A 243,793-nucleotide genomic window follows, 5' to 3' on the forward strand; every position below is an offset into this window, starting at 1 on the left:
TTGGGGTGGGACAAAAGTGTTTTGTTTGGTAGCACGAGCGCTCAGATTTCTGCTGCTAAGCAGGCCCAGTAACTGGTGCATGTGTTGCTTTTAAAAATGACATATTCACAGTCTTTTTCCGTCTATCTTTTCCTCACCTAGATATCATCACATACCAATTAGCACATCATCCTTTATCGTGATTGCTTTGCCAATTAGTGTTTGCAAAATATTGCAATGCTATTGTTGTCCCACCCCTAGTTACTTTCTTTGGGTGTGTAACAGGCTACAAACCCTCCATCTGCATTTCCTTGGACACTTTATTGACATCATCCTGCGAACGGCCGTCGGTGAGGACAACCAGAACTTTGGGTACCCCCCTCCTGGCTCCGACATCAGAGTTGAAAATTGACTCCTTCACATGCTTAATGGCTCGACCTGATTTAAACAACAACAACAACAACAAGAATCTAAATTAATACTGATAGTAACAAAAATGTCCCTTTCACCATGCTCATCCATATTCGTTTACCTGCCTTACATGACTAAATCATGTGCGCACATCTTAGAAGTCAGCACTTGTTATAAACTGCTGTTAATTACACAGTGTACGAGAACATTATATAAGTTAACTAAAACGTTTGATCAATGTGCTTGAATCGCCCTACCATTGTAATATAGTCACAATTTAAAAAAAAAAAACCCACTTTCATTCAATGCACACAAAAAATGAAATACACTATGAAGGCCAAAACTTATGCATGTAAATGAGAGACCTAGAAAACTCTGCAGCCAGCCAAGCTAAGGGCAGCATCCCCATTAGCATTTAGAATAAGTGAATTTAAATGAGCTCCTAATGTTTACAGATAAGAATAACCAGGAGACAGAAATGTCACAAAGGTTGAAAGTTGATGAACTTTTAAAAAAGGTGATTCACGGTAAACTTGAATGGATTTAATCAGTCAATAAAATGCATGCGGGCATCTTGGGTAGGTTCAAAGACCCTCCCATAAGACAAAAAATAAAAACTGTATTCATGAGACGATGCTAAAATGCAATTTTTCAATCATGTGGGATTTGAGCTTGTAAATAGTTGATATATATTGTTTTTGTTACCAAACAACTAACTAACCTCTGAAAGGAACCATTGTGAATACATACATCTGTAACACATCAGGCCTTTTGTTTATTGTTATTCAATGTCAATCGAGTCGCCATAAAGTGGCGGTTAATGGCAAGCGACACTGATCATGAATCTGTCCCTTAGCCGCGATTGATCAGTTCATTATCGCCACCGCACAATATGTTGGAGCTTCTCGCTTATCCATTCAGATTATTTTTTATAGCTTGCGACGCTGCACTTGACCTTTTGAGAATGACGTGGCCAATCGCCGCCATCTATTCTCAGACGCGCGCCCGTCAATTAAGATTTTATTTTCACATCCTTCTTCTGTTCTTCGCTGTCTTGTCTGGGTTATTAATGGCGGCAGAGCTGGAATGGACTCAATCCAACACCACCACAATTATTCTTTCGTGTTTTATTTATGATTATGATTATTTTTTTCCAGGCTCCAGAAGCTGAAAGTGACAGACACATCCCCCAACTTGGATTTTAATATAAATTCGAATTCAGCCCTTTATAAAGCAAGCAACTACATTTTTGTGTCAAACAAAGGCTTAACATTGCAAATCTCATAGTCAACGTGTTTGCGATATAGAACATTTGAATTGCAATATAAAATAACACAACACAGCGTGTCCGCAGGTCAGCCATATCTGAAATGTATCGTCTCCAGTATGGGCGAGACGGGAGGCCCGGGAACTCGGAGGTGGAACCGTGGTATATGAAAAGAGTCCGGAAAGAAAACACATTTAAGAAACAACAACAACCCAAAAAAAAGAGGACACAGTTGCAGTCAATCACACCGAAATATTTAAATATGCCAGAGAATTGTGGTCCAGTAGCACAATGAACCAGCGATCCGCTACTCTGTGCGTGCTTAGTCAACCCTGTCAGCACGGATTGGGCTCCTTTTATGAAAGCATTTGTCTCACCATCAGCGGGGATGTGAAAGATAAAAATACTTGAAATAATCTCCTCCTGTTTTAGCCCGCAAAGCCTCGCCGCCTCACAAACCTTTGTTCTCTCGTGTAGAAGGTTATTTTTACCTCTGCCAAGGAGCTTACGTTTGTTTGTTTGCCAGTTTCTAACAAAGAATAGACATACTTGGCACTTTTTTTGGGGGGGGTGAAGTCATCAGTGATATATGGTTCCTTTTCCTTCGTGAGATCCTAGTTTTGCATTATAAAACAAACACATTTAAGGCGCGTACCTTTAGCTTTGGTCAATTTATAACACATGGTGTACACAAAGGGTAAAGTTCAGTCAAAGCCAGACAAATTTGTATTGGTTGACGAACAATGAGCTTCTCTCTATTCTAATGCTAACCCTTAAATACAATTACAAATGACACTCTCTCCGTACTGTCAGCCATTCAGCAACTTTGACACGCCTGCGTAACCAACTGACACAAATTCTTCTCCGTCTTCACGTATGGAGCAGCCAGGCAGCGTCAAGGATTAGGGGAATTACTCGAGTACAATATGACAATCCATCGGCGTTCGTGTGCCTCTCTGTCACACGCCAACCCAGGTTCGAAGATTCGAGACGCAGAACACTTAACGCACATCTCCCCGAAGTGAACAAGGTGCAGTTATTCAACTCTTCACGAGCTGAAGTGGCCAGGAAGTTCCCATGTGTGCTTTAATTGAACCAATCAAGGTTAAATAATGAACCGATTATGAACAAAAGTAACTGGCAATGCTGTGTGGTGTTCAAAGCATACAATGTGTGTCTGAACATCCCGAGACATCGGGGGATAAAGTTCACTTCTCATTTATCGTGACAACATAGGAAAGCATTTCAACTGTGTGTGTGGGGGGGGTTCTCGTTGGCAGCCAATTGCCCCCCGCTGCCAGAGGAAAAAGGTCGAAGAGGTAGAAAGCTGGTGTTTAGTTAAAGATTCGGAGAGTGTAAACACAGCGAGTGGTCTGAATATAATTTACGCCGGGAGCTTGAGGGTAAAAAGCAATAGGTTTGCATTTTGGACAACGAGAAATGGAGCATTTTAACTTTGAGCCCAAGGTATTAACGTTAAAGTAGGGAGATTTAGACAAAGTCAAGGCAAATTGAAATAAGGACATGGCAATGAGAAGATCATTTTCTGGGATGGATGGTGCACATTACTATATAATTATATTTGTGCCTTGAACTTGTGGAGGGAACAATTGAGAACAAAGAAGAGGGGACTGAATGAGAGAAGAGTGCTTTGAGAGCTACACACAAATGTAATATCACAGTGTAACACGCAGGGGAATTTGGCAAAGGAAGGGACAAAAAAGAGGCAGCAATTCTTTTTTTTAATGACGTGTGATGTAAATGTTCTGCTACATTTGAGTAGTTCGGTAGTTTAATGGAGACTTACATCTGTTTCCATTTTTCAAACGACACAGTCGTACTTCAAAATTAAAACACCCCGACCGTCGTACAAGTTGGAAATCAAGTAAAACTTTCCAGGAGAAATAGGCCTAAAAGTGACACAAAAAAACTGAACCCTCATCAAGCGTGACGTCTCGTAATCTCGCCGAACCCCATGAGACCTCGCTTCAGTCAGCATTAAAGGATTCAATGTTTTGTTTCTTCTTTTATGTGACACGTATTCTAAAAGAAGGGCCGGTCACAGCAAGGTTGGAGTTATTAAGAGAAGAAAATACTATACAAATATCACAATACTTTTGAACAATGAGATACCTCCGATGCTGCGGAAGCTCTCTGCGAACTGTGGCTTGTGCTGTAAACTGCGACTACAAAAAAAAGTCAGGAAAAGCCCACTAGAGCAACTGAGATTTCTTTGCGGTTAATCAGAGGCACTTTGAGTGGTGGTAGTTATGTGGTGACTCCCAGTGATTAAGTTTGAATGTGATTGCTTAGTTGGGAACACAGGCACATCCCCATTTATAAGAGGGTGTGTGCACTTGTGCAACCACGTTATGTCTGTTGTTTATTTTGACTTCCTTTTACTAATTTCTTTTTTTTTTTTTTGCAATTGAGTTGTACAGGTTATATGTTAACTAATAGTTGAAAAAAAATAGTTTTACTGTATCTTGTATTTTGGATATCAGAAAAATCTGCCATTTGAACATGGGTGTGTATTTTTTTTATATCCACTGTAGCTTCCTTTTACCGCCTTTGTTAATCGTTGTTTTATGGACTGTGTAGAGTGTGTTAACAGAAAGAAATACATAACCCATATACTATTTTGTTTTCCTTTATGCATGAATAATTTTGGCGATGGGTGCCCATTTTGGGCTTGAGCACCTGCCCCTAAGAATGTCTGTGCAAGAGCCTGCGCTTGACCATGGAAATAACAAAATAAGTTAGTAATTAAGTAGTTAGTTCGAGTGATTAATGGAAACCTGGCTATAGTGCCTAAAAGCAAAGCACAGCAAATACAAAAAAAAAAAAAAGTGGTGGGAATGAAAACCGAAGGGAAAACAAATGAAGAGCGAATGTCAGCGTGTTGTACAAAAGAAGAGAAAAGGGGGCGGGGGGAGGGGGGGGGGTATCACGTGGAGCGAAAAAGCACAAGAGTATAGAAATGATGAGGAGGTCCGCTCTGAAGCTGGCAGAAAAGCACAAGGGCACACTTTCTCTGAACAGTCACGGATCCAAACCTGGACGGAAAATGCTCCCAACAACCGGCATTTTGTGCAAAACCTCGTCAACGCATCAACGTTTCCGACATTCACCTTGAGCTGGACAATCTCAGATGAATATTGCAACAGATTCAAAAATCCACACTACTTGTTAAGTATTCCCACCCTCAGACTCTCTCTCCTGGGTCCGGCGTGTGAGCGTTTTAACAAATATCCTGCGAAATGAGGCCAATCGGAAAGAAATTTCAATTCCTACACAAATTTCTAGAGATTGCTTGTGGAAATTGATGGTGTCATAATTGACGGACAAAAGTTTATTTTTGAACATCCATCAGCATTAATGCTCTTCTGGTGTTTTGATTATATTACAGCAGCAGATGTCCTTTTGAGATGGATTTGAATTGAAACATGTATTTCCTTTTTTTTTTTTTTTACCAAACAAAGTAATACTAACTTAAAAGTTGAGCGTGACAGTTGGTCCTTGCCTTTGGCAACAACTATCTCACCTAATATTACCCCTGGGGAAAGTCCATCTGCTGCTGAGCGTCCTGCGGTAGCACTCAAGGTCCGGAACGGCTGCCGGTGGACCTCGTGTCGTCCGTGCAGACCGCGGCTCTAAAGCGATCGTCTTACTGAAATTTCCCCCCGCGAATCAACAGCGAGGCTCCTGTAAGATGTACTGACCTGTCTTTGTGTTTCCTCCCTTGTATCTGATTCTCTGAATCGCTTCCAGCAGTGCTTCTTTGTTGCCATGGGAACTCAACTGGACCTCTGTTCGAGCGTCATCGCTGAACTGACAAATGGCCACCTGGACAAAGAAATTGATGCATGTAAGACGTGCGCCAAACACACTATAAAGTACAAAATCATCAAAATATCCATTCAGTGCTATAGTTTTAAATGTAAACAAATTAAATGGTGGTGTTGTTATTATTTGCACTCAGTAGCGCTACCTTTCAGGTCATTGAATTATTGTTCACGCTTGGAAATGTGAAAGTGAGCCAAAAGGCTTCTCAGTTGGCGTATGGAACAAGCCGCACCACGTTTGGAATGACCCATCTACTGTCCGCAATTCATTTTTTATAAACATGATGAAAAGAGTGGAGGAAAAAAATATTATTGGCAATCTTGGAGACTTCATAGCTGGCTGTGGCAAGGATGCAGAAGGACTCTTACTCAAAAGTACGGCAGTGGGGTGAGGCGATCCATGTTGTCAAAATGCTTTTGACAACTCTGACGTTTTGATTATTATTTTTCTAATTATGCCCACTTTATAGTTTTGGACCTGCCAAATTTGTTCGCTGTGGGCAACCACTCCTCGTTGATCTGCCCACCAACCCTGCCCGGCAGCACCTTTTTAAATCAGCATTTCAGTTTTGTTTTGTTTTTTTCCCTTCACGTTTGACTAAAGTTGAGTTGCTGATTTGGCAAGTGCTATAAAACCTAAAATATGTGATTTGTCTCCCAAAATATTTGCCTCTCATGATCACCCAGAAAAGCTTATTTCCAGCTTTATTTTTAAAACTGCGCCAGCATACGAACCCGACAAACTGAGAACATTTTAATTTGTTCAATCCATTTGAAATTGACGCACAGGAAGTTCATGTTGTTTAAGTGAGTAATGAGAATAAAAAAAGTATCATGAGGTATAACAATTATTTACATTTTTTTCCCCCCTGACCCAAGCTGGTGGTCTTTACACAGGAAAATATTTCGGAGAATAACTGAAATATTTCACATTTATATCATTTGCAAAATCTAAAATGGCGTACGCAGAGAGGGACGAAACGATGACCTCCAGACTGCTAATGTTGCTGCTGTTGGCTCAAGGTGGCCAACAGCAGCCGACTTTCACTTTCGATCGCTGGCGAGTTTCTCCGCATTACAGCCAGTGTTTTGCTGTCGGTAGCCCACCGCCACGGGGTTGGAGGGCACCGCAAGGGTCGCAAAGTGCTTCACAGCACATACTGTACTGCACAAATGAAAGAAAAGGGTTTCGCAAAGCACCTCTGCGGAGTGACAAATGAAGAAACCGAGCACTGGCGACATCGCGGAGTGCGGTGGGGTCTACTGCAACCTGGCATTATTGATGAACCTGATACAAAAGAAACGCTCTGAGGCTGATGAGATTGTAGCATGCACTCTGGCAACATGAATCAAGGTATTCCTCCTGGTAGATTTTATGCTAAGGATCAAGATAATTGTGTTTTCCAGTAGTCCTATAGCCTCGAGGCACGGCTGCTGCAATCACTTGATATTTGTTCGAAAGAGTAATGCATTTGGAATGAACTTGCCGGAAAGTAGGCTTCTCGGGGACGAAAACAAAGTGGCAGCAAATAAGCGGAGATGCTTAAATGCTTTTCAGAAACAACACAAACAGACTCTCTTGGGCTGCAATGTTCATTCCTTGTAAATTGCCCTCGTTCTTCCAATTTTGTGACTTCAGACTGTTGTTATGCTAATTTCACAACGGAGAAACCAACTCAGTTAAAAAAGAAAACATTAAAAAATAAAAAATAAAAAACTGTAGAAGTTGCATTGCTTGTTTGTGGCAAGAGTGTGAGATGGTTTGAACATTTGTAAAGGAAATATGCAGTACAGTCACTCTGAATTTGATGTCGTCAACATTGTACATAGGATGGGAATTTTGTAAAGGAAAATGATTCACGGCAAACTCAAATTATTATCAATCTATCTATTTACCTATTATCTTAAAAATGACAACAAAAAAAGAGGGGAAACTAGCTGAAAGAGCAGTTGATTAGTTGTCATATTTCATGAAAACAACAAAACAAAATAGACATATGAATGTAAAAAGGAATGTAGGCGGCATGCAAGCAGTTTCATGTCATGAAATAGCTTATGACAGATGGGGAACGTGTGTTTAAATTTCGGGCAGTACTGTTAAGCATCCTATTTACTATTGAGTCGCAGCCAGCCTTTACTCATCCCAGAATCGCAAACTCCCGGGGAAGTGAGTGCGCGTCCATTTGTTGTAAGACGACTGTCAGACAATAACTTTGTGCACGAGGCAAGAAAGAATATGTTATGAACCTCAACGCATACTTTGGGTGGCATCATCCCCTGCTTGAAAAGCGAGGCCACATACCGTGAGACTTTTTTTGTGCTGTTCCTTAATCCGGCCCACCGAACATTTACATTATCGAGACTCCTGTCATATTTGTTGCATGAATTTAACCGGTCAATCCTGAAATTGATTCGTTGAAATGTATTCTTCATTTTTATGCATTTATCTTATAAAATTATTGTTCACTAACTTAATTGTAAATAATGACTGTACTGTACTGTACTGTATCCGGTTCATATGAGGTCAAATTCGCTCGACCAAAACCGAGAATTCTCCTGGTGTATTTAGGACGCGGTGTAGGTGACGGGAGGGTCACGAAGCTCACCTGGGTGCCATCCGGCCCAATTTGATCCAGCGATCCAACGGTACTATACAGGAAATTTGTGATCTTCATGAAGTTGTCGTCGCCGATGGACCAAGAGCCATCAACCAGGAACGCCAGATCCGCCTTGGCCTCCTTGCATACTTCACGGACGAACACATACGGCAGATAACGGTACATACATGATACGGACAAACGTAGTTTTTCTTTCAAACTGTTTCTCTAGCGTCCGTTGACCCTAATTTCGCCAACATCCTCGAAGGATCTTCTCCCTCGATTTCTCAGCCGAGGTGGAAGCGCGAGGACGAGTCCTGCCGTTGAGAAGTTGGAGAGGCCAGCGCGCTCTCGGGGACGGGAGTTGCGACGCATTTGACTTTTGTAATTGCTAATACTTTACTGCCGCATTCGTACTTCCTCTGCTTTTATGCTTTTAGGCCGTTGGATGCCTGGCTGCAACTTCATTCAACCTTTGCTGCTGTGAAGATGTTTTTATGCTTTGAATAAATAAGAAAGAAATGTGTTTCCTCTCTGTTCAGGTTCTAATGCTGCACCAAGAGTGAACAAAAAGAAGGTCCAATTACTTGGAACCACAATAACACATAAACCTCCCAAAAATCTATTGTACTATTTCTAAGGAAACAAATCCCTTTTTCGACTTTACAGAGCGTCAGAAGTACAGTGCGCTTGTCAGAAATGTCGAGATAAAGGTCAGGTGCAGAGTTTTGCGCTTCTCGGGGCTTTACATGCTCGAACTGTGATGCTTTTGTTAGCCGGTCCTCATGAAAGTCACTTTTTGTCATTTCCAGAACCTGTTCATCCTTTTTTCACATTCTCGCCGTCATAGTTTTCATATTCCGTTGTACTTGTATGTAAAGCCCATTGTCTCCTGGGAAAACTTACATCGCAACCTCTTCTCACCTGGCTCACTTATTTTGTTTTTATTTCCATGTCATTTTCAATCACTGATAGTTGTGTTTTTGCTGTCTGTATTTTCCAAAGTATAAACATAGTATTGGCTATTTGTCTTCAAGTGGTTTTGTCCAGACTTAAGGCATTAGTGCGACAAAGGTCAGAAATGTAGACTCGAATTACAACGGAGGTCTCAGCAGGCGTGTCGGATTATGTCTGAGGAGTTTGTGTTGCGGGTCAGCCTGTTAGCTGAGCTTATCAGACAGGAACGAGGCGAGGCGGAAACGTTTGGTGGGTGGGGGGGGGGGGGACGAGTGACGGTTCTATACTGTGAAACTGTCTCCCTTTCGTCCTCACCTTTCAATCTTCTTTGTCTCCTTTCAGGGATATTTTTCTTTAGTGTTGAAATTGATGTGATGGGACATTAGGGAGAAAAAACAACAACAACATTCTTACAGCTTGTAAAGTTTCCACCTCAGTCAGCGACTCGACAAAAAAAAAAAAAAAAAAAAAATGATGTAAAACCAGTTCCCCCCCAGTTCAACAACTCCTCCAACAATCAAAAGAAATCAAAAATAACAATGCAAGTTACAGATTTTTGTTGTTGTTGTAATAATCTGTTTTGGTCATTCGGGCGTCTCGTAAAAAGGAAAAGAGTTAAAAGTCAAACTGTGTTTGGGAGTATTTAGTGAGCTTCAAGAAAAAAAAAAGTGCTTTCTTGCTGACAGTTTTGTCACATCTACTTAAGACTGTGCAGTACATTGATTGATGACTTTTTCGATGCTTTGAGTAATAGAATGTAAACATCTCTCTTGCATTGTGTTATTTCCTCAGTCAATCAGTTTGGAAATTTGTTTTCGGTCTGATGCGATGCAAAACTTAATCGAAGTAGCACTTAAACGGTATATTACTGTGAGAGCGTGGCAGGCCTTGCCTTTGGTACCTCCGCCTTAATTTAACTCACTTAATCCACCTCTTAATATCATATATCTTTAATAGCATCATATATTTTATTTTATTAATTTAATAACACATAACACACCCTAATTAAAGGAGTCTTCAATTCTAAAAAATAATAATAATAATTTTGCTGAGATTACATGCTGTCTTTCAGAAAGAAGTTGATCCTTATCACTCGTTCCGAAATGTGATTGTTTGGGAATGTATGTGTTCATATGACAAATCATATTTGATACACGTTTCACGCGTAATTGACGCCATCGGCTGTGAACTATCTTGCCACAACTGTCATCATGAAGTAAGAACAACAGTGCCGCATTGTGTTTAAGTGCGACAGCAGCAGCGCAACACTGCGTAAGCATGGACGGCATGTACAGTATGCTAGCGTTCGACTCCTTGCTCACCTTCTTTGGCAGGCGGGATGGTGGGAGGGGGTTCCGTGGCAGGGGGTTCTGTCGGAGCCTGCGTGGGCGCTGGCACTGGAGGCGCACGCGCCAAAAATGCACACACATACACAGACACGCAACAAATCCTTAATGAGAGATAACAACGAACTGTGAAACTTTGAAACGTTTCCTAATCCTCTTTTTGGCACCAATAGCTGAGTAGTAAATGAGCTTTTACGGGGTGTGTGCGTATTTACAATCAACGGGTGTGAGAGCAATCTTGTTGTTGTTGTTTTTAGTCTTTCTCCATCTATAAGTCCAAGTAAAAAGACAAAAAAAAGTGTTTATATTTACCATCTGTTCCCCATAACCCGGGGACAGCAAAGGTATTTCCATCAATCCAGTGTGTGTCTGACCAGAGGCTGTTTTTTTAGAGGAAAAAAAAACAAGCCCTGGGTTGGGGATGTGTCTGAGCCAAAGCGATTAGTTGGCAGGAAGGAGTAGATTTGGTCAAAAAGCTAAAAAAAAAAAAAAAAAAAGTACAGGTATACAAAATGTACACCACATTGGACACAAGAACAAATCTTGTGTTAAATGCAATGGCAAATAAACAGGATCTATTTGCTCCCTTATTTATTTATTTTTCAATTGTAGCAGAACAGATGGCAAAATTAGCTGAGGCATAAACAGTGTTTGATTGATAGTATTCACAAAGTAGGTCTGCACTTAAAGTCAATATAATTGAAGGTGTACATTTCTGTTCAGAATCAGACGTTTACTTAAATGAGTAAATTGCAAAATGCTGATCATCCTTTTATTTCTGTTCCTGCAAATGCATTAGGAACACTGCATATTTGATTGGCTAATCAAATCATCAAGAAAAATGTGTCACAATTGTAAGTCCTATATAATATTAACAATATCGGGTTGGGTTGCCACTCAATAACCTTAATCTTGTTAGACTGGAACCGAGATGCTGTTCGCTTGCTTGTGTGTTACGAGTTGTTGTCTTGTTGAAACGCTGCATTCAAAGGCATTTCATTTTCAGCGCAAGGCAACATGACCTCTTCAATTATTCAGATTTATTTATACTGATAGATGATCCTCGGCGTCCTAACAGGATCGTGTGCGAATCATCGCACATGTCGCGATGCAGGTGAGCTGCGGCCAGAGTCTTCACTGAGACTCGGATATTAAAAAAAAATATATATATATATATATATATATATATATATATATACTGTATATGGCGAAGGTCGTAGAGACTGCTGCAGAGAGGCAGCCATGTGTCGCTGATTGGAAAAGGGACTTGAAACTGTGCCTCGAGAAGAGGAAAACTTGTGGCTGCTTCACCATGACAACACGCCTGCTCACAAAGGCGACGTTGCTGTTGTTTTCCTCTTTCCCCAACTCAAGTGTGTCATCAAGGAGACCCGTTTTGAAGACAACATCGGGAGGGCCGTGGCGACTTTACGGTTTAGATCTGAAATATATCTTTTACGACATCGGTTCTGGAACCTTTCTGACGCACCTCATATATACGTACATGTATATAGAATACGCTCTTCTTCAAATGTGTTAAACATGTAATGGATGTCCATGTGGAGTGTGAGTCCACCAAAGTAAAAGTTGTTAAATAATGTGAACAAAAAAAAGAGAAGTGAAGTTCCCATGTGTTTTTTCTTTCAACTATTGCCAAAATGTACGACATACGTGTCATGTCAGTGACGGTGACAGGAGGGCCTTCCATTTCCTGCATCCGCGCGCGAATGCTGATCTCGTATTGGCTGCTTGGAAAAAGGTCGTAGAAGCACTGTCGAGAAGCCCCGCCTCCTTGGCTCACTTCCTGTCGCTGACTGTCTGCGGTAAAACAATCAAACAGGCCCATAAGGATTAAAAGAAAAAAAATACCCCTTAATCCCATTAAATGTTCATCTGAGAGGTTTCTTCATGTTTGAAAAAAGAAAGAAAAGATCTCTGAGCGTAAGCTACTTAAGTGAAGATATTGAAGCATTTCCACTTTTTACAGACTGACCCATTGAAGGTTACTCGGTCAAAAATATTGCATTCAAATATCTGACACATAAAAGCAGTGCAGACATGCCCCAAAACCAAATAAAAACAAGCGCACTCATGCAAAAGCCAAACCTTTTTTTGTGCTTGGGTGTTTGCGTGATTCCAATCCATGGTATCTTTTTAACATCCATCCGTGAACACACACACACACAACTCGACTTGTTTTGATTTCCCCTTTTCCGCCGCATGTTTGGTGGAGGTTCTCATTGATTGTGATCCTCAAATATCTTGCATATGACATTTGAAAAAAAAAAAACGAAACATGCGAGGAAGGTGAGAAAATAAAACGGAGCAAATAAATGGCAGGAAAGTACTGATTTGTTTCCTCATCTATTTCCAATTTTCTTCAGACTTTGCAAAGGCCACACAGAGCGACAGCTTTTCGTATTCAAAGCAACTGAATGAACATTGAGACTGGCAACAAAACTGGAACAAACTGTAGTTGCTGTTTCCAACTTTTAACAGCCCTATTGTGTTCCCTTCTTTGATCACAAAAAGAGTACAATATCGTCATGTTACAAATAAGATAAAGCTGTTTAAGCAGCTGTTTATGGCTCGACTCGCATGCGTCAGCATCACATTTAATCGCTTCAATAGGAATGTCCAGCCATCTGCTGGACAAGTAGACGGAAAAGTTATGTCAAAACTGTTGAAAAATATCATTTCAACAGGAATACTAGTTTGAACACTTCAAAAAGCAACGTATCCTTTTGTACTTACTGAGTGTGGATTGGATGGAGACTCTGTAATAGGTCGCGTGCAGATGAGGCTGCCATTGCGCACACATGCTGTTGTGGCGCACCTGCGAGACTGTCAAGTCAGAGACACCCAGGAACACTGGAGAGGGACGACGAGGATGAACAACACGACAGACAGGTTATCGATTGGTTAAGACACGAATTGATATGACATTCTGCTGCCAAATATGACATGGCCAAATTATGAGAGCTAACTAATAATCATTTCCGAACGTGAGGTTTGCTCACATCATCACTTCGGATTTTTAACCTTGGGGCCTTTTTTCAGCAAAAAAACAAAAACAAAAAACAAACTTAATTGAATTGAATGTAATCTGAAAAAGCTTCAGCGTTTAATACGAGGTATGACCTGATTTTTGGAATCTTTTTACACATCTTGGTCGAGCTTAATGTTGAGAACAGTGTGAGAGTGTGAAAATCAAGCGGTGCGAGCAAGCGAAGAAGTAACACGAACGTATTGCTATAAACGTCTGTTTTCTGATTTCAAAATGGTCACTCTGAGTGCAGCAATGAATTCAATTATAGTTAGTAACAAATCAAATGGAATTTTCCCGAAATGGGGCAGGACGGAGCATGATGCAAAACATCCTAAACAACTTAAATAGCACTGGTAGCAAGTAAATCTCCGAGGAGCTGCTTCCTGCCTCTCTTTTATTTCCTCTCGCAACTTCCACCCTTGTTGACAAAATGTGCTAACGGTAAGAAATAGCCTTGGCTCGAATGCCACCTAGTTGATATTTAGTGCAGTAAGCATATGGCAGAAAAAAGAAAAAAAAAGGGTGAATCATGCATATTAGAAAGCACGATTGATTTTAGCAATATGCAAGAGCAAACACAGACATACACCATATTTGAGGCATATGCCCAAAAATATTTTCACAATTGTATTGGAGCAAAAAATACAATAAAATAAATTAACCTTTTCCAATGATAGTAGGCTCTACATAAACTATGGAGTCAAAACAATGTATTCCTTTTCATCAACTTTTCCAATTTGTCACTCACTCTTCTCAGAGTCTAACAAGACCTTAGAGCTCAATTAAGTAAAAAAAATAAAAAATCTAAACAAAAACCCTCTAGCGCAGTGGGGAATAGTATGCGACTGTAAAGACAGCTTTGAATGGACGAGACAAAAACAAAAAGTTGAAACAAACGAAAAGGAAATAAGGCAAAAAATGTCAAAGAGGAGATTTGAGTAGCTTGTGCTAAGGGAGAACAGACATTGAGGAGAATTTGCAAATACTTGTATGCACGCATCTAAAACCACTTTATACAGTAAGGAGAGGCACCTCAATGCAAACAACATAACACTTAATTATGAGGAAACATTTTCATTCCCTCCAGCGGTACTCAAGGCACCAATAATTATCTTTCCGCTTGCTCGTATGTGTGAGTTATTGGTGCAAGCATGCGCGTTTGCTACCATTAGAAAGATGCTACCGTGAATCACGACAAGCACCGACGTTAAATCATGGCTAGTGGAACTTGTGTCTAAAGTATCCCTTTCAATTTCCTGCAACGGATACATTATACGAGGTGTGTCAGAAAAGTGGGCGTATTTCAAAACCCAAACAACAAACTGCGTGTTTTGTCGCCCCTTTTGTCGAAGGCAGAAAGTCGAAGTTAAAGTCACGTTGATCGCAATCTTTGACGTGAGGGGCATCGTCCACTTGTTTTTTTGCTCAATCATTTTGTGACCTCTCTCCTGGAACTTCTCTGACACCCCTCATATAATTCATTGTTCATTAAAGAGTCACGCTGATAATTGACTAGCGATCTGTTCAAGGTGTAACCCATCTCTCGCGCCCACCAGGTCCACTGAAGGGTGGGTTAGATGACTTGGGTTTTGAAGTAAAACGAAAAAGTCTTGTATGAAAAGAATCAGAACTAATAAAGTAACAATTTGTGAGATTCATGTCATTCTGTATGCATACAAAAAAAAAAGAAAAAAAAACAGCTCGCAGAGGACAGACAAGTATCATCAAAAATAGTATTATTTAAGGGTAAATGAACATTAATATATTTCTGTGGTTACCTTGAAGAGCATATTAAAATATGGGAACTTCAAAGAAACCAGAAGGACATGCAGGATCTATCGCTCATCATCGATGGGGATTTATTAAAGGACAGACGGAGGATGTAACAACATCGTAGCACAACTGAATTTAAAAATCCATGCATTAAAAGCAAACCCTTTCTTCTTTATTGCATTTGGTTATTGTTGAGTGACTCAATTTATGTTGTGGTTTATTCGTAGTGTTTGATGCTTTTTCAGTCATTTTAAATTATTAAAAAAAAAAAAGAATTTCATTTCCATACCCGTTATTGCTCACTGCGGTGACAAAACATCAAGACAACAAGTGGATAATTTGTCATTTGAGTGGTTTTGTATATTGTCCTTGCAGGACAAATTGTTAGTTAACAAAGGAAACATTGTAACTTTCCCGGTATGTTACTTATTTCCCTTTTGTTGTTGTCATATAAAACCACCTACCTCTAAATCTGTGCTTAAAATGTGTGAGGCGTGAAGTCACTTTAGCCTTGTGCACTCGCTGAAAACAAATCTATAGCTTAAAAAATGGTTTCTTCCATCTGACAGGGATAGATCAATATTGTTCTGTCGTCCGTCTTTGCTGGAGTCTCAATGGAAATATGAGCCTTTAATATGCATGTTGTACTTCTGCCTTCGCTGTTATTGCTTCCTCTCTGTCCTCACTCTAACAGTCACACTGTCCTTCCCACAAAATTGCAAGAAATACTTAACCTGACAGCAACGTCCCATTAAAGCTTAGGAATTCAATTTGAGATCTCATTTTAACCACACTGTTATCATTAACCTTTTGCCCCATCAAACTAACTGCAAGATGGATTCCATTTCAATTTAATGCAACACACAGGGTTGTCTTCTGTATGGCCAAGGACATTTTTTTTTTTACTTTTTTTTTTTTTTTTTTTTTTTTTATAAACGTGACTACGGTTAGCTAACAAACATCATTAAATAAAACCTGATACATGCTCACATGTCTTAGCGTTCACTAGCAATGGTTCACTTTGTCCCGATGGGTAGGATGCGGTCACTTGAACGCTGTACTCTGTCCCACTTTGCAGATTCGGGAGGAGAACCGAGTTGACGTCTTCACGCACGGTCATCTCCGAAACGCTCCCTGGTACTGAGGGAGCTAGACATACACACGCATAGAGTCAACAACTTTTCTGCTATTTCCATCCACTTAATAATTGAGACTGATAATAATTTGTAGATGTGGTTCCATGAAATGAGTGCTTACAGCAGTCCTTGCAAAGTTCTGATAAATTGTATTTGAAGCGTCTTTTTGACGTAGCAGAATTTGAAGCCAGTGCATCTCGAGCTGTGTTCAAATGAGAACTCTGCATTTGTGTTACCAAATACATTAAAGTTCATTTCTCCCACATAAACAAAACACGCCAAGACCATTACAGGCGTATTAACATTTGGGAAGACTTTTGCAAATTGCCACTTAGTCGAGTCCTACTCTGGTCTTATAGGTTTTAAATTGCATTAACTGTTTGACACCTGACCTGAGTCAAAGCACAAACACAAACTGCTTCTAAAGAGGACAATAACACAAAAATGTGTTGCAGAAAATGTTTAAAACAAAACAAAAAAGCAGGAAAAACAGGAGGAGCAGCATTCATCTTTGTACAACACCACTGACAATAAAAAGCAGACTCTTCGTGCGCGCATGTGCTAACCAACTAGACTTCACATTAATTCCTAAAATCACATTCATGTGGACTCTGGGTTTGAGGCGAAGCGGTTGTTGTGTTGAGATGACAGCAAGCAGATATGGAAACATGAGCAACTGTAATGGACTCATGAAACAGTTAGCGGTCAAGAAGCAAGAGGAGAGTAAAAAGCAAATGTTTTAAGGCAATAAATGTCTAATTTAAGACACATAACATTCTTGTGGGGAATGAAACCAGTCATGAAAAACAAAATGGTTTACTCTCCAGCTGTAAAATGTTTGTATACTCAGTCTGCAGTGAGTCAAAGGAACCTTTTGTTAATTTTAGGTTTGCGTATTTGTTGTAATGCATTTTTGTCTCTTAGTGAGTGTACCTACCATAGACCGGTTGGTAAAGGATCTTGAAACCCATGGCAGCAGACTGCGGAGGGTCCCAGGTGACCCTCAAGCGGTTGTACCACTCCTCGGATATACGAAGGTTTTCAGGAGACAAGAGCGGCACTGGGCCAAAATAAATAAACAAATTCATTCAAAAGAATATTCAACACATAATAAATCCGGTACACCTAAATGTACAACCCCAATTCCAATGAAGTTGGGAAGGTTGTGTTAAATATAAAAAAAAAAACTGAATACAATGATTTGAAAATCACGTTCAACCTACATTTAATCGAATACACTACAAAGACAAGATATTTAATGTTCAAACTGATAAGCTTAATTGTTTTTAGCAAATAATCATTAACTTAGAATTTTATGGCTGCAACAAGTTCCAAAAAAAGCTGGGACAGGTGGCAAAAAAGAGTGAGAACAGGCTAATTGGGAACAGGTGGGTGCCATGATTGGGTATAAAAGGAGCTTCCCTGGATTGCTCAGTCATTCACAAGTAAAAATGGGGCGAGGTTCACCTCCTTGTGAACAAGTGCGTGAGAAAATAGTCGAACAGTTTAAGGACAATGTTCCCTGAATGTACAATTGCAAGGAATTTAGGGATTTCATCATCTACGGTCCATAATATCATCAAAAGGTTCAGAGAATCTGGAGAAATCCCTGCTTGTAAGCGACAAGGCCGAAAACCAACATTGAATGCCCGTGACCTTCGATCCCTCAGGCGGCACTGCATCAAAAACCGACATGGATGTGTAAAGGATATCACCACATGGGCTCAGGAACACTTCAAAAAACCAATGTCAGTAGATACAGTTCGGCGCTACAGCCGTAAGTGCAACTTGAAGCTCTACTATGCAAAGCAAAAGTAATTTATCAACAACGCCGCCGGCTTCTCTGGGCCCGAGCTCATCTAAGATGGACTGATGCAAACTGAAAAAGTGTTCTGTGGCCCGACGAGTCCACATTTCAAATTGTTTTTGGAAATTGTGGACATCGTGTCCTCCGGGCCAAAGAGGAAAAGAACCATCCGGACCGTTATGGACGCAAAGTTCAAAAGCCAGCATCTGTGATGGTATGGGGCTGTGTTAGTGCCATTGGCATGGGTAACTTACACTTCTGTGAAGCCACCATTAATGCTGAAAGGTACATACAGGTTATGGAGAAACATATGCTGCCATCCAAGCAACATCTTTTTCATGGACGCCCCTGCTTACTTCAGCAAGACAATGCCAAACCACATTCTGCTCGTGTTACAACAGCGTGGCTTTGTAGTAAAAGAGTGCGGCTACTAGACTGGCCTGCCTGCAGTCCAGACCTGTCTCCCATTGAAAATGTGTGGCACATTAGACTCTGCTAGAGGACTCTGCATCTTTTTGCACAATTGTTTTTTGTCAATGTCTTTATGTCCCCAAAGTGTTCTGTAAATTGACTGTTGTCTGTTGTACTAGAGCGGCTCCAACTACCGGAGACAAATTCCTTGTGTGTTTTTGGACATACTTGGCAAATAAAGATGATTCTGATTCTGATTACGAAGCGTGAAATACGACAACGGAGACCCCGGACTGTTGAACGGCTGAAGCTGTACATCAAGCAAGAATGGGAAAGAATTCCACCAACAAAGTTTCAACAATTAGTGTCCTCAGTTCCCGAACGTTTATTGAATGTTGTTAAAAGAAAAGGTGATGTAACACAGTGGTAAACACGACCCTGTCCCAGCTTTTTTGGAACGTGTTGCATCCATAAAATTATAAGTTAATGATTATTTGCTAAAACAATAAAGTTTATCAGTTTGAACATTAAATATCTTGTCTTTGTGGTATATTTAATTAAATATAGGTCAAACATGATTTGCAAATCATTGTATACTGTTTTTATTTATGTTTAACACAATGTCCCAACTTCATTGGAATTGGGGTTGTACAATTATCTCATTAATTACGTGAACATTCTGACATAATTGAAATTGAAAGTTAATGATTACTGGAGAGGCTCATTTTCTCCCATTGGGACTTTTTAAAAATATTCAGTCACAGAATTTCCCAACAATTAATATGTCCATTATTATATATATTTTTTTAAAAAAGCATAAAAAAGAAACACATCAGTGAACAGCGTTTGGTATATTGCACGCATCTTAAACTATTTTGCATCTCCAGTATCAAAAATGTATCGAGGTTGTGGCTGAGTGAGAGTGGCTTCATATAATCAATAATTTATGTTCCTCATTTTGGAGGCGACAATATAAAAAATAAGGCACGGTCGATTTGTTGTTATGGCGCGGTGGAACACTCTATACATGTTTTAAATTGCAAATGCAGCAAAAGACACAGTTAAAAAAATGTTTTGTTCAGGTTCTAGAGTTGGTTTAATATGTTGATTTCCTGAATAATTTATTTGCAAAGAAAGTTTCATCTCTACACGAAATGATCATGCTGTTCGTACTTGTGTGTCTGAGGTCTGATTTATTACGACGCTGCTTGTAGGCTCAAAGGTTTTTATTTGCAATAAGGCCAGCCTTAATATAAGATGATGACATACTGTATCATATCCAGCATTCCTTCTCCCTGTTTAACGAGGCAATCAGTATTTCTCATGAGAATAGTTGAGGTAATCAATAAGGATGGGAGCAGTGCTTCTTTAATGAAAGGAACTGCTGTAATTATGAATGGACCTCATTAAGACAATTAAGAAGGCATCAGTGTTTGTCATACGCTTCGTTTAAATTTTATTTCATGGACATGGATGGAAAAAATGGATTTGCCTTCCTCATCTGTAACCTTCCATTAAGACATGTTGACAAAAAAAAAAAAATGGACAAAAATGATTTAGTTTTTGTTTTGCGTGGGCGTGCGTGTGCGACTTACATGTGGTCCCCTGTGCGGACACGCTGATGCCAACGTCCCCATCGGTGTAAACTGGTGTGACAGTTACTTTGTACTGAGTGTCAGGAAGTAAGGACTCGAGCAGCACACTTTTCTGTCTACCAGGAACTAACACCTAAACACACACGCACACACACACAAAGCGGCAGTCAAGTTTCACATTACACGAATAAGGGACAGTACAAAAAACATACCATGTAAATGAAAAGATATCACACATTATTGCAGATATGTACTGTATATTATTACAAATTTGGAGGGAAAGACAAGGTTCATTTGATGCCAGATTGTAGAAATCTACGTGTAATTTAAGGGATTTAAGCACAACTGTTCAGCAATTCTGCTCACTGCAGCTCAGTCAATAAAGTCAGATGAGACCAAAAGAGAGACGGAGCAATTAAAGTCGGGTATTGGTGTTGAAGTTGGTTCTCCTCCAGCATTTGAATGTGCTTGTTTCCGCCAAATAAATTGGTGGTCTAGTATTTCAGCAACTTCAAATAGTGAGAAAGTAACATGATGGCTGTGATCTTGTCGAGAGATGATGTGAATATGAATCAAGACCGATATTGAGTGATGATGACTCTCTGAGATTGACGACGGCAGGTAATGGAAAAAAAAAAAGTCCTCTCAAGGTTAACTTTAAGGTCTCTTGTTCTGGAGCTTTCCATCATTTTACAGGCTCTGTGCTAGCGCAAAGAAACGTGATGTGCCGTTTTCAAAACCCCGTGGCGGACTAGACATTAACTTGGACTCTGAGGGGGGAGCCAGCCCAACTCAGTGCCAGTCCCAAGCCCGGATAAATAGGGAGAGTCGGAGTCAGGAATGGTAAAAGCTGTGAAGATGGAGAAGAAGACGGGTAGACTCGACTAGTGATTCCCAATGCCACAGCTGTGTCATGAGAGATCATCAGCTGTGTGGGAATTATTCAATTTCAGTGAATATGTCCAAAAAGTATGATTTATTTACTCCAAATAATGGATCTATCCATCAACGCCGGCAACATATAGTGACAGGCAGAACAATCTAGTTCTCTTCCACTGGATGGCAGAAGGTCCAATTGACCTGTGGCTCCACCTGTTGCCATTCATACAACAGACTCATTCACAGCTTTCTTTGAGTGAGACCGCGCAGATTAGGGCTGCACGATATTGGAAAAAAAGGATTACATTTGTTTTTAAAACAGAGTTTATAATTCTCAATTTTGAACTCAGTTCACATGTCCAAAAACAAACTAGCTCATAGTTTGTTTGGTTTTTTTTTTTCAAACGAGCTGACACGCTTATGCTTGATGCGTGGGTAAAAGTTGTCGAACGGTATCGTCGTCCAAGCAAAATGAAACGGCATCTTCAAATACAACATGCGTCAATAAACGCCCAGATTTCATACTGGTAATTTAAGCTTTCAATTAAAAAATGTCCATACACTTTAACAGTACTGTCCAGGGGAAATTCTCATCATGATAACATCTGTGCATAATAAATAACTGTTGGCCCAAGTTGCGGTAAACACTTGCCACTGCTGTCACGTGTGCTAATCCAGTCATCAATTTTCTGCTGGATGTCCAGTTGAGGATCACAGCAAGCGCTGGTGCTTACTTAAGGTGAAAGGCGGACGACAACAGCAGCTCGATGGAGAAGAGGGAATTGAGTGGGAATTAATCCCACGACATCACCATAAAAGTGTTGTACGTGACGCACGACACGAGCATCGCGCTTGCCCAGAGTCGCTTAAACTTCCCAAAAGAGACACCCTGACACAATTATGTGTCAGGCTTAAGCCCTTGTCCCACTTGTGTTTAGCAAATGTTTCCCCATCCACCCCTACTTGTTTCTTTTATTCGTCTCTCCACTGCGACCCTTCTCCGAAGCCAGCGAGGTAAATGGCTTCTGAAAAGAAAATGGCATGTCCTCCGGCTTGGTCAGGCCTCTCCATCTTGTGCGGCGCTGACGCCACAGCGGGAAATTAAAACGAGAAGGAAAAAAAGTGTGAAAGGGATGAAAGTAAAAGCTGTTGATGAGAGCAGAGGGAGGCAACGTCGGATTGGAGGAACAGATGGAGGGGAGGGAGTCGCCTGTTGAGAGTGGATGTGTGTCTCGGCGATGTGGGATTGGAGAGGCCAAGTGGACCGGCACTAAACGTGTAACTGGTTTTCTGATGGGAGTAAATGATCACCACAACCGGCCACTCCTGAGTCTGTGAAAAAGCAGCGTTGTTGTCTGTCCTGTAAAATCAATATACACAACAGTTTGTGATGTGTAAAAAGCAATATGTTGTGAACATAGGGGTGAGAAGGGTTAACTGTTTTTTCCCCCAAAATCATTATTGTGTATGTGTGTGTGTGTGTGTGTGTGTGTGTGTGTGTGTGAGGGTTTGTTAGTGCTACTCCATCTTTAGTTGACTAGCCTTTCAGAAGTGAGAAGAACAAACTTTAGAAGGCTTGAAATGAAAATGTCCAAATTGTTAAATACAAATTCAGGAGCGTGAATATGCATTTAGCACATTTACCGACTCAGCTTAATAAACTGACCGTCTCCTCTCCGCGATCGGCTCCGAGGCTGGCGTAGGACAGCCTGTAGCTCCCCACACGGGGGTCGTCCAGCTCCCAAGATGCCCGGAGGCTCTGCGTGGTCTCGTCATTCACAAGAAGGTTTCTCAGCGCTTGGCGGGGGGCTGTGCAGCGCAGACATGAGGTTTGCATTCATCAAAATGTCACTGAAAACTGCCAGCGGGTTTAAGTGTGGGTTGGACAGATTTGAAATATCAGGTTGATTAAAAAAATTGGTTTTAAAAAGACAGCTGGAACGGGAGAGTTTGACACAAACCAGTAAAGCCTCTGTTTTGTTGGTCTGCGCCAATGGTCTTGATAGCGCCTTTAAAATGTTTGTGCACATGAATCAAGCTTGTGCAGACTTGAATTGCTGAAATCTGTAAAGCTTCTTAAATGAAGCAACTCTTCAATAAAAGCCTTGAAATAGGTATTGCTCACTTTTTAAAATCCCAAGCCAAGCCATTAGCTATCCTTTATGATGTTTTGATTTGATTTGATTTTTTTTTACAGCTTTGACTAGGGAAATGGCTTTAACTCAATTAGCTGCAGCCGGTTCGACACGCTGAAAAACAAGTCAGGCTGCCTCTGGGTCACCCGTGAAATAATACGTCTGAACCACAATTGCGGGGGTGAATCCAATTCGGTAACACAACCATAACTCACTTGACTGTGTTGCAGATTTGATTTTAATCATACAAAAGCAGACAGCGTGGGGCTCTAAACTGTTAGAAATTCTCCTGGATCTCGCCAGATTTGTGGAACACCAGCGCACACTGACAACCAGCAAATCTTTTAAAAAAAAAAATCGAAGGACTTAAGACGCTGTAAATAAATGCTCTGACATGAACCATAATTAAAACTCAGCTGCATTGATGGTCAAAAAAAGCAGGCACCGTTTGATCGTAGACTTTTCACGTTAACAGGTACTTACAGAAACACTTTATGTTGTAAAACGACCGCTCCTATAATTAAATATTTTTGGGGGGTCAAAATTACATCATATGTGCATGATGACAGTTTGGTGCCTGAAATCTGGTGATTTCACCTTCATTACTAACCCAACTAAGTACAATAAATGTACATGTTATAGTTATGTGAAATGATACAGACGTGAAGCAGTAGAAAGTGAATGTGTGAATAGTTGGACAACTGAGAGATGTTAAACTAGCATTGGTACTGAGTGTTATGTTTGGCCACATTTCACTGTGGACATTTGGACTCTTTCTGCAGTCATTTGCGCTCTTCTTACCGGAGGTTGTGGTGGCGATCGTTGTTGTCTTGGCCACTGGGGAAATACAGAGAGCATCAGTCACATGAGTCGAGTGAAACCCAGCAACTCTCTGTATCAATAGCTCAGGTAATTAGCTAGATACATAGAAATCATTGATGGGGAAAATAGATTTTCCTCCTCTGAGATAAACAAGGACAAATAAGTCCACGCAATTAGTCACATTCCGAGTTTTTGTTTTTTTTTGGGATGATGAATCGCATATGTTTGGGCTGATTTGCACTGTACTGCCCTCAGTGCTGGTTGCAACATGAGGGTAAGCAGTTCAAGAAATTCTATTGACTTGATTGGATGACTCAAGTTCCTCCGTCAATAACAAGAATCTCTGGTGCCCATAAAACATATTTTACTTGTGGTCTCTGTGACAGATACAGCGTCGCTCTCTGACTGGTCTTTGAAGAGCGCCATCACCATAACTTCGTACGCAGTGGAAGGTCTCAGATCTGTCAAAGTGTATCGGTGATTGCTTCCACTTAGGACCACCTAAAAAGGAAACACACGCACACACACACACACACACACATCTCACCAAAGATGCAAGTCTCGACTTACTGCACACAATAACACCAAAATGACCAACTCAAGTACATCTCATTGTTTAGGTATTTCCTACATTTTAAAATGTCTTGTCCATACTTCACATTGTAGTTAAGGAGAGTCGTCAAGATGTAATAGAATTGTGGCAATAGACACGTAGTGTGGCAGAATTCCAAGTCCAAGGTCACTAATTTGAGTTGGGAGGGCAACGAAAAATAAATAAAACCCCACAAAAAAACAACACAGAACATCAGCACAAAGGAAATCATGGGGCACTATTTAAGCTTGTGTATGTATACACAAAGAACCCATTGCCTCAGCATGCTCGCCTTTAACAGTAGTCTCTGTATCCCGTTAAACAAGAATTTGATCGTAATTCGAACATGTGCAGCGACTGCCAGTTGGACCGGCTGCAGCGGCAGACGGTCCAAACAACGTCTGTAACTTTGACAAGAAATGAATCAAAGCCCAAGGTAAAACTTTCATGCCAAGCAACTCTGAAATTGGAAGTGACTTAAAAACCAGGCTGCAGTGCATCTTTAATGAGTCAAACACTCTATCTTCCTATTTTAGTGAGGCATATTTCTATTTGTCTATTTATAGTATTTTTCTTTCATGCATAGCCCTCAGGGACATTTGCCTAATTAAAGAGAGTAGTCATTCAGCCATTTTAGTGGCAAAACATAAGAATAAATGATCCAAAAAAATGTCAATAAAACAAGTTGCACATGGAAAGTATTTTATCATATGCCTCTCATAAAAATCAATTTTATAACCCAGTTTATAATAAAGTTTTAGTACTGCAAAACTGGCCCTCCGTTTGTGTGAAATTGAGCAGAATTTTAATATTAAATAGCTGTTGGCAGGGGTGTAGCCATCATGTCAGAAGCAGGGGGTACAAATTGTTCAGGAGTAAGCCAACATTTATGAGCAAATGATCATCCTCTCGCATTCAAATGCGCATCTCCATAGTGGCCCAAAAAAACCGAAATAACCAAACTTTCAAACTATGGTTGAGGTCAAACACTGCAGCAGAAAAAGCAATCACTCAATCAAACTGTATTTGTACAGCACTTTTCAAACATAAAATGCAACCCAAAGTGCTTTACGTGAATTAAAGTCATCCCTCCACCACTTGTCCACACAAGCACAAGGGGCCTTATAATTGAACGCCAAACAGCAACACTGAACACAAAGAGAAGCCTAATATGTATTGCACACAAAATGGAATGGAAGTGAAATGGTTTTGAACCATAATTATTTCAATATTATTTTTAAGAAGTCAGAATCCTCTGATTTCAGCGAGTTCATCAATTGTTTCATACAATCTGTGATGGTTTTACTCTGCTTGTTTGCAGGCTGGTTAGCTCAACATTATTTATTTTTTTTTTTAGCTTTGCCATGACCAACAGTCAAGCATACGTCTGTCTCATTTGCTGTCTGCCGTGATTGATCATCTGCGAGGCGACGGTTCACGATGCATTCAAGAGCAGCTCGGGAAACAAATGAATTGTTTTAATGGCCGTAAAAGTGTGTGGGGGACAGATTCAGAAAGTAGGGGGGAACATGCCTGTGCCCCCTCTCAACTGTGCCCCTGTCTGTTGGTGCGTGTTTGCTGAGACAGAGTGCGTACTATCTGTGCTTCCAGCCTACTTCTCCAACTACCAAGTGTTATTTACAGCACTGATCACTCTCAGCAATAGTACACACACGCACACGCACACGCACACACACGCGCGCGCACACACACGCACACAAACGATACAGACATTAGAGAGCTCTATTGCCGCCTCCCAGTTGTCTGCAAAGCCTAGATCAGTGTAATAAAACACCCAAGCCATTCATCTCTGGGTCCATTTAGCTTTTATTTATACTCAGTCATGTCTGGGGCTTTACCGGCAGTTAGGTCCAAGCGGCAAGCGCTCTACTTTATCAGGGCACACCCAGCCATAAGTAGACTTCTGTTCTTTTGAACACTCGAAATAAAATGTTCACTCATGTAATAGTTTCCAAATTGATGAGAAGAGAGTACCAAATTCTCTGTGTGTTTTTTTTTTTAGCCTACTTATGTTTCATGGCTTAATTGTGGTCAGCATAAACCCTTCAAAGTCAACCTCAATTGCTGCAATACAGCGGCAGCCATGCAGCAGGTGCTGATGACGGGTACTGTACTAACCTGCTTTGTGTCGCCTCCTGCGAGCGGTGCCCAGGAGAGTCTGTAGACGATGATGTCATCTGCTGAGTGATCCCAGCTGACCTGAAAGCTGTCTGGAGTGACATCACTGGAACGGAGATGCAGTGGACCTGGAACCGGAGCTGAGAGATAAAGCTTAACTTTACATTTTACATCATGCATTTGAAACATAATTTTCTTGCGTTCTTCTCTCTGTCAAGTATGGAGATCCCAAAATTATTATTTTAAAAAAATATATGGTGGTATGAATGAGCAGGCATTTTGAAGAAAAGTCAAAAGTAGTTAATAGTAATAAGTAAATATTCACTTTTTTGCATGAACTAGATTTAGTTTCCAACAAAAATAGAACATATAATATGCACGTTGATATTTTTCAGTGTGTGATATATATAATAATAACATAAAAATAAACTACAATTGGCTCGCAACCAGTCCAGGGTGTGCCCCACCTCTCCCTCAAAATCCACTGGGATAGACACCATCTCACCAAGTGACCCTAATAAACACAAGCACCATATAAACAGATGCTAAAAAAAGAAAGAAAAAAAATCATAAAGCATGCAGCGAACAATATTTTCGCGCGAGCCCCCATCCTAAAGACCCCGTGATTCGGGAAAGAAAACATCATCTCCTTCTCGAATGAGTAGTTCAGTGGTTTCTTGGCAGGAGTCCATTTCTTCCAACTGACTCAGCACTGCAGCCCTGTCGTTTGTTGCTTAAAGGGATATTCCCCCAAATCAATAACCGTTAGTATGATTGAATAGTCAGGGACAGGGAAATGACCTGTTAATGTGCCCGGGCTATTATGCTGAGGTGTAAATGAGGTGGGCATACTGCCAACATAGCAGGGCGAGCAGTAGGAGCAATAAAATTCGACACTGTTTGGCACTGTGAGAAAAATGGCTCACCTTTGAACGGTACTGATACACCCTTTCATGGAAACTAAGAATAAATTGCACATCAGTAGAGATTGCTTTGGGGAATGAAATACAACCAATTTAGAAGACAAAATTAGGAGAACATTTATTTACATGCAAATTGGGACTGCTAGTGACATCTGTCTCCAACGGTTAACAGTTGCTCATCACCAAATAAGATTTAATAACCTAAAGCACAGCTCTACTTGCATGTATCAAATACAGCACAATATCCAATATAGCCAAATTTTTGGGACACCTGTCACCATTAACTCAATCAATAAAATTCAAAAAATGACTAAAGACACTCTAAAATTGTTCAGCCAGTCCAAGGTGATGAAAGTTGTTCAAATAGCAGCAAAGATTTATAACAAAAAAAAAAAAAATTGCGAATGTCATTGTCTAGGCCAGACTGATGCAGTGCTTCTACCAGCCAACAACAAAATGCTGCATTAAAAAGAAAAAGAAAAGAAATCCACAAATTGGCATGGAATTGTATACAATTCAATGAAAGTATTGGGCTGAAACACCAATGGCAAAACAAATTGCCTATCCTCAAAACTATCTTACGAGCCATCTTGATTTATTCCTCAAGGTAACAAAAGGGACGTACTGGTTGTAAATCCATCAGTGAGCGGCTCTGATTGGCCTTCATCATACAGCGCAAACAGAGCCACTGAGTACTCCGTCAGAGATGTCAGTCCACTGAGGTCGTAAGAGCTCACGGGCTCAACTTCCACCTGAAAGACGCACAAACATACACAAATTGATTACATCGCAAATAGAATTTCTGCGAGAAATTAAAAAAAATAAAAAAATAAAATGCTGGACGTGTTGTTTACAAACAATTCATATCAGCATTGAACAGTACTTGTACTAATATTCTTATGTTAGCATTTTATTAAGGTCACCAAGTATACAGTGTACCAAATCAAGACATTGTTGACAGACGCACCTCCTCGCTGACCCGCCCATCGGTCTTGACCCACGTGATGCGATAAGCAGTAACTCCACTGGCTGCGGGGTCCCAGCTGATGCGTGCCGAGTTGTGGGTGATGTCAGAGAACTGGAGGTTACCGGGCGCGCTAAGTGGTACTGAGCAAAGAGAGAGCCAACATTAAATCAATGTGCTCACAAAACACTGACTGAACACTTGATCAAGTACACCAGCACAATATAATGAGATCCCAAAAAAAACATCTCAAAATGTATGCCTGTACAACGACAATAAAGTCAGTATTGGTAGACACAGTCAGAGAGGTATTGGTGTAATAACAGATTTTCATTTATTCATTTTATAATCCCTTGAGGGGAAATTCGATTTACACTGCTATATATGTATCGTATATTGCGTCGTACACCCCACATGGCACGCAATCAAACATATGCAGGCATGCAAGGAGAGATGCCAGCGTGAAAGTGGCGCGCAAACAGTGCTGCACCTCGTGAGCTGGTTGGGTTGGAGACAGCGCCTTGCTCAAGGGCACCTTGACAGTAGCCAGGTAGCAAACTAGCATCTCTAGCAACTAGCAACTCTTCAACAGCATAGAACTGCACTGGATGGATGCTATTCATAAATAAGCAAAATATTTCATTTCAGTATGATGCGGGGCAGTTCTACATGACTGTAAACTACAACCTACTTTATCTGCAAGATGATCTCCAGTGTGGAACACAAGGCAAACGTGGCGTATGCGGGCATGTAACACTTACAAGTAGTTTCCTGGTTTGTAATGGGGTCGCTGGCCTCCTCTCCGTACATTGCATAAACAGTGACGCTATACTCAGTGCGGGGGAGCAGACCATCTAGCTCCAGCTCCTTCACTGCTTCTGATACTTTGACCTGCAGACAAAAAAAAAAACCCAAACAAAAAAAAAAAACACACGCACACAAACTTCAACAATAAAAATGTCTATTTGTGGTCAATACTTACTTTTAGCACAGAAACCAAAACAAGAAAATGTATTTTTGCTTCACATTTATTTTCTATATTACCTCCTTCTCACCCAAGTCTCCATCATCTGGAAGCGGTGCAAAAAGCAACATGTAGCCGGATGCTGCCTTCACACTGTCCCATCTTGCTTTCATGCTGTGGTGAGTCACATCAAACAGCTGGAGGCCTGTCACTGTGGGAAGAGCCACTGCATATGCACAAGACCACACACCGTGGAAAACAGTCAGAACAACAATACTGCCAAATATTAAAAATCAAATCTTTGGTAGGACTGAGTTGCAACTAAACCCAACTTCATTTTGCCCTAATAGAATAGTGAATCACTTTTTAATGACCCACAAAAAGAATGACCTCAATAAAAGGGGTGTCATCAGAACCAGCATGAAAAATGTATTTTTTACATATTTATTCGTGGATGTCCTGTATGAATATAATGCACTCTTTTGTGAGATTTTACCAAAGTTAAAAACAAAAAAGGACACATCTGTGACACACCCCCCAGACTGTCTTTTACTTGGTAGAAGCACAAAAGCATGTACATTTATGAAGAAAACAACAGTGTAAAACTTTATTTCCCTTTACAGGCCCGATAAAGAATTACTGTGTCTTTAACTTTGTTATGAGATACTATTTCTTACTACCAAGAGAAGAGTTTGCATGTTCTTTGATCCTCAAAAAAGCGCACATGCACGCGTAAACACTTACGGGTTGTTTCATATCCTCGTAGTGGTTCACTGGCCCCGTTTTGGTTCACAGCAAACACGGACAGCTGGTATGAGGTCTGTGAGTTGAGGTGTTGCAACACTACGGAGGTGTCACGGCCGTCAACAACAGCCTGGCGCGCGTGGAAGGGGTTGCGAAGAGAAAGAGATGAGATCAGGGAGCAGATGGTGGAGCAAAAAGTGGGGAAATGAATGTTGGGACATGAAAATATAACAACGAAACAGTGATGTGAAAATAAATGGCAACAGTAGGGAAACTCATTGGGATACAGGTCTTGGAAAATGTTTTAGCCATTTTGAACTAAGTGACAATTTGAGCGGTATGCCACAATTTGGGTTATTCTGGTAAAATATCGTAATTTGCAGAACTAAGAACTGGTAAGCAATATGGGGTTTTCGGTTCAAAGGAGCTGGAAAATTCAAACTGTCAGAGTATCATTTCGAATGTGCCTTTAATTGTATAAAAGATGACAGGAATATAAAAGGACGCATCGATTTTTCCAACATGTGCTAAGATGAAGAATTAAGCTTCAGAGAACATTAAGGGCTACAGCTGAGACCCGATTGATTCAATAATTGATTAGGAGGTGTCTCCGCAGTTATGCTGAAAATAGAGTATAAACCCGACACGGATTTTTCTGATGGAGAAATTTGTTTTGAGAACAAAACAAAAAAACATCCCCTTACCTCCTGTGGTTGTCCTCCATGAACTGGGAAATAAACCACTCTGTATTTGTCGACATTTCCAGGCGAGTGGCGCCACGTGACTCGAAAGCTCCTGGCTGTGACCTCTGATGTCACCAAGCCTGACGGTGGTCCAATAGTCTCTGGTGGCTGTTCTGAAATTGGAAAAATGCTGAAAGACTTGACAGACAGTGTGAGGATGTAAACATCAAATGCATCCTTGTATGAACGGATATGAGAATGATTTCTTTAAGGGAGCAAGGTTTGCGATAATGGCAAAAGGAACGAGGCAATCTCTATTTTCCTTTTCGTTATTTCTGCCTGTTTAGGCTGAATATTTGTTATGACTGAGGTTGGACACGTCAAAGCAGATGAGATGATTTATTTCGTGTCCGATTTTCTACAGATACACATCAGGATGACGAGAATGTTTTAACCGAACAAAAAATGCACACAATTAGTCTTTGAATGTCTCGTGGAAAGTCAAACACGTTTTTATATCGAGATTAAACAGATTTTATATCAAGTTAACGCCTTAATCATTGTGATACAGTTGGCAGAAGTTCCCATTACAGAGGCACCTCTCTCTCTCTCTCTCTCACTCTCTCTCTCTCTCTCTCACACACACACACACACACGCGCGCGCACACACACACACACACACACACACACACACAGAACATACAGCAAGAGAAAACCCCAAATTTACCAAATGATTTTTTTAAATATAGAAATTAGGTAGGTAATGGCCTGCTGAATAGTAGTTTCCCAAGTGTTTAATTAAACGATATACGGTTATATATGTTTGATTTTTTTTTAAATGACTATTTAACAACTGAAATAAATGAACTTTTCTAATCTTTCTATGATATTCAATTTTATTGAGCTGTACCTGGATTTTCATTGGCTCCAAATAGCACTAGTACTCTGTGGCCCATGTAGTTCCTTCCTGTCAGTTATCCTGCAATTTACTCAGTGTGTCATTGTCCACTTACGTTCCTTAATGTCCTTGTCTTGCTGCTCCACTTGTTCACACACCGTTCTGGTCAATCCTTCGACAATGGCGCTCATAACATTGAAGTCGGCAACATTATATACATGAGAGTCATCCGGCTCTGAGGCGATGGAGCGCAGCTCGTTCTCATCAGCGTTCTTCACACCTGCAAAACAAAAGCAAATACATGTGGGGATTTCAGTCTATTCTAACTGTGGGCACTTGCATGGGGCTATAACGGGATAATTCACAACACTTGTCATCACGGTGTCTCACCAATAGCGAAGAGTTCTACCCCAGCTTTTTGCAGGCTTTCCGCAGGTGGTATGACATCATCTTGAGACTTCCCATCAGTAACGAGGATCCCGATCTTCGGTACGCCAACACGGGCACCAGATTGAGGCTTGAAACAGTTCTCCAGGATATAGGACAGTGCAAGCCCTGGGGACAGACAAAGGATAGAGGAGAAACATACGTGAAAAGGGAGCAGGGTGGAGGAATAAAAGATTGTCAACAAATGCTTTCTATAACGTACACTGTCAATGAAACACAAACAAGAACAACGAAGAGAGACAATGAATAAAAAGTTTGTACGAGAAATGGATCAAATAAAGATGTCAACAATAAGAGAGTACCCGTGAGAGTGTTTCCTCCTTTGTAAGGAAGGTTCTTGACAGCGTCAATGACAGCTTCTTTAGTAGCGAAAGCATTGAGATGCCACTCCATCCTGGGATCACCACTATACTGAACCAGACCTACAATCACGCACGAAAACCTTCATGGTCAAAATGCACAGCTGCATACAATCATCAAAAGACCGTAGCGGTTTCAAGACGGAAAGGTGATGGTAGACGTACCTATCCTGGTCTTATCAATGCCAACGTCAAAAGCGTTGACCAGGTTTTCCAGGAACATGCGGACCAGCCGGAAGTTGAGCCGACCGATACTCCAAGAGCCATCGACCAGGATCACAATATCTGCTACGGACTCGGTGTGGCACACGAACTGCTCCGCTGGAAAGACAAAAGATCCATTACAGACTAAATGATATTCGTTAAGGCACAGACCTCCACCAAGGCTCCAAAGTTCTACAAACGTTTTCTAATGAGCTGAGTAGCTCATTAGAAAAATGACAAGTTGCGGGATTATATTATTTAAGTCCTACTCAAATATTGCGCTGATGCTTCACAATGAAATAAATATCCACACAAATGTTAGTCAAAAACTATGAACTCCAAATACTGTAATGCATGATAGCATTGCAATTTCTTAATCCATTTGACCCCAGTAAAGGAGCAGAATGTTTGGGATGGCTGTCCTAATATTGTAGTCAGTCTGAACACAAATCGGTTGCAAAGTTATGGACTTTTGCAGAACAGACAGACAAGAAGATGTACAGCATCTGGAAAACTACTATTGAAAACCACACACTTCGTTTCCTCATGCATGCTTAAATTCAGCACGATTATATTTAGCGCTACATGATTAATGATTATTCAACTAGGTAATAATGACGAATAATCCAGATCAGCGTGAAGAAGGTAGCGAGGATATTTTCGTTCAATCTCCCCCTCACAAACACTGTGAGTCAACAAAATAACAATTGAAATCAAATCCAAATAAATAGAACTGCTTTATTTTTGTATCTTCACCAAAAACAATCCAATCTAAAGTGTATTTTTAAAGCTATCCACAAGGAAAGGTTTGATTAATTACAGTGCTTAAACAAAGGAAGTTGACGGTGTAGCTCAGGGTCTAGCTGTAATTGCATCACCCTTTCATTGTACATTGTGACCGATCAATAAATTGCATTTATATCCAATGTGGAACAAGGAAACGTCCCCTACTAAAGAGCTATTTTGTAGATATCATTTTTTTAATGTATATCACAGGTTCGCAGAAAAGAGAATGTTTGACTAGGATCACACGCCAGATATGCGTTACAAAACAAGTCAGCTCTTTGAGCCGTCCATCTGCCGCACACGCCAGATGAGATTACAACTACATTAGAAGAAAACAGAAGTTGAGGAATCAGAATTGGAATCGTCTGCCAAGTATGTCAAAAATACACAAGGAATTTGTCTCCGGTAGTTGGAACGGCTCTAGTACGACTATAGAAGGTGTACTTAGGAAAACGTTTGAACAAGATGGAGCCACCTCAATGGCAATGGGTTTCAGTTTTTATTTACACTAAATACAATCGAATCAAGTCAAGTTGGCGATGTGCGTGAAATCAAGTCGGAGCACCTACAGATTGGCATTATGTGACAGTAAACTTAAAAAGGCTTGAGAACATGTTTGCAGAGTTTAACTGACTAACTAACTAACTAACTGCAATTAAAACAGCCTCTTTTCTCATTATGCTTGCCAGACGTACAGCAACTAGCCTGTTTTGGGTGTCATGAGGCTAAAGTCGACAAGGAAACTGGTCATACTTCATTTTGACATCATCTGTGAAGTAACCTTCTACCAATAACTAACACATTAACAAAATAACTAGCTAACTAAGTCATTAACTTTAAAACCTAGCTTCTTGCGTTCTTATGCTTGGAGGACGGAACTAGCCTATTTTTGAAAGTCTGAAAAAGCAGTTGAGCAGTGCTGGAAGTGGCTGTACCCTTGAAGAAAATACCCGCAAAGTGAGTGTAATCTGACTCAAACTAAAACCGACAATTTCAGTAATTACATAATACTCGGTCAATATTGTAATGCATCTTGCAAAGGCAATTACGGGATCAAATCCATGGTAAATGTGTATTTACATTGACTTTAGCGGGTTAACAGATTTGTTTGGATCGCGGGGGAACAAACAAACTGCTCACAAATTCAGCGCGGCTGTGATAAACGATTGCACGAGTCTGGTAAATCGGAGGAGCATTTGAAAATCATCTGCTAATTAAATCTGCCCAATGTTTTGGCAAACGATCCCCAATCACATATCAGATACACATTACTTCTGCAATCATGTCGCTATTGACTCACACCCATGCACAGAAATAATACACATGCAGGCATTGGAAGGGGACAGCAAATCAAAGCCCTGCCTTGTGCCTACGCATAAATATGCATGCGATGTCGTTGATGTCAAAGAGATCGGTCGGTTGCTACTGTGATTCGTGCTGATACATCCTCATCGTTACCCAGGGCCAGCCTTGCAGACAACAGCCGGCTGGTCAAAGGTGCCTCTTCTCCCTCCAAGTCCCATCTGCCTTAGTTCTTCTCTTCTTTCACCACCAACACCCCTCCATCTCCCCTCTCATCAAACACCTCTTTCCGACTGAACATCCTGAAGAATAGTGTCTGTGAGCTTTATGACACGAGGCTTGAAAAATGAAAGAACGAGCCCTTGTGAGAGGGCGACAAGTCCTTTTCAGTGGCTGTAACAAATTCTGTTGTTTTTTTTGTTTTTGTTTTTTTAAGTCGGTAATGTAAATTCTTGGCAAGGCGGTTTCTGTGACTTTTGGTGAATGAACGGATGGCTGGAGGGACTTTTGTTTATGGTGAAAAAGCGTTGGAAAGCATTAATTTGATGACCCGGTGCAGGCCAGTGAAGGTCTTGCACAAAATCATCCAAGCGTGTTTTTATGAATCTTTGCTTCGTACATCTGGGCACAGTCAGGCTGGAACAGAAAAGTGCATAAACCGCAACCGCAAAGTGCTGCCACAAAGTTGGAGGCATAGAATTGGTCAAAATGACACTGTACGATGAAGAATCACAATTCTAGGAAAACAATACTAATGTTGCTGAAAGTGAATCATTCCAGTGGGTTTTGAGGGGGAAAAAAAACAAAAAACAAAAAACAAAAAAAACACCTGGACTCTTCTCCTTCATATTCAAGCATGTAAAGACTCAGAGCATTTGGTGCTAAACTGTCTTTGATGTATCAGGTGCTATTCAATGATGTTGGGTGAACTATATTTGAACCTTATTTGCGTATAAGCTCACGATTAGCAAAGCTACGGCCGTATCTGATCCTAGGTGCGTGCGAGTACACAAATGGATGAGCATCATCCATAATTGGCATGCGAGCACACGGTTAAACAGACGGTCCACCTGGCCTAAGGGATCGAACACAGAGCCGACCAATAGAGAAAAGTACGCGGTTCCCAGACAGTCGGATTAACACACAGGAGTGCTGAAATTGTTACTAAAACTGTGACGGCTGCAACGGGAGCCCATGGTCGTCTGCCAGAATCCGCACACGCAGAGACACAGATCATAAACAATACCTGGAGCAAGAAGATGGAGACACATATCAATGTTTTTTAGAGGTCCTAACACATGTACGATCATACACTCACTCAAAAAGTGTGTAAAGCTTTCATAGAGCACATTCATTGCATCCACCCATGCAACTGGAGCTTATCTGCACCCTAAACGGGTCAGCAGCCAATATGGGGAGAGACAACCGTTCATATTCACATCAGTGAGAAGGAACAGAAGCCACACTGCCCCCACCCAAGTCAAGCGAGCGTAGCACTACACCATCAGTCACTTGTTGTGCACAACTTACATATAAATGATTCGTTTTCTTGGTCGTGCAGAGGCCAAACTAAATGTACTGAATACTGAAATAGCTTGCTGCGTGTGTCATAAGCTCCTGGTGTGAGTTTGCCTATTTCCCAGCAGGCTCGAATGCAACATTCACTTTCTACCTGGAGGGGCAAGAGTGATTAACAGTAGCAGAGAGCCATATCAATCGGAGGTGACTAACACCACATACGCCCTAATGGAAATGAAAAAACAAAACAAAAACAGATAAGACTCACCCAACTCTTAAAACTAGCAAAACTTAACTCGGCTATTAAAACAAACACACTTGACATTTCCATCATCTTTCTGTGTTGCTGTTTGCTCGCTGGATTTTCATTAACTGTTGCGTCTCACCAGGCGGCCTTCGTTTATTAGCTACTTCTTTCAATCCAAGGATCAGACATTATGTGCTGTCATTTTAGTCTCTCTCTTGTGAAGTTTTATTTCCGCCCCACCACTGTGATTACATTGCAGCCAGATGAAACTAATGTCAAAAACAGTGACAGTTATGCAGATGGACGGACAGTCGGAATGGTTTCCACATGACACCAACATTTCAATTTCTTAATCAACTTCGGATTCCCGGGTGAAACCACTTTCAAAATGGCAATCGACCGCCACAATCATGATAATGTATTGCAAAGATAATCAAAATCATATCTGCTAAATCGTTTTTCATTAAATTAATGTGCAGTCTTGATGTAAGATAAATCCCATCTGCGAAATAATAATGGAATACCGCACAGACTTGATGTTATGGCAGGCTGAAATATATGGCAGCACAGTGGCAGAGCGGTATCCCCCACTTGCCATAAATCAGGTGGAATAAGCTTCAGCGTTCCTGTGACACCGCAAAGGATATTCTGGAACCAAAATGCTTAAAATGAACAGCTTCCTGTGTGTGTTGGATAAAAGCTTCAATCCAGTCTGGTCATTTGTAGTCTTGTATTTGTTCAACCATGTTGAAAATCAGGATTACATTTAAAGGAACATCATTACCTTCCTTTGAAAAGTGAAGAATGCTCACAAAGCCTGCCTGGGCTGAAATGGCTTTTTAGAAAACTCCGACAAAGGGCTCAAAAAGGAACCTTTTCTGTTTCTGTTTTGCGAATTGTGACGTCGGCCATTTACTTAGTGATCCTCAGAGCAACTCAATCAACTCAGCCACTCATTGCTATTCATGCAGGAACCTGAGGACCTGCCTCGGGAGAGTGGGATTCATTAGGTTGCACGGCATCAACCAACTGATGTATTTTGACAGTTTGTCTCGTTCCACAAGTAGCCTTTCTTGGCCTCTTGATCTTTTAATCGATTGCCTTGTTCTTTTTTTCGCCTCACTGCAAAGATGTTCTGACACAGCAGATGCTTTATGCATTGGCCCATTACGCCAAGAGGCTTTCCCTAAACCTATCTCTCCTCTGCCATTGTCTGGTTGCTTTCCCTGCTCTCGCCATTCTGTTTGCCTTAACCTAATCTCTGCTTATTTGCTCACATATTCGTTGAGCTGAGTAGGCTTCTATTTCGCAATTTGGAACCTCTTATCATATCTGTGCCGTTGCTGTGCCTCTTCCAAAAAAGAATATATTTAACATGGCTTTTTTTCCTGAAGTCAAGTTTGCATCTGCAGGTAGTCCGTCTGACATTGCTTCACAGGATCAGAATATTGCAGAGAACTATCGATTTAAGCATTTTTTTATTGTATTTTTTAATGAGGTGGAAAGGGACACAAGCGTACACAAATCATTGTAATTGACCTCTTCACTTTACCAGTCCAATGACCCATATGCCACCCAAGTGCGGTGTCATACAATTAGCTTAACCCAGAGGCGAACCCTCTTACTTAATTGCGGACAAGGACCAAAGTCTAGCAAGTGTCTCTCACTAGCACGCTAACCAAATTGAACGCTGGTCCATCTGCTCCAGAGACTGCGAATGGACGCCGAAGCGTGTGCGAGGACGACGCGATGCAAAGCATTAAATAAACATTGCCAAGATGGGAAGAGCCGTAAGTGGAGGGAGATAAATGGAGAAAAAGTTGAGGGAAAAAATTGCGGATGATACTGAGATAAGTTTCCACCATGAGTCATTTTGCTGCCGCCTCACTTTGCATTCAAGTTTATGTTCATTATTTTTCAATTCTCCTCACCACTTTCCCTGCTGCTCTTCCTCCTATCATATTTATATTAGATCACCAGCTGGCATCATCATCATCATCATCATCATCATCATCATCATCACTCTACTCTGTCCTGAACTGGCAATATAAACAGATGATTCAAATTAATGATGTAGCCTTCACTGACTTGAATGGGCTGCCCGCCTGCCACAATAAGTCGCCAACATTGTGACGTATTTCCGGATATAAACTTAACATTTTGAGCATCAAATCTCTTTGCCAACGAGTATAGAATGAAATGGATTAAAACAATGAAGGCAGAAGTGTAAGGAACCAAGTGGAAGAAGACGGAGCTGCTGTGTATGCATAACAATATTGTTGGCAGCATGCAACTTGATAAAACACAATTGAAATTTGCCCAAAGCAAGATTTTAAAAAACGCTTGCAGAACTCTGCAACAGTTAGGTTGTCGTATTGCGGTATACCGTTGTGGCTGGGTTTAAACTCTACATGGTTCAAGATATTTTTCTTTGTGTCCAACTGTTTACTGTGTGTGAGTGTGTTGTGTGTGTGTGTGTGTGTGTGTGTGTGTGTGTGTGTGTGTGTGTGTGTGTGTGTGAGAGAGATGCTCTGATTGCTTTTAGCATTGTTTAGCAAGTTCACATTTGTACTCAGTGTACTTTTATTGCCGACTCAATTCAGGGCTTTTTATAATGTTGGTATTTAGATTTTGCTTTGCGCTCTAGGAAGTGTAATTGTACATTAACAACAACGAGACTAAAGGACTACGAGATTTATAATATACGTTTTAAAGGTAGTTTCAGTATCTGGGCTTTCTTGTAAGCGATGCCGCATCCTTTTCATCGATTCCCTCACGATACTGACACTTATTCAGGTCACTCATTTCATACATTCGCCCAACAGAATTAATGCATTTAGTTAGATAAGGGCCACATTGTTTGCGATCATTTGCGGCCTCTAATTTAATTGTCGCTGCTGTCAGTGCAAGAAAGAAAACTGAAGCTGATAGTGAAGGAGAAGAAATTTTTTTGGGGGTGTTTTTGTGGTCCAATTTTGAGAAGAATATGGTTTTCCAAAAAAAAAGGTATGACTGTGTATATGTTAAAAGTTGGGCTCAACTGGAGATTAACATCTGTTTAACTACTGGAAGCTACTGAACAACATCTGTGCCACACACACACACGCACACACACACACACACACACCGTACGCATTACTATTTGATCTAATGCCCCACAGCTGTTCAAATAATCATCTATTAGCTATCATTTTTGAGGAAACATTGGTTCGGGCCGACTTCCAATGAAAATAACATTACTGGCTAACACTAGTACCACTAATGATTGTATTCTGGTTTTGACAAGCAAACCCAGCATCTGTATTGCAACGGCAGAATTCTTTCTGACTTCACTTTGGATGAGATAAATGAGAAACCAGTAGCGAAAGCTATATTAGTAAGACAAATGGGACACAAATCTATGTTTAACTACTTATGTAAAGGACGCTTTGGTATGAAACTGATGCACTAGCCAATAATAATAGCTTAGATGGGACAGCAACAGGAAACATGGGAGGGAAAACATTCTTTTCAAGGAATATACAATGTACGAAAATGTAATTGAAAGTATGATTAAAGACTAATGCTGAAAAACTTTAGGAGTTGCTCTTAGAGCGTAATATTTGTCTGCGAATGTTTCAATTGACATCTTTGTGGCACCATCATGCATCAATCATCATGTGTTTTTTTTCTCAAAGCAGACGTTGACATGGAAAGAATGAGGAGGGGGGGGAAGACAGTCACTGATCGATTATTCAAATGCAGCTTTTAAGATGCAGACCAACACAGGAGCAGAGAGAGATTAGCTTCATTTGAGGAGTCGAGTGCTGCTGTTGCAGAAAGTGCTTGCGCTAAGCACGGTGCGGTTAAGTCATTGTGTAAAAGCCGAGCAAATGCTCTTGTGCATCTGACACGATACATTTCTTTCTTTTATCATTATTATAACTATGTCTCTTTTTTTTTTTTTAAACTGCACACCACCGTTACTAAAGAGCTACAGTTTCATTGCGTCATTGAATTAATGTTGCCTTTCCATTGACTTTACCCTATCTGAGTATCCGAGCTCCCAATTTATAGCCCGAAACACATCGTTCCGTATTTTCCTGCTTCACAAAAACAAAAAAACAAAAAAAATCTAACTTTTGTCTGCCCTCTCCCACAAACACAAAACACGAAAACACACCATCAGACGAGTAATGAGCGTACAGTATATCCAATCCATCCATGCTCTATAGACCTTGTCCTCATTAAGGTCACAGGTGAGCTGGAGCCTATCCCAGCCGACTTTGGGAGGGAGGCCGTGTTTATAAACAGACGAGCCGTCACGCTCACATTCACTCGTGTGGACATTTCCCAGTCTTCAGTGAACCTCACATGCATGTTTCGTAGAACGTGGGAGAAAGTTGAACATGTAAATTTCACACAGCAAGATTCAAACCTCCGAATCTCAGAACTGGGAGGCAAACGTGCTAACCACTAGCGCGCCATGCCGCCCGAGCATACAGTACTGTATGTTCATGTCAATTAAATGTATCGCGACTAGCCCACAATAGGGAATTGTTTGATACTCCATAACAAATACGGACTGGGTTAGGGTTGAGAATAGGCACCTCTGCTGGAAGGATTGATTCAAGTGTTAAAAATATGCACATTAACACTGGCATGGGATAGAAGCCCTCACATGTCACAATAGAACACGAGAGAACACCTTTCACTCATCTAGAGCTTGACATTATCGTCATCACCACAGTACACAAAAGCTCAGAGACACGCGAGGCGTTCATTGACTCGAGTGACGCACAAGCGGCATACTATTATAAACCCCGAGAGATGTGAGGCGCAACACTAATGAAGGTCACCTCTGCTGCAGCGAATGGATGTGATAAAGCAGCCAGAAGGAAATGCAACTGTCTAATCTACGTGCAGACAGAAGAAGAGGATGAGGAGATACAGCAGGAGCAATAATTATTTGATTATTTGGTCCCAATGTTTTTCTTGATGTACCGTCTGTTCAAATAAATCTGCCATCAAAATTTAAGACCGTTATTTTATTTTTTTATTTTATTTATTTTTTTGTGGGCAAGTGATACAAATCTTAAAACATCAAGTGATCATTTAATTATTTTCTGTTTGGGTGAAACATTAAATTATGTGTGCCTTTTTCTTTTTGGGTCATTGATATAGAGAGTAATTAAAATTGAAACAATACAAAACAAACAAAGTAAACTCTCTAGTAGGCTTTCATCATCTAAATCATGTGTGCTTGCACACAAACTTATGCCGCAGCTGCCCTAAATCAACAGTATTTGCAAATTTCAAAAATATTTTTAGAGTGGTTATTACACATTATATTTTTTTTCACTGGAAAATGCTTTTTTCACAAATTTGTACATTATTAAACTAAAAAAGAACTGAAAAAAAATCTCAGTCAAGAAATAATAATTCATTCTTGAAGAAATAATTATTATTTCTTGATTAAGATGTGTGACTTGCATTCCTCAACCCCCACCCAAAAAAGAAACAACTGCTTAATTCCAAACATCTGTTCAAAATGGCAAGATGGCGGCGTTAAAACACTTCATGATGCTGGATGGTCTCTTCTTGTTTTTATAACAGGTGATCTAATACATTTTCAAGCAGTGTTTGCACTTAAAGGTCTTGAGAAAATTCTCTTCATCAACAAACAGGTTTTAGTTTCCCCTGAATCTCTTGGCGTAGACTCCGTGTTTTCTTCTACATTCCGTGTCTAAGCGGAAACTGGCTTAATTGAAAATATAGTCCTGAGAAGTCGCATTCCCTTGGCGCCTTACGATGAATTATCTTCTTGCGCAGTGAAATCGGGATAATAAACCAGCCTAAAGTGTGTGTGCTGAAACAATAACCAGTCCGGAATGAAATCCTCTTTATCTAACTTCTTTCACACTCCATGCGAGAATGCAGCAGTAACATTTTTTTTTTTCCAAATGTGACTTTTGGTTTGTGTTTAAAACCTGTTCTATTAGTAGCAGGTCAGAGCATTCCAAATTCAGCCACAAGAAATGTATAAATATATATAAAGTACAAAACTGCACAAACCTAGTTTTGGAAATGATATATCATATTGCAGTGTTTTACTTTTGTACGTTTTTAGTACATCAATACAGTGGAACACCCAAATTTGAAAGAACCTAACGTCTTACTATTTGGAGCTCAACCACAAGTTTCAACCAAAAAATACAATTATGCCGCAAAAGTCACATGTAGACTTTGATGTGAAAATTGTCTTCTTATGTTAATAAGTACAAACATGGATGAATGATAATACAGTACTATAATGTTTATGTAGTCCGTTTGGTATACATTTGTATGCCTTTAATTGTATATCAAATGTTACGCAAAGTTTAAGGTCACAGTATCATTCCATTATTTCATGAGCAATCATTGTTTTCTTGTGCCTCTCTTTTCACAGAATTTGAAGTCCGAGGTATTTAAATATGTAGGGTATTACTGAGGCTGGCAGTTCAAATAAGATCTCGGTTTCAAGATGAAAAGCCAGACAATCTTGTCTGGGGGCGAGGTAGTTCCAGTTTATAGGAAACCACAAAGACGTAAAAACCCCACTGACAAATACAACACTTAGCACTGTGTACGCAAGTCGGAATGATTTACCATCGGAGTGTAAATAGGATTAGCATTTGATATCTGAGTGCGTGCCACTTTCAAAAAGGTGGGTTTTGTTGTCACTCAGAAGCACAAAACACTGCACACACAAAAGGAGGAAGAAATTCCCAATCGCATCCAACTGGACATGGAAAGACGCTGAGTGCACTTTATTTATTTTGTTTGGCTTTTGGTTGTAATAAGCTGCTGTTTGTGCTTTGTCAATTCATCACTAGAGCACACTTAACACTTAACACGTAGTGTTATTTTATTCCTTTGACCACTATATTCATGTAAATGTAATGCCCGATCATCCAGGAAACTTTGTGAGCAGTTTATCTTACCTCCGGAGATCTCGTTGACATCTTCAAGCAAAACAAATGAATCCGTCAGACGCTGAGGCTTCGTTGTGCCTCCGACATCAGCCTCGCCCCTCTCAACTGCTGCGCACGGAATAGAAAAGACAGGGCACAAGATGCACAATTAACCGAATCCCCACTTTGTTGCAATTCATCATTTGCACATCGTTCCGTTGCTGATTTTTAGGCCAAAGTTTTTGTGCGAGTTTTTACACTGTACGGGCAAATCCGAATTTAGAGTTGCGCGCCTTCAGTGCAGTACCACACTGTGCCGCAACATGCCGACAAGACCTGCAGTATAATTTACGACAAGAACCCCAACTTCTGTAAGATGCGGTAATAGTCGTTCCCACGGAGCAGACAGATTGTGCATGTGAGTAATGTTGCATGCGTAGCCGTGGCTTTAAGGTTTATAATAACTGCAACATCTATGCTAAATCCCATCAGACCGCCATTATAGCTTCAAACCTTATGGTCTCTCTATAATGCAGATTATCACCTACTGCAGCTGAGCCTGGAACGTAGCCCCCTGCAATAAACCGGGATTTACGGCAATAAAGTTATACAGCACCTTTCCTCCCTCAAGGTATTCTTTTACAATGTTGCCTCAATCATTCACAAGTACAGCGAAAATGAAGCAAAGCAAAGTAAACAAGTCTTTCACATCAATGAGACAGTATAAATGGGGCTCGGTTTGTCATTTGTGGATATTTAGGCAGGACCTACAGGCGAAGTGGGAATTGAAGCCATCATCTTTAAGGATTCAATGTTCTTTCATTTTATTCAATTTAATTTAATTTTATAATTTAACTTTAACACATGATATGGCATGACATTTGATACCCAAGGTCCCAGACTAGCCCACTAAATTTCAAAACTTAGAAAAAGAAAATGAGATAAAATAAGAAGGATTTGAATGCAGTAAAAATACAAATGCCAGAGGCTTGAACTTCACATGATATAATACATGATATTTCCGTGTTCCTTTGTACTTGAAAAGAATAAAGTGTTCATCGTGCAGGGATGAATAGTCACAGGGGGGAGGGGGTGCGGGGTTCTTATGTCGGGGCGATAGAGCACTGTTCGAGTTCAATAGTCTAACAGCTTCCAGAAAGAAGCTATTCTTCAGCCTGGTGGTCCCGCACCGGATGCTCCGTAGCCTCCTGCCCGAGGGGAGCGGATGGAAGAGAGCGTGTACGGGATGGGTTGAGTCTTCAATCGTACAGGGAGCCCTCGTTCTGCACCTGTTGATGCAGGTGTCTGCCCCACCACAATGCACAAAGGTGAACTGTATAAACTCACCTTTAAATCTGCCGAGCAGTGCTCTGCTCTGAGTGCTGCCGCTGACAGCAATTACTCTGACGACATAGTCCTTGGATGGGTCGTAGTCTGTTATCAACACTTTACTGTCACTTTTTGATGTGATGATCTCCCGCTGATGACCACCTATCGGCGGGAGAAAGAAAAAAAAAAGGCCAAGGTTAAACTCGCGGAAACGACACCAATACAGGTTGTCGTGTTCAGCCGCCTGGAGGCAGTATGTACCTTTCCGAGCTAATTCAGGAAGAAGTTCATTCTGTTGCTGGGCATGATTCATTTTCCCTGAGTCAAGTGACGCTTGAAGTGTATACAAAACAAGTAAGGGATCTCTTATTTATTATTATTTCTACGTTTGATGCTCCACGAATGGTGTTGCATGCTTTGAGAGTGACAATGCGGGCCTTAAGAAGAAACATCTGGCTGTATTTGGGTCATCCCCACAAGCCACATTACCAGCCCACTTACATTTTGACCCTGCAATCAATGTAGCCATCAATAAGGTGTGTGCACGCTTTTTGCGGGCCCCTATGGCTGCTGTCTGATGGATAATGATGCCCTTAGGAGAATGGCAAGGGATAAGGAGAAAGTGAAGAAACAGCAGTGCTCAGCATTAGCATTTATCCAAATCACAGTCACTAAACTAAATACAGTACCAGTGAAATTGTAATAGAAGGCTTTTATGTCTTTGCACACCTCCATACGGGAAGATCTATTGGAAATTTAAACTCACTCATTTGCAATATACATAATCACACCTTCGTGTGTGCAAATAACAATTTCCCATTTCTTTCCCAGGATGTGCACATGCGGTCAAAAATCTTAACAAACCAATAAGTACCAATTTGGTCACTTGTGGTTAGATGAGGGGATCAATGGCTCATGATTGTGTGCGCATTTTCTATTAAAGCTGGTGTTAATTGTAATTTGAGTGCTAATATGCACTACATAAAATGTACACAAATGTTGCTATTGTACTCTTTGAAATTGTGTTTGGATTTAGTATATGTTTATGGGAACGTGAGATTGACTGAGTTGGTATTTATACAGTTTGATTTACATTATATATTCCGAGAATCACTGCACCAGTTATCCCAGCGGTTAATTGGGAGCGCGCTCCCTGTAGATTGGAGAAATCTGAGTGAACTCCATAGAAGAAAGATAAATCTTTATTGGGATGTGACTTTGTTGCAGCCTTTCTGCTTGAAAGAAATCTGAGCGTATGAAATGATGTGGAGGCGCAAGGAGACGATCTTGAGAGCGTGTGATACGGAAAGGACACGTCGGAGGGCCAACATTTTTACTGGATGTGCCGAGTGCCAAGGCACCACTGCAGCACTTCCACTCTTCCCAGAGAGGAAGCGGCCATAAATGTGATTTTTTTTTTTTAATTATTATTCTTTTCTGCGCCATTAAACGCAGCACGAAATTGTCAGACACAGCTTCTCTCACCATAGGTTGTTTGTGGGGGAGCGCATTTTATGTTACAACGTGCTTATTCAGACCCGCTTCTTCATTTTACAATGGCTGGCCGTGGCAGAATTATCTGCAGTGCTACAGCACGGCATTAATACGAAACAATTGCGTAGTCGGCAATTTGGTCGTCAAGGACTTCATGTGACAAAGATGTATGACAGTCAAGGTAGAGACCCTTTGATTACAAGAACAATCAGTGGCAATTAGGGTGACCGGTGAATGTATTATACAAGCGCAGAAGTCGATGAGGTCATATCAGACATTTGAAGACTCTTCAGCTATTTACAATGGGCGGGATGAGATGCTGCATCTTGCAGCTTGTGCCTCGCATTGATCCTGACCTCGACTCCTTCATAACTCATTAGGGACGCTACTTGATTAAAAGCCACACTTTTTCAACCTGCCGACGGATCACACGCAGTTATAAGTTCTTCAACTTAGCACAGATGCGAGGAAATATTGGAGTCCCCTGGAGGAGCTTTGATAAGACGTACATGACACAATTGTTCCTGAGATACAGAAAATCCAAGTTGTAAAGAGATCCTCCTCCTCAAAGTTGAGTCATCTCTAATTTGCAAATGACATTTATTTTGTATTTTTTCGTCCTCTGCGCGTGGCAGTTCTGAGAGTTTTAATCATTTATATGAATTGCTTTTAAGACTAATCCTTCCTACCTGGTACACTTTTGTAGAGGAAGAGGTAGCTGTCAAAGTCGCCTTTGGGCTCCTTCCACGAGACGAGCAGGTTGTTTGGGTTCAGCACTTTGAAACGCAGCCTGCGCGGAGCTGGAACTGAAGGAACACATTATGGACCACTCTTCTACCATGGGAAATTAATCATGAGTCGATTAATCAAAAGGATACTAATTAAAATGCTCCACTTCACCGGGGACACTAAGTAGGTGGAAGGAAATGTCTGTTATTTCCTCCCTCCTACTTCTTATGCGTGAACCATTTGAGATGGCGACTTTTCTTGCAATGCACCAAATCTGCTTTGTTCGAGGGCAGCTCGTCGGTCGTGACCCCGTGACACTGTTAGTCGCAGGCCACATTCTCAACCCTTCGCCGAACAGCTGCCGCATACAGCGTAGAAAACCAGGCGGAATGGGGAAGCGCTCAGTTGCAGCGTGAAATTTCAAATCAACAAGTCAAACAACTTCTATGTCGGTGGCACAAATCACCATTCCAGTTTATTACTATGCTACTGAAGTACGACAAGAGCGTCTCTCTGTCTTTCTATCTGTCCAGCGGCAAAGAAACATACCCCTTTTATGGGGGGGGGGGGGGGGCGGTACAGGAGGTTTTACTTTGGGTTGTTGTCCTTCAAATGCTCTTCCCTTGGTACCCATCTTGTGATTTGATTTTATTATGATGTAGAGACACAATGCAGTACAGCGGTTTCACCAATTATTCACTGCAGTACTCGGGTAATCATATCACGTCAACTATCAAATAGTCCAAATGTGTCGTGCAAAACTATATAATTACACCTCACCACAATAAGACTCGATGAATAATTCACAGCCACTGGGAACATTATAACTCTGGTAGCGTTTGGTGTGTGCTTGATAGTGTTTGAATAGAGTTGGCAGGAGATTAACAATGAGATCCACCCTTTGCATGTCAAAGAACACACCCGTACACACGCTGAATTCTAATTAGCGAATGGAAAAAAAAATTGAAGGAGACAGCTATAATGTTCAATGTGTGCCAAGGTCTGTACATTGAGGCAATTACACAGATCCTAACTGTCATTAATGAATATGGATATGACAAAGCTAATAGCTGTGGACGCTGACTAAAATCGAGGCTCTCTTATTTCAACTCTTCTTCACAGGTCAGCACATCTGCCACATACGGAATATTAAGAATATTCCAGCTCAACATTTATGTGCCGAGATGCTTTTGGGATCGGGCGGTAAAAGTATTGAATCACAGCCAATATGGATAAGACCTTTGTCTAATATAGCGGCTATATACAGTACAGTACAGTACAGTACAATATATATGTGTTGTATGTAGCTCAGCCATATATTTCACAAACTGACTATTACTCAGCAACAACATTTCTTTGCACCAGGGAAAAGGCCGAGGTGCTGACGCCTTCGTGAAGGGACTTATACATCAAAAGCCCCATTGTTTTTTGAAAATTAAAGAAATCCATTCCAACACAATATCTAGCCCGTTGCTCGCTGCGCGCAGCTGTGAACCTCCATTCAAAGGCGTTTTAACAAGAGGCTAATTAGCGTAATCTTAAACTATGCACGGGTTGTGCGCTCGAGAGGAATGGTTCCAGTCATTCCTGGCGGATATATAAATGTTTACCTTCCAACGCCTTTATCCTGTGGCTTTGAAATATTGATTAGTTTATTTTGCGATTCAAAATGTTAGTTTCCACTCCGATCTTTTCATTACCTGCTCTTCTCTATGTATTCGCCAAGCGTCCCTCAGAACAGAAAGACGAATACCCTCAGCCGGCATTTGAAGCCCAAAAACATGCCCGACTGACCACAAACAACAAGGCTGCTCAACATGGTAGCCAGATCATGTGGTCCACATCTGCTGTGATGAAATCCTCTGTCACCCTTGAGTTACTTGTCAGATCCCTCTGCGCTATATACTCCTTTTCACCTCACAATATAACATGTCCTGTCAGGGCAGAGTCCGCCTTTTGCCCAAAGGCAGCTGGTATAGATAAGCGGTATGGCAAATGGTTGGACGGACAGATGGAATATAAGATTTCAATCATTTATCGAATCGCTGCACCCTCTTTGGCCATTTCATTTTCATTTTTACCTCTACCGAGGCCGAGGGGAGAGATTTTCTCTTACAGTTGCCGTTTATTATATTATGATATTGTATATTGTCTTGCTGTCCATTTTCTGATTCCCATCGGCTCACGCTCCCATCAAGTGTGGTTGATTTCACTGATGTTTACTTTAATGTATTGAAATTTCGAAGCGCAATAGCCTCACGCTCCATCAAGAACAAAAGAGACAAATTGGTGGGGCCCCTTCACATCACATCCCCAGCGCCTTTCGTTCCAGAGCGGTTGGAGATGACGGCAAGATGAATTACACTCAACAGACATTGAATAGTAAACAAGGTGCCACTTGATTGGCTTTGGGATAAATGAGCATTACTGAAATTTGAAGCAGGTTGCTTGCACCTGATTCTGCCTTTTGTTTAGGAATTCATGCTTTCACCTCATGGGCTTCACTCCGAGTTCATCACAGCTGGAATCATTGGCCACCACAAAGTCACTCACGCTTACTGTCGGCCCTCGCGCCACACACGTTCACTGCACAAATGCACGCATTGATCATTAGACACACGCGCACACACTACTTCATGTTGCGCTTCAGCTTGTACCACGTTAATGAGATCATTAACACAATCATTTGAAATAAATGAGTATTCGCACAGAGGCTGAACAAACACACGTGGGATTCCACACGCACTTTAAGGAGCTTGATTGAGATACTCGAGTACAAACAAAATCTCGATCATCCAAATGTCAATGTGGAAAACATAACAATTTTTACTCCTGTTATGCTGCTGCTCCCACAGCTGCAACACAAACTATTTCTACTTGCACCCTCTGGGGGCCGAGTCGGGAACAAAATGGATTTGTCTCTGCCGCCATAGAAAACATTTCATGTTATGTTGTGGACTTCAGCTGGAAGAATTGACTCACAGAACACAAGAACAGACTCACATTTATTCTGTCCACTGAACAAAACAATAACCAAAGCGTACCAGAGACTTTATGTACAACAAATGATGTATAGTATACTTGAGCCTGTATCTAATACATTTTTATGAAACTAACATGTGCATGAAGAAATAGTCAGGTGCTTTAGGTTTTCCTCTAAGTGGATGGATTTTTTAAATAGGACTACATAAGATATAATAGTACAGTTGCGTTTTGGGGGGCAAATTCACCTTTTCGTAACTCACCTTACTACCATCTTTTATGTATTGATGTAAATTTTATATAAATTGTATTTATATAGATCGCATGTTTAGTCATAGCTTGCCGTCATCACATTTGGACAAACCTCCTCTTACAGAAACTTTTTCTTTTTTTTAGGGAAGTGTTGCCATTAAAAACAACACAGAGGCACCCAACGCGACAGTGAATGAGTGTTTGTTTGTTTGTTTGTTTGTTTGTTTGTTTGTTTGTTTTGGGGTTGTTTTTATTTGCAAAAAAAAATGCAAGGATGCATGGACAGAATTGTATTATTAGACTTTATTTAGTTGGACTATTTGCTCTCTTCTTGCAATCAAACAGCCTTTCTTTACCCTTTGGTATAGTGTGAGTCCCCGAAGATATCGCAAAGATATGTTTTGTCAATACAAATATCCTCTTTGGCTACAACACACACACCAATCCTCTCTCTAAAATCCCAGCTGACCAGATGTTGTTGCTGAGAGGAACGTTCATGGCTGTCCTTGCCCCCCCCCCCCAATGAAGGGATTGGACTGGGGTCACCTGTGTGACGCTGTAACTTAGTGGCAACAAATCCCAGTCTCATTTATACTGCCACACCTCTTGTTTATTTCGGCCTCAAATGAAATTAATGACTCTGCGCGGTACAATGGCTGCTGCCAATTGGAATGAAATGATGAAAGAGAGAAAAGCAGACAGGAAATAAAAACTGGGGAAAAGAGTGTAGAAGATAAGAGTGAGAGAGGAGATGGTGCGAGCAAAGAAGGAGGTCTAAATTAGGTGCTGGAAAAAATAGGGAAGAATAGAAAAGCCTTCCTTTCATTTCGAGCATTCAGCATTTAATAAGGACGCCTGCTTGTAAATAAACAGGAGGCAGCACCACAGCCATCAAGATTTAAGCTTTGGGACAACCTGGAGAAATCCATCAACAAACATTCATTATTTAAGGGTCTAATTCCCCTTGAAAGTTGTCTGTATATTGATGTGCGGGAGATCAATAAAAGGATTACGCAACAAGTGGATTATTGATTCTGCCAAGAACTTCGGCGCAGTTGAAAAATCTTTATTTGATTTCCTTGCGGAGCCTCTTTTGCACACGCCTGCATTGAATGCAGTTAAGGCCAAATGTATTTGGGCAAAGACAGGTGTTCTTGTATTTGCCTTTACGGCCCGCCGCAGTGGATTTGAAATAAAAGGTTCAAGTGTAACCGTTCAGCTTTTATGCAAGAGCTTTCACAAAGATGTGGCATTTACTATATATAATTTAAAGTAAATCTATTTGACGCAGACTACCTTCATTTTCAGGGGTCTAAAAGTATTTGGACAGCGTGACATACTGTGTACTGTACATATTGTGCGGCTTGAACCCCGGTCATCAGAACTGTGAGGCCGACACTCTAACCAGTCGTCCACCGTGCCGCCCAAGCAATTACAGTTTTTCACAATTGCTAAAATATGAAACCCTCTTCTCTGAACCAAATTCTTATTGGCATAAACTCATTTTTCAAATCAAACACACTTTTGGCCAAACTTTAATCACTGTTCAGGTACTTAGTCTCAATCCGTAAAACTCGTCTGCCCTATTTTGCAAAAATCTTAAACACATTCTCAGTCACTGAACAGATTTCACACTGTGGACAATTGTAAACATGGCAGCAAAATGTGAACACAAGTGCAGCACAGCTGCCATCTCTCACACACAACAACTCCAAATTGAACACACGCGTTTCTCATGAGGTGATCAGACCAATTGGGCAGGATAAAATCCAAAGATGAAGGGGACAAGAAGAAGACCGAGGAAGACCAAGAATAATCATAACAGAAGCTGGACAAAGAGTCCAAACCAATTTGAGCAGATTCTCCGTGGTCAACATCATCAATGGACATTCAGAGAAGACAACAGGTGGTTGTTTGACATACAGAACACAACAGTATACCGTAAGTACTGTAATGGTTATAACAAAACTATTTTTGCTGGCTGTATGTAGGTAAGTGCATTTTCCTCTTTGTAGACCTGAAAGACAACCAAATGAGGGTGGAAGGACTGCTCTTTTCGCTCAATAACAAGAAGCACTCATTGTTGGCAAGGTCCTTCAAAATAATGCCACCCGGCTCTGTGAAATCCTGCTGAAAGTCATGGAAAAATTGCCTGTGATGCGGATGACGTTCTCTGGCCAGACTCTTCACAAAGACAAGATGTTGGAGACTGAGCGCAATAACTGGCCTATCCTTCATTTTCATGCAAGCGCAAGGCTCGTGTTTGCCAATTTGGCAGACTGTTCTTCAGACTGTGCCCGGCGCGGTGACAAACTGGTGGCAGAAAGTCGGTCTACACTTCAATCTGCTGTGACCACATTCAAGTCCGGCGCAGCAGGTAGACCGATGATCTAACGCGATTTTGGTACATTTGATCAAGGCACACACAGGCAGACATACACGAGCTGTATTTCATCCATAAATATATGACCAGTGGCCACCCTTTATATCACTGTTGACATCCATTCATTGGCCGCATTAGTAGTAGTAGTTGAATTAGCATCATCCCTTGAGACATTTTGAAGGCATGAAATGAAAGATTCTTCATTGGGCGATTCAATTGCCCGATCTCAAGCTAATAAAACATACTTTTCAAACAAAAAGTGACGGTGGCTGCACTCACAGCCTGGCAAAGTATCTTCGTCTTCAGCCTACAGAGGGATTTTCATATTAAATATTAAAAAGTATAGTGACAGTCATGTCGCTTGGTTTGAAAGTAGGGGCAGTATTGAGTCCACACTTGAATCCTAATTGGTTTATTTCAAATTCAGCAAAATCCTTTCACTGCCCAAATATTACACACGCGCACACACACACACACACACACACACACACACATGTGCACACCACACGCACGCACAGTCACACAGTCACAGATACTAAATGTTGAAATTTCCCTCTGGCTCATTTTCCTCTAAGATAAGTACAGGATTTAACCTCCTGCTCTTCCTGGATTGCACATTCTGTCAAACAAGCTCTCTCTCTCTTTCTCTCTTTCTTTCTTTCTTGCTTTCTTGCTCTCTTTCTTTCTCTCTCTCTCTCTCTCTCTCTTTCTCTCTCTCTCTCTCTCTCTCTCACACACACACACACACACACACATCCACAACCTTTTGTGCATTGTCACTGTACACTTTTGGCTAAGTGGTGTCCAAACTGTGGCCTGGGAACCACTTGTGGCCCACTGTTCATTTTTCAGCATTTACTAAAAATGACATTTGCCACAGCCCACAAAGCTATTTAAAAAAAATAATTAATTAAAAAAAAGGGTGGAGGTGGGCACTGTGAGAAGTCTGGGTGTCAAAAAATGGTTTGGTTGTTGCAACACCCACATCCAATGGGTGGGGGGGGGGGGGGGGGGTTGATGGGGACAACCACAACTGCTAATAAATTGGTTTTATATGCAGTAGGGCGTTTCTAGTTATGCTAAGATGCAAATAAAGCATTTACTAAAATGGCAAAAATAACACTGTGGTGAATAAAGAAGAAGCTAAAGTGATTTCCTCCACTTACTGCTCCGTGTCAATATCCGATTAGTGAATAAATCACATTAATGATCCTCAGTAACTACTTTAAAAAGAGTCACCTTACTACCAATTCCTCTTATTTTGGCTCTGATTTGGATTTGGCTACTGTTCATTACAGGGGCGGATCTATTTGAGTGGGATACAGGGCTGCTGGCCACCCCAAAATCTTTAAAAATCCTTCACTATTGGCCTCATCACTTTTAACAGAAAGCTGTGACACTGCAGTTTTTCAAAACAACTATAATATATAAAATATATATAATTTCTTGACTGATCGGTTTAGCGTGTTTAATAAATCAAAGTGAAAGAATTTCAAAGTGGCCCCTTGCATCCTTCTATTCTTCTATATGCGGCCCTCGAAGGAAATAGTTTGGAAACCCCTGTTATAGGTGAAACACATTAAGTGACACACATCAAAACCAGCTATTTGAAACTAAGGTAAACACAAATTGGGTTCAACAAGGATAATTGAACATGCTAATTCATCTACAGTATTTCCGTCAGTCGTCCGCACCGACCCGAGAGCTCACGTTTGTGAAGGGACCCACTTTGATTAAAGCCAGTTTGCTGGGATGCAGTTGATTGCAAGGCACACTGGAGCGTTATACATGTTGTGCTGCACATCGCACAGAAAATCACCACGGCCTGAAGCGCGCCATTACACCGCATTTATTAAAAAATGCTCTGAAGTGTGGCGGCATCTGAAGACAGGTGGCAAGCGGTGCCGCGACGCCGCGCTGAAGTTAAAAGTGATAGCATCGGAGAGCGCGTGAGCTCATCTGATTAGACCGAGCCTTTCCATGAGAACCAGAGATGATGCAGAGAGAGGAGTGATGAAGAAAGTCTAATGAGGAGGAGGCCAAGGAAACAGAAGAACTTGGAGATGGAGCTCAGAAAGCAAAGAAGATTTAGCGGGGATGGGAAAAGCAGAGGAGTAGTTTTAAGTGGAGAAAGGGACTAAAAGCAGAGAGAACAGAATAGAGAGGAGTCGGGACAAATTACCTTGATCCTGTGCTTTACAAGGGATATGAGAAAGGACAGCCAGTAACACCAGTGGAGCCCAAATATAACTCTGAGAGAACATCCTCGCGACCAGCAACATGGAGCTGAAAGAAGAGGGAAAGAAGTTGAACAAATGATAAAAAAGCTGATTGAGACAAGACGCACACAGTGATAGACTTCAGGAATGCCATTCAGCTGTGTGGAGGATCCATAGGTCAGGAACATCCACCTTGCCACTCCCCCCACACGGCCTCAGGGGGCTGATCTGGAATCAGTTAGCCGCAAACAACGGCCGCTCAGAGACAATTACACAGCAGTTGTTGGGCGGTCTAGACTGACCACAGAGCAGTCGTCGAGCATCACGCCCACACGGACGCTGCTGAAACAGTGGAGGACTTTGTTGGCAGGAGAAGAGAGGAAAAGAGGACAAGTAGAGAGGAGAGGAGAGAGGAGAGAAGAGAGGAGAGGAGAGGAGAGGAGAGGAGAGGAGAGGAGAGGAGAGGAGAGGAGAGGAGAGGAGAGGAGAGGAGAGAAGAGAAGAGAAGAGAAGAGGAGAGAAGAGAAGAGAAGAGAAGAGAAGAGAAGAGAAGAGAAGAGAAGAGAAGAGAAGAGAAGAGAAGAGAAGAGAAGAGAAGAGAAGAGAAGATGGACCTTTGACCTTCAACAACACATTTCTGGTTCTATTACAGCGTCGTAAAGCTGTGCAGTCAATAGAAGAATACAAATTATTCAGAGTGAAAAATGAGTGATTTTGGATTCGTGCAGCACAAAATGACCTCAGTCACCCAAATAGAAAAAATGTTTTATTTTACTGATGTGTCTAATAGAAATTAAACAACTGATTATTGATTAACCGTGAACATAACCAAAGCTACATTCTAAAACATACCACCAAATTAGATCAGCGTGAGAAGAGACTTTTCAACAAGGGGTGTCCCGATCACATTTTTCCGATCCGATACAAATAGCTACCAAAACTCAACTTCTAAATATAAAATAACAACCAAAAAAATACATTTGTAACAAGTAAAATAATAATATTTTAAAAATACAAATTAAAAAAAACATATTTTGCTAATAGAAATCATTTTCGTAATCTAATTGCCCTAAATCAGGGAAATTTCAGTCTGATTTCATGTCAGACAGTCAGGGGGGGAATGACTGCATCTGCTCCTCCTCTTGTGCGCAGCTTGGCCTCTTAGGGGCAGTGTGGTGCGATGTTTGCACTCAAAAGGAATAGAAGAACAACCTCGCGATAAAACATTAATTTAACTCGTTGTTCACAGATGATGAAGAATATGTACCTGTGTGTATTATTATATTACCTGTATATGTGTGTTATTACGGACTTTATGGATAAATATTCGTTATTTGAAGGTAAATCCCACCTGTGATCGAATGCTAATTCTAGCTAGCCTGTCAATGGGGTTTTCCATTGACTGTTAGCATTAAACTGCCAATTTCTGTAAACGATAATGTGTGTCTTGGATTTAAACTATACAATGTGTGTAATTATTTTTGTTGCGTGTTGAATTTAACAGTAAACTACACCAGAGGTGTCATTAAAAAGTTTAAAGCACGTTTTGTGTGTGAGTGTCACTTATCCGCACACAAACACAAACGTGTCTGCGTCTCACTTTCAGTCACTTGTATTATACCGCTACTAAAAATACCCCCAAAAGTTACATTGTTTCGTATAAAACAAACCCATTACTGTTCCATTTGACAAGGTCTTTGTACCTTTGGATTATTTTGTCACTTTGTGACATTTAAATGTCCGAAAATGAATAAAACCAATTTTTTTCACTCGATTTCCATCAGCTGAAAATCACGCGATCGGCTCGGGACATCCCGACTTTCAACTTTAACAAACATTATTGTGGATTCATAAAAGTGAAATGATTATTATACATGCACAATTTCAATTCATTCATTTTAATGAGGAAAATCTCGGACCCTTGATTTTGAAATGTTCTGTTCACAAGTTTCTGAACACCAATCACCCTCTGAAGATCACGTTCATTTAAGTTAAAGATTTTCATTTTTAGTTTACCTAATTAAACATTGTCTCCAATGTTCTTTTCAATACCTTAAATTGGCACTACAGCGGTTGCTTTTTCTACCAAAGTGGTAATCATTTACGAAAAAGCGGGGTAATATCAAATAAAATAGGCAAAGGAATTTGACTGTGACAGATGAAGCAAAGGGGGGAAAGATGGAGGAGCAACATGAGCCAAGTTTGAATGGCAGCTCAGCCTAGGAACCCAGTGTGAGTGCCTTTGTCCATCTCCATCTCCTCTCACTTTTTTGTTCCTCCTCAGCTCCCTGTCACCTACACATTGATGCTCATTACGACGCGCAAGAGAAGAGCAGAAGAATATTTCTCACCTGAGGACAGCCGCTCTCCAGCAGCTCTATGGGGAAAAAAAGTTGTCTCAAGATTGGCTTCCTAGATGGCATGTGGCGCTCAGCCTCGCCCCCCCCCCCCATTCAGACTATGAGCTTCAAGTAAGGAACACGGTGCATGTCATGGATACAAAAGCAAGATCGAGTATACATCACATACTTTCTGACTTGTAGTTGTTGTTGTTTTTGCCCATTCGAATGATTGTACCTGCAACCTCAAGCAGCACCTGAGACCCGCTCCCACTGTCACGCACATGCACACGCGCACACACACACACACACACACACACCAACGAATGATATTGCATTTCATACCTCTTCAATCATATATTCAGATCGTCTCCTTTTCTCCTCCTCCAAACAAAAAAAAATAATTAAAAAAAAGGGAAATCCGGAACAACCGCTGCCGCGTCCCGAAAGGATTCTTCACCCGGTCTGCTTCTCCTTGTGTCGCTCCGGATCCGGTTCCCTCGCTCACTTGCTCGGTCAGGAGTGGGTGAGTGGGTGGGTGTTTCTCTTCTCGTTATTCAGTCCTCCCTCCCTCCTCCCTCCCTTCCTCCCTCCCGTCCCAGCCCTCACTACATCTCATCACACATATCGCAGTGCAGCCGTGCAAAATGAAGCCCGGAGCTCGCGGTGCAGGTCGCACACCCGGCTGGGCTGCAGCTGCCTCGCCCCGGGGTCACCGCTCGCCCCCGTGGCCCGGCTCAGATCCGCAAGATGCGCTGAGCTTTACTGCAATATTTAATTGCACCGGCCAAATGCTGCTTCTTTGCAAGTGCATTTAACGCCAAAGACAAATGATTTCCGAGCTGATAACATATAGTGTGTACTGTAAAGTTAAAACAATTCAAGTGAAAACTTTCATGTGCAACCCCAATTCCAATGAATTTGGGATGTTGTGTTAAACATAAATAAAAACAGAATACAATGATTTGCAAATCATGTTCAACCTATATTTAATTGAATACACTACAAAGATATTTAACTTGATTGTTTTCAGCAAATAATCATTAACTTAGAATTTTATGGCTGCAACACATTCTAAAAAAGCTGGGACAGGGTCATGTTTCCCACTGTGTTACACCACCTTTTCTTTTAAAAACATTCACTAAACATTTGGGAACTGAGGACACTAATTGTTGAAACTTTGTAGGTGGAATTCTTTCCCATTCTTGCTTGATGTACAGCTTCAGCTGTTCAACAGTCCGGGGTCTCCGTTGTCGTATTTTACGCTTCATAACGCGCCACACATTTTCAATGGGAGACAGGTCTGGACTGCAGGCAGGCCAGACCAGTACCCACACTCTTTTACTACGAAGCCACGCTGTTGTAACACGTGCAGAATGTGGTTTGGCATTGTCTTGCTGAAATAAGCAGGGGCGTCCATGAAAAAGACTTTGCTTGGATGGCAGCATATGTTTCTCCAAAACCTGTATGTACCTTTCAGCATTAATGGTGCCTTCACAGATGTGTAAATTACCCATACCATCACAGATACTGGCTTTTGTGACACGAATAGAGAGTGGCTGGATCCAAGAGCAGTTGGAGGCAGATGTGAAAGGATGAATAGTTTATTGATGAAAGGTAATGGCGGTGGTCCGAGGTGGGTTGGCAGGCGGCGGTGTGGACAGGCGGCTGGCTTGGCGGCAGGAATTACGTGGATCAGGAACACAGGGGGGAAACACACTGGAACAAGGAGACACAGGAGTCAAAAAGGGAACGAGGAACATGGTGACTTACAAGAGGTAAATGGGCCGTGGTACCACTGAAAATAACTGCAAGGATTAACTGCAAAGGCGAGGATTTCCTGGAACAGGCAGGTTTATATACCGGTGGTGATAAGGCTGATTGGAGACAGGTGCTGAAAACAGAGAAGTGGAGGGGAGAGAGAGAGAGAGAGAGAGAGAGAGAGAGAGAGAGAGAGAGAGAGCGCAAAACGCCCTCCCGGCTACAATAATGGAACTGCAGGCAGTATATGACATTTTGAACTTTGCGTCCATAACAGTCCGGATGGTTCTTTTCCTCTTTGGCCCGGAGGACACGACGTCCACAATTTCCAAAAACAAATGTTGAAATGTGGACTCATCGGACCACAGAACACTTTTCCACTTTGCATTAGTCCATCTTCGATGAGCTCAGGCCCAGAGAAGCCGGCGGCGTTTCTGGGTGTTGTTGACAAATGGCTTTTGCTTTGCATAGTAGAGTTTCAAGTTGCACTTACGGATGTAGCGCCGAACTGTATTGACTGACATTTGTTTTCTTAAGTGTTCCTGAGCCCATGTAGCGATATCCTTTACACATTGATGTTGGTTTTTGATGCAGTGCCGCCTGAGGGATCAAAGGTCACGGGCATTCAATGTTGGTTTTCGGCTTTGCCGCTTAAATGCAGTGATTTCTCCAGATTCTCCGAACCTTTTGATGATATTATGGACCGTAGATGATGAAATCCCTAAATTCCTTGCAATTGTACGTTGAGGAACATTGTCCTTAAACTGTTCCACTATTTTCTCACGCACTTGTTCACAAAGAGGTGAACCTCGCCCCATCTTTGCTTGATCCTAATGAGGACAAGTACTAAAGAAAATGGATGGATAGATACGCTGTTGGGACACGGCACTGCTACAATAATAGCTATATTACATTTGGCTTTTACTAACATAACAATGACCAGTTTGCCAATTTTTCATACATTAAGTTGTTTTCTTGTGCATTTCTCTCAAGACCGTAGCAAGCAATATGTACAATTAAAGCCAGATTGTGGTTCGCATTTATTAGCATAACACCAGACTATCCTGTGCATATTAACCAAGATGGCTCAAGTTAAAAAAAAAAAGGAAAAAGGCATTTACCAAGTTCCTGTGTAACAGGGTTAAATGCTGAGATTGGAAATGTTACGCTCGCGTTTGGTGCTGGTTTGAAAAAACGGTTAAATGGAGGATTCCTTTAATTTTAGGCAAAGGCCAATCGGAGAGGAACACAATGTCTCCTTGTCACACACTCGTGCTGCGTGGCTCGCCCTCAGGCTTGAGAGAGTCATGGGAATTCGAGGCCGGTCTGGTCAAACGTCCCTCCGGATGGCTTGAAAACCCAAATTGCTACACACAACAGGTGCGTCCTGAAGGCACCGCACGCAACCCCCAACATACACACGCACACGTACCCATTCATGCCTCTGTCAAACAAATGTCCTGATGTCATAAACACTGCAATAAAGCGGATGAGGATTCCCTTCCCTCTTGTTGTTCCCCTCAGCCTTATGGTGCTAACTTTCCTCTTCAGTTGTCCACATAAAAATAAAAAAAATAAAACACACACACAGAAAAGATGTAACAAAAAAAATTTAAGGGACAAAACTTAGTTGAAGTAGTACTTTTTCTTTGTTTCCATATATCCAACTAATATCTGATCCTAAATACCAAAATTATGCCATGCATTAACCTGGCTCACATCTCTTCTTCGTACAAAAAGACAAGGCTACGTAAAATGGAACTGGTTAGCTAGCTTACCTTTGTTACTTCATCGACTCATCCTGGGTGCGCGTGACTCATTGTTGCCCCTTAAGGTCCAAAGTGGTATTACAAAATAAATTATCCATCCATCGATCTGAAGTTCTGTTTCAGATACAATTGGGGTTAATGACTGAAGGTGATTTATAAAAAAAACAAAAAAAAAAACACGATCGAATCCAAGAAGCAGAAAATCTTATGCTCATTATAATCAAACTTCAGATTAGCAACCATGCCTATGTTGACAAACATCACCATTTAATTTAATAAAGCAAGGTAGGAACTCAGCCAATGAACACAGCAGGTACAGGGTCATGTGTCAAGTTGGTAGCATTACAGTAAAGTAGTAAAGTAAAGCATGGCAACAAAAAGATTTACTGGACTTACACACTGGAAAACAAAGAGTGCTAAAATCATGTTTGATTGAATTTGCATTGTGTCACTGCAGCCCCACGTGACTTTTGATTGGCAGCTTCTCTGTGCAGACCACATCCCCAGCGGATGAACTGTTTGTTTTCATTTCCTCGTTGTTGTTGTTGTTTTTTTGTGTTTTTTTTTTTTTTTTGTATTCCCACAGGTTAATTTCCGTCTTTTTTATGTTCGTTCTCCTTTAATGATTTCCTCTTTTCTCACCTCGACCCTCCTACCGTCTACCGGCTCGAATGTCACCGTCCTTCCCGTCCGGGGACTTGCTGAGTAAAATCATCAGTCACATGATAGAGTTGAACAGCGGGTCATTCCACTCGGCGCCATACGGTCCATCTGTGATGTTCACAAAAGTCTGTGACCCCTCCAACTGCTGTACAACAACTCTCTGACCTGCTTGATGGCAGAATTACAGTCGCATATACGCGACTAATTCACAGTCAGTGTACTGGTTTGTGTGATGTCTCACGGCAATATCTCAATGAATTCAGTATTGGTGTCAATGTTGAAAATGAATGAAAAAGTGTGACACGCAATTACAATTTGCTTTGACACTGAAAAGGTTTAGAGAAGCTATCTTTCTTTTTTTTCAAAGCAAATGCAACCGTTTCGAAGAGATAAGCTTGTAGTCACACTATTTTCTCATTTACGGTTATCCCGAGTGATAAATTGTCACTCTGCTGCTATTTATCACTTCCTGGGCATACATGCATTGCAGGTAAGTCTCCATTGTGCATTTGACAAACATTAGAAGTATCACCTTAAATTGGACACATAACATTTTTTTATTTTTATTTTTGTGGGGTGAAAAATGAAGTTGTTGTTTCCGCTGTACGCGCTGAAACCAAACGTCCCTCGGCCGATGGACGGCTGGCGGGCAAATTTCTCAATGAACTCCACTTTTCTTTAACTGCTGGGAACCTTTCTTTTTCCATCATAAGGCCGCATGTTAATGGCTGAACGACAGATTCCTCATGCAGGCTGTCTTCCAACTATACACTGAAACCGTCAGTCATCTTTAATCATTTTGGCCAAATAACAAACTCACGTAATTGCAAAAACAAACAAAGGGATTATTACAAGTGTGTTTATTTTTAACCAAAGCACACTTTTGGAAGCAATGAGACAGATTTAATCCGAAATTATTTTCAAGCTTGTTTATTTTGGAAGTGTCGTACACTCCTTTTTTTAGGTTAACTAGCCAAACAGGATGAGGAAGGTCGGCGCAGGGCAGTTTTCACATCGGTGCACGATGGGCCACGGTGGGACTTTTCTTTGGACGTCTCCTGAAAGCTCCATCTGGGGTTTGTTACTTGCACCCAGGATTCATGTGTTTGTTAAGCAGGACTACTGTATAGAAAAACTGCTAAGCCAATTTTCACAACGTTGTGGAGCTGTTGGAAGAGCTTAACTTTTGGGGTTTGATCCAAAAAAAATGCTTGGATTACTTTTATTCTAGAGGCAGGATTTCTTTGTTTTAAACATGCTCCTCAATTTCACAATGATGAACTTTTTATGGACAAAATCCAGCAAATGCTTGTGGTGAATACAATATCTACAAAGGTGTCTATTTTGGTGCGGACCCGAATGAATCATTGTGAGTTTTTAGTGAGTTCGGATGACGCCAAAACCTGCGGAGGCAATTTCTATACAACTTCGTGGAGGTGGTGGATTTGTCTGGGCATTTGGACATTTCATCCAATTTCTCAATAAATACAACATTATTCTCAATCTTTAAATTTAGGTGCAGTTGGATTGTATAAAGTGGATTTTTGAGCCATGGTAGAGATTAGCGCTTCTACAAAAGTGTATACTAGGTCTGCTGGTTGTTGAATTGCATCCTTACCTCTTTGGGTGAGGTATTCAGTCCGAATTTCCCCCTATTTTTCCACATCCATCTTTCTTGACTTATATCCTACACCTTGTTGGCAGAAATCGTCACAGCATGACTCTAATACTGGCGAGTGTGTCTGTAAGCACGCTATTATTAATATGAGGAGGATCAGAGTTTGGGATTCTGCGCTCACGCTGTTGGGGAATGTGGCCAAGCGGTTCAATCTTCATCCCATCAGATGGATGGATTTCCAGCTTCACGGTTCCGTGATTCTTTTGGCGAGCTCCCAGGGCGCCGTCATGTGTGCTTCACTGAGAAATGGCTTCCATCTGGTCACTCCGCCATGAAATACTGCTGCACTGACTGTTGTCCTTCACTAAGGTCCCCTCTCATGTGCACAATGGAACTTGGACTCTTATCGCTCTCATTTACAGGTACGGGACTGGCTGAGGTGGTCAGTGGCCAGAAGACCAAAGAAGTCTCTGACTTTCTTCTCTCTCTCAACAACAAGCCAGGCTACCAAGTTCTCAACATTGAAAAGAACACAAATAAGAAGCATCACACACCCACAGTTGACATGTTAATAAGAGGCAGCAGGTTAATATGAGGGCCCGAAGTGACCACGGCCTAGTGATTAGTGCGACCGGTCACCGTTATTAGTCACTTTGTCATCTGTGACCTAAACGGATTATCCCAAAGCGGCTGCTCACTTGAGGTCCCTTTTGCTTTACTAAACCCAATGTGAATGGACAAGGTGGAGACAACATAGGTGGATTTCTAGTGTTTTTCAGTGTAATATTGACTTTCACATGTTTTGCCCTTTGTAATCGTCCCTTTTGTTGTAGTTCAAATGGAGGAGGCGGCGGCGGCGGTAGACACCGTAGTCGTGTTCTTCTGACTTTGGACGGAAATATCTCAGGCAGGAGACAAATCACTGCAGGTCATTTTGTCTCGTGGGTTTCGCTACACCTCTGACAATGCGACACATAGCATATGTGAACATTTGATCACAGCAACACACAGACTAGGGACGGCAAAACGGTAATTGACAAATGATGCACGGATGCTTTATGGCTTACAAATGAGGCAACCATTTGTATCCAATAATTGATTGTAAATAATGCGCAGGTGTCACGGCTTAATTGGCCACATTTTGGATCGTTTGCAAATATGCCGTGCTGCTGTAAAGTAAACTGGGAGCAAACTAACTTTTCTGAATTCAAGCTCCGGTGGTGCCTTTTGCATCAAAACCGTTGAGTGAAGTTTTGCGTCCTTTTTCCCCCCATGCCAAATTTGATCAAATCCAATCTTGTTGCATCGCTCCACACCATAGGATAATCACTGAGGGTCAATCTTTCAACTAAATATGAGAATCGCGCCTTTGCTGACTCTGAACACAACGGCTGGAAAATGCTCAAAAACGGATCTGGATCGCTTGCATGTGTGTAACCCCGCATCGAGGGAATGCCATCATGTGAATTTCAACATTCACACCTTGTTGTAATGACAGCATTGACCCGAGGCGACAAGTATTTTATACGTCAGGTTAGATGTTGCCACTGATGACATCTATTTATAGGATACTATGTCTCTGTGGAGACTAGAGGCTAATGTTTCAGCCAGCAATATGGATGGCCGCGATAAGGTTTTTAAAAGCGCAATGCGTGAACAGCCATCGGCTTGTGTGTCAGTAAAGGCTTGGAGACACACAAAAAAAAAAAAAAAAAAAAAAAAAAAAAACTGTGACGCTCTGTCCAAAATGAAGGACTGAAAGGTGGCTGACAAAGTGACTAGATTGAAGTTACATTCACACACTGTTGAGCAGGTGGCATTTGCGCTTGCTGGTACTTGTCCTGTTAGCGGACCGGAGACAAGCCCCACACTGTAATCACAACTCGGAGGCATCCAGTCAATCAACGCCCTCCAATCACTTCTTGGTCGTACAGTGAAAGATGGGTACTTACTACATTGTCATCCATGTTTTGTTTTGTTTTTAATTTTATTTTTTTAAGAGTTTGTCTTCGTTAAGGTCAGATGAGTTGAGGCCTATCCCAGCTTTAAACCCTGGACTGGTCAAAGGTCACCAACCAATCGCGGGGCGCATATAGACCAAACAACCACGGACAAGTTAGCGTCTTCGATGAACCTAACATGCATGTTTTTGACAGGAATTCCGACCTCAAAAGTATCCTTCTTGAAATCAATTCATCAAGAGTTGGACCTGAGTCCTTATTATAAACATGTAAACATACTGTATACAATGCAGATAAAGGATTTAGGGCACTTTATAGTTTTGAAACTGACCGGATTCCAAAATGGCTTTGCACTCATTTGCTTTTCTTGAATCCTTACTTAGAACTAAACTCTTCGTGGATCATTTTCTCTGGCGTGCGTTCCGTCGAGGTTCGCGGGGAGCTGGACTCTCCCAACTAACGTCGACTGGTTGTCAGTCAATCACCGGGCACACCTCGTGCTGACAGACACACACAGACAACCATTCACAAGATCAGTGAGTGCCGGTCGGTTTTCTCTCATTGTGGAAAATATCTCGTAGTTCCTTGAACAACACTGCCACCTGCTGGTAGCGTGGTGCTACTGTGTTTCACCGCTTCAAATTGGTGCATTTTAATGGCGTTTGGGACGCTTTCCTTATTTTATTTACGTACATGACTCATTTCCGGATGTGGCACACTTCATGATGTTCATCAAATATACATTAATAGAACTCACGGAGTTAAAGGTGAAATACTGTATTGTGAGTCTGAGTCTCACGCTCAGATTCCAAGATCCCGATTTTTACTTCAATATTCCATACAAATAATGATTGGTCACAATATTGCGTACACTTGTATGACATATCAATGTAGCTAAGACACAATATTATATGGAGACGCCACTGCAACCACTAAGAAATCAATGATCGTTATTGTTACATTAATTTCGGTCGGAAGAGTGAACATAATCCAAACATTATTGTCTTTGAAAATGCGTTATTGGCATTGTAAAGGCCAATTTTGATACATTGGTTTGTGCAGCTGTACCTAATGTTGTGGTCTGTCACAACTACTCAACGGGTACAGTATCTTTATTTTGCTTAACGAATCATTTTTGTTAATAAATCAAATCAATTAAAAAGTATTACGTGTTTCCAGAATGTGCAAAGGGGCACACTACACTTAAAAAAAAAAAAAATAAAAGTACTTTTTTTTTTTCCCCAGGGAGAATATATTTCCTTTTATTATTACTACATTTCCTGACATTTGCATCATCAGGAAGTCTAGCGCTACCCTAATTCTGAGCCCTTAAAATGAAGAAATCCACAATGTCGGTTTCAATAAAATGTAATAATTCATATCATATACATTTGTACTGTACCTTACCTCTCCAAGAAGAGATCAAATGTAAAAGAAGCAATATTAGGATGCCAGAGACACTAAAAGCCCAAAGGTATCGAGGAGCAAACAACTCGCACAGTAACAGAATGCGTTTATTTAACACTTAATCAACATCTGACACAGTCAAATATTTGTATTAGCTGTAGCTAACAAGCAGAAAGTAACTGCTGAACATATCACAGTCCCTTTTATGGATGAAATACGATTATGTCAACAGTTTGTTGTAGGAGAAATACATTCATTCGCCCATCAGCCCTGCATGTGTAGCCACTATTGCAGTGTGTGTGTGTAAAACCCTGATTGTCCTTTCAAATGAAGCACATCGCAGCCAGGTGACCTTTTGTACGCAACACGGCAACGTGAGGAGTCGCACGAAGCAATTAAGGCAAATGAGTCCATTGTCCATTCAGCATCAATAAATGACGACGGTGATAGCCTTGTTGGACATATGCTAATTTGAATCATGTGCATTTCCATTCCAGAAAAAAAATTCAATAATAATAAGCAGAAAAATAAACAAAGGACCCAAATGATAGCTCAATTGAAAAAAACGTCATTGTATTTAGACTCCTTAATATAGCCTGATAAAACTTTATTAAAAAAATACATAAATAAAATAAAATAAAATTGGGGATGAACAGCAGTTGTCTTTGGTTAAGAAATAATGACGCAATTGCTGACAGCAGTTCTTCGATTTTTCTGCAATTGCCTTAGGAGTGGAGATGGCACCAATGAGGCCGCACAAGAAGGTCACACAAAGGTCACCGCTCACAACAAACATTTAGTGGCCTCTCGTCTCGTCCAGTAGCTTGACTCGACATATTTGACGTATTATATTTGATGTAACCCTGTAGGGTTGAACGTTCACTCACTTTTTTTTTTTTTTTTTGACACGGTCAGAGAGGTAATGATAATGTGATACGACAGTTGATACTACAATATATCCCGGCAAGGCTGGCAAAGTGTATCGCTCGCTTCCGATTAATTATTATTATCACTTCACTACACGAGATTCAAAAAGCTTTTCAATTGCAAATTTAACAATATGCTTATTACTGTGGTTGTAGTCTGCAGTATAGTGTAAAACTGCATTGAAGTTTTTTCTCATATTTGATGCAGTAATATGAAAACGGTTGGGTGCGTTATCTGAGTTAATATCTAACGTTGTGGACGGTGTGTGTGTGTGTGTGTGTGTTGCTACTGTATGTCTGCACAGGAAAACATAATGGGAGTTTATCTTTATACATGACATACGCCACCAGCAAAATCATATTGAATTAATTCCTTTATACTGGTTACATCTAGTTTTATATAAGAATATACAGTATGTATTAGTCTCTAGATACAATGGCTCAATTGCCATGTTACAATGTTTGGCTTTGTTTTTTGTAGAATTTAAAGGCGGCGAATATATTTTTACGGCCATCGTACTGCATTGTGAACGTATAAATGTTGCAGCAATAGTGTAACAAAAAGCATGGGTCTCATAAGTGCTTCATGGGGGGGAGGGGGGAGTTTTAAGTGCTCAAATAGTAATTCTCTTTAATTGCCGAGACACTCAGTTGTGCATTTATCCTGACTAACCTCCACTGAGCAGGGTCATGAAAGACGGTCAGGATAAATCGTTAAAAATCCACCCGATGACCTCCAAGAATAAACTGCCGCAGCTATTTCTCCACCTAACATTTAAAATGAGCGATTTTAAAGAAGCAAATGACATGAAATTGGAAGATGAATGAATGAATGAATGTTTGAGCTGCTAATTCATTTGCGTCTTGCATAATTTGTATTACCTTGATCTACGATTATAACATTTCAAAATTCAACTTAATCTCTACATTTATTGTTTGATGTGCGCCATGATTGTCACAATTTTGATGGCATGTTGCGTTCACAAACTGCTACTATAAGGCCATAAAGATATTTTCCATTTTTGAAAAAGGTATTATTACCCAGTGTGCTTCTAAAAACGATTTCTTAGCTAACAGTATCCATTAGGGATATTTAGTGCCTTTCATGCCGCATCTCTCTACAAACTGATTTTAGTTGTCGCCTCAGGAATCTCTCTCCCTTTATTGTTGTGGTACTGATCCGACATCAGCCTGAATAAATGTTATCAACCCTCGCTTTGAGTAAAGGCATAGTGTCTTTGACTCAACTTCAGATATTTACTTTACCTATTTTTATATAGGTTTCATCTAAAAATGTCAGTTCATATTATTCAGGGGGCAGCATTGGGCCCTCTGACTAATTAGAAACAAACTAGGGCAAAGGTCTCTGGATGCGGTAATTGATGTCTTGTAGATACTACTTGGCACTCATTCATTTCCAAATTGTCACCTTGAAATTTGGGATTGTCCTTCCTCCGCATGCATGTACGCGTTTGAAAAGTAGAGCAGAAGAAACCCCGAAGGCTGCACCGTTTCTCACTTTCGTGCGCGTGCTTGGAGATGCAAGCAACAGGAAGAAGACAGCAGGCGTAGCGTTCATCCTGTTTCTCCATCCGCCTGGTTTTCACTGCACCTCCGGCAGATGTTCCTGCTGCACATCTCCGATTGGGCTCAAAGAGTCATCGATCACATCTCCGCCATGACTTCCATGACAATTGTCCTGGGTCCGGTAAGGATCAGGTTGCTGACCGTTCTGTAGTCCTGAGCGAGGACGTTCAGTCCGTTTACTGACACCACAAACTGGCAAACCTGAAGACAAAAGGGAGATCAAATATCAATATTTACGTCAGTGGGGAGGGGGGGAAGAAAAAAAAAAAAAAACATTTTCCCATTTCATTTCCAAAATGTAGTGATAGGGCTGCACAATATATCGTTTGAGCATCGTCATCGCAATGTATGTGTGCGCAATAGTCAGATCGCACGGTCCTGCGCAACTTTGGTGTATTGATACGCAGTGTGATATTAATAAGTGACCAAGAGAGGGACAAAGTGTTAGACATGCTAATAGGATTAGCACCGATATTAAAATAAATCATAACCCATAAAACAACACACGCAGAGCAGCCCAGAGTGTTATATACTTATTTTCTTGTTTGATAACTTTTAATGAAGACACAGGAAACAATTGCATGCCTGCATTATTGAAGGGACAAACTTTGTACACAACAATGTGTTTTATTGTAACTCATGCACTCAAATATAGCAATACTAACGCATATCTTAAAACAGAGGTATAAAATAATAGATTGATTAAAAACAAATGAATAGTGTTAGGAATGATTCATCAGCATGGGGAGAACATGCAAACTGGAAGGCTGCAGTCGAGACCTGTGAGGCAGATGTGCTAACCACTATTCCACCGTGTCACCCTTAATGCGAAAGCAGCTGTCCAATTGGATTTTGTTGGAGTTGTGGTGCCCGCCTACTTGTTCATGTGCTGCGCGTGACAGAGTGAACATTCTTCCAATCACTTTTTGGGAAAGTGCATGACCTTTCCCAAACAGTTTCTGTTGGCTGTTTTCCAGACGGATTCGAGAAAGAAACATTTTTCGCGAAACATAAACCATCTGGTGTGTCGTCTTGGGAAAGTTGAGGATGTCGGGGAGATTCCTTTGAGTTGTTGCCAGCAATTCATTTTCATCAAGCTTGCAAAAGGCGAGCATACACATTAGACTGTGTCGCTACAGTAAATACTTCATTCATATTTCAAGAGCAGAGCCTCAGAACCTCCTTTTAAATGTCGCCGCGTGTGCGTTAAATGCTGTGACCCTCCTCCCACATGAACGTGTGCACGTGCGAGATGTGGCATTGTGGCAACGTGAACGCAGATGATCGGATGGACAGCTGGGTAAACTGGAGCAGTCTTTTTCTTTTTCTTTTTGGCCTCAAAGACGATAAGCTAGCCCATAATGTGAGCTCCCAAAAGCGTTTGAGTACAGTTGATAGCCGATTGCACTTGAAGTTCAACCAAAATGTTACGGAAAACTATGACATCATCGAGTGTGTGTTCCTTTTTTCGTGTTTTGTTGTTGTTGTGTTTTTGTGACGCCGCTTGAGAAAGGCACCAGTAATGGCAAAGAGGAAAAGCGTGACGATGACCATAGAACCGTGACTGGCTATGTTCTGGATGCTCAGTGCAATATGGCTAAAGCGACATGAAGAATATCATGAATCTGTTTTTGTTTACACTAGCGGAGTTAACTTCTTTTTACACCTGTATGACAATTAAGAATGTGTGACGCATGACGTCGACTCGCCTTCAGCAAGCTTCTCGCCCGTCTATATCGTGTCATCAAACACGAGTAGTTTTTACTTTATTTCAGTTTTACCATAGTGCTGTTATTCATTTATTATAATTAGAAAATAGTTTTTATTTTTTTTTACTGTTCCACTTGCTTGACAGTTGCTGTTAAAATATTGTCTTTACGCCACCAACAACAGATGGTATCAATGAATGACGAAAGGTACTAGGTAAAGTGTTTAGGGTTTCATACCACAGTACACATAAATAGCGGTTTCAAAGATGGATTTTTAGAAACAATTCACGGCGGCGGCGGCACGGTGTACGACCGGTTAGAGCGTCTGCCTCGCAGTTCTGAGGACCGGGGTTCAATCCCCGGCCCCGCCGCTGTGTGGAGTTTGAATGTTCTCCCCGTGCCTGCGTGGGTTTTCTCCGGGCACTCCGGCTTCCTCCCACATCCCAAAAGCATGCGTGCTATGTTGATTGAAGACTCTAAATTGCCGGTTAAAGATGTGCTACAGAATGCTGTTTAATGATCTTCCTGTGGTTTCAGGAAAGGTTATAGCAAGCGCAAAACAGTGACGACTATGAAACAAACTTGTCAGTTAATCCTATGTTGTCGCTCCAAAGCTCTTGGAGCCATAAAGGGCCCAAAATACTTTTCTTCACCTTACACAAACACACCTGAACAGATTCTTATCTTATCTGTTTTCATTCCTCTGTTCAAGATTCCTTTTCAACTTCTCTTAACAACCCCGCCCCCCCCACTCCCCTTCTTACATTTTCTTGGCCTCCTTTCGCGGCTGTGGGCTTGTTACTCTTGGCCGGGTGCCAGCGGCCGGGCGTGGGGGGGAGGGGGGTCAGAGATAGAAGTCTCTCAGAGGAAGGACGAAGAAAATGTGCAGAACGAATCATGGACACATGATGAGCGATGAAGATATGTTTCAGGAATCGGAACGCTTTCATTGCGATGTCCGTTTAGTTGGCTAAAATGTAGTATTCGTTGCTCGACATATAAAAGATCCCCAAGATTGTTAACCAGATAGTTTGTGAAGAGTGCAACATTAGAGATCTTTGGAGGGTAAACATTTGCTAACATACAGGAACCTCTATGTCACTCATTCTCACCGCTCCAGCTCCTAATGAAGATTAAAAATACAAACACATGTATAAGTGCCGATGTTTGCAGTAACTTAGCAGCCAGCAAACACTCACTCATAAAGACAACTTCTGAAAAGGGGTGAGCAAACAATAAACACACCTTTTCCAGCAGAGGAAGCGGGGAAGGAAGAGGAAATTAGTTTATAAATGGGCCACACAAAAAAAGCTTTGTCAAAAAAAACTGAATACACATAGTAGCATTGGGTGCCATTTGTCTGGTGGGACAAGTATGTAAAACACTTATTTTTATTATTGAAATGTTTTTGTTCCTTTTGTGTACATAGTACAGCAGTTGATGTATATTAGTAGCCAGAATAAACAAATATGCAAATGTGAACCTGATGGGGAACTTACTGCATGTAGGCCATATGCGGCTCACAAAAAAAAAAAAAAAAAAAAATGTTTTTTGCTTATAATACACAATAACCTGTTGCATTATATCCCTCCATTTTCTATATTGTCCGCTTCTCGTCAATTCCAGTTGCGGCCGTGCTGCAGGCCTGTCCCAGCTGACTTTGGGCGAGAGGTGGGGTACATCCGGGAATGGTTTCAGCCAATCGCAGGACAAGTTGCGTCATATTTTTTCCATAAACTGTAGTACGACCTGCTGGGGAGTTCATGAAAACTGAAAGGCCCCACGGTACAACAAAGTATACTGCCGTCGCACTGAGGAGTGACATAGTCTTTGATGTGCTATTGTTTAGTATACTGTATATAGTACAGCAAGTAATATCCATAGTAGAACAGATACTATGTATAATAGATAGTATTATATGTGGTACCTGCTCTCTGAGGTCAGAGCGACCGTGTGCATGTGTTCACGTTCACCCTTCGGCCTCTTACGTGGACGGCGGTGCGTGTCGACACCTTGCAACGTGGAGGATTATGATACCGCTAACTAATTATCCATCAATAAAATGAGTCATGCGAGGTGGGACAGGGGGAAGAGCAAGGCAACTCCTCATAAACAAACAACAAGCACATTCTTAACTCGAAAAAACATTTCAAAACAAACAAAACAAAAACAAAAATCAGCATTTATTCAAAAGCAAGCCCAAAGTACAAGGTGAGGATAGGCTCGCGGATGAGTGCTGCAAGATGGATGCAGCAAGAGGCTTCACCTTCAGATGTGAGGATGAGTAAATTGCGTGCAAAAGCTACGACCGGGGGATTCGGTGCCCCCGGAAAAAAAAACAGTTTAGGGCCCAACACTTCAATGCCACAAATGAAGAAAAAATAAAATACAATTCTAGGCAACCCTGTCAGTCCAGAGGTCTCAGAATCATCATCGCTTTTCGGCTCCCTTACACGCCCCTGATGAACGTCTGCTCTGTGGATTGTTCCCGATTCAGCACGAGGTGGTGACATGTGAGGTGAATTTGGGCAGTCGCACAAGAGTGCATTTGTTTTGCTGTTTTGCTATCAAGTGAGTTATGTGGATTCTTCCAGATTAAACTTGTTTGCCATTCTCCAAATACTTGACTTATCTACACTGGCTAGTCGATAACAGGTCACTTCCATTTGAAAGCCGTGCAAAGATAAAGAGGTCGTCCGTCCTCGCATGCTTACATGTGTATGATCAAGTTCTCTGTGTGGTAAGAAACAAAAAAAATGCAGCAGAGCCGATCTCGACTATCCCCTCGACAGATTCTACTCTGTAAAATAAATAAAAATCAATATCCACGATGTGATTAAAATGACTAATGTGAAGAAAAACGAGTGCCCCCATTAGGAGAGTAAAAGTATCGATTGTATTTTCACTCGCGAGGGCAGCACTTCATCACCAACTGACGAATTGCACACTTGTTAATTAGTTTGCGGATCCATGCGTGTGGCGCATGCACCAAACACATCGCCTAACACAAATGTCACATGATCCAACCTTTTGGATGCAGGTAGTTAAAAAGCCACTTTTACATCATGTGCCTTTTCGCGACATGCATTTTCTGTGAATATTATAATTAGCAATTTGTGACTTGATGTCCATTATTGACTCACACACACACGCATCTGACACTTCTTTTCTTTTTGACTGAGTGACATTTGAGTGTGAAAATGTTCATGTGTTAGGAATAACTACGCGACTTTTATTCTCCGCATAAAACTTATTTCCATTCACAGTCAAATGGTTTGCATTTTAGGCCAGTTAATCTTACATTATGATGATGATGAGACTAATAATAATAATAATGCGCCTTATCAGCGCCTGTGAACCCTGACACACATTTCCAGTGTGACCAAATATGGCCGACCGTTAAAGCAGAAGCGGTTATTCCCACTGCCCACTTCCTCTTTTTCGGAGCAATATAAATGTGATTATTTTTATCAAGTTAGATTTTGAATTCATGATGACAAATTTAGCAGGAGCTCATCATTTAATCGCCCGTTGTCTCACATGGTTTATTAAGTGTTATGACGTGTAACAGGTTAACCTAAGTCATATGCTAGTTAGTGTTCTCCTCTGCCGGCCTGCTGCGAGTTGTTCCCCTCCTGCCTCACGTCCGATTCACGGCGCAGTCGCTGTGCCGTGCATTCCCGGCATTCCTTGCTGCCACTCTGCTTACACAATTTTGCGCCAGCTGCGATGGCAGCTGGGCTGAGTCACCCTCCCCCCAGTTTTCTTTCACTCATTTCAGCACATCTCTTTTGTTTTTCTGCTCTGATTATCAAACGCTGCCATATAGATCAATAACATGCGTGTTTTTTATTTTTGCTCCAATGTCGCCGTGCCTCCCATCTTTGCGCGCATGCACATGTCGTTACCTTCATGCCAGCAGCGGCTGCAGGTCCCCCGGGGTCCACCGCCTGGATGTGACAGGGTTTGCTACCTCGCACCACGAAGCCCCAGCCCACAGCGTCGCCCACGATCTGCGGAAGGCCACATCAAAGGTGTCACAAAATGTACAGGATTTTGTCAACGTACGTGTGCGTGCTGCGTGACGTCAATTTGCGATTTCCCTGAGGGACCCGGGTGGATTCGCAACAGTGCTTCAATGTGTGACAGCATCCTGTTCAAGTAGCCTTTGTGTCTGTGTGTGTGTGTGTGTGTGTGTGTGTGTGTGTGTGTCCTACAGTGAATGTCTTCTTTAGGAAAGGTCCTCCTGGAGTCTGGAGCTCCTCTGGACTCACGTGTCTCTTCAGAACTGCCCAAACACAGAACATGTTATTAACTGATTAATGCCTGGGGCTGGGATATGTTATATAAATATACAAACACACACAGACACTTACACTGCGCATTTCCTAAAAATATGAGCGTGGGTGTGGTTGTGTGTGTGTGTGTGTGTGTGTGCACATGCACATGTTGCGCGAGGCACGTGTTTCCCTTCCCCTTTCACAACAACGCAACAACTTCAAACATGTTCCCTAAACAGCAAACACAATAAAAAGAGGCTATAAAAAGTCCCTTTAGTGGATACAAACTAGGTCGGACACAGCATGAACAGCTGCTAACACTTTGTGAAGCAGCCGGTGTGCATAACTCGTGTACTTTAAATTGATATTTCATCTAACAAAAAGTTGAAGTTTCCTCAACCGGGGTGTTCCGGGGAGAAGAACGTGAGAAGAAGAAGAACAGACACCGGAAAGTACGCCAGGTGTAAGCAGACGATCATTCAAGGCCGACTTCAAGGGTGTCCCAATATATTTGTCCGGCATGACCACGCGATCCCTCGCTTTCTCACCGGCTTCCCGGTAAATTGCCGCAGCAGAGGCGTTAACGCTGAGGCCAGGGGTTTCCATCGCATCCCCCTTTCAGACTGACAATTGTTTCCAAATCAAAAAAAGGGGCAACGGCAGGCCGTCTCTCGGCTGTTAAATTTCAAACTCCGCTTACGCTCGGGTGGCTCGAATTCTACCTTGGAAGACGGACGATTTGCGGGGCAACTTCAACCCCGCCAACTCGCATCAGTACCATACACACAGAACAATGAGCCAGAAAAAAAAAAAGCCCCCCAAAAAGCCTTAGAGGCCCATAAGGGGCCAAAGTTGTTTTTATATTTCACAGTGGTTAACTTATTTGTATAATTGATAGTTTCATTTTTTTTAGGTCGACATTAAAATGAAAAAAAAAAAAATGTAAACACGTAGGACCGTTAATAATATCCAAAAATTCATTATGATTTTATGATTACCTTAATCTTTTTTTTTTTAACCTCATCCACAAAGGACCTGGCCTGGCCTGGACCTTTGCCTGTTTTAAAAGTTAAATGTGGCCCTTGGGCACAAAAGTTTGCTCACCCCTGAACTTTTTACTAATTTAAAATATCTTAAATTCTTTATATGTCAAAAAAAAAAATATATATATATATATATATGTTGCATGTGCACACACATGCAGCCATCGACTTCACTCGGGAATGCTAAGTATTATTAACATTTTATTCTCAAGACGTCCACTTCAAATACAGCATGGATTTAGTATATAATGCTAATGAGATGCAAAACAAGAGCCTTTACCAAATATTCTGCCTTTTACAATCTGCTTTGACGCTGTAAGGAAAGAACAACTCTGACAAGGTTGCACAAGTGAACTGGCTCACACCGGAAGGTTGAACTCACGTTCTCACTTGGATTGGCTCTCATCAGCTTAACTATCTATGTATTACGGCCCATTTTACACTTTTTCTAAATTGTGCGCCAATGTAACGAGCAAGGAGAAGGAAATTCTTCGAGTGTTGTCTGTTTTTTTTGTTGTCTTCTTGTTGTAGCTGAGGCTTTGTGCCTTTCGAGGGGCAATCAAAGACACCTCAAACACACACACGCACGCACACACGCACATTTCTGGTCATACGCTATCTCCACGTGATTCACATTGCATAACTGGAACAAACTGTCTTCAGTACCCTTTTGATGAAATAAGTGAAACTAACTGGAGAGAGCACAAGTGACAGACGAGTGGCACGTCAGGCGGCGGCCACCGCGGCTGTTTGGTGACGCTCACCAGATTTGGGGTTGCACAGGACCGGCGGGCTGCTGCTGAGCGTGGGACTGCTGCTGTAGTAACCGCTGCTGCCGCAGCTGCTGCTCATGCTGCTGCGGCGGACGCCGACCGCCATCTTTATCTCTTTGGTGGGACTCACTGTTGGAATCGCGCGCGCACAAAACGGGAGATCACGCAGGGAAACAGTTCCAAAATGCTGCACGACGCGAACTGCATTTCTAATGAAACTGGCCATTTCCTGGCCACCTCGCTCAGCAGGTATCACCCTCCTGGATTGCTTTCAATGGCTTATGTCAAAAACATTGGAAGTTGAACAAAGATAGAATATTTACCCCAAGTTACACCAAAGTAAGCGAGCTCACATAATAATCAGAATCTGGTGTCCAAGTGCTCCCTCCTCCCCCAATTTGTTTTTCAATGCCATGATGATAGCGCTGTTACTGGTTTTCACATTTCTTATTTTTATTTTATTGAGATTGCGGGCATTATATGCGGCCTGCGACGGTTTGCCACTTTTGTTGCTGGACTTCTGTCCGAAACTACATATATGATGATCCGACAAATGTAGCGGCATTTATATAATACAATAGGCTGATTATCAGGGTGCAATGGTACATGTTTTCCGATTCCTAATTTTCGCTACAGGACTGAGACGTACCAAGTTCCCACACGGAACATATTAGGTCAGGAAGTGTAACTGCCTCGCGTCTACTCCGTAAACAAACACAGCGCTGCTCGGTCTCTGGCTCGCGAATTGCTTTTGACAGGATGCCAAACTTGGTAACTCACTCAAGCGCGAACAGCAGTGCAGCAGTAAATAAACAAAAACAATTTGTGTTTTGAAAGCGTAATAATTCAGACAGATTAAAGTGTTACTGTTGCAAATTGTTACTATTGATGTTTCACTTTCCTAAAATGAAAATATTTAAGCGCTTATACAGTAGATTATTAAATATTTACTTCTTATTTTATTGCACACAATCTTTATTTCTCATTTATTGGAGAATTTACTGCTCTCATGTCGTAGTTTTTAAATTTATTCTAAACATCACTAAATCTTGCATTTCACAAAATCACAGGCATTTCCCCCCCCCCTCAGTGTACTGAATGTAAACCGAACTGTCACTTTTACACCCAAGCTAGGCACCCCACTGTGATTTTTGGTATGTATTCAATATTATTTGAAATATTGGTTTTATGATCGTTCGGTCTCATGACAAACCATTCTAAATAGTTATAGTTATATGTCAATAGGAGCATTTGTTTCGAAGGTCCACCAAATCGGAGTTCAAGGCGCGCGCAGAAATGCGATCGGACTTGGAAGCACCAGTGAATTACGTCTGATCACGTTGCAGCCGTCTTATTGTCCTTCGTGGTAATACTCGCCGTGGAACGTGTAGACATTTTGGATGTTTGTAAGGGACAAACAATATGTTCATTATTGTGGTAGTAGTTTGTAGTGGTTCATACAAAGAGCTATTCATTTATTATATGGTTGGTTAGTTTAGCAACAAGAATGAGGCAAAATAGTTGAAACAGCTCTGTGTGTGTGTGTGTGTGTGTGCGGCGAGGCGCAGACTACCTGAGAGGAAGCTGGTGTTGCCCCCGTCCGAGTTCTGCTTGCGGAGACAGAAGGGGCTGTCGTGGCTCTCGGGGATGCCGCGACCCCGCTCGTGGAGCAGCTCCATTAACCGCCGCCTTCGCCGAAAGTTCATCCTGAACTGGAAGAGGAGGGGCCCGTCCACAAAGTGATGTTTGTTTGTGACTGGTTAAAGAAAGCCACAGCACAATTTTAGGAACGTGGATTATAAATCAAAAGGCTTTCTGAATTGGATTCAAGTCAGATGATGTGGGACTAAAGAGCATAATTGTCTGAGACGGCAAAATATGAAACGGCACTCTGGGAATCCTCGCTCATCATTTCTGTGCTAGCGTATCACAAAAGTGTTTTGGTGCTTTCACATCAAACTCACCCAAGCATGACTTTGTGGCTTTGCTTTGTGCACTGGAACAGAAAAAGAGGTTTCCTCAAACTGTTCCCACAACGATGTCCAAAATGTGTCCCGAGACTCATCCGCGCAGTGAAATTGTAACTTAACGAGAGGTGAGTTCACACACTTGGGCAAACCTTTTCATTGCCCACGAAAGCGAGCCGAGCGCTCTCTCATGCGGCTTTGTGCGTTGTCATACGAAACGCTGATCTCCCTCGTCGCGTTTACGTCCTCCTTCAAGGGATACGCACACACGTCGCCCTGGCGACTTTTGGCACACTAGTCCTCAACCTACTTGCCGTGTCACCTCTGTAGGAATAATAAAACGCAAAGAACGCAGTCGAAATATCCAAAAAGCTGGTGTCGTTATTATACTGTAAGTATGACCAAGAGTCATGACACACAGTGCTGCAGTGTGTGTGTGTGTGTGTGTGTGTGTGTGCGCGCGCACGCACGTGATGTAACAACACGTTCCAAGGCCGTGGAGATGCTTGCCTCCGTTACAGGGAAGCGCACACAGAGAAAGAGTTCTTTGTCTGCTCGCTCTTCATCCGCTTTGTAAAATACTCACATAGAAAAGACTTGACGACAATCATTCTATGTTGAGGAGGCAATGTTCCCATTTACCGTAACAGTAAGTTGTGGAAGGGCAAATATAAACAATGCAGCCATGCGACTGCTCCTCATTTTATTCTCATTGACTCATGCACGACATCGTCATTAAATTGAATTTAAATGTCGCGGGAAGCCATTCAGGATTTCTTGCAGTTGTTGCTCTGGGCCACAAAATGCTGTGCATACATTTAATAGTACTGTACTCATCCGTGGCAACATTCATCTGGAAGCTCCTTTTTAGTTGCTATTAACTTTACTTTTTAGGTTCTGCTCCCATTTTGATCTCCTAATCAGCAGTTTGTGCGCAAGGAGCGGGCTGCAATATCTGTTCGCAGGATTAGCGAAATCAAAAGCTCGCGCAACAAAATATTAAATGAAGGTTGGCGTCACTTTTATCTGGGGCAATTGCACTCATTTCCCGCCGTGCTGTTCGGGTCGCGGGCGAGCTGGAGCCCATCACAGCTGACCGGGCAAGGACACCCCAGGGCGGTCACTGGCCAACCACAGGGGAAATAGAGATAAACACTCACACTTGTACTCAGAGAAAACACGCACAAACACGGGGAGGACACGCATACTCTAAACAGGAAGACCAATGCCGAGATTAAAACCCCGAACCTCAGAATTGTGAAGCACTATCCCACCGTCATACATTTTAGAAATATACGTCTGTTGGACCACTTACATATTTTCACCCACGCGTGCATTTTAACTTATGATGCAAGTTTGTTTGTTTTTCTAATAGTAAATACAAATTAAACATCTGTGAAAGTGTACCATTTCATCTAATTGAATCGAATTTCAAATGGGATTGTTTCCTTGTCTTGACACGGGTCTGCACTCCAGTGAGTTTCATTCTCGTGTGAAACCAGAATGAAGGTACTATGCTGATAAACCCTGAAAGATTGAATGTTGTCATAAAAGCGAAAGTTTCAGGGTGCACACCCATTTAAAGTAAAAAGAAAATGATGCCTAAACAAATGAAAAGAAAAAGAGAGTGATTTAACTCAAGGCTATCAATAAAGTTTCAAAGTAACGAATACATTTTGTAACGCAAAGTAGAGGCCTCACCGTGCTGGATGATGCCGTGTTCGAGGAGGCGGCGCCCCAGTTGCTCCGCCTCCTCCCGGGTCGCCATCTCCCCTTCCTGGAGGAGCCAATCAATGAACTCGGAGGCCACCACCGTCCGCTCAAAGTTCCCGCCTTCCTCTTCCCGGCTCTGTATTATGCTGTTCTCGGTGTTCATCAACCTGCACAATCGGCATACAGCAAACGCATCAATTGGCACTGCACTAAACCAGTGACACAAAAAATCCACAACCCTAATAATAATTCTCAATAGGTCAAAAAAGGGTACCGGTATTCTTTTTTTTTTTTTTTCTGTGAGGAGATTCACATACATAAATAGTCAGTAATTAAAGAACAAGTCTTATATTGTGATTCCCCCCCCCCCCCCCCCCCCCAGGTAGGAAACGCCAATGCGGAACACCTTCCAAACCAGCAACTCAGACACATTCCCGACTTTACAATCTGAATAACCGGAGGCACTGAGGATTAAATACGTTATTCCTTGAAGCTCGCAAATCTTTTAAACTCCTGGGGAATAATAATAATAATAATAATAATAATAATATTACTTGTGCAACAAGCTCATGATTAATGCATATAACTAATAAATTAAATACAGAAAAGTGATTAAATATAATAAGCAAATTGTAAAATATGAATTAGAAATATAAATAACGTAAAATAACATGAACTTTAAATATACTGTACAACAAAAGATGACCCAATGCTTAGCAAAAGCTCTAATCATGTGAAAAGTATACCAAAAAAATTGTATGTTTACATTTTTAAACTGACCAACCACAAAATTAGGTGCAACTTGGATCAAATTTGCCTTTGCAAAGATAAGTATGCTTGACAATAACAAGATTTGTTTGGTGCAGTCTAAAACAGCACAATTCTAACTCCTATTTTCTGGCGTAAGCGAATCGCAATAGTCAAAACATTTCTTGAAATGACAACCAGTGACGAGCGAAAAGTGAATCGTCCCGTCACAAAAAGATAAGCCACAAACTCCGAACGACGAGAGACAAGCCGACACATGCGGGGAGCAGAACTGCTGACTCCGTCCCGACCTTGCACAATAACACACGTCGGTCAACAACTGTCACCAACTCAGTGAAACAATGAAGCACGCCAGACACGCTTGTGCTTGTGAGCCGCTTTTGAATCATGTCCAAACATGTACATCGTGAGTCAAAGCCATGCACTAATAAAACACGACGTCTCTCTTCTGTTTTACGCTCATCCATCGCACGCTGAAGCTGTCACCTTTCGCACATCCCACCGCTGACTTGCATTTATTTTGAAAGGTGTAAACAATAGGGAACTGTCGACGACAGTATTCGTGACAGTATCGACATCATCTAAATTCATCTATGCGGTTCGTCGTTATGAAATAAAACTGTTGAATAGCGGCGGAGCAGTGGTTATTTATTTCTGACATATCGATCGCATAGCTTGCACAAGTAAACAAACGTGGACACACACACACAATAACATATTCTCACATGTTTCGGTGGGTGCTGCTGTTTTGGTAAGCAATAAAGTAAAAAAAAAAAGACTAACTATTAAAAGTCATGAAGAAAAATAGCATGAATGATGTGGCTCAATTACCGCCGTAGTTACATTTTTTTCAGTTGATTGTCTGGCATTCATGGTCTAGAAGTGTTTTTCATATAAATACTGTAACGATGACTTTACTTCTGCGTTAGCATAGGTTAGTGATCGTACAAATGAATGACGTCCTCCGCCGTTGCCCTTTTTTACTGTGTCGTGTTCCTCTCTCACATTTATCGGTGTTGTTGACCAAAGGTTCGCATTGTACGGGATTCATTAAGTGCATGTAGGCCAGTGTGTACATTGCAGGAAGTGCTAATGATGTTGCATGCGGGCTTCCTCCAGATGTCGATGCCTCTGTTATGTTTCACATTGATTTTGTTCTCTCTGGAGAAGCTCGGGAAGAACTGCTTTCGGAATCCTAACGGATGAAATTAAACTAAATTACACGTACATCAGCTGAGCAGGGTATAAAGCGCTGGGAAAAGAAATGAGTAGTACTTTCTGTCTGCAGCGTCGTCTCGGAGGAGTTCATTAAAGGAGATTGTCAACACTTATCCCGGCTGGTGTGTCAAACCAATTCGCTGTTGTTCAGTGTGCTCGCAGTGTTGCTTTTAAGGAGGCTTTATGTAAGGTCAACAGCTGAATTGCCGAGCTGTCATATTGTGATGGAGTAGGACTTTTAGTCGAAGACCCTCTCTGCCCAACACGCGTGCACAAATCGTCGATGTAATGTTCCGTGAAAGCTGACTGTGTACACAGTCGTCATTCAGCCTGCTTAAAGTTAAGTCAACAGTTGGCTTTAGCGCGACGGGAGCAGCACACCAGTTTCGCGAACAGCACCTACAGTCTTATGCACGTCATACCGTGTGCAGTACATAACATGGGTTGGGATTCTTCCAACTGGAACAAAGCAAGCAGTTGTGACCTGAATATGCACAATGCATGATTAAGTTTGGACAAATAGCCCAGTCGATGACGGCATCTACTGGGTCAAGGAGATCTGAGTGATCTCTGTGGGCCTTTTGCATGCTTGAACATATTATTAGATATTTTTGGAATTGCTTGTATACAGATACTGTAGCTGGGTCACTGGAGTGCTGCAAAGTTGTCGCTCCCTATCTACTAAATGCGATCATACATACTGTAGTGACTTTGCCACTTTCAGTGCTGTTTCAATGTGTAGTAAGTGTAGAGCCCTCAATGTAACCCACAATGCATCTGGAAAATTTGTGAACGATTGTCACTAGAAAACAAAATCCCATGATGCGATGTTTTGGTTTTTTTTTGTTTGTTTGTTTGTTTTCTGCAGGGTATTGTTTGCTTTTTGGCATGACAATATCTTTCATACAAGTAAAACAACACATCACAACAAGGATGTACGTAAAGAACTGCGCTTTTATTCATTTTGTAAAATACACGCTGCTTAAAACCATACAGCGTTATTGTAATTTATTCATATGTTCAATATTTACTACAGAAAGGGTTTGGGATCCGGTGCGTTGTAATTATGCGACAGCAATTACGTACTCAATGGTGAACCCGAGTCATGCTGTCAGGCATGAGTCATTTTTCATTCGACTAAATCAGCGAACTATATAGTCCACTATATAAAAGGAGTAGGGAATGAGGGAGTGATCCCGAACACAACCAGTGATTGATTTGTCTTTTCTTGAAAGCCGGACGTACCATTGGACCAGTAGTATATGGAGCGCAATATACATAAGCATGTCACAGATATGATATTAAGACACCTGGGAACTGTTTTTAACTGTGGGGGAAAATGCATAATCCATCTCCTTTAAATATTGCCAAAATGTATGCGCCAAAGGAAAATTCAAGCCACAAAAATGAAGAGAGCAGCGATAATCTGAGCAAATTTTGTGTACATCTGTCAGTGTTTGCGCATCCTGGGCTGCACTGCTCTTGGTTGCATAAAGCTTTGAGGGCGGAGACGACAGATGTCTGTACTTGGACTCTTATGCAACTGGTGTGTGCGCGTTTGTTTGTGTGTTGTCAAGAAACAGAGGAAAAGTGGGTTTTTGTTTGGAGCAGAGTAAGTGTCAAGAGAGGTGTAGGCAGTGGGAGTGCGCGTGAAGACCGAGTTGATACAGCAGCCTTGAAAAAAAGGAGAGCTGGAAACACACTCGTGTACCAAACATCATCATGGCCACAAAGCTAAAGACAAACAAAACTGTTCCCTTCGTCTTTTCTGCCCTCCTCTGACTGGACAAATACTCTGAATTGAACTTCCAATAACCTCATGTTCCACCGCCTGAAAAGCTTTTAAAATAATTGAGCTCAACACAACATCAGAAGAATTATGATTTCGAAAAGAATGTATTAGTGTGTGGATAAAGTCCAAAAGTGCTGCATGTGTTTCAGCTCCATACTTCTCATAGATCCTCTGTCCCCTCATGAAGACCTTGGCTTCGTTGTCCAGTGGGAAGGTACCGTCGTCCTTACGGAAGCGGTACAACAGCTTCATGTCTTTGAACTCCCGGTGCTCGTCGCACACTGCAAATGCGCAAACGTGTTACGTTTCTAAGTTGACTTGAAAATCTCTCGTAGGAAAGTACATACAACACAATTTGTTACTGTTATGACTGCAAATAAAGTGGAACATCTCAAGATAGAACACAATCCTTTCTGGAACGCTGACCTATAGCACCTCAAAATGTGAATCCAAATGTTTATAATTACATGGAACTTGAATTACTCCATTCCAAGATGAGTCCGTCAGTAGTTCAGCGGTAACCGAGCGTGTCGATGCCACACGACGACATATTCGTACACTGTGCCGGACTCCATCACTAACCTACACTAATGCAGCAGTAACTTTATTATTACAGTAAATATTGGTATTAAAAACAGTACTTCTAGGCCATAAATAAAAAACAATCAAAAGAGAAACACTAAATACTGTATAACTGTGCATTCTTGTACCACAAAACAAAATGCACTATTAGTACGCCGCGCACCATTTGCTGCCTTCTTTCCATATTCCAGAAAAAAAATGCATGTTAGGTTAATAAAAGACTCTCAATTCTAAATTGCGTGTGGGCATGAATGTGCATGTGAATGGTTGTGTGTTTCTATGTATTTCCATTATCCATTTCCATTTAAATCAAGCGTGTCTCCAAATCCTGATCAACCGTCACATGTAGAGACGTTGTTTTTCTCCGTGTTTAGTGACTATTTCTGACTAATGTGGTTAGCGTGGCATGTTCATTGCAGTATTGAAGTGAAGAAAAATGCCCGCCCCAAGCCAAAGAGAGTAAGGCAGGGGATGATACTTAGCTTTTGCATCCAATGTGTCTTATATTTTAGGGAGTTCTTGTTTTTGCAAGTACAATCTAACTAGTTCATTCCATGTCTCTCTGTCTTCACCCTGTTCAAGTGGAGCAGGGGAGTGAGTTAGAGCCAAATTGGCTCAGCGGCATTAAGAATTATTTGAGAGGAGGCGAGGATCGTTCCCAGAAAATGTCAAGAAAGAAAAGGAAAGAAAGAAAGAAAGAAAGAAAGAAAGAAAGAAGGGTCACGGGTGAGCCTGAGCCTATCCCAGCTGACTTTGGGAGAGAGGAGGGCACACCATTGATATATGGTCATATGGTTTAGCCTTCAAGACACCTAATATGCATGTTTTAGGGCAGCACGGTAAGCTAGTGGTTAGCACATCTGCTTCACAGTTCTGAGGTTCTGGGTTTAAATCTTGGCAAGGACAAGCACCAAATCGCTACCTAAGTTTGAAGGAGTTTCTTAAAATGGAATATGGTGTTTTTTGTGATTTTCTTTTTTTGTTAGACGTGTATGAAAAGAAGGGGCTCAAGAACAGAGCCCTGGAGGACACCATGGGAGACCGCTAGAATTTGGGCTAATGAAGACCTTGTAGGTGGTGAGGAGGCTACTGCAGTGATATAGTCTGAATGTGACAGAGCATGGATTGCAACAGACGTTCCTGAGATGGCAGCACAGTGGTGTAATAGTTGCTAGCATGTTTGCCTCACAGTTGAGAGGCTCCAGCTCACCTGTGACCCTAATGAGGACAAGCGCTATAGAAGATGGATGGATGTTTTCAGAATGTGGGAGGAAACCCACGCAAGCAACTTGGAAACTTCACACAGTAAGGCCGCAGTCTAGATTCGAACCCGAGACCTTTTGACCTTGAGCTAGATGCTAACCATTTAGTCACTGATCTGCCAGAATAAAAGCACGCACAATTTGAATTCAGTGAAGCCTCACCGTGGTGGATGATGCTCTGGTCCAGAAGCTTCTGCATGATCTTGATGGCCGTCTCTCGCTCGGAAGCCTCTTTGTGCTCAATCAGCCAATCAATGAGCTCTTTGCCCACGAAGCAGTTTGGGTACGTTCGCAAGTGATGACGTCGATCCTTAATAACCTTTGCTTCGTGGAGCCGCAACCTGGAAGACAAGATCAGCTTTTGCATCACTATTGTTGTTTATAATCATATCCATTTTTATCTATTATGAATCCAGTGGAAAATCTCCGGTTTCCATGAAATGATTGTTTAAAGTCATTTACTATATAGTGTACAGTCAAATCATGTTGACTGCATGATAGCCTCACCGGCTGTTCGCTTAGGTTAGGCAGCTTTCACCCGGTCTAGGTCACCCCTTGCTGAAATTGTCAGAGAGCCGACCACAGCCTCAGCCAAGCATCCTACTTTCCCTCCACGTGCATCTGGCTAACGTCATGCAGAATTCACCATCACAGTCCAAGTCTGAACAGCAAGAGCAAGATACACGAGCTCGCCTGCCAAGAGTCTACACGTGCAAACAACCCAGCACTGGGAGACGTCCGCCCACTATGGCATCATCGATATCATCTTCCCTTTTCCATTTAATTCGCTGCTAAATCATCCGGAGAGTGATGAAGTGAGGTCAGCGCATTCAGATGAGAATCTCATATACAGAAGAAGTGGTCTCATCAGACCGCAGAGCACATTTCCAACAAAGTTGAGCTCAGATAAGTCGCATTGAGACGACGTGGCATTCAAGAGCACACCAGGTGTTTATGCCAGTGCATTTGCAGAGTGTTCCCACGCCCAACATGACCCCACCCATTTCCACAGAGAACTGGTGCACTGTATGCCCACAGAGTCTTTCACACACTAAGGAAAGCTCTCTCCCTCCTTGTGTTGCAGCATAGCAAATTGGCCGTTTGAAGACCACACCATTACATAAGAGCACTCACAAATGCCAGGAAGGCCTCCCTCCAAGCGTAGCAGCTAATGTACTGTGTACGGTATATTGTACTGCATGCAACAGAAAACCGAGCAGGAAATAACTGAGTACAGTATGCAAAAACATTTCAAATGTGCCCCTCTTTTAATAAAATACATTTTGAACAGTTTTAATTCGCTTTTAATAATATTCCACACTGGTCCTGTATGTGGCAGGCATGAAATTAGTGTGTACAGAGGTGCTAATAAACAGCGAAAGAGAAGCCATGTCCATCATGATCCATGGTGTCAGTCAAGCAAATAAAAGGTGCGTACTAAATCAACTCCTCCACTTTCATTTCAAGCTGTGTATCACGTCTGGTGTTTAAAGTCAGGACTGACAGCAAAATGAGTAAATGTTGGCTTTTAATGCGTGTTCGTTCTCTATTAGCTAAAACGATAGCAAGCCTAAGCACAGGGAGTGGAGGTCAACCAAGGAGTCCGTCAATCATTACACCGCGTGAGTTTCTTTTGTGATAAGACGCACAAGCTCAGTTTCCAGTTAGCAGGACAGTTTGGTTCAGTCGGGTACAGTACAAAAGTTTGTGCATTTGCATTGTGAAAAGGTCTGAAGTGTAAGAGCCCCTTTTCTGCTGAACTCTTCCTTTGCCTTTGCTCTGGACGCTGCAGTGATATACTCCGCCACCCCTCACTTTGCTGCAGTGCAGTGGAACCCCACTGGATTGCGGTTCATCAGTTGCAATCCATCCATCTGATTTCTATAGCAGTTGTCCTCATTCGCAACGCGGGTGACCCGCGGCCTATCCCGGCTGACATGGGGTTGAAGGTAGGTTACACCCAGGACTAGTTGCCAGGCAAATGCAAGATTACAGACAAACAAACAGCCATTCACACTAGCATACACACCTATATGCAATTTTAAGTATTCAAGAACCTAACATGCATGTCTTTGGAATGCAGGAGGAAGCCGGAGTAAATCGAGAAATCCACGGAGACAGCACTTCTTGACTGTGAGTCAGGCATGCCAACTACACTACTACGACAACAACGCGATACCATTTCAGGAGCATCTGTTGCAGTCCACACCTTTGTCACCTTCACTCTATATCACTGCAATAATCTCCTCACCATCTACAAGGCCCGCAATAGCTTGACTTCCTTCTGTCTCCCACGGTGTGCCCCAGGGTTCTGTTCTTGGTCCCCTGCTTTTCATACAATATAACACAAAATCCCCAAATCATCCTCATCCATTTGGGAACATCCAGCCATTAATTTTCTACAGCTCTTGTCCTCATTTGGCTTGCGAGTAAGCTGTAGCCTGTCCCTGCTGACAATGGGTAAGAAGTCCGTTACATCCGGGGCTGGTCGCCAGGTAATCGCAGGTCGCATATAAACAAACGACCGTTCACATTCAGACCTATGGGCGAATTTAAAGTTTCCATAAACCTAATCTGCATTTTTCTGGAATGTTAAAGGCAGTGGGAGTACCCGGAGGAAACCCTTGTACACATGGGGAAAATATACAAAATCCACACAGAAAGGCCTGATCAGAGATTCAGACGTGGGACCTCTCAACTCTGAGGTAGATGTGCGAAAGAAAGAAACCCTTTCCACACTTTCATCACCGCAACAACGTTCTTTACAGTAAGACACAAAAAATATCCTCAATAAACTACAAGCCATACAAAACTGTACACCTGTTCCAGAGACCGCATTCTTGCTGTTTGTTTAAGCATCTTTGGAGTACCCTGAAACATTCTACAAGCACGAAGTACTATGTCATTACAACACAAAGCGGGACTCTTTTTTTTTTTTTAGTCGCAACTTCAACACCACTTTCCATTTCAGAATAGCAGAGGCTTCTGGATGGCCAACACGCAACCCGGCGCTCGCTGGCCCCTGCAGTCACATGGCCAGCTGGGCCACGGACACCGACACACACTGCATACAATACAAAGACACACACACACACTGGTGCTCAGTGACAGCACACTGGAAATTTTGTGCTGACACGAGCTCTTACTCTCCCGTGGCGATGAATGTTAGCGGTGTCACAGCAAATGAGCCCAAATGGGAAAACAATTCAGTTGTATTGCAATGGGGGGTAGAGATTCCAGGCATTGGTGCCATGCTTTGCACTCTGAGCCATTATTCATTGAGCACACCACCATGATGATGGGGGGCCTCGCTAAACAGTGAAAGGGTCAAAGGGTGGCACATGTCAACAACACTACCAGACACTGCTTGTCCCCGATATGACATCATGAGGTGAGTAGGTTCACCCTTGCAGTAAGTAGAGCAAACAAAATCCTTAGAATTCTGACCAGCAAAGCGTTGGGGAGTGCACGTTGAGGCCAATACACTAAAAGCATTTTTGTGTGACAGCTGGTGAAACCACATACATATTTAATTGCTCGGGGTAGAACAGTGCGGCAAGCATCACGGACCAGTATCTACCATGGTTTAAAGGTCACGGTTCGCTTCACATTCAGTACAGAAGGCAGTGATTCCCAACCACTCTTCCATAACACGTTAATGTGCCATGAGAGAACATCACGTGTGCTGCGGGAAATGATCCCAATTCACTTAACTGGTCTCAAAGTCACAACTTTTTTACTGCAAATAACCTTTGTTCCTCTATCTATCTATGTGAGCAACATATAGTGACAGGCAGAACAATCAAATGCTCTTCTACTAGACGGCAGAAGGTAAAAATAACCTATGTAGCTACCTGTTTCCTGTCATACAAAAGAATAATAGCTTTGTGTTCAACTACGAGATAAGACAGACCCTAATTACCCAAACGAGTCAGTAAATTTGCGAGGAAATTGACACAAGATCATCATTATTTCAGTAGTAAAATGTTTGTTTTGAGGCATGCTGCGTGTTTGTTCTCATGTAAAATATGCGCTTTGGCTCAATAAAAGTTGGGAAACACTGCAGTAAGTGAACAAAATGCAAAAGAAAGGACAGGGACACGTTTAATTACATTTAAAATGAAGATGAAATTGTTGCATGTTTGTATGTGTTAAGAAATAAATAGAGTCTAATTATGTGTTACTACTATGTACAGTGTATGCAATTAGTGATGCATTATGCTGCATGCATAATAGTTCTATGGCACGTTGAAACTCCAAAGAAATGATCAGAGGTGGCAAAAGTACTCATAGGATGTATTCAAGTAGAAGAGCAGATACTTGTGTAAAGTAAAGTAGTACTTGGAGTAAAGAATGCACACAAAAAGGGAGAGGAAGTTTCTGCACAGATGAGGTCCGAGTGCGTCCGACCTACCTGAGCTGCTCCCCGGTGACGAGCACCTCGGCCAGCCGCTCCAGCTCCGCGGCCTTCTTCTGCATGCTGTTGGCGATGCCGTCCATCTCTCTGCAGACACGGACGAGCAGGACACCATCAGTGCGGGTGCGTTTATTTACCGGATTAGCGAACAAAACATGTGATATTGTGATGATGATGATCATCATCATCAGCATCGTCGTCGTCGTCATCGTGCATCTGATCGGGCGGCATTTGCATGATTCGCTCACCTTTCGAAAACCATGGAGACCGATGTGAGTTGGCCGCTGATCATTCGCGTAATACAAAATAAAATATAATAAAAACAAAAACAAACAAAAAAAAATCAACCTCGGCGTGCGTGCGGCGAGCGCGACGTTATTCCATCCCGGGAAGTGCGTGACACAACGCGGGACGGTGAGCAGTCACATGCGGCGTGTGAGAGGCTCCATGATCAGCTTTCCTCGAAGACTCCCCAAACGTGTGCACGCGCTCATTCATGGCTGCGCGCACGCCCGCCCCCGAGTCTACATCCACTTCGTGCACATGCAGCGTTGTGTATCCCGCTCGCCTTAAATGCTGCAAGCGAACACGAGCGGGCGTAAACACACCGGGCGCCTGCGCTCACACTCCCAGCATTGGGAGGATCTAGATGACGTCACGGGGGAGTTGACCGCGGGGGCGGTGTTACACAAGGGTGAGGATACGCTCGATTTACGTTCCCCTACACACAGGAGATTAGCGGGGGTAATTACTGCGAAGAGGGGCGACGTACTGACAGAGTGAAAGTACGCATACTTGTGTAAAAAAAAAAAAAAAAAAAAAAAATTAAATACTTTGATACAAGTATTTCCTTACTTCAGCTCCTTTGAGTAAATTAAAAAAAAAAAAAAAAAAAAAAAAAGCCCAACTTAACCCTAACTCCACCGTGTAAACCAACCATCTAACCAAGGTAACAAAACCTTGTCATGAACGTCATTTATGCGTATTAAAAGTAAACAACTAACCTGCATATGCATTACATAACCATTCATTGTCATTATACGGCTCATTAGCGCGAAATTGTTCGTCTTATACTGTATATCAAACGTGATCGGAGTTTTTTTCGGGGTCACCAAAACGAACGCACCTATAAAAGGCACAGACCTTGTCGTAGTGCTCGCAATGTACACTTGGTACGTTACAGTATGTTTGTTTCGCTTTATGGGCGGCGTGCTTGCTACATAACAAACATAATTAACCAATGACCGTGTTTTTTTTAAGCAAGCTGCCGCTTTTATGTCGAGGCTGGGTATCATTGACAATTTACTCAGTGCAGGTTCGAGTCCCGCTCGTTGCCGTTCATCTCGAAACAAAACAAAACAAACAAAAAAACATTTATGGGAAATGGATCTCAGAATGGTTCATTTACAGAACACCTTTTGTTGATTAACATATGGGGGGAATAAAAAAAAAAAAGACTGGAAATATGTTTGACTGGGATACAGTACAGTCAGTTTGGTCTAGAGCACAGAATTTATTTAAATATAATCACTCAACAGTTGAACACACTTCAATGTTTTCTGATTATCTAAATCTACAACTGACTATGAAATAAGGTCCTGAAATGATGAGCAAAATTACTTTTAAGTTATGGAAAACCAGGCAACCACACATTTACGTTACACTGCAAACCAATCAATTGTCAATACAAGGCTTTTGTGCAATATACGAACAGGACACCAAAAGTAAATTCATAAAGGCCCAAAAACAAATAAACTTGAAAATATACAATTTCTTGCAAATTACACGAGACTTCAACCTTCATAGGGGCCTAGCGAAAAATAAAATAAAATGCATTTCTAAGTGCTTTACAGAGTGCATGTGACAAACTATATCATCTGCATTCTTGTTTACCTGATGCATCTACAAGCTGGTTTTCCACATCATCGCTTACTGATGAAATCTTGCATACGGAAGACAATGACTTGTGCGTTTTGCCCCCAAGTGGAACATTCGCCGCATTTTTCATGCCGTCTTTCCTCAAACACGTACTCGTGAGCACACTGAGAAGATTATCAAGACCAAAGGTCATGTCTAACCAAGGTCACACCGAAGCAGACAAACACTCACACTTCTGGGCAATTAAGGGGTCTCCAGTTGACCTAACGTGTGACAGGGAAGCCGGAAGCCATCAATTCCTTTTCGATAGCACTTGTAATCATGAGGGTCCCGGGTGAGCTGGAGCCCATCCCAGGTGAGATCAACCCTGGACTGCTAGTCGGTCAATTGCAGGGAACCATTCACACTCACAGGCAAATTAGTCTTTGTTGAACCCAGCATGCATGTTTTTGTAAAGTGGTCGGTAGCCGGAGGACCACCGTGCTCCCAAGAACCAATCCATCCATTGATTTGCTACACTGGAGAGAAAGTGTGGCACGGTACGCAGACTCCCTCCAGTGGCACGCAAAAGTCACTGCCTGAGAACAGTTCAGTTGTATTTAACTTTAAAGTCCAATACATTTGCATTTCATCTTTGAGAATTATTTGTTTTGAAATCATTAAATTCTGTTAAAACTCTATATTCTATTCTAACTTTTGTGCAACATATATCAATTCAATCATTATTTAAGCAGGTTTTTGGGGTTTTCTTTTTTCAGTTTGCAAAGCACTATTCAATACTGATTGCCGTCATGAGCTGGCGCCAATTCCAGCCGACTTTCGACCCGAGGCGGGGGTACATGTTGGACTTGTCACAAGCCAATCGCAGGGAACAAAGACAAACAAACATTCACACTCACAGGCACACCTCTGGGCAATTTAGAGCCTTCAACAAACCTGCATGTTTTTGGAATGTAGGTGGAAGGCGGACTACCTTGAGAAAAGAGCCCGGGGAGAACATGCCAGGGCAAACAGAGGAGCCTGACCCATGACCTCTAGGCTACCATGCCGCCTGCATGTATCCAAATACAACAGACTTTACTGATTCACTTGTCATATTTAAGTATTTCCACAATGTATTGCATGATCGAATAGATGTGTAAATCCAAAGCCGAAGAGTGAAAGTGAAGCTAAAGGGTCTAGCAATCAAATAAGGCTTTGGAGGCCCGTTTTACTTCATTTTAAGGGCATTGATTCATAAGGTTTTACGAATCCGTGAAGTGAATTTTCCAACCAATCCTCTACAACAAGAATTGTGATCACGCTCCACTCTGACAGTTTCCCCCTATGTCCACCAGATGGCGCCCTCCACCTATATTCCCGTTAATAGGAGGCGCTGCTGGCCAAGGAAGAGGAGCTGCCTGGCTCGATGTGCTTCAAGTGGCAGGAGTGGCAGAGAAGGTGGCCGTTCAGAGGGTAGCAGCGGTGACCCTCCTCGTCATTCAGCTCCATCTTACAGTCCTGAAAGGTACAAGTGGCAAACAACGGTAACGCATACCCCCAAGAAGCATCATTAGTTCTTCTTCACATGCTGCTTATTTCCCGTTTTCAGGAAGATGAACAGAAACAACAGTAAATCACATTTCCAGCACAAAGCAAGTACGACGACGGGAGTCGTGACGCGATATAGCCCGACTCGGCTCAGTGGTATATAATTAGTGTCACGGCTGTAATTAAGATCAGGGATCATGACGATGTCTAATCATGAGCCATTTCGAGGGCCTGTTTTTATGTTAGCAGATAATCCATATTGTAGTCGTGTATTGTGCTGTTGCATATTTACCCACCTCGCAGTGATAGCATTCCACATGATAATCTTTGTCCATGGACACCACACGGACGGTCTCATCAGAGCCCTGCCGAGATATTGACAAAACTGAAGCCCGTGTACCCAGAGGAAGACCCAGCAACTTCACCTTCAGCCAGTCTGATTGTCTCACTTTATTCATTACAATTCAGCACTCAACTGAGAAAATGTTCCCTAGTCAATCGAGGAACTTGAGTCAACTGTCCATCTCTCAATCATAGCGAAGGAGAACTGTTGCGAGTTGGATGTCTGCAGCTAAATGTGAATTTTCTGATGACTTGTTTTTTTTTTTTTTTTTTTTTTTTTTTTAAACTTTTACCGCCTACATTTGAAGAGATATCTGTACTTTCTACTGCTTACTTGGTAAAAATGGGCTTTTTCCTTTTTCCAAACTCCATTGCTGACGACGGGCGGGCGCTTTCCGTCCTGATTTCCACTCGAGCTTACTGGATGCGAGCCACCCCTCACATGATTTCAGTAAATCAGTGATCGTTTACTTAAAGCCTGAAGCCAGAGCCGACCCTCCATGTCAATGTATGTGGCCTGCGGAAGCTTGCTACAATCTTTCCTTGACTTCTGTTCAAGTAGTCATCCATTATGAACAAAAAAAAAGGTAATAATCACATGCTTTGTCAGACATTACTTAAGTGTTGAATCAGTACTTCAGCAAGTATCTGTAAGTTCTACTTAAATAAGAGTGTTGAGTATTTTTGCCAGTCACGAGTCGCAAAACACACAACCTCAATGTAAGAACATGAGAAAAAAATGTCATAATTTGACACGTTTACCTCAGATGGAAGGATAGGCTGTTTGCAGGAGGCACATTTAGGAGCCAGGACCCTGGAATAAAGAGTCAGGAAAAACACCTTAAATAGATACGCTTTACATGTATTGCGGAGCTAAAACGAAGCCAATCCAACTCCAAAAGCGTTCTTTCCCCATTTGATGTCCCTCCCAGCCCTTAAAGTTGAGCCTCAGTGTTTTTCCTTTTCAGTCAGACTAGATTCAGAATCTTGATCTGACTGAGCAGATGCCAGTTCCGCAGATGTCATGGCTCTCCCACAATCGTGATCCAGAAAGAAGGATCAGATATAAAATAAAATTAAAAAATAAAAAAAATAATTAAAAAATAAAAAGTTTTATGTGAGCACACACTCCGGGGCTGTCCGACTCTGCTGAGCAGCACATGTTGTCACGAGCAGCCTGCCAACAGCTGGACGTGCAGAGCTGCCTTCGGGGATGTGTTAGCCACTTACTGGCGGGCTTCACATTTGATTTGTACAGCTGAACAATATATGTGGCGGGAATTACGACAGGCTGCAGCGTCTTTATGGTTTAAGATTCATGGATGGCATGGATAGGCGTGTTTTGCAGTTGAATAGAGATGGAGTGGCCTCTGGCACAATGAGTGATTGTGGTTATGAGACCATAACAGTTTGACGCAAGCAATTAAGTTAAACAACAAAGCACAGACAGCAATTGACGCATTTCTCCGGAAATGAAGGCGAAATAAAGCGTGTCCAGATTTCTGCTGTGTTGGGGCTTGAGATCACATTTGGCATTGCGTGTCATACAGCTTCTTTATCATACCGCATTAATCCTCGATTTTTGCAGACCCTGTGAGCGGAAAGACCGATCCCCACCTGTGGTAGTCTTTAACACAGTAGATCTTATTTTCAGTGTCCACAGTAAAGGGCACGCCGTCGAGACTCTCATTGCAGATAACGCAGCGGAAGCAGCCCGGGTGGTACGACCTCCCGAGAGCCTGCAGGATCTGGAGGGACAAAATTAGTCCAGGATGTAGCGCATTATTATTTGCATTTCCTTGCGCTATTTGCAGCATCATCCAGCTGCATTACAGTAAATGCACACAGCATATAAAGCAGCGATTCCCAAACTCTACTGGGAGAGATAATCAGTGGTGCTGCGGGAAATGATCTATTTGCACGTAATGTTTCTGAAAAATTGTTCATTACATTTATACCTTTGTTCATCCGTCTATGCCAGCAATGTATACTGGCAGGCAGAACAATTCAATGTTCTTCCATTAGATGGCAGAAGGCGCAATTGACCTGTGAAGCCACCTGTTGCCATTCATACAACAGAAGAAGTCACGGCTTACCTGCGAGTAGCTTTGTGTTCAATAAAACACGCCCAGATTTCACACTGAATAAATCATTTTGTGAGTAAACTGAAAGTGGATCATTAGTTCAAGATTCAAACCTTTGCTGACATTTTTGCTTGGTGGTATTGCTGTGAGATTTTGCTCGTGTAAAATGGGTGCCTTGCAATAAAGGTTGGGAAACACCGATACAAAGAAACTAACACCACAAACACTTACCATGTCCATAATCAGATGACCACATGCATTGCACTTGTCAGCTGATTGCTGGAAACCTGAATACTTTAGCAGAAAAAAAAGAGACATGACAGTCAGGGCTTCCAAGACAAAGAGCAAAAGTAGTGTGAGTGTGGTTATTTTATAATTCCTGCATGGAATAGCTGTCATTCTGGCAGCAGCGTTTATGAGAAAACACTTTCACAGTCAGTGTGGCGTGGTTTCTTGGATTTGGCTTTCTTGAAATAATACAAGATCTTGTTAAATAATATTCATCGAAAATACAAGAGGGAGTAAAGCATATTTAGTGGACACATTTAGAGTTGCTTAGAATATAAGAAATGTGGTTTGGGGGGGGGGGGGGGGGGTTTACATTTCTAAAGGAAACATGTCTAGAACACGCTTCAAAAAAATTTTCCGTAGCAGCCAAACATTGACCCCACTGGTTTTCAACAATATTAGCTAACAATCAAATCGGTATATGCATTGCCAATTTGTCAAAACAATTTCACTGCACGGGTGTCAATACGTGCAACCCCTCCCCAACAGCCAATAAAGTTCGGCAGCTTCTCAAGTTACTGACCTCCTCACGACCCCTCAAAAGTTCAAGACTGAAATAATAGGCTGGTACCTTTCACAAGATCATTTAAGGTGAGTCTTATCATTAATCAAGCAAAATCCGTATGGCTGAAAGTGAATGAAGCTCATTATTCTACGGTTTCGTTTCAATGTTGCCATTGGTTCAAGAGGATCACAATAACACATTTCCATTTCGCATGTTCGAATAATATACACTCCTGTAAAGATATACTAACTATTACATTGACCAACTGGGGTGAAAACAGGAGCACCTCTCAGCTTGGCGATTGGTGGAGGTATTGCTGAATGTGCATTGAACTCACCAGGAAGTCCTCTTCACAAAAAACCCTTCCTCCAACGTAGTAGAAAGCCTTTCCTCTCAGCCTTCGACCTGCAAACAGCAAGATCCAGTCAGATCGTTTGCCGTTTTCATTCAATCAGGGACAATGCATGCAATGAAAAGTCTTAGTAGAAAACGTTGCAGCGTCAAGTTCATCAACTCTTATTAGCACAGCGCTAAAATTCAGGCGATTGATGACACTGTTCGGAAGTAATGGGCCCTCTTGCAATATTCAGCGTATCCTGCTGAACCTTAGGTAGTTAAACGGTGGGCCACTAGCTTTGATAATGTACTGTAGCTGGGGCACAGAGCGAGTTGCAAGCAGGTGAGGAACACATCTGGGTCCACCATGTGGGGAAGATCATCATTGAATCAAATTACTGGACAGGTGCAAGGGGGGGAAAAAACAATCCGTTCCGCTGGAATGCAACGCATCAATGGGCCAAGACCCCCAAAAATGTATTTTCTCCACATGCTGGCGGTACAGTAGTGCATTTCATGGCTCCATGCTTCTGCAGACTGATTCTGTCTCCCAAACACTCAAGCACGCACGCTGCCTTCAGATGGCGACCCCTGCGCAAGTCCCACAGGAAGAGGGAACATTCTTTACATTTTTTAGCGTTGGTAGGTGTGGGAGGGGGAAACCACAGGAGGGAGGCGCCATTTTTATCGCCATCGGTTTAGTAAGGCCAACAAAAGTGACCAGTACGTAAATCCATAAATAACAGAATCAGAATTAGGCTAGACTCCTGAATCTTCATTCTTCATCTTACCAAGACGAACTGGACAATTCTACGGCGAAAGCCCTTTTCTCACCCTTAATCAAATGTCTTCCATTTTCAGTTCAGTTCAGGGTATAATGGCGAGTGTTCCAAATCATTTGGATACATAGCTTGAGAGTCATTCCTCTCCTTCACATTCCGGCATATTCTATCCCAGTCAGCCTGAGCAGGAATGCTCTGAGCTTTGCGAAAGGATAACAGCTTTATTAAAGTCAGAAGGTAGGGCTAACTGCTCGAAAAGGACCGTGCTGAACTGCGTCTTCATAAAAATGGAAATTAGACAGAACAAAATACAAGGACATTTTCTCATTAAGGCCTTTTATGAATTCCCTTATGTAATCCTATTCAGAAATGAAAGCAATTCAGTGACCACCTTCTGAATAATTTCCCCATCCCACTAGGGCAGGGGTCTGCAATTAAATGTTAAAAAGGGTCCATTTTCCTAAATGTCTTCAAGCTGAGGACAAGATCATCTTAATGTATAGCATGAATTTTAGTTTAGTCCAACTTACCAAAGAGTGTCAAGTAAAAAATAATAAAAATAATATTCTGTAGCATTACAATATTTGTTGATTTTCACAGGGAAATTGAAATACTAATAAATAAGACTGGTTTAAAATGTAAGTAAAAAACATAATAAATGAATAATTCTTTTCAACAAGAAATCCTAAAGTGCTTAAATATCGAAAAACAAACTAAATAAAACAAACAAAGAAAATGTTTGCATTTTAAATTGCGACATTGTTCTTTGATCAACTACATTTTCAAATATATTTTTGTGTCATTTTCTTGTTTTAAACCATGTCGTTATCCGTTTACCCAGAACTTGATCCTTTAGACTTCTCTGCTCACCTCTTGTCTGTCTCACACACGCCCACTTGCTCCAGAATAGAATAAGACTACTATAAATCCCCCCAAACTTGCAAGGTTGAAACATTCAAACATTCTTGAAAATAATCTAATAAAAGCTCTGTGTCCGTTTCAAGACCGGAGTCGGCGTATTGAGGACCGTCACACTGGAGTCTCAGACCACATTCATTACAATGTGTACATGATATTACCAAAACAGAAACGAGAGTCTGAGTACACCCTTGGATGTTGACTGCTACCGAGTACGGTTTTGTTTTCCTGCATGTCGGTCACCTTGACAGAACTGCGGTGCTCACGCTCATCAACAAGACTTGTTACAAGCCAGCAAGCGTGAAAGTTGTCCTGCCCTGCATACAGTACAGCAGTGATTCTCAACTGGTGGGTCGGGACCAAAAAAGTGGGTCGAGGAGCCATTTTGAGTAGGTCGTGGACAGGTAGTAAAATGTGTATAGCATAATAATTCAGACTTTGTAAAACTCTTAGAGTTGCTTTGGTCTGCAGCCTTCATTAAATTTCCTAAAACGAGGGAAAACTATTGATGTTGCAATTTCCTAAAAAGAAGAAATCAGCGCCAAGACCTACATTTGTATACATGCAGTTATGCTCATCCTCAGTTTTCGAATAATGTGCTCTGAAAGGCACTTTAACCATGTAAGTATAAGTAGTTATGTTTAAAATGATATTCATAAGTTTTCAAATGCTATTTTTAAACAACAGTTATTAACTTCTGTAAAAGCGGGTCGCGAAACAGCGACGACAGGAAAAAAAAAACGCGGGTCGCAGGGTGACAACAGTTGAGCACCGATGCAGTACAGTATTTGCAGTACTCTCACTGCCGCACTGCATCCGTGCTGCTGTTGGTACAGCCATAAACACAGTACGTATACTGCAGCTGTGCATGCATATGCATACTCCTGTATATGTGGTAGGTGGCTTGGTCCACCTGAATGTTCTCCACACTGTACTCTTGTTGTGTCCAGCTGAAATAACAGCAAGCTGTGTGCTTCTGGAGCCCAGCCCCCCCCCCCCCCCAATGCCTGCATTCCTCCCCAGCCGAGATGGTTTTCCTGGGGGCATCTCACAGCGTTCACATTGAGCGAGCTATGAGAGGTATGTGGCGTATAAACTCCTCTCAACCTCACTTTAGCCATAACCCTTACTCAGCCCCCCACAACACCAAGCTTGCTTTTTTTTTATTTTTTATCTCATCTCTAATGCAAACAAGAACACATACAAGGGAGGGTACAAAAGTAGATGTTAATCAAACACATCGGCGTGGAGCCAACAAGGTCAAAGTTAGAAATAAATGTGGTGGGTGACCACAGTGTCACAAATACTTCACATTCCCTCCTTTGACAAAAGATTTTAATTGGCTCGAAAAGCGGCCAAAGTTTGCGATATGGTTAATTACCAACAACCGTTTCAATCTAGAAGGAAATTTGATTGCATAATAACCAGGTAAGGTTACTCTTTGGAAAACGACACCCTGCAGTATACACCGGTGGCGTGAGATGACATCGAAGATGCCCCACTGGCAACTCAAGTATCCTTTCAACGTATTGTACGATTCCAGTTTCCGGACAAAAAGCCATCCACGGTTTAGAGGGCACCGACAATGGCTGCTTATTACTTGAAACTCTATTTGTGCCACCAATAATTAACAGTGTTTTTAAATGTCGACATTTCATGGTCCATGGTCAGTCAACCTGCAATAACAATTGCACTTCAACATTCATCAGCACAAGGTCACCTACAGTATTTTAAAATTATGTTCACCATCACAAGCTAAGCAATGACGCAAAGTTAGATGACATTTACATGAAAATGTTTCAAATAAAAACTTGTTTTGGTTGCTCACTTATCCAGCAAACTTTGTTAAAGTGATCTCAAAATGGAAGCTTTGCAGTGTCATGATTTTCAAAGCAAACAAAGATAAATGCATCTTACTGAAACTTGAGCCATGCGCATAGGAAAACTACATCACATTCATTCATGAATGACGGAACACAGGGCGGTTGTGTGTGCGCCGCTCAACATAATGAGCTTCATACCAAAGTGCAGTGACTGTGACCTGCCGAGATGCAGCACTCCCGTAACTGAAATTTTCAACCCGCAATTCCTCAAACAGGGAGGGAGGACAAGCACATTATGAGAATTAAGGTGTCTCCGGATCTTTTTGCAGCATCTGGGTCGTTATAAAGTTTTCGTCTTTTCACAAACGTCATAAAACAAAAACACCTCTTTTTACTTGATTGTCCTCGTGTTACTACACCAGCTACTGGCCTAATATGGATACTGATTTGCCTGCATGACGACTGGTTTTCATGCTAAGACATTTGTTTAATTGTTTATGAAGGTCCATGTAAATGAGGCCTTGTTTGCATCCAACTAGAAAATGTCTTGCAGTAGAATTAGCCGAACCCCAATAGCAGTGTACAAGTTGTTATTTCAAGAAATGAGTAGATCGTAGTACAGTGAGATTCAGACAAAAAGTGTATGCTATGGCAAAATCTGGCCAAAGACATACAGCTGCCAAAGTCATTTGGTGTGGTGACTCACAAGATAAAAACGACGCTACCACAAAGCTGCTGTGGCTTCCAATGGTGTGTTTGAGGCTTCATTGACTCACCAGTGAGGGCGGTGCGTTTGAGTAATGCGTTTTATAAACGTGGACATCGTGAGTCCTCTACAGCAGGAACACCAATTTGCTTTCAGTGACTGATTCATTTCTATTTAACTTCCAGAGATTCAGTGTCCTTACGCTGGGACATTTCGTTGGGCCCGAGGTCAAAATTAACACTTTTCAAGCACTCAAAAAAGGCTTTTTCTGCTCTAATGAAATAAATAAAAATATCAATACAGAGATACTCAAAACTATTCTAATATGTAATTTGGGATAGTTATGATTTAAACCTACGCATCTTATGTAAAAGCAGAAAGATGATAAAGAACAAAAGATATATTTTACGCAGGGCTCGCCATAAAAAAACAAACGTAATTATTGAAAAACAACGACTTAAAAAGGTCTGACTAACCCAAAATAGAAATTGCATTGGGCCTCTTTCAGCTGAATCAATATTGTTTTATTATTTTATAGAAATGTGCATCACATTACAAAATACATGGGTGACACTCATCAGTTTGGCGTACAGCAAGTTTAAACTACAATTATTACTCTGACTGACGGTCGACAGTTTGGCAAACAAACCCACCTGACGCGTCTCCGTGGGAGCTTCAGGAGTGACTGGCATGCCCAGAAACCAAACACCACCAGTAAACTACGGTACTCACCAAATAATTGTCTTTTCACTCACAGTCGTGAAAGGCCACAAAGGAAGGCATTGTTTTCTTTCAAAAGGGTCTCCAGGAGTCAATTTGGTGTGGTTGTCGTTAGCTTTATGTGTGAATCGACCACAGTGAAGGTGGCAGTGTTTTAAACGCCAGTCAAGATGAAGGCACTCGGTGTGTGCGCGCATGGGCGTGCGCGTGCGTACTTACTGCAGGCACTGCAAGTGAAGCAGTTGTCATGGTAGAGGCTGCCCATTGCCTGACAAGCCTGGTTGGCTCCGTGCACGGCCTTGTTGCACTTTACGCAGACTCCTGAGAAATGACAAAAGTCGCCAGAAGACACAGGGAAATTGAGTGCAGGGATTAATTAGTGCAGTAGATCATTTTTAAATCATGATCTTTTAATGCTCAGTAAAGGTTTGCTGTTGCTAATACAACACATACTGTTCTTTTTAATGAGCAAGTTATAGGCAAAAAAACAAGTACGAAGGATCTGATCCGGATTATAAGAGCCAGAAGACTGTGGGGAGGGGGAAGCATTCAATTTAAGACAGGAAGCTAGTTAGCATGCTCTGCCATTGCAAGAAAGAAATATATCCTGCTTTGCTTATTTGATTTGGCTCGGAAGCCGACAAGTCTGTAAATGAAACACTGATCAAAATCAAAGGGCGCCTCCTTTCAGCGGACACGCCGCCATCGGCTGGGGGAAGATACGCTTGCTTGCATCAGATGTGCAAAGAAAATGAAAAAATTGGAGAATCAAGTGAATGTCTGTCCTGAACAAAACAAAACAAAAACAAAACAAAAAAAGCTAATGACGTTGAGTCGTGAGAGCATGCCAAGCCGACATTATAACCCGTCTTTTGACTTTTGAGCTACATATTGATCACATAGAAACCTGACCCCGAGCTGCAGCTGCATTCAGCTGATTCAAAAAAAAAAAAAATTATAATAATAATACTTTTCTTCTGCCTACTTGCCTTGCTATACTTAAGCCTGTAATGTATCCTATGCTGTGATAAGACAGCGGACATGCTGGTTGGGACAAATGTCAGCAGACATCATCTGTGATCGTTTACGTCTTCGGGCGGGCTGCTAAATGGATCGCAAACGCTATTAGTGGACAACCACTAAAGCGACTGTAACAATGGCTACAAAGCCAGCGCTCAATGATTCTCTTGCACCGGGAGGGGGGCATGAGGTTATTTGTGAGTGTGTGTTTTTATAGCAAAACTCCCTGGTGACTCGGCAGCCCATGCAGCCAAGCCCGCCCCTGGTCCTCTTCTGACACACACAAAGAAACTTCTGTTTCCACCGCATCCAACACACGACACGTCAGCCTCGACTCGAAAATACAGTCTTGCATTTAATACACTTATTCAACTGTTGCTCCAGACAGACCTTGACACAATATACATTTCGAATAGACACAGTCTCTGCAAGTGCAGTCACTGATGGGACACGTCATCAGGGACCCTAATGGCTGGAAAAAAGATTTAACGATAACAGAGGGATATTATTGGCGTGCAGAGGAATGTTGCTCTTATGTAAGCCATTTTGTTTACGTGACAACATTGTACAGTTTCCTGACAACAAAGTAACGAGCTGAAGACAATTTCTCTAGCTTAAAATGCCCGCTGAAGACAGTCAGTGTATGAACCAACCCAGTAGGCATAAAACTGTGAATGGATTCGGTGATGACGGTACAGTACATCCCATTGACCTTTTGACACTACTTCAAGGTCATGTCTCCTTTAAGTATACTTAGCTGTGATTTAAACACCCCCCCACGAGTACCAACCACGCAATAAAAGTACAGTCTCTGCTTTAATGCTCGTAACCTCGTCTCAGGTTGGGCCGCCACATATGTACTTTTGGACAATGTCCCACGTTCCAAAACAGTGGGATTATTCATGGGGACTGGCTGCTGGTTTCAAATGGGGGAGGGGAAGCAAAACATTAACCCAAGACCACCTCACCCCTCTTACCTTTCACAGCTGTCAAAGCTCTGGAAGGACGCAAGTCAAATATGCCAAAGGGGAAAAGTAAAGTAATCCCACTGTCCACATGCACTGCAGCAACTCACAGGCGTTATTTCTCATCTGTTCATACTTCAGTTAAATCTTAGAACCTTCAAATGAACGACTAAAATATTTTGGTCCTCTCTAAATTTGTTACAACAAGCGGATATAGCAAGCCAGTGTACTCCCGTTCTGGGATGTTTGCCACCAACCATCGGCATCATTTCCTAACTATTGTGTAGAAGTGCAACAATTTATCGTTGAATTGATAATTAATCAATTATCAAATTAATTGGAAAACTATTTTGGTTAATCAACAAATATATTATAGAGACCTTGTTTAACTTAAAATGATGTAACTCCTCGAATTCCAGCCTCTCAACTAGGGCTGGGCGCTGTTAAGAACCTCATGATTTGATTTCGATTCTTTAGGTTGCAATTCGATTCCTTATAGATTAAAATGCTCCGATATCGATTCAGTAAGAAGTATCCATCCATCCATCCATTTTCTTTACCGCTTATCCTCACCGGGGTTGCGGGTTGATGGAGGCGGGGTACACCCTGAACTGGTTGCCAGTCAATCGCAGGGCCCATTGAAACAAAAAAGCATTCGCACGTACAGGCAATTTAGAGTCTTCAAATCAACCTACCATACGTTTTTGGGATGTGGGAGGAACCCGGAGTTCCCGGAGAAAACCCACCCAGCCACGGGGAGAACATGCAAACTCCCCACAGGCTTGCCGCCAGTAAGAAGTAGAAATACACAAATAATTAAGAGTAAATGTTGACAATTTTGAAATATTTATTTTTGATGCCATGTAAAATAATAATAATAATATTAATAAAAACAGTTTTTAAAAAAGTATATAAAATGAGGCTTCAAAATCATGCAAAAAGAAAAAGCCTGTCTCTCATCAATTTCAATCTTAAACACTGAAGGAAAGTGAATAGAGAGTTTACCCAGACTAGTCAAGACAGGCTGGTAAAAGGAGTTTACATTTGCTGGACTAAATGTCTGTCATGTTGTGGGAAGCAGTTACGTGGTATTTGCATAATCCTGCTACGTAACAAACACACCAATGAAAACATGGGATAATAACAAACATAACTAGGCTGGAATATATTCATCAGACACGGTGACATGCTTGGGAGGAGATCACATTCACAGCCCCTCCAAAAGCTCGCCAGAAAAGAAGCCAAGAATCCCTGGGAAGCGTTCCACACAACAGCAGGATGGGATAAATCAACCCTCCATTTTAACACACACACACACACACACACACACACACACAACCAAATCAGTGTGTTCATTTGTGGGCAAAGCTTTAAGAAGAGGGCAGATACAACAACGGGATGACCTGCCACTTATTGTGTTCCTGAACCTATCAATCTCGATTCTCTCAGGCACATGTGGCCAAGAACAAAGAAGCACCAATCGATGTGTCCAAATTTGTCTCTTAGCTCATTCAGCCGCACCACTGGCGCCTCTTAAATGGCCTTCCTCTTAATATCTGGAACACTCATTACTAAAATGCCTTATTCTCCAGACATTCCTCTCCCAGCCTCATTTTCCCAGCACTTCCAACTGTAGTTATGTCAGTGTACAAATCAGGCAGGACCATTTTAGAGTCTTTCAGATTTACTGTATTCCTCTTGCATATCAGGAAACGCCATCCTCTTCTCTGCTGAAGAGTATATACATCCAATTTGGCACACTGCTTTATGCATCCATTCAAAAAAATGAATGGGTCCTTTTGCTCAATTTGTGGAAATATGATCAGCTTTATGATCAGCCTACACATTGCTGACGTCGCACGAGAGCATGACTCAGAAGATGAGCCGTGTCCTAGTGGGAAGTGTAGGACTGTGTGTGGTGATGTGGGACGAAAAAGAAAAGAAAAAAAATAAACTACTTTAGAAATCCTTTCCCCCGGTGGGCTTTAAAAGGCATCGCTCTCCTACACGTGTCATATTCACGTCGCACAGCTATTTGCGAGCAATGTTGTGACAGCGACGTACGCCAGAACATCTTGCGCACATGGAGGGGCTCAAGAGTTATAACCGTGACATTCCATCAGGAAATTCCTGCGAGGGTGGGTGAGAATGGAAGAGTGGGGGATACTGTGTTGCTGAACAGCTTTCAACATGATATCAGATCATCTTATGCCCAACGCTGTGTCACTAAATAGTATATCCTATTTCGACAATGGCCTTAGCCGCAAACAGCTGGAGAGCACATGAGCAAAACAAAAACAAACAAAAAAAAAACAGCTTTCTTCACAGCGAACACATCAGCAGACTATCCTATCTCGCCGACTTGCTGGATGATGGACGACGACAACTCTGCCAAGCGACTTGTCAGCACATTTGTCACTGAAGTTTATATAAACACAACAATCAATTTGGTCAGCCTTAATACGGACTATGAGGACGTCTCACACAACTGTGTGACTCTTGGCTAAAAACAAACTTGAGTGACATTTGAGTTCAACTCACAATTTGGTTGGGTAAACACTGATCTGGTTTGTGTTTCAAACGCGGGGGTTCGTAGGCCACAAATGACGACAGAAGTTGTTAAACGGCGTGACATCATAGTGGCGTGTAAAAAAAAGAATCAAGTAAAAAAAAGGGGCTAGATTTTCACTACGTAGTATAAGTGATTCAATTCTGAATTTGAATCAGATATCTTGATATATAGAGAAAAAACAGGAATTAACTGGTTATCTGCCAATACGACCGTTACTGTGAGCTGAAAGGCACTGAAAAACGATGGCTGGAGGTGGCTAGAACTGTAACTCCTCTACTTAAGAAGTGACGAGCAGTGTTTTAATTAATCTATGTGGAATCGACAGACAATGCCAAGCCAAACAATATTGTGCAGTGGAAAAGGGGTTTGAAAAGCCAATACATAAATAATAAGACTTCTTTGTAGCTGCAAAATCATACAGTAACTACAAAGTCAATACTAGATGGAGCATTTCGCATGAGAGATGTACGTTAATGATGTGGCCTTGAAATTTTTCTGGTCTCAGAGCAACGTTCCTCTTCTTGCCGAGCAAGCGTGGCTAATAAATCATTTAAAGAAAGATCTTTCATAAAAATCCATTTAAAAAAAAAAAAGATTGCCTTTGCATTTCACCAAGTGCAATCAAAAACATGTTTGCTCTTTGCTTTTTAGTCGTTGAAAAGAAGACCGAAACAGTGAGTTATGAAAGAAGAAACGTCTGAAGTGACCTGATGAATGACAAGCATGATAATCGTGTGTGTGAACAAGAAATCAAAAACAAGTGAGTTTATCTTCAGACATTCTGCGTGGGCAATTTCATCTTGGGAAAATGACAGACTTGTAGAATAAGGATCAGTCGTGATAGCTTACCAAAGTAGTCGGCTTTTGGTTGCATATTCATCTCCTTTTCCAGACGATTGGTGAGGGCCTCTAATTTGACTTCGGCAGCTGATGGGCCCTGTTCTGCTGGCTGCTGCACAGGCTTCAAGGAAGACGCTTCAGCACCAACGGCCTTCCCGAAGCTCGGTATTTGACTCTGATCTTGACTCTGGCTGAAGCTTTTGGAGACATTGCCAGGGTTTATGGCGGCAGAAGTGACCTGGACTTTGGTTCGAGGTGCTTCAGAAGGCACTTGAGAGGAAGCCACTGCGGTGCCATTCGGACAGGAGGACGTTCTCGAAGTGGGAGAAGATGGTGCATAGTGAGCTGCAGACTGTACGGAGGGTACATGGAAGTCGGCTCCTCCTGTGAAGGCACTAAGGGGCAGCGTAGGAATGAGGTCTGGTTTTTCTTGGTGAAAAGGTGAGCAAGGTGGACTCCTGTTAGTTGAGAGGGGGCCATCCGGGTTCTGCAGAGGTGGAGGACCGACCACGGTCGGAGATGCGACACCGCTCTCGGACAACGATTGGGGATTGTGGCGCTCTCTGGACGAGCCCCACGGAGCCGGATGACGAGTGTGCACGGGTGCGCTGTGAAAAGGGTTTCCTGTTCCTGGGCTGGGGGCGGCAGGCGTGACGTTCTGGTACAGATGTAGGTCGGAGCGCTCCTTATCATCGTAATTGTTTCCGTAGCCAGACGCCCTGCTGACTGGAGCCTCGGGCTGAATGGCTGCGTGGTTCTTCTGACTATCGCACTGTGAAGAGTGACCCCCAGAAGGTAAAGGACCAGACAATATTGGGGGCTTTGCTGCAGTTTCGCCTGGCTGCCTGGAGCTGCTGATGGGCGGCCTGTCTTTGGTGAAATATGCGTTGCCGAGACCCCCATTCATTCTCATGGCCTGGTTGTTTCTTGCCATTTCCTCTTGGTGTTTCTGCATGTGTATTTTCGTCATTTTAGAAGCAAAAACTCTTCTGGTCTCCTCAAAATCGGGATTATTACCTGCATCCCTCCTCGTCCTGAATAAACCATCTCTGGACGCTTCATACATGTTTAAGTCCTCTATAAACTTACTTGCCTCCAGTCCTAAATCCTCGTATTTATCCATTTTGGAGATGGCGGCTGGTCGACTAAAAGGAAAAAGTTTTGAAAGTCCAGGGGTGGGGAACAAACATAATAATAATAAAAATGGAGTTATACCTCCAGAGTGAAGTATTAGCTTAAAGTCCGTCAGCTAGCGGTCCTGCCACGGAAACACTTACCCGGACTCCGATTCAAACTTTTCTCCGTTACATGCAGCCATCTTGTTGCAGGATTTGGTTCCGACTCCTCTTGCGTGTCAGCTCCGTCGCGAACAAGCCGCCGTCTGTTTGCGTTTCAACTCGTCGCTCCCGGCTCTGATAGCCGCCGGGGGACTGGCCCCCGTCTTCCCCCGCGTCCTCCTCCCGCACTCAAGGCGGGCAACACATTCAAAACTTCAACGCTGTCAACACAAAGTCCCGCAAAGTACTTTAAAACAGTCGTTAAGTTGTCGACAAGTGGTTTATTTGGCTACAAATGACGGTCCGGGTCCGGGTCCGGTTCCGGGCCGCCGTCGTCGTCGTCGTCCGCCTCAGCGAGTTCAGCCGGCGGCGGACAATTGCGACCGCAAACCAGGAGCAGATTGTTTTTTTTAAAGGCGCAGTGCTGCGTTTCAAAACGGGACCGCAACCGCTGCAACAGTCACGCGGCCACGGTAAATAGAACCGAGACGCGTCGAATTCTGCATAAACGACGACGACGCGACGTCGTAAGGTAGATATTTAATCCATTTGTAGTTTATGTTTTTACGCCATTTAAAAAAAAAAAAAAACGGACTTTGATTATTGTTATGTGGTCAGAATGATTGTAGGACAACTGGTTCGCCAAAAGTGCACACCTCCGTGTTCAAGTGGTCCTCGTGGGGGATCCGAACAAATTTTGTGATTTGCGTCATTCAGCCATACGTTTTTATGGAAATTCAGATTTTAAATTGAAATTTAGTATTTTTTTTAAGTACATTTTATTTTCAAGTTATTAGTATATAATACGGTAGTGTAAGGTAATTTTCTTCAATACATGTGCAGGTTGGACACTAAAGAAGGAGAAAAGGATCTATACAGGCTGGCCAGACAGAGGGTTAGAGATGGGAAGGATGTGCAGCAGGTTAGGGTGATTAAGGATAGAGATGGAAATATCTTGACTGGTGCAAGTAGTGTGCTAGATAGATGGAAAGAATACTTCGAGGAGTTGATGAATGATGAAAATGAGAAAGAAGGGAGAGTAGAAGAGGCAAGTGTGGTGGACCAGGAAGTGGCCATGATTAGTAAGGGGGGAGTTAGAAAGGCATTAAAGAGGATGAAACATGGATAGGCAGTTGGTCCTGATGACATTCTTGTGGAGGTATGGAAGCATCTAGGAGAGGTGGCTGTGGAATTTTTGATCAGCCTGTTCAATAGAATACTAGCGCGTGAGAAGATGCCTGAGGAATGGAGGAAATGTGTGCTGGTGCCCATTTTTAAGAACAAGGGTGATGTGCAGAGCTGTGGGAACTATAGAGGAATAAAGTGGATGAGCCACACAATGAAGTTATGGGCAAGAGTAGTGGAGGCTAGACTCAGGACAGAAGTGAGTATTTGCGAGCAACAGTATGGTTTCATGCCTAGAAAGAGTACCACAGATGCATTATTTGCCTTGAGGATGTTGATGGAAAAGTACAGAGAAGGTCAGAAGGAGCTACATTGTGTCTTTGTAGATCTAGAGAAAGCCTATGACAGAGTACCCAGAGAGGAACTGTGGTACTGCGTGCCGAAGTCTGGAGTGGCAGAGAAGTATGTTAGAATAATACAGGACATGCACGAGGGCAGCAGAACAGCGGTGAGGTGTGCTGTAGGTGTGACAGACGAATTTAAGGTGGAGGTGGGACTGCATCAGGGATCAGCCCTGAGCCCCTTCCTGTTTGCAGTGGTGATGGATAGGCTGACAGAGGAGGTTAGACTGGAATCCCAGGAGACCATGATGTTTGCAGATGACATTGTGAACTGTAGTGAAAGCAGGGAGCAGGTGGAGGAACAGTTAGAAAGATGGAGGCATGCACTGGAAAGCAGAGGTAAAACAGAATAAATGTGCGTGAATGAGAGGGGTGGTGGGGGAAGAGTGAGGCTACAGGGAGAAGAGATAGCAAGTCGGGAGGACTTTAAATACTTGGGGTCAACCGTCCAGAGCAATGGTGAGTGTGGTCAGGAAGTGAAGAAACGGGTCCAACCAGGTCGGAACGGGTGGAGGAAGGTGTGTTATGTGACAGAAGGGTCTCTACTAGGATGAAGGGCAAAGTTTATAAAACAGTGGTGAGGTCAGCCATGATGTACGGATTAGAGACAGTGGCACTGAAGAGACAACAGGAAGCAGAGCTGGAGGTGGCGGAATTAAAGACGTTGAAGTTCGCTCTCTCGCAGTGACCAGGTTGGATAAAATTAGAAATAAGCTCATCAGAGGGACAGCCGAGGTTCGATGTTTTGGAGACAAAGTTAGAGAGAGCAGACTTGGATGGTTTGGACACGTCCAGAGGAGAAATAGTGAGTTTATTGGGAGAAGGATGATGAGGACGGAGCTGCCAGGCAAGAGAGCGAGAGGAAGACCAAAGAGAAGGTTGATGGATGTCGTGAGGGAAGACATGAGGGCAGTTGGTGTTCGAGAGGAGGATGCAGGAGATAGGCTTACATAGAAAAGGATGACGCGCTGTGGGAAGACGTGCACCAAGTAAGTTGTTACATTTTTTTTTTTTTTTTTAATTTGTTAAATTTTCCCCTCAAAATAAGTTTTGTTGGGAAAATGCTTTATTGTGAGCACCAGTGATTCGTCCACCGATCAAAATTGATTGAATTGCTCACTGAAGTCAGCAGAGAAACTTTCCTCGTTTGGAATTGGGATTTGTTCATATTTGTGTCATGATATTTCACAGAAAACCGATTGGGGAAACATTGACATTATAATGCAGTGTGTGTCCAAGGATGGCACAGTCGCTGATGCACTTCAGTCGCTTTGTTCCAATGCGCATTCATCTTTGGTGACATCACAACCTAATTTCAGAATCTGCCTTTTTTAAATACATTTATTTATTTATTTTTACTTTTGCTTAGGGATTGAGTCAGTACTTCTACTTTTACCATTCTTTTTGGACACAATGTGTACTTCTACTTAAGTACACAGACTGAGTACGTTCGACACCTAAAGCCACAGTGGGGCTTTTTTGGGGGGAAGCTTTTTAACTTTTTAACTGAGCATGTGGCATCATAGTACATGTTACAGTACGTTATTCCTAGACACTGCCCTCAGAAAATGGCATTCTTATAGCATATGTAGGGTACAATGGTTTGTTACTGGGCAGCATATGTGGTGGTTGGCATGTCTGCCTCACAGGTCTGAGGGTTGCGGTTTGAATTTCAGCTCTAGACTTCCTGTGTGGAGTTTGCATCTTCTCGGTTTTACCGGGTACTTTGGCTTCCTCCCTGATCCTAAAAACATACATCTTAGGTTAATTGAACACTCTAAATTGTCCATTGGAATGAACGTGAGTGATTGTTTCTCAATATGTGCCCTGTGATTTGGTGGCAACCCGTCCAGGGTGCGCCAAACCTTTCACCCAAAGTCAGCTGGGAAATTCTCTGCTCACCCACGACCTGAATGAGGACAGATTCATTCGAAAATGGATGGATGGATGTTCCTCAGATGAAAGAAGATAGTTTGGGGATTTCTTGTTACAAATGTATGAAAAAAGGGGACCAAAAACAGAGCCCTGGTGGACACCATGTGAGACAGAAGGGAGTTGGGCCATTGAGCGCCTTGCATGGGGAGGTTATTACAATGATAGTGTGAAGGTGCAATAGAAGATTGACAGGTGGTTTGTTACCAGGGTGGAACCCTTCAAGGTTGCTAACATGAATTTCCCTCTTTGGTCCTGGACAACCTACAATTGTCACTTTGCAGTCTTGCAATTAGTTCATGAGGAACACGAGTGTAGATCAGCCTTGCCCAAACCTTTTAAGCCACAGGTTTTTTTTTTTTTTTTTTTTACAACCCCTTTGACATTCTGACTGAGGGGAATGCATTCACCACTACACTACGGAAATCCTGTTGAGCTACAGTTAAACACTCGTATTTATGGCAAAAGTTAGGGTTAAAATGACAGGTATCATTTAAAATCAGTGGGGAAGGGCGAGTTATGCCTTGAAGAGTTGGAATAGGGTCAGTTAAAATGTAACCAGAGTTTCCACGGGGTAACTTTCTAACTTTTCTCGGCATTTAATTCATCATTTGACAGCAAAGCAACACTACAATCACCGTGCATGGGTGCGTTAGACTTGGTGGTTGAGGTGGGCTATTTACAGGTCCCTCTGCTTTGGTTAGTGATGTCACACATTCCAGGCCGTGACCCCTCCACATTGCATAGTGAACCTCGCTGGCATATTTGAACCACCGTAATAGGCTTTAAATCCCAGCTGAAGTGATGAAAAGGTAGCAGGCTGCCGCTTGAATTCAAAACGCAGGCTTTATAGGGCAGCACATCCGTATAAGTTTGGGGGAAACAATCACCTTGATGCCACTTTGACTTAAGGCGAGTAACGTTCCTTTACATATGCTCACCGCTGCGCTTGTGGATTGTGAAACTCAGAGAAAAGGTGCTCAGATGCAAAGCGAGTCTTACTTGTCAAGAAACTAATTCGGTCTGCTGCGATTGGCTGGCGACCAGTTCAGGGTCTACCCCTGCCTCCTGCCCGATAGGCTCCAGCACTCCCGCGACCCTTGTGAGGAGAAGCGGCTCAGAGAATGGATGGATGGATGCATGGATGGATCATTCTGTCTGGGGCAACCAAACATACAGCTTTATATACTTGTAAGAAATCATTTAATTACTGATAACATTATTAAGATTATACACATATATACAGTTTGCATCCATGGTTCACTGATTGGCAGCAACATATTAAAAACCAAGTGCAACAGTCATACACTTTTCCCAAGGTCAATTTGCAGTAGTTTAGTAAAATTACTGACATATTCTATTGCATTTTTTCAGCACCTTAAAGAGGGAGTAAGCCACCTTCTATATTTGCTACAGATGCAAAATTATATTCTTATACTATGTCAAAAATGTTTTACGTGTTTCGTAATAGCAGGAGTATAAATTGAAAAACAACACAATGTTGCCAAATGTTTGAATGTCGACCATGCTCGGAACAATTTTATGCAGTTTGAAGCATTTTATCCCAAATGTAACCATTTTGCCAAGCCTTGAAACCTGCAAAGCTATAGGCTGTATTTACTACAGCCTATGACATTGTAATATTTAAAGTCAGCGTCCTGTAATAAAACGTGGCACCCTTTTCCTCCACTGGAAGACTTTTGTAACTCATCATGGACAAATCATGTTGCAGATCTGAAGTATAAGCGAATGAGTCACACCGTGGTATGTTCAGCGATCCTAGTCGTCATGGCAACTGCAGAGCTGACAAAAGTGTAAAAAATGACTCAACGTCCATTATTAGAGAAAATGCAAAAGTTATAAAAGGTTAACTTTTAATGAACGCATACGTATCCAAACATGTGGTGACCCCATATTGGGAAATATTTCCTGATGCCGATTAAAAAGGCCGTGGCATTTTTCAAAGCAAATTGGGCTGTCAGCTTATTGTTCAGGGCGTATGGGTGCGAACCATTTTATTCGTAAACAAATGTTTCGAGAAGGGCTTTAGAAAAGAAAGGAGATAGAAAGCATTTCAGGACTGAAAAGGTGGAAATACCAAAGGTAAACATACCATCCAAATACCCAATGCTTCATTCACAGTTTTAAAGTGTGAAAATGTACAATTTCCAGAGACAAACCCCATATTTTTAGCACTCTCACCTACTGCACTGTGAAAACATTTATAATTAAACAAGTAGAATGTGACACAATACAAAGGAATACAAGACTGCATCGAGGCTTTGCTTCCACCCTCTTATAATGCCTGCTGTCTCTTCCTGTTATTCTTGTTCCCCTTGTCTGCTTTTCCCGTCACCTGATGCTAACAGATAGAGACCAGGAATATGGGAAAAAGTTCACAGGATCCGGGAGGAATGCTCAGTTTCAGCTCCCGTGTGCACGTTTCGAATTGCCTGTGACTTCCGTAACAAAAACAAGACCTCTACAGAACGTGCTGATGCGGTGCAATTTGAACAGTTAAGAGCAGCAATATTAAAAATAGAAGCACTTCCTCATCCAGAAGCTGCGGCCTTGGCTGTGTGGTGATGGAGATCACCTTCTCTCTTCAGTTACATACTGAACATCCAAATTTATTTACTGCTTGTACAGGAAGTAGAAGTGCGCGTACGTTACACATACTGGTTTACTCACCCAGCCAATTTAAGCCAAGCTTTTGGGAGTACACACAAAAAAAACAGTCTGTGCCGCTGGTCTGCGAGGACAATGCTAATGGCGTCGTCATGCTAACCCAAGAGCACTGACACCGATCTGATGAACGACAAAAGCTTTGGAGTGACCTTGCGGAGGAAGTAAAAAAAAAAAAAAGACCCCGTGTCCAAACATGGTGGTCAAGAGCCAAAATCTGCTAAAAGTCAGGTGACGAGCACCTCTGATAAGGAAAGATCACGCGTGACTCAGCGGACGATGAGGTGAGAAACCGTCAAGACGTGGCGGGCGCTAGGGAGAGCTGCCGTGGCAGTCGAGGGGAATCTGAGCAATGATTGGAATCTAAAATGGTATTTAGGTTCTTGCGGAACAGTCAAGAGGGATTGACAAAACGGGGGTCCATAGAGATCCATGTTGAAATTAAATTTTTCCTAAAAAAATAAAAAAATAAATAAAAAGAGGAGGCACATTCTACTCTTTTACGATTTTAATTCAAAACAAGGCAACCAATAAAATATCTTTATACATATGTAAATTTCCTAGGGGTTGGAAATCCTTGATGCATTCTTATCCCGATTTTCTTTTCAACAATGCAGCGATTATTGGAAAAAATGTCTTGCACATTAACCATACAAAAATTACAATTAAAAAATGCACTCTCTGTAATATTTCCTTAATAATAATCTGATGAAATGCCAATATGTTAAGGAAAAAAACAGACTCACTACAAAGTATACTAAAAATGTATTTAGTATTCGTACCAGAAAAGTACATTGCTGTATGCTGTCAGGACTGTTGAAACACATTATTGTCATGGGTTACATTGTATACATGGTTTCCCTGACAGATAGTTTTAAAATACAGTCTATGACAAAAAAAGTTGTCAAATGCAGTAAATGACAAAGTGTTTTTAAACTATTGCTTTCATTCAGAACCACCAGCTTTTTCCCCTTTAACACAATTTAGTTCTTAAAGGAAATGTGTGTTAATGTTAGCAATTGTCAGAAAGACAACTTGTTAGAAAACACAAACACACTATATACATACTATCCATCCATCCATCTTCTACCGCTTATCAGAGGTCGGGTCGCAGGGGAAGTAGCTTTAGCAGGGATATACATACACACATATATATATATATATATATATATATATACACACACACATATACATATATATATATGTGTGTGTGTATATATATATATACACACACATATACATACATATATATATACATACATATACATATATATATATACATATATACACACACATATATATATATATATATATATATATATATATACATACATATATATACATACATATATATACATACATATACATATATATATATACATATATACACACACATATATATATATATATATATATATATATACATACATATATATACATACATATACATATATACACATACATACATATATACACATATATATACATATATATACACATATATACATACATATACACATATATATATATATATATATATATATTATATATATATATACATACACACACATATACACACATATATATATATATATATATATACACACACACACACACACACACACACACACACACACACACACACACACACACACAGGGTGATTGAAAAGTAACTCCCTATTTTATAATTCTTACAAGAAATGAACAAAAAAAAAGCGTATTGCATGGAGTTTTATTTCAAATTCGATATGGGCGCCAGCATTAGCCACCAGTTTCTCAAGTCGCCTGGGAACCGCATTAACCGATTTCACAAGGAACTCTTGTGGGATGGAAGCCATAACTTCTCGTATTCGCACTTCAAGCTATTCCAAAGTCGTTGGTTTGGTAGAATAGACTTCCTCCTTTAATCATAGAACATACACAAAAAACTTTTAAAAATATTACAACGTATGAATAAATTATAATACTTATACAAGTATTTTAAAATAGGGAGTTACTTTTCAATCATTTTAACTCCCTAAAATAGGGAGTTAAATTTCAATCATCACCTATTAAGATTTTTCCCCACCCTTAATATTAGTTTTCAGTGTATAACAGTCTTTTTCTTTTGCCACTGAAGGACATTCGCCACCACCAAACAGTCGCCCAAGCACAGGGTCAAACGTCACCCCCCGACTAGGAAATTGATGAGGGCAGTCCGGGGAGAGAGGATGGCTCTCTTGATGTGCAGTTCTTTGAGAACCTTCTGTCCTAGGTGGCTCTCCATGACCAGCTTCTGCACCTGATCCAAATCTTTGGACACTAGCACAGGTACAGTCACTGTCCCGCAAACTTTGTTGTTAATCTGGGGGTGAGAATTGAGAGACAAATCAAACCCAAGACCACACCTATAATTTCAAGATAAAACTAAACTCATTCTCTGGCATACAAATAAAAGTTTCTCTTTCCACATGCGGTGGATGCTCCCAACCTGTACTTAGTGGTAGTTGTAGGACGTGTGCACAGTGTTGTAGGTTTTGTAGCAAGTGTAGACAATGAGTGGGAACATCAAGACTTCCTCTGTGCGATGCCGTCTTTGGAAGCATTTGGCTCTGGGTGTGTGCGTGTGTGCGTCTCGGAGGCCACTCAGGCATGGCGTCCCAAAGTATGTGATTAGAGGACGTGGGCAGAGCGGATGAGGAAGCTCACAAGCGAGAGCTCGTCAGTCAAATCATCACAACCCAGCACTGTGAGCTCAAATATATTTAGTGTGCAGGGTAGCACACGGGGAGGCAAAAAAGAAGTCAACAACCGTAATCTAATCACGTCAAAGGATATTATTTTCAAGTTAAACAGAAACAGCTGTTAAAACATTGTAGGTTGGCTAGTATTATTTCTCTCATCTTAAAGTAGAGGTGCCACCAGTCAGCTGACTGTACTTGGCATGTCACATTAGTATGTATGAGGAAGAAAGGAGATTACTAATTCATCAAGCAAGACAAATCACACAAAAAAAAGAAAAGAAAAAGGAAGTCAGGTTAAATACTGAGCACTTGCGGCCACTTTCAAAACAGTGACACTTGCGTAAACCTAAATCTAAATGAGTCTGTCGGCCTGTGTGTGCCATACTGTGTTCATGTCGCCAGTATTAGCATGGGCAACGGCTAACCCAATTTATTTATTTATTTTTTATTCGCCAATTATTTGAGATAATCTTTTTGAGACCCACAGTGGAGATAATTGCAGGAAGCGCTGTTGAAAGCAATCAAAGACGGCACACAGAAATTACACAAAATACAATACCAAAAGCATTATTTGTGCGAATTTAAAAAAAAAAAAAAAAAAAAAAAAAGGCACAATGGCTGCAAAAATAATTAGCTGTAAAGCAGGCTTTTACATATCGACTCATTTGTCTATTGGTTTTAAGTAGACTTGACATGCAGGCGCATAAATACACACACGTACACCCTCAGCCGTGCACACGCAGAAGCTAATCATAGGCTCTCTTCAAAATTACAGAGCATGAATGTATTCATGGACTATGACTTTATCTTAGAGAGTTCAAATGGTGGCGGATTACAGAACCAATGCGCGTGTTCATGTGACATCAGAAAAGTATGTCGACAAAGTAACAAATGCACTGATGCTAAAGTGAAACCCTTCATCTACCAAACAAAAAGTACAATTAAGGGAGCCGGTTCGGCTTTCAATTAGACAGTTCGGCTGTCTTATACAAAAAAAAAAAAAAAAAAATCAAATATACATATATATTTGTCTTGGGTCGATCAAACAAGACACAAGCCACATTAAGCTTCGCCTGAGGATGCGTGTCTGTGTGATCCTACCAGCACAGAAATGCCCACAAAGTCAGGGGTCTCCAGGTACTCGGGATCCACAGTAGGCCAGGACTGGGACAGGACGTCTCCACCCCGCCGGAGAGTGTTGCTGATGGGGTTGTTCACCTGGCAAAGCCCTGAACAGGAAAGATGGAACAATAACACAACCTAACAACACATTTTCCACTATTAAATCTCATTTGTGTTAACTTTATTTACACAACTACAGTCAGTACAGGGGGTCCTTGGTTTACGATGGTCCGATCTACGACATTTTATGGTAATGAACGGCATGCGACATATTACGTTTGTCCCAACCCAGTTCTCATGGGTTGGTTTGTCCCAAAACCTTTTTTTATTTTTATTTTTTATACCATGACCTCTAATTATGTGTGCAATACTGCACGGTGGAAACAATGCTATTGGAAGCGTGATTTTGGGTACTTAAAGGCAAGACGTTCAAGAGGGGAAAAAAAAAAAATTGTTATCTTACTGTCGTCAGGGAGACATCCGGCTAATTGTGGCTCAGCATGTATTAGATTAGAAGCCGCTATTTGAAGATATTCAGTGTATACAAGCATGTACCCAATGCCTGTGTCTCGCATTTGATGAAACCAAAATAGTTTAATTCCTCAAACAGTTTTTCCATTTTCTCAAAAACAAGGAGGCATCCCGCAGGAAAGACAAGGAAGGACATGAACTTTGTCCAAATTACAAGCGAGAGTGAAAGCACAGCTTGTTACCAGACGTCAAATGTAAGCTCACGCGTGTGTCCTGTTTGTAAAACCAATTTTAAGATCACACGCAAGCACTTCTCCCCTCTATCAACCTGTAGCGATCTACTGTATGCGTGTCGTCCACAATGATCGGATGTTGACCTCGAAAGGGAGAAGGAAAGCCCGTGCGTGAGGCATCAAAGACGACGCTCGGTCTTCCTTCCCACTCTTTTGTTTTCTACGCCGGGCTAAGAGGTCACAGCATGGCTTTCAACTAGAGGACACAATGTATTTTAGTTTTACTTGAAGACGGTATCACATATTTGATGACAGTTTGGTACATCGTTGTTGGGTATTTGTTGGTGTTAAAGAAGCAGCAATGTCATCACTTCCTCTTACTGCACAATGTGCTAACTGCACGTTTGTGCTATGACAGACAGAACTTTGTGAAAAGAGTCAAATCAAGATCATTTGAAAACCTACCATCTATCTCCAATCCACTGATTAGAATAGTAGTAAGTATAGCGCAGACATCTACAAACTGTGAGGCGATACACATTTGTGGTGCTCCATACTTCTGCCTACCTCTGGTTTTATTCAAATGGTAAGATTGTATTATTGGTGGGAGGCTCCATTTGTGCCATTGTGACTATTGCATTAAATATTACGGCAATTATGGTGTGAGCTGTACTGTGTTATGTCTGGTACCGTTTGCACTTGCTTCAGCGGCTGTATTTTTTGTTTTATTAAGAATGTTCCTGTGTGAACCCAATTACCGGAGACAAATTCCTTGTGTGTTTTTTGGACATACTTGGCAAATAAAGATGATTCTGATTCTAATGGGTTGGCTTTTCTAAAGAATAAAGCCACTAATGCAAGCTTTTATCTCAAGTAGACTATTGTAATGGTCTTCTGACTGGACTCCCCCAAAAGAGCATTAAACAGCTGCAGCTCAGGTTCTGGCCAGAACAAAGAGGTCAGACCAGTCTCTGCTACTGGTCTATGAATGGTTCACGTCCATAATACATTAAAGGTACCGTATTTTGCCAAACCGAGTTTTTCTCGTATTTGGGATGTAATATTGTCTCTATGGTGCTTCACTAAACATGTGAAATATGAATTAAAATGGTCCACGCACTCCTGAGTTCCAGATGTTTTTCTGCTGAGGCCTGAAATCAGGTCGTTTGATTTCTCAAGCTTATCAACGTCACGAGCGAAGATCTCCGCCTTCCCTTTCCACTCTCGAGCCAGCGCTGTCAACGTAACAAACACGTGCTCTCTCACAAGTGGGTCTTCTACACGGAGGCAGATTTTGGTTCTGCGGTGGACTGTTCTATTCACGCCATGGTTCTGTAGATGCATTTTTAATCCAGATTTGCACCAAAATTAAATGTTCTTCCTTGGCTCATATTCCAGACCTTCACAACGTTTTATGGAAATATGAATCTAACTAAATAAATAAATATATAGCTAACTTAAATCGTATCATTTTGTATCCACCCACCTGCCCAAAGTTCAGAGGCCAGGTGAGGTGCCATGGGCGCCGTCATCATAATCAGTGTGGCCAGAGCATCCTCAAACTCCACACTGTGCTGCACCACCCTCATAGATGCACTCTGAACAAACATACACGAGCGCGCACGCACGCACGCACGCACACACACACACACACACACACACACACACACAAGTAATGGTAGTTAGAGTGATGCTCACTGAACTCAGAAGAGGCAGGACAGTGTTCACTCACACTCAAAGTATTGGTAAGTCCCATGAGGCGAGAAATGGCCGCATTGAACAAGAAGTCTTCCGTGAAGTGAGATGTAACCTAAAAAGAAAATACAGCTGAAAAGTCAGTAAAACTTTTTAAGTCAGTTGTGTTATATTCCTGTTTTAAATTAGTCTCTTTATCAGTCTCTCACTTGACTGGGGATTAGCATTGCCTCTGACGAGAAAACAACATGCCCTGAGGACGCACTCCCAGCATGTTATTGCCAGCTGAAGATAATTCAGCTCAAGAGTAGGTCAATATTTCCCAGCTTAGCCCGCTGGGAGGAGAAAGCCCTTTGGGGAAGGGTCTTAAGGAGGAAGTGGCTGATCACTGAGGCTTTTTCCGAGGGGTGAATCAAAGCACAGCCTTGGCTTTGAGAGCTTAAGGCTAACAGGCCTGATGTCCTATAAAAGCAGCAGCCTTGAAGGGTAGGGAAAGAAAATCCAACCTGGCAGAAATGGACATCTATTTATAAAGTGTGGGAGCAACTGAGTAGGTTTAAATCAATTTCGAGCCAGTCCTCCTCCTCCCTTTTACTCTGGCGGTTTCATCTTAGCATGGATGATCAGGCTGCACTGGCAGGTCATGATTGGCTTATTAATCTATAGTCATAGCATGTTGGCATGTTAACTCATCAAGTCAAAACAGACAAAGGTGAGAGAAGCAGTGAGTGAATCATTCCTCTTGGCGAACTAGGAAGGACATGAAAGCTGACGCGCTGAAATCAGGCTAGCTACTGACCCCTACTGGTGAGAAGTGTTACAATAGTAAATCGCACAGGATATCATCACTACCTCTTGAATTGCGTAATTCTTGTTATTCCAGATCTTCTTTGACTCTGCCAGCTCCTTCTTTTTCAGCAAGGAGGGGTCGGGGACGTCACCGAGTTGCCGAGCGCCTCGCAGCTTGCTCACAAGCTGCCACAGTCTGGACTGCCAGCGCAAGACCCCAGGAAGAGCATCCTCTGCGGTGGGGCCAATTTCAAGCAAGGAAGGAATTTATTTGATAGGAAACAAACAAATATCCATCAGATGACTATAAAAGCAACAAGAATATCCAACATCTTACTTTTAAGATTCCAGAGAATGTCTTGTTCAGGTGGTGCGGCGTAAAGGATGTAGAGTCGAACTGTGTCCACACCGTATTGCTGCACCACCTCTTGCGGGTCCAAACCATTATGCTTAGATTTGCTCATTTTCTCCCATGTCACTTCCACGCTTCCGCCTCCCAATGCCACTGGCTCTTTTTCTAACAGAGGAAAGAGGAGTAAAAGGTCAGTGACAACGTGGCCATTTCTCCTCTGTCAGTATTAACCTTCAACTGCTTTATCACATTAGAGCTGAGCAATTTAATTCTCAGACAAACCTGTTTTTATTCATGGAAAACTGATTGACTCTAGTTAATAAAAGACTTTTTTCTGACACTTGCCACTCCCTTATTGTGTGTGAGAATGCTGAGATATGCTCACACTAAGCCACAAACCTCCACATCCATACCGATGAAACAAGAACAAAAAACTCTTCAATAAAAAAACTAGGTGAAAAAGCAGTGTGAATGTTTGTCAGTACTCATACTGTCACAATTCCCGACAAGCAATCTATTGAGAGGATCATTGCTGAGCATACGTGGGAGAGATGTAAGACCTCCCTTTCTCTGTAAAGCACTATTGTGTGATTTTATCCTTGGACTTTCAAAAGCATTCAAGCAATGAACCCTGCAACAAACAACAAAATAAGGAAAATCCAGCAATTATCATTGCTGCTTTTCATCTTGTATCTCTAATGATTGAGCAGTTTTAGCAGAAAAAAATAAAATCACATTTAAATCACTTTCTATCCATGCCATCTACCTGTGAAGGCAATTTCTTCTCTCTTTAGGTATTGGCCACTGTCTGATCGTCGGAAAGTCTGACCTTTGATCAGACCCTGGACAAGTAGCTTTCTGAAAGGCTCCCTGAAAAAGGAAATGGAGGGTGCATTCATGTACAGACGAATTATGTGCACACTAACAACAAGAAAGCGTACCTGTGCGCCACAAGGCCCTGGTCCTTGCAGAAGTGACAGAGAAAGCGTGCGTAGTACAAATGCATGACGGCGTGCTCCTTTCCTCCGATGTACACATCCACAGGCAGCCAATGATCCGCTAGGTGGCGCTCAAAAGGCCTAAAGAATCAGATTTAGAGAAACGGGGGGGGGGGGGGGTCAATTACAGAACAATTACAGAACCCGGGAGATGTCATGAACGTGTTCGATTTTTTACGTAACGCATGCGAATTATAACGAAGATAGGCTCCAGCACAGCTGCCACCCTAACGAGCATAAGCGGTAGAGAGAAAGAACGGATGTCTTGTAATTTTAACTTTTCAACCCAACAGTATACGCTACGGAACCAGGGCAACTATAATAACACATTTTATTTTTCTTGTCGTTATAAGTCATGGCCGAAAAATATTATTGAATGGATACAAATATTGATTACAAATCAGCATAAAAAAAATAATACTTATTTTATACTATAAAATAATAATACTTAGTAATAAATAAAAGAAAAAAAAAATCACTGTGCGGATACAATGATCCCGCTACAAAACTGTTTTACCTTTTGTTTCAAACAAAGTGTTTCTTTTAATATCAAATACAAACGGGACACAAGGTGGCAACGCAAACACTGTGATGGCCCTGTTGGGGGCTGCAATCTCTGTGGTGTTAATCAAAGAGGCAAGAAAAAATTATTTTCGGTGTAAAACAACACAAGCTAGTGAAAATTCTATGCGAGGTGCAAAATGTTCTGTTTTACAGACAAGCTTTCTTTCAGAATTGGGCCAGGTCCCTTTTAGAATTCCTCACATTGATTATATATTATTAAAAAAAAATAAAAATAAAAAAGCCATTGACGTTTTTTGTCCGAGCGTTGATGACTCTTCCACCACCCATCTTATTAGCAGGAAGGAAAGCGGCTGTGGAGAAAAGATATATCAGACGATGGCGCGAGTGAGGACTGCATGTGGTTAGCTTTACGGGTTGATGGTCAGCAAAGCGCAATCTACAGCATGTGTCACACATGGCTCTGGTAATTACCCTCCTCCACGCCTCTCTGCCTCTCTCCCTCGCGTCTCTGGCGAATAGTGTCGGGTGATAATTGTACCATGGGATAAAGTTATGAACTCGCAAGGCTGAAAATAATTTGGCCTGTGAGTTGGCATCAGGCCAACGCTCCTCTAATACATCACAGCACTTCTATTTCCTCCCCTCTCCTGCTTGCTTCCCTCAGCATACCCGGCATCCTACTTCTCATCACTTCCGTGCACATAAGACTCAGCAGGCCGACTGAACTACACAAATAGTGTAATTGCTTTTTCTGTTGTGGCATAATCTGCCCTGCAAAAAAATAAAATAAATAAATAAATAAAATAAGTGATGGGCTGGGAACTCCCCCGCAAACTCCTTTAAAAGCGGCTTTCCGACTGGGCCCAAAAGCTAGGAAAAATAAAAATCTCTTTTGTTAAGCTTAGGGTATCACCAGCATCCCAGCAAGTAACAACCATGGGTCCGTAATCTCTCTGGGCAGAGAGTTCAACGTTGTACGGATCTGTGTGTGGGTGGAGGAATATCCACACAGCCGATATTATGCATGCTTGAAATAGATAAGTGGGAGAGTGGGTGATATTAGACAATCATGTGTTTCAGGACATGCTGCCATACACAATTATTTCAGTGCACCTGCGCAGTTTTATTAAATACTGTCTACTATGAAATATTGAAAGCGCGCCATCATGAATTCTGACATTCTCAGGCATGTATTTAATATGTATACGTTGAATATTGTTTTTGGAGTGCCGTACAACTGCACTGTATCATAAAACGTTGGAACCTCTAAAATTGAACACAGCCATCCGTTGTGGGATACTTGTTGATTTTGCCAGAAGAACTGACAGAAATTTAATGAACCCCATAAAACCTTTATTAAGTGCAGTGATATCTGTGGTAACAGTTTAACATGCCTAACTATTAACCCTTTGAAAACACCTTAAGGAGCACGTGATCGACTTAATGCTGCTTTATACCCGTTTTTAGTCAGTAAAACAAAAATCTAAGCTAAAAGTTGTTGGTGGTGTAGTTTTTAAAAAAAAAAAAAAAAGAAAAAAAAAGAAAACATCTGAAAGTTCTCACCTCATAGTGTTTTGTAGGTTTTGCTGGAATGAAGTCGAGTTTGACATTTGGGTATAAATGTTCTCATTTTTAGTGTGACATTTGAGGGATAAAGTATACTGTACAGTCTTTACAGGAATGTTTGGTCTTGGCTTTAGATGTTTGTATTTGTCACCATATTTACCTCCATGCAAGATGAAATCTTACAGGATTCTGGGAAGTACCTAGACATGTGTCTGGTGTGTGCATTAAAAATCTGTGTGATAATTTCTACATGGGAAAAAAAATAACATTTGGATGCTAAGCCCACATGCAAATGCCCACTGCCACTATCATGTGAAAATCTGTAACTAAAAAATTGCAAAAACAAACAACTGGACTTTAACAATCAGAGGAGAAGGGAATGAAACAATACTGTGTCATGTCACAGGGAAAGACTGTCCATACCTGTCTGAGTTATGAGGGTCGGTGTAACGAAAGTAATACCAGGCTGAGTCTACAAACGTGTCCATGGTATCAGTCTCCCTTTTTGCAGGCCCGTCACATCTGAAACGAGTCACAAAGAAAGATGGTAATCTGGGATAACAACATCAATATTAAACTGGCAAATTAGAAAGCCAACAGATGAGCGACCCCTGCTTGTATCCCTACAGAAATGGCATCTCTATGTGATATTTGTATGTGATAATTGTGCAAATGTGGCTGTGCTTCCATCTGGCTGTGGAGGTCACGCCCCTGTAGACAAGCACAGTTGAAAGCAAACTGACACTGGACATTGGTCCGATGCCCTGACAAGCAGGCTGTGCTAACAAGGGAATCATCGTGTATTTGTGTTGGAAATGTCACCTTGTGCCCCGTTTTACCCCAGCCAAACAGCATTTGCGTCGTGATGTAAATCTGCCAACATAATGTTGGACAGAAGGGAGAAGATTTTGAAGCGAGACAGGAAAACAGGTGCAATGTTTTCATTTATTTAAATCAGCAAGTGGAACAGTGAACTCATCTGCTTATCACTTCATAATGAGTCTCGATAAGAGTTTAAAAATGTCCCAAAAAAACGAAAGAAAAGAAAAATGGACGCAGCTGTGTTTCGTGGTGGATTTTCCTGGACCATATGTCTCATCTTGAGTCTGTCTACCTGTCCCAACATTTTACTCACACAAAATTACTTGTGTCACACACTTAGAGGCAAAACCCCTCGGCCAGCCACCATATTAGTCTATATAACAAGGCAGTGTTGATGAAATTAGAGCATGAGGTTGCCTAGCAACAATACTAAGGTGTAACAAGGTTAATATTTGGAAGCCAGGTGTTATTTCATGAAAATGAAAAGAGGTGAGCCATGCCAAAGCTACCAGTAAAGAACCCAAACAGACGCAGAGACATTAGAAAGGTTTTCAGCGTGCGGGGGATTTGGCACATTTTGCCTCACACCAGACTAGACAATCAGAGGCCAAAATGTTGGGTTAGGGTTAGACAGCTGTTCAAGAGACGCTTAGATGACACACAGTTGCGACTCTGCTTTGAGCCATGAAAAAACATAAATCCATTGCTTTTATTCTGCTGAGGTGAAATGCAATTTATACTTAGGCAAAGGAATATTTTTGGTCACACGAACAATGTGGGGGCGGCCATCAGAAGCACACCTCAATCAGTTTCCAATCAAAATGCATTTCAGAAGTGCGGGGTGAACAAACTGTTCCCTCTTGAGTAACCAGTCCCAATGTATTTATTTAAAACAAATTTTTTTTTCTATTCAACCTTTATTTATTGAGGCAAGGCACTTGAGAACAGATTCTCATTTGCAATGCTGACCTTGGCTTGTATCAGGTCTCTCGATTGAGCTACTGCTCCCCAGACCAGACTAAAGCAGTAACCGAAATCTAAAGTTGCGTGGAGTGTTTTTATACTTATTGATAACATAAAACCGAGTCGAAAGGTTTGAAAACAGATGAAGGGGAGTCAGCAACCCACTGGACTGTGGGACTCCATCTGTTCCATCCTCACGCGTGAAAGAGGCACCAACGAGGCGGCTTCTCTTTACCTGGGAATTCGTGGCACAACAAAAACTGCTTCTAGCCAGGCTAAGCCGAGCCAGGGTTCAGTTAGCAGCAGACCACTTCTCAGCACTGCAGAGTGTTAAAGATGTGATGAGCACACAGGATATGACTTCCTCAAGAACAGATGAAGCTCCATCCCAGCTGCCCAGCTCTCATCACTGCGTTCCACTCAAACTTTAATTGGACATGCTCGACGAGTGACGGGAACATATTTCCACCGACACTTAACAACGGTGGGGAGATGGGGAGTGAGGCGATAACAGCGCCTTTGCGATTACGCCCATCAATCACGTCTGATGAGAGGAATTCTTGTGGCTTGGTGGAAATGTGCGAACACAATCTGATGACTTGTGCAAACTACAACAGAGTGGGCCATTGTTTTAATCTACATGGTGCCATGGCGATGAGTAGTTTTACAGAGACAGGAATTCCCATGCCAGCGCAAAAAAATCAATCTGCAGTCCCGGGTTTTTCCAAACAGAGTTCAACCACAAAGTGTGTGTGCACATGCAAAATTTCACTCATGAGCAAAGTTTTTATTTGGCTTCAGTAAACTTCAGCATTATCATCATCATCATCTCATGCTGCTCATATCACAGACACCCTTTATTACAAAACCAAATCATAAACATTGTGGTTTTATTTTCTCTTAATAGTATAGTAAGTCTTTGATTATGTATCCTGTATTATATTGTCTTGTAGATGTATTTTACTGCTTTTTTTACATCATGGCCAGGGGACTACAGTTGAAAACTAGCCTTCTGGCTATTTCTGGCTTTTGTAACCATCTGTACTTCATGTGTTTTATGAAATTGCAGTGTCCCCTTTCAAATAAACAGATATAAAAAAAAAAAAAAAAAAAATACAAAATAAAATTAAAAAAAAAAAGCAGAATAATTGCACAAATCGGAAGCTCCCACTTGAAACTCTGTCTGCTCATAAGGGGAACAGCAGTCATCGTTTTGTCACTGCATGTCTCTGGAGAAAATACAGGAATAGATTATTCCGTTCTCACTCTGCAAGCAACATCATGGACAGTCTCACTTTCTGCAATGTTCCGTCAAAAGCAACTAACATCCTCTATGTGCTCTTTCTGCTTTCCATTTGCAACATCACACATTAGAGCAGAGCCACTGATCTGATAATGCGATTCTACTCAGAGGGGTGGTGGTGATTCAGAGGCTGCTTGTCTTGCAATCTTGGACGTCAACAGGGCCTGGAGAGTCTTGATCAGACTTAAAAAGACTTCACAAGTTCAAGGTCGAGGAATTGCTTTGATGCTTAAAAAGGTAGCAGCAATTTAAAAATATTGACAGCTACAATATGTTTTTTTCCTGGTAGAACTTTTCCATATGGTGCATTTCTCTTTGCCATTCCTAGAAAAGCTAATGATTATTAAAATAATGAAATGAATCTTACAGATTTTGTAGATTTGCAGCTGTTTTTCATGAGTCACTACACTACAAACTGTAATATTCCCAAAAGTGGTATATTTTAAGAAGTTAAGAACAAACCATAAATGAAACTCTGAAGTGCAAAAAAATGCTTTTAGCTACAATTGCAGCAAATGCTAACCAGGCGTAACACAACGTAGGTTTTTGTGCTGAAGAGCAAACCTAACAATTCACATGGGGTTGAGTCCAGTTACCAGGTAGCTCAGTACAATATTGCGGATAATAATAAAAAAAAAAAAAAAAAAAAAAAAACTGTTTTTGCGGACATGCATCTGTGTCCAAGCTGCTCAGCAAAATATGGCTAACTCAACAATAAGTCAACAAGATGAAAATCCTATGGTCATTATGTTTGTTACAGCTTTAAAAAATAAAAGAAAGAAATAAAAATACAAAAAAAAAAAACACACCTCCTCCATTCTATTGGACACAGAGACGCCTCAGGGATGTGTCCTCAGTCCCCTCCTTTCCTCCCTCTTTACACAGAACTGCTCTCCCATTCACCCCAACACCACCATAGTCACATTTGCTGATGACACCACCCTTGTCAGGGACAACGACGAGTCAGTCTAAAGGAATGAGGTCCGGCATCTCAGGGAGGTGATGTGAAATCAACAACCTGGACCTTAATACAGCCAAGACGGAGGAGATGATCATGAACTTCTGAAACGCTTCAAGTTCCGCGGAGTCCACATCTCGGTAATCCTCAACTGGTCCACCAACATCTCCCATCCGGTGGGGAAAGCACATTAAAGACTTCGTTTCCTCAAGAAACTACAGTATGCCAAGCCTAGCTCCCCCAAAACCATCTGATAAACCTTGATAGATCCACCATGGAGAGTGATATGACCTACTATTACACAATTTGGTTCAGCAGCTGTACTGTCAAGGACAGGAATTATCTGCAACAGGCGGTGAAAGCAGCAGAGTGGGTGATTGGATGTACATTACCCAACCTCAGGGAAACCTACACTGGCAGACTAATAAGAAAAGCCAGTGGATTCATAACCACCACTCCAACCCCCAACACCACTTTTCTCCCTCTGTTTCCCTCTGGAAAACGCCACAGGACAAAGTCTAGAACCACGGGGCTCAAAAATAGCTTCTCCTACTAAGTTGTGAAATGCATCTGCCTCCCACCCCCACAGTAAGAACTAACGACTGCACAACACCCACCTTTGCACATAATTGCAATATTATGATGAACTGAGCAATATTGTCTGAAAATCTGTCCAATACCCCAATGTAAATGATCGCACAACTACCATATCATAATGCGGTGGTTCTCTCAAATGTGAACAATTGTATGTTCTGTAAATAAGTCTGTTTTTTGATAATTGTGTGCTTATTTTTTATTTTTTTACCTCAACGCTACAAATTGTGAGATTCCTGAGTTCTTATGGCAGTGACAATGACGTTCTATTGGTTAACTTACACTTGTACTGTATATGTAAGTTGTAGAGAATGTTAAAAGTGTTAATTACTCATCACCTATACAACTGGAAAGGGTTTTATGAAGGAGGCAGTTTGACTTGGGAACTGACTATTAATTATAATTGATCCATTTGAAAATGTAATTATTGACCAACCGGAAGCCGACCAGCGTCACGGAACGCATTGTGTTTGACGTTGGAGATTCTGCTGTACTTGAGTTATAACGGTCTGCAGCAAGGGTCTGTGTGCAGAATTATTGAAGCAAAACGGTTATTTACATGACTTTGTGACCAATTAGCGTTTGATGTGATAGTAAATTGTGAGCGGTGCACCTTGCAGCTGGAGAACTTATGACCTCCGTGTTGCACAAAAACATTACGTTAGCAAGCCTTGATCTCAGCTAATGAGATACAGCTGACAAGCAAACCTGGCTGTTTAAATACTGTAGATATTATAGCTAACACATCTCATTCGCATGTCCCTGCCTGTGTTTGCACTACATTGTTAAAAATAAAACTACACTTTGTCCTCTCTCCAAAACTGCAGGATTTAATATGCGTTAATACTATAGTGCATCAAAATAATCTTACCTTGGACATTTGCAGTTAACCCAGTCATGGGCAGCCTCTAGAGGTGATGCCCCCTTTCCGGTGAGAGACGGCAGCTTTGGCAAGGTTACTGGTAAATGCTCTTCGGGAACAGCAACTGGACCACAGCACCCACAATGCACCACAGGAATGGGTGTGCCCCAGTAACGCTGTCTTGATATCAACCAGTCCCTGAGCTTTGAGCTGGTAAGGTGGCCCCCCACCTTCCGCTCCCTGGCTTTCTGGGTAATGGAGTCAAAAGCCTGTTTTCTGGTGAATCCTGAGAACTGTGACATATGTAGAGGAGGAGAAGAAGAAGAAGACAGAAGGAGAAGAACAAGATCATTTCAACAGAACTGTATTTCTGTGGCATTCAGTCTCTGGAGTACCTGCACAGCTACCCACCAAGTGCGCAATTAAAAAGCCAGGTAAATTTTTTTGTGAGCTGCCAATGCGTCTGTCTGTAAGTGAGCCGGTCATGTTTTGGCCCGATTGTGACATCACAATAAAAAATGTATATCGCTCCCACAGTTTCTCCACCAATGACATAGCAGCTACGCTGGGCAACATTCTGCCATTGTCTTTTCCTCACAAGAGACGAGCAGACTACAAAGAAACACTATCACATCAAACCCAAAAGCTAAGCAGAGCTAGAATGTTGTTGGAAGCACAGATGAGTGTTAACATACCGAAAATCGTAGCGATTTTGACCACGATTACCCCCTTCTGATCAAAGTCAGTTAAGGCCTGCATTGCTCGATGTCGCTAAAAGATTATCTTGCTCAATTATCCTGTGGTGTGGGGTGTGATGGGAGCGATTATTCCCTCTCCAATCGGAAATGGTAAACATGTTCGAGATTTATTGATCACAAATGTCATTATTAGCATTGTGAGCGAAGCATACAGATGCATGTGCATGTCAGATATACCTAGGAAATGTAAATATCATTGCTGTGGTTGTCATCACCTCGTCAGAATTAATGACAATTTGTGTCCCATCTTCATGGCTCTTCAGAACATTGGTCCACGTTAAATTCAGCGTTTTGGCCACAGACCAATGCTCCTCACTGCAGTCTGGTGTGCCTGGTAGACACAGGTGCAGCGTGAACGTGACACAAAAGACAACACAAATGCACATTTACACTAAGACAAACATGCAGTACAGTTCTCTTGAGAATGCCTGACAAGCCTCCCTGCGTTTAAAGTTCAGCTTTACTGTGATAGGACTAATTGTTAGAAATCCCTTGGAGTCCCTCGCCACTCATTGCGAGACAAACAAGCCGCAGTTTCATGGACTCGTATAAAACCCACAATATTGCATGGCAGACTTACAGTTTTACAATGTCGTGAAATGTTATTTTTCAATGGCAAACTAAGGCTGCATTTGATGTTTTGACAAGATTTACTAAACAATATTATATAATAATTGATGCGTTTTTGTGTGTGTTATCCAACCACAGTACCAGCTCTAACATACAGAAATTAATATTAACAAAATACAGATTCTAGGTTAATGAAAAATCACACAGCTAACTTACCAACCACAGTGTCCAGATAGCCATCAAATGCCTCCTTGTGAGATATGACCAGAGGAACCTCGTGGCCGGTGAACAGGTTGACAGCTGTGACTTCTGTCTGGGAGTCTGCAAATCAGAGGGCAGGTGGTGAGGACACAACATTGCTGCCTCCCCTGACAGCTAATTAACACTTTCAAGCAAAAGATTATCTTGAGGGATTCCCAACTATCATACACCTACAGGTTTAAAACAAATGATTTGTTTCTTCTTCAGCTCTATACATAAATCACATTCTGTCCAATTATTGCATTGAATTTGGCTGAAGGTTATGTTGTTTTAGCCCACCAGATGCAAGAGAACAGTGTGCCAACTGCCCAGGGCCATTATAATATGAGTTAAAAATACCACTTTTACATAAGCCAAAAACCAAAACGGTTAAGTACTAGTCAGATTTATGCTCACCTCTGCCTGGCTGGCAGGCTTTCTCCAGCACAGAGCGGACTGAGCTGCTCCCATGCAGCAGTCTGTGGGAGGGCAGGATGGCCAGGTACGCCGCACCAAACACTGCCTCTGGGGAGGAGCTGTACGCCGATAGAATCTCCTCCGTCTCCTCCCCACTCACCTGGGTCATGAGAGACCACCATTACGGAGCTTTTGAGTCAACGTGGAAACATCCATCTATTTTCTATACAGCGTATCCTCATTAGGGTTGCAAGTGTGCTTGAGCCTACCACGGGTGACTCCCTGGACTGGTTGCGAGCTAATTGCAGGGCACTTATAAACGAACAACCATTCACACTCACGGACAATTTAGAGTCTAACCATGCAATTAAATTTAACACCGACCTTTTAAGCTCTGAAAATAAAAATAAAAAGGGTTCATCAGCATTCACAAAGGCAGACTTTTGAAAATCTGCCCAATCTGAAGAGACATTCATGTGGAGAACGAATTCAATAAACTAATCTTATTGTTCAAACTGCAGCTCCAAGACTGTTGAGTGAACATTTGGTATTAACACACGGTTTCAATACTTTCTGAGTCTCAATAGAAAAACGACACAGAGGGGCATCACATAATCGGGAAAAAAAACAAAGTAGCAGATCGGAGAGAAAGGAGATGAAACCCCATGGCTGAAGAGAACAAGCACAGAGAAGTGCTTAGAGAAAGGTCAATAGTTCCAAAGAAAGCAAGAATGATGAATGAATAAATAACAAGCAGAGACCCACCTTGAGTTTGAAATCAAAATAGCAGCCAGTGCACTCTCCAATCCAATTTGCCTGCATGGCTTTAACCCCGTACCACTCTGGAAGGTCGGACAAGGCGTCCAGAAGAGGCTGGAGTGGGAGAAACAACAAAAATGCATGAGACTTAATTAGACTTTACTGAATTGCAAATGCTCAAGAAAGATTTGTGCACAAAATCACTTAAATTTTAAAAAGCTCAACCTTGTTTTGCTTTATTTTTTTTTCTGACCTGCCTGTAAAATAAAAAACTGTCACACAGTTATTCTGCATGATAAAAAAAAAAGAAGCTATGCATATCAACCAGGCTGAAGTCAAAATGTCACAGCTGGGTAAAGGCTTATGTTGTTATACCTCTCTATTTTCCTTTCAGGCTGTCACAATCTATTACCCACAAGCACTTGAACTGCGCCAGTCAGCGTTCATTTCCACAACCACATTAAAATATGAAAACACGCACAATGGTTAAAGTCATCACTTTCATGACAGCAGAACAAAAACTAAATCCGGAAATTATATCATCGTCTGGAAAGAGAAGCAGAAGAAAAACATTTGTTTGCCACACTACTGTGATGGGCAAGGGCTGTCTCCATGGCAACAAATAAAAGCTTCAAGACCAGCAGCATAAAGAACTAACCAAAGCAAAGCTGTGTAGATGTGCCCTATAGCAATAGCATGACTCCTCATTCATTGAATTGTAGGTGAAAGAGCAGGGCCAGCAACAAGTGTCATTACGACATGTTTTGAAATTATACAGTGCATGTTAAAATCAATCTTAGTAACGATCGTCGTCATCTGAAATCCTCTTGGAAAAAGTCACACTTCGGCATGAGGTAGAGCGCAGCATAAATATGATCTGAAATGAATGTTGTCTAACAGACATCATGAACAGGCAAGTGGGTGAAATGGGCGCACAGGAAATCACAGGCACGTTCGGCAAGCTCCATTTTGCAAAGGCCCTCCCGCCTCTCCATCTGCCTCTCTCACTTCTATTTCTAAACACCTTCCTCTTCCTTCCCTTCCCACATCTCCATTTTATCAGTGAAAATTAGAAATGCGTGAACACATTGTCACAGTAGGCTGCTCCCACCTCCACTCATACCTCTGACATGGACCAGCATGGGCGACTTCAGCCTCGTCGCCAGAAAACATGCAAGACTTGAATATGGAAATGATTCATGATTGCTTTCAATGGACCCGTTCATGGCCAAACGTTTTTCACAAAGCCTTGGATGATTACATGTTCTTTAATGTTAGTTGGGGGAACTGTGTGTACTAACCCGAACCCTATCTGCCTTTAACGCAAGTGTGAAACGCACCTTGCCTGCCGGTTAACAATCATCCATCCATCCATCCATCCGTTTTCTGAGACGCTTCTCCTCACTAGGGCCACTCATTCATTCACTCATTCATTCATCCTCCGTTCTGCTTATCCTCACTAGGGTCGCGGGCGTGCTGGAGCGTACCCCAGCAATCTTTGGGCAGGAGGCGGGGAACACCCTGAACTGGTCGCCAGCCAATCGCAGGGCAGATAGAAACAAACAACCATTTGCGCACACATTCACACCTACGGGCAATTTAGAGTCCTCAATCAACACTGTTGATGTTTTTGAGATGTGGGAGGAAACCGGAGTGCCCGGAGAACACCCACGCAGGCACGGGGAGAACATGCAAACGCCACAAAGGTGGGGCCGGGATTTTAACCCCGGTCCTCAGAACTGTGAGGCAGATGTGCTAACCAGTCAGGTACCGTGCCGCACCACTCATTCATTGCGATACATAATTCATAACTATGCGAACTTCCTGGGTATCCCCTCACTTGCACTCCATTTCTAAAGATGTTTAGAATTTACATAACCACTCCCACCACACTTCAGTTGTACAGCCGGGTCCACCATCTCCGTCCTGCATGCTTCCCCTCCTGTCCTTGTCCTGTCCAATATTGTCCTGTCTTTCCTTCACAGGGTGTAGCACTGCCGCCCCACACAACACTCGAATCTAATGTGTCATTGTACTAGACATAATGATTTACTTTGCTCATCTTTCTTACAACTAATGTCCTTTCTTTTGTTGTCTGCTCTTCTTATATTATTTAGTTACCTTTTCCACTGTCACTCCCCTTTAAAACTTTGTTCTGCCCGACTGAAATTTTCAATAAAAAGTCATCAGAATACAAAGAACCACTTTGGCAGCTTAAAAACTCCACTGTTCCACAGTAAAACAAACAAAAGAAGAAAAAAAACACTCCCTCGCCCTTTTCATGCTCATACAACGCTGCTAGGGAAGTGACGATGCAAAGTGTGATATGATGATTGCTAGTTGTACCTTAACACCTACTCAAACATCAATCACCCCAAAAAAATTCCCTAAGAAAGGACAAACTTTAGTTTATAATTAATTGTTAGATTGACAATGCTAACAAGGTAACAAAGTTTCAAAACAAATTGCATGAATTCAAGCACATTTGGCTAAATCCCTAATGTAAATAATTATTCCTACCAGGCATGTTCATTCTTTAGTAATGATGACCTCCAGGGGATCGATAGTACAACAACAGACGCGGTACTGTCACAGTTATTATCAGAGGAGGCAGCTCATTTTGACCCTCGTGAAGTTGAGGGCCGATCATTAGCATGCGACTTTGAAAGATCCACACGCAGAAATCACACAACTGTACCTTGCCGTAATGTGTGGTCTTGATGAACCACTGAGTGAGCAACTTCTGCTCCACCAGTGCACCAGACCTCCAGGAGCGACCATTTTCATCCACCTGCTCATCAGCTAGTACTGTCTGATCAACGGGGTCCCAGTTCACCACGGCCTGAATTACGCACACACAGACACACACACACACACACACATCCACACACACAAGCAAATTTGTTCATGAAGAATGAAAGCAGTCAATTGAAAGAGACAGACCGTAAGCTTATTTAAAGGTTGTCACACTTCATTACACATTATCAAAGGCTTTCTATAGAAGACCCACAATCATCTCTGTCACTATGAAAGAGCAAATAAAGCAATCATAATCCTTCTAAAAGAAACCGAGAGTAAGTACTTTGATGGAAAGTCTAGTCCTACCTCTTTCTGATAAGCCAGCCCTGCTTTGAAGAGCTTAACAAAGAGATACTGTGTCCACTTGTAGTAGTCAGGAAGGCAAGTGGTCACCTCCTGTCACAGAAACATGGTGGTCAGGTTAACAATAAGAATGATGGGGAAAAACATGGTTTGACTGTTTTGAAGGTCTTGTTCCTACAGACCCGATCCCAGTTAAAGCAAAGGCCAAGGCTGTCTAGCTGCTCTTTCATAGACTTGATGTTCCTGTGGAAAAAAAGAGAAGAGAGTCAGAAGGTTTAAGCTATTGAAGCACAAACAAGCCTTTGGTACCTTTTAGTCCAATCTTCTGGATCAAGACGTCTCTCAATAGCCGCATTCTCGGCTGGAAGGCCGAAAGCGTCCCAGCCCATTGGGTTTAATACCTGGAGATAAAGTAAAAATACATACCGTATATTAGCACACTGAGCAACAGGTCTCCAACAAGTCACGATATAAACTTACTTTGTCCAAACACAAGTTGCTGGACAAACTATTCTTAGCAAAGCAATTGAAAGAGGGATTCTGAATATAGGGAACTCTTCTTGTGCATTGAAAGTACACAATGCTAGTATCTTATTTGTAGCCAAAAGACTATTTTTTGTCATTGTTTACAAGGATTGATTAAAATGTACTATTTAACAAATACTAAAGGTGAAATTAATGAAGTTTTCAAACAACATGTAGCAACAACACAAATGAACAAACGAATAAGAGTGCTTTCTCTAAATAAGATGGGGATTAGGTCAGAAAATGTGAATAAACTGGGTTTCCACGAATAACAGGGGTTAAGTTCACCCTCAAAAATATGCAAATAGATGAATTCGCAAATGCTAAAAGCACAAATATGCGGTGGGTATACTGTACTGTACATTATGAACAGACATCCCATTTCAAATTGTCATTACAACTTGTAAATATAACCACCCAAAGACTATGTTGAAAATTATATCACTTTGAATATATATATATTTTTTAAAGGAAACACTAGAAACGCATAATGCTGACATTTTAGGGCCAATTCAGGTTCTTCAATCAATCATCAATATTTGATGTTGACTTCAGACAGTGGTGCAGACTTGCACTCAATATGGTACTGAAAAGGGTTTCTAATATTTTGGTTACCTCATGAGAGTCAAAATAGCTCACAGCTGAAATGTGATGTACACCACAGCAAATTACAACCTCAATAATTAACTTTCATTAAATTAATACCTCTCTGCCAGTGACAATTAAAAAATGTGACTTAATATCATTCTTGCGACAAACAAAAACTTGCCAGACTTGCCAGTCACTTTCACATACAGAATAATTCACCTTCCAATTATTTTGCTTTGTATAAACTGTTCAATTGAAAAACAAATACAATTCATCTTTTTATAATGACAAATGGTACAATTGTTCATAATTAACCAATCACATTTATAGGAATGTTAAATGGGAGTCGGCACACACCTGACACCATTTAAAGTGCCTATGATTACCTCCAAATAAAGTTCAGATGTTCTACTATTACAAGCTTTTCCTGATATTTTTGTAGTCACATTTTACAGCACAAGCCGCAGGCGACGTTTCACAGCATGAGGGAGAGCTCATTGTTCAAAAGTAGCAGTCAGTAGAAGGGTAAAAAGGAATTTCCAAGGCATTAAATCTGCCATGGGACACAGTGACATTACCAAGGACTGGCTGTCCGTCCAAAACTGATGAAAAGACGAGAAGAAAACTGGTCAGGGAGGCTGCCAGGAGGCCTACAGCAACACTGAAGGAGCTGCAGAAATTTCTGGCAGGTACTTGCTGTTTAGTACCTGTGGCAAAAATCTCCCATCTTCTTCATGTGTCTGAGCTATAGAGTAGGGGGGGGGGGGCGACGAAAGACGAAACCCTTCTTAGAAAAACATCCAAGCCTGACTACCATTTGCAAACACAAACATGAAATCTCCAAAACGCACGCAAGAAAATGTGTTGATATTGACCATGACATCAAGGTTGTACTTTGTGGTCATAATTATAAAATGTATGTTTGGCGAAAACACAACACTGACAATCACCAAAAGAACACCGTACCTAAAGTGAATCATGGTGGGGGGCAGCATCAATCTTTGGGGCTGTTCCCTCCCTCACCTGGAACTGTGGCCTTATTCAAGGTGGATGGAATAATGAAAAATCCCAAATACCAGCCAGTGTTAGCACAAAAACTTCATGCTTCTGACAAAGAACATTTGTGGAAATGTCGACTAGAACACCTTAAATCTATTTGGGGTTAATCAGAGGCACTTTAAATGGAGACGGGTGTGTGCTGACTCCCATTTAACATGCTCTTGAATTCAATTGGATAATTCTGAACACAGTAACATCCCCAGTTATAAAAGGGTGTGCACGCTTGTGCAACCATAGGGTCTCAGTCATTTATTTTTTCGAAAATATTTTATTTTTTAAATTTACTTGTACAACCGCATAGTCTTAAGTTTATTTACTCAGTTTATTTTTTTTTTCTCCCTTAATTGAGTTGTACAGGTTATCGGTTACATTAGTGGAAAAGGTTCTGAATGATTTATATCCGTCTCATAATTCTTTATATCCTCTGTACTGGGTCCTTTCTCTCCCTACAAAAAAATAAAAGGCTGTCAATGTTTCGCTTCGTGGTTGCTTATTATACAGAACAGCAAACGGATTATATTCTTGATTTCGAAAATATAATCAAGAGAGAAACGAACTACCGTAACTGAATAGTGCAAAGCATAAAATAGTGTTGCCATATAAAGTCTTTACTACAAGTTAAATGAGTGTAATAGTGTGTGAATGGCTTTGGTGATTGCGCCAGCGAAACAATATTTCATGCTCTTTTATGTCCTTCAAATAGTAATGGAACCTGACAGAGTCTACATGATAATGCAAAGTCCCTTGCTGATCTCCACTCCATCACACAGTTCAGTTAGTACATGCTGACTGTGATTTCTATGCAGCTGTTACATAAATGAAGAGCAGGTGGAAGGTGAGGTGCAACAGAATAGAAGATTAGAATAAGAGTGCTTTAAATAACATCCAGTCATTCATGGTTGCATGGAATCGATGCAAATTTCATGCAAACATTCTGATCTTTTTTCCTACGTGGTACTACTGCCCTCCCATCACTGTGCATCCCAACTCCTTTTCCCTTTAGCTCCTCGGGGGTGGTTTTCTGCTCACTGAGAGCCAAATTAAATGAAAGCACAGGAGTGGAAGGCATGAGTAAAGAGAAGCAGACGGGCATTGAGTCGAGGATTGCTGCACAGACTTTAACAGGTCTGATGTTTCAGACAAGCTGGTATCCTCGGTAACTCCATTGGCATTCTTTTTTAAAACTACGCACTAGATGGTATTAGGCTAAGCGAGCTAAGCGCTGCGAACCAGTTTGGCTTCTCGGGAGGAAGACAAGTGGACTGATCCAGAGGCAAGCCAAAGACAGCCTGTGCAAATAATGCAGAGGGGGGGTGGATAAATAAAATAAAACCTCCTCATTAGGGTGGTGCTGTTTATTCAGTGGTGAACTCTGTTAACATGAAACCATTGTCCACTCTAATGGAGAGGTTGCCTTGTGAGCTCAAAGTTCTAAGATTGGCAGCGGAAAATGACATTTTCACCATTAATAGCTTGAGTGGTGCTTATTCCCATTTCTGCTAAATTCAAGAAGACCTGTCCCACTTTCCACAGGTGCATTCCTAATCCTCCATCATGGAGACACCGCACTGACAAGAGGCAGTGGAGAGATGGACGGGTGGGGGGGGGGGGGGGGGGGGGGGAGAGAGAAGGTTGTTTTGACAAAATCAGCCGACTGTAGCGTGGAGCAATTTGGTGCCAGTCTGATAAAGATATCTGACTCCTTACTTCCGCCGTAAGAAAAGAGAGAAGTGCATGATTTTATGAATTTGCAGGCAAGTTGTACTGCATTTAATACAATTCTGTGAAAAAAAAATAAATAAAAAAAATACTTTCTCAAAATTTTTTTTTTTTTTGTTGCAGTTTCCACACTTTAATGTTTAAGATCTTTGTTTATGAATAGGCTTTATGCCAATCTGACCAGTGTTATCGGTATCGGCCGATAATTAGCATTTTATGCTGATCGGCTTTCATGTCATAAGTCGCCAATCCGATCAATGACCAATTCTTGAATGCCCCATAGAGGTAATTGGTGTTTTAACTTTTGTCTAAAATGCTAGAGAATAATTTTATATATATATATATATATATATATACACAATAAATGAACAAGTCATATAAATAGACACATTGCTCCATCTTGTGATCGAATCGGTTATCGTTTATTTTAGACTTGCTGATCAGTAATCGGCCACAAAAATCCTGATCGTGTAAAGCCCAATGAATAGACAAAGATAACAGACGTAAACATAAGATGCAGTTTTTAAATGTGGATTTTACAGTAATTATTAAAGGGAAAAAAAACATTCAAAGCTACCATCCTCAGCAGCAACAACTGAAATCAAGTGTTTTCTGAAACGGGCAAGGAGTCTTTCAACTTGAGCTCACAAACTGATGGCTGAACATTGTCCTTCAGGATTTTTTGGTAAAGAGAAAAATTCATAGTTCCACCAATCACAGCAAGTCATCCAGGTCCTGAAGTGGCAAATTAGCCCCAGACCATCAGACTACCACCACCATGTTTGACTCTTGGTATGATGTTCTTTTTCTGAACATTTCTTTAGATGCTGTTCTTTATTGAACAGGTCTGGAGAGAATCAGGCTTGGGTGTGGTCAGTGAAATTAACTCAGTTTTCAAAAAAATGTGATTAGCCACAGCTAATTCATGATTTAACAAGGAGGGCAATTACTTTTTCCACACAGAGCCAGCTAGCTTGGAATAGTTTTTTTTTCTTCATAAATAAAATCACCATATTCCAATGAAAAGGTTTACCCTTTGGTAACACAAAAAGCAGCCCTGGTGGGAAAATAGCTACAAAGAATTAAGATAATCATGATGGTTGCATGTAAAAGATTACTCTCTCTTTCGTCAGCCTTTGTTTTAATTTAAAAAGGACAGCAGCATATTGTACAGAATAACCAAATATTAAATTGCTTTTATGCTAAGAATAAGGGAAGCTACAAACGTATTGCACAACTCTAATACTTATTTGTTTGAATTGTGCCTCCACATGCACTTGATATCCAGACACTTTTACTTTTGTACCACTTGTTGCTACCCTTCAGGTGAGTCAATTTGTTCCATTTGGACTTCTTGTCATTAGGTTTGTTAATTATGAGACTCCTGAAGAAGAGCAGACATTTCTCCTGAGTGAAAAATAGTCGACACGTAGCGCACACAGGAACTGCTCCCCCCCAAGCTGAAAATAGCAACAGTGCGTGACCATCTACTGCGTGTACCTTCATTAATTAACCGGGGGTAGACAGTGTGTGCATAGAGCAGAATCAGGTTCACTTTTCCGACAGATGCTGAGAGAACGTAGGCTTGTGTGCAGGAGGTACTTGCCAGTCATGTGAAACCCACTCTCTCTCTAGGGGAAAGCCAGAGTTTTTTTGTTTTGTTTTTTGTACAGCACATAATCCAAAATCCATCAGGGAAAGACATCCAAAGGGCTGGTTATGCACCATGTGATGCAAACCGGGGATATGGTGTTTGGCGGAGGACTGAACAAAGGTTGTCATCAAGATGTCAGGGGATGCAGTGACGCTTTCATCAACGCCTACAGTTTAGTGGATGCAAACAAGTGTATAGTTATTGACTGCTGTGCTGAATGAAGTCAATAACCCGGCAGGGTGCTCAGGATCAAGAGTATGGATTTTACGTTTACCTTTCCTACAACATGATAGGTCTTACTGAAAAGACAATCAGCCAAGTTGACATATCGCCAAACGGCCAGATTACAAGCGCCACTTTTAGTCGCAAATCAGAACAAAGGCAATTATGTGTTATGTAGCGCTTGATAGTAGAGTGGATATAAAGGCTACACACACCCCAGGTTTTTGTGATGTGGGAAAAAAAAAAAAAAAAAAGACACCAAGATAAATCTTTTCAAAACTTTTTCCACCATTAATGTCACCCATAACCTGTACAACTCAATTGGGCGGAATAAAGGAAATCTTTTTGAGAGGGGAAGTAAAAATAAACAACTAAGATGACTGGTTAATTCTGAACAAAACCACATCTGAAGTTATAAGAGGGTGTGCACACCTGGGCAACCATTATCTCAGTTGTTTATTTTTAATTCCCCTTTTGAAAAAAATTTCATTTTATTTTTTGTTTCACAGGTTAAAAGTCAAAACGTGGATTATGAACAGGGGTGTGTAGACTTTTGCCATCCACTGTGTGTAAATACCAGTACATATCATGGAACACGAGATTATGTGCAAAACGTTTGAGTAAATTGCAATGACTAACTATTTGTTCTTGTGAAGAAATATATATGAGTGTGTGAATAAGGACAGGTCTCATATTTCCAATTGTTTTTAATAATGTGGAAAATGTCAATTGTGACCAACAAAACACATTCAGCGCTGCATTTATTATTTACATGGTCATTGTTAGGACACAACGAAAATGGCTAACAAACCTGATAACCTCTCATTCTCTGAAAGTGGCCAATGACGTCGCTAATCGTGTAGACGCGCACATGGCCCATGTGCAGTCGTCCAGATGGGTATGGGAACATGGAGAGAACATAGAACTTTTCCCGGTTCTGATCCTGGAATGAAAAAGGCGGCCAGAGTCATGAATATTGTAGGAAGGTGAGATCATAAAACTCGATTTTGAAATCCTATAAAATACAATTCTGGCTTTGGAATTAATTTTCTTTCGAGGCGGTTGCATAAACGTGGAGGTGAGATAAAGAACAATAACCCATCACATGCACAGAAAGAGCAATGACTTGTGTATTTCTGTATGAGCCTCAGAAGAGAGTCTGAGCTGTTGCACTGTTGAATGGATGGTTTTCAGTCACAACACTGTTACCATGGCAACCAAGTAAATGCCAGTTAGATCGAGCTATACATGATTACAGGAAACCTGAGCCATGAATTTTTCAATAAATTAATTAGGACAAGAGCTGTCATGAGCGCACTTCATCACTGTCAGCCACACCATCAGACTAGGATGTACAATCAGCCAGAGACTACGGGTAATAGTGGAGCAGCATTTGGGAGGAAGACTAATTATCGCTCAATCAAGTAATTTAAAGAAAACCTTTTACGACATTGAAATGTATAGGCTTGATTTTGGGGTTTTGCCATTCTTGCAAAGGGAAAGCAGACTACAAATCGACCCCCAAAAAATGTTTTAATTAATATACTTTGTTACTCCATGAACATATTTTAGAATGTATGCATTTTCTTCAGGGTACAATTTTTTTTTTTCTTTTAAAGTTCACTTTTGAGAGCTTTAGCGTTGACGATCATTAGACTGTGATAATTTTGTACTCGTATTGACCAAGCATCACTTACATTGATGACTATTACAGCATTGATCACTTTTTAGTTGTATTTGTTTATTTATTTTAAACCCGTTTTCCGATCTTAATCTATTTCTCCACTTCGCTTATAGACAAAAAAAACGACATTATTTAAAACAGGTTTTGTTCTTGTGTTTCTCGTTTGTTTTTTTTATGCACTGAGCATTAGCTTGCGTCAACTTTCACAAAAATTAAGTATTTATTTATTTACTTTTACAGATAACATAAAAAGTATTTTTGCCCCTTGGAAAGAAAATATCCCCTCTCTCAAAACACAAAATGATCCTTGATAAATGAACTTTTTAAAATATTCAACAACTTAACATTGTAAAATGAGCTGTCAAACTGCATCAGTTGGCTGTCCCATAAGTCTGTTGTCGAAGAGTTAGGGCTTTCTCAGTCTTTTCTCATGTAGCATTACTCAGGTGAGGCAGGCGGTCTCAGAAAATTTGCAGCTTGTAAGCGCATACCTCGAGTCAAAAGTTTTCAACATGTCGATTAATCACTGCTTTTGGAACATATAAATGGGCACCATCTTTGGCGATGTTCAGCGCAACTGCGTTCTAATACTGGGCTCCTTTCTTGACATTCACGAAACACTAAAAATGATTCGGATGATTCATGTTTCTTAGCAGGATTTCAAGTTTCTTGTCCCTTTTTAGAAAACTAGTTACTAGCGAAGTCACAGTGCACATCAGCAGGGACACACTGAATTACAGAAGCAGACAAAAAAAAAAAAAATTTGATAAAATCGATTATTTGCCCAACCCCACTTTACATGTCAGAATGTGCATGAGCACACTCTTCTATGAGGGGGTGTACCTTGTCCAGTGAGTCCTTGCGCCACTGCGCCATGATCCGCGGGTGCCACCATTGCTCCACTCTGCATCGGGTCTCTGCCCGATAGTCCTTCTCCCACACGCCGGTCTCACTGAACAGGGTGCGGATAGCGGGTGACTGCTGGCGATGGACAAGGTTAAGGAGAGCGGTCCCGAGTGCACCTGAACGGACAACACTCTGAGGATACAGAACCATCCGTCTCATCAACACCTTCATGATTCTGTCACAGAAAACAAAGATGGACGTTGTAAATTGGTAGGAATGACAGCTGTCGTGTCAAATGGACAGTTTCTGATTAACTTAATGAACTTAACATGATAGATATTTTCATAATGTATCTAAACAATAGGCGCCAGTGTGGTTGGCAGAATGAGAGTAACAACCGCTGAACTGAAAACGATGGCAAAAACCTTTTGGGTTTGAGGTAGTGGTGCAGTAGCTACTTTAAAAAGGGACAGACTGGAAACCTAATCCCCATCATTGAGTATGTGGAAAGGAATTTTCTCACAGGTAAAATGTTTGGTTGGGTTGTCTTTGGGTAATTTAACTCAACATAATGACTAGTCTGCTAGTAGACTACAGCGTGTGATTCATTTTAGTATCAAAGAGTATTTCTGCACCACAACCCCAATTCCAATGAAGTTGGGACATTGTGTTAAACAAATAAAAACAGAATACAATGATTTGCAAATCATGTTCAACCTATATTTAATTGAATACACTACAAAGACAAAATATTGAATGTTCAAACTGATAAACTTGATTGCTTTTCGCAAATAATCATTAACTTAGAATTTTTATGGCTGCAACATGTTCCCAAAAAGCTGCAACAGGTGGCAAAAAAGACTGAGAAAGTTGAGGAATGCTCATCAAACACCTGTTTGGAACATCCCACAGGTGAACAGGCTAATTGGGAACAGGTGGGTGCCAGGTGGGTATAAAAGGAGCCTCCCTGAATTTCTCAGTCATTCACAAGCAAAGATGGGGTGAGGTTCACGTCTTTGTGAACAAGTGTGTGTGAAACTAGTCGAACAGTTTAAGGACAATGTTCCTCAACGTACAATTACAAGGAATTTAGGGATTTCTGCATCTACGGTCCATATCATCATCAAAAGGTTCAGAGAATCTGGAGAAATCACTGCATGTAAGCGGCAAGGCCGAAAAACCAATATTGAATGCCCGTGACCTTCGAGCCGTCAGGCGGCACAGCATCAAACACAGACATCAATGTGTAAAGGATATCACCACATGGACTCAGGAGCACGTCAGAAAATCAATGTCAGTAAATGCAGTTCGGCGCTACATCCGTAAGTGCAACTTCAAACTCTACTATGCAAAGCAAAAGCCATTTATCAGCATCTGTGATGGTATGGGGCTGTGTTAGTGCCAATGGTATGGGTAACTTACACATCTGTGAAGGCACCATTAATGCTGAAAAGGTACATACAGGTTTTGGAGAAACATATGCTGCCATCCAAGCAAAGTCTTTTTCATGGACGCCCCTGGTTATTTCAGTAAGACAATGCCAAACTACATTCTGCACATGTTACAACAGTGTGGCTTCGTAGTAAAAGAGTGCGGGTACTAGACTGGATTTCCTGCAGTCCAGACCTGTCTCCCATTGAAAATGTGTGGGGCATTATGAAGCGTAAAATACGACAACGGAGATCCCGGACTGTTGAACGGCTGAAGCTGTACATCAAGCAAGAATGGGAAATAATTCCACCAACAAAGCGTCAACAATTAGTGTCCTCAGTTCCCAAATGTTTATTGAATGTTGTTACAAGAAAAGGTGATGTAACACAGTGGTAAATATGACCCTGGAACGTGTTGCAGCCATAAAATTCTAAGTTCATGATTATTTGCTAAAAACAAAGTTTATCAGTTTGAACATTAAATATCTTGTATTTGTTGTGTATTCAATTAAATATAGGTTGAACATGATTTGCAAATCATTGTATTCTTTTTTTATTTATATGTTTAACACAACATCCCAACTTCATTGGAATTGGGGTTGTATTAATCCCAGCATCAGAAATGTCAATTCATTAGCCAGTCCCTAAATAATGCTTTCTACGTCTGAATTTCCATCACATCTATTTTTTAATTGACTTCCCTGTTAAATGGAAATCTGTCTCCCTTCTAAGAAGCTTACCTCACGTAACAACTTCTTTTCGACTGACAAGTCACACAATCAAGCTACGGTGGTAGAGAAGCTAAAATCATCATTTAAGGGAATTGCTTTCGCAATCGCTCTCCCAAATAACAGAAACTCCGTCTTCTGTCACCCGGAAGTACGTGTGACGTCATGTTGAAAATGTCAACGGAACACTAATAGACTAAAAGATTAGATTTAGAAAGCTACAACTAAGGTTAAGACAAAAGGTAAGGCTAGGTAGATGCTTTATTGATCTAGCTTTTCAACATGATCGATTCAGTTGGAAAGCTTTATATTTTTACTCACATGCGCACGACTGAAGTGCATAATCAAGAACAGAGTAACAGTGTGTGGCAGCGCTCTCTGTGACTTCACAGTCCATATTTTCAGCTCCATTCTTTCCAATATCCTATGAGACATACTGACTGAGGTAAAGTAAAAGACTAAGGCAAAATTTCTCCTTTAAGGCCAGATCTCCCAGCCCTACAATGCATTAAGTGGACAGGAAAATTCTGTAGGGAGCTGTGCCATAAGGGAGGTTTGTATGGATGCGGATCAGCATCCCACAGCTGATGCTATGTTGTCATTCTTTAGACAGCAAAATAGTAGAGACTGAATCAACAGCACGTTGGCTGGTTGCAGTAGTTAACTGATCTTTTTGATCAGTTAACTACGTAAGGGATTATTAAGACCATCCCTAATAGTAGAAAAGGTTTTTATGGTAACCTGGGACTTCCTTCAGTGTCTGCTATTGTGAGCAGTGCAGAGTATTAACGCCACACTGACGCAGTGGGATATCTGACGTCATACAATCTCCACAAGCGGACATGAAAATGTGAATGAAGTCCGTAATACTTTGAAGTCGCGCATAATTCTATAGAAAGCTCAGTTGTTAAAATACATGATTACTGGAGTACTGATGTAAAGGAGATAAAAGCCTTTTGGGAAAGTGACACCTACCTACAATAAAAGTTACAAAAAAACAAAAACAAAATTGATTAAAAGATAGTTTGCAAAAAATACTTTTAAATTTGATAAGCAGAGCAGCCTAACAGATTAACAAACTAAACTGCGTGACAATTTCACATGCGCAATGTCTGTGCTAACCCGGCTTGTGGGAACGTGTCCTTCAAGAATCACGGCAGCATGTCAGCAGCCAAGGCAGCGTGAGAGACTGACAATGTGTTTCTATGGTGATTATTGGGCTCAACCATCGGCTTCAAAAAAAAACCCAAAAAAAAACAAGCGACTACAAACCTATATACACTGTTTTGTTGATGATATGCCAATGTTTTATTTTATGCATTCTTGTTTTATTTACTTATTCATGATTGACAATTAACATTATACTAACTGAAAACTGTATACTAACTGTACCCTTCAAATAAAAAAAAAATGATATAGGCATCAGCCCACCCACGACCCTAGTGAGGATAAGTGGTTCAGAAAATGGATGGATACTTACAAAATGAAAAAAAAAGGAGCCTGGGTTGAAAGAAAAATCATTCCTGGTAAAAGAATAACTTTAAATGTCTAAAATTACTGCAAATTAATTGAAAATAGGGTTGAAACCAGTATTAGGCTACATACACAATTGAAATCAGTGTTAGATGCTAGAAGAGGGTGCTTTGTGCATCGTACCAACTAAACTATGATGAGTGTTTTGTTTTGTTTTGACCCATCCATATCCTAAGGGTCTGCCTGGTTTTCAATGGCGAAACTGCTGAAGAAACTGTTCATTAACCTGGCCAGAAATGCGCTAAGGTAGCTGTATCTGATATTATGACTTCGAAACAATTCTGATGCAGTGCAGTTCTACAACAGTGCAAGCAACAGCCACCATAATAAGCATATTGTCAAACGAATATTAAAACCAATCTGTCACACCAACTATTCAGCTACTAACCAGCTAGCTAATGCTGGTGTAGTCTTTTTATCCTCAGAGTTAATATTGATTTTGTCGAACTCGTGTCCTTCTTGCGGCTTACAAAAGTAAACAAGAGGAAGTAGAGTGCTTGTTACCTTGCTTCTTTTACGTCCGCGTCGTTGGCTGTATCATGAAAAACTCCATCGTGCAAATCTGATGTGCAGCCATTAATGAAGCTGTCAGCGACCTGTTCCCACAGCGCACGAATGTACCATGAGCGCCGCCATCTTGTTTTGAATAAACCTTTATTGAGACGGACTATGATGACGCAACCTGGAACGCCTGCTGGATACAGCATTAAGAAAAATTACATCTCAATAAATTACATTAAAATATGGAACTAAATTAAAATGTATTCAGTACTTATACATTGTATATATTAACGAAACACTTTTGAAAATACTTTTTAAAGGAGAAATTCATGCCTAAATTATAGATAAGAAATCCTTTCCATTGTTTTTTGATTGTTTGTTACGTAATTTTCTGGTTTCTAGAGATGGGGAATTTTGGGGTTTTCGTGTGCTGTAATCTATAATCATCAAAATTATACATATTCCTTTTTTTTTTTTTTTTAAATCATGAAACTTTGCTCTGTATGGATGGATGGATGGATGGATGGCTAGATAGATAGAATTTCTTTACATTTACATACACCAGGAAGTGCGAAAGGAACATTTCTTTGATGCCAATGGGAAGAGACTGCTGGCTGAGCGAGCACCTCCACTCGCACTGCTCCTCATCACAGAGGGAAGCCAGTGAGGAAGAAGGCAATCTTTGATCTAAAATGCAGACAGAAGTAGCGAAGGATTCAACCAGTCTGAGCCGACGCGAGGGAAAGCAAAATGTGACACTGGTAGCCTGTACAAAGCTCTGCCAGGAAACCGATAAGAGGCCTGCTGATCAATAAATCTGATTCTTTCTTCCTCATTTTATCAGTATCTGGTTGACGACTGGACCCGCTATCGGAAATTAGGCTTGTCATTTGTTGAAACGAGCAACATCCTGAAAAGAAATACTGGTACTGGACTAATTTGTATCGTATCTTGAGATGTATTCAGAACTCAAGGAAAAGCACATTAGATAAACCTTAATGGATGAAGAGGCAATAAAAACAGAGTCATTAGCATTGGAACCACGCTAAAAACAGTAAGAAGACAAACAAAATGCCCATGGCCTTTACAAAAAAAAAACCTCCTAAACCATTGAGGGTTTTGCTTTTGGGTTCCCAACCGAATTTTACAAGTCGACTGGATCAATTTCCAGCAAGCAAAGGAGGACCACATTGTAACAATTTTTTGACTAATGTTCTTTAACATTGCGAGAACATTTTAAATGACACCCTCATGGAGACAATTTTCACACATAATAATTTTGCCTAATGCATTAGCCTATCTCCTCTGTCACACATTTAGTATCCAAGCAACTGCCTCCAACCCTGACTGGCAACAACACCTACACAAACAAATCACATCCAGGACCTGCATATTCATGTATCTATTTTGGCTACAAAATATGACAAACATCGCTCGAAACGATATCGTACACTGCAAACTGTATTCATATCTCTTTAGTGTGTTGTGACCTGTGAATGCGGATACACAGGTTAATCGTACCTACTGCCCTCTCGCTGATGGAAGAGAATTTAATTGTTCTGCATGTCGCTGTAAATCGCTGACGTAGATAGATAGATAGATAGATAAAAATACAACTTTCATACAAGTTTTGGTCTAATTAAGTGAAAATATTTGTAACTTTCGTTCAATAACCATTGGTGAATAATCTCACTGCCTTGTGTTTTAAACCATACAAAAGTTTTAAAATGCATGAGAAAAATGATGAAAATGAAATGTAGAGGCAGGTGGAGGCTTGTGTTGGCAATTCTGATGCTGCAAATCTGTAGAGCAACAACTCACGAAAACAAAAAACAAAAAACAGGCATGGAATTACTTCTGAGAAAAGTCTCATCCTCTTTCAACAGTCCATCCTTGGCTCAGTGTTCCACTTATTTTCATTTTTCTCTAATGAGCAGCCCAAAATAGTTTTGCATAATTCCACAATTCTTTCTATCCGATTTGAATTGCTATGTTGCCGTTGAGCCTCCGCAGATTGTTGGTTGTTTTTCAAACAAATCTCTTTTGAAAGGAACCAATCATCCCGCCCTACCCACACCCACCATGACAAAAACTGGTAATCACCCTGGCGGTTCTCTCTGCCTGTTTCTGGGGACGATTGCGTTTCACGAGCAGAGAAGCACAAGACAAATGACCACACAGAGCTGCTGGAGCAGCAGTGCGTTATGTGGAAAACCGATCATTGAATGCATTTGGGGGGCGGGCTCGCCTTTACCTGTCCAAGGTGACCTTCCTCGGACAACTGTGCACTCCCCGATCAATGAGAAGTGGGTTGGCGATGTTTGTCGGACCAGAGAGAAGCAATCTCAAACCATCTGAGCTCCCCGAGAACAGCAAGGAGCAGCCCGACGGGGCTCTGCATGCCCTTGACTGTCGTTCCCAAAGCCTGATAAGTGTGATGTTATTTGCTGGGAGTATTTTACATTGACAGCGCCGTGTGTCCTTCGCTTATCTGTTCACATGCAGCACAGAAGCATGGCTGAATTCATGATTTGTGGGAGTGTCAGATGTGTGGTTGGAAGAAGATCTTAAAGCATCAACACTATCAATCACTTTGATCTCGCTTGTCTTTGCCACAGGAGACAGTTCAAGTAGCTTTCCAATGACTAGTTATGTCTTCTCATTGCAGACAACCGACTGTAAGCAGAGAGAGCTTATTCAAATACAAATAGATTGATTTATAAATGCTCAATTATCAGGAATTGATGGGAAAAATATTGTAGAGAGATTTTTGTAGCTGCCAATCTGTCTCATTCAGATGTTCAGTGGGCGTCTTCTGGGTCGCGACCACCCATCACTCATCGTGAGTCAGATCGCTATCCGTGAAGTGTGCCCCGTGGCAAAACCCTCTTGCAGACTGTTTGACAAAAAAGTCATTCCATCAGTATACTCAAGTATTTTCATCACTAATGGTACCTATGGAGTCTAAGCTACGTCTAAAGTTAACGCCCAGGTGTTGCATCTATACAGCAAGATCCGGACTCTGGTACAGGATCTCCATTACTCCCCATGCTTAAACCAAGTGTCTGTTGACTTGATATGTGCATAGCCACCCGAGGACTGAATATTGCTGTCAAAAGAGTAAAACAGTAATTGAATTGTTTCAATTTCGGTCTTTAACCAGAACAAACGAAGCCCAAGGCACACCTATTTCTGATTTTATCAACTTCAACAACAAGGACTACAAATATCAGGGGATATATGGCAATGTACGTAGTACATGGTTACTGTTGGTAATTGTAATTTTTTTTTCACTTGAATAGCGCTTTTCTACCTTTAAGGTACTCAAAGCACTTTAACACTGTCTCCTCATTCACCTACTGATGATACAGCATCAGGAGGAACTGGGGGTTCAGTATTTTGCTCAAGGAGACTAGGACAGGGTCCCACTTTAGAGTTGGGAGACCATGACTCCACTACCTGAGTCATGCCAGAATCAGAATTTGTCATTGGTTGCAGAACGAGATCAAAAGCTCAACCTTAAAATGCAAGCACATAGAAACAAGACACAATAAACAATGACAATGAACATCGGTCTACGTGAATAAAGTGTGAGTGCAAGTGCAGAAATTATTATTTACATTCAATATGGTAATAGCTTTGGGACAAAAGCTGTTTTTCAGTCTGTTTCTTTTGGTCTAGACGCACCTGTAGCAACGTCCGGAGGGAGGCAGGATGAACAGATAATGGCCCGGTGTGGGCTGTCCTGAACAACGTTATTAGCTCTGCTTAAGCAGCAGGAAGTTTAGAAGAGGCCGACGGAGTGCAGAGGTTGTACGATAATCCTCTGTAGCCTCTTCTTGTCTGCCTCGGTGCAGCTAGCGTCCTACACTGAGATACGGAATGTCACGAGGCTTTCGATGCAGGATTTGTCGAAGGTCTACAGCAGCTTGACCTCCAGGTTGTTTCTCTTGAGCGCTCTCAGGAAGTGGATCCTCTGCTGTCGTGTTTGAGGACCAGGAGAGGTTTTCCAAGATGAGTGCCCAGATATTGCCGCCTGTGTTTATACCTTTCCCAGGGTTAGAGGTACAGATATGCTCTCAAACTGTAAAAATGAAGTGTGGAGTGTACAAAGGCAAAACCTTTGAGAGCGTATCACACCAGGGAAAGGTCATACACCCCATCGCTCAAAGTTTTTTGTCAATGACATGTTGAATTTAATCATTTATTCATGTGAGCAATGTAAATCAACCAGTGTATTCAGCTGTGACATTTTAGGGAGCTTTACATATAGATTACGCTATAAATAGAATTTTAGTCACACATACATTTGTAATCTGAATTTGTGTTGAACTTTATGTGTGAGGGTTTCCTTTTCATTCTTGAGTTGGCTGTGTTCTTATTTAGATCCATCCATCTGTTTTCTATTGCTCTTGCCCTCATGAGGGTTGCGGGTGAGTTGGAGCCCATCCCAGCTGAGTTTCGGCGAGAGGCGAGTTAGACCCTGGACTTGGCAAATCGCAGGGCACATAGACAAGCAAACCACTCACACGTTCATTCACGTTCACACTGTACGGACAATATAGTCTTCGATTAACCCAACATGTAGGTTTTGGGACTGTGGGAGGAAGCCGGAAAAAATGCCAGGAGAACATAGAGACAGGATTCTGAAACAGAACCCAGAACCCAGAACCTTTAGCAGACGTGCTGGCCACTAGCACACCGTCTGCCCTTTCCTCTTTTCATATAGTCAACATTGTATGAATAAATATTATTTTCGATTTAGTACATTTAGCACTGCTTTCTACTACTACTACTTTGTACCACAGTACTGTCTTGAATCTGATCCTAAGCGGCGACTGTGAAATTTTAGGACTGTCTTCCTCCACTGAACATACTGCATTGTTCCTCATCAGTGGGCTCCACTGTTCACGCACCTCCAGGGAGAGCACCATTTGGTTGCCGTGGTGATGTGTCTCGGCAGTGATTGGTGGTATGACAGGCCCGCAGGAGACAAATCAGGGTTTCGCCCAACTCCGATGTAAGAGCGGAGCTGAACATTGCGGTTATGAGGATGCACGGAGCTACTTCTTGGCTTCTAATTAAGTCAGAGTCTGCGTTTCAGACTAATGGTGTCTGATCCAGCACAGAGCCGCTGTTGGCCTGCCTCGTGCCACAAATGCTTCCCCATCGCGGCTTCCTGTGGAAACAGCCGCACTTTGAGTCGATGAATCTTTTATGCATTCTCCTTTGGCACAAGAGACTTAATCTTAGTCCCATTTGTATTTTTGTCACCAAACCAATTTACATTTTTATAGCATAATTAATGAATAAGAAATCCATTTACATTTTTGCTCCGTTCACAATGGCAAATCTGAGATGGAGGCACCCGTCCGTGTTCAGAAAGAGTGAAATGTCTGAGAGCGCAGAACCGAAACTAAACAAGCGCACAATTGTCTGAAGCGAAAAGGTTGAGTGGAATATTCTGTCACAATTAAAACAGAACAGGAGGACGAGTGCGTTCATGTGCAAATAGGGGCCAAAGCATTTTTCACTTCAGCTGACCATCACATCAAATACACAAAGCCAGGCCCGCCACAGCAAATTATGCCTTTTAAACAACACAGAGTTCTTTCAAGTGACGTTTGTTGGCTTCATCAACCACAACGAGAACAGCGCATAAGAGAATAATCAGTCTCATTGTTATTCCTGCTCGACAATCCAGTTCTGCCAATAGTTAATTGTCTTTTCTGACACGTTTTACATAATTAGGAATATAATGATGCCATTATTATTTAGCAAACCCCCTCGTCTCTTTCCACTGAGGTAACGAGTAAGTGCAATTAGTTTATTGTTAAACAGACTTGTTTTCTCTCTTTTGAGAAGTCTAACGTTACTGAACAACCAACTGGTTGGTTTTTAAAACAAAAACAGTCTTTCACTGCGACTACACTAAAATTGCAATATAGTGCAAACCACATCTGGTGTTTTGTGCAACAAAAAGGCAATATAGTACATTATATTGCCAGCTTTGGCATAATACATAGCACAACTACAACAGGTACACTTGCACAATCTAATGAGATCCACTACAAGATGGCCGTATGGAAGAAAAATGTAATAAAATCCTCCTTTACCGAGATAACAATGCTCCGTTTGGATTGACACAGTTAGCGAGGAATTCATTTAGTTATTGTGTTTTTAGAGTGCTGTGATGTAAAAACATTGTTTCATATTGAAAGCAATTACTGATATTTTGCCCTTTTCATGTAACTAAATGACTGACCAGCCATATAGACGAGGGGTGTCAAACTTGTTTCCATCACAAGCCACATGGTAGGGTTGCTTTCAGAGGGCACATTCTGTTAATGCCAAAGGTCACAATACTTTCTTTTTAAGGTCACGTTTCAGATCTCATTTGGTACAGTAAGGGGGTATAAAAAAAAAACATGTTGAGATTTGGTGTCAACAGGAAGAGATTTGATGACATTTAAAGTGAAACGTGAAAATATTTTCTTTTAAGGAAAGTGCAAATTCAATAGTCTATCATACATATAGGAAATGGAAGACGCAAGCAAGTGGACCAGGGACAGTTTGAACAGTGTCAATAATCATCCAATAAAAACATGAATAGCATGCAGTCCGCTCACCAGAAGCTGAGCTGCACTGTGTTTTGTTTGTGTTTTTCACTTTATACATAGTATAATGTGTCTCATTAGACTGTGTCTAATATTGAGGCTTGTAAGTGTACATTACCGTTCCAATTAGGATGTACTGCATATAGCACTTGCATGAATTCAATGACTGAAAGTTTGCTTCGCTGTATGCATTTGCGGGATGAATAAATCCTGGATTTCATTTTCAGCAAACATGTTGAACTGTGACTTCGGTACGACAAGATCAAACACCACCTCAAAGTCATGAGATTCTTAATTCCAGAGTGGATCTGTTGTAAATATCTCGACTTTTAATGAATTGTCAAATTTGTCACAAACCTGAAGTAGTAGTAGCAGAAGTACAGATACATCCATAAGTACAAAGTAAAAGTGTTCTTTTTTTGTTTTTCTTGCTTTGTCCTGTCACTATACTAAAAGACCTCAGCACACAAAGTAGGTTCCCTCATTTATTAGTGCTCATACGGAGAAAATGGAAGACGAAGAAGAAACATGTTGCATGCTGTTGTTTTTTTAGGCCAACAGCTGCAGGAGCTGGCTAACGTTGCCTCGACTTTGTTGCTATCAAAACAATGTGTTTTCATAGCCAACTGCTAATGTTGTGAACCCAGTGACCAAAAATGCTAAATTAGCTAATGCTAACAACTGAAAAAAAAACAAAAACATTCAGATTAGATGGGGGAAAAAAAATGACATGCAAGAAGATTGTGTTTTTGTTTTGTTTAGTTTTTTGTTTTGTTTTTTTTTAGGCACAACGTATTCGCCACTAATCATTCTTGGAATCAAAAACATCAAACAATTCTCTTAAATGAGCCCATGGGTGGGGAATATCTTGCTTCTCTGAATCATCACGTTGCTGTTGTTCCCGCTTTCTTTGCGCCCTTATAAGTCAACAACAAAGGAAAGTGTAGAGCGTGCAGATGTCCGTTTTCGAATTTAGGGAGCAAAATAAAAGATAGTAAAACAAATAATAATAATAATAACCAAGGATCTGTACTTCGTTACTCCCCTTCACTGTTCATTCAACATGCGAAGAAAGTTCAGCGGGAGACAACAGGTCCCAGCGATTCGATTTCAGGAAACGTCTGTGTGCAGCATCGTCGCTTTTGGTGAATGGCGGAGTGAGCGAGGGGAGCCCACGTCGGGTGCCACAGGCGCGCAGGACACAGTTGGACGAGGAGACTCGCCAAAGGGAGGGAGGAGGCTGCGCGCATGTGACAGCCATTGGACGCTTCCATTCGCCGCACCAGTCGGCCAGAGGATACGATCTGTCCATCTGGTTCCAAAGGAAAATCGCCAGCGGTTCGCCCCACGCACCATGCGAGCTGGAGAGACGCGCCCCGGGCCATGCTGAACAAGTGTCCGACCCTGCTGCTGGCTCTGACCGCAGGTGGCCGGACTCGTCCGGCGATGCCGAGGCTGGAGCGACGAGGACGTGCTGCTTCCGCCCGTCAACTCCTCCGACGGGTTCCTGGCCGACCTGGGGGTGGACGTGCGTCTGTCCAGGAGGTCCGCGGGAGGGGACGCGCCGTCCCCGTGCAACGTGAGCGTCCAGAGAGCGCTGCCCGCCTCGTTGGTGGCCCGCTGGGACAGCAGCTCCGGCTTCCAGTGCGACGTGCTCATCTACAGCACCAACAACCACGGACGGGCGTTTTTCTCCGCCTCCTTCAACCGGGCCATCTCGCCCGTGGTCATCGAGCATCTGGGGACCACCGGGGGTCAGCAGGAGTTGAGGCTATGCGTGGGCTGCGGGCTGTCCCGCTACAGGAGGCTCGGCCCCGGCAGGGCGAGGGGCCAGCACGGCGGCGATCGGGTCACCTTCTGCTGCGTGGATTTCAGCCTCGACGAGCTGAAGGGTGACAAAAGTTGGAGGCTGAACAGAAAGCCCATCGAGTCCACACTCGTGGCGTGTTTCATGACTCTGGTCATCATCGTGTGGAGCGTTGCTGCTCTCATATGGCCGGTTCCCATCATTGCAGGCTTCCTGCCCAATGGGATGGAGCAGAGAAGACCCAGGTGACTGACCTGATCGATGACGAGCCCGTGCTGCCTATACCTAATATTAATTGTAGCCATTATACTCCTTTGCCACAATGAATGGGCGACAGTTTATTACAATTCGGGTCATTTGGAACCCCAATTAACCTCCTCAGAGGATCAAGGTATGATTGAATGAATGGATGAATGGATGGATGGATGGATGGATGGATGGATGGATGGGTGAGTTCTACTGGGACCAATACGGATGTGTTTTTTGGATACTTGTCGGTCTAAGTAGCTTAAACCAAGTCAACGTAAAGTGTGCACACTTTTCTCTTCAAACCGTCTTTGTAGTTTTGAACCTTTCTAGAATGTTTGCCTTATTCCCCGTGTAGAACTTTTGCACTGCACATGTCCTGAAAGCATATATAATCGACATATTATCAATGTATGCCTTTTCTGACAAAGGAGTCAGTGTTTATATTGCTAGATTTATGATATTGAGCTTAATGTGCTTTATTTGTATTTGTCACACTATAAACAATATACATGACAATAAAATATTATATGATACATATATTTTTAGCTAGATGTTGTTTATTCTGTAAGATGAACAAAGATGTATGTGTTCTGATTGCACCTGCACACAACTTGAGATGCAAATGCCTCAAGTTCAATGTGTTTGCAAACGTGGGAATTCTCAAAATGTTGAAACCTTAACCAATGACAAAAAAAAAAAATCGGTCTGTCCCGCCTTTGACAGGAATGAAAAACTGTTTCTGTAATATGAGAGGCAGCATGATGCCGAGGATTGGGAATTGATGAGAATTTAGCGATTCCTATTCAGTTATCGATACTGCTTATCGAGCCGATTCCTTATTGATTCTCTTTTCAATACTCACTGGGTGAGGGAATGAAATAATACAAATGATATATGAAATCGGTAATGTCAATATCCTTTTATCTGATAAAACAAAGGATGTTCCTGCAATTAAATGGATAAAAGATGAATAAAAACACAATAAAACACAACTAACCAGCGGTAAAATACGATACATAGTATTTAGTATCAAACCAATTTTTAAGGAATGTAGGCTACACAGTTTTTGTGTACATTGCAATGTAATATATACGTTGCCGTTTACATCCATGCACTTTTAGTATTTGCAGATAATGTAGCGTTGCTGCAGTTACATTAACCTGAATTCATTGGCCATGCAATGCTAGTGTAGCGGGTTTAAAGTCACTCTTGCCCCCCCCTCCCAATAAAAAAACAACAACAACCTCATAAACTCATTCTATTTTGGAGCACGTGTGACAGTGGTCGTCCGGTTACAATGTTACAATAAATGTGTTATGTATCCAAAATATTTTACTTTTTTTTTTTTTTAACAGATTATCATTGTACCATTTTCCGTCTGAAAATAAAGCCACATGGCGCACCATTTCCTCTCTGAGCTCCTTCAGGTCCGCCTTGAGGGTTTCTGTGGTCAACGTAATTGAAATCCGCAAAAAACAAACAAACAAGCAAAAATGTATGCTTCGAAATAAAGCACTCAATGCAGAAACATGTCAAACATTCTATTCATATGCATTGTGTCCAGCCCTCCCTGCAGGAGACTCCCACCTTAAAAGCGACTTTATCAGCCAGACATATCTTCAGAAAAGGCACCCACCCCCTGCTGTGTTGTTTGACCGAGCGTCTTCGGTTTACGGGACGTTTTGAGGTTACGACACGCAATGAACTAAGGTCGCTTACCCAGTGGCGTCAAAATACACCATCATGCGCATGCTCGGTTACCATTGTTCTTCCTGTGTTTCATTGGACTGGATTGGCCCAGGACCGTTTTTCCTACTAATATTTACCATAATTAGAATTTTGCTGGTTAACGATGAGTTCCAACTTCTAAACTGAGGACCCCTGTGAGCACAAACTCTAATTTAAGGACAGGAAAACACATCATAGAAATGATTAACAAAATGTGTATTTAATATCAGCTTAGTACTAGTACTAGTAGTAATTAGTGATGTGTTGTATTAAAATCTAGTTAAGTACAGTAATGAAATATTTGTATTTTGTTACTGTACTTACAGTAGATTTTCCTGGAATCTGCACATTCCGGTACTTTACTACATTACCTTTTCTGACAACATTTTACTTTTACTCCCTATATCTGTACATACGTTCTCCTCCTTTATTTGTCAAAATAAGCTCGCTAGAGTTTTCAATGTATGGATAATGTCGATGGCATGACGTAAAAATAGAGAGCGGTGAAGTCAATTGTAGTTGAGATCTTGATTGATTGAGTGATTGACATTTAGCATTTTTTTGTTGTTGTTGCTTGGTTCACAACGTTCGCAAAGCTATGGGAACCCATTGTTTTGAAAGCATGTACAATAATTATTTCTTTCTCAGTCCAGGTAGTATGCAAGTTAGCAAAAGAGGGAAACCATTTTTTGTTCAGGTTGTTTTGCCCCAAGTTAGCAAAACGGTTACGGCAGGCCTACACATTTGACAGTAGCCTCATACTTTTGACTTTTGTACCTATTAAGTACATTTTAGAATCCCTACTTCTTCTTTTTTTGTTGTTGTTGTACTTACCAGTCCTTTTTTTTTTTTTTTTTTTTTTTAACACACAAAGTAAGTAGCGTGTGTAGCAGCACCTTTTGCCAGCTCTTAATGATAAGCTAGTACCTCTGAGAAGATCAGCTAGTTGCCCTCGGTTTACCTGCAGCAGTTGACCACGCCCTCGTGCACAAACACACGCAGCAACCAGGAAGTGTTTCACCAACGAGCTGAAAGTTGAAGAAGACTTCTTTCCCCCCGACCGAGACACAATGAGTCCACCATGCTCCAAGGTCCAGTGATTTCACTCGGGGACGAAGCCGCAGCGTACCTGTGAATTGTCGGGCAGCATGTCGCTTTCGCCAGTTCCGCTCTGTTTTCTTCACTTCTGTTTTGTCTTCGCGGTTTCAGGTGGGTCAAGAGCTTGGATATTAAACCGAGAAAACACTGGCAAATGGGAAAGTAGTGTTGTTTGGTAACTGAGGAATTACGCAGGTTGACATGATTATGTGGTAGTTTACGGCTGACCGTAAAGTACTGTGGTGGAAACTTTAGGGAGTTGTGCTGATTGTTTCGAAGGTGAAAGAAACCAAGCAGCACCATCATGAAACTGAATCTCATTGTGAAATGTTACCGTTGGTATTGATGTGGCCTTTAAGAAAACAACAACAATAATAAGAATAATCTGCCAAGCAAAGTGGCTTTCTGATTTTGTACACAACTTCTTGTCTACAGTAGTTTTTGATATACATGATCAACCTGGATTTCTATTTTTTTATTATGGTTAGGTTGTATGGAAATTCGGAAAAGCCACATATGGAAGATCTGTCAATTTACAGAACACTGTAAAGTGTTCTGTAAATTGTACTAGAGCGGTTTCAACTACCGGAGACAAATTCCTTGTGTGTTTTGGACATACTTGGCAAATAAAGATGATTCTGATTCTGATCTCATCAAAACACAAACACTAAAAATAATAAAACCTTGAAATATAAACATTGAACAAAATCATTATCAATGATTATAGAGTCATACTGTATATCTGTCCAATTTGAATGAAATTACAGAATGTAAAGTATGCTGGGCCTGAAACTGTAATATTAAGCCAAATTGAAGTCAGATTTTATGACATTCTGGTACCTAGTGGCAGCACGATGACTTAGTGGTTAGCCTTGAGGTTCTGAGGTTCTGGGTTTGAATCTCGGCTGCGGCCTTCCTGTGTGGAGTTTGCATCTGACTTTATCTAGTCTAAAGAATACATTTTGGCTAAACATATACCACACTTTACTGTGAAAAACCAAGATCGTAGCCCTTCAGTCATTTTTTTATATATATTTTTTTTAATTAAAGGAGCAACTATTTAGTTTTGGCAGAGGTATTTTCAATCTCAACTTCATGACTCAAAAGTTTCCCATTGTAAATTGCACTTTAGCATTACAGTACGGGAAGTGTACGAAGTCTGCAATGGGAGTGAAATGCAGGCCTTCATTGATTTGCAGGGTTCCAGACAATGACGCTCACCCCTGACCGAGGCACCACCGTCAACATCAGCAGTGAGGCCACAGGGTCATTATGCAAAGTGTGCACCGGGGAGAGGCAAGAGTGTGACAACTCACTATTGTTAAAAGGCGACACCCCCGTCGCGGTGGAATTCAATTGCCCCCGACCTGAAGATGAATTCAGAGTGGAGATCACACGAGACATAGGTAACGGTTACAATTAAACAGTGTTGTTTGAATTGTCTCTTTATAGAGAAGCTAGACTGGCCCACCAAGCATTTACATTATTAAGAGTCCTGTAATATCTGTTTTATTGAATGTGCTGTTTTGTTTGTAAAACGTGCAAATTAAAATGCTCATTAAAAAGAATGTTTTTATTTTTTTTATTCCTTTATCTAATTCAATAATTAATTGTTTTGTTGTAAATGATGTTAAAAAATATTAGTAAAATCAATATTTTTATCTATACATTACATTTAACGTATTTACTGTACTAGCATTAAATCATTGGTTAATTCATTATTATGAATTTAATTAGAAATATGAACATTTAAACTGAGAATGAAAATTTTAATATTAAATTAAACTTTTACATATTTTACATACACTTTAAAAAAAAAAAAAAAAAAAAAAAAAAAAACCTTACCTATGAATAATCTGTCCAAGTCAAATGTGGCCTTTGAGCACAGTTTACAAAGTTTGCCCATCCCTAAACTAAGCTGTAATGCTCACCAAATATCTCTACTTAGAATGTACCACAGAGGCGTGCAGTGATGACATCATGCAGGCGGACTCTGGCGTCGATCCGTGGTTGGATTTCCACCGCAGATTCACCTGGAACCTGAAAGACTCGGGACCAAAGTCGATCCAAGTGGACTTTACCAAGACGGGTCTGAGACAAATTCCTCCATCTGAAACCTGTCCAGATATGCACACCTACACCTTCAAGGCCTTCCAGGCAACAGGGACTGTTGTCCTTGGCAAATACTGCAGAACAGGCCCCATCAGCAGTGGTCAGATTCTAAACGATGGCAGCTTCTCTCTGGATGTCCCACCAGGACTGGAGGTCCAAAGTGACCAGTTTGCCGTGTCTGTTGGGGAGGAAATCAAATGTAAGTTCGCTTCTTAATAGAATCTTCTATGTTTTGTCTAGAGTCTAAATGTTTTTTTTGTTTTGTTTTTGTCTTTTTAGCGCTTGCCAAAATCACAGTGTCTTTGCCACATGGAACATCTTTCTCTGAGTTGCTGTCTCCAAACTTCCCCGAGAGTTTTCCCGACGACGACGTGATGGAGTGGTACTTTGAGGTCACGGATAAAAAAAGGGTAGCGATTGAGTTCCTTGACCTCACTGAGCCACGTTGTCTGAAGAAGGAAACTGCGGCCGAGTACCACAGCAAAGGCTGGCGGGCGCTGGTGATGGCTCTGACGGACGCACAGCCGGTTCAGAATCAGGGAGAATTTTCTCTGATTCTGAGGAACTGTGAGATGGACAGAAGACGAGCTGGTTCTCCTGGACTCTCCCTGAAAGTCAAGGTGACATCCTCACTGGCGAGCTCACCAGGTATGTAAACCAGTTTACGATCAAGCAATCAGTTGGTCATTTTATCATACTTTTCACTAACATTTGCTATGCATGAATTACAGCCATTATACTTCAATTATTATGAGTCCAAAAGTATTATTATAAGTGACATCATTGTTGATAGAAACCATTGTTTTCAATATTTGGATAAAAATCCTTAAATCCGGAACCTATGGACCTCACTAGATTGGGAGTTTCCTTTGTCGAGAGCTGTCATTGTTCAGATATGAAATGTAAGTGCTGCATCTTGAATATTTATGGTATTAGGTGGCCAGAATTTGTGCTAAGCCAGTTAAGATGTCGTGTAAAGTGGGGACCATAGTTAGAGTTGTGTGTTAAGTAACAAGCTGCACTCACCAAGGCGTTTATTTTTATTATTGTTATTACTGCTGCCATTAAGATTGATGCATTATTTATGAGAAATAAAAAAACAACAACTGGAAAACAAACATTCTGGATCAGTAGCGCTTTTCAAAATCCACATTAAAATTAAGTGGGTTCTTTGTTGGACTTTAAAAAAAAGGAGTAAAAAGCTTAAAGGAACAGCAATGACACTTAATAAGAGCCCTTCTTATAAGGTGTAAGGGTTTCTGCTATTGCTCCAGTTAAATGGGAGTTCTACAAAGTAATTACTTCATGCTGTATATAACAGCTGTTTTGTTCTCTCAAATTACCCCTTAAATAATAACATTTTTACCCAAGCAGCTTGTTTGGTTCTGCTACTCATAACAGTTTGGAAGACTGATTGAGATACAACATGTTGCAGCAGGTAACATGCATCTTCCATTTTCATATGCTGTTGCGACAACACAACAGGCTGCGAGGGCAAAATGCAATACAGTGTGTAACGTCGAGGCTTGCTGTGTGAAAAAAAATCTTTTTTTTTTTTAACAAACAATTCATCTCTGTCAGCAACAATTTTCACTTTGGAAGTAATTGTTCCTTTATTTTTTTGGACACAACTAAGGTGTAGTGTAGTGTTGACGTGGAGAGCGGGATTTGTAGGTGCCTCCAGGTTGCAAGGTCAGGAAGCTATTTATTGCCTCACCGCTTAGTCATGAATGACAGCACTCCTCTGTTGAAGGGAGGGATCCTGTTTTGCTTTTGCCTTCCGGATATATGTGAGGAGAAAAAGTCCAGGACGTAACATTTTGAACTGTTCTCTGCAGTGTTGTGTCGTGTGGACCTGAGGAAAATGAAGGGCCTTTCTTTGCACATGGAGAGGCTGAAGTCGGCCTCCGAATGTGAGATGAAGATGAATTCCGTGACAAGTGAGAAGATCACGGTCCCGTCCGAAAGCGTTTCTCTGCTGTCTTTCCAGGACTGTCTTCCTCAAGACATCAACATCACAGCCAGTGGCGTCATTGGTAAATCCGCATTTGACTCACGCCTGCTTGGATTAAAGGCTTTTTACTCATGGCCATCATGAATTGTCCCAATTCCAGTACAGTTTTGTCAATGTTTCTTCACATTTGAATTGATATCCATTCATCTATTAAATGGGACTTTTTGTATTTGCGCTGTAAACAGTTGAAATAATACAAAATCATATTCACATCTACTCTCATCTACAGAGCATCCAGAAAACATTCACAGTGCTTCAATTTTTCCACATTTTGTTATCAGCCTTATTCCAAAATAGATTGTGATAGTTTTTCTCTTCTCAAAATTCAACACGCAACACCTCACAATGACAACATGAAAGTTTTGAGATTTTTAGATATTTATTGAAGAAAACAAGGAAAATTTTCTTTGCTCCCCCCCACCCCACCGCCATGTTATTATGGTTATTTTGTGTAGAATGTTGAGGGGAAAGAGTGTGAATTTATTCCATTTTGTAATAAGGCATACCGTATTTACGCGCCATAAGGCGCACCGTATTAAAAGGCGCAGTCTCAGTTACGGGGTCTATTTCTGTAGTTAACACATACATAAGGCACACCGTATTATTGGGCGCAGGCATGGTAAAACATACGCTAGCTGAAAACATACGGTAGCATGCGTGCACGCTAAAACAATGTTTTTAAAAAGGCAGCGGGAGCAAAACTGAGTTCGATTGTACTTTATTGACTTATTTAATAATGTAAACAGTGAGTTCGGTTGTAATTTATTGAAGTATTTAACAATGTACTCGTTATTTTTTTTATCAATCCTCATCCACAAATCCATCAAAGTCCTTATCTTCTGTATCCGAATTCTCCATCAAACATGCCGGGTTCCCTCTCGTCATTGTCGGAGTCAGTCTCGTTGCCGGGGGGCTGTTCAGCAATGATGCCGGCTTTCGCGAAAGATCGGACAGTCAGAGTCAGTCTCGTTGCCGGGGGGCTGTTCATCAATGATGCCGGCTTTCGCGAAAGCTCGGAAAACAGTCAAAGCAGATACCTTAGTCCAGGCATCCACAATCCATTCACATATGGTGGCGAAACTTGCCCGGCGCTGCCTCCTAGTCTTAGTAAAGCTGTGTTCGCCATCTGTCATCCATCGCTCCCTCGCCGCTCGCAACTTCACTTTGAACGCCCTGTTTACACCGATGTCCAGCGGTTGGAGTTCCTTCGTCAAGCCTCCCGGAATGATGGCAAGCTCCGAGTTCATTTGTTGCACTTGGTTTTTCACAGCGGCTATGGGACGGGCGCGCATGGAGTCACAGATCAACAGGGACGGCGACACGTGGAAAAAAACATCCGGTCTCTTTTACGTACATTTCACTCAGCCACCCTCTCATTTTCTCCTCGTCCATCCAGCCATGCTGTCCTCAGTCACGTCCGCCTTTCCTCTATTTAAGCAGCGTGTCGGCAAGAAATGCTCCCACTAAGTCAAGCGGAGCGTTTATCAAAGTCACACGGCGACATTTACAGATTTTGGAACTCGGTGCACACATAAGGCGTGCCGCATTATAAGGCGCCCCGTCGATTTTGGAGAAAATTTAAGACTTTTAAGTGCGCCTTATGGTCGCGAAAATACGATACATAACAAAATATGAAAAAAGGGAAGCGCTGTGAATACGTTCCTGATGCACTGTATGCTGAATCCGGGATTACAATTTGCATCCGCCTTTCTATAAAAGCCTTCATATATGCTGTCGTTTATATTTTTGTGCAGCTTGCAATCAACATAAAGACTGTCCCAAGTTTCCGGTGCCTCTTACGGTGCCTTCCCTGCCGAGCTGCCTGCCGTCCTCCCTGAGCGCCGTGACGTGGGCCCTCCGTCCCCCTCTGCACGGCACCGTGGAGCTGAGCTCTTCGATCGGAGCGCTGCGGCAGTCCTTGCCGGGTCGATCGTGCAACGACAGCGTCATTACCCTGACGGAGGACGACGGCACGACTGTCGGCCGCTTCTGTCCTCAGGGGGCCATCGAGAAGGTCCAAATCCACACCAACGTATCGGTCACCGTGGCCAGAGTGGGGGGCCAAGCGCTCAGACCGTCTGGGAAGTCTTTGTTGTCTGCGAGTTTAAAAGAGGAGATAGCAGGTAACAAACTGACTGTTTGAATCCTACTTTTAAAAAACTAAGTGCGACACCACTGACGATGACAGCTACTGCTAATAATAAATAGTAAAACAAGAGCTGTACACTATCAGATATTTGTCTTTACCAAAATAGTAATGTTCACCTTGATTGACACTGTCGGAGAGGTGTTCATTTAAGAATCTGTATTAATCGTGGCCGTTAGCACTAGCACGCATTCGTTAGCACATCTGCCTCTAGGACTGTCACTTTTGAATATTTTAGAATCTATTGATTCTTTAATCGATTAATCGAAGGATCGGATAAATTATTGATAAAATCATTTTTTTCCGATGAGTATTTATTAACCCATTATAGTTGTCCCTTTTGGTATTGTGTAATGATTAAACAAAGGAAAAATCAATCTTGACAGTGAATAGTGCAGGATTTGATTGTGGAAAAGGTGTATGAACTTGATGTATTGATCTTGATGTTGTCTTCTGTCCAACACAGAAAGGTACATCTTCACAGTATCGCCAAAAAGAGAAGAGTCCCTCCTTCTGCCGACACCCGGTTGGCCAGCGGGGATGGAGTTCTACGCCACCGTCTCCTGGATCGTCTCGCTCCCCCCGAAGATGGAGGCGCACTTGAGGTTCGTCAACCTCAGCCAGCCCAAGTGTGCCAACCGGCACACCAACATCCGGGTGCAGAGGTTCGACAGTCTGGAGGAGGACTACAGCCGCAGGGAGGACGAGGCGGCGGATGAGGTCAGCGTCTCCGAGAGCTTCTACCTCAACATGTCCAACTGCATGCCCGAGAGCGGAGACTTCAAGGTCATCACAGAGCTAACTGTCCAGAAAAGTACATATTTTACACTCCTATTAAATGGATAATGTAATTTGTACACTGAACACAGTGAAATGCAACTTGCGCAAATATTTTCTCTCATTCAGACCAACTGTTGATTATCATCGTGAGTGTGGTCGCTGCCCTGGTGCTCCTTTTTATTGCTGTGCTGGTGTTGGTCTGTTTCGTAATTAAGTAAGTGCTTTAAATTTATTTTGACCATTCTTAAGTACACTTGTTTGTTTGTTTTTGTTTGTTTGTTTTTTTCAACTAAATGACTGGTGCAATTAAATACAGTAGATGACAGCAGTTTTTATTGGAGGTGTTATCATTCAATATGATTTGAGAATAGATTATAGAATGAGAAATTGTGTATATATATATATATATATATATATATATATATATATATATATATATATATATATATATATATATATATATGTGTGTGTGTGTGTGTATATTAATGTGTATATATATATGTGTATGTATATATATATATATATATATATATATATGTGTGTGTGTGTAAAAAAGACTGAATTAACAATATTAACTAAACACTGGCTAAGAGGGTTTTGTAATATATGGATAATTTTATGTATACAACAATATTAGGAACGGCTCTATATTGCAGTTCTACACTATTCCACGCATTAAACATTGTTAAATAAACAACCCACTGTAAATGCCAATCAAAAGTGAAGGCTGAATTTTTACATACAATACAACTCCTCTATTTGATATCATTAGACTGTGCAAGTGTACCTAATGTTGTCTTTTGTATTTCATCTGTAGTAATTAAAACACTAACTACTCGAATTATTATGAGTTCACATGGCAACAATTTCATATTTGTGACTTTATATTTTAAAATGTTAACAAAAGTGAATTTGTTCATTCATTCAGCCTTTATTTAAAGCTGCAGAAATCATTAAGAGCATGCCTTTTCTTTCAACGATGTCCAAAGTACAATTCAACCGGGTATAAATAAAAAGAAGTGTTAATATGTCACCGACATGATAAGTAGCCTAAAGATTTATTTTGTTACAGACATAAAACCAGCCTGACTTTTAAAATGGAACTTTTTGAGCTCTTGTACAGAACTAATTGTCTCTTGCCTGCTACCAAACAGGAAGAAGAAAAAGAAGCTTGATCATCAGGTGTCCATCTACAATCCCAATGGCGCCGTCTTCCAGCCCAAGCACAACGGCTTCCCTAAAACACGCGAAGACAACGAGTCCCATGTGTACGCCTCCATTGAGGACACGCTTGTCTACACCCACCTGCTGAGAAAAGGGGCAGAGATGGGCATCTACACCGAGTCGGACACGTACCAGTCCTTCCCCGGGCAAGCGGACTCTCAGCTGTCGAAAGACGACGACAAGCTGGAGACGGGAGTTTACCGAGCGTATCCGTCGTCACCTCAGCAGGCGCCCCCGCTTCCCAACAGGCCACCCAGCCACAACCAGGCCCTCGTGGACAATGTGATTTACCAGGCCCAGTCCACCTTGGACGAGTCCTCGGCTAAGATGGGCGCACGGCTGGAGCCGGAGGGAGGCAACTGATTGGATGCAGGATTTCCACGTAGCTCTGTGATTGACTTAAGCTTGGCCTCATGGGACGCTGTTTTCCCTGCACGGGTTTTTGCACCAAATTCACAAACTAGACGTGTTCAAACTTGCATGTTGCTGCCGCCTGCGTTTGTCTTGAGTGGCGGCACTTCTCTTGTGAAATCAGAACCGAATCACCCTTTCCTGCGTCTGACCAATGGAAATAGACTGTGTTATTTTTGAAACAAGGACTGCTTTTCATTTGGGATATTGTACTACCAATCGTGTTGAGGAGCAGCAATATTATACGTGTTATTTAAATGCCTTTTAGCCATTTTTAAAAATAATAATAAAGTGGTGCAAAGAGACGCTTCCTTTGTTGTCCGCCTGCATGGAAGCTTGTAACAAACTAAAACTCACCATATACAGGTGTGTCGCAATAAATTAAATACTGTAGGAGAGGTCATTGTATTTAAGCATTGCAATTCCCAAACTGAAACTCATACAAACTCATTCAAGACAAGAAAATCCTTTTTAGAAGGCTAATTCCAATCTCATTTCCGTATTAAAATCGTTTTGACTGTTTCTTATGTAACATTTAGGCTTTAGACGACCAGGATTTTTGGGGCCGATCAGCTAGTTTAAAAAAAAAAAAAAAAACAATCACCCTATCCGATCACAAGATGGAGCAATGTGTCTCTTTAAATGACTTGTTGATTTACTTTATATAATTGTGTACAGTATACCGAGTATCTTTAAAAATATTATTCGGGGCATGTATTCTAAACAGTCAGGTCAAACCAACATTACAAGACAGAAATAACGGGTGTGAGTGCCCGGAGAAAACCCACGCAGGCACGGGGAGAACAGGCAAACTCCACGCAGGCTGGGTCGGGGATTGAACCTCGGTCCTTTAGAACTGTGAGGCAGACGCTCTAACCAGTCGTCCACCGTGCCGCCTAAATTACTTTATTGTAATTAAATTACTTCACACACACCGACCCTTTAGAGCATGATTCGACATAACGCCGGCATTTTTAACTGTTGGTGCTCGCACTCGCTTGCTAGGCTACAGAACGTTTTGTTGGCTCGCATGCGAGCTGTATCGTATTTAAAGTATGTGAACATACCTCAAGCAATACTTGAACGAACGTCTTCTCCCGAGCACCGGTGACCGACACCACAGTTTTTTTCCCCCATATTGTTCTTTTTTTGACCAACACAATACACTCGCGATCCATTGTTGTTTTCGTGGCCGTGTTAACGAGCGTATCCGGTCACGTTTGAGTTAACAAGATCAAGCCTAGTGATTGTAAAAGATGGGATGCGGTGGGATGGAAAATGTTCTCTTTATAACAGCCTGGTGAATAAGGATCATTCTGTTTCAGAAGAAAACATGGTTTCCTCCTCTTTCTGCTCCGTTTGGAGGGTGGAAGAAATTGCACAATTCCCGCTTGGCACGTCTACTCAAATGACTCAGAATCGTGTAAAAGCAAATATCGAGCCCAGCTGAAGTTGGAGAGTTTTTGTGATCATCTTTGCTCAAAAGCAAGCCCCTCGTCCGATTGGCATCGAGTTTACAGTAAGCACGCACCGAATCGCACACCGACTGTCGTTATTTTCGCCTACCGGATACCTTCCCCCGTTGAACGTTTAACCTCTCGGAGATCACAATCTGAACTCGCGTTGATCTTTGACGAGATCACTCACTCTGCTCCGGAGAACAAATACAGCTTTAGTTTGAAGCTGACTTTTTTTTTGTACCATAGGCGGTGCACAGAAATCCCACAGAGGAGCATTGGCAGAAAAATACATGTTTATTAGCAGATGTTAGAAAAATATATGAATATAAGGATAGAAATCCAGTGGTGGTTACCTTGAAATCTCCCCGTTCTAACTCAACAAATCAAGCAGCCAATTTTCATTTCTGCTAATGCTGAAAATGGCGTATTGACTATTGATGTAAGTGAGTGGGTGGTTAAAGATGTGGCACATTATTTTTGAAATGTTATACAGAAATGTACTTAGTACTCTACATGGCATCTTGAAGGCAATTGGGGGTAATGCTAGTGAAGTCACACAATGTTAAACTCACACACCGAAGCCTTTTCGGCCCGACAGCTCTCGTCGAACCACTTTCCGTTGGCCGTGGTGGACAACGTGCCGCAGTTCTGGCTGCGGCCGCCGTCCGGCTGCGTGGTGATGTCGGTCTCCCAGTTCTTGAAGCGCAAGTTGGACCCCGACTGGTCCACCCACTGGCCTTCGGTCACCATGTCGTTGACGCCCAGCCAGATGGGCTCCTCCGGGCTGATGCTCTGACGCGCGTAGGCGTACAGCAGGTCGTTTTCATGGCCGGTCACGGGGGTGCTCAGGCTGCCCCCCATGGCGACGCAGTCGTCACTGGCCACGTGGAAAGTCTTCTTGACCGGGTCGGCGAGGAAACACTTGCCCGGGACCTTCGTTCCACGCAAGCACACTGTCATGGACGGACAGATTGACAGAGAAGATTAGATTGAACATGATGTGGTATGCTTTGGATCATGACCTGCTACTTTGCATAGATCGACCTTAGTGTAAGCATGTTTATAACAATATGTTTATCAGGGTCAGTCCGTGCTTCGGCAACCAACTTACTTGACTGCAGAGATTGCTGCTCTTTCAACAAGTTCAAGTCGAAAACAATGTCTTCAATTTGTTTCCTCAGTTCCTCGATTGCAGCGTTCGTAGAGCCTGCCGTGAGTTAAAGAAATGTTGAAGAGCAGTTCGTGGGGGTGAAGTCAAATGTTATTCGTGACCTTACCTTTCTTGGTGTTTTTCTTCTTTTCCGGGCTTTGCTGGTGTGCGCACTGTGTCAGCAGCAGAAGGCACATCACCAAGCGAAGGCCTTGCACTCGTTCCATGATATCCTTTTGGTAAACTCTTCAAACGCACGTTCGTTAAGATGTCTGCCTGCAGCTGCGCGTGCCGGTTGGACCCACACTGCCGAGCGGTGCAGCGTTCAGCCAAAGAACTTTTTATCTCGGAGAGCACAAATGTTTTGCAGATGTTTAACAGGCGTTTGTGTTGTTTTGGAAAGTGTGACGAGGAGGCGGGCAACAGTATTGCACTCAAGCTTTTGTCAGCACGCAGCCAAGACCGTTTGGTGTCCAAATGTCTTCAGCCTCTTCAGAAAAGTTAGCGATCAGTATTGTTCGACGAAGCATTCGATCAGCGCATATTCCTTACTAGCTGCAACATTTAGAAATTCTTGTAGGCTACTACACGTCAAAGAAAGGTACTGCAAGTGCTGAATGTAAAGAATAGTTGATGTATGGTATCAGAGGTCAAAGGTCAGTGCCCCTTCCTCAACTCGGGATAAGGCCCAAGTTCGGGGTCAGTTTTAACTGGGCGACCTGTTGTCGCAATTAAAATGTCTGCAGTGTTCTTCGTCAGTGTACAGGTATACAGCAATACATTGGAACTTCAATTTAACGGACGCCGATTTAACGGTGTTCGGATTTAGTGTCCGGTTGGTCTCCAAAATCATTCCTCCCCATGCACCAGCGACATGCGTTTGGCCAAACATTTTCAAGCTTTTTAAATATACTGACAATAATTTTGCACCGTATTGGGTGTTTCTAGTCCACCCAAAAAAAAAAGCGCTTCAATTGAACTGACAATCGGATTTAATGGCCGGCCCCTCGCCCTATTGGTCCGTTAAATCGAGGTCAGCCACACCATTATTGCACAATATGATATCTAATACAAGAGCAGCATCAAATAGTTTGCCTTTACAAAGGTAATAGTGTTCAGTTTTGATTGACAATGTCAGTGGCTGTAAAATATTTTGAGAGAGTAAAAAAATGTTACTAAGAGCTGTCCTTATGGGTTCTAGGAACCAAAAGTCATTTTGTTTTATTTTGATGGCAAAATGTTTGGGCAAGCGTGATCTACATTTTTACTTTTCTGAGTGTGCATTGATGTGAAGACAATCTCATTTCCCCCCCCACAGCCTAAATGATCACTTCCCCGTTGAAAATGTGCCATGTTTAATTTCACATTTGTGTCAATACCAAACACATTTTCAACCGTATGACACTGACAGAAAAAAAAATAAAAATAAAAATCACAGACACCAACGAGGATGTGGTCTTATAAATATATTTCAAATGAAACATTTGCAAAACAAATGAGCAATGAATCAGGAAACACATTGTCTAGGAATACGACATTCACTGATTCATACGTCTTTTACAGTGTACAAAAAAAGTTAGAAAGGCAGCGTGTATACAATACATCCACGAGGAGAAGTCCTGCAGTATTTACTGCTCCGTGCACAGCAGGCACATCGACACCCGTGTGTCTGGTACACCAAAAGTGGTGGCCGTGCTTGGGTCAACAGTACTAATTATCACTCCAATGCATAGTCAGTCTGTCAATTAGACCTCTGCGTAGATTAGGCCGGAAGCCCCGTCGCGCTTTGTGCACATTCGATCATTGCTCACCAGGTTGTAAGCACTTTTGGATGAATGCAAAGCCCTTGGCATCGCACAAGCAGAGCAGCTACATTGCTCGCATTGCTACTCAGGCATATTCCTTGGACAAGAAATAAATATCAAAAGAGGTTAAGAATCCAAACTAACACAGACGCATCAAAAATCACAAGGAATACGAGTAAATGAATAAAACACTGGGGCACATCTCGAGGAAACAACATGCAGAAATGAAGCAATCGCTACATAATTGTGCTTTATCTTTGGGAAAACCAATCATCTTGATCATCTGGAGCCTCGGCGTTCGGCGGCTCCATCCCTCCAGGCTACGTTGGGCAAAGCACTGGAACAGCAGATCAATATTAGCAGAGTGATGTGTGAGGCCTCAGCGCGGAGTCCGTGGTAAAAACCAACACGTGGCAAAATAAAGCGGCGGGGAATTGGGAAAAACATTATAATACACCGATTCAAATACACATTCACCAACCACAATACATTGAATGACATCCGATACAAGAGCTCCAGCTAAAATACCACGCTGTCAGAAAAGAGTTGATTTAGCAATAGTTTTATTATTGTGAGTGTAGTTTACGCTGAGGTCATTTGCTGCAATTAGAATGCAGTTCTACATCAGTGCAACCGCAATAAACATATTGTTAAATTAAGATTTCTGGGCCTAAATTGAAAACGCTAAATGTTTGATACAGCTCTTCTTGGAATGTATTCGATCACATTAGAGGGTGCAAATGTAGCGAACGTTGTGCCAGTGAGTATTTACATTTCGCGTATGCCACGGGTTGATGAAAAACGAGACATCCAATCGCGGAAGTGTGTCACATTCAGTCGTTAAACGCCAAATAAAGCATCCAAGCGCAAAGTGGGAAAACTGGGGTCAAAGTGCGCCACAGTTAGTTACAGTGTGGAAAAGGGACGGCGCGCCACAGTGAGCAACAACACACGAAGAAAGGTCACGAACCTCCCCCGGCCGGCTGGCGCTCACACCGCAGCTAGCGAATGGGAGGCAGCGTTAAGAGCATAAATCAAGAGTGCAAACACAAAGGACGAGACAAAATGGAGACCGAACGGGACACATTTGCAAGTACAAGGGATGTTTGTCACGCAAAATACCCTTTCCAACATTCCACATTTTGGGGGGGGAAAAGATGCCTTTCAATGGAATGTGATATCATCGGTGCAGCGTTTTAGCCATCATCATCTCTGCATGTGCCTTTGCCTTTGTCACACTTTTTGTTTTTGGTCAAAGAAGGAAGAAGAAAGTAATTAGATTGGCCAATAATTTGTAAAAAAAATACTAAAATAAATACATACATACATAAAAACAGACCCACAGGAGGACTGACCAATAGTTTCAATTTGTGAAACAAAATATGGAATTGACTAAATTTGGATAGAGGAGGTCTCCGCCCGACAATGACGATATGCTCAGGACTCGATGATCAAAATGTAGTTTTGTTCGTATGTAGGAACGATGTTGTCACGTTTGACATGGTTGCTTTTATTTTACTCTTACGTCACGGTGAATGTTAAAAATGAGAAACGCAGCATTTCTCATTTGTTCGTTTCATTCATTTCTCGTTTGTTTAATTAGACAGACCGGTTCACTTCCTGTTTTTAAGTCCTCTGTTAAAACACACTTTTTCTCTTTGGCTTTCAACACAGTTCGAGATGGTGACTTTTTTTGGGTTTGTTTTTTATCGCTGGAACTTTGTTGTATTCTGGTCGACCTTCCAAGTACCGCAATTGGGTCAAAGGTCACCCTGGATCGTTTTCAGGTTGCTAAGAAGGGTAAGCTAAAGAGCAGAGGCCGATACAACACAGCCAGTTCACCAATGTAAACTAAACCGACCACAACAGACATATTGTGCAATGCAGATGCAAAATGAGCCGTGGAAAATGAAGTTGGAGAAAGGCCCACCTTTGAGAATGTAGTCCGTTAAGAGAGCTGGAACCTTGTCGCTGTCGTCCCTCATCGCATGCAGAACTGAAAGGTGGGAGATGGGAGTGAGGGCTCACTTCCTGCTGAGTCAAACTTCATGATGGAGACGAAAGAAACGTACTTTTGATCAGGATCTGGAGCTCCTCGACGGAAGGAGGGCGTCCTTTGTTTTCGTACGGGATGACGGTGGTCAAATACTTTTGTGACGTGACAAATGAATATGTGGAATCGGCAATGAGTTCAGCAAACCGGGATTTATACAGCACACGTTATTGCAGGAAACCAAACGACAAAAGTATTTGGGACGCCTACAGCGAATGATAACCAATAAATGTGAATGTTTTCCAAATGCACTTGTAATTATTGGCACTATAACAATGGAGAAAGTGTAGAACAGACATTACTTAGCGCTTTTTAAGCCACAAATATACTAGTCCGGCCCACTTGAGCTCCTATTGAGGCGAATGCGGCCCCTGAACTCAAAGGAGTCGCTGCCCTGCCCTTCTGTAGTTAATTGATCATGTTGCGATGTCCCAAGACTTTTGCTCATATATACACACACAACTGCCAAAAAGTTAGGGACAATGGGCTTCCGAGCGGTAAAAATGAAAGTTTAGTGGCCAAATGAAGCTCACCTGTAAAGCTTATTGTGCGTTTTAGGTTCGACCTGAAATTTCATCCAAAAGCCGAATATCACTCTAACTTTTTTGCGAGTAGTGTCGGTTCAGCTACTACGTGAAACAAAAAACACCAATGAACCTGTCTTTCACTGCGCGCGCTCCCGAATGTTTGGCGAAAGCTGTTTTGAATAACAGAAGAGAGGCCCGCCACGCTGAAACGCTGAGGATGAAGCAAGAACAGCAGAGGAGCGTAAAATGAGACGATAATAAAAATCAGAGGCCACAAATCAGAAAAGATCCACAGGTTGGTCACGAAGGGATAAACTCACCGATCCGAGCGGCTTGTCGGCGCGGCCCTGCGACATTGCCGCCGCCCCTTTCGGCTTCTTCTTCTTCTTCTTCAGCGCCTCGCCGCGCTCCTTCCGCCGGTTTTGCAGGTCGATGAGCGCCGAGATGAACGTGTTCTTCACCTCCTTCTCGAAGTCCAGCTCGTCCCGGAGAGCCAGATGCTGCACCAGCTCCTCCGAGAGCCTCCTGACGGCGAGCTCCGTCGCCTCCAGACGCTCGTTCAGCGCCGTCACGTTTAGCCGACACACTCCTGCGCGCGGGCGCGCACACACGCACAAAATGGCCACCTTTGAGTCGTCACTAAAGCAGGCGTGGGCAAACTTTTGTGGTGCCACATTTGATTTTTAAAGTGAACAGATGGGCCGGGCAATTTTGTAGACGAGGTCAAATAACAAATCACAAAAAAGTCCAAATGTGTGTAAAATTGTTTATTTTAATAAGAAAATGTACGCTTTTTTTCAGACGATAAAAGTATGAATACAGTGGATGCCCTGCGGTCTGAAAAAATTGTTTTGGGGAACCCCAAATATTCTTGAATAAGTGGGGTTAAACCGCCACCATGTGTTTTGCGCACCTGTGTCGCCTTAGCTGCCCTTGGGCAGTCTGGCAGAAGCGTGGCTGCCATTCTGCGCCAACAGCCGCTCCGACCGCTACCGCCACTAAACATCCAACAACATTCGTGCGTGGTTAAGCGTATTTCCCAGGGACACAATGACGACACGCGCTTGGGCCACAGTATGCGAGGGTCCGTGGGTATTCACTGAGTACCGATAGCACTTGTACTTTTCATACATAACATTTAAATCAACATAATGACAAATTATGGTAAACAAAAACCTCTCGATGTTTCTGATGCACACAATTCACCGATGTGACAGACCGCCGCATTGTAGCGCCAACTACTGGCAAGGAGGACTTACTTGATGTCAGATGTTGTTTTTCCTTAAGTATCGGTGTTCAGTATCAGTAGCCTTCACAAGAACCGGATACATTGAAATAATGCCAGTATCGGCCCAAGACCGATACCTGGTATCGGTACTTGCCCGTTCCTAAATAAAATAATAATTCATTCTCATGTTTTACTTTGTTAGTTGATGACCATGTGAACGCGGAGTGAATGATTGTTTGGCTCGTGGGGGGGGGGGGGGGGAGAACGGACCAATTCATGCAACAAAAATTAGAGGACAGATGAAAAGAATTGAAATGCTCGGTGGGCCAGATTAAAGAACGGAGCGGACTGCCTGTGACAACTGCTTGTTGAAGATGTTTCAACTTGAATCCGAAAGGTTTACTCACTTCCAAAGTTCAGGTGTGGAGTCCTCCAATGTAAACGTGTGGGTTGTTGTTTGGATTGAAGGTGAAACATCTTCAACAACCAAGAAGAGTCCAGTTGCCGCCGATTCAACTTTTGCTGATTACCGTGACCCGCACGACTCGAGAATCGACACGCGCACAAAAGTCCAGCGGAATCGCACACACTCACTTTCTTCGTAGCTGCGACTTCTTCCGGGTCGCTCAGCATCCCAAGAGATCCCGGACAAGTCAGACTGCGAAGGATCGCGCTCGGCTTCAAAGTCAAGCGAGTCCTGCATCATCTCCTCGAGCTCCTCGATCACCTACGCACCGAGTTGACGCACACACATCAGGCCTGCAGATACGCCAGATAAAAACACCTCCAAATCCCTCCACAGCCTGCTTAAGATGCTGCATCATCTGCATTTGAAAAGCTCTCAGGCGCCGCTCACCTGCTCGGCTGTGAAGAGCGGTTCCTCGCCGAGACACGAGACGATGATGGAGTGCATGTCCAGCTGTTCCCTCAGCTCCTCCGCTTCGGACGCATCCGCCGCGACGTCGCTCGTCCGGCGACTCTAAGTAGACGCCGCCATGCCGGGGGCGGGGGGGAGGGGTTAATCATCACCGGCTCGGGGCACGGTTGAGATTTGTCAGATGAATGGAAGAGAGATTTGGCGGGGAGTGAAAGTGGGACACAGTGGGAGGGGAGAATGGGAGGGGAGGGGAGTGTGGAGTCACTGACCGCCATCTCCTCCGGGTTGCATGCGGGCGCGTGGAGGGAGCGAGTTCGGGAATGTTTCCAATCCGTCGGCATCGTCTGCCCGTAGCTTTTCGTTAAGGCATTCCGGATCCTGTGGACACATGTCAAGTCACGTCTGTTGCGTCCAAATTGACGGAGCCTCGTTTTGTTTTGTTTTTTCATTGCCCGCTGCTTCTTCAGACACAAAGAACTCAAAAAGCTCCATTTCGTTTTTGTTCTGTTTACTTCAAAAGTTAAAGCAATCACACAAACGCTATTTCAGGGCAGCAAAAAAAAAAAAAGATTTGGGAAGCTAAAGACAGAGAAAGAGAGGCAAAAAAAAACAACAAACAAAAAACCTGCATTACGTTGAGATTACCACACCACACAGACGCCATTACTACATTATGCACAATGAGCACCCATCAACATTTTAATCTGCAAATCATGTAAACAGCCCCGTTTTTCAGAACAAATGCAAGAAACCTTTGATCTAAATAAGACGTGCAACAATTGATTAATAGACAAGTAATCGATTTTGATTAACCGATTCATCGTTTTCGACACATTTAACTTAAAATGGTCCAAATCGTCAGAATTTCAGCTTCTCAACCGTAAACAGTTTCAGATTTCTGTAGTCCTCCGCGAAAGCCGACTGATTATCTTTGGGTTAAAACAAAATAAGACGTTTATAAACACCTGCGATGACTTCGGAAACCTGTTTTCTGACATTCATGTTTGTGCATTTTCTACGCTGTCAGTTTGAAATAATGTCCTGTTTTTTTTTTTTAAAGAAATGGATGGAAATGAAGTTATTTTATGCAATTCATCGATGAATTGAAAAAATAGACAGATTAATCAGTTATTAAAATAGTCATTAGTTGCAGCCCCACACACCAAACAGATGCACTTTCTACTTCTTGTGAACATAAACTATCAACATTTTAATGTATAAATAAAGAATATATGTAATATATGTATATATATATGTAAATCAATAATATATGTAAATAACCACCTTTAAAAAAAAAAAAAAAAAAAAAGTTTAATCGGATCCAAAACAAGAGCTATGCTGATATTAAAAACAAAACAAAAACATATTTTGTTGTTCTGGCAGCACGTGGACTTAGTGGTTAGCATGTCTGCCTCGCAACTCGGAGGTTTGGTTATTGTTTTCGCCACCAAACGCCATAGCACAGTATCTGACTAATGCTTTAAATGTGCATGTATACAGTATGACTAATAATATTAGTCGATTAAAAAAATATTAGTCCCGTATTTCATATGCAAATATAGCTGATGTGATGGTTGATATGTACATGCGGTTTGACTAATATATTATATGTGCGTATGAAACGATTTTTTTTTTTTTTTTTTTTTAACATGGAGAAACCCGCACAGGGGTTACGACGGCGCGATCCGCTTTACGTACAAAAGTGCGTCGTAATTGCAAAGCGCATCATTCATCTTTTGATGGACTGAGATCATCGAAGAGGCAATAAACCTCGTTGCGAAAAGATGCCGCCGGCTGACGATCGGGGAGCCCGGGAGCGGCACAACTCACTCGTCCCCTCGCACAAGCATTTCCTCGGTGATCGCCGTCACGGCGTCGCTGTTGCCCGCCGCGGGGCTTGCGGGGCTTGCGGGGCTTGCGGGGCTCCCGTCCCCGAAGCACAAAGACAAAGTCCCGTCGAAATAGTCCACCAGGTCCACCGTGGACGCGAAAGCGCCGCCGCTTTTCCCCGGGGACCCCGGAGGTCGCCCACCACCATCATCATCATCATCATCATTAGCAACGCAAGCCGTCGGGAGGAGCGTCTCTGCGGCGGCGGCGGCGGCGGCTGCGGCAGCTCCTGTCGGCGGCACATCTGCACATAAACTCGGCCGGCCGTCGTCCAAACGAGCCGTGGGCGCCGCCATAGTCCTACGGGCCGGGGCTGGATGCTGACGGGCCGTACCCCCCCCCCGCCGTCTTCTTCTTCTTCTTCTTCTTCATAACCCCGCAGTCAGCCAGCCCGACGGGTTGCCGGAAGCTGCGTCGCACCGCACCGCGCAACCGTGTCACAACGCGACACTCATCACCATCACCACCACCATCATCATCGTGTGCATATTAATGTGTAAATCACTCGATTTTTGTGAAGTTTATAAGGTCCAGGTGATGCAACGTGATAGCGCCCTCTATCGGGTAAAAAACAAAAACACACATCAACAAAGTTTTGTCAAAAAAACAAACAAACAAAAAAAAATATATATATATATAGACATTTTATATATATATTTTTTTTTTTTTGCTTGGGAAACATCAGGGATACTCGTTTCGATTGTGACCCGCAGTTTATCACGATTGGTGATCATCCCCCCAAAACACACAAAAAAAGTCGTTTTGTGGTGACTTTGGATTTTTATCTAAACGCCAGTATGATTCCTTCCTCTGGAAAAGTATCTTTGCTCTTTAATTGGTTTTTTTTGTTGTTGTTTTTTTTGGGCAGCAAATGTGTACTGCAAATATTCTGTTACCAAAACATTTGCTTCCTACCTGAATATGTGCTCGGCCCTAGTTATCCTCTGTACATGGCTCAAAAAGTACAAGACGAACTACAAAAATCAAGTCCAATTTGTCAAAGTTCACTTCAATTCTGACAATTGGAAAAAATATATACAGAGGTGTGATTCAACAGTTAGTGGAATTCAATCAAATTATGAAAATGAGCTGTACTGTGACCAACGGGCAGGAAAATGTAATTACATTTTCTTTATGTTCAGAGATATTATTAACAATTGCGGCTTTGAACACTTGGAAAAACCATTTTTTTTTTTTTTTTTTGGGAGAGGTGTGGACCATTTAATGCATTTACAGTATGTAAAAGAAAGGATGAGTCAGTAGATGAAAAAGGTTGAGGAATTGACTGGATTAAAATCATCAAAATGTGAAGCGTATTTAAAATAGTTACACACAAAAATATATCTTATTGTCATTATATGGCACAAACAATACGTGCATTTGACACATGATTATGATAGAATGCAGTAATAACAACAAAATGAGATGACACAGGTCTCATTTTTCTACATTACACTCTGAAATGATTTTTTTTTCCCCCCCACCAATGGATAAGTGAATGAGAGGCATGTTTGTTTGGCTCGTGGTGGGGGGACCAATATATGACCAATGTCACTCGTGGCACATTTTGAAGACACTGTATGCGCGAGGACATACAAATCTTTTTTTTTTTTTTTTTTTTAAGGAGTTGAACAGGATGCTGATGGGAAACACCTCCTTTGTGTCTTCTTTGTGCAAAACATGAGCTCAGTCTATTGCCCTTAAAAGTGCTTCTTAGCATCACCTCACTCCAGCCTTCAGATTTCTCTTCCAAACTGGAGGAATCTATCAAAAACCGGGAAAAAAAACAAAAAAAAAAGAAGAAGAAGACAATTGTAATCAATTCTATCAGGTGTTTGGGAGTATTTAAACCGTACTGTACGCGTGTGTGTATGAGTATTACCGGTGGGAGTAATGCAGGCTCGAGGTGTCGTCCCAAAAATGACAGCAGTCGCCTCCAAATCAGGCCGCTGCCGAGGAACATGAATCCTGTAACCAGCCAGAAAACGCGAGGGTCCTGGAACACAGAAACGCGTCAATAAATATCGTTTTACGTACACCACATCTCACAAACGACACTGGCAAATATTCATCATATATGAGAAACATGTCTTTGACCCTTCCGTCTTTTCTAACGACTCTTGGAGGACCTTATGAAGGCTGAAACTTTAAAACATGGCCCAAAACAAAAACAAAAGGCAATCTCACCTCTTCAAAAGACGACTCCAAATTCATTCCGAAGGCCACGCCGATGAGACCAAATAAGGAGAGTGAGAAGGTCCCCATGGTCAGTTGCAGGTTCAAACGCATCATCACATTTCGATGGCTACAACAGACAGCGATGGAGCTTTCAGGACGGGAGGGTTTGCGCGGAGAGCAAGACGTACCTGTCCAGATTGATAAAGATGACACTCTCCGAGTCGTCGATCAGGCCTTTCAGCTCCCTGGCCTCGTTCCCCAGCTCTTCGGCCTATTCGGACCGGGGCGACGGCACAAGCGCAGTATAAGAACGGAGCGAGCTTCTAACCTACATCATTGTCAAATCCATATCAACTTGTTTTCACCTGCATGTAGTAATTATCCAATAAATGTTCCATCTCCTCTGCGTGATCAATCCCCAAACTGCTCTCCTCACTAGAAAAACAAAATATTTACTACGAAAAAAAACAACAACAAACAAAACGTATGTAAGAATAAGAGATAGCTGTGCATACAAGCGGAACCATCAATCATGAAATAAACAATATTTAATTACATTCTGTGTGTGTGTATTGAAATAGGGGATTGACAGTGAGTTTAACAAAAAAAAGCCTCCATGTGACTATTCAGTGAAATAACATTGATTGACATTTAGGACTAAATACTGCCAGAAATGTCAAAATCACACAGCCAAAATCATCAACACACTGGGCAAATTTTGAATTAAACATACATTTTCTGGCAGGAAATCACAAATGAGCGTTATGGTGTTGTAGAAATAGCAATGCAGGAATATTTAGCATTTTCCAAGATGATTTCTATCTGAACATTTTGAGGACAGGCAATCGAAGCAATCCAAATACATCATAATAGGATGGGTTTTTTTTTTTGCTTGTTTGGGGAAAAAAAAGTTAAAAAAATAAAAATAAAAACAAAAACTTACAAAACTCTGGGGTCTGTCCACTTGGTGAGACAGAGTTCTTCAATGATTTCGTCCTCATCCAAAATCTTCAGCAAGGAATCCTTAAACACCTTAATGTCAGTCTCCAACTCTGATAAACTGTTGAGAATTTCGAGAAACGCAAAAAGACAAACGACAAAATTGTGTTCATAAAAAACACTGTTAATGGTGAACCGGCGCTTTTGATATAAAGTGAACATGAGATTTCAATACTAGAATGTGGCTGCTTAAACGTAATTAAATAAGGGAAACCAAATAGAAGTATCTGGATCAATTCTACAGCTGTTAATCACAGACACTCTTTCAGCACTGCTCACATTCGTTTCAGCTCACGTGGATGTTTGGTTACCTCTTGCTGTTCTGCAGCAGTACGTGGAGTTTACTTCTATCGGCAGACAGGATTTTCGGATCCACCAGAGATTCCAAAACGTCCAATATTACCGGCTCAACCTCATTGAGCCGGGTTTGCAGGTTGTTTACCTGTCGGGTGAAAACGCGCTCGAGCCTTTATCTTGTCAGTGGGTTCAAAGAATGAGCGGTGGGCCTCACCCTGTGCTGCAGTATGGCCTCCAGCGCCCGGAACTCAAAAGGCAGCGAGTGCGCCTGCGAAGCGAGCTGCGGGGCCAGCTCGAGCACCAGCCAGCGCTCCAAACCCAGGCCGCGGAAATCCAACACCAAAAGGCAACGGGGAGTCACGATGGCTTTTAAAGACTGCGGAGACAATGACGGCTTGTTATCCTTGTCGTCACCGAGTTAACGGGTCCATTAGTCTGATCTGATCGGGAAATATTTGAGGCCAGAGGCTAAATCGATAGAGAACATAAGCTGAAAAAAAAACATTTAAAAAAGCAGACGATACTTGCAGAGTTCGATGAGTCGTCGTGTGATTTTTGAGGCACATTTTCTCCAACCAATTCAATTTCTGTATTCGACATCCAACGGCATCCAAAATGAACCTTTACACCACCGAACCCGCAGCGGCGACTCTGTCCCTGCAGCCCCGGGAGCTGAGCCTCCTGTGAGCCAGTCCTTCCCGCTTCACATGAGCATACCTCCATTCGCAGGATAATGCAGTTGTTTCTGGTGGTGAGGCTGGTACTGTGCTGGAAGCGAAGATCCCTGGCCTGAAGACTTAATTCCTGGCACAGCTCAGTTTTCTTCTTCTCTATAAACGGAGAAAAACAGGATATAGAGTGAGTGAACTGTAACAACAAAGGGATTTTTTTTTTTTACTTACCGAATGATGTAACATTTCCCTCCTGATCAAATCTCATCTGTCAAACAATAGGAGAAATTATTTTACAACTGTGTGCAAATGGTGTGAAATGTGACGGAGCATCACTCGGACCACGCAAAGATCGCCCCTTGTTGTTCAGTGTATCATCACAAGATGTGATACTGTGCATTTGCGAAAGCTGCCTCTCAGTCCCCGGACAGGGGTGAGGTCATCATGACTGAAAACGATTTGATTATGTGTCATTATAATTGGGCTTACCACGACAAAAGGTGGCGGCACAATGGAAAGAGGCGCTTCGGTCGTTACGCGGCGGACGATGGACCCTGTTGAAAGACACACGCAACATTAAAAAAAATAATAATGATACAATAAAAACGACTTTAAAAGTTTTCCTGTGCAAGTAGAAGTGCACTGATGCAAGCGCCGCTCAGCGGAATCAGGTCTTTTCTACTCTTCGCTCGTATTGTGACCATTTTGCTTATCGTTACACTGTTTTCCTTCTATCGTGAATGGCGGCAGATGCTCACTGAGCAAGAGTCAGAAGATGCATTTGTTTCCTGAAATGTGTGCGCGACATTTTGGAGCGTCCGCTGCAGCATCTTTTCGTCGCAAAAACACTAAACCCCCCCCCCAAGGGTCTGCTCACCGGGCAATGACGCTCCCCCTCGCAGCAGGTGCTCGTTTGTCGCCGAGCGAGCCGGAGCTCGTCTTCTCGACTCGAGCGGCGAGCGAAGTGCCTCGGGAGCGTACCTCGCACCGACGGCTTGAGTGGCTCCCGTGCCAGAGTTTAAGAGGCGCTTTGAACGCAAGTGTCCCGTGGACCGGAGATACATCCCCGAGCGCTTCATACATTCGCTCAGCAGCATTCTGTGTAGTTTCATCTCCGAAGCGAACCTAATCCCCAAGACCAGGCAACGCAAGGGACAAGGAATTGTGACTTGAGGACAGGTGGGGAGAACTAGTCCCCCATCATAAAAAAATGACACCCGACTTGTGTTTTGAACATCTTAATGAGCTCGAGGAGGCGCTGTCCAGTCCGGAGTTAGCATAGCAGCTAATTAGCCGGATTACCGAGTTCCAATCTCGCTCTTGAAACGCAAAGAACGCAAGAAAGCCACAGATTGGCCTCGAAAGAAGTTGCCGCTGGCGAAAAATTGGAAACTTCCGAGACAGGAGCTGTGTTCCCTACCCACAATGCACCGCGAGAACGCCAAAGATCTTCAGAGGATGACGCTCACTCCGCACATTTATTTCCCTCCCTTTCATACAGATACAGTTAGTACGCTTTTACAACGTTTATATTTTCCCCCAACTTCAAGATTCTTGACTTTTTAAAAAGGTTTTATTTATTCCCTTAGATCTTCAATTGGAACTCGTGCACTCAGACCGTCGCAGGTTATCGATGTGCTTCGAAAGCTCCGACGTGGGTCGTGTTGTCGTTTAGCGCGCGCAAAAACTGCCCACGCAGTCGGGCATCTTCTTTTATCAGCATCCAAGGGAAGGAGAAAAAAAACCAAACAAAAAAAAAAAAATCCAGGGAAGGAGGATGCTGCGGCGGGACCGCAGAAGACCTTAATCCACCAAGTCCCATTCCCTCTCACTCCTTTGTTGATTTTTTTTTTTTTTTTTGGGGGGGGGGGGGGGCGGGGTCGTTGCATCATGTTCCCGTCGTGCTGCTCCAGCAAGAGGAGCGCCACATCCAAGCTCCTCCTGGGGGTCTTCATGGTCTACACGGCCCACACCGCGTGGCTGCTCTACGGATTCCTCAACACCAAGCCGTGCGATGAGGGCCTACGGGAGGGCTGCATCACTTCCTACCTGTCGGCCAGACCCAGACTGCAGGTACATTCTGATGCTTACACACCCCACGAGTACCCCCACACTCCTGACAAATATTCATATTCATATATATATATATATATATATATATATATTTTTTTTTTTTTTTTTTGTCCAGCTGAGTGTGTTCACCTGCCTTGTTCCAGAGAACAGTCAGCTCAACCTGGCTCTCAGAATTGATCCTTTCGACCCTCGCTCGACATTTCAGAGGTGGGTTAACATTTACTTTGTATTACCTTACTGAATTCACGCAAGTATAACAAAGCCAATCTCTATTCTTACGGTTCATGGTGTGGTCTCATATAGGGATTAGGGAATAAGAAATTATTACATAAATACTGCACTGTGCTGTAGGGCAACATAGTACCTGTACGGCATTTACTTTAGTTTTAAAGTATAAGATGACACACACAAAAAACTTTACGTTGGAAAATACATGAGCTCGGCTATTGTGAAACATCGACGCCACTGGAAAAGTACTTGATGTTGTACTGTAGTTTCCTGCATAGGCTTCTTGTTTTCGTGTCTTAAGCGAGTGATTTTTGTCTTAATTCTATGACAGTGTTTATTTTCGGTGTGTGTTTCCCAAAATGTTACCCACGCTGTTGGATGAATATACTGTAAATGGAAATATTTTATGAAATTGAGATGGCTATTTTGAGTGGTGCATTGGATTGAGGGTTTGCTTTCATTTGTAGTATGCTTCTGGTTGAGGGGTAAGATGATGGGTGACGTATTAATCGGTGATTTGTGTTGTGTGTTAGTTTTCTCCAGCTTCTATCTTGTGAGTCAACAATAAAAACAAAAGGGAGGTTATTATTATGCGCTGCATCGTCTGGTGTGTGCATGCAGGCAAGTGAACGTTCCCCTACCAGAAGAGACTCGAGCCAACGGCAGTTTATATGCGGTGGTGTACGTCCACAAGGCCAGTGTTTCCCCGCTGGAGGACAGGCGAGAGGTGCACCACGCAGCTCTGCTTACCACCCACATCAGCCCCGCAAACGCTGAAGGGCGCAGAGACACTCAGAAGGTACGCGGACACGTTAAGTTTATTTGTGTAGCCCTTAATCGCAAAAGAGTCTCAAAGGGCTTCGCAGGGCCACAGTTGGCAATGATTGACGACATCCCCTAATCTACTGTATACAGTACAAGAGGCACTCAAATAAAATAATATTGATACCATTTATGTCAGCTATGGATGTCTCACCAATGGAATCTGTAGTAAAAAAAAAACGAGTCGTGGCATTCAATAATAAAACAAAAAAATAATCTACTGATTCATTAATTTGGGTCATTTTGATGAAATAATCTCAATTAATCACAGGGCAAGTGTGGTGTAGGACACAAGTGCAGCACACTGAACCACCGGAATAGTTGGAAATGACTTCAACATTAGCTGTGACAGATCACTTCATAGCCCGAATACAGAGCAGTTAAGATCACGCAAGATGGTGAGACTTTGAAGATTGTGAATTTGTCCTGGGGCATGTAATGCTCCGGAATCCACAGGTAGCAGGCCAGTCACAGGCAAAAGTTATATGACACGACTCGTTGTCGCAAGCGCAAGGCACAGGGGACTCACGGCGTCTTGCAAGGGTGAGCGTTGAACAATCCGACAATGAGTCATCGACAAAGCTTTAAATCGATGGGTGTGGCTGACAGACTGTGACAAGATTTTATACTTAAGTAAGAATTTAATTTGAAAAAAATCCATTATTTCCCCCCAAAGAGATGAGTGCAATTTATGCAATTATAGGACTTTGATTTTTTGCTGCGTTTTAGGACGGCAATTTTCCCAGCACTTCAAAGTGGCTATTTATAAGCTTCTAAAGGACTTTAGGTAACTTCGAGCACTTTCACTGTCTTGAAAATGTATTTGTTTTACGATCAAGTCCTTTCCAGAACATTCCCATTTCTACCATCTGAAAAAAACAAAACAAACTACAAATGGATTGTTTTTGTGCGTGTGTGGCTTCGTTAGCGCTCCAAATTAAAGCATCCTGTATCCCACTGGAGACCCCGGCTGTCAGTCACGATGATGTCAGAGGACTTCACCTTCGCCAAGGGAGGACTCCCCAGCGACATGCGCCGCTACGTTAGAATGTAAGTCGCGCGACGAAATGTAGTAGAGTAATGCTCTGCAGAACTTATCACAGCTTTAGAACACTGATTGGACTGCGCTAAGGGAGAAATCCCCCATGAGTCAGTGGATCCGTTTCAACTTAAACGTTCTCTGTCAGCTCCCAGGAAGGAAGACGGATCGTCTACCTTCCTCTGCTGCTCATCGACGAGCTCAGCTTCAGAGTCAGAGATCTCATGGTAAAGCAGCCTTACACCACACACGTCTCACAAAGTGTGAGGAATATTTGGCTTTCAGGTGAAATTGCAGGATGAACCTAAAATTCATTACACTTGACCCCCCCCCCCCCCCCCCCCCCCCCCCCCGCTATTCGGCCAATAAGGACCGGGCTGGACCACGGAGAGCCCAAATCATCAGATTATTGAGACCTATTATAAATGCAAAAAAAAAAAAAAAAAAAAATCTTGAATAAACGGCCAATAAGTGTTTTCGGGACTAACCCAAAAAAAATAAATTTTTAAAAAACAACTTGAAAAAAATTAGAAAAAAGAATTGAAAAAAAAAAAAACATAAATCTGCGACGAGTTGAATTTGCGTGTGCTGAACTGAGAGTATGTAAAACATTTGCGGGGGAATTTAATTGGACCTTCTGTAAACTTTTAAACGCACGTATCCAACTGTTCAATGCTTCGGTACTTTTTGGCTCCTCATTCTCTGAAAGGAAGCTGAACGGCAAAATCCAAAACATTTCCAAGGAGGGCCACTTCTATGGCTTTCTGTGACTCTTCCAGTCTCTCAGTATGTGGCGTATGTATTGCAGCGCATGGGCGCGCTACTACTCTTCTGTGCGTCCTTCCACAGGAGATCAACACAAGCACCACCCGCCTGCCCCTCACTGTGTCCTACGAGGGCCTTTCTCTGAGGAGATTCCGATTTTGGGTTCATCTCCAGGATGTGGTTTACTCCCTGCGGCAGTTCGGTGAGGATGAATGGAGGCATACGTTCCCAAAAGCCGCTGCAAGGAAGTATTTCTTGGAAGTATTTTCAAACGGAGTTACGTATTTGTGTTTTTGTTTTCGTGCAGGCTTCTCGGAGGAGTACATTGATGAGATTAAAGGGACTCTGGCGGCCTCGAATCTGTACCTGTTACTGCTGAACGCCCTCATCACGGCCCTGCAAGTAAGTTCGTTTACATTTGCCCGCACAGTCGATGTAAAAAGTCTACACACCCCAGTTTCAATGCAAGTTTTTTTTTTTTTTAACGATAACTTAAGGATGTGGTTGTGTTCATAATTAATCAGTCACAATCAAACTCATGTTAAACGGGAATCAGCACATACCTTCCGCCATTTGATTCACCCCAAGTGAAGTTCAGATGTTCGAGTAGGCTTTTTCCTGTCACTCGCTGAGTGCGAACGGCTGTTTGTCTCTGCGTTGGCGACCTCTGACCTTCACAGCTCATATGTGAACTCCTGGCTCTCAAAAATGACATCAGCTCGTGGAGGAAAAAGAAGAGCATGGCAGGAATGTCCAGGAAATCCGGTGAGAGGCTCTCATGTGCAAAGACAAACCATGACACGAGAGACTGCAAAGAACTACATTTTGTACACATTCCGAACAGTTTTGTGGCGAAGTCTGGGCACGCTGCTGATTTTCCTGCATCTGCTGGAGGAGACCAGCCTGCTCGTGTTACTTCCTGTCGGGCTGGCAGCATGTGTGGAGGTATTGTTGCGACACGTCCGAAATAACACCGAGCACCGAACGGAAATTGGAACGGCGCGCCGGTACGCTGTCTCATCAGGTGTGGAAGGTGTTTAAAGTATTTCGGATCAAGGTGAACTGGGGACGACCCACCGTGAGTACCGAAGGAAGCGCACTCACGTTAGCATCTGTGCAAAGTGATGTGATGGTCAACAGTTGGGTCTCTAGGTGCAGGTAAACAAGCTGGACGAAGAAGAACAGAGGACAGTGCAGTTTGACAAGCAGGTGCTTCTACTTGCCAATGTTTGGATTTCCTACTTTTACGCACGTTTGACGTGCTGTTTCTCTCCAGGCGTCCACGTACTTGTCCTACTTGATCTATCCCCTGTGCATCAGTGGAGCTATTTTCTCACTGGCTTACTTACGGCAAAAAAGGTGAGTGGCTCACGGTCAAAATCGCTTCTCCTCCGCCTCGTCGTTTGGATTTGGATTTGGACTCGGTCTGACCGGCGTCGCCACGCGATCACGTCTCACTCCCGCCAGCCGCTTGGACACTTACGGCGCCGTCATGCGCAACACTTCCCTGATTGATACGATTAGATATATTAGTTATATACACAACCAGTAAGGAAGCTCAAGCACAAAATGCACTTCAGGTGAATAAATGTTGTGGCACGATGGAATGTGGGCTGGGAAAAGTATGGTTGGCAGCCCACACTCTGCCTGCTCCGTTCTTTAATCCGGCCCGCCCAACATATTTACCTGAGCAACGGGACGCATTTTCAAAATTGGTCAATTCAAATGTATTTCATTATTTTTACTCCAGTGAGTGCATTCGGTAATAGGTTAATTGATGTATTTGACCTTCTATCTTCATTTCATTATTTTGTAATTATTCGATTACGTGATTGGTTTGTAGGTCATGAATAATAGAATTGAAATGAGAATGAATTATTATTTTCTAATTGAAATGAATTTCACACATTTGACATGTATTCGTGCGTTATTGACATTTTTTTATTCATCTAACTAATTCAATAATTGGATGACGGACTTGTTGAAAATAGTCAAATGAATAATCTTACATATAGAGTATGTTGAGTATGCTCAACATGTACTGTATTTATAGGTTGTATTAATTGGTCAAATAATTACAAATAATATAATTCAAACGGAGACTTGTTGAATTTGTAAACATTTTATTAGTAAAATACGAATGAAGTGGGCCCGCTGTCCGTTTAAAAAAAAAAAAACAATTAAAAGAGGCCATTGAGCACAAACGTTTACTCATCCCTGGGTTAAATGCGTGCATTTGACAACTAAAATCTGTGTTAGTCTGTGTGTGTGTGTGTGGCCATAATGAGGTGAATTAACACATCAATGTGTTCAATTTTAACAGTTACTTTTCCTGGATGGTCAACAGCCTGGTGACTGGTGAGGTCATATTAATAATCATTGTGTTATCTGAGCATATTTCCATTTTCTTCCAGCTGTCAAATTCGTGACATTTGTTCAAGCAAAACAGGAAGTTTTAACCTAGATTTTATTCGGTCGCACTCAAAATGAAAAAAAAAAAGCGACGTCTGAGTATGCAAAACGTCTGCAGCCGATCATGACAGCGACAGGGTGCGCTACTAAATTGTAAATATGCTTATCATATACTTTTCAGATTAAAAGTGTCACTTTGCGGTGAAGGTGGAGGAACTGCAAATAATATTTGTTGTGTTGAGCTATTCAATGTGTTCTTGTTTTGTTGGCTTATTCAAAAATGGTGAGTAGTTTGTACATGTGGTAAATAAATGTAATTTAGACTGGTTTTGAATCATTTTGAGTGCAATTGTTTGACAGTATAGTACAGTACAGTACAGTACAGTATGCCAGTAATGTAGGGACAGAAGCTTCATATTTCAGTTGTTTTCCTTTTGGACTTCTGACAAGTCGTCACGTCGCTTGTTTTCCATCACAGGAGTGTACGCATTTGGCTTTCTGTCTATGGCTCCTCAGCTATTTATTAACCACAAGGTCAGTCCTGTACTTAAAACCTCTTACAGTACATTTCCGAGCTCCTTTAAAGTGGACTACTAATCAATAATCAATTATGATGTGATGTTTTCCTACCAGCTGAGATCTGTGAGCCACCTGCAGGGGGCAGTGTTGATGTACAGAGTGAGTGGGATGACCCAACTTTCAATTGCAAGATATTGCATTTCACAGGAAGGTGTGTTTTTTTAAATGCACCCCCCCCCCCCCTCTCTCTCTCTCTCTCTCTCTCTCTCTCTCTGCCAGGGAGTCAACACGCTGATTTCAGACGTTTGCTCCTGTGCCGCCATCTTCTCCTCCTCTGAGGCTTTCTTGTCCTCTCACCAACTCTCCTGTTTCAGAGATGAGCTCTTCTTCCTCATCTGCCTCTACCAAAGAAGGTAGCACACACTACTCTCGTTTACGCTTTAGAACGGGACTCTAGTTATCACTAATACGTGGAGGGCCTGAACAACGAAGGTCAAAGGTCTTACAAGCAGGGCCAACTACAGCTCTGTCTGAATGTTCATCGAAATAACCGCAGACTTCCTACTGTCTTGCCTTGTGCTTCCCCATCAGGCGTTCGGCCCCGAAGGCCAGAAGATCCGAAAGCGGATCTCACAGCAAGAAAGTCAAAAAGACTCAGTGAGCAGGCGGGAAAGCAAACACCGACCACAAGTCAGACGGTGGACTCGCCAGTGCTCCTTTCCTACATTCAACTTTCTACTTTCACTCGTTCTGTGAGAGAAGAGCCACACCATCATAAATACAGCCATCATGTGCATTTGTCGTGTCATACAGCGTGAGTGGAGCCATTTAACATTCATCCTCGCTATGCCGCAGCTCCATGAGGGTGCGGAACCTAATTCATAATTGACACATGCGCCTGTTGCTCACAAAGTTCACTTGATGCGTATTTCCGCTGCAAATGTAAATAGGCTGAATGCAAACTGCTGACTATGAAGAGAAATGTAATGCTCCAAACTGTTTCTAATTGACCGTATGATTTTGCACTTGAATAAACAATGTTTTTGTTTGTGCTTAATGTTCAGGTTGCGCAATGACTTACAAGGAACTGATAATGTGCACGTGTGTGAGTATGTCTACATTTTTGTGTGCTACACGTTTCAATTTTAACACAGGACAAATGTAGGAATGCTGTTTTATGACCCGCCAAGTATGTATTTTGATTTGTTAGAGAGGGTGCCATACTGCCATTATGCAATGCATAGGAGTTGGCACTTGATTAGAGAAAAGAAGACAAAACAACTTGTCAAGCAGTCATGCGGCACAAGTCAACATGTGCGTACTTGCAAAGGAAAAAGAAAACAAAAACCAAAAAAAAAAAAAAACAAGGCTTTGTTCCAGAAAGGAATTGGCTTTCATTTGGACAGTATGACTGACAGCAGAATAACACGCGACAAGTATCTATGAAACCGAGCATCAAAGAATGCCACGCACACACTGCACGACAGCATTTATGAAATGCTTTCAGGTGAATGCCTCGTTGGTAGATGACACGGGCGGAACTGTGGTCAAGTGGGAGTGTGCCCAAAACAAAGCGGGTGGCAGATTAAAGGTGGTGAGCAGCGAGTCAGTCCGCGGTTGCGGTCAGTATGCTGCTCGGCCTCGTCTTCCTCCCCCTCCTCTTCTCTCCGGGTGAGTGGTCAACTTTCATGCTTGAAGGCCAAATACATTTAAAAAAATAAATATATATATATATATATAATAATAAAAAATATTTTTTTGATGCAGAGTGGCTTCCTGCCTGATTAAATTGTAATATGTAATATTGAAAAATATTATATATTACATATATAGATGACTGCCTCTTCCGTATAGTTGTTTGCATGAATTATAGCTCTCGGCTTCAAAACAATCATTTCGTGGTGAATAATTATGTGCAATAACATAAGATGACGACAAGCTATGGATCGCGGGAAATTGGCATGGGGTTTATAATTATGGGGAAACAACTTTCTAAAATGATCTTTAAACTTTATAACTTATTTTGGAAAATTGCCTTTTTTGAGTGCTTGTATACAAACAGAAATCTTGCAAATCATGTTTTTCGATTTGGGAGCTTCGGGTTTTAGCCGAGAAAACCACCTCTAATTGTCCAGATAAGGAAATCTGTACCGAGCGGTATTTTCGGGGCGGGGCGAGGCGAGGCGAGGGCTGACTCACTTGCACAAGACAAAGTCGCCTTTCTCAAACCGGCCAATTTCAGCAGGACGAGAAATAGGGTTCTTATAGTCTGCTGTAAGTCTTGGTCCTTGGCGTATCTCTAAGACATGTTAGTAAGACACCAGGAAACTGTGAAATTGTGAAAATGCACAATATATTTTGAAAAGTGGTGTTACGTCCTATACTGTGTATCTGGCTATTTTTGGGAAGCAAACTATTTGGTGGCACGAGTCCAACCGTGGACGTGCGTTGTCTCCTGTTGGCAGTTGTGTCATTGAGCTGCTACGTGTGCAGTTCTTCGCTCACGAATGACGAGTAATGAATGACTTTAAAAGCGTGCCCCAAATAATTTGTCCACACAGTGAGCACATATGAAGCTCAAATCCGTTACAAGAGGCATTATTTCTCTAAAGCGCTTGTCACTAAGGGATCCTGGTTTACATCATCATTATTATTATTATTATTATTATTGCAGTCCAATGAAAAGCATGCGTACTCAAATTCTGTTTGTACTTTTTTTTTTTTTACTACCCAAATGCAACAGAAAGACAGTTTGTTGTTTCTGTATAAAAACATAAGAGGCACATGATTTGGAAGGTCATGCTTTTCATTGGACAGCAACAAGCATATAATATAGCTCTGACAATTGTACCTCATATTTTATTTACGGTAGTTCATTTTAAACATGGGACTACAACATGCTTGAACTGTATGTTACGTTAACAGTTGTAAAATCAATTTTGGCGCTAGTGATCAATGTATTGTATTTTGCAAGAGGCTCAGTTGAGTAAAAAGGTTTTTTTAATGTGAAATGGGACACACCATTTCCATTTCTGCATGATTTTTATTTAGTCCCCCCCCCCCGCCCGCTATTTAACAAGAAGGCCAATTAAGCTCAGAAGACAAAATAAAAACCAGTGTTTACTAGTAGGACTTCTGTACAATTGACCAGTGATGCACACCGGTAAAGTTTACAATACTGTATACCAACGAGGAGATTTACACAACAACAAAGAGATAAAATAAACTGTTTATTTTACATTTGTAACCCTATTTCACCCAGGTATCGATTGGCTGGCTAGACGTGATAATCAAACCTGGATCAAACTACTCTTGATTCATTTTGGTGCTGTGCAAATACGCTCTCCTCCATACCACCACGTCACGCCGCACGCGCGCACTTTTGCGTTTTCAGTTCGTTCTGGTGATTTTGCAAGATGACGTTCCAGTTTGGTGGCTCAGCACCTCAGACCGACGATCCTCGACCCGTTGCCGCCGTCACGTTCATTTGCATTCCTGGCAAATCGCTCGGTGGATACGATGGCGGGAACAGTGACAGTGGGACAGAGAAGAGACGGCCTCGTCGTAAAAGTGACGACGGACACTCCCTCGTCACCCGCCTTCATCTTTTTCCTCCTCAGTGCTGCTGGGATCAAATATGTATGGGTTTTCTGTTTAGACCAAGAGGAGAAGAAAAAGAAGAAAAAAAGAGACGCACAATAATAAAAAAAATAAAATAAACACAGCCCAACACATGAAGAGCAAACTCGGTTGAGTGAGATCTGAGGCGACTTCTTTAAAGTCTGTCAAACGTGCTCAGACTGGAGCCGAGGGAGGAAGACAATAGGGAAGAAAAAAAATTTTTTTTTCCTTTGTCTTGCATTGTGTCCTTTCCTTCGTCTCGTTTGTGATGCTATAAATAAAAAAACGGGGTGACAACGGGGGGGTAAAATGGGAAGCAGAGGAGCAAATTCGGCACGAAGACGTGAAGGTTTCTGCGTCACGTGACTGGGAGGGGGGGGGGGGGAAGGAAAACTGCTGACATGCTGGAGCCTCTTCCTTGTGATATGATGAAGCTCTAGAGAGTCCGGTTCTGATGGCTTGGCTGACTCCAACACTGAGAACCGGTTTGGACGCAACACAACTTCAGTCACGCTGGGCTCACCCAAGGTGTTCTATTTTAAAACCATCGTACTTTTCTTCCCTTTCTCCCAGTTTAGTCCACACAGAGCAACGACGACAAATCCCCGATTCGGGAATTGTTTTTGCCCGGTTCTTGAAAAAGATCTCACAGTGGTGCAGAGTTAGATAAGGGATCGGCTCCGTGGTTACGTCGAGGGGATGACGATATTAGTCATCTCCGACAACTGTCACTGATAAGGAAGTAGACGGATCCCGCGGTCTGTAAACGGCGCTTGTGAGGCTAGTGCGGGCGGGACTGGGCCATCATCTTGAGCCGGGATTGGTCGATGACATCCAGCAGATTTTTGGCGTCCACGGCGAGGGCGTGAGCGGCGGTGAGCATCTGCTTCTTATAGTCTTGCTGAAGACTGAACACAATACAACATTTTTTTTGGTTATAATTTAGCTATGTGACAGTTCAACAAGTACTGGAGACAAGCAAAGGACATCATTCAACACCTTATACATTTATTTCTTAGTATAAAACAAGTTGCACTTATCGCAAAACACTACCCATACATATTTATGATGATTTTAAACGACATGTAACATTTATAGTGAGTTCAATTAAGTGAAACATACAAAGAATTAGAGCCGCATTGAAAAGAAAAAAATACTGTAGTAGTACTGGACTTCAATACGATAACCCTGGGAAATACTTAAAACATCACTAAAAAGTAGTGGAACAATAGCTGGCAAAACAACGTCAAAAGTATTTGATTTATATTCATTTAAAAAATGATAAGTAAACTAATCCCCCCCCCCCTCCCAAAATATCAACTATTCATTGTGCATTGTGATGTTAAGGACCGACCTGGTCATCACGTACTGTTGAGCTAACTTCATTTTCCCAATCAACTCTGCCAAGTCGGAGTTCAAAAGCTTTTGCGCCATCTCGATCTGCAAAAAAAAAAAAAGGAGCATTTATTGTACATCAATAATAATAATGATGATATAATACTGTATGCCTACAGGCATTGTGGTTGTATCCGTATCTGCTTGCCGTTTTACCTCTCTGTGTGTGCTGGCTGGAAGTTGCGGCAGGGTCTCGTCAACCGTGGCCAGCAGCGTCCTCAATGCGAGGCCCACATCCTGAAAACAGGAAACCACAAAATCTTTGTGAGTCGCAGACTTCTGATAGAAAGGCGAGCTCGGATGACGTCAATTGCATCCAAAGAACTGGCAGTTCTTGTTATTTATCAGTGTACTAAACAAGACACAGAGGGCCTTATTCACTAAAAGTTTGCGCGTTCTGAGAAGATCATATGCAAATTGTATTCATTTAACATGGGGAATGTGGTTTATCAAACGTGAGACGAATTGCGGTGGCTGATTTTATGACTTTAAATAGCGCGTCTGAAAGGCAGGTGCAAACCAGCACGCGCAGCGGTGTCAGCATAGCACAGAAAAAGAAAAAAAAAAACGAGAGAGGCGACAGGGACATTTTTCGAAATGGTACAAACAAAAACTATCATGTCATATCATCTATTCCGCAATGGAATTTTGTAGCTTTTGAAGGATCTAAGGGCTGACTAGGAGCTGGTCACGAAGGAGTCATGCCGTATTATGACAAAACGGCTTTCAACTCTGCATTTCCACGCATCTGAGACATTTCAGCACACTGTAAGAATTGCTGCTGGCCAACCAAAGTAAATTATGCAAAACACGCAGTGCTTTTTGAGCGAACACATAATATAGCGCCTACTTTTCGGGATTTGATCAAATCAGGTTTTGAAGACAACATGCTTCATCTCAGTTACCTTGACCATGGGAACGTACTCCTCGGGAGGAGCTGGCTGAATCTTGCTCGACATCTCGATCACAGCTTTGACCAAGCCCGTCACGTTCTCGTACACCTTGTCGTTGGAGCGGTCCAGATTGGCGGTGGGAGGGGGGCTGATCTCTTGGGGCTGTAGCTGAGCCAAGTGAAGTACGAACATCAATAAGTGGTGCGTTTGCTAAGTGACAGAACACAACGAGAAGCACGACAAACGTGGAGACGATACAGATGAGACGTACAACATGAATGTTTTTACATGCGTCTCATCCACTGGATGGTTTGCAGGTCAACAACGCTACCGACACTAAACTGGAAGGAACTAATGAGTGAAACTAAGGGTGCGCAGACCTGAGCAAAGGCTGAAAAATCCTAAAGATGACCATCAGACTTGTTCAATTAAAAAGTAATGATGGAGCAAGTTATACTGATCCAATCCAGTCCTGCAGGTGGTGGTAATATATACAGAACGTGGTGTCTGCATGGACACAGAGGCAATGCGATTCTTCACAAGCACATCAAACTTTGCATCACAAAGGCTGGAAATTATATTGACGATGTTAGCTGTTAATATCCCAATTGAATAAAATGCCGTTGAAAAAAATACTTCAAACTATCGTTTGTGGCCTGTGTGTCCAGACTTTAGGGACACCCTGTACAGTCCAAAGCGGGTGAAAATTGCAACGCACAGCAACTGTTCAAGTTTCATTGGAATCAAATTCAATTGAAAAAATGTGCTAAATCGCATGAAGTGACTACATGAATGGACATATTATTTTTAAGCTTTATGACAGTGCAACAATCCCCACATCAGTATGCGCGCTTCTTTTTAATGGCCACCAGATGGCTCTAAGACACACCAAACTTACAGTATTTAAAGTTCTAAAGCAGATGAACGCATACACACGATCTTGGAATTTGAAATTGGCTCATTATTTAATTTTGCGGATTCTATTTTTCATCTCTTTCTATGTACATTCTTGTTCTCGAAATTAGACTCAACTTGCAAAAATTCCGAAAATCATGGGTGCTATTCAGTGAAATATTTTCTGAATGAAAACAGATATGCAAATAAAGGATCACCTTGTACAATAAGATGACAGGTGGGCACAGCATATGGCGGTCCGAGAGTCAAATAGGACAATAAAAACCTTCTGATCATATTACATTGGCTACTAAATTGGGACGTTGTGTTACACATGAATAAAAACAGAATACAATGACTTGCAAATCATGTTCAACCTATATTTAATTGAATACACTACAAAGACAAGATATTTAATGTTCAAACTGTGGAACTTTATTGTTTTTAGCAAATAATCATTAACTTAGAATTTTATGGCTGCAACACGTTCCCAAAAATCCGGGACAGGGTCATGTTTCCCACTGTGTTACACCACCTTTTCTTTTAACAACATTCAATAAACGTTTGGGAACTGAGGACACTCATTGTTGAAGCTTTGAAGGTGGAATTCTTTTCTATTCCTGGTTGATGTACAGCTTCAGCTGTTCAACAGTCCGGGGTCTCCGTTAGTCGTATTTTACGCTTCATAATACGCCACACATTTTCAATGGGAGACAGGTCTGGACTGCAGGCAGGCCAGACTAGTACCCACACTCTTTTACTACGAAGCCACGCTGTTGTAACACGTGCAGAATGTGGTTTGGGATTGTCTTGCTGAAATAAGCAGGGACGTCCATGAAAAAGATGTTGCTTGGATGGCAGCACATGTTTCTCCAAAACCTGTATGTACCTTTTCAGCATGAATGGCGCCTTCACAGATGTGTAAGTTACCCATGCCGTTGGCACTAACACAGCCCCATACCATCACAGATGCTGGCTTTTGAACTTTGCGTCCATAACAGTCCGGATGTTTGTTTTCCTCTTTGGCCCGGAGGACACGACGTCCACAATTTCCAAAAACATTTTGAAATGTGGATTCGTCGGACCACAGAACACTTTTTCACTTTGCGTCAGTCCAACTTAGATGAGCTCGGGCCCAGAGAAGCCGGGGGCGTTGTTGATAAATGGCTTTTGCTTTGCATAGTAGAGTTTCAAGTTGCACTTACGGTTGTAGCGCCGAACTGTATTTACTGACATTGGTTTTCTGAAGTGTTCCTGAGCCTATGTGGTGATATCCTTTACGTACTGATGTTGGTTTTTGATGCAGTGCCGCCTGAGGGATCAACGGTCACAGGCATTCAATGTTGGTTTCCGGCCTTGCTGCTTAGATGCAGTGATTTCTCCAGATTCTCCGAACCTTTTGATGATATTATGGACCGTAGATGATGAAATCCCTAAATTCCTTGCAGTTGTACGTTGAGGAACATTGTCCTTAAACATTTGGACTATTTTTCTCACGCACTTGTTCACAAAGAGGTGAACCTCGCCCCATCTTTGCTTGTGAATAACTGAGCAATTCAGGGAAGCTCCTTTTCTACCCAATCACGGCACCTACCTGTTCCCAATTAGCCTGTTCACCTGTGAGATGTTCCAAACAGATGTTTGATGAGCATTCCTCAACTTTCTCAGCCTGTTTTGCCACTTGTTCACAAAGAGGTTAACCTCGCCCCGTCTTTGCTTGTGAATGACCGACCAAACTCAGGGAAGCTCCTTGTTGCAGCCATAAAATTCAAAGTTAATGATTATTTGCTAAAAACAATAAAGTTTCTCAGTTTGAACATTAAATATCTTGTCTTTGTAGTGCATTCATTAAAGATAGGTTGAACATGATTTGCAAATCATTGTATTCTGTTTTTATCTACGTTTAACACAATGTCCCAACTTCATTGGAATTGGGGTTGTAAAACAGACAGCTGTGTGATTACGTTTTCAGTCATTTTTTGTACATTGTTAGTAAAAGCTCATATTGGCTAAAGAGCAGAAGCGTTTGTTTAAGGGGGAAATAATCTTGAAGTCACACTGCAGCAAAAGGGAAGAGCAGGAAAGAAGTAAGGAATCGATTGGAGTACTGAAATGAATGTGTGTGATGAACAACGAGAGACAGACAGACAGACAGACAGTGTGCTGCTTACCCGCCAGGCCTGGGGGCGGGGGGGGGGGTCAACATTAATGCAGAGTACAGGAGGAGGAAGAGGAGTGACAGTGGGAGCAAGCAAATCAAAAGAAGACATTATTGAGAAAGCGTTTAAACATGTACTGTACACTGTGTATATTAGATACAGGTTGTGTTGCTTTTGTTTGATGATGACATTCAAGTACAAATATGCTGCACATTTATAATTTAAAAATCAGGTTGTCGTTTTTTTTTTTTTTTTGCACACTTGCATGCTTTCTCGTGTACCTTCACTCCGTCATTGTAGCTGTCTGCAGTGTTCAGACCGGCCAGACTGCACCCTTGGCTCTGGGCCCCAGGTCGTGGTGGTTTCTTTGGGGGGGCCACAAGCTCTGCGGGAAACATCTCCTTAGTTCTAGAGTGGAGTCGACCCAGCGGAAGCTAATCTTATGAGCATTTACCCTCAAGATTGTTGAATCTCACAGAATTCAACAATAGTGTGTAGAAACTAGAAATATAAGATGGAGGGTCCTACGCAGAGACTGAAATTTCTCAAAAAAATGCACTGCAAAGTACAGGATACATGATAAAGACACTGTCTGCTGGATGGAGACAAATCTATATCTGTATGAAGCATGCTAGGCCCTTAAATGCACACTTCAGAGGTTTAAATGGAAAGAGAGGGAAAAAACTGTGGTCGGGGGACTGTAATTTCAAGGTTACAGGCCTGTCTATTACCTGCTTTGCCAACGGGCTGGTATATGTGTTGGTTTCCCGTCTGCACAAACAAACACATCAACAATACTTTGGGTTAGCAAGTATGTCCGCATAAGTAGGAGCTCGAGAGGAAATTAGAAAACTTTACAGGCGAGACTATGCGCATGAGAAAAGTAGAAAATGCAACTTAATGTTCAAATCACACAACACTCAGTTTTGTATTTGTCATTTGCAATGGTGTGTGTGTGTGTGTGTGTGTGTGTGGGGGGGGGGGGGGTGGTCTATCACCATGTTACATGCACATAAAAAATGTTCTGTTACCACACACAGAAAAGAAACAGCACACAAAGAACCCTGAAGCGTTCTTGACAAATTTTGTCATGATGCCAGTCAAGTTAAGCTTCTAATTTGTAGGTTAATTATTTGGCTTCTTTTTATGAAAACAAACCAAAAACAAAAGGCTGAGAAAAGTCTTCATGCAATGGGAGACTTGTGGCTTGACAACCAGACACCCGAAAATATTTGACTAGAGTAACAACCCCCCCCCACCCTCACACACACACACATATAGGAGGGAGACTTTCTCCCACCACAAACCACATTCTATGGGAGGAGGAGGTCAGGCAGTGTGATGAATTGCAGAGACAGACTGAAATATCCCTGTTGCCAAGGGCAACATTAGGCTGCAAGGCCAACGTCTTCTGGCACACACAAAAAAATAAAATTCTCTCTGGTATGAATTACATTGAAAATATTACTGTAATTATTTAGACATTTTAAAAAAATTTCAGCAAGACAAAAATAATCCTCTCAAGTCAATTCATACTAGTTTCATTGGCAGTTATTTTGATTTTTTTTTCATTTATTTTAGGGACAAATTGTCTTGTTTCAAGATTGATGAGATTAGATTAATTCACTCTGTAATATTCTCAAGTACAGTTAGAAACACCACACGGAGGGGGGGATGCTTCTAATCAAAATCAAAGTGGGGGACCAGCGACTATAAATCCAGTGTGCCCAGGATACAATAATTTACACAAGGCTTTGGGTGCTAAAAGAATGTTACTGATTAAAATGGCAGTATTTCCTCCAGCACACGTGAACTTGGAGCTGTCTAGCGGTGACCTCATCACCAAGGGAGCATGTTAATTCCAGGTCTGAACATGGCTTCACTTGAAACGACCCATGTGGGATTTTCCTGTGACGCCACGCTTCACACTCGGAATAGTTCCCTGCGTTTTTCTGGCTGTAATTACAGGTGGCCAGATTTGGGCAGAACCCAGTAAACTCCACACGAAAAGATTGCGGCAAAACGCAGACGCAAAGAGAGAAGCACAAAGACGACCGTTTGGTGTTGATGCAATGGTTTTCTATTAATAACCAGCTGTGATGTGGGAATCCACTGACCCATTATTGCTGACCCCAGCACAAATGGGTTACTTCCTGCTCTAGGATCACAACCCTTTGATGTAATCAAAATAAACACATGCTGCCAGCAATTTGCAACGAGACTAACCAGAACGTGGACTCATTCGTGTCAGACGTCATCTTTGTGTTTTTACCAGTGCTTCCCAACCACTTTCATCAGGCGTGCCGCGTGAAATTTCATTTAACTGGTCCGAAAATTATGATTTATTTACTACAGTTGTATCGTGGTTCATCTATCTATAGCAGTGACGGATACCGTTAGGAACAACAATTCATATCTTTTCCAATCGATGACACAAGCTACAGTTACATTTTATCAACTAAACAGGACCAAAGTTCACATCGAGTAAGTCTTCATCATTTCAGATATAGATATAGACTTTTTCTAACGTTTTTATTTGGTGATGTACTGGTTTTAAAAGAAATAATAAAGAACAATATTTCCCCCCCTCCAACCCCAAAGTGCAACGGGAACAATTCAAGATGTGTCGGGTATCATTGGAGTCATTCATATGCATATCCATCCATCCAAGACTGTATACTCACTGTTATCAACATGACTTGTTTCCTTTAGAACACTGCTGCTGTCATGCTACTGCTGATAACAGCAAGGAAAAAAAAAAGAAAAAAAAAAAAAAGGAAAGAAATATGATGGAGGCAGAAAGACTTACTGGTGGCTGGAGTCCTCCGTCATCTCGGTCCAGACTACCTCGGGAACTTCTGTTTTCCGGTTTCTAAATAAGCACATAAAAATGATAAGAATTACACAAAAAACAAAAAAAATCATCAAATGAGGATTCAAACAACACTGCAGTGAATACATATTAAATTAAATGTACTGTAATTAGTCTTCAGTGACACAAAATCCACAATGTGATCAGACAATGCTAACAAACTTCCACCTGAAGTTTAAACAAAAACTTGCACAGCAAACTCCTAAGTATGTCATCACTTACAGGACTCCCACACATGACTTCCAATAAAGCAGAGAACACACAGTGGGAAGTTGCATGATGCCAAACTAACTGCTTCCATACACACAAACATTGGAGCGACTTAACCACAACTTTCCAATTTCAATCCAAATTCAACAAAGAACAACTACGCTACAAGTACACATACAATCCCATCATTCCCTCTTTGCCTACCAGTTGTCCAAGGCAGGACTTGAAGACCAGCATAGCAATGGAATTCATATATATAGTCGAAGGTGATTTGTGTAGCGCTGCTGCTTCTTGTCTGTATTCTTGTGTGTGTGTGTGTGTGTGTGTGCCAGCAGGTTAATGTGCTGGAGAACACTTCCAAACCTCCCGCACACTTTTATATGACTGTAAAGCCCGGAGAAGGGGGAAAAAAAGAGTTGGAAAGGAGAGGAGGGATGGAGCACGCTGCCAATGAGCGGTTGCGTCGACCACTTTCTCCCCCAAAGCCCATCTTCCTCCTCCTCCTCCTCTCTCTCACCCCTCCCTGAAGGTACTTGCACTATAAAACCAGACTGCAAAATACATGCACGTTTTCAGTGAACTTGTCTGTTGTCACTGGGTGGTTGTGTGTGCGTTGACTGGGCTGTCAGATTCTTAAAGACTATCATTAGCTTGGAATTCCCACAGGCCCCACCTGCCTGCAAACGCACGCACGCACGCACACACACACACACACACACACACACACACGCACACACCATTGTAGAAATATGCATCCTATAGGAACTCTTCCTTGCTTCATTGTTATCTTTGTATACTGCAAGTACATTTTGGATTTTTGATTAGTAGAGGCTGCCACACATAATTTCTGCATACAGTATAACAACAGGCATGCCACAGAAGGAGGCTCAATAGAAGTGGATTCTACGATGAAGTAATCAGCAAGCCTGCATTATTCCAGTATCTTTTTCTTATAGGTCTGACTGCAAGAGTCTAAAATTAAAGCAGTTCTCGGTGAACAAACGTCTGTTTTCAAGCAAGGAATTTAAAGCCTCAAATTAGGAGCAATTCTGAGCTGTTGAAAACAGAGGGGCTTATGTCGGCAGAACGTTACGGCTGTTACTCGGTAACAGAATTGTGAATGAAAAATTAAATTGTGCTTATTCAAATTAAGGAGAGAAAAGTCTCCGTCACCAACTCATTTGAATCTGAGGTTAGTTACGAGTTATTCAACTCAAGAGAATAATTGCTTCAAAATTACAGTAAAGTACTTCTTGTTAGATGTGAGCTTGTTCTTGGTAAATGCGATGATGAATTTGACTAAAAAAATGATAACAAGCATCTGCGCATGGAAAGAAAAATGACATCACTCAAAACTTAAAAAATTTAAAAGCAAGCGAGACTGTTTTTCCATGCAGGTAACAATAACATCTCAAGTTTACACTCAAATGGGAATCTTTGTCATGATTAGGTAATTATACTAATACTCTTGCTTGAAGCAATATATGAGTACAATTCATGCATGGCCTGTAAAGTTCTGTTCTTGTCTTCTGTGTGTGCTTTGCGTTACCAGCAGCCTTTCCTCCTGCTCCAGCCACCTCTGATCCTCCTCCATCTGCTGCTGCTGTATCATCAGCTGTTCCTCCATTAACAGGCACTGCTGGCCTACACACAGCTGCGTGTCTATTGCCCTGTCCTACACACAAACACGGACACATACGCACAAAGACACCACAGGCATGCAGAAGACACAAAAAAAAAAGACGGTGTACAACAGCAAACATGCGACATAAGGATGAAGACAAACATGCACACAGACACAAAACCAAATAGCAAACTGATGAGAAGCAGCAGCAACACAATGGGCAGACACAATGAAAAAATGGTTGTGCATGGGTTGCTTCATCAACATACACTACTCACAAAATAATATTTAACTTTTAGGTAAAATTTCATAAAATGTGCATCGGACGGGCGAGGAGTAATCGTCCATGTCCGACACAAATTAAATGACAAAAGCGCAACGTTCAATTAGTCTCTTACCTCCATAGCTGACCCCCAATGTGCCATGTCCTGCCCATGAGGCTGAGGGAGGTGCTGTACATGTGAGTGCGCGTGGACATGGTGGCGCGGGTGCGTGTGCGCGTGATGCGTCTCCAGCATGGCGGCCTGCGGCGGGTAAAGGGCACTGGGCACTGACGGCAGCGTGTGAGGGCCGGGGTAACCTGCCATCTGACATGAGGAGGGAGGACAGGATTATGTGATGAATACAGCACAATATAATGAACAAATCACATTCTCTGCATAGTTGACTTGAGGATGAAGCTGGTTGCACACCTGGTAGTGGCCAGGGTGCTGGGCACTGGGGAAATAGCCTTCACTGGAGCGGGGACTGGGGTATCCTGGTCTACTAGGCTATGGTCAGAGGAAGAAATAAAGCAGATGCGGTCGGAGGGTTAGAGGACAGGATATTCAACACATGAAGCTCGCAGTTTACCTGGCTATTAGCTCCCCAACAAAGAAAACAACCAGAGACTGACACTACAGGCAAGCTGTTAGTTGTACCAGTTAGCATAACATTAAGATTACTATTTAGATGCAATATAGAGCCACACAGTTTCACTGTGAGTGAACGAAACACAGTGACATATGATGTTACAGCAGGAAACCACCATCCTAAATAGTTCCAGTCCCTGTACCGCCCTTGTTGTGAACACCATCTACTGGTGGATGATGGTAGGGGCCTGAAACTAGTAGACAACATGCTGATGCTTTGCTTCCCCTGTGTTTGGTATGATAACCTATATATCAGACTGTATACGTTATTTTATGTAACCAATGTAATCATTTTTGCACATATAATTTAAAGGTAGAAAATATTGGACACACATTGCATGTGAGCTTTCTGTTTAAAAAAAAAAAAAAAGTCTTTGTGAGAAACAAATTGCCCAATTCCTTCTCCTTCCATAGCACATCTTTAAAAAGAAAACAAAAGCGTTGAGTAGCAAGCTGAAGATTTGTGGCACGAGTCATTGCCTGCACAGTAGACACATTGATCACCATAAAGTTGAAAGTGCAGCGCTGACATACAAAAACAGTGCTGCCACAAACACGCCCACAAATACTTCGAACCAGTCTGGAGTGTGGTTGTAAAAATGTTTTAATGCTTTCTAGCGGACAGCCAAAGTTAATATGATTGTATTCCTTCAATGTTCTTTCACTGGTGCACATCGGTAACTTTAAATTGCTTTTTTTCCCCCAAATTGCTGATCAAATGCTCAAGACTAATTGATGGTCATTGTGATAATATTACAAAACAAATTTGGACATATTTACAAGAACTGCCAGCAATTGTGTGAACATTTGGACCCGTAATTTATCTGTGACATCTTGAACATGGTTGCATGTTTGTACGGCCAGCGGAATAAGGATTTGGACGGACATTCTGAGCAGGCTAAACATAGGGAGTGATAATCTGAGGACACATCAACATAAAGCCTGACACAGACAAAAACAAACAACTGCCAGAAAATGAAACACCACGAAGGTCAATCAGCAGCACGCTGGCAGGCTCAGCACAATCATGCTGACTGCACAATCATGCTCGTCTTGGCAAGTAAAACCCGTCAAAGTCACTCCACGGACGTAGAAATAATTAGAGATCTGGATGGGTTGATGGGGTTAGTGTTCAATGGAGGACATTTTAGTACAAATGTCGCAACATTCTAATTTGGACCACTACATAGGGGGCACTGCAACAGAATCCAGAATATTAAATACAATTTTAACTGAAATCAGTTTGGTAAAGGAATTGTTCTGCATGAAAGTTGGTTCAATCATAAATAGACAGTATGCCATCCTTAACTGTGAATGTCAGATCTATACTAAATATTTTACTCTGTGTTGGATAAATAGGAAAGGGAAGGTAATACAATAGATATTATTTAGATCATATTTCCCTTGTTTCAATAGTTGTGAGTCTGTGGAGTAGTTCAGAGTTCATTATAAGAGTATTATGATGTAGAATGAACTATATGTGACAAATAAGTCTTGAAGGAGCAGAAATACTGTACATATATTCTAAGCATGTAACAGAACTGTGTGATTTGCCTGATTTTAAGGGAATGTTGCGACATTTAGAATGCATTTCCAAAAGCAAGCTAGTAGTCGTTAAATGCATGTTTTTGCAAAACTGCATAACTTGCCTTTAACGATCTGTGAGCGGGCAGCGTGCATGAGGTGAGACAAGATGTGTGGGTAGTTAAAGGAGGGCCTGGCCTTTGCTCGGGTGGATGAAGGGTATTGGTGTACGGATTGCAAAGAGAGGGCACTGGGATTAGTTTGTCAAGGTGTGGGAGAACGAGCTGGGGTGGCAGCGGCCGCCCACATTGGGGCTGGAGGTTAGATGCAGGTTGGAGGTGGACTGTAAGATGAGTTAGGCAGCGGGGCAACTGAGCGGTTTCACTTTGAGAATTTGTCTTGAATTTGGCGTTCTGGAGGTTGAAGGCCCAAGTATCTGAGAAGATGCAACTCTGAGAATAAGGGCTGGGAAGCGAAGGGAGTTGAGTTAAGTGTCTTATTAAGGGATGAGAGCTGTTTGCGTTTGACTGGTTCGAACAGGGCAGGTGGTCGTCAGTAGCGGGATTTGTTTTATGGGCGCAGCTGCCATCGGGCAGGCTCCCTGAATTTGTAGGTCGAGGACTAAATTCAGCATGAGACCGCAGGTGGAAGCTGGACTCTGGGTTTGTGTGGCGCTGGGAGAAACAGCAACTGTGACAGGTTTTGCTGTGTAAAAGAGGTGACTCAGAAGGAAAAGCGGAGCAATGATGGGAATATACGAGTGATGACATAGGAGGAGGTATGGGAGAGGAGTAGCAGGTAGATGAAGGAGGAGGGTTTCCGAGGCAGAGGGAAAGCTGTGAGCCAAAGTGCTGGTTTTGATGGCAATGGTGAGGAGGAGAGGAAGCAGACAGACAATCCAAACTGAAGGTGGACTGCAAGGAAGGACGATGACTGGGCTGCAAACACAATAGAAAGAAAAAAGATAGAAGAGGCACAAACGCATATAAAATAATAAAGTTTTGAGAGAGCAACGCACACATACGAAAGCGGCAGCTGTAACCAAAATCAATTCCAGAATTCGATCATTTTAACACCCTAGGGTAAGTTAACTTAAAGAACTACACTACAATAGACACCAGTGTAGCATTCCGTTTTACTTAAATATGCATTAGTGAAGCCTCACAAACAAACATCTCACTGTCATGTGTCGTTTTCATGACATACTGTATGGCTTTGTATTTGAAACCATGAGGAGGAGTTAACAGATGTTAACAGCGGGGGAACGATGGTTGGAAGCGGGATAAGGTAGCCAGCAGCTGGAGCAACAAGTTGGGAGGGGTTTCGTGGAAGGCGGGGGTTAGAGTTTCTGACTCATGAAACGCAAGTGGTAATGTCACATTTTCCAGTTACAGGACTTATTACAGAAATTGTGGTGCAAAGGCAGTGGTTTTGATAGGAATCTCATCAGTTTGTGCTTTGAGTTGTGAATTGGGGCTAGCATCATAATTAAGTTAATTAATTAATTAAGTCAATCCGGTAAAATCTGATTAAATGTGATTCAAACTGAATATTCACTGTCTTTGTTGTATGTGTCCGCATTCACTAATGGGGAATAACATGGTAGATTCAAACTTACCTTTGGCGGCGCTTCATCAGACCCTCCCGAGTCCCAAGATACAGTGACCTGCCTCCTCATCTCCATCCTGTTCCTCTCCTTCTGCTGGGCCTTCTCCTCCTCTAGTATGGTACTGTAAAAAGTGAGGAAAAACAAGGTTACGTAAGAAGTGTTTCTGTTGAATGGTACTTGAACAAAACAAAAAAAATCTCTTTTCTCTGAAGAAGGATTGCAATCCAGTATTGCAACTGAGAAGAAAACTATATGGGCCATTAACCACTGTAGAGTTTTAATCCTATATATTGTGGCTCAGTGGTCATAAAGTCTTTCCACAAGTGTCTGCTCTTTGTCAAAAGTGCAAGTTTAATTAAAAACATAATAGCGCCTGAATCTACCTACAGTAAGCTGGTATTTAAAACTACTGGTACTTGGAACACCTTAACAAATATACATACATATGCCCTTACAAACAAGCAACCTTTCAAATGTTTCCACATGAGCACACCTCTTAAAGAGACTGTAATAAGAACATACTGGTAACCATATGCTATAGTGATCACATAAAAGAAAGCAATAAAAATACTTGTCACAAATGCTTACAAGACATTTGTTAGAGTGCGCTGACTGCCTTAATAAACTACTACCGTAATTTCTCGTGTATAATGTGCCCCCATGTATAATGTGCACCCCCAAAGTTTACCTCAAAATTCTGGAAAACCCTTCTACCTATGTATAATGCATTTTTAGAATGCATGATTTTGCTTCTACCCATATGACCAAAACATGAAGTATTATCTGTATTTTGTTTGTTTTTTCAAAGAATTATTCTGAAGGTAAACACTTTATTTGAACACACAATACTTTCTTTTTATTTACATGCTTTTATTTTGAAATTCACGGCCCTACTTATATTTCGTAAATGAGAAAACACACAGTTGTGCTCATAAGTTTGATTACCCAGGCAGGATTTTTAAGATGTGTACAATTATTTTAAGAAAACATGAAGTACCAGGCAAAACACATTTTCTCCTATACCCATGTATAATGCGCACTATTGACTTTTGACAATTTTTGGGGGTAAAAAATGCGCATTATAAATGAGAAATTACAGTACCTTAAATTGTAAGCACAAAGTTAAACCAATACTCTGTTCCAGCTTCAGAAATCTTAAAATTTTTCAAATCTTACTTTATACCCGTGTCAAAAAAATATGAAAAAAAATAATAATAACATAAAATATATATATATATATATATATTTTTTAAAATAATATAGAAACATATATATATATATATATATATATATATATATATATATATATATAAAACCATTTAAAAATCAAATGTCCTTGCTACATCGGCTCTTACTGACCTGGGAGAAAAACTGTTAAACCAAATCAGAACGATTCCAAGAGGAGCTGAAGAGTTGATGGCTCACAAAACGGAAAACAGAACGGCTTCACGATCCAGCACACACTCGACTCTCATGCCCTCAACAAGACTAAATGCTATTTTGAGAAACATCATCATTACCCTCCTATACTGTTGTCTCCCACCATGTGTGTTAGTGTGTGTGTGCGTGTCCCTGCACCTGTCCAAGTTCGTCTCTTGGCCGGACATGTCTTTTATTTCAATTAGAATGTAGATTTGTATAAGTGTAAGTGGGGACATTCCTATTTAGGCTTACAGACAAAATAACTTGTAAAACCAAAATTAAAAAAACACTTAATAATATTGAAGATATGTATTTGCATTACATTTGGGCGTTTTCTTCAAGGGATTTGGTGTCGGATTGGCGAGCGAGACAAAGAAAACTCCCGTCATGTGCATTTATACGTTGATTTTACGTATAATATTATTGCATTTAAAACGATTAGTCAACTCAAGCTTTAAAATGACTATTCCATTTATTGCATATGCAACTATGGTTTAAGTTTTTTATTCAATATGAAATGTCTCTGATCTCAAGTGGGTTTATGTTGCGGAGCTGGTTTTAGTAAAAGTATGATTGGATCCTGGTTTGGGCATTTGTTCTTTCAATTGTGGACTGGTATAACGGTATAGTTTTTCATGAGAGATAAGTCTCGCGATTTCTGTATTTGAAAGAGCGAAGGGGGCGGGTATCTAAGGCAGGGAGCCTCTTCTTTAGTCGGCCATCAATCTGGTAGAGCATCATTTTTGGGTTCACTCTGTAATTTACAATGGGCTCTATTGGCAAAGGTGAACCGGGTATATACTGTATATTTGTTCTCGAGACGGAAAAAGATGGTTTTAATCTTTCTAATTAATTCTCTTCACCAATGTTGCTTAAAATACTATAAATCAAAGTGCCACGTAAACCTGCCTCACATTATTGGAGTAAATAATATTATATAAGGGGTGAACTCATGATAAGCTCACCTCCTGGCAATATTAACTCTCCTTCCCCACCAACACCACATCACCATCTGGAACAACAAGGCCTGTTTATTTATACAGACCAGGAAGACAGCTGAGTCTTGGATTTTGTCAGAAACACCCAGCTTTATTTTAACTCTCTTCTCACCTGAGAGCTGTCCAATGTAAAATCTCTTGGCAGCACAAACCAAGAATACAGTACGTATACACCTCTAATATTACAAAAGAGTGCACTGAGATTTAGAACTATTAGGTAATGCACAATAGATGGCCTGACATGCCATTTTGGGAGGTAGAGGGGCAAAAGATCGGAGATGCTGAACTGTGGTCCATCTCATCATTGCATGAACCAAGAAAAAAATTGTTTTCATTTGCTTTGTTTAAATTTTAAATGATTTTAGTGAGAATCCACACATTGATGACAACCAGAATGCGTATTTCAAGAAAACAATATATATTAAACATTTTAAATCCTACTCTAGGTACTGTGTGCAATCAGATTGCACATTTGAAATTAGTTTAAATATAACATAATATGAAAAAGCCCTGAAACATGTTCAGATGCTTTGACTTCTTAATCAAGACTTCGTCTGACTGCTTTCCTCGTTACATGTAGTCACAGAGGGCAAAAAAGGGGGAAAATGTATTCCTGCTGAGCACATCTCAATCAGTTTACCACCCTGCACAAAGAAATGGGTTTTGTTTATACAGAAATAATTAAACTATAGTGTTTGTCAGTGCTTAGAAAAGGGGTACACATCCTTAAGTTTAACAAACTGCAACAAAATTCAACAAACCAGGAAAAACTAGCCTTCTTCGACATTGTTTACCACATGCAGCATACTGCAGTCACTAAATACAGTAGCACAATTGGAGTTGAGCAAATTGGGGAAAAATGTTCTCACTGTATTTAAGATTGTCACAACATTTGTTAGTCTTTGAAAGGAAGACATAAAGAAGGCGAGACTTTACCTCAAGTGCAGGACAATATAATCGCAGCAGTGTATCCACTCAACATCAACTTTTACAGCCAATAAAATCCACTAATGAGGAGCACTTGGGGACAAAGCTGAACAACTGCAACAATTCCAGCATCGCTAACAAGACAAAACTCAATCCATCTGGCAGGTTGACAGCAACATGCTACAATGCAGTATAGAAAAAAAGATCACACAGCTCGCGGAACAAGAAAAAGAAGTCTGACTATTTGAGAAGAGCGCGACTGAAGACTCGCTTACTCCTCTCTTTCTTTCTTGCACTCATTCTCTCTCACTATTCTGTCTTTCTCTGTTTTCATTGGCAAGATGTTGCCCCTGGCAGTTGCCCACTGTGTAAACACACACACGCACACATGCACACACACATTGGTCCTCTGTCTAGGAAAACTGTAAGGGAAGCTGAGAGCTGCATATTTGGCAGGCGAAACCTATAATTGATAACATGATATAAATGTTTTCCAGACCAAGAGAGAACCAAACTCGCATAGACCCTTCAAAGCATGACTTTTTCTAGCTAATGCAGCCAGTCACTTGCACAAGAATGAAAGACCCCCTCAAACAATAACAATTCCATTAAAATAAAGTACTGAACATTGTGTCAGGTTTGCTCTGCTTTCAGACCATTCCCCCGAGCCATCAAGTACGGCATTTGTGGAAGACTAATGAGACCAACTTGACTTCCATGAAGTTGGACAATGTAGCTGGATTGAAATATATGAACGCAAACAATGAAGACAGTGAGATTACGATGACACCGAGTTCTGCCACAAAGCGGACGAAATGGGTGTAGTACAGTAAGAAAAGCTGACACAAATGAAAGAGGAGGTACCATGTTGGAACTTAAGGTGTGAGTCATGCTGGTTTGGAGAGACATAAAAACCACGGCAGTCAAATATATACGCTTATTTCCCTAGTTTAGTGTTTTTAAATGAGTCAGAAAACACATGTGCATAAAGGAAACCTAGTGTTGCATTATAATTCTTTTTTTAATTCTGTAAATGTGCAAAACCTAACATTAAGGATGACCAAGGCAGAAACAGCAAAATTGTCTGTTTTATGGCATCGTCTGTCATCATGAGCATCATAAATGGATGTAAACATGAATGTGATTTCGTATTGGAAAGGAAGGAAAATAAAAAAGGAAAGGAAATACTGTAATGTGAATCCACATTAGCATGCATTTAATTAAGACTACTGTAATTTCTCGCTCAAAATGACTCTGCGGAACCACAGTGACACCTGCTGTCCAAAGGATGAAAGAAAATCTAACTGTCACTATGGAAAGTGCTAACAGGCTTTCAAGTCAAATGGGAGTAGCAACACAAACACAGCGAGTCATTGCATGATTTGTTTGGCAGAGTTTAAACACCAGATGCCCTTCGTGACACAACCCACCCTCTCTTTTATCCGGGTTTTCTTTCTTTATCCGGGCTTGGGGCACTGCTCAGGAACCAAACTCATCTGTCTGCACAAAAGGCAGCACGCGTACATTACCGCTACACCAATATGATGCTGGTATCTTCCCCAAAATTGTCACATTTACTATACTTGCTCAGTATATTGCCAAAGTAAGGCAGCAAAGGACTTGGGCCAGGGGATGAGATTATGATGAACAAGAGGACAAGCAAAGGAAGAAATACGACCACACTTTACAATGTCAGAGATTTACTGCATGATTATGAATCAGCAGTTACTGTAATTCAATTAGACCAAAACGGTTGGAAAATGAAAATGGCAACACCATGGACAAAGTCTTTTGCTGCCAAGATGGGAAAGGTGACGCATATACCGTGTACGGTAAAGACAAGTTCAACCGTTCATCTGCTCACATTCAAACCGCAATTTCAAATCAATACCTGAGCTGGGTTTTCAGTTCATTGAAGCGTGGCCTCTTGCTAGGATCATACGACCAACACTTTGTCATCAAGCTGTACAGGGTAGGAGGGCATTGAGGGGGCATGGCCAGTCGTTCGCCATTCTCTATCCTCCCAATGACGTCGTTGTTTTTTACACCTTGGAAAGGCTTGATGCCAAACATCAGAATTTCCCACATACAGACACCTACACAAAGCCCCCCCCCAAAAAAGACCAATGATCTAAATATTTGCACAGGTAAATGGTGAACAGAATCATCTATTATCCAAATTAAAAAAAACATTTTTCAAGTACAGTGTAGTTAGTATATAATGCAGAAATTACCAAACATCCAGACATCACTGGCTGTGGTAAATCTTCTAAAGTTGATAGACTCAGGAGCCATCCATTTAATGGGCAGCTTACCCTTCGATGCTGAGAAAAATGAGATCAACTGTTGTACTTACATCAGTTGCCAGTTAGGTGTCTTTCATTTAAAAAATAAAAAAAACACCTGGGGGTAGGATTCTTACCTTTGTAGTAAGAACTGTCTTCCATGTACCTTGACAAACCAAAGTCACCCAGCTTCACACAGTCAACAGTTGATACCAGGACGTTCCGTGCTGCTATATCCCTGAAGAGAAAAAGCATAACGCTAGCCTAAAGTCTTCAGTAGGTGGCGATAATCCTGAATGTCACAGTCTGCTTCGGGATTTGACTGTTATTTCTACTTATGCAAAGCAGACCAGAAGCTATGGAATTAGATGTGCAACCATCGCCAACATGGTTGTATTAAATACTTCCTGGGCATAAGGAGTATGAAGATGCACAACTTGATAAGCATCCAAATTGCAGATGTATGAGCTTTACTGAGTTCCATTCGAGGTCTTTATTTATAGTTACCATTACTAGTACATACCATTTCTATTTTTATTCCAGAGATGAAGTCACGAACGTCCAAATGAATAAAAAATAAATACAAAAGGAAACACACCTGTGCACAAAGCGTTTGCTCTCCAGGTAGGCCAATGCCGTGCTGAGCTGGTAGGAGTAAAGGATGAGAGTGGCCAGGTCTAGACTGTACTTCCTCACTTGCAGGAAAGAACGTAACTGTGGAAGGCACAAAAGTAAAATACGTAGGAGTACTGTCGACCGTTATAAGTAATAATTATCTTACCTCTCCAAGTGTGCAAAGCTCCATGATGATCCAGACTGGATTCTCTGTAATGACGCCCATCAGCTTGACAATGTGAGGATGGTCGAACTGACGCATGGTTACTAGAGGTGACAACGTGGGATCTCAATATTCCTCTCCAAGCGACCAGAAGTAAACATTTTGCTTTTCATCACAACACACATTAAAAGCTTACATGCTTCTTGGAGAAATTTCTCCCTGACACTGTCCGATGTTGAATTCTTACACGTCTTTACTGCCACAGACAATGCCGGGTTTTCCTGCAAGATAAGAGACACACCAAAACATTTTCAACAATCATATTCGATACTAATGCAGGGAACCTAACATGCCCAGTATTCAATTATTGTCGTATTTGATCTTTAAGGTTATTGAAAGGCCTTTTCAAATTAATTCATACTATTTCTTTCAAATTAAATTGTAGAATTGTCATTTAGATTCATCACATATCCCGAATGCACGTTTTCTGGATGTGATCGATGTTTCTTCTTTCAGAAAATGAGGGGAGAAAAAGAGACTTAATAATTACAGGTGTCTGTATTCAATCCGAAGCATTTTTTGTAACTAAAGAGAAGAGGATCCAAGCTCACTGACAGTAATGTTAATTACAATGGTTTAGGGATTTGGATTTGATTCTCCAATTAAACCATTTAACTGGAGTCATGGGACCCTTCACGGTGGAGTATATTTAAATAGAAAGATTCACATTTAAGCTTCTTAAACTCACCATGTGCTGTAAGCGTTTGAAAATGGTGTCACACAAAGAATGATGTACTTTTGTTCTCATCTCTATTATCTGCAAGTGTGCTGAGTGCAGAGATGATTTAATTTGAACAAATGTGGCGGGGGCACCAAGCACTTGTCTGATCTGATTGTATTACTTCCAGTATCTATTCCACCAACATTGCCGATTGCGTAGATTGGAACGCACAAACAATAAATAATATACATGATTCATAATAAAAATGAACAACAGAAATAATACCCTCTCGTATGTGTCTCTCTGTGCGTACTCACCGGGCTGATGTAGACTCCTTGGTGGACGTCCCCAAACTGACCCTCACCTATGCAGCGGCCCAGTTCAATGCAATCCCGTTGAATTTCATAGTCCTGTGCTGGATATACAATATACGCATGAAAACAAGCACACACAGACACAAGGTGAAGACAATTAGGACCAAACGTACCATACCACTACCCACACACAATATTACTAAGCTTGTCAGAGCACAGCGTGCAAAGTTGTCATTTGCATGTGATTAGGTGAGCACATTACTCGCGCAAACTATTGTACGCAGGGCGCATTGAGTTTTACCCTGGAGTATACAGTATATCATTTGTTGGAAAAATATGTATACTGGATTATCCATCAAAGAGTGAATTTGCCCATCTACTCTGGCAAGCTTGGTAGCAGGCTGCATGCAACAACAGCATACCCGACCGAGCATGCCGTGTAACAATGTTGAAATTTTGGTGTCACCGCACGATGGCATACACAAATTCGTATGTTTTACTCAGGGGGAAAAAGTCAAGCTGATGGTATAAATGTGAGAGTCGGTAATGCTTGAGCCATAGCGATTTCATTTTCCCTGTGAAGTTGATCGTACACTTACTCTATCTCAAAGAAACTGTAGAAATACTTATTCCTTCCTTTTTTTGAATGTTCATGTCTTGCATGTCAGACCAATTTGGTCCCAAAGTTACAATACAAATTTGAACACAAGGAGGAAGGGTTGGGGTTACACATCATACAGTACATTCTGATGTTTATTTTCAGTTGCAGGCAGACATCAAATGAGGATCACAACAACCACCAATTCAAAGTACCAGCACAATAGAACTAGTTATATGTATGTTCAAATCATTACCTTGATCTAGTCCATAGTATTCTGGGGAAATTGGTTATTGATAGGAGACAAAATAACTAGCTGTGAGTACAACGACAAGCATACTTGGAATATTTCAGTGATTGTTGATTTGACAGAAATCAAGTTATGCTAAAGTTGGTCCAGGATTTACAAAATGTATACTTTGCATAGAAAAAGAAACTCTTCACTACGTCAGATTTTGCTAGTGGAGACAGTTAGCATACTGTATATAGTAGTTTGGTTCCCTGGTTACCAGCATACATTAATATGACTAGTCCCAATACTTATGTCCATTGTTAGTAGATCAATCCATCTTGAGGAAGATTAATACTTGATCTTGTAACACCCAAATACTACAAAAATATAATGTGGGCCTATAAATATACAAACATTGTTATTTTAGTGCTTCCCCTTTCGAGATAAGATTACTCAATCTGACAACGGTACTTGTTCTTTCAACTTTTTTTTAGCGTTCAGTTAGAATACTGGAGCGGGTTCAGAACATTTTTCATGCCCCCTAAGTCATTTGAAGATAAGGTTCAGGAGTTTTGACTTTGAGTGGAACCAAAAGACATATTTAAAAGCTAAAGCAAATCATTCTTCTTCTTAGACAATATTTATCTGGCTATCTTTTTTTTTTTTTTTTTTTTTTTTAAGTTTAGTTTTTTTTAGTTGAATCTCATTTTGCATGCGACTTTCTCATGTATGAGGTGATGTGTGCGATAAAATAAGGCACAGAAATAGTCGGCTTATCTGACAAATCCAAGATAAGACAGGTTCAACGGTGATGGAAGCAAAATATTTTCACAATGAAAATTGACAGAAAAGAATAAATCACAGGACGACCGCACAGACACACTCTCTCACACACATACACACGCACACACACACACACACACACACACAAATAAAGACACACACACGCGCATGATCCTTTTGGACGTTCCGCATTCTTAATCACAAACAAATTGAACTAATCCTGTCATGCAGTTCTCAAGATCACACAGGTCTGACCAAATCCACTAAGTGAGACTCCCATTTTGTAACATGAAGTGCTTGTACTATATGTCACCATGTGTATGCTGGTCGACTTACTTGAAGGCATTGTATAGGTGTCCTCCTCATCTATGATCTCAGCATAGTCGTCTGTTTCTGTAGAGCCAAAGAGACAGAGGTGACTAAAAGAGAAAATTGAAGCCTCAAATGTTATTACAAAAAAAATAAATCAATTAAAATAAGGTATCACCAGAAATGACCAATGAAGTACAAATCTTTTAAAACAAATGATGAACTGAAGAAATGATTGGACACAATTACCTGTCCAAAAGAATGCCACCATATCCAACTCGGAGCACATGCACAACAATTACGGTCAGACTAATGTGCACGCAAGTGACGGGGACAGAAAAGAGTGATGTGCAGTGGTGAGAGGCAGACACAAAGAGGAAAAGGGAGGGATGGAAATGCTTGTTCTTTCCAGAATGTGTAACAAAAACAGGTTGAGTCATGGAGAAAGCAGCATCAGTTACTGACGCGCAGATGGATTCTTTGAACACATGCAGTAAGATCAAATCAAGCAGGAACGTAAAAGAAATGATATTGTTTACCATCGCCACTATTGTGCCCTGCAGAAGCCACATGCAGCAAGAGATGCGTACAAAGAAGGGAGGAGAGAATTTGAAACATTAGTACGCATGAACAGTTAGCTCCAGATCCATTGCATTGATTAACTGGGAGTTAGTCAGAGGTTAAGGACGCTTAGGAAGTTAAAGCTGAGTGGCAGTGACTAAAGCTCTCCATGCAAACATATGGTGAGAGAGAGAGAGACTCTTCACTGCAAACACAGAGGGGCTTTATAAGGGAAACAGGGGGCACACACACACACACACACACACATCCACAAAGCCTTCTGTCACTCGCCAGTCATTCAGAACATTATACTTAGCAGATGCTGACAGACACTGAAGAAGTCAATGAGTCTTCTACCTGACACACAAACTGCTCTGGTTCGTACGCCGTCCATCCGTTTTTCCATCCGCCTCTCGTGATTTGATACCCTGCGTCGGACAAAATTAAGTTACACCCTGTCATGTGTCATTAACATTCATGTTGATTAGGAAATAAGAAAACTGAATATCGAGTTTTGAGATTTTGCTGCATTTATATTATCTTAAAAATAAAGTCAGATGTGCAGAATGTATCGGAAGTTGCCGTACTTACTTTGGGATGGATGGTAGCGCTCTATCGCCCTCTGCAAGACAAAACAGAGATACCGTGGTGAGCGGTAACACATCGCTATTTGCAGACAATTATTTTTAGAAAAATCCATACGAAGGGTTGGTATTCAAAGTGACAAGCATCTCCAGTCAAAAGCAGAGTTCATTATCTGGTTTGCTGACTGTATTGTTGTACTATATTGACAATATTCGAACACACACACCAGCTCTTTTTTTTTTTTTATCGCCGCAGAAAACAACCACTGCTGTGGCAATAAGCCTAAAATACATGGAAGTGGCAATGTGTTCTACCTTTGTGGACTCTGACGATGAAGGAGTGACTCGTTGAGGAGAAGAGTCGACAGTAACCGTCAATCAGGTCAGCCATGTTTTCCGCTGTAGTCAGCGATGCTGTGGTGACTGTGAGAGGCTGCCCAGAAACACAGAACACACAAACATTAGCCTGATAAGCAGCACAATTTTATAACAAATAACATCTTCCAAAAGTACACATCCACACACGTAAATTTGGTCTCCTGTGCACAGAAAAAGATAGTTATGACGTGATGTCAACATGTTTTTCCACTCGCACACTGTTCTGCCATATGTCCACCATCGACATACACATGCTGACACTGTCTTCATCTTTACCAGGAAACTGTGTCACTCCGAGTTAAAAGGAAAAATAATGAGTCACAAGCATGTGATGATGGTTACACGCATAGGTTACGCAACAATTCTGATGGACTTTCCGTCACCGTGAATAAAGTCGACAAAAATCCATCATTTGACAATTTCGACGTGACAACATGAGGTATTACTTCTGTGTGTGTGTGTGTGTGTGTGTGTGTGTGTGTACGTGCGTGTGCACATGTGCTAAAGTGTGCTGTCACCTCCGGAGCTCCTGCTACGTTGAGCTGTAGCATGCCTTTCCTGTCCTTTTCCTCTAAGGGTGAATACTGGATGGACTGAACCTGGTTGAAGTTAGCTAAATGGGTGGGCTGGAGACACAAAAACAAATCACACCTAATTATCATCCAATAGCTATTGAAACATCAAAATGAGGAGGAAACATGTCAACTATACACGCAAGAAAAACCAGTGGAGGGCAGTGTAGTGAACTACAATTAACTTTTTGTTGTCCTGGAGCAAGACACTTGTAAAGGAAAATTTTAATCTCATTGAGGTTTTCCTGGTTAAATTTAATTTAAAATTAATAAAAAATGAATAAATTAAGGGCTCAAAGAGGAACAATAATGAATAAGCTAACACTGGCCCCTAATTCTAGAATATGACGATTTCTACAGTAGTGCGATATGTAGCATTAGTTATAATACTGTAATATTGACTCAGAATTGAGAGTCATGTTAAAGCTAATGATAATACTCACCGTTGAGCCCTTGTCTGTGAGGTAGCTGATTCCTTCCTCTGGTCCGATTGCTAACTCTACTGATATTACCCAGCTGGACTGAAAAGACAGAGAAAACAAGCACAATATAACTTTTCTTTATTTTTTCATCCATATCATATAATATCTTATGATAATTTACTCAACTGTACCTCTACAATCCATGTTATCCCAAACTATTCTTTTGTCTAAAGTTAATGGCCCAGCAGTAGAAAAGAGTAAAACACTGTGTCTGTTACTTGGTGGAACATCCTAAAAAACCTTTTTTTTTTAACTTGCACTGCACTATGCCAGCAAAATGTAAGGAATAATATTTTCAATATTTTTCCCCATTTCCTCCGTACAAAGACAATATTGTTAAGATTAGTTTGACACTGTCAGGGAGATATCAAATTAACAATACAGTATGTTTATTATTGTGACTTAACTGTTCAGCTATTCATGACATCATACTTCCTGTATGTATGTATCACAGTGCATTTCTACTGTATAGCACTATAAAGTACAACTTAAATAAGTACATTGTTAAATTAATAACACTCTCCCGACCTAAAGTGGTGTCCGGTGAGAAAGTAAGACTGTAGGACAAATGGGGAAAGGTTTAATCTGACCTTGTTTGGTTCTGGTAAGTCATTACCATGATAGCATTCCACACAGAGAGCTAAACAAATTCCGGGCTTCCACGAGAATGACATGATACGGCTGGGAAATGTGTGAATGACCTTCACAACCCATCTAAACATGGAACGTTTGGACTCTGAATTGAATGCTGTCCTACCCCTAATGCACATTTGAAGCACTCCTTGTCGAAGTGGTAGATGGGAGAGATGATTTCAAAAAACTTGTGGATGCTCTGCTCATCGTTGAGGTTGGCGAACTGCTTAAACGTCTGCTGGATATGCTTACGAAGCGTCTTTGCCTGAGAAAAAGGTGAAAGAGAGACATTTAAAATACAAATAAGTATCTTACTACACGATACCTAGACCAGGCCCAGATAGCTAAAGATAAAATATTTTGCTGCACGCTGCCAAAGCTGTGTTCAAATTCCATTCATCCATTTTTTAGTCCACTTATACCCCTCAGAATCACAGGAAGCCTGTGCCTATCTCAGCTGACATCAGGCAAAAGACAGACTACACCCCGGACTGGCCTCCAGTCAATCCGAACCCATGCTGACTGCACAGAAGTCAGGTGAGTGAACAACTACACCCAGACCGTCTGTCTGTGACTAACGTGTTCAGCTTTATCCTACATAATCACTTATCCAAAGACCAAGGCAAATATCTGTTGTGTCAACATTCATTCAACCAAAGTAGCCAGCAGATGAGGTTATGTGGCAATGACCAAGGACATGTCTGCTATTGATCCCATTGTTTTGATCTTACCTTTAGAGAGTCCAGCAGGCTTTTGGGGAAGAACCTTCTCAAACCAACATCTTTCCTAAAACAAACAACAGCATCACCAAATATTACGTTGGATAAGTGAATATTCACACAAATTAGACAATGTAATTAAATAAATTTTACTCTAGGAGTTCATAGTTGGATTTCTTGTCCAGGGCATTTCCTGGCATCTCTCTGAAGAAACGCCTGTATAATCGAGGGATGATTGCAATTAGAACCAACACAAACCAAGAAAACAAACTTTTTAAGTACATGGCAAGAGGTAACACTTCTATGCAGTTGTCTCACCTTATTTCTAGACAGCCTAGTTTCAAAGCAACCTCTTGATCCACTTGATCGGCGATATGTTGCATGTAATCACTCTTTACCTGTTGAAACAAAGTGTGACAGCACAGCTTACAAATTTTATACATCTCTATAAAGCTAAGTCTTGATTTAAGGCAGGAGAAAAGTGTTGTAATCAAGCTTTGTTGACTTTGTAGGAATTTGAACTATTATCTTTGAGTTGATCTACTCGTATCTGCTTCTTATGATTCTGTGTTGTCACACCTGGTGATAGAGGTAGTTGAGCGAGGGTTTGTCTTCTGAGAAATGACTGAGGTAACCTTTAGGAAAGTAGCGCATTCGTAGCTCATACCTGAGAATTAAAGACAGAAAGTCAATGACAGTCCAGACATTATATACCTTCACGCGCAACACAATGAATAGCACTGCAGCATCCTGATTCTGTGAGACAATGACACAAACCTTTCTTGTTATTGTCTTTTTTGTTTATAGAATGACTACTGTACATATTAAAGTAAAAGCGTGCAACCACTTTACATGGAAATTACTTCAAACCACCCGTACATACTGTCGAACAATATCCACTAGCATATACAGTAAAGACGACACCGCAGTTGCTCTAGGCTGGAGGACAGGCACATAATAAAAACATATCAAAAAAAGAACTGACTTTTTTGAGTGTATTTTAACAAAGCATACTCCTCAACATTGCACAAGAGTCCAGTAGGTGAAGTTTAAACCTATGAAGCGAAACGCAATTCGCTTGAAAAAAGCTCAAAATGCAGTGTTGTAACCTTACTATGCGATTGACATAAAGCAGTGGCTACAATGGAGGGAATTGGGTCAGGAGAATTGTGAGTAGGGAGGCTACAAGCCTACAAACAGATGAGAGAGAAAATCAAGGCCCAGAACAAAATGAATTAAAAAAAACTTGATCAATAATGAATGAAGCAAAAGGTGGTACAGAGAAGAAAAAATAGACATGTTGGAAAGCAGAGAGCCAGAGTGAAAAATAAAGATGTGGGAGGAAAAAAGGACTCAGATCAAAGTGGAAAATGGTAAGCGCAGCCACATGAGACAGACGGAGAGAAAGTAAGCGAAGGGAGATAGAGAGAAGTGCGATAGAGTCGGTCTTTCCCTTGGGCTGCTGCTGCCTCCGTTCTAACAATAGCTCAGCAGCAGCAGCAGCAGCAGCAGCTCCTGTGGGCTTGCAAGCCTCGGAGGCACTACTCTTCTGCTTCACGTGAGCAACTTAGTCATTCAAAATTCATTACAGCAATGAGTGCAATGCATCCAGTGAAAGATGATGTCTAAGATGAATAAGGACACATCCATGCAATTACAATTTACACGTTGGTTTAAAAAGGCTCTCAAGGCTAACATAAGGTCCTTCCACCCCTGAAAGAGTACGTTATTGGGTTGCTGGCCCAAAACAACAGAGATTTGAAAACAAATAAAAAAACAGAAATTGTTTTAGGCAATTGGGACCACACGACTAAGCAAATAATCATCTCAGCATCCACATAGGGTAAACAACAGAGATGAAAGGAGAAAAAAAAATTGATCATTCACCAAAAAATGGGATTAATACTTTACAAAAGAAACATTTCCCCCACTTACACCAAACATGTTTTTTTGTTTTATGACATTTCTTATTCATAAGTGGATGATGGCATTTAAACTTCATTAGTTTGTTTTCTGAGCGAAGTGGCTCTAATTAGCTACCCTGAGCTCTTATGAGATAAATAAATTCGTAAAATCATAAGTGCACATCTTCTTAACTTTAGAACCTTTCGATATTTGCAATGTCTATTGTGAACTGGCGCTACATAAATAATTGACTTAACTTCATAATATTAAGCATCTTTGGGTCCCTTGAAAGGCACTATATAAATACAGTACGAGTTGTATTATTTTACTGCAGCTGAATATTATTATTATACAGTGAACTCCGATTCACAAATGACTATACGATGAAAAATATACCCATTCCCGTGTATTCGCGTATTTTTGCACTTTTTCTATAACGCCCTGCTCTTTTCGAAACACGTTTAATGGAGGAGTAGCTACAGTGTTGGCCACCATCTGATAGCCAGCCTGCTTGACAGTAAACAGCTGCGTGATAGAAGATTCTAGTAAAGGTCCAACATGCAGACGAAGCTTGTTGTGGGGTTGACGCCAGAGAAAGCAGTGTGGAACTTCTCAAGATGATGCAGAGAAAAGTCCGGATTGCCATTGGCAGTAGTGGAAGTTGATCAGCTGATAACAACCGGCTGCCCAATGTAAGTTACAGTAAGATAGCTAAAGATAAATAAGAGTGGTTTGCGATATGTATGTATTTAAACAATGTCTATGCATCACTGAGTCTAAAACATAATGAAAAATCTGATAAGAACATATACCTGGTATTTTTAATAACCCCCACAAATAGAGTGTTCACTATAGAAGCAAAAGCAAAAAACAAACCAATTGTACCTCCACTCCTCTTGTGGGTGCTGTTTCTCATATTTCTCCCTGACATGACAGACTCCCAAGTCAGGATGTAACCAATGACGTGCGTCTGTGTGCAGATGGGTTAAACGCAGGCCAAGTGAAGTGACACAGCGCAATTTGTGGATTTCGGCTATCTTCTGAATGACTCCCTGTTGAAACAAGGAGGAACAACGTGAGGGGCAGAGGTGATGACGAACACCTAAAATTCATATTCTAACATACCCTGACGTCCGTAGCATCTCCATGTCTGATATTACTTGCCCAGGTGCTGGGTTCACTATTTGTCTCAAAGTAGTGGAAGATCTTCAGAACCCTGTCCAGAGAACCTGGAGTCCGCTCAAGACCGCCAGCAGAGCCGCTGGTACCAACACCAGTTCCACCGGAAACCCCGGAGCGGGATTTCACTCCACACCCACTTGCTGCGGAGTGATTAAGGTTCGGCTCCAAGTAGGAAGACGTTGCCATGCCTGACTCAGATGTTCTTACTGGGGCTAACTGGCCGTCATATTCTGTGGGAAAACAAAGAAGACAGGTGTCTTTGAAATCAAACAGTTTGGCTCCTCATTCGCAATCCCTTCATTGCTCAGTCTTATGTAATTACAGACCCTCACCGTCCAAGGCTTAAAGCTTTATCATGTCTATTTTTTAACAAATATTTACTTCATTGGTTAAATATATTAAGAAACTTAAATTCTTTGAGTGTTTAATCATTCTACATAACCACAACAAAGTTACAACCTCATCTGATGCGAATTAATCCAAATATAAACATCTGGATATATTACATTGGTTCTTTCAGCTTCAAGGTACATTTTCAGACCATGCATATGTTATAAGGACACTGCAAACAAAGAAACAAATAGGCAGATCTTTAAGAATTTAAAATGGTTTCCACTGTGCCCTCCTTTGGTGGAGTAATTTGGCCCACATCAATCAAGAAGACCAAACATCACAGGAAACATTTATCTCAGAGAGTGCTCATCGACTCATTTTATCCAATAATGTCCAGGTCAACAGGAACAGCATTTTAGATCACCTGACTAAGTTGTCAGCGAGGACCAGGAACAGCGTGGATCAATGCTGGTTGTCCATTACCGACATTCACCTTGGAAGTGGAATGTTTTGGTTCGTTTTAAGTTGTTTTAATGCTTGGCCGGACATTAGCCATCATGCAGCTAACGTGGAACTCTCAACGACAAAGGAATATTGACAGTGAGCCTTACGTACATGGGTCTTCTATTTATATCGACAACAGCTCTGCTCTGCTATCTTTCGCCTTTATTTGTACTTTTCCTCCCTTTTAACCATTTAGTTTTTGTTTTGCGTTGTGCAAAACCATTTCACACGATATACAGCGCTTTGGCTCTGACAGTTTTTGGCAGAGAATATCGGCGCGTTTGGAATTCAGCCGTTTGTCTACGATGCTACAACCACGAGGAGCTTTGCCCCGACATGGAGCCAGCCGGCATCCTCTCGCCGTAGAAAGCAGTCCTGGGGAGCTATAGAGAGGGACGAGAGAGATCCAGCACTTAAATGAAATAAAGTGAAGTGAGAGAGAGGACAAAATGCGACAGAGGATTTTAATCCTTCTGTCTGTGTGAGTTTTAATCGCCAACCGGTGAACTAACGGCTGTTAGAAGCCTGCAGTTGTTTGCTTACATTCAAACTTCAGTTTGCCACTATCGGGAGTGACGTCACCCATGCCCCCAAACTGGTCAGTGGAAAAGTCCATCCTGTTCCTCTCTCTCGTCTATGAACAGCTTCACACAACATTTGGACTATGCAACAAGAGGGAAAAAAACTCTTGACCTCCTGTATGCCAAATGCCAATGTGACGCGAGCTCTATAATGAGAAAAGAATATTTATTTCAATTACTATTATTATTACATTTATTGTGTTTTAAATTTGAGCTTATGCATAGCACTTTGTGACAGCTGTGGTTGTTTTTTTAATCGTGAGTACTATCTCCGCTACCAAGGTAGTTTTTGGTTTTAGAAACAGTTTTTGCTGCAATACACGAATGGCAGTGCAACTGGCAGGTGTGATTGGTTGTGATGACAAACGTACACGTAAGATCATAATCATAACAATCGTGTATTGCTTTCATCAATACTGAATACAGTTTATAGTAAAAAAAAAAAAGAAATAGTTTCCTAATGCTGTATACCGCAATCTTATGTAACTAAAATGTTTTTTCAAGTCCAAGTGATACATTTGTCAAACAAAAAATTCCCACCAAAAAAATGGTGACTCAATTAAGACTACTGGCTGCAACTATTATTTTAATTGAATAATCTTCTGATTATTTTTTTAGATTAATCGATGAATAGGATTCATTTATTTTTTTATTTCCATCCCTTTAAAAACGGGACATTATTTCAAATTGACTATGATTCAGTTACTGGTTTGGTCAGTAACGTCAGAAAATAGGCACAAATTTTGATAAATGCTTTCCAAAGTAAAAGATGTTCACAAATTTCTTACTTTAATAAAACACAAAGATAACCAGTCTGCTTGATTATTATTATTATAATAAATGTATTATATCTAATACATTAAATGATTAATTATTACTGTCAAGAGACTAAATTTCAGAGGATTTAGACAATTTTAGGTTAAACAAAAATCATTGTCGATTAATTTGATTAGAGATTAGTTGTTGATTAATTTATTCATCATTACACCTCTCAGATTATAGAAGATTAGTATAGTATATTATTTGTATATATATATATATATATATATATATATATATATATATATATATATATATATATAGTCATAATCAGAAGATTATAACAACAGTAACAAATGTCTGACACAATGCATCACTGAAATAACAGTCAGTGGAGTTGGCGATGACTCACATCATAATCAGAGAAGACCCCTGAGCCAATTCTCTTTTTGCATTCACTGCTTTCACCTTCTATTAAAATAAAAAGCATAACAAAATTGCATAATATATAATTATAATATATATAAACAGACAATGGGGGGCTGTTAAAAATCACTGTAGAATGTTATATGACTGCATGTTATTGTGCACCGCTGACTGTATAATACGCAAGTGGAGGTTAAGGGTAATACTTCATATAGTCACATGTAATGAGCTTAAATTGCTGACAGTTTGCCAAATGCAAATATCCTGATTCATTACGGTCTTAGTACTAGGAGAAGGGAAATGTTTTTGGGCATATGCCCTCAAACACACAGAACACACTGCATGACTTTGTGTTTGTGTGTGTTTTATACAAGCTACGAACTGGCCGGCCAGCAAATGAGTCAATAGCAGCTCGGAAAAACCAATGACACAAGGTCCTTTTACACAGGCCTAATAGGCCCACAGTTCAACATAAATCAGGTGATTTTAAGTAAATGAATTCTGAACCAGGGGGAAACGCTGCGGTCCAAACTCAGACAGAGTGAATGTGTTCCGTGAGCAAAGGATGCAGTGTGTTCTTCTGAAGCATTTCCTCCGCTCACACCTGCAAGGCAGCTAAGTTGGCACTTTAAATCTGGCTTCTGACAGCCTGACGGGCTTGGAGGACATAATAGAAATGTCGAGCGCAATCTGGTGTTCAATGACCTTTCCAAACCTCTTTCACTGTAACTGAAGCAGAAAAAGTACTGTCGTGTTTAACAAAAGCAGATTTTGTAAATCTCTGGAGGCAATATTCACCCACCATCCACTTCCACAAATTATCTGTTATAGGTTGTGGTTGGTTTTTTTTCTCAATTCGCTTTCTGTTATCAATGATACCACTGTATATCCTTCACGTTTCTACATTGTGTTTTGTTGATGTCCCAGTAGGCCTCTGTGTATCGTAACTGCAGTTGAACAACAATACACTAAATTGGGACATTCCTGAGGCAGCAAGTGAACTGTAACCAAATTGAATCACACGTATTTTATGGCTCATCTTTTAAACTGTTTACTGTTGTACATAATTCATCAAATTACATTTCCACAGCTCCTGCTTGAAAATGATCTGGATTATAACCTCCTAGTTTACCATGATCAAAACAAATAGGTTTGACAGGAGACACGTCCACATGTTGCCTGCTGGACAGGCTTTTACTGTACATACTCTCAAGCAAAGCAAGATATATATGTGTGTTGAATCAGTTAACCACCAACATCCCTGGTTTGATGTGGCCATTAATTCTTTACTACACCATCAATAGCAAATGACTTTGTAAGTTTATGAACCTTTACAATGTCAGTGCAATGTAAACAGTTGCACAACAAGCCCTCCCATGCTAAAATCTATACCAATCTACCATCAATCTAATCTGTTTCAGAGAGAAGCTTTTACAATGAGTTGGCAACATGACAGTGGAATCTTTCAAATCCAACAATTTGCTCCGATAGACTGGCGTTTCTCTATGTTTGATGTGTCCGATTCATCCGGTAAACTTCAACAGGTAGTTGTAGAAACTTTTGTCTTCCATATCTGCTTCAGGTGATGTCCCTCCGCGCTTGCCATACTGTTGCGTGGGGCCTTGGGAGGCTGAATAAACGACGCCACAGTCTACCGCAGCACACTTGTCTGGCTTTCCTTCTTTCCACATACAAATACAGTTCATATTTTGCAGGACTGACAAATAAACAGCTTGATGCAAGCAAACTTCGCCACTTTTTTAGATAAATGTTTGCCATCTGAGAGAGAGAGAGCGAGGGAGAGAGAGACTTTCTCCTGAATTATCCTTCAAAGTTCTTTACATTCTATTTTATTGTGTTTATGTATATATATAAAATATTGTGCTATTTTTCTTCACTGAATAATTTTGGGGGTGGGCGGAGGGGCTAGAATGGATTGATGGCACATCCATTCATTTCATTTGGGAAAGTTGATTTGAGAGACAAATGATTTGAGTTACAAGTGGTCACGGAACAAATTAATCTAAAGGTTAAGGCACCACTGTTGTTGAAATGTACATACCAACTAACCAGGTTCTCCTGGTACTCATTTTAAAGTTAAGACTATACTTCATTATACTTAAAGCACAGCTTATTAAAATCATTTTGTGAAGTTGAAATACCTTAATTAAGACTGGTACATTAATATATGGAGCTACTTCGTGTAGTAAACGTTGTTTCACAATACTTAAAGTGGGCTTTAAGTAGCAGTCATCAAAAGAGGTATTGTTATGTTTTTTTTAGTGCTACGCCACCAGGGCAGTCTTAAATCTTTGGCTGAATGTATTTGTCAGATTTATTTTTTGTTTGTTGGCAATACACACACACACACACACACACACACACTAGGATAGAACAGCTTTGGACAATTATTTTTGTCATCTGCAGGTATTGCCATCAAGGAACTGAAACCTCTAATTGCTTACCCTTATTTACCGGACAAATGCGCTTACAAAATCAGTTGTACTGCACTACAATATGGATGTTCAGTTCTGTTCTGTTTAACAAATCTCTATATGCATGCCCTCACACATTTGCAAAGAAAATCAAGTGATAAATCAACTCGGCCACGCGGGCAGTCAGGAGGCGGGCAGGCGGCTGCCAGTCCAACTGCCCCCTTTTCTCTGTGGGCTTCCACTGAATGACAGCAAGCTTGGTGAACCACAGAGGGCTGTAGAGTTCAGATTTGGCCCAGAACCGCAGCAGTGAGATGGTTTCTCTTCTTATCTAATTGCTATCTGGGTTACTGGCACAATCCTGGGGGAGCCTCTTCTTGGCCTCAATGTATTTTTTTTTAACCACCCGTTTAATTCTCTGCAGTTGCTAGTTGCTCCCATTTGTGTCCTCCATCCTGCCCTCTCCCTTTTACTCCTTATACGCAATCCTTGCCCTTTTAACTGAAGCCCAGCAATGCCCCGACTAATCTCCTCCTGTCACTCGCAGACCTTCTAGTTCCTTCCTTTCCATCTAAATATGATCCTCCGGTTGTATTGAACCACCTCGCCTCTTTCTTCCTCCCACTCATCTTACTCTCATCCTCACACAATTCCCTCCCCCTCCCCCTAATGCCTTCTGGCTCACCGTGCTAAGGATGATTGTCTCTGTCCGCAGAAGATAAAGACTCAAAGCACACGATACTGTATGTTTCAATACTAAACTACAACTACTACTACTAATATTCATACCAAAAATGCAAATGTCAATGCAGCAGCCTTTTAAACAATTCCAAGAAATCAGAGCTACCAAAGCAACTAACAACTTCAGTCCAATATGACAACTTTTGAGCAGTCAACAAGAAAGGAATTAGCACAGTAAAATGAGTCTACAAATTCATAAAACATGCCTCCTTGTGCTCTGGATACATGCAGTATTTCAAGCTCCTACACTCCATCCAATCAAGTATTTATGTTTAGGCTTTAGGGTATCAGGTTTACTTTCATTTTATGTGAACCAGATTTGTTTAAAAAAAACTTCTGTACATACTTGGTAAAGGATGCTGTGCGTAGATGCACACCCCTTTGCTCCAGCAGAGTGGGATGCAGCCATTGTTCTCCATTTGTTGTGTAGGGGATGCTGTTCCAATCTTGGCCACAGCATCCAAATGTAATTGCTAGGCACTGAAATCAGCATAAAGATTAAAAAAAAAAATAAAAAAATCAGCAAAATAATAATTATATAAAATGCCTCCATGGGAAAAAAACAAAAAACAAGACCAATCCAAAGATTGCAGTCATTGTTGCGTAGGAGTGAAACTGCCTTTAAGAATTGGGGCGGTCCATGGAGCCAAGAGGGCAAATGTGACAGTTGACACGTGTCAAGTACTACTGGGGAAGCAAGTAAATAGAGTCAATGCATTTATCCTGTAGCATCAATCAAGTGGTCAGGTATGAGACATGCTCGATGTGATCGAACACCGTTTAGCACATTGCCATTAAAAAAAATGTAATTAAAAAACTCCAAAACCACTGACGGACAATGTGGCATTATTCTCTGGTGCTGTAATTTCATGCCAAAAGATTGCTGCTCACTCCTCGAGTCGACAGCGATCAAACATCAGCTGATGCAACACCTTTAACCAGGAAAAGTTCATCATCACTTATCATATAAAATGACACTGACTCCATTCATGAGGAGATCTTTCCACCGCAGGCCATCCAGCAGTTAAATAAATCCGCAAGAAATGTCAGAATCCGATCTTCACGCTGCTTCTGTTTATCTAAATAATCATTCCTTGATATGAATTCCAAAGAGTGCAGGCTCCCAGCAGTCATAAATATCTGGTTGCAGGATCATGGCATCAACGTTATGATACACTGACAGCCTTCAGTTTCAGGGTCCACAAAAGGAAGCTGGCTTGATGTTGTCATTCCACAAGGTCATCAAAAGGGAAGAAAGCGAAGCAAAACTGGCATCAGGAAAGAACGTGAATGTAGGACAAAGAAGGGCAACGAAAAGTGGAGCACAATGAGAAAGAGATCGACGGCAGCGGCTGACTTTGAGGTGAGCAGGAAACACGAGACGAAAAGCAGGAAACAAGTGACTAAAAAGAGTGTGGAAAAGGTCACATGAGAAAAGACCACAGAGACGAGCTCAGCTTTACATCATGCAAACCGTCCAGGTAAATGAGGTCAAGCAGGTGTTTGATGTCACAGAACAACAAATTGACAGAGACCAGACGAATGATGGCGGGAGCAACCAAAGCGGAAAGAAAGCATGTCCCAGAAAATGTTGCAGAAGCGGGTTGAGGGGAAATGACGCCGGAGATCCGTTTCCAAGTCAGGCGCGATTCTGTAGCAGCGGAGATCCCAACATCGCCTCACGGGCTGCCGCAGCTGATCACGAGCGCAGTGTGCATGCAGTGCAGTGCTTCAGCTGTGAGTGCAGCGCAGTGTGTGTGTGTGTGTGTGTGTGTGTGTGTGTGTGTGTGTGTGTGTGCGCGCGCGTTTGTTCAAGCTTGAGAAAAGGGCTTTACATAGGCAAAAGCATGAACTTGTGACTACAGATAAACATGGAGGTGAAAGCAAGTGGAAGATTGATGGGAGACCAAGCAAGTATATGTCAACTAGATACCAAAAGAGAATGTGTGAGGATGCAAGATGCTCCATTATGTCTTCAAGTGAAGGCTGCAGTATTAAAAGGTGGTAACGGGTGTGTGTGTTTGCGGGTTTCGTGCGGTGTTGGGAGGGGTTGGCATTGAGTAAGACGCCACAAGAGTAATAACAAAAAAATAGATGCTAAAATGTAAATAGGATCACCCACCAACTTGGACACACATACACAAGGATTTCAGCAGGTCCAGAATTTAGCCACTGAAAACATTCAAAAGATACATGTACATTCACTTTTTCTGTTTGTGTGGTTAAACCAGTTTGGGTTTCAAACTGAAAATGATGCGACTGTGTTTTTTTTCTACCGTACATGCTCTTGTTTGCATGTAGTTTGCTTTGGTCTTTTAAGCATTTGACCCTGTTTATGCTTGCGCTCTCCTGCACTCACATCAGATGTTGTACTTTTAAGATTTAATTGCCGTTTTTATGGCTAACTTGCCATCTATCCAAGCGGAAACATTGAAAAAGAACCATCTGGCTAACAATGGCCTGTTGTGATGTTGACAAATGTCCTGTTAAAGTAAACAGCCCCGTGGCTTAGATTTTTTTATAATGAGGAATGCAAAAATACAGACTGTTCGATTGCACATTTGTTATTATCTTTATTCGCAGGCAACATCCCCAAGTCTTGTGATATGAAATTGTCACCATAATGTCTCTAACTACATTTTTAAGCAGCCAAGCACTGACCTAAATTACACTTGTTCGTTTGTCAGATAATACAATTACTCCAAATATTTGTACCTCACGTAAGAATGTTGTTACCCATGATTATGCACTATGACAAATGTTTAATAAAAAAAAATTTCTTCCAAAGTTACAATTCAATGACTTTTGAAGCACATTTTAGATTCCTTTTGTTTGTTTTCACCACTTAAAAAGCAAAGTATTTAGTTTCATAGCTATTTGATGGAAATTAGTGAGCATTTATGCACATTAGTACTTTTTCTTGAATGTAAATCATTAAAATTTAGCATTTTTAATTATTTTAAACTATATGTAGAAACCCTGGAAATCAATAGATGGTCCCTTATATTGGTATAACTCCTCATTTGAAAAAAAAAAATAATAATTTTTTTTTTATTCTTGCAGTTAAACAAAATGCCTCTGGCCCCGGCTTAAACCCCCAACCTCTAGATCTTGACCCGTTTTACATAACATATTTTCACACCTAAATTGCGCCCAGGGAGAGTGGTATAGTGATGAAATGCTATGTTTATGATGTGCAGAATTCCCAAGGTTAAACATGTCGCAGCCATTGTGTACCAAAGCAGCAAGAGTGCATCTTCTCATCAAGTGACAGGACACAGCCCTGACGTCAGCTCTGGGACACATTTACCGCTGAGGTTTGCCAAGTAAAAGTTAAGAAATGTGATTTATGTTTGTAATCTTCTCCAGAATCACATACACTTCCCTCCAAAGGTTTTGGAACAGTGAGGCCGATTCCTTTAGTTCTGTGCAAATAAAAACATTTTGGTTTGACATAAAAGGTGAATTGAAGAGATCAACATTTCAGTCTTCGTTTCCATTTGTTTGCAATTGGATTTAATATACACTTGGAAGATAGCACTTTTTGTTTGAACCCACCCATTTATCATGAAAGCAAAAGTATCGGAATGTGACTGTGTGTTTTGCTGTCCAAGTGTACCCTACTACAAGAATTATTCAAGCAATAGTCAACACTGAATGTCTACGCTCAGATTTTGATTTGTGATTTGGGAAGGCCGAACACACTGACAAAAGAAAATAGCAGCAGTTATGAGAACTGTGATGAAAGATTGGGAGGGACGATCACAATCTACGGATCGCCGAAGATTCCATGAACAAAAAGTACAGCGGCAAATCGCTCATTAGCAAGATGAATAGGAAGACCAGCTTGTAATTTGCCAACAAGTATGGAGAAGAGCCTCAAGAATTATGGAATGGACTGATGAGGCAATGATGAACCTTTACCAAAGGTGATGGAAAGGAAGGCTCGGCTCTGCAGAGCAGCACTGCAGAGTTTTCATGTTCTTCTATGTTTTTATATGTATATATATATATATATATACCTGACAATAAAATCGTGAACTGTTGATCTCTAGTCTCGGATTCGTCTTTTGGTGTTAAAGCCAAATGTTTTCAGTCTAGAGCAAAAAATAAAGGAATTGTCCTCTGTGTTACGGTACCTTTGGAGGGGAGGGGATTTCCAATTCCAAATATACAACATCCTACTGTAATACGGTTACTTAGCAACAGCCAAGGAAGGCTTACAAGCCATAAAGTCTCGAGCTTTACTTCTAAACCTAAATCCATGCCAGGAAACACACACAAAAAAACCTCTCGTAGGAAGAAATTGCAATTCCCTCAGAAAAAGAGTGGAAAGGCAAAGAGATAACTGGGAGAGCTGAAAGGCAAAAGATTAAAAAAAATAATAATAATTTCAAGGAAGATCATAGCACTGCTTTGACAACAATCCAAATGGATGCTTAGCAAGATCTTTGAGGTGATATCCATGTCACCATCCCTTCACCATTACTTTCTCTTTGCAAATATGGTTATTTGGCTGAGTTAGTATCAGTTTATTAATTATAACAGTTGATTAATAATTAAATAAATTATCTCCTCCCCAAGGGCACAAAACTGAAGAAACAAGCTCTGCCGACAGTATCCAGCTGCTGAAATATTAGATAATCTATTCAGGATCCATACCTTACATAAGAAAGGTAGGGCACAAGTGTACTCACCCGCATAGTAGGATATTCCAGAAATAGCTGAAACACAAAAGGATTAAAGAGAAATTACTATTTGGAATCTGTTGAATCACTCCATCTTAATTTGATGGCTGAGCATGATTGATTTATATAGAAAGACATAAAAACCATTAATATAAATGATAAACAACACTGAATATCTTCATGACCATGATGCAGTCACATACAGTACTGTGTATGCAAATGATTTAACTTTTACAAGCCCATTCATCACCTTACTCTATTGCTAGTAAAGACAGCGAGTGATGCCGTCATTGTTAGGAGTAAAAAAAGCAAAAACTCAGCGACCAAATGCTATCCATGTCATCTGAGGGGTCACCGTCAAATACTGTACATTACAAAATAAACATGATTTAAAGAAAAGGAAAAAAAGACGCCTCAAACGTTACAACGACGAATCTGCTCGACTAATGAACGACCAATAGTGGTTTATGAGAAATGAAATTAGATTCTACGGTTCTGGTTCTTGACAGCGAGAGAATAAACCTGATATACAGTATATTGAAAATATGAATATAATATATATTGAATCATTGACTTTTGTTCTGTAGAAAATCACATATTCCACTATTGGGCTCCCGCAGGGGCACTGTAATGGAGAGACAAGTGATGATGATTCTAAGGCCCCACGACTGACGGGTCCAGGAAAATAGTATTTTTAATTTGTGGCATTGATGTTGTGGGGCCAAAAGTGATTTTTTATTTTTTTTGTTTGTTTTTTAATTTAAAATGGGGCCCCAGAGCCCGGTCAGCTCCACTGCGCTTCCATAGAGGCTAACACATATACGGCACTTCAATGTTTTCTGGTGTTAAGATAAAAATAAATATGAAGATGAGCCACTGTTGGCCTTAACAATATGCTCACATTCACATAAAACTGCCTGTTACCTGATAATTTGATGCGCATATAGTATTTCCCACAAAAAACAGCAGTACTGCCACACATCACATCCACAAACAATGACCCAAAATTAAAAATGGTCATCTAAGCAAGCACAGAAACATCTGCCCACTGCTGCTGCCTCAAATCTTTTCATTCGCGTAAACACTCCTACGCGTGATTCTCTTCGCCTTCTGCTTTCTCTCTCCAGCTCAGAGTAGAGAATGACCGCCTCTGGCTGCAAACCAAGAACTGACGCCACTCTGAGGGCATTGCACAACAGTTTTTATTGTGGCAAAACCAGATTTGAATAGCCGTCGCGATCATCCACTCGGAATGGACCACAGGATATTGGATATTACATGGGCCTCTAATGTGGGTTCCAACTTTCACACAAAGTAGCAGTGACTATTTATTGCATTGAAGTTGAAACCAAGGCAAAAGAAGGCACTACTTCTTCACATTTGGTAGGAAAACGCTCCAATGTGTTAAGGTCTCGATATGAATCCGTCCTCCAGAAATGATCTTTTTTTTCCCCCCAAAAAAAATATACAAACAAACGACAATGCAAAACTATTTAGCACAGTTACATAAAACATATGGACGGCTAGTGGCAAGCTATAAAGAATAAATGTAAAGATCATAGAATTATTATTATTTTATCACTTGCAAGTTCAAATCAAATAAGTGCATATTTTTAGGGATTGTTGCTGTTTGGCAGCGCAACAACAATCCAATTTTCAAATATCATCACCTACAGACATAATTTTTAACAAACTGTCTTCAAACTTTTAGGGATTATTAAAATGTTATCTGATCTGAGAAGTTTGACATAGGTCAAAAGTAATCAGTACTTACTTTCTGTTAACATTCCACTGGATGCAACTTCTGCAACTGCTTTGGAGCTGCATTATGCAACTTCAAAATTACAGTACGAAGCAATACAATTCAAAATAAAATACTAAAATGGCTAATGAATAGGAAGAAACAAATAAAAGTCCTTGCAACATAAACTGGGACACTGGATAAGTGTTTTAAGGAATTCATTTCAGCACAGTAACCTTCAGCCACTGATGGTGTAGCCGTACATTCGCCTGACTTCGGTGGTTTCAGTTCTCACTCAGAATCTAAGAGTGAATGTTTCTCTGTCCCTATATGTCCTTTGCGACTGACTGGCTCGCAGGCCAGGGTGTAGTCCGCCTATTGCTCCAAGTCAGCTGGGATAGGCTCCAGCTCCCTGTGACCCGGAACAGGATAAGCGGTATAGAAAACGGCGTGACTAATAAAGCAACCTTGACTTACCAAGATGCAAGTTATCCTTTATTAGACCAAAGCTTTAGCCTACATAGTAGTCTAATCAGTACTGAGTACCAGTATCGATATCAGCACTGATACTGATACTTGTATTGTATTGGGGCTTCCCTAGTAACAAGTAGTTTTGTAATGCCACTTTGTAAGGAGACATTCTAAGCAGACAAACCCACTTTTGAATTTGCTTCAGTGGTGTACATGTGAAATGTTAACGTAGACTACGGTAAGTAATACAACTCCACTGGACATGCATGTAGTAAATTTACACTTTGCTGGAGGAGACACAAACACTACTGCAGTGGTGTGTTTTGCCATTTCTGAAGATGAGCGTTTTTTTTTTTAGTGTTTAAACGTAAAACATGAAGCAATCCCTTTTAAAAAGTTCCACTCTGAGACCCATTCTCAAAAGTTTGTGTACTTTTCAGTTGCCAAAACACTGGTGTCGTATAAGCAAGCACCCAAAGCAACACTTTTTTGAAATCCATCCTTATTTTAAAACAGTCCAGGGTAAATGGCCGACAAACGAATGATATCAAAAGCCCGTTTCACAGTGACCATGACGGCTCGGACGTTTCTGCATTTTCCCGAGTCGCTATGCTGTGTGAGCAGCATCAACATGGAATGGGTATTGTATATGCCACACGAGACGCTGACACCACAACGCATCTAATTCAATGTTTGAGGGAAGCAAAGTTGCTGTGTGAACCCATACAACAGACACAGCAATGCCCTTTTTATCCCCTTTTGTGTGATTCTGTATGAAAAGACAGGCAAATAAATGTCAACTCTACTGTTACGTCTCTGGGAGCATTTACCTACAGAAGAACAGTCACTGTAAAAGGTCCAAAATATGCCATCCTCACATTTAATGTCAAGAACAGCACAGTCCGCATGTAAACAGACTCAGCGTTACAGGTAACCAATCAAAACAAAACTGCAAACAACACGGGAAAAACTGTCTCGGCAGGACTTAGAAATCACAAAGCAAATATCCGAAGCAACACATTTCATTCCTTCCCATCCATTAATTTGTCAAAGCAACCAGACAGTTTTATCAAAGAGAAACAGAACAGGCTGACACCATATCAGAAGCGTCCGTGTCCTTGTTTGCGCTGCACACTCAGCCTGTGTGCGAGGTTTCCACATGCAACTGCTTGCACGGTGGCGAGCAACGCAAATTCCTTTGCAGCCTTCAGCCCGTCAGACCCTCTCTACCTGCCTTCCGCCGAGCACCGGCACACCAGCCCAAATAGACCTTCCCGAGCCTTCTTGCCACCTACATACCTCTATTGGAGCAGCCTAGAAAATCCCAGAAGTGCATGTTGAAAGCCTTTGGGCAGGCAGAAGACTACACCTCTGGTCTAAACTTGTACGTATTCCCCTTCTCCTCCCCTCTTCACTTCCTAGTTGCGCTGTATGTCGTCATATAGCAGAGGGAGGACACCTACCTTCCAATTCACACACCTTTGAGTGTCATAACAGATGCCTCCCTGCAGTCGATTTGTTTCTCTTCCCATGGTGCACCACTCCCCCTCCCCCGCCCGCTTCCAATTTCAACCACTAGCCCCTGTCCCTCGTCTTTATTTCCCCGTGTCAGAAGCCAGACAGGTGTGACCATCGATCCAACATTGTCAGTGTTGCTTCCTGGATCCCTGCCTCTTTGGATTAGTGGCAGAAACTCGAGAAGTGGCGCCGTAGGTCACATGGAGACAAGCCCAAAGCTAGTAGAGGCATCATTTTTGGGCTAGAAAAAAAAAAAAAAAAAAACTACAATTTAAATGAGGAAGACTGGCGGCACGGTGGATGACTGGTTAGAGCATCAGCCTCACAGTTCTGAGGACCGAGGTTCAATGCCCGGTCCCGCCTCTGTGGAGTTTGCATGTTCTCCCCGTGCCTGCGTGGGTTTTCTCCGGGCACTCCGATTTCCTCCCACATCCCAGAAACATGCATTAACTGGAGACTCTAAATTGCCCATAGGTGTGAATGTGAGTGCGAATGGTTGTTTGTTTGTATGTGCCCTGCAATTGGCTGGCGACCAGTTCAGGGTGTACCCCGCCTCCTGCCCGATGATAGCTGGGATAGGCTCCAGCACGCCCGCAACCCCAGTGAGGAGAAGCGGCTCAGAAAATGGATGGATGGATGAGGATGAGGATGACTAGCCGCATGTGTAAGCAGCCGCTTTGCTGAAAAATAGACGATTATAATTACGAGACTGCAGACAGTATCAGTGAAAGCGTGAAACTTAGCACTAACTAGACAAACAATGTCTGACCATTGGAATGAAAGAACACAGTTGATACGATGGTGAGGGCAATTTCCTGACGATTCACCTCGTAACAATAAAAGCTGACACGTCCAGGAGTAGTGGTGAGTCACGAGTGCCAACAATAGCCTTACTTGTATATAAAGACGAACATATGATCTTAATGAATAAGTGCTGATGATTATTATCTAACCTTGGGAGTTTCAGTGGTGTCTTGTGAGCATGGGGCACCCAAAGGACAATGTAACAAATGACATCATAGGTTATTCATCTCCACTTCAACACACGAAGCAGTTTAAACTGGTGATTTGTGGCAACTGAATAAAATTATTAATAGGAGTGCTGTCAGCAGTGTCCAATCCTGTGATTGCACACACAGCGAGCGACCCAAACACTTGAAGATGCTTTTAAAACCTCCTTTTGTCTCCAAAGATACACGGTTGCAACAATGCATCCCACTGGGGACAGCTCATTTTGATACAAAACACATGTTTCAGAATTGTTATTGTGGATGACATAAATCACTGTGAGTGTTCACCTTTGCACCCAAGTTACCAGAGAAGCCCAGAGGGGTGGTTTCGGCCACTGCACCACTCACTACTGTCTGCTAGGAATACAAATGACCGCACTATTTTACTTACAGAGTGCGCGATATACCTCCAATATCTCTCCCCAAGTCGGCAATAACACAAGCCCCGCGCAGCATCCAGCCCATTGTCTGACTGTTAGCCCTTCAATGCTAAGCTAGCCCAGCTAACGGTGATCCATTCCCACCCATTCCGCTCCCAAGACGGATCGATACTCACCCGCTCAAGGCTCCCGGAGCCAGGCCGCACCTACTTCCAGTCACCGGCCACCTTTTCCCGGTCAGTAAGCTCGGCTTTTACACATGAAGTCCGACTTTTGGGAGGCTGAGGCTGCCCGCTGTTGGCTCCCTCTCGCCTGTCTGAGTGAGTCCACAACAGCGCCGTGCCCGGCTGTCGGTGTCACTGACGCGAGTTAGCAACCGAGACGCGACGCGACGCTAAAGCTGGAGCGCCGAGCCTTTCCAACATGGCCGCAGTTGTCAGGAGGACTGGGGGCCCGGGAACGTCCACACCGCCGCCAGGGGCCCAAACACTTGTCTCAGACCCCGGCAGTATCACCACACGTATGTAACATGGATGTATTCTTGTTCTTTTTTTGGGGTTTACGTACGTTCACATAAGATGAGCACACAAGCACAATCTTTGTTCTTATCGTGTACCATGTCAAGAAGAGAGAACACTGTTACCCAGGTTATTACGCACAATTTGCCTTCAAAGGATGGGAGATTCTCCTTCCAGCAGCCAGTTCTGACCTGGTAGTCTTACAAAACTAGAAGTTTTTGTCAAATTTGACGACATTAGTTTTCCCCTGCGATTGTCTGGCGACCAGTTCAGGGTGTACACCGCCTCTCGCCCGAAGTTTTTGTTTTTCCTCCCAAACGTAACACTAGCCACGCAGCCAGCCGTCAATTTGTTTTCTTTATAAAGCTTGCAGTCATTAGGTTTGCAGGTGAGCTGAGCCGATCCCAGCTGACTTTGGGCGAGAGGCGGGCCACACCCGGGACTGGTCACCAGTCAATCACAGGGCACATGTAGACAAACAACCACTCACATGCACGTTCACAGTCACACCTATGTCCACACCTATCCACGCATTCGCCCTGTATGTCGCCAGTCAACTGTCGAGACAAACAACAATTCACATTTGCATTCGCAGCTACGGACCACTTCAATTGTACAGTCTTCAATTTACCTGCGGAATCTTTTTTTTCGGAATGTGCGAAGAAGCTGTAAATTCCCGACAGGAGGGCCCGCGACCTCTTGAATGTAAAAGAGCGTGCT

At 41.7% G+C, this 243,793-nt stretch overlaps 11 protein-coding genes across 33 annotated transcripts in view; 3 read left to right on the forward strand and 8 right to left on the reverse strand.

Moving 5' to 3' along the window:
- The window catches only part of col14a1a (collagen, type XIV, alpha 1a), an 85,834-nt gene extending 28,036 nt beyond the window's left edge, over positions 1–57,798 (reverse strand). Inside the window, 29 exon segments of the mRNA XM_061675159.1 lie at positions 274–417; positions 5,380–5,503; positions 8,109–8,248; positions 10,379–10,453; positions 12,074–12,220; positions 13,157–13,273; positions 16,215–16,373; positions 17,298–17,420; positions 20,174–20,306; positions 22,719–22,861; positions 23,989–24,024; positions 24,378–24,510; positions 26,741–26,880; positions 28,289–28,415; positions 28,631–28,770; positions 29,389–29,518; positions 29,672–29,817; positions 30,336–30,465; positions 31,040–31,191; positions 32,032–32,196; positions 32,307–32,471; positions 32,666–32,785; positions 32,888–33,043; positions 43,742–43,840; positions 45,059–45,202; positions 47,224–47,340; positions 55,063–55,166; positions 57,451–57,476; positions 57,784–57,798. Coding sequence (XP_061531143.1) covers positions 274–417; positions 5,380–5,503; positions 8,109–8,248; positions 10,379–10,453; positions 12,074–12,220; positions 13,157–13,273; positions 16,215–16,373; positions 17,298–17,420; positions 20,174–20,306; positions 22,719–22,861; positions 23,989–24,024; positions 24,378–24,510; positions 26,741–26,880; positions 28,289–28,415; positions 28,631–28,770; positions 29,389–29,518; positions 29,672–29,817; positions 30,336–30,465; positions 31,040–31,191; positions 32,032–32,196; positions 32,307–32,471; positions 32,666–32,785; positions 32,888–33,043; positions 43,742–43,840; positions 45,059–45,202; positions 47,224–47,340; positions 55,063–55,166; positions 57,451–57,476; positions 57,784–57,795 — 3,547 coding nt within the window. The 5' untranslated portion in view covers positions 57,796–57,798.
- Positions 57,799–66,712: 8,914 nt separating this feature from the next.
- Positions 66,713–91,277, reverse strand: deptor (DEP domain containing MTOR-interacting protein). Of its 2 annotated transcripts, XM_061675164.1 has the most exons (10): positions 90,903–91,277; positions 90,652–90,741; positions 86,400–86,578; positions 84,551–84,674; positions 80,604–80,782; positions 78,509–78,691; positions 76,927–77,064; positions 75,057–75,127; positions 74,748–74,852; positions 66,713–69,331 (listed from the first exon to the last, which is right to left on the reverse strand). In XM_061675164.1, the coding sequence occupies exons 1-10, from the start codon at positions 90,944–90,946 to the stop codon at positions 69,209–69,211; spliced, it is 1,236 nt and encodes a 411-aa protein (XP_061531148.1). In that variant the 5' UTR covers positions 90,947–91,277; the 3' UTR covers positions 66,713–69,208. The 2 variants fall into 2 exon arrangements, with proteins under 2 accessions (XP_061531148.1, XP_061531149.1); XM_061675165.1 differs by lacking the exon at positions 76,927–77,064.
- Positions 91,278–92,119: 842 nt separating this feature from the next.
- On the reverse strand, positions 92,120–109,636 carry LOC133401781 (Wilms tumor protein 1-interacting protein-like). Of its 3 annotated transcripts, none has more exons than XM_061675162.1 (9): positions 109,241–109,636; positions 107,973–109,108; positions 102,786–102,887; positions 97,619–97,686; positions 96,720–96,782; positions 96,022–96,152; positions 95,167–95,218; positions 94,359–94,427; positions 92,120–94,032 (listed from the first exon to the last, which is right to left on the reverse strand). In XM_061675162.1, the coding sequence occupies exons 1-9, from the start codon at positions 109,279–109,281 to the stop codon at positions 93,895–93,897; spliced, it is 1,800 nt and encodes a 599-aa protein (XP_061531146.1). In that variant the 5' UTR covers positions 109,282–109,636; the 3' UTR covers positions 92,120–93,894. The 3 variants fall into 3 exon arrangements, 1 of the variants encoding a protein (XP_061531146.1); XR_009768461.1 differs by lacking the exon at positions 92,120–94,032 and adding an exon at positions 94,739–94,882; XR_009768460.1 differs by lacking the exon at positions 92,120–94,032 and adding an exon at positions 94,739–94,954.
- A 7,281-nt stretch (positions 109,637–116,917) lies between these two features.
- Positions 116,918–149,822, reverse strand: lars2 (leucyl-tRNA synthetase 2, mitochondrial). 2 transcript variants are annotated; one of them, XM_061675161.1, is made up of 21 exons: positions 149,698–149,822; positions 145,500–145,678; positions 143,784–143,915; positions 137,515–137,606; positions 137,388–137,448; positions 137,209–137,298; positions 136,802–136,945; positions 134,110–134,217; positions 133,345–133,504; positions 132,904–133,008; positions 132,333–132,448; positions 131,369–131,652; positions 126,281–126,379; positions 123,710–123,847; positions 123,535–123,638; positions 122,754–122,933; positions 122,480–122,649; positions 121,665–121,742; positions 121,419–121,530; positions 119,208–119,335; positions 116,918–117,727 (listed from the first exon to the last, which is right to left on the reverse strand). In XM_061675161.1, the coding sequence occupies exons 2-21, from the start codon at positions 145,530–145,532 to the stop codon at positions 117,548–117,550; spliced, it is 2,514 nt and encodes an 837-aa protein (XP_061531145.1). In that variant the 5' UTR covers positions 145,533–145,678; positions 149,698–149,822; the 3' UTR covers positions 116,918–117,547. The 2 variants fall into 2 exon arrangements, with proteins under 2 accessions (XP_061531145.1, XP_061531144.1); XM_061675160.1 differs by having other exon boundaries at positions 145,500–145,737.
- Positions 149,823–157,694: 7,872 nt separating this feature from the next.
- Positions 157,695–158,573, forward strand: LOC133401784 (transmembrane protein 158). The gene is given in 2 exon segments (XM_061675167.1): positions 157,695–157,736; positions 157,738–158,573. Coding segments are annotated over 2 exon segments (672 nt in total). The 3' UTR covers positions 158,368–158,573.
- A 2,533-nt stretch (positions 158,574–161,106) lies between these two features.
- cdcp1a (CUB domain containing protein 1a) lies at positions 161,107–170,183 on the forward strand. The gene is made up of 9 exons (XM_061675166.1): positions 161,107–161,304; positions 162,393–162,599; positions 163,142–163,504; positions 163,585–163,953; positions 165,144–165,341; positions 167,074–167,442; positions 167,932–168,279; positions 168,372–168,459; positions 169,400–170,183. Exons 1-9 carry the CDS (start codon positions 161,244–161,246, stop codon positions 169,830–169,832), a joined length of 2,436 nt encoding a protein of 811 aa, XP_061531150.1. The 5' UTR covers positions 161,107–161,243; the 3' UTR covers positions 169,833–170,183.
- A 1,432-nt stretch (positions 170,184–171,615) lies between these two features.
- clec3ba (C-type lectin domain family 3, member Ba) lies at positions 171,616–173,059 on the reverse strand. Its single transcript, XM_061675835.1, has 3 exons — positions 172,618–173,059; positions 172,452–172,547; positions 171,616–172,293 (listed from the first exon to the last, which is right to left on the reverse strand). The coding sequence occupies exons 1-3, from the start codon at positions 172,715–172,717 to the stop codon at positions 171,893–171,895; spliced, it is 597 nt and encodes a 198-aa protein (XP_061531819.1). The 5' UTR covers positions 172,718–173,059; the 3' UTR covers positions 171,616–171,892.
- Positions 173,060–173,918: 859 nt separating this feature from the next.
- On the reverse strand, positions 173,919–181,339 carry fez2a (fasciculation and elongation protein zeta 2a). Of its 4 annotated transcripts, none has more exons than XR_009768462.1 (9): positions 180,811–181,339; positions 179,250–179,358; positions 178,960–179,082; positions 178,698–178,830; positions 177,196–177,464; positions 177,006–177,086; positions 176,368–176,443; positions 175,266–176,291; positions 173,919–174,632 (listed from the first exon to the last, which is right to left on the reverse strand). XR_009768462.1 is itself a non-coding variant. In XM_061675169.1 (9 exons), exons 1-9 carry the CDS (start codon positions 181,164–181,166, stop codon positions 174,616–174,618), a joined length of 1,230 nt encoding a protein of 409 aa, XP_061531153.1. In that variant the 5' UTR covers positions 181,167–181,339; the 3' UTR covers positions 173,919–174,615. The 4 variants fall into 4 exon arrangements, 3 of the variants coding, with proteins under 3 accessions (XP_061531153.1, XP_061531152.1, XP_061531154.1); XM_061675169.1 differs by having other exon boundaries at positions 176,226–176,291; XM_061675168.1 differs by having other exon boundaries at positions 173,919–176,291.
- Positions 181,340–181,666: 327 nt separating this feature from the next.
- On the reverse strand, positions 181,667–186,456 carry mrs2 (magnesium transporter MRS2). 2 transcript variants are annotated; one of them, XM_061675188.1, is made up of 12 exons: positions 185,893–186,456; positions 185,505–185,569; positions 185,247–185,283; positions 184,873–185,174; positions 184,559–184,720; positions 184,359–184,489; positions 183,992–184,108; positions 183,414–183,483; positions 183,237–183,319; positions 183,058–183,175; positions 182,753–182,866; positions 181,667–182,634 (listed from the first exon to the last, which is right to left on the reverse strand). In XM_061675188.1, the coding sequence occupies exons 1-12, from the start codon at positions 186,125–186,127 to the stop codon at positions 182,590–182,592; spliced, it is 1,479 nt and encodes a 492-aa protein (XP_061531172.1). In that variant the 5' UTR covers positions 186,128–186,456; the 3' UTR covers positions 181,667–182,589. The 2 variants fall into 2 exon arrangements, with proteins under 2 accessions (XP_061531172.1, XP_061531173.1); XM_061675189.1 differs by having other exon boundaries at positions 185,062–185,174; positions 185,893–186,454.
- A 449-nt stretch (positions 186,457–186,905) lies between these two features.
- LOC133401957 (lipid scramblase CLPTM1L-like) lies at positions 186,906–193,893 on the forward strand. The gene is made up of 17 exons (XM_061675489.1): positions 186,906–187,088; positions 187,204–187,295; positions 187,938–188,115; positions 189,067–189,188; positions 189,326–189,404; positions 190,027–190,144; positions 190,250–190,344; positions 190,623–190,707; positions 190,787–190,887; positions 190,967–191,020; positions 191,095–191,151; positions 191,219–191,301; positions 192,266–192,300; positions 192,833–192,888; positions 192,988–193,032; positions 193,153–193,286; positions 193,465–193,893. Exons 1-17 carry the CDS (start codon positions 186,906–186,908, stop codon positions 193,532–193,534), a joined length of 1,587 nt encoding a protein of 528 aa, XP_061531473.1. The 3' UTR covers positions 193,535–193,893.
- Positions 193,894–195,960: 2,067 nt separating this feature from the next.
- LOC133401786 (focal adhesion kinase 1-like) lies at positions 195,961–242,948 on the reverse strand. Of its 15 annotated transcripts, none has more exons than XM_061675180.1 (35): positions 242,732–242,948; positions 237,445–237,471; positions 226,912–227,198; positions 226,672–226,838; positions 224,461–224,548; positions 224,200–224,279; positions 224,035–224,097; positions 223,894–223,948; positions 223,287–223,427; positions 222,491–222,568; positions 221,994–222,101; positions 221,413–221,530; positions 221,105–221,135; positions 220,871–220,941; positions 220,492–220,509; positions 219,980–220,036; positions 218,885–218,905; positions 218,034–218,131; positions 217,192–217,276; positions 216,999–217,099; positions 216,816–216,931; positions 216,355–216,455; positions 216,167–216,256; positions 215,824–216,028; positions 210,595–210,706; positions 207,234–207,311; positions 206,940–207,128; positions 206,467–206,592; positions 204,645–204,707; positions 202,567–202,606; positions 202,117–202,220; positions 198,795–198,992; positions 198,046–198,126; positions 197,849–197,934; positions 195,961–197,402 (listed from the first exon to the last, which is right to left on the reverse strand). In XM_061675180.1, exons 3-35 carry the CDS (start codon positions 227,152–227,154, stop codon positions 197,276–197,278), a joined length of 3,339 nt encoding a protein of 1,112 aa, XP_061531164.1. In that variant the 5' UTR covers positions 227,155–227,198; positions 237,445–237,471; positions 242,732–242,948; the 3' UTR covers positions 195,961–197,275. The 15 variants fall into 15 exon arrangements, with proteins under 15 accessions (XP_061531164.1, XP_061531157.1, XP_061531165.1 ...); XM_061675173.1 differs by lacking the exon at positions 242,732–242,948 and adding an exon at positions 240,947–241,046; XM_061675181.1 differs by lacking the exon at positions 237,445–237,471.
- Between the last annotated feature and the right edge of the window lie 845 nt (positions 242,949–243,793).

The sequence above is a fragment of the Phycodurus eques genome, chromosome 4, assembly GCF_024500275.1.
Source record: "Phycodurus eques isolate BA_2022a chromosome 4, UOR_Pequ_1.1, whole genome shotgun sequence".
Classification (NCBI taxonomy): domain Eukaryota; kingdom Metazoa; phylum Chordata; class Actinopteri; order Syngnathiformes; family Syngnathidae; genus Phycodurus; species Phycodurus eques.

Excerpts from the sequence above, each read along its gene's own strand:
- deptor (XM_061675164.1), bottom strand. The coding sequence starts at position 90,946 with ATGATCAGCGGCCAACTCACATCGGTCTCCATGGTTTTCGAAAG. Across the intron at positions 77,065-78,508 it reads CAACACCAGCTTCCTCTCAG|TGAGTCCCACCAAAGAGATA; the intron begins GTAGTCTGCGCC and ends CGATTCCAACAG. Across the intron at positions 69,332-74,747 it reads CAGCCGCTGCTGGCATGAAG|GTTTGCCAGTTTGTGGTGTC; the intron begins GTAACGACATGT and ends TTTTGTCTTCAG.
- LOC133401781 (XM_061675162.1), bottom strand. The coding sequence starts at position 109,281 with ATGGCTGCATGTAACGGAGAAAAGTTTGAATCGGAGTCCGG. Across the intron at positions 109,109-109,240 it reads AAGTTTGAATCGGAGTCCGG|TCGACCAGCCGCCATCTCCA; the intron begins GTAAGTGTTTCC and ends TTTTCCTTTTAG. Across the intron at positions 95,219-96,021 it reads TGTGTTAAAGACTACCACAG|GGTCCTGGCTCCTAAATGTG; the intron begins GTGGGGATCGGT and ends TCTTTATTCCAG.
- lars2 (XM_061675160.1), bottom strand. The coding sequence starts at position 145,733 with ATGAAGGTGTTGATGAGACGGATGGTTCTGTATCCTCAGAGTGTTGTC. Across the intron at positions 136,946-137,208 it reads GGCTGGCTTATCAGAAAGAG|GCCGTGGTGAACTGGGACCC; the intron begins GTAGGACTAGAC and ends TGCGTAATTCAG. Across the intron at positions 122,934-123,534 it reads AGAAGAAATTGCCTTCACAG|AAAAAGAGCCAGTGGCATTG; the intron begins GTAGATGGCATG and ends TTCCTCTGTTAG.
- cdcp1a (XM_061675166.1), top strand. The coding sequence starts at position 161,244 with ATGTCGCTTTCGCCAGTTCCGCTCTGTTTTCTTCACTTCTGTTTTGTC. Across the intron at positions 162,600-163,141 it reads GGAGATCACACGAGACATAG|AATGTACCACAGAGGCGTGC; the intron begins GTAACGGTTACA and ends ATCTCTACTTAG. Across the intron at positions 163,505-163,584 it reads TGTTGGGGAGGAAATCAAAT|CGCTTGCCAAAATCACAGTG; the intron begins GTAAGTTCGCTT and ends TTGTCTTTTTAG.
- clec3ba (XM_061675835.1), bottom strand. The coding sequence starts at position 172,717 with ATGGAACGAGTGCAAGGCCTTCGCTTGGTGATGTGCCTTCTGCTGCTG. Across the intron at positions 172,548-172,617 it reads GAAGAAAAACACCAAGAAAG|GCTCTACGAACGCTGCAATC; the intron begins GTAAGGTCACGA and ends AACTCACGGCAG. Across the intron at positions 172,294-172,451 it reads GCAGCAATCTCTGCAGTCAA|TGTGCTTGCGTGGAACGAAG; the intron begins GTAAGTTGGTTG and ends CGTCCATGACAG.
- fez2a (XM_061675168.1), bottom strand. The coding sequence starts at position 181,166 with ATGGCGGCGCCCACGGCTCGTTTGGACGACGGCCGGCCGAGTTTATGT. Across the intron at positions 178,831-178,959 it reads CGCTCTTCACAGCCGAGCAG|GTGATCGAGGAGCTCGAGGA; the intron begins GTGAGCGGCGCC and ends CTCGGTGCGTAG. Across the intron at positions 177,087-177,195 it reads CCGACAAGCCGCTCGGATCG|CGTTTCAGCGTGGCGGGCCT; the intron begins GTGAGTTTATCC and ends CTTCATCCTCAG.
- mrs2 (XM_061675188.1), bottom strand. The coding sequence starts at position 186,127 with ATGAAACTACACAGAATGCTGCTGAGCGAATGTATGAAGCGCTCGGGG. Across the intron at positions 184,721-184,872 it reads ACGACGACTCATCGAACTCT|TCTTTAAAAGCCATCGTGAC; the intron begins GCAAGTATCGTC and ends TTGTCTCCGCAG. Across the intron at positions 183,320-183,413 it reads TGGATAATTACTACATGCAG|GCCGAAGAGCTGGGGAACGA; the intron begins GTGAAAACAAGT and ends CGGTCCGAATAG.
- LOC133401957 (XM_061675489.1), top strand. The coding sequence starts at position 186,906 with ATGTTCCCGTCGTGCTGCTCCAGCAAGAGGAGCGCCACATCCAAGCTC. Across the intron at positions 189,405-190,026 it reads TCAGAGTCAGAGATCTCATG|GAGATCAACACAAGCACCAC; the intron begins GTAAAGCAGCCT and ends GTCCTTCCACAG. Across the intron at positions 191,302-192,265 it reads GCTTACTTACGGCAAAAAAG|TTACTTTTCCTGGATGGTCA; the intron begins GTGAGTGGCTCA and ends CAATTTTAACAG.
- LOC133401786 (XM_061675172.1), bottom strand. The coding sequence starts at position 233,166 with ATGGAGAACAATGGCTGCATCCCACTCTGCTGGAGCAAAGGGGTGTGC. Across the intron at positions 220,942-221,104 it reads GCGCTACCATCCATCCCAAA|GGTATCAAATCACGAGAGGC; the intron begins GTAAGTACGGCA and ends TGTCCGACGCAG. Across the intron at positions 207,129-207,233 it reads AGCACCCTGGCCACTACCAG|ATGGCAGGTTACCCCGGCCC; the intron begins GTGTGCAACCAG and ends TCCTCATGTCAG.